The 223,183-nt window shown below is 45.3% G+C and overlaps 4 protein-coding genes across 13 annotated transcripts in view; all 4 read right to left on the bottom strand.

Moving 5' to 3' along the window:
• Window positions 1–4,138: 4,138 nt before the first annotated feature.
• PPP3CC (protein phosphatase 3 catalytic subunit gamma) lies at window positions 4,139–90,129 on the bottom strand. 4 transcript variants are annotated; one of them, XM_066639796.1, is made up of 15 exons: window positions 89,947–90,129; window positions 46,446–46,643; window positions 46,030–46,154; window positions 33,442–33,553; window positions 30,742–30,887; window positions 29,396–29,535; window positions 28,545–28,622; window positions 28,359–28,453; window positions 27,327–27,452; window positions 23,792–23,869; window positions 22,425–22,451; window positions 21,366–21,447; window positions 20,032–20,129; window positions 13,157–13,186; window positions 4,139–10,382 (listed from the first exon to the last, which is right to left on the bottom strand). In XM_066639796.1, exons 1-15 carry the CDS (start codon window positions 89,999–90,001, stop codon window positions 10,207–10,209), a joined length of 1,566 nt encoding a protein of 521 aa, XP_066495893.1. In that variant the 5' UTR covers window positions 90,002–90,129; the 3' UTR covers window positions 4,139–10,206. The 4 variants fall into 4 exon arrangements, with proteins under 4 accessions (XP_066495893.1, XP_066495895.1, XP_066495894.1 ...); XM_066639798.1 differs by lacking the exon at window positions 13,157–13,186; XM_066639797.1 differs by lacking the exon at window positions 22,425–22,451.
• A 6,990-nt stretch (window positions 90,130–97,119) lies between these two features.
• SLC39A14 (solute carrier family 39 member 14) lies at window positions 97,120–150,040 on the bottom strand. Of its 2 annotated transcripts, none has more exons than XM_066639236.1 (10): window positions 149,953–150,040; window positions 126,473–126,594; window positions 122,225–122,492; window positions 120,741–120,927; window positions 112,898–113,067; window positions 109,893–110,015; window positions 106,247–106,429; window positions 103,645–103,852; window positions 101,564–101,748; window positions 97,120–98,565 (listed from the first exon to the last, which is right to left on the bottom strand). In XM_066639236.1, exons 3-10 carry the CDS (start codon window positions 122,480–122,482, stop codon window positions 98,419–98,421), a joined length of 1,461 nt encoding a protein of 486 aa, XP_066495333.1. In that variant the 5' UTR covers window positions 122,483–122,492; window positions 126,473–126,594; window positions 149,953–150,040; the 3' UTR covers window positions 97,120–98,418. The 2 variants fall into 2 exon arrangements, with proteins under 2 accessions (XP_066495333.1, XP_066495334.1); XM_066639237.1 differs by lacking the exon at window positions 149,953–150,040 and adding an exon at window positions 148,712–149,005.
• Window positions 150,041–174,619: 24,579 nt separating this feature from the next.
• PIWIL2 (piwi like RNA-mediated gene silencing 2) lies at window positions 174,620–214,392 on the bottom strand. Of its 4 annotated transcripts, XM_066639507.1 has the most exons (24): window positions 212,503–212,778; window positions 209,943–210,049; window positions 209,189–209,390; window positions 207,733–207,817; window positions 207,466–207,610; window positions 206,331–206,486; window positions 204,273–204,383; window positions 203,554–203,671; window positions 201,055–201,179; window positions 199,131–199,211; window positions 197,073–197,186; window positions 194,665–194,853; window positions 194,268–194,352; window positions 192,523–192,615; window positions 189,144–189,284; window positions 185,738–185,851; window positions 184,555–184,743; window positions 182,292–182,393; window positions 181,747–181,866; window positions 180,209–180,297; window positions 179,129–179,234; window positions 177,946–178,199; window positions 177,369–177,476; window positions 174,620–175,678 (listed from the first exon to the last, which is right to left on the bottom strand). In XM_066639507.1, the coding sequence occupies exons 3-24, from the start codon at window positions 209,381–209,383 to the stop codon at window positions 175,522–175,524; spliced, it is 2,877 nt and encodes a 958-aa protein (XP_066495604.1). In that variant the 5' UTR covers window positions 209,384–209,390; window positions 209,943–210,049; window positions 212,503–212,778; the 3' UTR covers window positions 174,620–175,521. The 4 variants fall into 4 exon arrangements, with proteins under 4 accessions (XP_066495604.1, XP_066495605.1, XP_066495606.1 ...); XM_066639508.1 differs by lacking the exons at window positions 209,943–210,049; window positions 212,503–212,778 and adding an exon at window positions 214,310–214,392; XM_066639509.1 differs by lacking the exon at window positions 192,523–192,615.
• An 8,085-nt stretch (window positions 214,393–222,477) lies between these two features.
• Window positions 222,478–223,183, bottom strand: part of POLR3D (RNA polymerase III subunit D) — a 21,161-nt gene continuing 20,455 nt past the window's right edge. For all 3 annotated transcript variants that reach the window (XM_066639484.1, XM_066639486.1, XM_066639485.1), the window contains exon 9: window positions 222,478–223,183. This exon is cut by the window's right edge and continues 928 nt beyond it. The gene's annotated coding sequence lies outside the window, so the exon portion shown is untranslated.

The raw sequence follows: 223,183 nt of genomic DNA, 5'->3' as shown, positions 1-223,183 counted from the left end.
CCCTTTTAAGCAAGGCCATTTTTGCACTGGAGGATGCTGGGGGGGGGGGCAAGCAACAGGCCCACAACGGAGAAGGAGAAGTAGAACTGCAGGAGTAAGACGAGAAGGCTGGTCCCTGTTGCCTGGCAGTATCGAGGCCAACAAAAGAAGCAGGGAGCTGGGAGTGTTTGCTTAACCTTTTCTCTGAAAGGTTTGGAAAGGAGACAAAACAGGTTGGAAAACAAAGCTAATCTCTGTGCCTGGGCTGTGCATAAGAAAATGTTTGCACTGCAAAGACAGCAACCCCAAAGGCCCTGCACTGCTTTGCCTCCTCTAGTAGGGCTAAGGTCGTCCCCGTCCCCCCCAAATCTGGGCATCTAGACCCAGGAGCACTTGAGTGTATGGAAGGTCCCTCCCCTTTCACAAAAAGAAAGAAGTTTTTTAAAAGGTGTTACAGTGGACCCATGAGCATGCGCAGAGTGTCTTGCATCTATAGAAGGAATGTCTTCAGATCCGACTGGAAAGTGTCTATGGGTGCTGTGGAATCTAGGGCTGCAGGGGTCCCATCTTGGAAGCTGCAATGCCTGAAATGGACAGGATTGCCAACTCTGACTGAAGCTATCCCTGGAGATTCTCCCTCCCTGTACGCCACTTAATGTAATGTCATATATCGAAGGAAACCCCCATAAAATCTCCAGACTTGCTTTCAGTAGTCCCCTAGAGATCGAGGCAGATTCCAAGCTAATCCTGGAGGGTTAGCAACCCCAGAAAGGATGGCAACCTGGGATCATCACTGCCACTAAGCCAGTGGTGTAGCTAGAGGGGTGTAGGGGTGCAGAATGCACCGGGTGACACACATGGGGGGGTGACACTACTAGTGACTAAAATTGCTAAAATTGCGGTTTGTAGGAATAATAACATCATGTTATATACCATTCGATGTGTAATTTACAGCAGAATGCAATGAAAAAAACCATAGTGAAATATCTCAATTCTATCAAACGTTATGACCAAAAAATCAGAAAACAAAAGTGCAACTGTCATAGTATATAAGCAAAAAGTACATTTCCTTAATTCAGAATGGACCAATGAGACTGAGGCTGCAATCCTAACCACACTTACCTGAGAGTAAGCCCCACTGAACAAAATAGGACTTACTTCTGAGTAGACCTGGTTAGGATTGTGCCCTGAGTGTTCGAAGAGCTCATGAGATGCAATTATGACATGGCATGGAATCAATAAGGTGTTAGTGACACCCGGGGGTGTGTGACACCACTAGTGACCAAAATCACTAAAATCATAGTATAATGCCATCATATTATATATAATCAACGTGTAATTTCATGCAGAATGCAACGAAGCCACGTTGAAATATCTGTGTTCTATCAAAAGTCAAAGCCAAAAGACCAGCAAGGGCGGGGGATGGTACATCACGCCCCCCACCTGGGTTGTTGCTCTGCCCACTGCATGGGAGGAGGTCCATCATGGGGGTGACGCGCTGGCCTCCCCCACCAGGTGGTGCAAACCCTAATGATGCCACTGCACTAAGCATACTTGTGTGCTACACGTCAAATGCATCCATCACCTTCATGCAACACTGCAAGGAGGCCACTATGACGAACACATCAACACTTGCAGTAGAATCAGAGGAGCCAGAATGTGTTGGGCTACTAGGCACCCTCCATTTCTGGCAACTTGCCCGGTCCTGGGACCTGGTCCCTTTTGGTGCTGCTGACTTAGCTACTGTAGACTCTGGGGTGGCCCTGATTTGGTTAAAAATTGGATGAGTTGTGGGAGGTTTGTGGATTTCATGAAGTTGGCCCATCCGTGAGGCCAACTGAAGTGGTTGCCTCAGGTAGCAGATGGGTAGGGGTGTGTCTCCATCTCTGTCCTCCTGTTTGCCTCCACTGCCCCTCCTCCTCCTCCCCTCCCTGGATTGGAAAGGAGGAGGACAGGGAGGGGGAGGAGGAAAGTGCTGAACTGGAACATTGGAGAGTGGGAAGAGTAGAGGTTGGCACATCATTGGGTAAGGGGAGGCAGTCACTGGCATGCTGTTGCAGGCATCAGGAGGTCTGGGACGAGCCTTGCCCATAAGCACTGCTCCAGAACTTGCTTGCCAAGAGAAAAGGGAGATAACCAAATCCTCCTGGGGCACAGAACGCGTGTTTATAGTGTTCTGATTAATTAATCGAGTACGAACTGGCATTCCTGGACAGCACTCGATCACTGTCATGACAACTTACATGTGTTGGAATGGTGGAAAGGAACCCCACCCTTTTAGGCTCCTTCACCACTGGGCATGAAGTTCGGATATATTCAGGGATTGTATAATCTCCAGTTTTAGTTTGCACCCCTGAGCAAGGTGGCCCCACGCGTGGCGGATACCCCAGGGGTGGCCTGAGGCATTTTGCCAATCCAAATGACACATCTTCCCTTAATCGACATGGGGTACAAACTACGGGGGAGCCGCTCTTTCCAAGGCCCACTGCAACAACTGAAAAGTTTGCAACTTGGCAGCCCCAGGCCGATGTCCTCATTTCATCCCCCTGGCATACCAATCCAATCCCGTACCATTCACGGTCACCACCACTTTTGTTCTCTGCTGCTTTCTGAAGAACTTGTAATATGAGTCATCTGGACTTTACCCTTCAGTGTCTGAAATGTGAACTACCAACACCAGGAACTAGAATCAAGAGCTGCTTGATTGGGGTAGGGAAGAGTGAGAAGGCCATTTACATAACAAACGTCGCTGCTACTGAACTCTTCTCAGGGGCAGCAGTTCCAGTGTATGGTTTTGCACTTAGGCAGCTCTCAAAATTGTTCCTGTAGCTGCTAACACAGAGGGGTCCTTCATCGGCATAGGTTGGTGCTGGAGCTTGATGATAAACCAGGGGTTGTCTGTGCGGCAGGAAGCGCTGGGATGCCCACAAGGTTTATCAGAGGGCTCCTCCATGAGAAAATCCATAACGGCTGAACAAACTGTCCTGGAAGATAACTTGCCCATAGGCATCAGTCCTCCCTTTTAACGTACATCTGTGGAAAAGCACATGGTGTATTCAAGTGCATTTTCTCAGTTCACAAGACATGACCGTAGCACCCCAGAGGGCCAGAGAGCACTCCTTGCGAGGATTAACTGGGCACCTTCGAAAATGCCCCAGAAGCCTCTGCCAGATGCTTTGCTTCTGCAAAAATCAAGTTGATGGGGAAAAGGGGCTTCCTCAAAGAGAAAGGCAAAAACTACAGAGCTCCCTCTATAGAGTCCTTTCAGCTGGGTCTTAAGACCTCTTTATTCAGGGAAGCCTTTTTATGCTGACACCAGGGGGCACGGCACTTTTTGGGAGCAATCCTAACCAATATTCCAGCCCTGACCTAGCTGCAATGCAGCCCCAAGGTAAGGTAACAAACAGGTTAGGTTAGGATTGCGCCCTTTACAAACGTATTTTATTCGGGATCCAAGTTCAAAAGAGAAGGTTCAGGCTGTCATGCAAGAAACAGACCTCACTGCCTGTACCTGTTGAGAGGCACCTACAGGTTGTTAACTAAGTAAGGGGCTAATTTTTTAAATAGCATTTTGTATTTTAAAGGCAATGAAAGGTACTCATCCAGTCTCCCTTCAACACTGGCCGCTGTTTTAACCAGACTTCAGCTATGAAGACAACATTGTCCCCTGCTGGCAAAACAATAGTATGGCTGCCATGGAACATCCTGTACAGCAGGGATGTCCAAAGTTTTTGGCAGGAGGGCCACCACGGAGTTGCATCCTCCACTGAAGGCAATTTGCCATGATTTGTAAAGAATTCCCAACAATTCCCAAAAGTCTGGCCTGCCAGGAAGACTTCAGTCATACTTTGGGTATTTATTGCTACTTGACAGGCATCCTGAGCACAATGCCCATTTTCCACCAAGTTTACTACCTGTTGGATAACCAACATCATGGTTCTCAGCGGTTCTGCTATCTCATTGTCTAATAACCTAAAAGAACTGCAAATAGAACTAGAGGCTGGGAAGATCCATCCGACTTGTGCCATTTTAGAGCAGTCCTGTTGCTCTGGGGAAGACTACCAAGAAGGTATGCAAACTCACCCCTTTTGAGACCATCCTGGACCAGGGGTGCTACTGAAGCACTTTAAAAAAAAAAATGACACTGGAGCCAAACAACTGTCGTTTAATTTTTAACTTTTTTTTCCTTAAAGATGACTTTCCAATTTACATTAAGACAGTTCTAACAAATTCATTCCTTGTTCACAAAAGAGAAATTATATTAAATAATTTCTGCCAATAAATAACATTTTTCACCAATTTTTTTTTTAAAACATAACTAAAAAAAGAGCAAGAAAAATAAAGGAGGCAGTCTCCAGGCAATGGGCAAACACCACTTCAGAATCAAGAACCTCAGTCCTCCTCACACATTCCCGGGGGGGGGGGGTTTGCAATCCCACCTTCGATAGGATGAGCAAAGCTGACCAGGTGCTCTGGTGGGAGAATCGAGCTAAACGTGGTTTCTCAGGGAGAGGCGAGTGGGTGACACCGTCATGGTAGGAGAAGTTCCCTTCAATGAGGTGAAAGCACCTTTGCTCCTGAAGTTTGGAAGACCCATTGTGGACTCCCCTCCTTGTTACATGCACCTTGCTTTTAAACATGCAAGATAAAATTAAAAAATAAGAGGCTACTTATGTGGCAGCCTCACCAAAAGGGGGCAGTGCATACTGCCTTTTAACACTCTGGAATCCCACGGGCTAGTGGCCTATTTCTTAGCTTTCTTTTTTTTTTTGCAGGTCTTGTAGATCAAGGTTCTGTCCATAAATTTTTATTTTTTTTTTAAACAGAGGGGGAAAGGGAGACGGGTGTAATGGAAAAGGAGGCAAGCCGAGACCTTTTTCAGACATTCAACAGTGCTGAGACAGACTTCCTTGTTGGTTTCTCAGACTGGGCAGCCAGTCTAAGTGTGTTTCCCGAGTTATTGTGTTGAAAAAGGCAATATTTCATTCCCCCCCAAATCCAGGGCTGCTCTAAACAGCAACGCCCCCCCCCATCCTCCTTCTACAGCTATGACAGGGTCCGGCAGGAGACATGGACCACATGTTGCAACCGAGTTGTGACTTGTGCATATGACTAATGGTTGATTCTTGGGGAGCTAGAGCCTTGTTTGACATCTTCCAACCAAGGCAGTTCTAAGAGCTTCTGCAAGCTTAACGCAGCTGCGGATGAGAAGTCAGGACCAACTGCTAAATCACCTGCTCGTACGTCCTCCCCTCTGATCAACAAATCCCCCCCCACCTTTGACCACGACAGAGGCTTGTGCTGGCCCCAACCTCTACCACGTTTACCACTAACTGGGGTTCCTTCACCCGTGTTAAACCTCCATTTCAAATTCTAGTTAAGAAATAATGAGATGCTGTGTTGGGACCAAGCCTTAGAGAAACTGGTGCCAACCACGTCAGGCATGTGGTCAGTCTCTTTCCCAGGTCAAAGCAAAAGGGGGCTTGAGGAAGCACTAGGCTTCAGCATTCAATACTGGAAGCTGGTTGGCATATTGCACGTCCAACTCTTGTTTGCTAATATGGCAACAGAAGGCAGGGGTCCCGCAGGGCCCTGGGTGACTGCAGCTGGTGAAGGTGTCCCCTTCCTAGCCAAAGTCTACCCCTTGCTGTCCCCCCTTTCCACCACATTGGTTCAATTCCTAACCCTTTCAATGAAAAGATGCTGGTTGACAGCATGTTGCAGGAATGAGCACTGGCACATCAGGAGCTAATTAACACCCACTCTCCCCACAAATGGCACCGCTATTGCTCACCCCCCACAAGAACACTGCATGTTGTAAGGAGGAAATGGGTTTCCCTAGCAACCAGAGCCTAGGCTGGGCCTGATGGCAAGTGCGCTGAATGTTGTCACTTGTGGGAGATGGTGCTCTTGTTTCCTTTCGGATATCAGAGTAATACTGGGAGAAACGGGAGAGAACCCAGTTGAGGAAGCCAGGGATCACCCCATCTCCAAACCGCATCTGTGCTTCGAGCTGCTCAACTGAAAATGGGGCCTCTCTGGCATGCTTGGGGACTACGTGGCACTGCCATTTCAGCAACTACCAGCTCTCTCCCTCCCCTCCCCTCCCCGGCAAACAGTGACTCAATCAGAAACTATGAACCTGCTTTGAGGGCATGAGGGACACCCGACAGATGACTCAATTGGTGATGCACAGGATGCCAGCAGTAAACCCACAAAACTTTGCTAGCTAGTTAGCAGACAGCGTTTGCTTTGCAACCGGGTAATTCTGGAGCAGAACAAGCAAGATGGGTGAACAAAGATCTGGAAGAGGATGGTGGGAAGAAATGAGCCCGTGACAAGCGTGTCAAAGGACACGTGAAGATTGTGGTATTTCAGGCCCAAAAGTCTTTCCCATCTCACGGACTTCATACAGCTAATGCAAGCAAAGAAGGGGTACATGCACACCACTGCCAGGAATAACATTTCCACCAAGGATGAATAGGGAGAAGAGTATCTGGACAGCTTTCTGGGCTTGAGAACCAAGGCAGAGCCAGCTAAGCAAGCATTGCCCCCCATTACACAAGAGGTGCAGCAGGGTGTAGCTTAGGTGACACATTTGCTTTACATGACTTCTTAAGACATGCAAATACTCCTGCCTACACAGTTGGATTTTCCTGCATATTCACGTAACAAGTTGTCCCTGTCCCCTTGGAAAATCCATTGCTTGTGTGTTACTGTAAATACAATGGAGCCTAACCAAATGGATGGAGGTCTTCACACATTCCTCAGAGTATCAAGCAAGTGCGGCAACCCCGTAATCCCACATCCATGCAACAAGGGTGCTCATTTCCTTATCCTACCTAGGTAATTCTCAAGTGTCTGTCACAAAACCAGACCTACTCCAGACAAGGCCAGGCTACCTGCATCTTAACAGGAGCAAGCAGAGGCCTCACTCTCAGCACATCCTACAAGAACTGGTGCCCTGGTTAGGCCCCACAGAAACCACAGGAGGAGCACTTTGTTTAACACAAATAGAATGTTTAATTTTCCAGTGCAGGGGTGGGTAAACTTTCAACTTTTAGGGATCCTGGACCTTTAATAATTGTATAGAAGAGGGAATGTCAGATGACAAGCTGCACCTGCTGAAATGCTTTCTCCTACACAATTGTTAAAGGTCCAGGATCCCTAAAAGTTGAAAGTTTGCCCACCCCTGTTCCAGAGGAATGAACGTTTGCGCCGTTTCAAGGCAACATCCATGTTAAAATGATGGCACCAACTAACTTAGCGGTACCTAGCCCTGAAACAGAATCTGCTGTGAAATGCAGACAGACCAACCCATATAACAATTAGATTTCTACAGGAAAAGCCTAGACCCAAAGTGGAAAAAAGAACAGCAGCCCCATTTTTAAAAGGCCACCTTTTGCTTTTGGAGCACTGCCTGGATGGTTCCTTTTGCTCTTAAGCCATTAAGCTACAAGAGGCTGGAAGCAGGAATTGTCCATGGAAGACTGGGTCAGGTATCACACCAGTCAGGAAGGGGCTACGGCTGCACTGACTGAAGTGACTCCAAGGGGAGGGCATCTGGACCTCTTTTCAACAAATGACCACATCTGCATTTTATTTTTATTTCCCCTTTTCTCCCCCCCCCCCAAACTGGGGCTTGGTTTTCTGTCAGAGTCATTAGAAAAAAGCTAGCCAGCTTGCTGCTCTGCACACAGGAAGCCCACCTTCAAAGGGCACCACATCTGTTCAGTTGCTGCTATTTGGCACAAGACAATTCCTCTGCTGGCTGCTCAGATCTGAAAACAAATGGCCTTCAAAGAATTAAAGAGCGCAGATGACTCCAGCTGCCAGCCACTAACTGGTTCCATTCCAAAATTCTCTCCCCTAAGTTCTCCAGTGCAACACCACTTGGCGGCAAACTTGCGTGATCAGAAGGTACAGAATCGGCCATAACCTAAGCTTTGTCCTCCTCGCTTTCTCACTGTAGCGCCCCGTCCATTTGCGACTTTCCTCCTGCAGAGAAAAGCAAGCTGCTTTTCTCCTCGAATGGGTCCTATTGCCAGCAACACTACTCACAGGTCGCCTACAGGGCTATTTCAGTCTCCAACTGAAGCCTGGAGTAAACATTTTTTCCACGTATTGTAAAAGCTACAGAGAGTTTGTACAATACTTGGCAGAGAACAAGACCGAGATGTTCTGCTGTGTCTTCATCACAGTTCAAGACAAACGCAAGAGGCGCATCCAGAGGTCTTCCATCCTTTCAGGAAGAGGCAAGGCTTAGAGCTGTCAGATATAAACCCAGGAGTTTATATCTGACACTTTACAGGATAAAATGCAACGGGGCTGGCTGAAGCTATATGGGATTTTCCTTCAGAAAGACATGCCAGGCACATGGGCAGCCTCAACACACAGCAGACACACTGAGGGAGAAGCGGCCATTAGGGGCCTGCAGGCCCCCCATGGGCTATGTTTTCAGGGACCTGTCTCTACCTGCCTGCAGCCAAGCAATACTGCTGCCACCCTTTTCAAACACACACTTGTGAAGCAACTCTCAGTCTGCCACTTTTAAAGCCTGCCTCACAGCTCTCTCCCAGTTTCCGTGGTCAGGCAGTCACCTTCACCTTGACATGACAGGCTGAGTTTCCGGATCAGACCTGCCAAGAACTGTTCAATGTTGACTAGAGAAGAGTGGGACTGTGCACCCGACCCCACCCCTGCCCTTGAACTGACCACTGGCCAAAGATGCTTTCACAGCAGCCAGTACTTGTTGATCAAAATGAGGAGTCATCTAGTGCCATGTGGAAGGGTCATGTTTTGTGACCACAATGGAGGCAGAAGAATCACAAGCACACACTGCCCTGGCAGTTAAGAAGCCCTTTATATGCAGCCCAAGAGAGCGTTGTCGGGTGAAGTGTTAAGCCAGGCAAGGGACGCTTTCAACTCTGGTGGTTCTCGCCACCCAGTGAAGATAGTCTCCACCCAGTGCCCACTCACAGCCTGCATGGGTTCCCCACTTGATCACATGGCAAGGGCAGGACCATCCCAGGCTCCACACTCAAACAGTGCAATTCAGACCAGGGAAGCAGTGTGGCTTGTGTGCAGAACTTTGCACAAACACAATCGTGCCGTCTTCCTACAGCTCATGTTTCCCACGCTACCACTTTGGTCCCAAAGCATTGAGAATGCAGAACATGGGAGGCCCCGTGTGTTCAAGTCACCCATGTGCTTTGTGGCAGCTCACCATTTAAGTAGCTATTGCGGCACAGCGTGTCAGAGGGGTGGATTGTGGGAAGAAGGAAGGTGGCTTTCCCAAAATACTAAATCTCGTGCAGGTTTTCACTTTCAGTTTAGGACTCTGCAATAATCTGTGGAGGTTGCTTTCATGTCAAGAGCAGCATACTTAAATCCCACCTGTTTGATGTTGATGCATGTCAAATGCGGGCATATCTGTGGAACTAAACAAGCAGCCAGCTGTGAAGCCAAAAGTGTGAGGCTTTCAAATGAATAGATGCCACAGGATCACATTCATCGAAGCCCACCCGTTCGGGTTAATTCCAAGAGGGTTTTTTTTTTCTTTTTTCTGAAACTGGATTCCAGAAGGAAAACAATACAAACATTTGAGGGACTGGGAATGGATAAGGGAGGCTTTTATTCCCCAGTTCCGACGACTCATGCAGACTGGGATCTCTGCAGTTGCCTCTGATAAAGTGTTTCCAAAAGGAGAGAGTGTACCAATCGCCCTATGCAACATGCCTTTAATGGAAATCAACTGATGGAGCATCAGATGCGGCGAGAAAAGAAGAAAAAAACAGCAAAAACTGGGAGGAGAAAAAGATTGTTTTCAAATGAAACGATGCCACTTAAAAAAAACCAAGGAGCATCAATTTAAATCTCTTCCAATACGTCAGACACCAGACGTGCTTCTGGGTTGTTTCTGCTCCCCCCCCCAAAGGCTCCTTCCCTCTGTACAGAACAACACTCTATATATGCACTAGTATTTAGACCCATTCCTAAATTAAAAAAAGGATGACATTTTATATACTGAACATAAAATTTAAAAAACTTACAAAATGGTCACCTCTCTTACAGAATGAATGCAAACTGGATAATGGACGTGCCTCCAGGCTAAGTTGGTTTCTTCCCCCCCCCAACCCTCCCTCCCGTCCCCACCTTCATAATAAATAAATAGAATTCGTTAAGTTTTGGATCCTTTAGTGATACACACACTGGGCGCTTGAACCGTTACTGGGCTTTCTTCCCTGTCCCGTTCTTGTCCGCAGAGTTTGTTGAGGTTAAGTTCACCGGCCCGTCTGGGTGCTTGGCATCCCTGCGTGGCGGCATGCGCTCGTTAATGCGGTCCAGGCCCCGGGCTTCTTCGAAGCTGCGGATTTTGTGCTGTGGTGAAAATCCACGGATGGCTAGAGGGTAAGAGAAACACAACAAGAAGAGTAAGTAGGAGGGTTTCACAGTCTGGCCGGTGAACAACGTTTGCAGTCACGCCACACTGCTGCTAAGCGGAGCGGAGACTTGGGAGCATGTGTCTGACTTGGGAGGGAGGTTTCCCCAGAAGGCGCTGGATGCTGTTACGCTGCCAGATGTGAAAAGACTTCTTTAACAGAGACTGGAGTCGGACAAGAGGCTTCTCCCACAAAGCTGGAGGCGTGTGGAAAGAAGGCACTGTACACCCATCCCACTCTGGTAAAGAGGCCTGGCAGGATCTTGTACTGCTTCAAAAACTCTGCAAACAAAACCTGTCTGAGTACAGGTGGCAGTGGGCCAAAAGCACAACTACACGCGGCACACCACAGAAAAAGACGCCTCTCTCAAGTCACTCTCTTGAAACTCATCGTCTGTCTCCAACCTAAGACGTTCCTGGGCAGAGACATCTCACTGGTGCTCTTTTTCGCTCAGTACAACTCCTGGTCTAAAGCCTTGGGAGGAATAAGGCAGCAAGTCAGACACATGCTCTATAAAACAAGGCATTAGTGCAGTGAAACAGCAGCACACTTGAAAGCTGGAAAACATCAAATGAAAATAAAAGTGAGGACTAAATCAAAGTTCACTGCAACACCACCACACACAAAACAGCAAAAAGAAAGAGAATGAGCTCATCTTTGGATCAAAAAGACAAGTGTTGCTTTTTAATCTTGCATGACCAGGAACTTATTTATTTACTTAGTTTTCAGGCTGCCTTTCCAAGAGATCAAAACAGCTTGCAAAAAACCGATGAGAAGAATAACAAATAATTCAAACAATAGAAACTCTAGTTACATTAAAATGAAGAAACAATTGAGAAGGCCTTGCCAAATATACACTTTGAGTTTCTTCCTACAAACCACCAATGTGGAGTGTGTCTTGGTCTGTTGGGAAAGGGGAGTTCCACAATGGTGGAGCCACCACCAAAAAGGCACTGCCTCTTGTGCCTGCCAAAGCAAACCAGCGAGCAGGACCTCGAAGGCACATCTGCCTTGGAGGCCCTGCTCTTTGGTCTGCCATTGACAGGTAGGTTTCGAAGAGTGCAGGTTTTCAATCTTCCCAGATTGCTAAGTTCTTTATAGAGTCAAAACCAGCACTACTCCAAAGGTTAAGCACAAATACTTCCTTTTGCAGATTGCTTTTAAAAAAACCAATGAAGCCAGCTGGTTTTATAATGGATAATTGCACTGCCAAGTGTAAAGACTGCCATTTTCAAGCTCCATTTTGCCCAGTGACACTTGCTGTATGATTGTTGCTAGCAAGAAACGAAACCGGCACAAGAATTTGGATGATCTTTGCAATTTGAACTGAAGCTTTTAACAAAGTCCATCCAAAGGGAAGGCAAAAGGTGAGAGGCCAGGGAGAAAGGGGTCCTTGATTACTATGAATGAAAGTTTTACCACAATGCGTTTGGCAAGAAGACAGGCGTGGACTGAGTGATGTCTGAAGTGGCACACAAATTCTGCTTTGTTTTCAGGCTTTTTTGAAACACGTGTGAGCCATCTCTGCTTGCCATCTCTGCAAAAATGGTTGGTCAGAGAGGATCTGGAGACTGCTGCTCCCAAGATCCTCCCCCTGCCTAGCCTGAAAAGCTGCAGAACATGAGGGGAGCAGAGGTTCACTTCCTGACAGCTGGAGGACCATCAGGAACAGGATCTCAGCAACCACCTGTTTTCCCCCTCCAGCTCCATTCTTTGATAATGGCAGTGGAGAAAGAAGTTTATCCCCTCCCCAATTCAACATGGAGAAGGATGGGGCAGCAACTGGATGGGTGGGGTGTTGAGCACACTCTGCCAGTTCACTGCCCCCCTCACAGCCTACGTGAAGCAGGTGCTTCAGCTTGCCACATGGGTGGGCTGCCATGCAAAGAGAATCCAGACTATCCTTATAGCCAAGCATGCACTTTGCCAAGGGTCATAAGTGTATTGCAGAAATGGGAAGAGAGAGGGTCACAGCTCAGTGGCAGAAGGAATGCGTTGTGCAATAAATGTGCCAGGTTCAACCCCTGCCATCTCCAGGGAAAAGGATCTGCTGCAGCAAGGCTGAGTCTGCAATCCTATGCATACTGTCCAGGGAGTAAGTCCCACTGAACACGACACTTACTTCTGAGCAGCCATGTATAGGATTGTGCTGTTAGAGCCCCTGCCAGAGACCCCAGAGTCCTGCTGCCACTCAGAGTGGACAACACTGGGCTGGGTGGCCTAATGGTCTTATGTGCTAGACACATTTATTTTCAAGTGGGCTATGTCAGAAATGCACGAGAACTAAGATTTGTGTGCTGCTTCCAACATGGCAGGCAAACCACCTAGTGTGCCCAGCTTGACTGAGCTGGCCTAGATTCTGTTGCAGTAATCTGGCACACCCAGAAATCCCAAAGAATAGATTCAAACCCACACTTTGGTCCCAGGAGCTAGCCAAACAAAATAATAGTCACTGAAGGCTACTCAGTGTAGAGTACTATATGGCACCCGTAGTTGTTTATGGCCTATCACCGTTCCAGCTAGGAGGACAGCTGCAATAAAGATCAAGCAGCAAGGACACCTTTGTGCTCTTACTTGGACAGATCAAAGAAACCAATGGTGCACAAGTGCCCTCCACTTCTGGTGATGCAAGAATAGAAAGCTTTCACACTGCTGACAGTACAGCTCTGGGGGGGGGGGAACAAAAATGAGCAAACACACAAACCATCAAAGCTCTTGCAAGAATCTAGCCATACCTTCCCGTGCCTCTACCGCTTCTACTGTGGCTGTAATACAGAAGGAACAGTGGCATGCAAAAATGAAGACAGAAAAGAGTGAGTGAACTTAGTACCACCACAGCTTGAGACCTACAACCCACCCAGTCCCAACAGTAGAAGAACTGTGATGAAGACTAGCTTTCAGAGAAGGATGGCATGGGGGACACTTGGGTAGACTGCCTGATGCCATTTCATGGAGACCAATGAACAGAGAGCAGAGTTGCAAAGACCAGAGGCACACAGCAGCTACCTCAGAGCCAGTTTCTTCTAGCAGTGCTTGGACCGAGGAACAAAATGCTCCCATCACCTTGTGTGCCTGTATTTAATAGGTGGGGGCAGCTGCAGTCAGCCTTACAATGGCCTAGAACAGTTTCAAGAAAAAGCAGCCATCTCCAAGGAAGGGAGATGGATGTTGCAGGATAAGCTGGCGTGGGGAGAGCTGAGGTGACTGGAAGTCATAGTCTAATCTAAAGGAGGCAGAGGCCTGGACCCCCAACAAGGCTGGGTAGCACCAGATCACTCCCACCTCCCTAGACGGTTAGACTGGCGAGAAGCAACTCATCAAGTGGCTGAACATACGTCATTGATTTTTGCCATCATAAAGAACTTGCAAGTGGTTCAGTATGGGATTGTTTTCACTGCAAAGTGCTGGGCAGCTCATCCACTGTGTAAAATGCTTCTGGTTATGACCTGCCCTTGTAATCCATCGCCAGTCACCATGCACCTCACTGCATGTGCTACAAAGTGAGGCAAAGTGTTTTTGTCAAGGTCAAGCTAGCCAGGATGTTGAAATGCTTCTGTGTGTGGTTACAGGCTTAGGTTTACTCTTGTGTAGCAGCTGCATAGGACTGTGGTTCAGAATGGCAGCTCAGAGGGAATGCTGTTTTCCAGCTGAATATGAAGAAGCGATTCAACGCTAAAAATGCCATGGCAGCAAACAGCACTTTTAGGGTCAAACAATTTCTCTGGAGAGGCAATTTTCTGTAGGGGAAACAGCATGATGGTAAAGGCTCACCTCCATGCTACAGCCCTGGTCCAAACTGTGGCCTCACACAACTGACTTACTCAAAAGTAAACATAAGCCCACAACTGAAGCATTCGGTGTCACATGTTGCTTGACCTTTGTGGGTGTTTCAGCAGAGTTCCATTTGCCAAGGGTGAACACTGCGGCTTTAAGTTGAACTTTTAAGAGAATTCATGTTGCGCTACCCTAGAACATATATTAAAAACACACAGATCAATCCAGTCTGGGCAACTTCTGTGGGCTGTTTTCTATCCTGTGTAGACACAAACTGTCACAGGCTGCTGTGATTTGCTACTAAGTCCTGATGTCCAGAAGCAATTTCTAGATCCGCTATTGTGGGACACAAACAACAGGGGAGAGAGTTGTCATTTTCCTGCCCTGCTTGCAAGCCTCCCAGCAGTACTTGGCTGAGCAGCCACCACTGGAAACAAATCCTGGACAAACTGGCCCCTTGATCCTTTCTTCTTATTGTTCTCAGCTCCTGCACTTCTGCTGAAACGCTCATCCACACAATGGCATCACAACACAAAGTTGCTTTGGAGTACAGCATGCTCAATGAAAGCAAACAATGCACAAGACAGCATGTGATGCTTGCCAAAGGCAAAGCAAGGGCCACAGCTCCAGACTGGCTGTTGCTTACCCCTGTGCTGTACAACTCGATACACTAAAACCCCAACATGTATACTGGTTCTGTGTCGGAGGTCTGTATGGAAGTCGGAGCGTGCGTACCTTCAAACAGCCAACTCGCTAGTCCAGCACTATCACGCCTGTGTGAAAGCACCACAAAAGATGTACTGCGCCTTCAACAACGTGCCATCAAATGCAGCTGCCTGTCCATAACTCGGACATCTGTAACTCAGGGACCAAGTGTATAGATAAAGTCATGACCCAAAGTGCACAGGACATTCGGTGCTGAAGGGACCGGAACAAGGAGGCTACAGATTCCCCTAGCTGGAAGAAATCAACACTGCATATTTTCACTTCCACTCAATGGGACTCAAAATGGGACTAATGAGAAGGACTGAACCATTTCAGCTGCCAGGCAGTTTACTGAGGTGTAACGAAAAACCAGTAACTGATTCAGTTGGAAACCTGTATCCTCCCTTAGGGATTCTTTATCTGTACAGCCTTCTTTTTCTGTTGGTCTGCACCTGATCACTCAAGACTTTCCTGAAACATACCAGGTATGCTAAACTGCTTACAAGAACTGCGAAGTGAAAATGTTGACAGAGTTCTGCTGTCATCAGCCTTACTCTCTCTGGGTGCAGCAGACTGCGCTGGAAATATCTGATGTGGATCTGAATTCCATCTCAATACTGTCATTGCTAGAAGGGTCCCCAAACAGCCCTATGGCTGATCAGAGCAGCCTTAGGAAGACTCTTTTCTTTCTTAGGGCACAGCACAGAGTCCTTCCACCTTCTCCCAATTCTGCATATAAGATGGACTCTACTTTCTCTGGTGAGGTGGAAGGTAGTTTACATCAACAGCTTTCTGCTAGAGGCAGCACGTTGCTGAAAGATGGACACAGACTCAGAGATTACTCCAGTGGTTCCCAAACTGCGAGCTACGGCTCCCCAGGGAGCTTCCAGCCAAGGGAGCCATTTCCTCACAAAAAAAATCTGCTAGCCTATACAAGGTATAAGGTTGTAGCCCTAATGGGGAGCCATAGCCAATGGCCCAGTAGGTCAATGGAGCAGCCAGTTGAAAAAGTTCAGGAACCACTGGATTACTCTAACGGCTAAGGGAGCAAGTCAAGTCCTGCTTCCTGCAACAAAGACTGCATTAGGGGAGAGGATGGGAGTTTTCAGATGACGCAAATGAATCATATGCATGCATACCCCCTCTTCCTTCATCCTCTTGTGCACAAGTCTTAATTAGATCCTATTTCACTCAAACCACAGTTTGCTGTGACATCCAAACTGGTAAGTGCTGGCTTGAGCAATCTCTCCGAACTAGGACTGCAAACCAGGGTCAAAGTGTGGCTCACAGTCTTAGATGAGAGACATGACTCAAAACACACCTTGTTGGTTTGGGCATTGTGGCCACCTGTGGTTTGAGAAAAGTGAAAGTATGACATTGAAGTATGAAAGTATGAGCACGCACACTCTATAATTCAGTCTTTCAACTCATTGCTTGGATGATTGTCTCCCTGAGGCCACAGTTTTTATATGCAGAATGCCTCCTTGAACAGCACAGTGAATGTGGAAGCCCGGGGTTCAACTCTCTGCTCATTTACAAGCCCAAGTCACCAACTTTGGTCCATCATCAGAGCCCTGGGAATGTTTCTGACCTCTCTCACAGAGTTGCTGTAAAACTGCACAAGAAGAGGCATCTTTGGACAACAGAAGGAACAACAGGGCTCAGAGATCATTACAGCAAGTGATCATTCAATTTACATTAATTAAGAAGCTCATACAAACAAGGAGGTAAAATGAACAAAGGGAGGCACAGAACTGCAAAACGGGAAATGGGAACAAAGAGGGCTGATGCTCGAGTTGCTGGAAAAAGGATGGCATTCAGGCAACGAAAGGCAGGGAGCCACAGAACTAGGATTGGAAAGAGGTTGAGGAAGGTAGAACTTGCAAAGTCTGCACTGAGATTAAATGTGATGGAGAGACACAAGGAAACCACTGGGAGGGCAATTCCAACCTGCTTTGCTCTTGCCAAAGATCAAAGAGATCTCAAAGTTACAAGCTAGTGACAGCACAAAACCTACCTTTCAGGTTAACAAACCTTTGAAAGAAGTTCTGAGACACTATGCACTGCCTATGGGCTGCCTGAAATATTCAGAACCCAGTCAGCCTCTGAAGCATATGGTCCTCCAAGCGTGGTCTGCCACAAAGCTCCAGAGAGCAGGTGCAAAGGGAGCTGTTCTCAACACCTACGGCTTCATGTGCCAGTTTCCTAGTCTGGCTCCTAACAGAGAGAGCTCGTTCACGTTTGTCATCCTCTCTGGAGAAAGAGCACTCCAAATCCTGGGAAACTACAGTTTGGTTTGACCAAGTGAGATTCTGCTATGGTACTCTTATCTCAGGCACATGTGAGAAATTTAATCAAGGATAGCAAGTGCCAGAGCAAAACCTCTTTGTGGTACACCAGGAAGTCATTCAATACCGCCGGGAAAGGAAATCGGGCTGGTTCAGTGCCAGGCTCAAAGGCTGGCAGCAGAAAAGGATTAAAACACTAGATTACAGGGTTCCCTCCAGAGACACATGTTACTATAACTCATTTCCTGACCCCCAGCTAGTCACGATTGCCTAGGAAGCTGACCTACAAGGGATTACGGCAGGTTTGATCAGCGCTATCCTCAACAGATTAACACAACTTGATACTTTTTTTTAGCTGCTACACACATGACAATTTTCCTATACTTGTGTGTAGGAAAAAGCATGCAGGCACATGCAAGTTTACTGCATGTGTTCTTCATTGTGCGTGCATATGGTAAAATAGACAGTGCACATGCTTGTAACATATGCTTGTAATATTCAACATTTGCTAAACCTTTGCCATTTCACCTTAAAAATACAAAATATGAGCACTTTGGCTGGCATCTCAAGCTACTTCTAATCTTGTTCATGTTGAATGACTGGATTTCCTTGTATAATGTACTGCCTTTCAGGCCAAAGGAATTTACATACAATTAAAACAGTAATAAGATAACTTTTCTTCCCTTTACAGAAGCAGATGTCAGAACAAACCCTAGGTGCCGACTCTTGGCCCTTGCACAGTAGCTCTAAACAACAGCAAGGGCTGGGTGGGTGGATGGGATGAGATGGCAAAGATGCCAGCCTGGTGTTTTGGTGGCTGCTGACTTCTGAGGCAGGCCTGATGTAAACAGCCAGGAAAAACCTGGCAACAGCTGAAAGGGGCATGGCTTCTTCTCCCCTTGATTGTAGATGCCAGGGGGACCTCTGGTTGCACTTATTTAAATGTCACATTTATCTGTCAACTGTGAAAGACTAAATGTCATCAGAAGAAGGAAGGCTCTTCTCTAAAAGAGGCAGTGAATACACTGATGCCTTTGACAGTATGGTTTATGAAATGGTTTTAATAGCTTCGACAATTTAATTGCATTTTATTACTTTATATAAGATCCCTTGCAAATCCTTTGACTTGAAAAAGCAGAGTACGAATTAAGTAAAGACACACCTATGGGGTTAAGTGTTAACTGCAGCTACCTATCAACAGTGAAACTGAATCCAGGATGCCAAATTCAGCTACCAAATATCTAGTGACTATCTGATGACAACTTTGGGGGAGCAAATGCCTTCCAGCTGCAACGAAGTCTCACCTGTCATGCATCTTTCCCAATGATATCCCATTTCAATACTGATATTTGGCTGCCATTTGATGACAAATGATATGCAGTGGTATTTACTTAAGTTCAACCAAGGAGGCTGCTTCAGAGCAGTTTACATAAAACAGACACAGAATTAAACGGGGAAATGCTATGTGAACAGGAAAATCTTGACTTATAACAAGACCCCCACACTGAGTGTGTATCCAGACTTGTGCTTTTTTGTACCATGTTCTGCTAATTCACACAAAGGCTGGGGAGGAAAGGCATTCCACATGGCCTTAAAACAAGCCACTGCGTTATAAATTGTGCACAACTACTTCAATCAAGAACATTTGTGTCTGCCTCAGTTCCTGCTGAGTTTAGGGCAGGGAGAGATGAGGCACAGATGGGGTCTGTAGCCAGCAGGGAGCAGAATAGCTTGAGTTATGAATACACAGGTCTGAAACCCTGCTCCTTGTCACGTTGCCAGTTCAAGACCAACTAAGGTATTAAGTCTCCAAATGTTGAGCCACTGCTGTAGGGAGAAGTCTTGCCCCTCTTCCTGGCTGTACTTCAAACTCCTTGACCTCCATTTATTGAGGTAGTTCCATACTTTTTTTAAAAAACACACCTCAGTAAATGCTCCACAACTAAAATGCTCCTTCATTGTTCAACATCTGATATATGGTAATACAGGGACATGCATGCGACACTACAAGCTCAGTTAAAAACAGTTTTTTTTTAAAACTACCAAGTTCACAATTCTGGGAGACTGGGGGAGGGAGGAGAATGTGGTAAGGATTAGTGCCAGGGCAGAGATGTGCAGTATAGAAATGAAATAAAATAGGCTAGGTCTGGACAGAGTCCGAGCATCGCTCCCCCTACCTTGTAACTTGTCTAACAAGCAGAAGGTCACCCAAATGCTTCAAGTTGCAGGAATTGCACAAAAATACATACCCAGAAAGAGTCTCTGAAAAAACTTACAGTCAGTGGAAACAGCTGAGAGTTTTCAACATTAGCACTGAGAACAGATGGGCTTAAGTACAGGAGGGAACAGAAAAGCAAACTATTTGTGTGTGCTCTGACACAGCAGCAGAAGCGTAAAGGGCAACTGCCGTTAAAAGGAATGAAATCTGAAGAGCGGCTACAAAGAACAGACGCCAGCAATGCTACACATGCTTCAAGCCTCTATTCCCAGCAAGAACACCAGTGATGACAACATGACACAAATGCCTCAGTTGAGATCCTTCCTCTCAAGTACCCTTGGCAGGTTTCTACTAAACTATCCGAGTGGCCCTCTCCTGCGATTCCTCTCCACAGTTTGTTCCACAACCCCTTCGGTGCTTTGGAGACTAAAGCCAAGGGTGCCGCCCACAGTTTCCTGGGGCATCCGAGGTCTAGCTTTTAAAGTTCCAGGCACTGAGGAGAAAGGAATCCTCAGCCCCTCCCCCAAATTCTGGCAGACCTCTCACAGGTACAATTCACAGGCCCAGTCTTCTTTACCAGCACAAAAATAGTAGAGGCACAGGGTGTAGCTCCTCATGTACTCACCAGTCTGTAGAGTCTGCTTCCCTCCTGAGAGGACCCCCAGGGGCAGAGTACCTGTGGGAGTCAGGCCCTTGAGTGTCAGCACGCTCTCGCTCTCCTCTCTGCAAAAGAGACAAAGTCTCAAGCTACACCCCAGGACACAGACACGGTTTCACAGAAAGAGGAAAATTAAGTTTCCTTAAATGTACACCTAAAGCAGCTATTGAGCAAACTCCTAAAAATGTACCACAAGCATACAAAATGTGTGCTTGCAAATATGGACATCCTACAGGTATGCTCATCAGATAAATCAGGACTAGTTGCAACTTCCTTCTGAGTGTTTACCAGGTGAGTTGGTATGGTGCATGCTGAAGAGTGTTTGAGAGAAATCTGTTGAGAGACATTTCACTCAGCTGCATCTAACACTTATGCACAATGATAGGGAGAACAGTCTTCTCAAGGTTCACGGTACAGGTAAGATTTGGGTCTGGGACTTCCCACCTCACGCTTGTCACCACCATATTGCACGACCTGTCTCTAATCATGGTTCAAGGTCTTCTCAAATAGAATGAAACCTCAAAGCTCCCAGACAAATCAAAAGAGAAAGCAGCTGAGGCACCTGTGGCAACGTGGATTCATTCCAAAGCAACTGTTCACCACTCCTCAGAGAGGCCTGTCTCATTTGAGAAACATGTATTTAGATCTTCACTGTGGACACCAATGGTGCCAAACTAAGAGACAGAGGCAACACCAAAGCAAATGGTCACTTTGTCTTATCCATCAAATGCAATTGAAAAAGGCTACCCCTTAACTGGTCTACACATATTCATTCAACACTGATGTCTTCTACATGCTACATCCTCACAAGAGCTACCTTTCTTTTGATCCAGTCATGATGTGCTGTAACATTTAGAAGCCTGCTGCTACATGGGTAGGGCCACCTGGGTAGGTCTTCCCATAGTATTAGCTACCCATGAGATGGGTTCTGACTCCTGGGGAAAGACCTTATTGGTCATATAATTACAGATCCTTGTATTCTACAGCTGTGCTGTGGGATGAACTCAGAAAAGAGGGACTCCACAGCAGAGTTGTACCTCTATTAGCACCTCCATAAAAGACACTTCTATTAGTAAACTATCAGGAAGATCACAATAAGCTTATTTTATGATATCAAAGTTGGATTGATGGAATAAGTGTGTACAGGTCTGAAATTTCCCACCATAACTTTCCTCAAATATGGTTTATAGTCAGCTATGGGCTGACTTGCTTTTGATCTGTATTGCCTCAACCTGGACAGTTCTGTAAAGAGGTAGTACTGTCTCTTTCTGTCCAAGACCCTACAAGAAGAGTGAACTTACCGAAGAACTGAAAAGACACGTGCCATCTTCCCAATGGCCCTGATCTTATTCCTGATGATCTCTTTGCGGACATTTGTGCCTCCTTTAGAAAGAAAAACCAAACACATTTAAAAAGAATGAGGCAGAAAATGCTTGAGGTTCAGGCGATGCCTGCATGAAGCATCTGCTTGGCTCTAGGAAAAGAGAAATTGGATTACAACTTTACAGCTAAACTCCATCAGTCACAGTCATGGAAGGGTGATGTTCAGGATGGAAGGGGGAGCGAGGTGACCGACATGATGACACACAGACGAAAAAGGAGAACCACCAAAGAAGTAAGACAAGTGTTGCTCAGAGTGGCAGACCTTTTTGCCTCCCCAAACGGGGTTCGGCCACACTACACATGGGATGTAACATGAATGACTCAGCCAGAGAGACACAGTTTGGCAAGGCAAGAACACACCAACAAGACCAAGTGAGGAGTGAAGACATCAGGATGCTGGGCTGTGCTTGCAGAAGGGAGAGTGGGCACACAAGCACCACCTTTGACACAGACGCAGACAAAGGGATGGCTGGAACCTTGTGGCTTTGCTCAAACCCTCAGTCAATGCCCTCTGCTAGGGATAAGGATGCTCCCTTTTACTACACAGACCAAACATGGACTGAAAAGCATGGAGGTTTGAGGGGCTCATCTGTAAATTGAACAACAAATACATCTCCTTTCAGCTGAGACCTTGTAAAAAATAAAATGGCCCAACTATGCATCAAAAACAGGACAAGCCAAACTGGAGTTCTGACATGCACCAATGGATCAGCCATGCAGAAGGTGGCTGCATTCAAAAGTCAAAGAGGAATGTGAGCCCCATCGTTCAAGGTTCCTGGTGGAACACAACAGGGTTAAAAAAAGGAACAAACCAAAAAAAAAACCAAAACGCACCACGTTCATGTTAAAACTGAAGGGGGGGAGAAGGGGGGAGATGGCGAGACTGTCCAACTAGTCAGCTATTCAAAATCCACTCCAAGGAAATCTGGTGGCACAGGCAGTGAGAATTAAGCTTTTAGCAAATTCTAGCTGGGTACCTTTCGGATAGCTTGAAATGTAGTTATCTTCAGGGAGTGGAGACACCAAGTAACAAGAAGATGAAGATAGAGATAGAAGAAACAAATTTAATTTTCATGGGAGGGAGGGAAGAACAATTAAAAAAAAATTTTTTTTATTGCACTGGGACAAGAGGATTAGGGCCGGAGCGGTCAACAGTTCTCTTCTGCACCTATATGAGGCACACTTGACCAACTCCTCCTGTTCCTCTAGCTGCCAAACTCTGAACAACTACCAACTTTTCTGCCTCTGTGATGCATCTTGCAAAAATCATTACTAAGGGCCAAAAGGAGGAGTTTGGTTCTATTTTTTAAACACACACACAAAAAGATGTAAAGGCCAGTCCAACCATTAACTGTTAAGGTGTTGATCTAGCAATGAAAAGACTCTTTTTTTATTTTTGCTTTTCTGCATTGATTCACAGTGTTGATGCCTGCAATGCACACATATTATTGGGGTAATACCAGAAAATTGGTCTTAAGTTTCAGGTGGTAAGGAGTTACCACCACTAGAAAAACTACTCGGTGCACACTGAAGTGCAACTGGTTTGACAGAAGTTTTGAATAGACAAGAGCCTCTCAAAGACCTTCAAGGTCTTTTAGAACTAACAGCAGTCAGTGCCTGTAGTTTCTGGTAAAAATAAGTTGTGGGTGTTCTTCAAACACTTCAGACTGTAACCCAGGAAAACCAAAAAGACCCCAGAAGACCATTCGTTCTCCAAAAGTCATGTATATTTGAAGTGATTGTCACAGGCTTTGACTACAGACCAATGTCCAGAACACTTCCGGACCAGTTATTTTTCTTATGGTATATGAAAGTGGGGTGCATATCATACAAAGGAGAGAAATTGATTAGACTGGAAGTTGATTACTTGTGGCCTAGTCAATTCAAAACACCACTACATCGGGAGTCGGGAAAGCAGCAGCAACACTTACAAGCTAGGTAAGCAGGGCAAACAGGCTTCCCACATCCAATTGGGCTGCCTCTCTCTCTCATTCAATTTATTTAAAAGTTTTAAATCCCGCCTTTCTCCTTGTAAACAAGGCACCCTTTCCTTTCTCCTCCATTTCAGCTGTATAGATTTCAAGCTACCAGTGCTGGATCAAGACTATTGCCACAACAGTGAGTCAGAAGGGGAGGGCAGGGGTCAGCATGGCTCTTGTTGCCCCAGAGTAATAAACCTTCTGTAAATAGCCAAAGACAGTGAGCTTAAACTATGAATGAAGAAAGATGGCAACAAAAAGGTGCTAAGAAGAAGGCTGGACATCCAGTACTAAATACCAATCCCTTCAAGATTTGCTTGAGAGCACCTGCACCCAGCCCAGTCTGAAAATGCAAAAACTGTTACCTTCCAATGCTTCATCTCCATCTGAAATCAGTTCATCATCAGAGCAGATGTTTAGGATGTTAACCAGCATTTCTGTAACTGCAGGAATCAGAAAGAAATGGACAATGCAATTAGAGTGATCTGTGGCAAAATCTAGGCAGCATGTAAAGGAGCCGGTTCTCATGTTACTGATTGATGCTAGGTAAATGAGCCTTGTGATCATGTGTTCTCCCTGCTCCTCCCCTGCACACTTCAACTCAGGGCTGCACATCAAGCTTTGAAGCTTGTTTGCAATCCTAGCTCAAGGGAAAAACACAAACCATGGCTTGTCTCAGCATCTGTGCAGTCCAAACACTGCACAATTCCACCTCAGGTTTGCCACTTTTACACAATTTTTAAAAAGCAGTTGTTTACCGCACTGCTGGCACAGTTTCTTCAGATGCAGAAGTATAGGACTTTCACATTTTATTCAAAGGGACTAGGCAAATCAAGGAGCTCCTTTGTCCATGCAGTCCCTGTAAATCAGTGATTCCCAAACTCCTATCCCTTTAAGTCAAGGTTGGGAACATACTGAGGACCCATTGGCAATGGCGCCCGTGACTTCTGGGTTCTCCCCACTGCTGCTGACTACAGAGAGGTAAGAAGCCCCATTAAAATCCCTTTCTAACCTCCTTATCATTGATGGCAGCTGTGCGAACCCAGAAGTGATGAGCATCGTTGTTTACTGGTCTCCGCCAGTTACCACCCCCCTTAATGGGGGAGGATTTTTCAAATATGAAACCTGGAGAGGTTGCACCCCCAAGTTGGAAACTGCTGCTATAAATCAAACCAGAAGTTCTGCACCTCTGTGTCTGATGAAACCACACCAGGAGCAAGGTAAGGAGGTAGGTGATCCACTTTCCACTTGCTTATAGCAGGTGGAAAGTAGATCAGTGCAGGTAGTACCTGCAAATGGCTAGAGGGAGGCTGCGGTGGCAGACTCAGATGATGTCCACCTCAGATCCACCACTCTCTCACCCCTTTGCAACCTGCCACAGATGCAAACCACATCACCTTGCCTAATGGATGTGCTGGTTTGTCTTTTCAGATGTAAAAGCAAACCATGGCTGTGCTAAAGAGGAAGTTAAGTAATGGGTAACAAATGAATCAAGAGGAGAATGCATATGAAGGTGAGACTAGTTCACGTAGCGCCAAACCATGGCTTGGTATTAAGCCTGAACTGAACCATGTATCTGAATAAAGATCAATGCATTTCTACACTGATCCCAGACTAAACCAAGTACAATACATCGGACAATGGACAACCTACATTCTAAAACCACCCCTTAGTTCTCATTCACAACTGAAACAAGCGTAAGCACCTATACTTACATTTCTCATCCGCCATTATCCTTGCCTCTCCCCTTAAATTACAATTTAAACTGTACACACCTTGGAGCAGGGACCCATCTTTGTTTTGTTTTTCTTACTCAGTAATGTACCATACTCATTGATGAACAACTAATACTCTTCAAAAAAACTGCAGTTGCCATGAGGTCAAATTAAGAAATCTTTCAGTGTTTAGATATTTATTCTCCAATTAGTACAAAGAGTTAATTCTTATGAGATCAAATTCAGGCTGGGGCATAATATGCATATTTTTGGGAGGACCTGAAAATACATTAAAGTTTTGCAAAGCACTGAAGATACTGAGAGTGACCACTAAATGGGGAGTAAACTAAGAAAATGTTGATAAGGCTCTGTAGCAAGTATTTATTTTCAAAATCCATGCAAGCTCTGAATGTACTTTTGGGGAACCAAGACTGAAAGACAGTTATATGACCTTTCGGGCAGAGGTAGTCTTTTTTAAAACTAAGCCTCCTGGGCCCAACTCTGAAAACAGTCTATGATGGATTACACTGGCTTTCTCCAGAAGATGACCTGAATAGGAAAAATAGGAAACCGTGTAGGAAGAGAGATCTAAGCTGAATACTAGAGTCTATTTAGAGAGGAGGAGCTTCTAACCAAATCCACCAAGGATTTAGACCCACCTATGTACAGGATTGCCTCCCACTGTCAGCTTTGCCCCAGGCTTTCCAGTACTGAAATTATGCTTATTCACTAGTAAAAATAAATCAATCTGTATGAAATAAAGCAATATAAACTCAACTTTACACAATAAATTATGCTTCCTCTGGGTTCCAGATTTTCCAAAAATTTGCAGTTGTCTGATAATGCAGTGGGCAAGAAGGAAGGGTAAGAGAAGAGGAAAGCTCCAGAGAGATGGGATAGCAAGGGGACAGATAAGAGTCATGCAATTTTCATTTTTCTGTGGATTGATTTCTGATATTCATTGTTCTAATAGTAATTTTAAACCTGTACTGCAAACTATCTTGAGAACATTTTAGCTGAAAAGCAGGACATATATAGCGTAAACTCAAACATACAGTATTTTTAAGTACATTACAGACACACATTTTCAAATTTCTCTCTGCAGTGGTTTGTCTAAAAAGATATCTGAGATTCTCTGAAGGCCAACTTCTACCTAGACCAATGGCAGCAACCCTCCAGCATGCATGCCACTGGTGGCACACAGACACTTTCAAGTTGCACATGCTAAGTCGCCATGTATTTTTGAAAAACATTTCAGTAACAAGAAAGCACTTGCAGCAGTTACTTGATTTCTTTGCTACTCCTTACATAGCATGCCCCAAGTTTCTAATGCTGCAATGAGTACACTCAGGGCGGCCATGCCTACTTGGCTTGATTTGCTCTGGTTGGAAAAGGGGGAGAAAGGAAGGAAATGAATGATGGACAAAAGAAAAGCCAATAGGGCTGACACTAGTGAGCTGCATTCTACTAACTGACAGGTCACTCACTCACTTGAGAAGGCCAGAGTGGTGAAGAGGCAGGAAGTGGGTTGTTGAAGGCAGTGGGGGCCAAATGGGACAGTGCAGAGATGGCCAACGAGATCAGCAAAGCCCAGGTGGCCCAGCTGGGCAGAGGTACCACCTTCAGGAAAATCATCCAGAAAGAGATCCCAACTAAGATAACCTTTGAGGACAAGAAATTGGGCAGGCAGAGAGGGGTTGTACTATGCTGTGCAGAAGGGCAATGAACACACGTTGGAATGAGACTTTCTGGGCTGGACTAAAGGTCCACGCAGGCTGCCTTTCTCACCTCAGCAACAACCAGCAAGATGTCTTTGGAAAGCCTCAAATAGGCAACAGTACTCCCATGTTTTTTGCTCTGTACCTTCTGGCACTTGGAGTATACTGCCCTTGAACTTGGAGGCTCCATTTAACTATGGTAATTGCTCAAAGTGATGTTAAGGTGGAGTAACATGTTCAAGATTCTCTAAATAGAAAGTGGCACAAGGCATGTTGTGGGTTGGCTACCCCTGGCCCTTTGCATCACCAGTGAAAAAACTAACAGATTGCACAAATGCCTCCACTTTAAGTCAGACCCAGGAGGTGTATCCAGTCCAGTCAGACAAACACAGTACTATAGTTCCAGGGGACTGTGCTGGGTTAAATGCTTTTACTATCGAGAATCATACTGGGCCTCTCCTTCTTACCCTTTTCTCCTACAAAAGGCAAAGACCAGGTGAAAACATCCATGAAATTTGGAAGCCAGTAGGGATGCGGAGAACAGTTGAACTGCCTGATGTTCATGACATTGTTTTCATATTTCAGCACAGCAGCTAGAAGGAAAAAGAGAGAACAAGCTTGCACCATATTGAACATGCCTTTGCCCTGCAGGTGTATCCAGCTCCGTTATGCTGCTGTGTAAACTCACACCCACTAAATCAGATAGTCTGCAAAAGGCAGGCAAGGAAGAATGTCAAAAATACCCCTTGGACATCAGGTGAAATTTATCTTCCTCATTACACACAGACTAAAGCTGCATCTTGAAAGAGGCCCAGTAAACACTTTGAGACAAGCACCATTCTGAAAACTGAGCTCCACACAAACTGCACACAACTGATTTTTATGCAATGCTGCCAGCTAAGGGTCAACTTTGTTTTATTTTTGCTTGTATTTCACCCCTTCCCCCAAGGAGGCTTTCCCCTTGTATTCTCATTAACAACCTGTTAATTAAGGGTTAGGCTGAGGAAAAATAATTGGCCAAGGGACGCTCAGTGAGTTGGGCAGAGATCTGAACTCAGATCCCTCCCCCACTCCAACATTCTCTCTCCAACGAAATGTTTTCTGTCCCTGGCCAATAGAACTGGAGTCTGAATCATATCAATGTATCAGGCTCAGATAGCAAGGCTGACAGAAGAGCATATGATAGATCCTAAAGAATATTGTTGGATCATGTATATTGCTGCCCAACTGGGACAAAGATGGTGGCAGTACACAAAACGGATCAGAAACAGGTGGCTCCAGGTGAAATATGTGGCTCCAGGTGAAATTTCAAAATATGTGGGCCCCCTAAATTCCTGGAGAAAGACCAGACCCAAATTGCCTCTGTTTCAAGGAAGTAAACTAATAAGAGAAAGTATTAAGTGAGCAAAAGCTCCTATTAAAAGAACAGAAACAGAGTGATTAGAGAGATTCAGTAGAATCCCAACATGTAGATCCACAGTACAGAATCAGAGGCTTACCCTTGTTGTTATAGACATCTAGATAATTTGGTGCAGAAAAGATTGTGATGAGGGATGGAAAACCTGTAGTCTGGCTCTTCCTGTACATTCGGTATCTATAAAAGATGGCCAGAGGGAAGGCAGGCTATTAGTGCAAAATAGGCAACCACGCTGTGGAACCCAGATCTAAAGCTACTCTGAACTTACCCAGCATCCTGGGCTTCGTGTGCTCGGATCACGGATAACAAATTATTATTTTGCAAAAATTCACAAATTGCGGGGTAACTGAAAAGGAAAATATTGAGAAGAGATCAATAAAGGTAAAGGCCTTCAATACAACATTTGTATCCTGTCCATCCTCCAAGATACTGTACATGGAGCTCTCTGTCTCATGGTTAGGTGGAGTTTTAAATCCCCAGTTCTTACTAGTTCAAAAAGAGCATTATATCTGCAACATCACCCCCTTTCTCGCCCTTACTTCCCCCCGCCCCATTCTGGGATAGAGGGAATGAGAATATTGTCTGAACACTCTTGAAGGCCGCCCAGCACCCAGAAATCAAACTAAAAACCTATCCAATTTGCAGCAATCCTGAAGCTTTCCCCAGTAAGCATTCATTGTTCATAACTACATAAACTGCGATTCTGTGTTACATTTCTGTGCTACATTCCCTCCTACTTATCAAGTTCCAGTCCAAGTAAAATTGCTTTACTCTTCCTGAAATCCTCCAGGTCCAAAATCTAGAACTGTGTCACTATCTCAAAAAGAAATATCAATAGCGCTATTTGGGGTCTTGCAGTTTTAAGCAAAAAAAATTCACAGGGGACCCTGTACTTCTCAATGAAAAAAAACCAGAAAGCTTCTAAATACACCCCAAGCTCTATAAGTAGGAGAGGTTCATGATAGCAGCTTAGGCTTCATGCAAGTTTTTTTTTTTTTAATTTCACCAAGAATTTATTTATTTAAAATATTTATATACTACCTTTCCTATGCTCAAAATAGCGTACAATATAGAATAAAAAATACAACAGATAAACACATATGAATGTTTGTTTCTCACCTGTAGAAATAGGAGCAACCTCGAACAGTGTTGTGGGTAAAATGCTCCAGCGTCTTCTCGTTGCCATAATCCTCTGAGGGATCAGACCACAACAGGTCACACATCGGACCAAAGGCTGGAGGCTCCTTAAACCTGTCTAACTGAAAGGCACACACAGAACAAGAAAAACATCATGGATAGAAATGTATGGAATGAAAGGAACACAGTATTCCAACTAGCTGCTTCAGAAGGAAGAGGCAAGACCGTAAGCTGCCCTCCACTGGCTCGGTCAGAGCCACCTGCCATTTGACTCCTCCTCTTCCAGAACAGTCTTATACAGTGGCCATGGTACCTCAACTGATTCTTCTTCCCTCCCTGACCCTTTGAACAACGCTTATTAAATTGTAAGGAATTGCTTTAAACTGAGAATCACTTTGAGTGCATTGGTAGAAAGACAGCCTACCAATGCACAATTAAATATTTACTTAGTATGCCAGTCATCTCTGCCTCACCTACCACAGAGCATTGTGAGGACAAAAGGAGAGGAGGATCTATGTGCACCAACCTGAGCTTCTTGGAGGAAGGGTAGTATAAAAATGTGGAAATAAAATAAATTCATCTCTGATTGGTATCCACAGCCCTTGATGCAGCTTCCCAGTAATAATATTTAACATACTGGTTAATCATGATAGTCTACCTCAATATTAACAGAAGGGAGATCTAAGCAACAGAAACACTGACACACAGAATCTGTGTCTCATCATTTTGAAAGATGTTTCTGTGAGGTTTAAAGGTGGCATAATTTTTTTTAAACTATTTTTCTTTGAAGGACTCAGAAGATTCCATATGGAACTTAAGTCCCATGTGGAAATTAAGCCTGGGATCCAAGATAAGTTCTCGCACTGTATGCATATCCTACTTGGTCAGTTTCTTAGAAAGGTCCTTGGAAGCCTTCTCTAGTATCATTAAATGTGTCTTGGAGCGTTCTTGCGAGAGAAAAGGTGGCAGGGCTCAAATAGGGGCTGTGCAGACTCCGTGTCAGAATAAGAAATGTTTGCATGAAGTAGAACTCAACTCTGCAGACTATATAAATTATGGAAAACAAGTAAAATATGCATTGTTTCTCTTACATAAGATGCCATAATCTATCCTGCTTTTTTAGTATTTGCTTAATTTGGGTTTTGCTAGTCATGGGAGAGACAAGGAGTTATGCAGGGCATCACAGCATCAACATTTTGACATTCCATCTGAAACGACAGCTTGGAGCCAAGTCAGCCCACAACTGAACCCCAGCCAGTCCCAAGATACCAATGAGTGCTGTGTACAGACTGGGGCATGGAGGAGAAACAAAGAAAGAGGTCACTTACTTTCCTAATATCATCTAGACACGTGATTTCGGGAGATAGCCCTCCATGGACGCACAAGAACTGCTGGTTCAAGAGGGCAGCAAGAGGAAGACAGTCAAATGTATCCATGCATGCATCGTACACCCGCTCAGAGTACTTGATTCGACCTGCAGGATGCAGAAGTGAAAAGGGGATGCAGCTGTTAGAATTGACAATGCAGCACAGGCTCAGGGGAGGTTTTCTTGGGTCCAAATTACAAGTTGCAAGAAGCAAGCTGAAAAGTTGGTTTTTCTAAATAAGTGGGGGAGATCTGGACTGTGACTGTGGTGGGTTGGGGCTTTAGCCCTTTGCTTCCACCACAGTCCTGATCTGGATCAGGCCTCACCAAAGCTGCTAATTTTCCTCAGGAGAAAAGCTTATGTTGGTGTCAGCTTTCCTCCCAAGGCAAAACAGTGATTGCAGAGGGACCTGACCTGAGCTGGGGCCACGGGGGGGGGGGGTGTCAAAAGGTTAAAGCTCCCCTCCCACCACACTATAACTCTGATCTGAATCAGAATCATTCTTGCCATCTACCATAAAAAAACCACAAGCACATAATGGCCAAACTACAAGTACATATCTAACCTCTTGAGAAACCACAGCTCATTACCTGAAAGCCCCATGGGTGCTGCAGAAGATTCTGGGGCATATTTTAGTGCACACAGAGTTCTGGTCCGGCCTGCTGGGTCTCACCATCACCCTGGGTGAACTGAGAGTACAGCCTAGAACATATTCAACATTCCCCTGTCGCTGCGCATTGCAGGAGAGAAGTGGCAGTGATGGACAAAGCTCGCCCATCACTACTGATTTTATTGCTGAAGATCAAAATAAAAGCTTCTAAGGAACAAAGTTTGAAAGCCACTGCCCTTGGCTATGCTTCTCTGTAAACAGGGCCACATATAGCAAGCCTCCAAGAAGCAGAAGAGGATCCCACAAGTCTGTATGCATGATATATTTCAGGCCCTTTTCATAACTCACCTAGTGTACGTGTATCTTTAAAATTTGTCATAAAAAGCAGTCTGTAGCAACACTGAGCAACTGCACATATTAAGATCAGAAATGGTACTATTGAAACAGAATGCAGAATGGTCATTTACTTTTCTGTTACAAATTATTGGTTATCTCTTCCCTTGACTTTCTCCTCTCTGATCTTCCATTGCCTCCAGATGCTTCTCTCACTTCAGCCCAGCATGTGACTGCCAAAATCAGTCAACTCTCTCACCACTCTAATCACATTGCACCCCTCCTTAAATCCCTACACCGGCTTCCTGCCCACTCCTGGGTTCAGCACAGACTCCTCATTCATTCTTCCAAAGTCCTGAATGGCCTTGCTCTTTTCTCCATTCATTTATCTCAATAGTCCCTTCTCATAACCCCTACTCATCCAGCACCACCACCCTCAGCCATCCATAAGTTTCCTGCTCCTGCAAACCATCCTTCCTGCCCTTAACGACCGGCACTGCCCCTCAGAACAGCTGCATGATGCCACTTCTACTACTTCCTTCAGAGCCTTCTGCAAACCCCCTTGTGGGCACCATCTCCTCCTCTCCCATACCCTATCATAATTAGGCCTAACTGCATGTCATTGAAATAATCACGTTTTCCCCCATTTATCCAGCCTCAACTTCCCTTCTCTTGCTGCTTTCCCTGTACTGTATTTTAGACTGCAGACTCCTTAGGATAAGCACTGTATAGCACCACACGCGTTGATGGTGCTAAAACAACTCTAATTTGAAAATACAAAACTTTTTCCACAGAGTGATCTTGCCAGAATCTAGAAAGTTCAAAAGAGTTTGTTCATCTTTCAAAAAAAAAAAAAAAAAAAAATGAGTACTGAACTTTATGTACCCAGACATTTGTGGCCTCGTATCTCCTGGCTTATGTTCAGAGCACAACCAGTGATGGAGTGGGCCTGATGACAGAGGTCCAAGCTCTCTTGTACACATGACCAGCATATTTGGGGCTGTTCCCGCAATGGGGGAGGTCAGAACATGGGTAACATTACTGGATTAGGGTTAAGCCACAAGCAAATGTGCTTCCAGACAAGGCACAGTCTGTGGTTCAATAACAGCCCATGGATAGCAAAGCAAACAAACTGTAAAATGAGCAAGGAAATTTGAAACAGGAACCACTGACCAACCAACCAACAGCCTCTTCCTCCTCCCATTTACAGAAGCTGAAGCCAAAGAGCAGTGAAGTTCAAAAGCTCTCAGGCAAGCCAGCCTCCCAGGGCAGGACAGGGTCTATCCGTGTCTGATAGTTCTTTCCTACATATCTTTGTTCAAATGAATTTTGGTTGTACATTCTATATTTACACACAGACACACACACACAGAAAGAAAGAGAATTCACTCAGGAATCCATGTTAAAGGGGAAGTCCTCAATTTCCTTCCAAATCAGATCCCAGCTGCAGAATCTAGAGTGGAGCATGCTTGGCAGTAATTACAGGGTGTTGAGTCCCAAAACTGACGGGGGTGGGAGGGCCAGCTTGCACAGAGTCAGCTTGTCAGGGAGACAGGAACACAGGAACAGTGCTCACAGCCTCTCTGGTAGAAGGGATTTAAATGCTGCTTCCATGCATGTTGTAGGAGGACAAGAACATACAGACACACAATCTCAGTAACATCCACAGCCTTCCCTTGCCTATCTCAGTAAAGCCCACCCAAGTCAGCCCGTACTTACATTCCTGTTTAAAGGTGAAGTATTCTGTGAGGTGCCTGCACTCATGGTTCCCTCGGAGCAGGAACAGCGTCTTGGGATGGTTTATCTTTAAACTCCATAGATACAATACACACTACAAGAAAGATGGAAGGCAGCATGTAAGACAACCATATCAGGGAATTGCATTCTGTGCAGATGGGTGGAAACCAACTCAAGGAGCTGACCTCAAGGAAGAAAACTGGCCATGGCACAGACCTGTGGGAAGGGCTAGTCTGGGTGCAACAAAGCAAAGGCAGACAACCTTTTTGGCAAGCATATCAAGTGGTTGGCAACCTTCAGTCTCGAAAGACTATGGTATAAGCCTACAGCACCCAGTATTCCCAGGCGGTCTCCCATCCAAGTACTAACCAGGCCTGATTCTGCTTAGCTTCCGAGATCAGACGAGGGTTCAGCACAAAGTATGAGAGAATGGTGCTCTGGTTACTCTGCACAATGTACAGTAAATGTGCATGTTCCTGCCTGCCCAGATGTCCAGGTCACCCTGTGCTCAGACTGGGCACCCATTATGTAAGAACACACACAGCCTGCACAGAGACACAATTATACAAGTTTGCAAGATACTTGCTACATTTTGCACATAATGTATTTCAACTGAGACAATCCCAGCACTGTTCACTGTAACCAAATATTATTAGAGAGAGCAGAAAAAGTATAATGAATCCTGGAAGTAGTGAAAGCTATTTTAGCATAATTGCTAAGAACCTGAGCAAGACTGGGACACAGTCTCCTGGTACCTGAAGAGGCACAACAAATGCTTCCTCCCAGTGACGTAGCTGGAGGGGGATGGAGCACTCAGGCTGGCAGGGAGCCTCAGCAAGGTGGGCAAGCGGCCCCTCCCTTCGGAGCCATTCCCGGCAGGGGGAGCAAAATGGAGCTTGCCCACCTCGCTGAGGCTCCCTGCCAGCTTGAATGCTCCGCCCCCTCCAGCTACACCACAGGGAGCCTCAGCAAGGTGGGCAAGCGGCCCCTCCCTTCGGAGCCATTCCCGGCAGGGGGAGCAAAATGGAGCTTGCCCACCTCGCTGAGGCTCCCTGCCAGCTTGAATGCTCCGCCCCCTCCAGCTACACCACCACTTCCTCCTTTACATGGTGGTGCTCAAGTACAGTGGTCTTCAACCTATTTCATTCCCATAAGCTGTTGCGACTCCACAACTGAGGCTTTGTGACCATTTGGGGTCACAACCCCAAAGTTGAAGAATACTGCTTTAGATAACAGCAGGTACAACAACATAATTCTTTGGGTTTGTTTCGAATGGATATTTTTTTTTAAAATCTACAGTGCCTATTACTAAATAGCAGGATGAAACTGGGAGAACCCAGACATTAAGTCAACTGAGAGCTATTAAATTGCTTTTTTGGACATCACATTGAAAACATAATATTGAAAACGTAATTACAGGTCCAGCCTATTTATACATGGATTTTTTATACACAGATTTGAATCAACACGAATGGCCCCTGCAAATGAGAAGGAATGTGCTTATCCCTGGAGAAGGGGAAAATGCATCCCTTTAAAATCAGTTTAAAAAACAGAACAGTCCTTTAACAATAGCCTCCTTAATGACAGAGAGAGAGAGAGAGAGGGCAGCTGGCTGACAATCCTTCTCTCTCCAGCCCCTCCCTTCCCCCTGAGCATGTGAAAGAAAGGTGATCACTTTGCTTTGGTGAAGGGTGGAACTGAGCTACTTGGAGGAGAACTGATTTATTGATTGTCTTCTTAATGACTCTTATCTTAGAGTCAAAAGGTCAGCAAGGCTGTTTTTCAATCACAAAGAAACTTTGTTTTTAAAATGGATTTGCTATAGTTGTTTTTTGCCATCCACATGAGTGCTTAGAAGGGAACCCACACAAATAATGCGTCTCAACCTGTATATAGGTATTAATATACTTGTCTAGGAAAATTGGTATGCCATAATGTGGAATGTGGACTATTTGCTTTATTCCAGATGCATGCATCAAGATGCCAGGATGAATACTGTATTAATGTTCGTGGACCATGGGTAGGGCAACTTTATTCTTACACCTTCCAAAAATAAGGTACATGTCATTTGGTCCTCCACCTTTTCTTCCACTTTCCTGAAGGACCTTCATGGTAGAGGCCCACAAGTATAGCTGTGTTCAAGGTTTCATCAAAACATGCAGTGAATTGCGCATTCACAAAACCAGATTCATATAATCTTCACCATAAGAATAGCATGAGAGTTGCTTCACAACAAAGCAAACAGCTGTTTGCCTTAAACAGGAGCAAAACACTCCTTTTCAGACAATATTACACACTATTTCCTACACAGATGTCCCTTTCATTGAAAGTGCAATCTGAGGCCATCAAGTTTAGCGTTCATATAGCTCATAATATTGTGAGAAAACCCTATAATTACTGTTGCCAATGGCCAATTTTTAATTCACTTAAAATCCTGCATGCATAGGAAACAAATCCAAAACATAACACTTCTTTCCAAGATGCTGTTACAAAACATAACATTTCTAGAGAAGTCTGGATGGGGCACCTTAGATCTAGGCCTGCTCATCCCAAACCTGTTGTTCGAACAGGATAGAAAAGTAAGTCAATCAGGTAAAAACAGAACCTGGCACTGAATACCAAAGGTATTCCGAAGGTTATAACCACTTTGGATAACTATGCAGAGTCAGCAAAAATAATTCTTAATTATAAAACACAAGAAGCTGAATTCAGACAAGTCATGTCCTTGGTCCATCTTGCTCAGCAGTTTCAACCCAGACTGATGGAAGCTCTCTAAGTTTTGGACAGGGGTCTTTTGCCAGTCCTACCTGCAGATGCTACTAGGGACTGAGTCAAGGGGCTTCTGCACGGAAAGCAGGTACTCTGCCTGTGAGCTACAGCCTCACTCCATTTTGTCAGTCCATTTTCAAACCACAGTAATGCACTTTGAATTGGTGCAATCTAGGAACAAATTTACTCTCACAGTGAGTGGCAACCTGAGTATTTCAATTATCTCAACATCACCTCTGTTGCACTGTATCCAAAGATAGTATCATAGAAGTTAGAAAATAAACGATTCCCCCTCCTCCAAAATAAAGCAAACAAAGAAAAAACTGACAACAGAAGCCCAAAACCTAGACAATATACAAATGTGCAAAATTTTGCATGAATATAAAAAGTTAGAATTTACAAGTTATTTTGGTCTACAAACAAGAATTCCGGTGTGGTTGTCATCATGGCAAGGGCATTCAATGCCTTTTACTGTAATTTCCAATGACAAGAAAACCTCTTCCTTGATGTGGGGGGAAAAAGCCTATTAGGCTTCTGCCCTGAAAGGATTTCTCAAGTCCCTGAAAATGTTGTATGTAGAAATAAAGGTAGGGTGAACATGGACTAAGGAGGATTTGACAGACTGAGCTTGCTTTGGTAGGAGGCGGGGATGAGTAACTGGAGAGATTTAATGACATTCACAATTGGGCAATTCCACATTCTTGATGAGAGTCCTTATCCAGGTTTTCTGCATCGCTGTGCCCAGGAATGGATTACTAGATTACTGTAACATTCACAATTCCCAAACAGGGACTATTAGGGATTACCAGACTAAAAGTAGTCTGCTTCCTACTTTCTTGCCAATTAGCTTTGACACCCAGAACCAAGATCTCTCCTGGGAGTGCCTATCTCTTCTCTAATAGCAATCCCTCCTAGAAGAAAGGCAGGGAAAAAAACAAAACAGATTTTGTGATGGATAGATTTGGCTACAGTGAAAATTAAAGCAATTTACAAATCTCTTTGGAACCAAATGTACTGTGCAGTTTCATTAAACTAAAGATGATTTTTAAAAGTTTATTTCCTAAAATATAATCCCAAGATTACTTCTCTTTATCATAGTCATTTATAAAGGCAGAAACTGCTGAAAGGTTCAAGGTAACATCTGCTTTAAAGGTAACCTACTGACTTGCAAGTTCTGAAGCCAGTCCCCTTGTTCACATGCACCCCATTGCTAAAATGCAGGGTGCAATGCTGCACAAGTCCCTTAAGACCTTTCCTTGAAGGTTGTGGCTCTAGGTTCTCTCCTCAATAGCAAGAGAAGAAGAAAATAGGAAATAGTGACACACTCTCTGTCACCGTCCCATCCCACCCAAGTCTCAAGAAGCCTTTCTTTAGCCTTACTTGCGTAAGGATTGGTAGGGGGGTGCAAGATAATTGTTTTGTTTGCAGACCATATTTCCTGGTTATTTTTGAAGTGTTGGTTATCTCACTTTAGAGTGGAAACAGTAACAGCTGCTCGAAGAGGACAATCTAGAGATCTGGGACTTCATCACAGCAATTAGTTGGTTGCCTCATGCTTTACCTCTCCTTTCCCACCAAAGTAGAAGACAGAAGTTCATGCTTTTTTCTAAAGTCATCTTTACCTTGTGTGGAAAAAAAAAAAGTGAACTGGAGGGCGTGAGGTTAGTTTTCTTTTTTTCAGTTGGTAAGAAGAACTGTCACTGTAATTATGAGGTTGGGCTGAAATCAGGAGACCCATGGTCACCCTTATGATGATGATCCCTGCATTTCAGATGGGACTCTTTAAAATCACAGTTTTAAAAAACGACTTTTCTTCCTTTTGTAGGGAAACAGTCATGCAAGAGATAATTCCATTCTTCAGCTGTGCCAGGCAAAGGCAGGGAGTTCTTTGCATTTCTGATTGCTCCCTCCCTCTCTACAACAGTAAGAAAAGCTGTTTTTAAACCACAATTGTAAAGGGACATGCTTTTTAATTTTTTAAAACTGCTTTTATTTAACACATTATATGGTATCAGCAGGGAGTCCCAGAAACAAACCCCTGTGGATGTCAAGGCACAACCTTATTAGGAGCAATGGAGGGGCAAGAAACCTGGAAGTGGGTCTTTAAATCTATTTTTCCACCATTTTTTTAATCCACTAGAGTTTCTGGAATGAAACCCCAGTGGATAACAAGGGGTATACTCTTGAGGTATAACGACTTGTATATTCTTATCCCTAACACTGAGATAGGAAAATACCAAGAGTCACTTGAAAGTGGGGATGCACACTTGAATCACTCTGTCTATCTAGAGCAGTGTTTCTCAAATGGTGGGTCGGGACCCACTAGGTGGGTCGTAAGCCAATTTCAGTTGGGTCCCCATGCATTTCAATATTTTATTTTTATTATATTAGATTTGATGCTACCGTGGTCTGTGACTGCATTTGGGGAAATGTTACAGACCTGTACTTTTAACAAGCTACTATGTATCTTTTAATAATGATAGTAAATAGGACTTACTCCTAGGTAAGTGTGGGTAGGATTCTATGTAGCCTAGGATTACTAAAAATCTTCCTTCTTGATGATGTCACTTCTGGTCATGACTTCACTTCTGGTGGGTCCTGACAGATTCTCATTCAAAAAAGTGAGTCCCAGTGCTAAATGTGTGAGAACCACTGATCTAGAGATTTAATTCCTAAGATTATCCCCTTAGAAAGGGCTTCATGGCTTCAGCTACAGAGCCTAAACTAGTTACAGACTGACAAGACAGTCCATTAGGTGAGAAACCCTGCTGAGTGAGAGTAGTCATAGGTAGAGGTGTTTGAAAACGGTTTTATTTTTTTAAAGATTTTGTGATTTGAAAAAAGTGAAAAAGGTAGAAAGTGGTGCTATGTGTTTTTATTCCAAGCTCTCATTTTTATTAATTTTAAACACGTTAAAAGTGTACTAGGAAGGTGACACAGGCGATATGGTAACAACGGATGCAGCAACAGTACTATCTCTAACTGGAAAAGTAATATATCTTAAACACCAAATTGCTGTGTTTTTTAATTCAAATACAGGTGTGTGCCACTTAACCATTCACTTAACACTGGACCGCATATATGGCGGTGGTCAAAGCACAATAAAGATGCTTTTAATGAGGCAATTGCGTCTCCCATAGCCTACAGCAGAGTGTCTGTTTACACAACAGAGAAGCTCTTAATGCAAAGAAGAGGCAGTCTATCTCCAGTAGCCTGTGCAGCCAGCTAGTGTCTGGCAGGAAGTGTCGGTTTACACAACAAAGGCAATAGATTGAATTGAATGTTCACTTAATGACCTAACTGCTTAACAACGGGGATAGGAGAACGTATCCTCATCATTAAGTGGTGCACACTTGTATTTTAAACACAAAATAGCAGCGCTTTGAGTTTTTAACACAAAGAAGCATCTCTAGTCACAGATGAGAAGAAGACTTAGGCATCAAGGATAGCTGGTGGGAAGGTCTAGCAAGAAACAGACAAATGAGTGATCACTGAAATGTCATCTGACTTGCAAAAAGCATAACTACCTGCTTTTATCAATCACACTGTTAAGAGAGGTTTGGGGAGGGGGCAGAGTCCAGGGTTATAGTAGACAGTGTGCATGTAAACAGTCCAGAGCTCCACCTTGGCACTTTCAGCCAAAAGGATCTCAGGAGCAGGACTAAGAAAAACATATGTCTGAAACCTTGAAGGGCTGCCGCAGGTAGGAGTAATAGACAATACTAGGTAGACCATACTGGGCCACAGATTCCAGTGGTCTGATTTGGTCTAAGTTAAGAAGAATCTACAGACCAGTTGAACTGGCTGTTGTGCTCAACTCAGCATTGCCTAATTAGACACACAGAAATGCTTTTGGAGTATGAGGCTACTGCTGCTCTTTTGGTCAGAAACCTAAACTTCTATGATTTACAATTCCATAACATGGAAGAAAAGAATATCACTCCCATAACAAAACTTATCGCTTTTAAAAATTTTATCATATCTTCGCCTTGGAGGAACTCAATATTATCCTGCTTTAGCACAACCACCATTCAGTGGGTAGGTTAGGCTGAGGGAAAAGTGACTGACCCAAGGGCACCTAGTGAGCTTCCTAGCTGGTGAGGATTTGAACTTGGATCTCTCCAGGTCACGTCTCTGCCAGCCTACATCAGTTGTATTTATATATATTTGCATCTACGTCAATGCAGGTAACCACCCTCTGCACTAACCACATTAACACTGGCCTTGCCCCCCAAGCGCTGCATCCTGTTTTCTGGCTGCCTTCATCAGGATGCAATTATAAAAATTACCTCCTATTCCATTCCATTAGAAGGTCATTAACTGCTCTGGCAGATGCTCTCCGATATCCCCAACCCAGATGCACAGACTTGCAGTGCGATTTCCAAGACCTATGGATGCTTGCAGTCCCCGTCCCCCCCACTGTGGAAAAGCAGAAGCAGAACACAACAGCAGCTCCTGAAAACCTGTGAGAAGGGGCCACACCTTTTCACAAGAGCAAGGTTCTTCTTTACAGGAGATTGCACCAGCAGGGTTTGTGCATGTGTATTTTGGTAAACTGTTACTGCCTATTACAAGCCCTGTTAAGAGCCCTAAATGCTTGGGCTATGTGGCGTTATCTTTACTGATGAGCTCTTTCATCCAAGCCCACCGTTTAGTTCCCTTCTCCCACCCTTTAGTTCCCCGAAGCCAATACTACGCACATCCAAGCAGAAGCCCTTCAGTGCGTAGAGGAGTATTTTGCAGGAAGCAGAAAGCAAAGGCGGATCTCTGTGTGCACCAGTGAAGCACAGCTTTGCAATTCTGTTTTATCAGCCACACTGGGAGCAGCCCCCGCATGTACTAATCAAAGCCCACCCTGCTTTGTGAAAGATGAATGCCTGCTCAAGAGGAAAGGAATGGATGTATCACGGCGCTCTCTCCGTTGTGGACTCCGAGGAAAAAGAGGGTCAAGAATAGCATGAAAGGGCTCCATGCTGGCAGCTGACAAAGAGCGGCGATTTCAAGCAATTCACCAGGCTGCAAATGCCAGTTTGTGCAGCACACCTCAGCAGCACATTGGATGTATTCTCTTGTGCAGCATCACAGGAAACTTTCTGAGTGGCACTTCAAGCAATCATTGCCTCAGTACAATTTTCTCCGCCCACCCACAATCCCTGCCACCTCCCAAAGGCTCCTTTCTAAAACTATCCTCCTTCAGTTAAGTAATGCAGAAACAGGAAACACAGAGGCCTCCTCCAGGCACCGTTGGGACACCTGGAAGACAGATATTGTTAAAAAGTGGCACATAAAAAAAGCGTGGTTCCTCACAGATGTGTGTTAATGTTGCACATGTGTCAGGTGTCACAGAACTTGTCTAAACCGAAATGCAAAATAAATGTGGAGGTTCCTCAGGCAAAAACATGAGAAAAATTTTGAAGGAAGCCAACAGAGCCTTGATAAGAGCACTGGCGTGCCTCAGGAAGTGTTTCCACAAATGCCTACACTGCTGAAACAGGTCTGAAGATGAACTAATTAACTTCATGAACTAATGAAGATGAACTAACCCCTGCTAATTGGGTAAGAGGCACTTTTTCAAGTGAGTGCTCCTTTTTTCAGCAGGGGGAGAGTAACTGGCCCACCTCACCCCAGCGCTGTCTTGTTCTAGTGGCTGTCTGCTGGTATTCATTTGCATCTTTTTTAGATTGTGAGCGCTTTTGGGACAGGGAGCCATTTAGATATTGATTTTTCTCTGTAAACCGCTTTGTGAACTTTTAGTTGAAAAGCGGTATATAAATACTGTTAATAATAATAACTAGGCAAACTGCTTAGGAAGCTGGAGCTGCGCCTCACTGCTGGCTAGACTGCAACACAAACTCATCACTGGTTCGGCAGAGAAATGCTCTCATGACGAGAAGCACAAATGGAACGCTGCCCTATAAGACAAAGACTGTTGCCCATGTTTGGCTGCCAAAAATGGTCAAATAAGGAGAAAACAAGTTAAAAGGATCAAACAAGGAGAACAAAATACATTGAAGGCATGAGGGCTACCTATTCCTGTCATTTTATCCATTTTTAACGCTGCCTTTCCAAGATATATGATCACCACAAGGTGGCTACCAAGTTATAAGTAGGACAGCGGCACATATTTCAGAATAGATGCATTGAGATGGGTAGGTGAGAGGTTCAACTAACCGTAGCAGGACACTAATAATTTAATTATATTTCTATCCCATCCACTAGTATGCTCCAGGTGGCTAACATTTTAAAGCAATGCAGGTAGCAGTGCTGGATCTTTAACAAAAATTCAGAAGTACCAGTGGGGCAATCTCTTTATTTGGCCTGGCTACAAGGTTGAAAAGACGATGGGAACCTTTGTAGTCAACACAAAGGTTTGACCTCTTTATAGTCAGAGTTGCACAAAAGGAACTACTAACCCCAATGTAAGATAGAAAACTGAGGGTTGCTCCCTCCCTTGGCTGCTGCCAATTGCTGGTGCCATGCAATTGGAGCCAGTGCAGCAAATTAACCTTGCCTCCCTCCCTCCGCTTCTGTGCCACTGATGGTCTCTGAGCCATTAGCACAGCTGGAAGAGGGAGGGCAGCCCTTGTTCCACAATGCTCAATTATGCAATGGTATGAAAATGAAATATAAAAATTAGCTCAAGCCCCAGGCAAGTCAGGAATTTACTGTGGTTCTTCTCTATAACACAACCTTACTCCAATGATCATTGGGAAAGATAAGTAAGACAACTAAAAACACAGGCCTACAAAACTGAGGGTCAGAAAAGTTTTTCCCAAACTTGATGGTGGTTTGATATGAATTTGGGGTGCCAATTCCAAAAATAGCATCCGTTTTGCCCTATAATGTCTAGTTTTGGAGATATAGTATAGCCTCATTAGTGAATGGTTCAAGCAGCTTCCTCATGAGGAAGCCATGGTGTAGTCTTCCTCATGAGGAAGCTGCTTGAACCATTCACTAATGAGGCTATACTATATCTCCAAAGCTAGACATGATAGGGCAAAACGGATGCCATTTTTGGAATCAGCACCTGAAATATACCCAGGAATTGGTGTAACAAACGTTACAACAATTCAAGGAAGCAAAATGTGTGTTGGCCTGTGTAATCAGACATATAATTAAAAAACAGCACAACTTGCCTGTCCTTTATAAACTTTGCTATGCTGCACCTGTGGAACTAACACCAAAAAGCCTGATTATAATATTCTTTGTTGCTTCTACTGCAGCAGACTAAGCATGGCCGCCACCCACCACCCTATCCAGTTTCTACATAGGAGGGATGAGGATGGAAGGGCCACAAAGATGCCATAATACAGCATGCCAGCAGGATCCCCACTAAACACCACCTTCCTAAAATCTCCATTCGGCTATTTAAACTCCCTCCTTCCATAACTTTCACAGTTCTTGTTCCTCTAGATCTGGCCCTGCTTTGTTTCATCAGGTGCCCTTTCCTTTTTGCAGATGACACTAATTGAATCTGCTCTCCAACATCCAGTCCTCTACCATTTTGAAAGGCCTGTGAGACCAGGCATCGAAGCTCTGCCATCAGTTATGCCCTTTGAAAACGTCCACATGTTGCAGATAATATAAACTGGGGGGGGGGGGGAACCTTCCTTGACTAGTCAATGCTGTCTCACTCAAAGATCACAATCCCTTAGGGCATCTGTAACATTTACCAGCAAGAGACAACCCCTTACCCACCGCTTTCGCCAGCTGACATTAATAGAGCACACCGGCTCCACTAAACCAATAGCTGTGCAAAAAGTTAACAGTATAGTTAAGGGTCAAGACCAAATCTTTCCTATCACCAGTTCAGAATACTGCTTTGGTTAGGGAAAATAAGCCACCAAGAACATCAAGCTCTAGTAAGTGACATCCCAAATGCAGGGGACTGTGCTTCTTAATGCTTTTGATGGCACACTGTGAAGCGAAGACAGATATAACGTTTGTAGGGAAAGGTTGCTGGTTTGGAAACACTCTTAGAGCATTCAGTACAAAACATACTTATTTCTCTTGTGGGTCAAACTCTGAAAAACCCAAGTTCTGAAAGCTTGCCACAAAGGTACTGATTGGCTAGCATCCATAATGCTACCAACATAGATGTACAATTCCTGATAGTCTAAAAACAGTTACAAAACCATTTCCTAAAAAAGGTGAGAAAGTTTAAATATAGACTCTTATAAATAAATCTACACACAACACTAGAATTTCAAAAGGTAGACAGCCACCTGAAGCATTGTGGAGGGACAGAAATGAGATGCGTCGGTTTTACTGGAGCTCATGGGCGTTCCCATGTAACCTTTTATGCTGCCAACTAGTGGCAAGAACAGAACAAAACTTCTCCACTCCCCATCTGAACAAGTACTTTAATACACTTCTTTATAGGTGTCAATGAAGCAACTGTACCCTCACCCCACCCCAATTAGTGACTCCTAAATTATTCACTCTTCTAGGACTTAAGAGTCAATCCTGAATCCTTGATATCTTGATTGGCCTGTAAGACCAAAAGAGCTTGGAAGCCTTTTAGACAATGCAATACTCATAAGCCTTACTGAGACCCAGATTAATCTGGAGATGTATTAGTGAAACCAGAATTCACCAAGATGCCCAGGACAGAAACTTTAGAAGATCAATATATTTTGCTTAGGCAGAATATATAGTTGTATGTCACAAACAGACACAGGTATTCATATTTCCACAATCTGCCACTGCAAGGGCAAGACAGAAAGTAGATCAGCATCTACTGCAAGATATCTGGGTAAGGCCTTTTGACTGCTGACTGTTTAACAAATAGCTCTAATAAAAAGACTTCTCCCTCTTCAGGTTGCTGAAACAAAGAAAGGTTGTGGGGGGGGGGAACAGGAGTAGACTTTTATGTGAAAGGATTGCAATTTCAATCCTGACACTAAAAATAAATTCCTGGAATGAACATATACTAAAGAGGGACGTGGTTCCTTAATTCTCAGTGTGTGTCATCTCCCACATCCAAATGAACTGTTTTACATCTGGTTCTGGTTGATGGACCTTGGGGGTCCAGAAAAAACCACAGCAGACTCTACAAACATGAAATTAGCCTGCGTTGAAATCAGCCAGACTCTACAAACATGAAATCAGCCTGCTTATGAAGACTCAGTCTGATTTTTTTTTATTTTTGCGAACTGACAGGTCAGGTTCCCATTTACAGCAAAATGGCAGGGAGTGCAGAAAGTAGGAAACACAGTAGCATTTAAAAAGCGACCAAGAGCTTTGAACCCTTGATGTCTAGTGCTGCAGTCTAACCACTTGGCTACCTTGATTCTTAACTGACCTAAAAATAACTTTGAATTTAACAGAAGCTTTACCACATGCCAACCCTCTGCAAGTACAGGACTTCTGGCATTTAAGAACTATACCATAAGAACATAAGAACAGCCCCACTGGATCAGGCCATAGGCCCATCTAGTCCAGCTTCCTGTATCTCACAGCGGCCCACCAAATGCCCCAGGGAGCACAACAGATAACCTCATCCTGGTGCCCTCCCTTGCATCTGGCATTCTGACATAACCCATTTCTAAAATCAGGAGGTTGCGCATACACATCATGGCTTGTACCCCATAATGGATTTTTCCTCCAGAAACTTGTCCAATCCCCTTTTAAAGGCATCTAGGCTAGACGTCATCACCACATCCTGTGGCAAGGAGTTCCACAGACCGACCACACGCTGAGTAAAAACCGGCTTCCAAAGCAGTACAAGAGGAAATGGTTCCACAGATTTAGTCCAGACTTTAAAGTGCTAGGCCCCAAAGGACTCAGTTGAATTTTCACCTCTATACTGAAGTAGCCTCTGTCCACGTAGTCTCCCAGGAAGAGGTAGCGAGTGTTATTGGGTGATCCTCCAACTTCAAACAACTTCATCAGGTCAAAGAACTGCCCGTGAATGTCACCACATACTAGAAGAGGAAGGACAGCACAAAAAAAGGGGGGACAGGATTACATGCTAAGAAGAGAAAAGTCATGGAACTAACAGAGAATATTGTTTTGCTTTAAGCTAAACTGTTGTGTTCAAGCCAACCCCTGTATTCAAATTTCCCAGGTACAAAAATTCTTCTCTCCATTTGGCAATTCAGGGTTTTTTTCTAACACTGAGCATACAAACATGCTCAGGAAGCCTGATGCTTTGGGCAGTTTGTAATTCTAGACTGGCCTCAGGGAGCACCAACTGCAATAGAAAACACTCTAACCTGTGATTGGAGCTTCAACTTCAATCATGGTCTTCTCATGTCTCAGAATGGCAGCTCCATCATTGATTATCTTCAGTGCTGCATCCTCTTCCAGTCGTCCTTCTTTCACCAAGTGGTTTTTTAATACCTCCAACCTGGGTTTCCCATCTTCAAACACTTCTTTCAGGGATAGCCGCTGCGTGGGGGGGAAAGGGACAGCTGAAAAGAGGAAAAGAGAACAAGAAAGAAAAATTAGGAATGGAGATGTTCAAAACAATAAACAACCTTGCAATCATGCTTCAGCTCTGGATTATTTAACTAGAGCAGAAAGTTAGGTTCTCCAAGACACAAAGCCCCACTGAATGAGAGCTATGGAACTTACTACACATTTAGGGTCAGGAAATGGTAGGGATGGAGGGCAGATTATGGTCAGCGAAAAGAGGGTGAAGATTATTTTGCTGGATGACCTGGGGAGGAGGGAAACCGATAATTACTTATGTGGTGCCTGTTTAGGCAAATAACTCTTTGTTTTAAAGAAATATGTAAACAAATTCTGCATTTATTCCAGGTTATTCAAGGCCTCAAGGGCTGTTTGTGTAGGCAGTTGCTCAGTTTTGTTTAGGGACTAAAAACAAATGTGGGATGTGTGTCAGATGTGTAGGGTGGAGGGTTACATTTTTGATGAATGAAGGTGCATATTTGACTCCTATACCTAGATGCTTGATTGTCTAGACTCTAAAACTTTGATGCTATTGCCCAGGTATTCGAAATATTTTTGTTCAGCTCTGTGCAGAGCTGCCACTAATAAATACATGTAAACAATTGATGATAGATTCCAAAAATGTGTAGCGGGTACCAAGGGATTTGAAAGCTTTATCCAGTCTTGAGCATCCTCATGCTACATTTCATGTTGGTCTTTAAAAAATACTGTATGCTGTGCTTCCATTTTTAGTGTAAAAATAAGGCATTTTTAATCTTAATGCCTCTCTTATTAGCAATTTCATAGAGATTAGCTGGTGATTTTGCTTCCCTGTAATTTACAAACAGCACCCATAACATTCACTAAACTTGGAATGAGTTAATTCTGTATCTCCTTGCAGTTTTAACCCTAAAAGGAATTAACTGGATATCCCACTTCCCTGACACTAATCTCAACTGATTCATCCAGCCCTGGGGATACCATATAAACCAGTGATGAAGACTCACTATTCAGGCTGGCATCAAACACACAGCATGAAGTTAAGATTGTTTTAACAAGCTCTCTATCCATTGCTGAAAGACCAATTAAACTCAGAAACTTTTTGCAATACCCAAACATGACCACTCAAATTAGAATCTTGAGACTTAATTTGCATTCCCTAGATTTTATAGCCAGTTGAGTTTGGAAGAGAAAAGTATGTAACAAAGAGCTTATCAATTTATACAGAACACCAGGTGTGATTAAATACAATTCAGGAGCCACAAGTGACTTGTTATCAACTCAATCTCAAAAAATATAATAGTTTAAAAGTTAAGAGAAGCTGGTGAACATGTTAAATATGTTGGGGCAGAGGGGACCCTAAGGAAAAGTATGAGTCAATGGGCACAGCAGCATGATCAGTGGAGCCCCAAGGAAATGGGTGCATAAGCAATCACAGCACAGGGCAAATGTGCTAGAAACCTCTGCTCTTGTGACTAAAAACACTAGGCAGAAAACAGCTAGGTCACAGAGATGAGGACAGACACAGAGGCAAGTGAGAATTAACAGGAGAGCTCTTGGAACTCTACAGCAAATGAAGATTGTGATATGCCACTGTGATATGCCATCTGTGATATGCAGATTTAAAAACTTAGCTGTCTCCAATATCTATATCTGAAGGGCACTGCTTCTCTGCCATCATTGTGCTACTGCTGTGAGTACTTTGGTGATCCCACACACAAGCCACTTCAAACATTAGTGCTGGCTACAGGCCTACAAAGGACAATACACTTACACCTCTACAAAATACCTATTTTTTTAGACAGCCGTGTGGCTCTACGCAGGACTGAACCACACATGTCCCTGTCCTTTTGGACCTACTGCCTGCGAAGTTAGAGAGGACTTCTCATTAATACACAGCCTGATCACACTTCACTAAACAGAGCGCTTTCCCGTCTTTACATACAAAGTGCATGGAGGCAGAAGCTACTTTACAGGCAATACTACTTGTGATTTATATTGTATTCAAAGCACAAAATAGATGTTATCTCTGCAAGCCACAAAAGGTATTACCCCATAACTGCAAATGGGGAGGAAATGGGGAAGGAAAGGCAGCAGAGAGAGGGGGAGAGAGCAAGTGCACATACCCAGAGCTTGTCTGAGGCAACCTAATGAGTTCAGTCAACAGGAAGATTGAACAGCGGGCTCATCACCACACACACTAAAGGCCAAGTGGCAAAGGCAGCCATGTCAAGGTAAGTAGGTGCATGTGCCCAATGCAGACTGGGACAGTACCAAGGAGGGGAGTAGGGCTAAAACCTCCACATTGTCATGCTGTCATTCTAACTTAGACTAGATGCATACACCATTTACAAGCAAAAAAGATAAGTGTCCCGGGTCCTATGACATGCCTAACACTGCATCCAGTGTGGCCTGGGGGCCCTAGTGACATTACACGCACACATGCATGCACCCAGAACTGCTCTTCCTAGAGCAAAACAATTTGGAAAGGGGGAGATTTGGAGAAGTAGCAGAATGAGAAGGAAGGCGTTGTTTAAACCTTTTTCCTTCCTACTACTTCTCTACTCTAAACTATCCTCCCAATAATACATTTCCCAACCCAACAAAGCTCCAGATGTGTGGGGAGAGCCTCTAGGAATGGTTGTTATTGTTTAAACAGTATTGTATTGAAACTTCCCATCACAATTTAGAATTAAAGAAATACGTTTCTCAACCGCCAGGCCAGGTGAATGCTTCCCCAAAACAAATTTCCTCCTCTTTTTCAGTACAGTTTTTTTAAATACAAAAGTTTTCCCCTCCTGCCCCCACTGCTTGTTTGCATGCAGGTGACCACTGCTAACAGAGCCATGAGACACCTTTGACAGTGTCGATCCTCTCATATTTAGCAGGGGAGAGCAACTGTCCCTACTCATTCCAGCACAGCATCCCTCTCAAGACCACTTGCTGCAATCTTTCCTGTATCTTTCAAATAAAAATTAAAAAGACTGACAGCCTTTCTGGGCAGGGAAGCATCATTTTATTTCTTTGGCAGTATAAACCTCTTGGTGAACTTTTTGTCGATGTTGAAAAACGGTATATTTTTACCACCACAGGATGCAAAAAGAATTCACAGGAAGTAGGGGAATTCATGTCACAGGAAGTGCATCTTTTAAACAACCAAGGGCATTCACCATGAGCTTGTGCACACACCTCCTCAGAGTCCATTTCCTCTGCTCCCTTCAGCCAAATGCCCAGACACAGCTGGCTGTAGGCTCATAGTTGCATATTACTCTATACTGCCAATATTCTCTGATAGCACAAGGGAGCACAAATGCACACCTCTCAGCTCCTCAATGTTTTTAGCAATGCAGGGGTCTCCATCGTCAGTAGAGAACCTGTCTGACCCCTTTGGTCATCTCCACCCCCCACTTTTACAAACGTCTATACATACAAGGATGTAGAGTGTATTTCTCCCTTCCATTATTAATCCAGCAAACATTTCACCCAGGGTGCAAAGATCACATTCCCTCCCCCCAGCCCAGTGCCGAGAGCAGAGAAAAGCATTGCTGAAGAGAGACGCACAGACAGATGGCATTGCGCATCTATGTAATACAAGGCTTAATTTTTATCCTCCAATTCTGTGATTAGAAAGAAGTGTCCAAATGACAAAAAAGTTTGTGTGTAACAAAATATTATCTTGTGCGCCTGACTGAATGTTTTACTGCAGAACTAAAACTTTAACATTATAATAAAACAAATCTCTCTTGCATTTTGGGTTTTTGCTTTAAATAAAGAAACAGGCTGCACAATTCAATTCTGCACAATTTGGACTTGTGCATTTGGTGGTGGTTCTAATCAGACGATGAGCATTTTACTCCCTCTGTGCTATTTCCACAGATCCTGTGTGCTGCATCACCACCCTGAAAGATGAGGTGCATTTTAAACATAGTACAAAAATTTCTCAATCATATGGCACTGGCCTCTTTTAATACTTACCTCTTTCCTCCCAGAGCCTCTACTTAACCCTTTACAGCAACCTTTTCCATCTCACAGCACTCTGAAAAGGTGCTAAAATTGTCAAGGTGTACCACAAGTTTTTGGACAATTGACAAGGCACCGCTTGCCGCTGGATTGGCTCACATCCCCATATTAATAAATGACCCTCCCTAAACCCCTGTGGCACACCTGTTGAAATCTGCTGCTCTACAGTTATGCCGCTGGCCTTGATCCTGAGTTTTCTGTTTTGGGTATGTTTAAATTATTTAGATTTGACATGTTGAGTGCCTCTATTTTTACAATTTGCTATAGGGCACAATCCTAACCCAGCACTTTCCAGCACGGACATATGGGCAATGCAGCTCTGAGGTAAGGGAACAAACATTCCTTGACTTTGAGGAGGCCTCCGCGATTGACACCCAACTGCAGGATGCAGCACACGTCCCATTGGCATCGCTATGCCAGTGCTGGAAAGTACTGACACAAGGGGTTAGGATTGTGCCCATAGTCTTACAATTGCATGATAGCTAAACAAACTTTACTCTGGTACTCTGCAACAGCCCACTTTTTGACTTTTTAAAAATGTGATGACAACATACATGGACACAATGGCTCAGTTCAACTATAATTCAAACCACAATGACTGTAACTTTGAATTGTTTAATCCAGTTTTAAAATGTCTGATTAATCAGTATACCTTTCCAGTCAAGTGGGCAGCAGAGCAGAAGGAGAAGGATTTTGAGCTTTAAAAGGGCACAAGTGAAAAGGGTTAAGCAAACATTATTCCATGGGTCATTCTCTGGGCCCATTTCAGCACAGACCAGACTGCTTGGCTTAAAACAAAAACTCTGCTCAGCAAGTAATTTGAGCCTCAGAGTTGAGATATACCAAGGAAAACAGAGCCTGCCCTAAGGAGACATTTCTTGTACGCCACAGTGCTCAACCAGAAACATGGACAGCGGTCAAGCAGACACCAGGACATACCCCTACTGCACAGAACCCAACAGAGCAGCACACACCCTAATAAACTTCTCTCTTTGCGCATCGCAGTCACTGTGCCAAAGGAGAACCTGTATCCTGGCACGTTAGAATATACAAATCCATGAAGTTTAGCTGCTTGTATCCCATTCTAGACACCTGTTTGATGTGACTACCATTTCACCCCAGTGCATTTGCAGAAATGAGCTCCTTTTCCAAATTGTTCCTAGATGTACAAGTGAAGAAACTACGGCTGCTTGCTTGCAAAGATGGCTGCTCTCTGTAGGGGGGGAAAAAAAGACATTTTGCAAGCAGACACAAAACAGCTAGTACAAACCAAAAAAGGAACCATATCCTGTGATTTCTCCCTTTTCTAGACATCCCCAGTTTATAGTCTGCCAATGAGCAGCTACTGGAAGTTTGACATTTCCTTAAAAAAGGTATCCTCAACAAACCCACCTTGCTCTGTGATGGCAGGTTTTGGCATGAGAGTGAGCTTTCAACAGCACACAAAGCCATAATAGTAGTTAACACAGAACAGCTACGAGGATGGCAAATACTGGAAACGGCCCAACAGTGCTAAATGTTTTGTATTATGTGCTTGTACAGTTGGCTTGCATCCTGCACAAGGGCTATGTTCCAGGCTTGGCGCATAAAGCCAAAATAGTGTATAGCCAAATTTGCACTGAAAGTCCTCCGACACCCGGAAAATGCATACTGCCTCTTAGAAAGAAGGAGCCACAAGTGGGGCCACCAAACAGCTTCATTCTTTGATCTCGGGCTCCCTCCGGGGCATGTGTTTAGCAAGCAGAATGGCAGGAGGAACTGTCTGCACTACTAAAGCCATTTCTGCCCAAAGCTGCATATACACAACAGGGAACAAATGTGCACACCTACGGGTTGGGCAGAAATGAGTTAAACTGCTAGTTTTATTTTTGCTGTTTTTGGCTTGCCTACAGCATATGATGATCACGTGCAAAATGCAGCACAAGAGTATTCACTTATAGAGTATTTTTGTGCAGCAAGTGGTTTTTATCTTTACTTCATCTATTCTCAAAGCCACACAGGACAGGCTTTCATCATTTGCCCATTTTACAGATCGGGAACTCGACGGTCACACTCATAAAGACTTACCCACTACACTCCAGAAAAGTTACACTAAGCAACAGTAACAAGAAGTTCTCTCCATTATTGCCATACTCCCCCAGTCACCAAGACCTCTCAGCAAAATTTATTTTTCTATTGTCAGTGAGAGCTGAACCACTGTTGGGAAAGGTGATGCCACCTCTTGTCTGGAGACACCTCTCTGAAAGCAAGTTACTGGGGGACAAAAAAATGGGGTAGACTTGTTGCATTCATACCAAGCTCATTGGCTTCCTGAAGGCATTTAGATGATCCCCATTGAAAACAGGATACAGGACTTGATGGACTCCTAACATAATCCAGTAGGATATTTTGTGAATTTGGTGATTTAAGTGCATAAATGCAACATCCATCATCATGATCTAAACCAGCAGAGTGTTTATGTTCTCTTCCTTGCCCACCAGCCCAGCTTGAATAATTAAGAAAAGTCACCCCTCCCTACCTGAGCAACAGGGCTGCAACTGTCCCACTTCCTCTACACCAGTTGCCTGACAGCGATTAAAGGCAGCTTGACAACCACAGTGTAGATTAGTTTCCCTTTCCTTGGGTTGGAAAAGGGCAACAAGCCTATGTAACCTCCCTCCCTCTTCATTCATTCAACAGGCCTTTGACTTGCAGCTTGAGTGAATGCTCCCAGCAGACAGTTTTTGTCACCTTGTGCCTGACATGCACAGGTCCTTAGTTTCCGTTCATTTTAAGGACTGGCAACTGACTATGGAAACTCTACTGGAAAACACTGACTAGATAACACAAGAAGTGGATACACTGACTGGATAACACAAGAAGATATGAAAGGACCTTCTGTGGTGTTACATCCATGATGAACCATTTCACACATCATGTGATGATTCGCCATATCAAGTTGATATGTGATGGAGCTTTCTGAGAGGTGGACTATATCAAGAAATGAAACCCAAGAACTAGGACTAGAAAATGACACAGAAGAGAATTTTCAAGACTGGGCCCGCAGGACAATTCAGAATCTAAAAACTGGAGAGGAACAGCAAGTGCTATTATATCGAGGAGACTTCATAATGGGAATTCCAGCTGTGGTACCCAAGCAGAAATGTAGGATGAAAGCAAGACTCAAGCTCATCTGTGTGAAACAAATTATAAATCAACAGTAAGTTACTGATATGAAACACGACTGACAGAAAAAACTGTACTGGAGATAGTTAAGCTCAATCCAAAAGCCATATTAAAAATATATATATTTATTGTAGAGCTAGAAAAGTGCAAGAAATGGTAACTATGATCCACCTTCCCCATTAGGAAAGTTCTTGGTACTAAGGTGCTTGGGGTGTCTTAACTTAGGGGGAAAACTAGATAGTTATCTAAGCTAGTAGCCATTGGTACATCTTTCATAAATTAGTTGTATACTGCATGAAGTACATTTCTTCATTCTGTTTTGAAGCTACTACCAATAGATGGAGTGGTGAAGACAGAACTGAGATACATATGATTACACACAGCATGGACTGAGAACCCATGGATTGTAAGGTGCAAAAGAGAGCGACTAAGATGATTACGGGGCTGGGGCACCTTCCTTATGAGGAAAGGCTACGGCGTTTGGGCCTCTTCAGCCTAGAAAAGAGACGCTTGAGGGGGGACATGATTGAGACATACAAAATTATGCAGGGGATGGACAGAGTGGATAGGGAGATGCTCTTTACACTCTCACATAATACCAGAACCAGGGGACATCCACTAAAATTGAGTGTTGGGCGGGTTAGGACAGACAAAAGAAAATATTTCTTTACTCAGCGCGTGGTCGGTGTGTGGAACTCCTTGCCACAGGATGTGGTGCTGGCGTCTAGCCTAGACGCCTTTAAAAGGGGATTGGATGAGTTTCTGGAGGAAAAATCCATTATGGGGTACAAGCCATGATGTGTATGCGCAACCTCCTGATTTTAGGAATGGGTTAAGTCAGAATGCCAGATGTAGGGGAGAGCACCAGGATGAGGTCTCTTGTTATCTGGTGTGCTCCCTGGGGCATTTGGTGGGCCGCTGTGAGATACAGGAAGCTGGACTAGATGGGCCTATGGCCTGATCCAGTGGGGCTGTTCTTATGTTCTTATGAACCCCTTTTCTCTCTCTCATAATAACCAGAACTTGAGGTCATCCAATAAAGTGGAACTGGCAGTAGATTCAGGAAAGACTTCTTCACACAAGATAAAATGGGCACAAAACATAGGCCATAATATCACAATAAATCAATGGGAACAGATCTGGAAGCGTAATATCAAACTTACTAGATCAACAAATTTCAAAGAAAATGTATATAAAATGTTTTATAGATGGTACATGACACCAACAAGATTGGTAAAAATTAAACAGAATATATCAAATAGTTGTTGGAAATGTAAATGTACAGAAGGAATGTTTTATCACATGTGGCGGACATGTAAAAAAACACAAATTTATTGGAGGATGGTAAGAAATCTAATACAAGAGATTGTTGGATCTACTATTCCACTGAAACCTGAATTATTTTTGCTCAATATTACTTTAGACGTTATAGATAAAGAAAACAATGTGTACCTAATTATTATTATTATTATTTTATTAATTTATATCCTACCTTTATGCCCAAAGGGCACACAAGGCGGCTTACAGCAATTAAAAATACAACATTAAAAACAATTTACAAATAATTAAAAATCTGAAAACAAACCCCGTGGATTCTCATATAAAAAAGCAAGAAAGCCAGCTAGCCTGTCAACAATTAAAAGCTTTTTGAAATAAAAAGGTCTTCAGTCCACGTAGAAATGTTAGCAAAGAGGGAGCAGTTCTCAGTTCTAAGGGGAGGGTATTCCAAAGTTCGGGGGCCACCACCGAGAAGGCCCTCTTTCTGGCCGCCGCCCCTCTCACATCTCTTGGTGGTGGCACAGTCAAAAGGGCCCCCCCCCCCGATGATCTAAGAGCCCGGGCAGGATTGTAAGGAAGGAGGCGGTCCCTCAAATACCCCAGACCCGAGCTGTAAAGGGTTTTAAAAGTCAAAACTAGCACTTTGAATTGGGCCTGGAACAGAACCGGCAGCCAGTACAGCTGCCGAAGCAACGGCTCGACAGAGTCAAACCAATGTGCTCCAGCCACCACATGAGCAGCCGCGTTCTGTACTAATTGTAATTTCCGGACTGTCGTCAAAGGCAGCCCCACGTAGAGCACATTGCAATAATCTAATCTAGATGTCACTAGGGCATGGGTTACTGTGGCCAGGTCCGCGCAGCTCAGGTACGGTCGCAGCTGGCGAATCAACCGAAGCTGAGCAAAGGCTCCCCTGGCCACCGCCGCCACCTGGGACTCCAGGAGCAGCTGTGGATCCAGGAGAACCCCCAAGCTGCGGACCTGCTCCTTCAGAGGGAGTGCAACCCCATTCAGAGCAGGACGATAGTCCAGTATCCGAGCTGTGGATTTCCGAAGCAAGAGCACCTCTGTCTTATCCGGATTTAATTTCAGCTTGTTCGCCCACATCCAGCCCCTAACCGCCTCCTGACAGCGATCCAGGACCCCACCGCCTCCTCAGAATCAGGGGGAGATAAAACTGGGTGTCATCAGCATACTGATGGCAACCCACTCCAAACCCCCGGATGACCTCTCCCAGTGGCTTCACGTAGATGTTAAAAAGCATGGGGGATAAGATGGAACCCTGCGGTACCCCAAACCTAAGAGGCTGGGGTGCCGAACAGGTGTCCCCCAGCACCACCTTCTGGGATCTGTCAGCCAGGAAGGAGCAGAACCACTTCAAAACAGTGCCTCCAAGCCCCAACCCGGCCAGCCGACCCAGAAGGACACCACGGTCGATGGTGTCGAAGGCCGCTGAGAGGTCCAGCAGGACTAACAGGGACGCACTCCCCCTGTCCATTCCCCAGCGAAGGTCATCCACCAAGGCAACCAAGGCAGTCTCCGTCCCGAACCCCGGCCTGAAGCCAGATTGGAATGGGTCCAGATAATCCGTTTCCTCCAGTACCCTCTGAAGCTGGGACGCCACCACCCGCTCAATCACCTTGCCCAGGAATGGGATATTCGAGACTGGCCAAAAGTTGTTTAAATTAGTGGGATCCAGGGAGGGCTTCTTCAGGAGGGGGCAAACCATCGCCTGCTTCAAGGTGATGAAGGTTATTATGATTTTAACTGTGGCAAGGATTTTATATGCTAGATATTGGAAGGACTTTAGAATACTGATGAAAGATGACTTAATAGAGAAAATAATGAATGTGGCGGAAATGGACAGACTGTCAGAAATTTTGGACCAACAACGAAAACCGACACAAATGGAGCAATGGAAACCCTTTTATGCTTGGTTGAAAATGAAGTTTTAGAAATATATGACAGGGCATTTAGATGACTGTATTATATATATACATTATATTTGATATGATATGATAGACGAATGACGAATGAAAAATGATGTTAAGAGGTAAATTTAGAAGAGGAAATTGATTAGGAGATATGTAACGATTATTAATTTTAGTGATATATAATAAGGATATATGATTTCCTGCACCCTTTTTTTGTGTATGTAGTGAAGTGTGTTATGTTTTTTTTTTCTGTGTTATGTGTGTTTGTTTATATTTGTTTTTGGAAATTAATAAAAAAAAATTTTAAAAAGAAGAAAGACTCCTTCACACAATGCACAATTAATTTATGGAAGACGTAGCAATAGCAACTGACTTAGACAGCTCTAACAAGCAATACGCAGATTCACAGGTGGAGGAGCCTGGATGGTGTAGTGATTGCGGTGTTGGACGTAGACCTGGAATATCCAGGTTCAAATCAAGCCATGAAGCTCCCTGGGTGACCTTGGGCCAGTCACTATCTCTCAGTCTCAGCTACCTCACAGGGTTGTTGTGAGAACAAAAGGATGGAAGAAACTCTGTATGCCACCCTGAGCCTCATGGAGGAAGGGTGGTATAAAATGTGATAAATACAATAAATAAATATTGGGTATAATGACTAACTAGACTCGCCCCGTTTAGAGGCAGGATACCACCAAGTATCAACTGTTTGAGAGTTATTGTTCACATGGTCTGTTGGTGAGTTTCTGGAAGCAAATGGCTAGCCAGGGTGAAAAACAAGATGGCAACTTCTACTCACGTTAGGTTCTCTCATCCAACATTGAACTTTCCCTTTTCTATCCACATTGAGTAACCAGGTTTCAGATTCTCCCCAAAAAGAGTTCTGTAGTTAAAATGTGCAATGCAGCTTGCCTCCCTCTTGCCACCTGAGACTTTCTCTGAGCAAGAGTCTTGTCTGAGGAATCATTTGACTCTACTCAATGCCAAAGGCCTGACAATCCTTCACAACTTAATTTTATTAAGCGAATATTAAAGATGAACTCTGAAAGCAGTTACTGAAGCTAACTGACGCCCTGCAGAACCACCAGTGGGGGGCCAAGACTGAGGACATTCGGGACTTGTTTGTGAGTTATTCCATTAAACTTGTATCTGGTCTTTTTGAGGGGAGCGGAAACTGGAAGACTGGTTCAACCTGGTTCTCTTTTGTGACTATTGTGACCACTGACAACAAATGCCAAGACATCGTTGACTATTTTTCTTGCCTTAAGTTTGCTTTGCTGGGAGTATTTTGTTTCTGTTACATGTGCCTTTGATCTTATAATGTAAGTTACAAATAAAAACATAGACTTAGTGCCCAATCCTATCCAAGTTTCCAAAGCCAATGCAGCTGTGCCAATGGGGTATGCACAACATCTTGTGGTGGGGCAGCAGTCATAAAGACCTCCTTAAGGTATGGGAACATTGTTCCTTTACCTTGGGGCTACATTGTGACTGCACCAGTGCTGGAAAATTGGATAGAATTGTGCCCTAAGTCTACAATGAGCAGCAACAGAAGAGATGAAGCAACAAAGTGCATGAGAAAAGTCAATTCTTCAACGAATATACAGACAATGGTTTATCAAATTTAGCAAGAGCTATAAGGTACAGCAGAACTTGAAACCATGTTAAGTTCTTTAGCGTTGCCAGACTGAATGGAAGACTGAGTTGAACCTAGCCTGACCCCTCACATTTAAGCTGATCAGATTCAAACCTGTGTTTAATTTGCTGTTGTATTTATAGCTAGAGTCCCCTATCCCATGAATAATCTTTACCTTCTAAAGCAACTGTCAGCACATAACAAGGCACAGAAGTCTAGTTTACTTCACTTGCAGCCCCTCCATTAGTCTCCAAAATACTCTGCAGAAGAGGCCTGTTTAACAAGCCACAAAGAAACGCAGATCCTTACACACATGTGGGGGCTCTAGTATTTGTTACACCTCAGAAATACGATAAGTTGCAAGCTCACAAACATTTTTATTAGCCCTCTCGCTTAAATGTACCTAGGTTTGTTATTTAGGATAATCTGAAGGGGGAAAAATGCTTCTCTGCCTGGTCCCCTACAGCAGATTCTTGGTGACCACAGATGATCAGGCAGGTAGCTATTTACAAATATAGCTTTCATTCTCCTGGCTGTACTATCAAATGTGAGTTAGCAGTGCATGCTACAGACTCAGAAAACAGAAAAGCTATTTGATAAGATTTTAGAGGCAAGTTAATCTTGAACTATGAAGCCCTCCAACAGATAGATTTTGAGTCACTTGAGGCTACTAAGAAAGGCATTTGACCAGCCCAGTTGGTTAAAATGCAGCAATTGAGAACCACCTACAAGACAGGTCCTCCCATCACTCTTTATTTGGGTATAAAGAATCCTTGCCAGCAAGAGCAACCTTGGCTGAACGTCTTAATCCCTTGCCAAGTCTTTCTGACTAGAACATTAAGCAAGTGACAGAGAGATCCTTCCCACACCCCTGAAGCAAAAGGAATTTTGTAGATCAGTCATGTCAAGTATGTACTGAAATACAATGTGCTCACTGCACTCCAGTGTGCTATATTTCAGTAGACATCTGCCAGCACACGTGTGCAGTGGGCATATTTTTGGCAAGTAAAATGCATGATTAGTCCAACTAGTTTTCAAATTAGATGTACCTTTCTCTGCAAAGATAAGAACATAGGTATAAGACTGAAGAGTGAAAACCAGCACACTTTTGGAATTCCAATGGCAACTCTAGGATGGAGTGAGGAGAACTGGACAACAAAATGAAATTAGAACCAACATTTGAGAACTGGGAAGCAGGCTATCCTAATCTGGACAGGGAAGGTTCCAGTTCTTTTACAAATCTTTACTTGCAGGATCAGCACTTCTGCATTTTTACTGGATCAAGAGGAGGCATATAGAGCTTGTGTTCCTCCCCATTCTCCCTTGCCATGGGACTCATTTTACTGCTTTGATTTCACTCCTGTACTTATGGTTGGTTCCATTGTGTTATGATTTTAATTGCTCATTCTTATACATGTGTCATGGTTCTTTTGTGACTTTAAAAAATACTCCAAATTTCCTTGCAAGCCTGGACTAAGTCAAAAGCCCGGCTAAGTGAGTAAAGAGGCATCTTTGAAAGGGTGATTCTTTTCTCTTCAGCAGCAAGAGAACTGCATTCACTGCAACATAGAATCTTTTCCAGTGGCTCTTTTACATCTTTTTAAAGAGGATTTCCTGAAAAAAGTGTGGTATAGATACAGGTACATTTAATTAATGCAGCTGAATTGGCAAGAGATAAATAAATAAAACCTGCCATGGTGACAGGAGGAGGAAGGGTAGGTAAGATGGAGAATCCTTCACTAGAGTTTAATCAGGAAAAGTGCACTACCTTAAAATAGACACTGTGGTTGGTTGTAGTCAAGGTATTTTATCTCAGGCCTGTACTGTGCTATTTTTCTAGTCAGAAGCTCTCAAAATGGCAGTGCTTAAATTCTGTCTAGAGGCCCAGTAGAGCAACTTCTGAGCCAGCATTCCATTCCTATGGCATCCCTTTAGTACACTGTGAGTGCGTGCCGCTCTGTGTTCTACCTTAAAGCCATTTTTGCCCAACATTGCATATATGCAACAGGGATCAAATGTGTACACCTGTGGGTTAGGCAGAAATGGGTTAACTTAGAACTGCCTTCAAACAAGCCCAGAGGCAGTTCAACAAGCCTCTGAGGTGGGGTGCCATATGCTGTCACTGCTTCTTCAGTCACCTGGTTTGGCAGTATGTAACTGCCTGTCGCACCTATGCACTGCCTCACTTGAATTTGAAAAGAAGAAAGGGGACAAGGAAGAAGAGTGATGGGCTATAGCATCACTCTCCTCTCTTCTACTTCCTCTTGCACTCATCCCACCTCTTTTTCAAATTGGAACAAGTCAGCGGGTGCTCTCACGCTGCTGCCCTGCTCTCTGATAATCCGCTCCCAGAGGCAATTGCCCCAGTTTGACTCATTAGGAAAACAGCCCTGACAAAAGTGGACTAAGTCAACCAAACAGCCCCTTTTTGCCTTGTACATTCAGAAGTTTCAAAGTAGTTTTATTTTGGGGTCCACTGGGATCAAACTGAATATGTAATCTATACTACGGCAAAAAGTAACAGACATCTATCAAACTGAAACTCATAAGTATATATACCATAGATGCAGCAGAGCACAGTAAAGAAACTCTTGGTTTAAAACTGGGCAAAGAATACCTCTGCTTTAAAACAACAAAGCAAGTCTGCAAGACCTAACAGCTACAAACAAGGCTTCAGAACCTTGGACTCTGATTACAGGGCCAATACACTTTAGTTCTTGTGTCACCATGAAATCTCGCAAACTGCCAGAACTGCTGGCGTGATTCAGTTGCACTGCAGCACCACCACTATAAATTGCCAGGGGTTGGCATTACAACTAGAAGGAACTGGGTGATACAAGGACCCAGTTGGGTCCCCTCTGGCCCAACTCTGAGCAATCCAAAGTGCATCTCCATCTGCCCAAGAACAGGGTATAGTCAAAATTACCCATAAATCTGAAAAATACATACCGACTTTAAAAACTAAAAATCGTACTGTGAGAGACATGTGGGAACTGAGATGACTGAGGGAACGGCAGATTCATTCTCTCATCTCATGCTCTCTCTGGGACATAAAAGGGAGTGGAATCACCAGTGCTATTTAAACTGTTGTTTTTGTCTTTTGTTTGCCAAGTGCTTATACTGTACCTGTGAAGTGCATGTATGATGCAACCTGACTGTTCCGGCTTCCTCACTTTGTCTATGAAACCTTCCAGGGACATCCAGATCTGTCAATCAGCACCTACAGTGAGAAGGGCCTGACTGCTCTATAAAGTTCCTATGTTTACTCCCCAACTTGAGGCCAGTAGAACAGAAAGACTACTTTTACCAACAGACCACACGTACCTTTGTCTCCCCTTGGGGAGAAAGATGGGGTAAAAATCAAATAAGTTTCCATTAAATAGCAAGCAAGACCTTTTAGTCAGCATTCACCAACGTCTCTGCTCTGTCCTGTACTGCTGTCTGTCCCCCTCCAATGTAGTTGTCAGGTTAGAAAAAGCCTTTCCAGGCCAGGAAAATAAAAGCACTAAAGCCAGGAGTGCAGCAATCACAGGGTTGCACTGTTTGCCAATCAAATACTCACTCAGTGACACTTGTTCCTTTACCCAGGTAAGCAACCAATTACACGAGTCTTCCTGGGCCTTGAGAACACCCACAGGGGCCTTGCTCTCTAGCCTGCTGCTAATGAAAATTCAGACGGTGGATATCAGAAGAGACAGGGCCTTTTTGGTGATCACGCTGCAGAATTCTCTTGCTCCCTAGGCAACTTGACTGGTGAACACATTTTTCCTTCTGAAAGGCTTTTAATTGCTGGTGTGCTTGACTGCTGCCTATTTAGCTGAATGTTTTTACTTTTCTACAACTGTATTTTGGTAAGCTGCTTTGGCATTTTTAATTAAAATTGGAATAAAAATGAGTAAATAAAGTAAGGCATTTATTCAAACGAATATGGGTGTGGACTCTCTTCTCTTGGGGGAAAAAAGGCAGAACGTTTTCAGCCCATTCCATGGGTTCTTAGTAACAGCACTAAAAGTCACACAACTCTGCCATGCCCACTTTGTAATTTATGCCAACCTGGCTCTTAGGAGTACAAAGTACAATTTGCTTCCTTGGCACAATCCCTACACAAAACCTGAAGCCGCTCTCATAGGAGGAAAAAGTTCAAAACATTTCTTAGATAGCTAAAAAGCAGTGTATATTTATTGCACACCAAAATATTCTATCCTTAAAGAAAAATTCCATAATCCAAAAAAAAATAAAAATGGCAGAGTCAAAAAAGCATAGATTCCAGAGGGGCAGCTATAGCAGTCTTTTGCAACACAGAGAGAGAGAGAGAGAGAGAGAGAGAGAGAGAGAGACAGACAGACAGACAGACAGACAGACAGACACTGACTTGTGGTGCCCTATAGACCAGGAGTGCCCAAACCCCGGCCCTGGGGCCACATGCGGCCCTCGAGGCTTCTCAATGCAGCCCTCAGGGAGGCCCCAGTCTCCAATGAGCCTCTGGCCCTCCAGAGATTTGTTGGAGCCCGCACTGGCCTAACGCAACTGCTCTCAGTGTAAGGGCGACTGCTTGACCTCTCGCGCGAGCTGTGGGACAAGGGCTCCCTCCACTGCTTTCTGTTTCATGTCTGTGACGCAGCAAAGGAAAGGACAGCCTTGCTTTGTGCAAGGCCTTTTATAGGCCTTGAGCTATTGCAAGACCCTCATTTATTCATATAAGTTCATCTTTAATAAATTCATTTATGTAAACATATGCAAATTTATTCAAATTTGAAATGTAAATTAATTCTCTTTCACCCCGGCCCCCTACACAGTGTCAGAGAGATGATGTGGCCCTCCTGCCAAAAACTTTGGACACCCCTGCTATAGACCTACAGCTTTATGAATCACAAAGACAGGTTCAGAAGAATGTAGAATTGTATAGGAATGACTGGGGAGAATGAAAGAAGAGAAAAATATGCACAGGTGATCACATGTTTGAAGAAGGAACCAAGAGCTACATAGGTCATTCCACCACCACCACAACCTTGGGAAGTTCTGTAGCAGCAGTACAAGGCAGTTTTAGCATCAGAAATCCAAGCAGAATGTGTACTTCAAGATGTGACAGGCAATTCTTACATATTTTATTACTGGAAAAGCTCACTGGCCTGAATAGTATGATTTGAACTGCAGATGAAACTCTCAGGACCAGTGGCGCAGCTAATGATCATGTCGCCCGGTGCCAAGTTCAAAATGTTGCCCCGGAAGTGATGTCACAACCGGAAGTGACATCATGCCCAGGCTTTTTAAAAAGTGAAAATTGGGAGGAAACCACCTCCTCCACCCAGCAGTTCACCACCCACTTGCTCTGCTGTCTCTCTCCAGTCAGTGGCATAGCTAAGGCATATACCGTATTTTTAGCTCCATAAGACACACTTCCCCCCCCCAAAAGTGGGGGGGGGGGAAGTGTGTGTGTCTTATGGAGCGAATACTGCAAAGCTGCAGGCGTTCTCAGGGCAGCAGAGTCTCCTTGGCAGGTGCTTCTGCCCCTGACCAGGGTCCTGCCTGTGCTCAATGGTAATGCAAATGCAAATGCAATGGTAATGCAAATGCAAATTGTAATGCAAATGCAGGCGCTCAATGGTAATGCAAATATTCAGAGCTTAGTGACAATGCACTTGCAGAAAAATACTACAGTACCTCATTCTACCAGTGCAAGGATGATAAAGCAGAAAAGGCTAGCATATAAAATTCCTTTTAAACTAGAGGTAGTAAAATATGCTAAGGAGCATGGAAACAGAGCAGCGGAGAGACATATTTTATTACACTATTTGGTTCAGAATATTTTTTTTCTTGTTTTCCTCCTCTAAAAACTAGGTGCGTCTTATGGTCAGGTGCGTCTTATAGAGCGAAAAATACGGTATCTGCTACCTGGAGTCAAAGAAGATTTTGTAGCCCACCCTGCATGACAAAATCAAATTTAATTAAGTAAATAAAGTTATTGGTTCCATGCTGTATCATAACAACATCTCATTGGCACTAAGAACAATCAGTCTCATAGGTCTGTTTGGAGTTTGGAACACTTTTTGTTCCACAAGGCAGTTGTGTTTTCATTTTCTGGTTAATTGGCCATAACTTCTGAAAGAACACAGATATTCCGGTTCAGTTTGTTGCATTGCATTCTACATTAAATCACCTTTCCAATGATATATATCATGATGGTATTATTCATACATACCAAGATTTTCACAATTTTGGTCACTAGTGTCAAGCTCAGCTTGTTGCCCCCCTAAAGCTTGATGCCCAGTGCAACCACTACCCCCTGCACCCCCTTTGCCACTGCTCAGGACATCAATGCCAGGTGTTGCCCATGCTTGAATACATAGGGTCACAAAGGCCTTGGCTGCATATGCAAACCACCACCTGCCCCAAAGAAAAAGCCAACAGAAATCTGAAGCACCGTTTTAGAACAAACTTTGGGACAGCACAGGTCCCAAGACCTTTTCGCAGTTAAAAATACACTGGCAACTCCAAAACAATCACTCAGCAGCATGCCTGCCAGTAGCTAGAGCCATCTTCCTTCCATTGGTCTGATCGGATTGGATGTCTGCCCTGGCCAACTTTCCTAACCTTGGCAGAAGGCGGGAGAGAGAAAGAGAGAACAGGAAGAGGCACAATGCCCAGTGCCACCTACTTTATAAAGGGAGCTACCCAGAGAAGACCAGACGGGATTCCTAGATGTCAGCAGGCTGGGAAACTCACCACCTGCTTTCACAAGGTTAGCAAGCTGACAGCTAGCCCAATAATAGATCATTAATGTATATTTATATAAAACAGTGGAGACTTTTGTTTGCAGCGAATGAATTTCTCCACCTGCTTGCAAATACAGTTCTGGCCCTTTCAGCAGCTGGGTCAGGGAAGCGGGAAGAAGAGAATGCACTTTCTTCAGGTTCCTGAAGTTGAAGACAACTTTGCACACCTCATGCTTGTCAAAGAAAGCCAAGCCAGCTTGGAGGCGCACAATGACCACCTCCATACAAGAAATCTAAACAAAGCAACCATCAGCAGCATGCACCACAGAGAGCAGTGCCAACTGTGAAGCGAGGAGGAGGGGATCAGCCAGTCAGTCCTGAAGGAAAAGTTACACAGAGCAAGTTGGGCTCCCATTAACCATTTCTGAACAACTCTCTTCACCTCAAACAACGACTTTATGTGCAAGTATCAGATGCTGCCTGACTGCAAAATGGTCAAAATTGTTGGAGCCTCCCTCGGATGTGACAAAGAGGCAGAAAGCTCAAGAATCCTCAAGCTAGCTGCCCCCATCTGTTTTTCAAGTACAACAAGCAGAACATTGCTTGAGGTTCTTGGGCAGGGTTTGAAAAGCTAGAAGGGTTTGAAAAGCTACAATTGTTTATCTTAAGTCACCTTACAGTTCAGGTAACTGAGCATTTTCAGCATTTCATTCCAAACTGAATTGACAGGAACAATGTCTGGGTCGCACATATAACCCAAGCCATAGTCCTCTTTGCACTATGGAGGAGTAGTGCACACAGGCACATCCTTTCCTCTGCCCACCTGAGATAATATTCAAGGTAGGAGGTCTGCAGGGAGACTCAGTTCATGAAATTCACCCCATCAAAAAAAAAAAAAAAAAAAAAAAGGAGGAGGAGGTAGGAGAAAAGTGCAACTTGGCCTTTCACATAAAGCATTTGCTCCATGTGACTTCAGTGGGTGGGTCTTCTCCTCCACCACCTGAAGGTAGTCAGTAGAGAAAATGAGGGAACATGCCCAAGCATATTATATTTGCCTTATCACTTTAGCAGCAAATTATAACATTACTTACGTGTTCTATACAAGAGCGACCTAATTATTATTCAATCCCCTATTCCCTCCCCCTCAAAAGAAACCCAAAACACTGAACAAGAGCTGAAAACTTATCCACTAAATGCCGTTATCCAGCCAATGTTGACTGCAGTCTAAACTACACAGACTAAGCCCTCTGAAGCAGGGACCATTTCAATTGTACAGTCCTCAGCAAATTTATATTTCACTGATACTCCATCCTTCTCTTGTGGTGGAACTAAAGGCAATGGATAGTTTCCAAGTGGTCTCCCACCCACTAATGACCAGACTCTGAGTTGCTTAGCTTTATAAAGGTTGATATATTGCATGCCTTCAAACGTGCTGAGGGCCACAACTGATGCTATGCGTGCACTAGCAGGGTTGACCTACTGGCCCCAGCACTGTTAGTCAATATAACACAGTGTGGAACGGAGGTCAGCAACTGCAAAAAAACTAGAATGGAGTAAACTGCTTACACGTTTCCTAGTCAATCACATGACTAGCATTAGGAAGAAGTTCACATTTCCTGAAGTGACCATCGAGGCTTGTTTAAAAACTTATGTTTCATAACCCAAGAGTCATGGGTTCAGCTGACCATCATACCAGGAGCAGAATGAGGTGAACTTCTAAGAGTCACAAGCATCATGAACTGCCATTTATTTCTCCAAAGTGAAACAAGTACAAGAGGAGCTTGTACAAACACCAGGAGAAAAAGTCCCCCTGTGAAATAACCATTAACCCTGAGCAATGCACAGATCAACCGCTGTTATGAGAATCTATTACTGCTCTGGTGCATATAATCAAAAGATCAGTGATAGAATTCTGGATAAGATCAGATAGAAATAGGTTCTTGTAAACATGCATTTAATACAGCTTTCAAAAGAGACAGGAAACAGTACTGCCAAGGGTACACAAATTTTGGCTGGTCTTGGTAGCCAGTGAAAATCTGCTATTATACCTTGGTTGTGGGTCTTGTTTCCATTACTGCAGAGTTTCAGAGCCACTCAAAAAACAGTGAGAGGTCCTGCTGTTTTCCAAGCACCTCTAAAACCAAGCCTGACTGTGGGAACAAGCCCTCCCCACTCCACTTCTCCCATGCTGTCCACTGGCAACATAAGCACACATGTATGTGGGCCTGGCTTTAATCCAGAGAGTTTCTCTAAAGACAATCTGTGGAGTTGCTAGCTCAAGTTGAGTTTAAAAGGGCAGGCTTCTCTTTCTGACCATGGAACACAGTACCTGACAAACACTACTTTTAATATAAATGCTACTACTTAGCATTCATACAGTGCCTTGCAGAGCATTCAAAGTGTTTTGCATACATCATCTTGTGGTGCTGCATTCCTGAACAAAAAACTCTTGTTTACAGTAGCAGGGAATAATACATAATACGAAAGCACCTTGGCATCAGCAAATACAACCGATTAGTAGAAGGCTCAGGCCCAGGACAAAAAAAACAAACTCATTTCTTCACACAATACAGAACTAACTTTGGGGTATTTGCTACTAAAACATGTTGCAATGGTCACCAACTTTGATGGCCTCAACACAATATTGAACATGTTCATGAAGAAGAAAGACTCAGTGGCTCTTAAGCAGAGCAGCTAAAGGGAACCTCCAACTTCAAAGTACCCTTCACAATATCAGTTGCTAGAAAGCAAGCAAAAGGGGAGGGTAGTTGCTTTCAGATCCTGCTGTGGGCTTTCACCACAACAGCTAAACAGGAGCAGAGGCCAAGAGAGAGTGGCTCACCTAAGGCCACCTGGTGAGATCATAAGCAGGAGATTCAAACCCGTGACTTCCGGGTTCATAATTTGGTCTCTTGACCTTCATCAAAAGCAGGGATTCTTAAATCTGTCAAGAATCATAATCACAATCTTGGAAAGACTGCATATCACATTGGTTATTACCACAAGAGTTCACAGCAAAAGAAGTACTGTTGATATTGGACAACAATTAATGAAACTATAGCAGCATCCCACAGATGAAAACTATTTTTAAATACTTGCACAGAGCTTGGGTTCACTCCTTGATATCAAAATATTAAAAGGGTACAAGCTTTCTTTTGGACTGAGCGAATTTTGATTGGTGTGCAGCTCTGTTCGCTCTTATAGCCTGCTGGGTTTCAGAAGTCTTTGGGCTGCCACTGTAGGGGAAAGACACTGGAGCAGACAGACCGCTAGCCTGGTTCAGCAGGGCTTGTCTGACATTTTTATGCATTTCTAGATGTTTTAATCATAACCTATTAATTTTGTGTTTGTATTCTAAACTTTATTCAATCTCTGCATTTATTTACAATAAATTAACTTTGGGGTATTTGCTACCAAAACATGTTCTTAGCTGCTCTCTGACCAAGGGAAGCAACGTATAACATCCCAGACATCATGACCAAGCAATGACTTGCTCAATCAATTAACTGCTCAAACAATTAACTGCCAAAAAAAAAAAAAAAAAAACTGAGAAGATCCAAGGCAGAGCCTTGGATTATGCGGGGTTATTTCTTCATTTGAAATTTGCTGGGCAGCAGCTTCCAGTTAGGATTTGGAACATGTACATGGAAAAGTAGGAACTGATGTCAGAAATCTCAGAACAATGGATTCTTTAAAGCAGTGATTCCCAAATTATGACTCCCTGGGGAGCTGTGGAAACCAGCCAGGGGAGCCGCAGAATCCTGCCGCCCTATATGATGTATAGGATTGTCTCCCTAATGGGCAGCTGCAGCCAAAGGTCCAGTAGATCAAGCAAGCTGCCAGTTGAAAATGTTTGGGAACCACTGCCTTAAAGCAACATTCAAGATGACTAGCATTCACTAGTCATTTGGAGGAGTACAACAAGACCCAAGCCTAGCCTTCAAACAGGAGACAAAAGTTACTAGATACGTCAGGGAATTATTACCCTTCAGGAACTGGAAAACCAAAGAGTGTAACAAACACTCCCACCCACCACTTGTTAAAGAACTTAAACAGCAGAGCAGCGTTTTATCCTTCCTCCTCCCAATTTCTGCCATATCCTGCAGGATCTTCTGCCTACATTAAGTTCCCTCCCACTCCTGCTTTTCATTTTGTGATCCCACCAAGCTATGACATTGATGCCAGAGGCCTCTCTGGCTGCTCAGACAGACCCAGCACACCCATCCCCTTCAAAGTCCCTCAACATTCTCCTTGCCCACGCCTTTTTCATTGCGCAGCTCATCAACCATGCTGGACTGCCAGCCTGGTCCTGGAGAGAAGGCATGCATTATAAACTAGTGTTGTTGCTGTCGCTTTTTAAGGAGGCTGATCCTTTTGCTTTAACAGCTTTATACACGCCTAATGCCATTACTATGCAAGACATTAACCTTACCAAACAACCTGAAAACAGTGGCAGTACTCAACACACTATAGGGTGGATTGGAAAGTCCACAACAGGAAGGAAAGTGGGGGTGAACCCAGCCCTTTAACTGCACTAGACTATTAGCTAATATCTTTAGATTAACATACAGCTCTACCCCCACCATGACTCTAGGATTTACCTAAATAGCTCAGTTCATCACAAACAGAGGCCAGCCTTCAGGACTATTTTAAGCCAGCACCCTGCCCTACTTCCTACAGCCTTGCTTCCTAAGCCAGGAGCCTTCCTTCCTTCCTTGCTTTAAACAGAGGCAGCTAAATATGTGGGAACTGTTTTGTTGCCCAATGCATTCTGATTTCTAACATCATAGACAAGTGACGATATCAATGTGGAATTAGATTGTATGGCAAGTTCCTCAATACCATAATGCCTCCCAAAGCACGAGTCACCATAATGGGTGGGCTGCTGATTTTACTGTAAATGGGGAGGGTGTCCCCTGATCTTAATGTATGGTATTTTATTGCTGCCATTTTAAGAGGATATTTTATATGTTGCAAGCCACCCTAAAGATTCTTGGAACTTGTGTTGGTGGGACTATTAAATCCCTAAATTAACTAAATAATATTTGTATTAATCATCAGAGAACGGTGATGATAAATTTTTTTACCTGATGAATTCTTTCAAAATAACCTAGTTGTGCAGCAACTCTCTCCCCCCAACCTGTGGCCCTCTAGCAAACATCAACTGTCAGGTGACCCTACTGCTCCTACCAGTGTGTTCAGTTGCTTAGCCAGCTGTTCTCCCATTCTTGCAACAGGGAAGAGAAAGGACTGCTCTGTAGATGGAAGCAACAGCAAGAAGAAATCTTGCTCCACAAGCAGAAATAGCCCATATAAGAGATTTCCCCTGCTTACCAGGCAACTACAAGAGGATGCCATCCCTCCCTCTGGACTGTGTCAGAGCCAGGCTGGGCTCATGGGCGGCTATACTCACATCCAGCCCTGGCCTGGAGCATTTCCAACCCAGAGTCCCTTCTCCTGTTTGTCAGACCTGAAGCCTGAACGGAACAAGCAGAAAACATCCGCTAACCAGCAAGTTCACAAGGAAAGGCTGGTATTTTTACCAAGCTTGGACAATCCAGAGGCTTCACAATAGCTACTAATCACAAGAGCCAATATTGTATTACCATATTCTCTTCTGTACCTGAAGAGGGTTCTGAGCACAAACGGCCTAATAGCTAAGCCTGTCTTGGCTCATAAAATTTCCAATTTGAGCCCGTGGAGTCCCTGACATACTGGAATGGATTTCTGATGCATTAAAGTGGATGACTTTCTTTATGCACCAAAGTTATTTTCTTCCAACCATCATGATAAATGTATAGCTCACAATAGCCTCTTATTTTATCTTCTGTGGATATATAGTACATGAAACTCACACTACATGTTTTAGATCCAACACCTGTAGAGCTTTTTCTTCCAATGGTCTTGAACAGGGGTGCTCAATAGGTGGATCACGATCTACCGGTAGATCGTGAGGCAAAATGAGTAGATTGCGGAGTGCCGACCCCCCCTTCAGGTGCCTCTGGGAGGAAACGCCGGGAGTAAGGCCCATTGTACTCAATGGGGTTTACTCCCAGGTAAGAGTGGCTAGGATTGCAGCCTCACAGCCTAATCCTAGGCATGTCTACTCAGGAGTAAGTCCTGTTATACTCAGTGGGGCTCAAGGTACACCAACATACATTGTACACATAAATGTTATATGTTATGATGGCACGAACATTGTAAAAAAAACTCTGGTAGATCTCTGGGCCTTGCTAGGTTTCAAAGTAGCTCTCGAGCCAAAAAAGTGTGAGCACCCCTGGTCTTGAACTACACCAGAAGAACTGTTTCAACAGCCCTTCCAATAGTAAGTGAATACAATATGCAGGGGCAGATTTTTTTTTTGAAAATTTTTTTGTTTGAAAATTTCAGGAAACAAAGAGACTCGCAAAATGAAGTTAAACAAGAGTTTTGAATTCATTTCACAAGACTCAGAACAATTCCAGCTGTGGCGGTTTCAGTCTGCTCCATTTGTGGTTTGGTCCCATTATGTCTCCAGAGGTTGCCTTTGAACTTCCTGTTCAGGAGTCCACAGTCTATTCTGTATAACTTGTATAAGTTACAAGTGTGTCTGTCCTCTCTATACAAGTCCAAGTTTGTGTTTTCAATAATAAGAGCTTCTAGATTCAACATACAGCATTTTGTAAGACAAACTTCAGAAGTGCTGAAAAATGAAAAATTTAACTCTCACCCACAGATATAATCATTTGAAATTCAAATTGAAGAACCCAAAAATTGTGTAACATAATACCTACGCTCCAAGGCTAGGTTTGAGTGTTCCTTTTAAGTGCTTACTCTTCCCATGGTATATTCTGCATCTAACAGAAGCCTACAAATCTCAGGACGCGTAGTTTATGTCAGTATTGTAAAAAAGTGAAATTAAAGTGAATTGAGCAAGTGAATTGAGCAAGTGAATTAAGCCTTTATAGCACTGAATGGCCTGAGACCAAAGTACCCCAAGAACTGCACTCCATGACAAAGGTCCTTCTCTCCATTTCCCCAATGGATCATTAAAATTCATACTCATCAATCTGTAAATCATACAGCCAAAGTGACTTGTAATAAAACAATATAGAACATATATGTCCTATACTATATGGCCTATAGTCTAGACCAGGGGTGCCCAAACCCCGGCCCTGCGGCCACTTGCGACCCTCGAGGACACCCAATGTGGCCCTCAGGGAGACCCCAGTCTCCAATGAGCCTCTGGCCCTCTGGAAACTTGCTGGAGCCTGCACTGGCCCAACACAACTGCTCTCAGCATGAGGGCAACTGTTTGACCTCTGGCATTATCTGTGGGATGAGGGCTCCCTCCACTGCTTGCTGTGATGTGAAATCTGTGCTGCAGTAGTGGCAGCAAAGAAAAGGCCAGGCTTGCTTTGTTCAAGGCCTTTTATAGGCCTTGAACTATTGCAAGACCTTCATTCATTCATATAAGTTCCACCTCTAGTATACTAATTTATGTAGATTTATTCAAATTTTAAATGTAAATTAATTTTTCCCCCTGGCCCCCGACACAGTGTCAGAGGGATGATGTGGCCCTCCTGCCAAAAACTTTGGACACCCCTGGTTTAGACTATAGTCTAGACCAGGGGTGTCCAAACATTTTGGCAGGAGGGCCACATCATCTCTCTGACACTGTGTTGGGGGCCAGGAAAAAAAATAATTAATTTACATTTCAAATTTGAGTAAATATACATATATCAATGTATTAGAGATGGAACTTACATGAATGAATGAAGGTCTTACAATAGGTCAAGGCCTATAAAAGGTCTTGCACAAAGCAAGACCAGCCTTTCCTTCACTGCCACTGCTGCATCACAGACATGAAAGAGCAAGTAGTGGAGGGCGCCCTCATCCCACAGGTCAGGTGAGAGGTCGAACAGTTGTCCTCATACTGAGAGCAGTTGCATCAGGCTAACACGGGCTCCAGCAAGTCTCTGGAGGGTCAGAGGGTCATTGGAGACTGGAGGCTCCCCGCGGACCGGATTGGGAGCCCCCGAGGGCTGCAAGTGGCCCCCGGGCCGGGGTTTGGGCACCCCTGGTCTAGACTAAATGGCCTATAGTCTCAACACGTTCTTTCCTGTTACAAGGTGGTTTACAAGCATGCCAAAGGATAGGACCCTTTGGCACCCAAGCTATCAGTCTTCCAGGAGAGGTATGCCATGCCAAATCACTCCCTGTTTTCAGACAGGCAGCAAAGATTGCTATTTTGTTTAGTACAGTATAAAACTATACTACATAAATAAGTACAGCCATGCCCTGGTATCCGTGGAGGATAGGTTCCTCCACACACACCCCCAGCAAATACCAGAAACCACAGAAAAGAGGGAACTCTATACAGTATTAAGTATAGCACACGCTCTCCATTACCTTAAGTTGTTCTTGTTCTACTTACAAGTCCTGAACAGAATGCGATGATCAGGCCAGTAGAAGGCACGATAGAGGGAGAGACTGCCAGATAGTTAACAGGAAGCAGCTTCCTGTTGATGTTCTGACGGCCTCTACCTCTAGTGTGCCTCAAAGTTCATTATCACCATGTTGCCATTAGGACCTGTTAAGCACTCTGTAAAAGCAAGAATCTTTGTTTTCTGCCAGGGGTGCTGTTCGCTCTTCTCAGGTTCCACGCCCCTCACCCCCATCAAACTAGAACATGAACATATAAAATCCCCTTCTCACAGTGTTCAGTCTGCAGTCCCCTTTAAGTGTGCCAGGACTCCCCAAGGGGCCATATGGTTTCTATTGAGAATGGCTGGTCTAGACAGATACAAGAAGAACATGGAATTGCACCTTGAAGTTTCCTTCCCCTTCCACAGCAGAAAAGAGGATATAGCCCTGAGAAAGGGGAGGGAAATGGAGGAAGGGGCAAATATAAAGTTATTTCAGGTACTTGTATGTAAGCTAAGTGACTTACAGTAGAATATACTAAAATGCTGTGCAGAAGGTTTTGCAGAACGTATGGGCTTCAGAAAATAAGTCAGAGAGGAAGCATTGCTCAGGAGTGCTGGGAGGTGGCCCCAGGTGTAAGGGAGACATGGTGGAAATGTCGAAGGAAGCAAGGAGACATTTGAAGGTAGAACAATGTTTCTCAAACTGTGACTCGCATAACCATTTTTGGTGGGTTGCAGACCCGCTGCAACCAGGAAGCTGCAGGGAAATGTGGCACATGACCCAGAAGCTGCTTCTGGTTGCATCAGCCTACAACCATATCACTAGCTGCATCACGTTAAGACGTGACCCAGAATGCTTTCTGAAAGTGACAAGGCGCAATGCACCCAATGAGGCAGGTTGAAGGCCAGCACGATCTGGAAGTGGCTTCTGGGTCACATGTCATATTACCCTGCAGCTTCCTGGTCACGGATGACAAAATGAGTCAAAAAGTTAATGAGTCTGAGCACTCTTGTGGTAGAGCAGGGGTTATAAACATAAGGCAGATGGGCCAAATGCAGCCCCTAGAAGCAATTTATCTGGTTCCCCATTATAACTGGGCTCTATCTTGAAAATATGAACATGATTTGCACAGAGGATTCTGCCATTTGCAGCTAATGAGTTTCTCTGTGAGAATGAAGTACTTATTTTTGACCCCCATCTGCTTAATGATGTCACTTTCGGCCCTCAGAAGGCACCATGAATGCTAACTTCGACCCTCAGTAAGAAACAAGTTTGATATCCCTATGGTAGAAGGTTGTGGAGCTGGAAGAGAAAGGACAGAAATGGAATACAAGGTCTGAGAGGTAGCAAGGAGCAAGGCCATGGATGGCGTTGATAATTTATTATATTATTTGTATAGAACCATGCATGTGAATGGCACTCTCAGTTTGGTCTTATGAGATGTTGTTTAAAAGGGGCTCCTGCTTGACAACATATTGCATAATATATGCTGTTCTATATTGTTTTATTACGTCACTTTGGCTGTATGATTTACAGATAGACGAGTATGAATTTTAATGATTAAATGTAAATTGTGGGCTCATGTGAAAGTTAACGGAGTTCGGCCCAATACCCCTTTTCCAGAATGTTTACAGCCAAAGAACTGCTACATTCTCTCTAGATATTGACTTATGATCCGAGACTCAACCTAGCAACCTGGGCCTGTGAGCCCTTAAACCTTGAAGGGAAGATCCAAGCAGAATATACGGTACCCTGCAGGTTTAGATTCAAGTATGGCTGCCATTTCCCCAACAAGCTACATGGACACTTCAGCGGTGATTCCAGCAATAAACTGTCTGCACAGCTATACTGGACCACAGTTCAAATATGCAGACTACTTTGTGTGCAGCACACACAATTAAAACCTAGCACTTTCATTCTCAAGGAACAAAACAAGCTTCAGCTAAAAAAAAAAGTGCATGGCCTTGGCCTATAATCTCAACACGTTCTTTCCTGTTACAAGTCTTGGTTATCAATTCTTGTTAAGGTTATCTAATGTTTATGTTCAGGTCTATAGAAATCAAGATGGCCAAACCATACTATGTTTGAACCAAACAAGCCTTCTCTAAACCGTCACTGATTGAATGCATGCATTCAGTTCCAAATGCTTAAACAAGAGCTGCTGTATGGGCAAAGTATTCAAGAAAGAAAACTAAGGGATCCCAATGTTCCCTGAAGTCTGATTGATACATCTGATTTCAAACTGAACAGGATCAATTGGTTGGCAATCAAATGCAGACAAACAGGCTAAACCCCAGAGATAAGCAGGAGTAGAGCAACCCCACCCCTCCATCTATAACATAGGCCACTTGCTATTTAAAGAGTGATACACAACTCTTAACCCATTCCTGCCCATCCCACAGGTGTACACATTGGATCCCTGTTGCATTTATGCAACGTTGGACAGAAATGGTTTTAACTTGACTTTTTCTGTGCTCTGTGGCAGAAACAATGCCCATGTCTATGGTGGCCAAACTTGCTTAATGTAAGATTCACATATGATAAACTTCGGGTGTTTGAGAGTTGCAATATTTAAGAAACATTTAAATTCTAATATACATTTACCATGAACACTAAATCTATGTTTTAATCCAGTGAACTCTTATATCCAGTAAATTTTAAAGCTTAAAAACTTCTTATTTACTTTTAATATTAATCGAGATGCAAAAAGGAGCTCAGCCAACATATTTCTGAGGACCGCACACCATATTTCAAAGAGCCATATGCAACTCGTGAGCTGAGTTTGACCACCCCTGCCCTATGCTAATCATTTCATGAGCCTATGGAGTTTTGCCTTCAAGACTTGGGCTCATAACTAAAGAAAAAGCATAAGAACCAAGCTAGATAAGATGGCAGGAGATCCATGAAGGAGATCCATGGTGCTTTTTTTTTTTTTAAGTTTACAAGTCATTGCCAGCTCGCCCCTCTGAGTCAGAAGAGAAACTAACCTTTTCCCTGATCTAAATCCTCACTCTACAAAGCTATTGGCTCCATAACCTGCAGTGATGATCCAATTCAGGGTACCCCTGCCTGAGCAGTTTTTAAGCTTCACACACCCTGTGGAAGATGTAACCACAGATCTCCCACTACCATATCTAGATCAACTCTAAGGGGAAACTTCTCACCCCTACATCTTTTTCCAACTGAGAAATTAAAGGGCATAAGCAAAAGCTGCACTTGAGGAAATCACAGGGAGCCACTCTACCAAGAGCAACAATGACATGATAATGGAGGTGCAGCATGAGCACAAGTGGAGAGGAATGTAACACCAGCTACATTAGACAACCCAGGCAAGCTGTACATCCTCAAGACACAAAGGTACAATCCTAACCTCTTATGTCAGTGCTTCCCAGCACGGGCATAGCAGTGCCAATGGGACATGTGCTGCACCCTGCAGTTGGGTGTCACTCATGGGGGCCTCCTCAAAGTAAGGAAATGTTTGTTCCCTTACCTTGAGGCTGCACTGCCCTTATGTCAGTGCTGGAAAGCACTGACATAAGGGGTTAGCATTGCGCCCAAACAGCCAAACCAGGTCCCACAGCTGTTTGACTTATGGCTATGAAATGAAAAACTTTAGAAAGGTAGCCATATTTGGCTGTGTTCTTTTTAAAACAGTGTTTTATGTTTCCTTGGTAGTTCTTGTCCATACAAGAACAAGAACAAGAACAAGCATTTCCTTGGTAGTTCTTGTCCATACAAGCGCCGCCCCATATCCATGAGTCCCTGCATCCTTGTATATTGTATTGGCAACCTTCAGTCTCGAAAGACTATGGTATCGCACTCTGAAAGGTGGTTCTGGCACAGCGTCTAGTGTGGCTGAAAAGGCCAATCCGGGAGTGACAATCCCTTCCACACCGGGAGCAAGTGCAGTCTGTCCCTGGTCTGTCTCCCTGGCTATGGGCCTTCCTTCTTTGCCTCTTAGCCTCAGACTGTTGGCAAAGTGCATCCATGGTTACACATATCCATGGTTCACAAATTTCCCCACTGTGCAAATGACTTCTTTGATTGAAGCCCTCCTGTCACCGATTCCTCTGACTCTGAGCTGCCTGCAAACGCTAACAGGAAGCAGAAAAACCTAACAGGAAGCAAATTGAAGGGCTGAAAACAATGCAAGGCTTCCATCCACAGTATCAGCAGGAATCCTCCCGCCTGAATATGGGGAGACACCTGTACCTTTTGCATCTAGTGTTTAGACAGGACATTCTCTTAAAACAATTTAAATAGAATTGCGGATTTTCTTCGTAAGTCAGACCGTTATTGTAATAACCGCTTCTCTATAAACAGAAGTCACTTAATGCATTTTCAAGGTTAATTACTTCATGACAGAATTCCGAATAGATACCCTAGCACTCTGCCTTAACAATCCAAGCCTTTAGAATAACAGTTCTTTAAGGACTCCCATTCTAGCCATTCTTTTTCCTTTAATATCACAGTATCTTGAGATTTGTTCTTATATTGGCCTGTTCCTCTTTCTACATCTCTCTGTTAGTATTGTGAGCTTGGATCTATGATAAATGAAAACATTGAATAAATCCATAACCTTTAGTTAAGCTTTTATAACCATGCATTGTTGTTCTGTGGAACTCCTTGCCACAGGATGTGGTGATGGCATCTGGCCTGGATGCCTTTAAAAGGGGATTGGACAAGTTTCTGGAGGAAAAGTCCATTACGGGTTACAAGCCATGATGTGTATGTGCAACCTCCTGATTTTAGAAAAGGGCTATGTCAGAATGCCAGATGCAAGGGAGGGCACCAGAATGAGGTCTCTTGTTATCTGGTGTGCTCCCTGGGGCATTCAGTGGGCCTCTGTGAGATACAGGAAGCTGGACTAGATGGGCCTATGGCCTGATTCAGTGGGGCTGTTCTTATGGAATCAAAAGCCATTACTTCCAGTGACATTTTGCGTTCTTCTTCTTGTCAGCAGCTGTAGGTTGTACAGGTCACTTAGACTTCTCTTTTCCTTCAGTCAAAGGATCAGAGCAACTTGCCCTTTTGGCATTTTTTTCTTCTACTCACCATGCTTTACTTGCTACTGATTTAAAGATTTCAAGCTCCAGCCCAAGATGGCATCTAGGAAAGGCTGCATTAATCATCATTCTGAGATTCATCTATAGCTTCACAGGGCAGGTACAGAATATGGTTAATGGTCCAAAGTTTCTCCCACCAGCAGACTAACTGTGAGCTGGGAAGTCATTTCCAGAATAGCAGAAGGTTCAATTCATTTGAGAGATACAGAAAAGTTCCAGTAATACTGAAGCCATGCAAACAGTATTTCCAGGGGGGAGGGGGGGTATGCAGAAATTTGGGTAAACATTGAAATACTATACTTATTTCAAAACTTTCTTACTGTTCAAAGAAGAAATGAAAAGTATTATGTCTAATTCAACAGATAAAATTTGATGTCATTTAAAAAATTAACAAATAAAATGTTTTAATTCTAATCAAACTGCAATTACAAAAGTATCCAGTGTCTAAAATGGAGCTGAAAGCCACGGTACATTAAAGTACCCATGTATGCCTCAATTTTTGGCAGCTAGGAAAACAGGAAGAATTAAAGTTGAAAATGTAAACAATCAACAAGGCAGAAAACAAGAAGATTTTGTTACCTGAACTTGGAAAGAGCAACCTGACTGCTAAAGAACCACAAGTCTAGTTTCCCAAGCCTGAGGCAGCCTTGGACTTCAGTGTTCCAAAAAACAGTATCTCCCATCTCTTTTCCTCATGATACCAAGGAGAGTTTTAAAAGCAGCTTGGAATATGGTGTTGAGGTCTGCCATTCCAGAGGACCACAGTTTACAGAAAGCCTGCTAAGCAGGATCAAGCTCTTGGGCTCACATAAAGTGGGTCTGGACACTGGTCAGTAAGCAGAGTTAAAGTTACAATCAGTGTAAACCAGCCATTTTCAACCACTGTGCCATGGCACACTAGTGTGCCGCAAGTGGTCCACAGATGTGCCATAGGAATTTGGGGGAAGATCATTTATTAGTGGGGCCAATGGGGATGTGAGCCCCCCACTGGCAGCATGGTATGCCTTGTCAATTGTCAAAAACCTGATGGTGCGCCTTGACAATTTTAGTGCCGTGTCAGTGTGCCACGAGATGAAAAAGGTTGAAAATCACTGGTGTAAAAAAAAAAAAAGAAACTCTTGTGCATATGTATGTGTGTAATAATAGTCAGCTATTATTCAACTTAAAACCAAGTGTTTAAAAACCAAACATTCAGGCCTAAATTGCACATTTAACAGAATACATAGTCTCCCTTATATAAATACCATCACTACTACCAGATATGGCAGCTGTACACAGAATACAAGGTGGCATGCCCCACAGCTGGGCTTTGCTCTGCAGCCATCTCCAATTCTGTGGGGGAGGGGTAAGATGAAGTGGGACCATACCACATGGTCACCACAGCAGCTGGACCAAGCACCACCTGCTACATTATGAATTACCACTGGCTGAAAAACACTGAGCTACAGCTTTCCATCCAGGACTTTACACTGTACTCATTTTCTGAAGTTCAGGAAATACACAGAATACTGGTTTGTACTACAAGTATGAGACCTCCTCTTGCTTCTCAACTGTATTCTCCATCTTCTGAATCAAGAGGATGAAACTGATGAAAATACACACAAAAGTATGTTTGCCTGTGTTTTCTGTTTGTTTCACTTGATTCAGGAGAAATCTGAGAAGATAACTGAAAAGAAAGAGGATTCAAAGGTTGTGATGTACAAAGCAATATGCTAGGTGCACTTCCAAATACCTGAAGACATTCTGAATGTTGCAACATCAAATTCTTAAAATGTTGCTTGTTTACTAATCTATGTAGAAGCAATGCTATGTTAATTGTTATTTACGGAGTAAAATTTTGCATGTTGGCTCAAAGATCTGCAGCATCAGAAACTGCCTACAACAGTGTTGCTTTTGGAAAAACACTGCAATGAAAAATCATTCACCAAATGAGACAACATGCTATAAAGATTTCTCTTTAATTTTGCCCCAAACTTCCTAGTGCATCACTTTGGGCACCACTTAAAAAATGCCCCCCCCCCTTACACACACCCTGGTATTCACACCCCTGATTATTCTGCTGTGGTTAGATTTTTTTATTTTTAGTCACAAGGTACAGAAAGCACAGGTTACCTTCTTTCACAGAAAAACCACTACACATGAGTCACAGGAATTTCTTTTCAATTTCTACAAACAGCATCAAGAAATGTATGACTAGTCGAGTACACCCAGAGCATTTGCTTACTACACCCTCCTTCCAAGCAGGTTTTATGGAAGACATTGGCATGGGGACAGAACTTGACAAATGCCCATTCCCAAACCAGTATGTATGGAGGATGAGGAGAAGAAGAGAGGGAGGGTGGGAAGAAGAAGAGGACACTTAACCCTTCCTGCATCTGCCAGTTCTTTCCTGTAAACTTGCAACTACCTGGTTGCTTTCCCCTCAGCCAATTTCACATTCAGTTTTGGAAGGGAGAATTAGCAGGAACAGAATAAAAATACTTCTCTCCCCCACGATCCCCTACAACTTAAGCTGCCCAACGTTGCATATACACAACAGGGACCAAATGTGTACATCTGTGGGCAGGACAAAAACAGATTAACATTATGAGAAACACATTCTGTTGGGAACTCTCTCCCCCTTTTTGTAATGGTTCTTCCAACCTTGAGAGTCAATGGCTGGACCAAGGTCCAAAGGTTTCATTGCTGAGCACACATTTGAACCCAAGCCTCTTGGACTTCTTTCTTCAGCAACAGATCCCCTCAAATGACTTTGAAAACCTGAAGGGAATTTCAAGAACATCCAGCAACTTGTTAAAGAAGTTGGCAAGAAGGCAATAATCCCAAAAGGCACATGAAAGCCCTTGGAGGCGCCTAATGGAACTCTTTGGATCTTCACCTATTACCATTTTGCCTCACTGAAAACAAAAACCATCCTTAGGAGTCTGAAACACTCTCCTAAGCAGAAAAAAAAAACTTCAGCATTGGCAAAAGGGTAGTCTTCCAGCTCCACAGCATGCTGAATTACCAACAACTCCAGACTCTCTCTCTGTGTGTATGTGTGTGTGTGTGTGTAAGTAATATCTTGGAAACACATTTAAAAAAACCAATGGCTGCCCTCCTCAAATCACAAAGCAGCAAGTACCCCCACAGGTTACTTGAAATGAAAGGAGCTGGAAACCTGAAGCTATTGCACAATCGCCAGCAGTTCTCACACTCCATAATAATACAAAGCATTACTTTGGCTGACTAGCTCTTTGCAGAACACTTGCGATACTGCCATCCACTCCTGCACATAAGCCAAGCTGCAGGTCCTGGAAGAATGACGTTGGGAAGCATGCATTACTCTTAAAACATCCATGTGTAACATGGCAGCCACTGAGAGGAGTCAAATCTTATTCCAGGTTCAAACAGAACTATGGGAAAAGATGGGTTAACTAACAGCAAGGCTCCTGAAGATGACAAAAGGCCTAATGGATTAAAGTAATCAAGAGTCTTCACACCTTAATGGAAAATTAAGTGAATAAGCCACAACTCCAGACTTTTATACGTGATAATCAGGTTTTTTATGGTTTTTGCAGCATGCATTGTTTGTTTTAAATTATAATATTAAGAATATTTATATACTGCTTTAGAATACGTTCTTTCAAAGAATGTATCCCTCATGCCAAAATAACCTTTCTAGCTAATTAGGACAGTTTGTCAGACCTTCATTTCCAACCGATTTTGTATGATCTGATTTGTATGACAGGATGATTCACATTAATTTGCATAACAAGGTATTCCATGATTTAAAAGCAAAACAGTTATACCCAAAGGGCCCTTTTAAAAACAGGCTCCACTGCACAAAACTTATAGAGGAACAGAACAAAATAAAAGAGTTGTTCAAGTCAAGGCATCAACAATGAATGCCAAAAACTAGACCAACTCTCCCTTTTTTAGCTAGAACTTTCCTTACACTCAAAGTTGGCTGTTGCATTACTAACCAAGATAAAATTCTCCCTAGAAAGACAACACTAACCTATCTTGACCTGATCAAGATGTCAGGATTTTTCTATACATAACAGGCAATATCAGGATTTCATCTTTTCTAAATTTCCTTCTGACCAAATTTTGGAAAAAATACTTTAATTTGGAGGTTTCCTATGCAAACCCTTCCTATCATCATTAAATATGTTACCTCCAAACACAATGTTTCACAATAGGATGTTTGGGTCTAAACCAGGGGTGCCCAAACCTGGGGCCACTTGCGGTCCTCAAGGACTCCCAATCCGGCCCTCAGGTAGGCCTCAGTCTCCAATGAGCCTCTGGCCCTCCAGAGATTTGTTGGAGCCCACGCTGGCACAAGGCAACCGCTCTCAGTGTGAGGACCAACTGTTTGACCTCTCACGTGAGCTGTGGGACGAGGGCTCCCTCCACTGCTTGATGTTTCACATCTGTGATGCAGCAGCGGCAGTGAAGGAAACGCTAGCCTTGCTTTGTGCAAGTCCTTTTATAGGCCTTTAGCTATTGCAAGGCCTTCATTCATTCATATAAGTTCTAGCCCTAATATATTCATTTGTGTAAATTTACGTAGATTTATTAAAACCTGAAATGTAAATTAATTCTTCTTTTCCCCCGGCCCCTGACACAGTGTCAGAGAGATGATGTGGCTCTCCTGTCAAAAAGTTTGGACACCCCTGCACTACACTGAAAAGGACCACTATTAATGGTAGGAGTTTCACTGCATTCATGCCTGTTCAAGTCTTCAATCCCGTGGTTCAAAAACATTAATACAATGACTTTTATGTCTATCTTTAGCAAACACATTTGGAAGTCCAATTTCCTAGTCTGTATAGAATTTTGCTCTCCCCAAATGCTAAAATTTCATGAATTTCACAATTTCAGATCTGTTCCTGAGCTCCTTTCCATTAGAAGCCCACAGATAGGGGAAGGAATCTGTAGTAAATCTGAGCTGCTTTCTTCTACCTGATATTGAGCAAACCAGACACTTCGAGCATCAAAATTTACAAAAATTGTGTCAAGGATGTGAAATCACTTTTGTTCGGAATTTGAGGGTTTCCACACAGATATTCCTCAAAACAATTCATTAGATTTGTTAGTAAGTTGCTAGCAAAACTAGATACTGATTTCCAGCATCAAGCTGTCCAAGAGAAACATTTGAAATGCAAGACAGAAAAGGGGCTCCAACAGATTGAGTAAGCAAGAGCTTCTAATAAAGATTGTAAGCACAGTTAAAAGTATTTGCTAATGCACTGAAGAAACACATCTATGGAGTAAACGTAACTTTGTATATTTAATAAGATGGAAGACATTTCCAGTACAGAAGGTGATCAAAGTTTGGATTCTTCCTCAGATCTCAAATGGCAAATAGGGGAATTACCTTGCAAGCATTTTGTTTAAAAGAAACAGAGCCCTAGGTGTCCAAAATTGCTTCAAATAGGCTCTGCTGCCTACACTGGAGGGTGAACCAAGTCACGCATCACTTAGCTAATTACCCGGAAGGGAGAAGCAGCATTAAAATGTTTCTGTACCTAAAATATTGCTGCATTTATCCCTTGCTACACTTTAGCAAGTGAAACTTCCCCTTCAAATTCCAACCCAATTTCATTCACTAGGCATGTCTGAGACATAACTGTCCAGAAATGTATTTGCCAAAGGCAATGCCTCAGTTCCGTCCTTTTGGACAAGAGCTTCCCATTAAATCCTTTTTATGGGATGTTCATATGGCATAACTATACGTGCCCTAATACTTAATGGCCATTTCATTTTCCATCTCCTCCACAGGATGCCCATTTTATCTCAACAAAGAAGTTAGACCAGTGGGTTCCAAATTTTGGGACCTGGTTTTTGGTGGGTTTCGAAACTCACAAGGAAAAAGTACTGAGCCCTATGGAAACCAAAAAAGAGACGCATGAGCATATTTACTTACAAGTAAGCAGACTTGCCTCGGTCTGGTGCAAAGGAAATGCAAGGCCACCAGAATGGTCGAGATCCAATGAACGCAGAGCTCATCAATGTTCCAGAAGGTGGACCCCACCCTCAACCCCACAATAGTAAAAAATAAAAACAGAGGCATGAGGAGCTGTTCAAGTGAAACTTTTTTTTAGTGTCATAAAGCTAGGTACATCCTGACAGAATGCTGTTTTGAAAAGTGTGCCCCAGTGCCAAAATGTTTGCAAACCACTGGACACGTATACTGGGCCCCTAGTCCAGGTGCCCTGGACTAAGCGTACCTACAAAGTGTCACAGCTGGGAAGGGATTTGAATCCAGATCTTCCTGGTCCAAGTTCAGCACCCTACTCTTCGGGCTTCCAAGCTCAGGGTTCACACTCTTCAGTATGATCCTATGCACACTACCTTTGGAATAGGCTTCATTAACTTCAGCAGTACTTTGTTCCAAGAGAAATCACACAACTTCCAGACCATTATACCCACTGAGGCACAGGAGAACCAGCACAAAATAACAAATGAATGAGCTTTTAGCAGTCTTTAGCCATTCTTTGTCCACACAATCAAGGTGAAGAAAAGAATGCGTAATAGCAGGGTCTTCTCTTACAATTCATGTTGCAGTGAGAGCTCCACACCAACATTAAGGGTCAACACACTCATACAGCAATACCTTCAATATTGCAGGGGATAAATTCCCAGAAAGCTAACACTATGTGAAACAGTGCCAAAGGAGATGTCATTGAGAGTGGTTTTTGAAAATGGTGTTAATTATTTTACTCAGAAGTAAGCACACTGGGTTCAGTAAGACTTAGGCTGTAAACCTATCTTACTCACAGGAAACAAACACACCTAGTCCAGTAGTTCTCAAACTGATGGGTCGTGATCCACTAGCCTGAGGAGCCCTGCCCTTTTCCTTTTAAGGGGAGGGAGCAGGGGGAAAGCATCGACATGATTCCCTAGGATCACACCACTGTGGGGGAAGGAGGGACTTTTTTTAACTTTACTTACATGCTACTGGGGTGCAGGGAGCCCCAAGGAACCCTTTGCAGGGTTCCCTGAAGCTTGCAGAATGTTTTAAAAAAATAATTGCAACCCACTTCCGGTTTAGCGACTGCAACCTGGAAGTGCGTTGCAATCATTTTCTTAACGTTCTACAACCCTCGAGGAACCCGTTAGAGGGCTCAGCTGGGCTCCCTGCCTGCCTGCCCACCCGCCCACGCAGACCTCAGCAGGAGGTCAGTTGTTGAACACAGCCCCTGCTCCCTCACCCTGCTCCCACAAAGACCCTGGTTCTCAAACTTCCAGAGAGTTTGAGAACCAATGCTCTAGTCATTTATAAGGCAGAAAATGAGTGCTGATTTGCAGAAAAAAGCTGTTAGTCCTGGCTGTAGGAGCTGTCAGTCACTCAGAGTGCTGTAACACAACAGTGCTAAAGGAAGTAGTGTTATCAGAGGTAATACTGTATTCCATCTTACCAAGGATTACTACAAACCACTAATTGTACACTAGAAGCAAAACTCACCATATAAATCAGCACTAAAGGGAGTAAGTGTAACAAGTATCTTTTACTACATCTAAGTAGTGTCTAATCTTTCATTACATGTATAAAAACAAACTCTTTGCAATTATAAGAAATGAAAAGGAAGTGGGGAGATGAGGGACTGAGGGTTTGGAACAGAAGGATAATTCAAAGAATGCTAATTTACTACAGACTCAACACCTTTAGCCCCAACAGCAGTATAACATTAAGACATCATATGACCAATGAAGATCAAAGTAAAAACTTATCAAAACCTCAAAGCCATAGAGACAGTATCTTTCAAGATGATATACCCACTGATATGTCAACACCTGGTCATATGTCATACAGAACAAGACCTGGACTAGGAGAGTGAATTAAAAAGAAAAGATTCAGAAGGACTGGCAATAAGTCTTGCAAGAGATCTATATCCCAACAAATTGGCAGAGTCCAGTTAACACAACAGCAGGCCAAGCTGGTCATTAAGAACTTTATATGTATAAGTTCTTTGAGCTTTGGGATGAGCTAAGTTGTTTATCTTGAAAAGTGAAGTGTCCAGTGATCATTTAAACAAGTAAGTGTACAAAACAGTTCTTCCCCAATATGTGGGTATGATAGATGGCATCAGATTAATTAGGACAGCTAAATCTACATTGTAAAAGCCTCCCACTAATCCAACAGTTTCTTGATTAACCTTGTGCCCTACTGCTTAACAACTGTTTCCAGTATCACTATCTGCTATTTTAAAATGGCACATGCCATTTCAGGCACACACATGGGGGGGTCACTGCCCATCAAATAAACAAATACACATCAACAGGAGAGTTTCAGGAGCAGTCACAGCAGTTGGCCCTACTAAGGACCATAGAGAATAAATCATCAAATTACTTAAGAATGCAGGATCTGCTGAACACAACCAGCCCCAGCTGTAATCATCCACACAAATTAATATCAAGACCACTGGATAACAAAACAAAACAATTCACTGTTTCCAGTCTCTTAACCTTCTGCTTATCCGATGCACAGGTAACATCCCCTCCTAAACTCTCCAGATCATATACACAAAACAGATACCTTTTTAAAAGGATCCATTCATTCACTGCCACATATTGGCTAAATATCAGCATGCTATCCAGTGAAACCTCTACATACAGAGGCAAGGAGATATGAAGAGATACAGAACAGGGGAAGGCCCTGCTTATGCTTATGAACTGCCAACTGCAGGAAATTTAAGGATGGATCTGGCAAGGCAGTTCTTGTAAAGGTCTTCAGAATAAGCCCATTGCAGATCCCTTGATCAGATCCCTTGATAGCAGGGATCCCTGTCTATTCCCATCTAACAGCTCTCATTCAAACACACATGGGAAGAAAAGCTTTGTTTCTAAGGAGCCTCTGCCACAAAGCACAGGCCTTAGTGAAATTTCACCATCATAACACCAGGGTGTCACCCGTTAACCCTCAATCCGGTCTCTTTATAGCTCTCCCGCCTCCTCCCCCTCCTTTGTGTCACAGCTCCATCTTCTCTCAAGCACACAAGAAGAGGAACTCCCTGTTCCTCATTGCAGCCGCCTCGCTGCAGGGCTAGCCCCACTCCCCTTCCTAGGCAAATCTGCCTCCTCCCACTCTTCCTGGTCCCTCACCTGCTGGCAGAAGGATGCCACAGATCCGCTTGTCTCCCATACATCTGCTTGTCTGCCCCCCCCACTCACATATGCCTACATAATTGGGGCTTTAAAAAAAACCAGAGAGAGTGCCCCATATCTTCCACACAACAGAAAGGGGAGGGGGTGTTGGTGAACAGCTGTCCTTCCACCCAACTTATACAGGGGATACTTAAATAGTCACTGGAGCAGTTGCTGTTAAGCAATTATGAATGATAATTATAATAATAATGCTCCTCCATCACCCGTTAATGCAGTGGTTCGGCTTCCTTGGCCTAGTGGGCCATTTGTCATGGCTCCCCCTTTAGGGCTACAATCCAACATGTTGTATAGAGTGGCAGGTTTTTCACATAGATTCCATGTCTCCCTGGGGAGCCTTGACTTCATGGTTTGGGAACCAATGCATTTAATATCAATATCGCTGGTAGTGATCATCATCCTCATCACCACTACCCAGTTTGGTGTTCCCCTCCAACCCAGGTAAAGGAATTCCCTGTTAAGCAATTATGAATGATGTGCTACAGGATGTGCTGCCCCCATAGCCATCCCACCAAAAAAATGGAGCCCAGACCCACACACACCCGAAACACTGGTGAATATTAACATTGTTGGGTATTATTATTAATACCAATATCAATATTATCATCATCATCGCTGCTACCTAGGTCGATGTTCCCCACTTGGCCCCAGGTAATGGAAGCCCCTGTTAAGCAATTATGAATGATGAGATGAAAAAATAATTATTATTATTAATAATAATAATATTAAGTCCTCCTTACACCTTATGGGGCACAACAGGATGTGCTACTTCCACAGCATCCCACAAGAAAATGGATCCCAAACCCCAAATATTGCTGAGGTGGATACTATTTAATATTAAAATAATCAGGGGTGGTATACTTACTATATGTGTATATCTAAATAATATATGTAATGTTGTAATATATTATGAATATGAACACATAATGTATAATATAAAGTATATACTTTTTATTATAATTATATATAATGTATATTTTATTATATATTATATGACCTACAATATAAATGTGCATATATAAATATTTAGAAGTGTTGTAACACATACACGAATACATAATGCTGTAATGCATAATTTTATTATATTTAGATATCATGTATATTTTATTATATTTAGCATATAAATAAATATATAAATATTTACATGTACATGCTTATATATTACATGTCATAATATAATAAACACGTAATATAATAAAGCATATATTTTATTATAATTAAGTATATGCAGTGTTGTATAAATCATATTATGTGTTACAATGCTATATATTAATATATAGTAGTATAATATAATATCATATAACATAAGCATACTTTTTATTATAACATTGCATATACATTACATTACTATATATAGCATTGTAATACATAACACACTTTTTTATTATAAGATTGCATATACAATATTGTATATATAATACTACATTACTATATATATGAATATAATGTTGTAATGCATAATACAATAAAGCATGGACTTATTGTAATTGACTAAATATATCATATATAGTATATCTAATATGTACTCACATATAAGTATTAATATACATAGTTGTAATATATAACTAACAAAATATATCCTATAATATATATATATGTATATTTCTGTATAATTATATTTATAAATATAAAGATACAGAAATACATATATATACATATACGTGTGTGCGTGTGTGTATTTTTTACACACACACACACACACACACACACACACACACACACACCCCATCTATCTATTTTAAAGACTGTGTTTTAACTACAGATCCCACCATTCACATTCCCTGCAAGTGTCACCTCCCCGTGTGCGGAGACACGGCGGTGCTGCCTAGCTGCGCCTGGACGTGCGCTGCACAGGCGCCGCTGCGCCTCCCTGCAGGCGCCCGCGGGGTTCCCGGCTGGTCCCCTCAGCGCCGCCCGCCAGCCCGAGTGCGCCTCCCCGCCCGGGCCCCGCTCACCCTTGACGATGCGCTCGGTGGTGGGCAGCTTCGCGCTCTGGGCGCGCCCGGACATGGTCCGGCCTGGCCTGGCCGTCGCTGCCGGGCCTGCTGCCTCCCGAGGCCGGGACTGCGGCGGGCGGCACCGGGGAACCCTCTGGCGGCGTCCGGGCGGCGGCTCCTCTCGCCCCTCGCCCGCGCACTGCCGCGCATGCGCCGCTCGCCCCCCCCCGCGCCGCTCGAGCTGTCAAGGCCACCCCCTCTCTGCGCAGGCGCGCGCGCTCCCGCCCCCGCCCGGCGCCGTTACGCATGCGCCGAACGAACCTCTCCCGAGGCTTCGACCCGGCCGCTGCCTCCCGCCTCCTCATTGGCTGTCGTCACGCCCTGCGCGCGCTCGGGGGGAAGAAGAGCGGCCCACGCGCCCCCTCCAGTCACGCGAAGAGGCTGTGGTCGATGGATTCCCCCCTGCCGCCGCCATTTTGAACAGGCGCGTTGCTAGGCAACGAACAGCTGGGCCTGGAGCTGAGGAGAGTCCGGCCTGCCCGGGAGGGAAGCGGGCAGGCCGCGCCGCGCTGGCTGGTTGGTGGCCTTGCGAAGGCTGCCGCCTCCTCCCCCGGCGCCGCCACCTGCACGGCTGGGCCTCACCCCTCCTGCTGCTGCCGCAGAATAGACCCCTTGAAAGCCTGGCCCTGCTCCCAGGCAGACACGCGGGGGCTGCAACCTGCCACGCTTGCCTGGGAGTAAGCCCTACTGGCTATCATGGGGCTTGCCTCTGAGGAGACAGGCTTAGGCTGCAATCCTATCCACACTTATCTGGGAGTAAGCCCCATTGACTATCATGGGGCTTGCTTCTGAGTAGACAGGCATAGGACGGCGCTCTTAGGCAACAATCCTATCCACACTTACCAGCAAGTAAATCCCCATTGACTCTAATGGGACTTCCTTCTGAGTAGACCTGCACAGGATTGGGCTCTAATTGTAATTTTTGCAAAAGACATCATGAGTTCCACTCTAATATACAGTATACTGTATCTCTCTCTCTCTCACACACACACACACACACATATATATATATATAACATTTACGTAAAATTGTCAGACTTCGTTTTGTTTAAGCCGGTGGCTCTCAAACATTTGGGTGCTATGACCCACTTTTTAGAATGACTGTCCAGGACCCACCGGAAGTGATATCGTTAACCTGGATATCATGTCATGGCCAGAAGTGACATAATCAAGAAGGAAAATTGCTAACACCCCCCCTCCCAACAAAATGAAATTCAAGCTTGCAATAAGTTTAAAAATGTATTTTAAATAAAGAAGAAGCCTCCTAACCCTCCCAAGCAGTTACTGATCTGTTTAAAAAAAGTTCTACAAACAATAGGTTCCCCAGACAATAGGCTCCAATCCTAGCTGCACTTGCCTGGGAGTAAGCCCCATCATTGTTAAAGCATATACATAGAAGCCTGTTAAACGTAAAGATCTGTTACATTTCCCCAAATGCAGTCACATACCAGGGTAGCCTGAAGTCTGTTAAAAATAAATTATGCTTTGAAATGAATGGGGACCCACATGAAATTGGCTTGCGACCCACAGTCTGAGAAACACTGGTTTAAGCATTTACACGCAGAGGATAATAGTTCCCTCTACTGTGCCATTTTTTTTCTGTCCTTTTGGCTTTAAAAGGAATACTGCAGTTACATAATCTACCTTCCCATAGAAAGGACAGAGACTGTACTTCAAATACATGCAGGATGCCTGAGGAAGGGACAGAATTGTGACGTACAAAATGATGCAGGGGATGAATAGAGAGTCGACAGGGATGTTGTTTCCCGTCTCACACAACACCAGAACCAGGGGACATCCACTGAAATTGAGTGTTGGGAGAGTTACAATAGACAGAAGAAAGTATTTATTTACTCAGCACATAATTAGTCTGTGGAACTCCTTACCACAGGATGTGAGGATGGCATCTGGCCTGGATGCCTTGAAAAGGGGATTGGACACATTTCTGGTCCATCATCACAGGTTATCAGCCATGACAGGTATATGCAACCTCCTGGTTTTAGAAGTAGGCTATCTCCGACATGCCAGATGTAAGGGCATCAATGTTGTTGCAAGGGCCTCTTGTCTTGTGTGCTCTCCGACGGGCCCCTGTGAGATACAGGAAGCTGGACTAGATGTCTGAACTGATCCAGTGGGTCTCTTTTCATGTTCTTGTGTTCATACAACATAGAGAATACTGTAAGCCACCTTGAGCTTCCCCAGATGGAAGGGGGGAAAAGGAGATGATTGTAAACATACACTCCCTATCTCCAATACTACATACTTCGTGAATGAAGTGGATGATATTCTTCAAAAGCTTATGTCACAATAAAGGTTTGTATAGGTGCCACAAACCTCTTTGGGCAGTGGGGAGGATACTTCATCCTGAAAGGTGTTATTCCACAGAACTGCTCTTGCTGATGGTCATTCCTAATATCCCCTTAAACAGGGGTGCTCACACTTTTTTGGCTCGAGAGCTACTTTGAAACCCAGCAAGGCCCGGAGATCTACCAGAGTTTTTTTTACAATGCTCGCACCATCATAAAATATAACATTTATGTGTACAATGTATGTTGGTGTACTTTGAGCCCCACTGAGTGTAACAGGACTTACTCCTGAGTAGACATGCCGAGGATTAGGCTGTGAGGCTGCAATCCTAGCCACACTTACCTGGGAGTAAGCCCCATTGAGTACAATGGGCCTTACTCCCGGCGTTTCCTCCCAGCGGCAACTGAAGGGGGGGGTCAGCACTCCGCAATCTACTCATTTTGCCTCGCGATCTACCGGTAGATCGCGATCCACCTATTGAGCACCCCTGCCCTTAAAGATCACATCTGACCAGGTCAGTGCTACCCTACAAAATATGGGTAACTAAATTAAACTTGTTACCCTTGAAACTGACACATGCAGCAACTGTTTTTGCTATCATAGTTAACAAGGCACTTGTATTGGTTTCCAAGCTCCTCATACTCAATTTCTGAATCCTGCTTCTGCCACCCAATAACATCTATATTTAAGTATGCAAGACACACATGCTTGAAAACTCACTATTAGGGCTATGTCCTGATTTCTTAATGATGTCACTTCTGGCCCTCAGCACCTACCATGAAAGCTAACTTAGGCCCTCTTTAAAAAACGAGTTTGACATTCCTGCTCTAAGGCCCTGGGATATCAGGTATCTCTTATGAGAAACTATTTTTCTTTGACAATTATGCTTGGAAAAGCAGGCTAATGGCTCACAAGAAGCAGTTAGCATGCTGCATAACACCCTGAGATCTGTTCAACGTACAGTATAACGCACATACCATTTTACATATGAACAATATGTACAGTTGTTAAGACTATAGGTGTCACTGCCATCTACTGATCAAAGAGTAGCATTGCATCTGAAACCAGTTTCTATGCAGGCACTAAAGACAAATTGCTGGACCTTTGAAAATGTGTAATAAAACTCCCATCACTTCAGCCAGCCAGCTAAACACAGCAGTGTTTGTTTCAGCACACTTGGTTAGTAACATTCCTCAAAGGATTGGTCATTTTCTGCTTCCTACACCTGCTCTCTCAGGTGAACCACTGAAGGAATCCCTTTCCTCCTTTGCAACAAAACGAGAAAAATATTTCAGATTCTAGGTACCAAAATCAATGGTTTAGATACCTGATAAGCAAAGTACTAGGAGTTTTTGCAGACTTCCTCTATAAATACCCAATATATTAAAAAAGACACTATTCAAATATCATTAGAGAATATAGTTTATTTATGGAATTTTACAAATAACTTTACAAGTCACATGACATAACTTACTTTTCTTTGTTTCAACAAGTTCATTTACAACACCTGAGTTATTCAAATACTGAAATGACAAGAAACCAGGTCTTCTAAATAATCAGACACATTAAAAGAAACACAAACAAAAGAACATAGTCTGGTCAGTTTCACTTTCTCTCCTCTCAAGCCCTTTTCCCAAAGGTAAACATCCTGGCAGTAGCTGGAGAGGGCACCTCCTCACTTCTTTGTGCACCCTTTAAAAATTACATAGGGAATAACCCCACCCATTGCTGTCTTAAACTCAAGAGCATATAGATTAAGGCTGCACTGCTATGCACACCTTCCTGCGAATAAGCCCCACTGAAATAAGTGGAACTTTTAAGTAAACACACATAGGATCAGACTACACAGATGGCGTCTTAATTACTTTCACATACAGTTAGAGTTTTTGGACTAGATTTGCCACACTTTCCCAGTACCACACTGATAGTGGATTGTATGCATCTGTGCATTAAATAACTAGTTTGAATGGGAATCTGTATGTTGAGGTCAAAACAACAAAGGAGATCAGATTCCTATCTAGTTTAATACCAGATTGAACATGGAAGTAATCTTAAAATGCAGACAATATGGAATATTTTGACACAAAAATCACAGTACCGTTGTGCTTAGGGCAATGGTATTCAAGCTGGTGCATCGCAACAACCCAGCCTGTGGGTCCTGGCCTCTGCCCCCTTAAGGGGCGGGGGCAGCTAGGAGAAAGGTGGAAGGCAATGGATCATGCTGCTCAGGGGGGCTGCAGGGGCTTAGGTGCACTTGCCCAAGCCTCCTGCAGCCTCCTGGGGGTGTGGGGAGCCCTGCATAACCTTTGGAAGGGCTCCCCAGGTCAGGAAATGTGAAAGCGGAGCAATCGCACCCCGCTCTGCTAAACTGGAAGCAGAGCGCAATCGCTCCGCTTTCCCTTCTGATGGGGCTGCAGGGACTGGGGTGCACGCTCCAGTCCCTGCAGCAGCTGTCCCTGTGTGCGGGGAGCCCTGAACAAGCACCTGCAGGGCACCCCAGGTCAGGGAAAGGAAGAGTGGGGCGATCGTGCTCCGCTTCCGCTTTTGCAGAGGCAGAGCAGATCGCTCCATTCTCCCTTTCCCTGACCTGGGGTGCCCTGCAGGCGCTCGCGCAGGGCTCCCCACACACAGGGACGGCTGCTGCAGGGACTGGTGAGTGCATCCCAGTCCCTGCAGTCCCCTGAGCGATGCAATCCTGGGGATCGCATCGCTGCCTTCCCCCTGCCCCTGCTGCCTCCCACCCCTGCAAAGACTTACTGTGGGTTTCAAACTCCCGGAGAGTTTGAAAACCGCAGGCTTAGGGAGACAACATATATCTTTATGGGAAGAGATTCATCTCTCTGCTGTTGTAGAAAACGTGTCCTGGTTATCTGTTCGTAAAAACTAATGTGTTAATGAAAGCCATCAAGAGTTACAATATAACAGAGTTATGACCGCTTTCCAGTTAAAGAGCAGGAGCCATACAACTACATCATGAGCTGCACTGGGCCCTTGTTATCTGCAGAGAATCTGTTCCAGGACCCTCCTGCAGATACCAAAATCCATGGATAATTGAATCAATGGGGAGCAGGGGGCCGGCACAGCGTGACAACAACTTACCTGCAGCCACACTCAGCCCTCCAGAGGTCGAGCATGGCCTCCCAGTCTTCTTAGGTCTCCTGGACACGACCAGAATGTATGTGGCCTCACCACACCTCAGAACATCTCTGGACACGACCAGAAGTGCCTTCTGGTTGTGTCCTGGAGGTCCTCTGAGGCCCTCCTCTGCAGATAAATCGGCAAATAACAAGGGCCAACTGTACTTCATTCTGACATTTTCAGAGCAAAGGATTACGTCCATTTTGGTGTTTATTAACCTGCCAAAGGTGAGGACAGTCAAGAAATCCCTCTGAAAGATCTGAATGAAGGCATTTCAATTCAAGGGGACTCATACATAAGACAAAACTAAAGAGAGTCGACTCCAACTTTTCCTTCTAAAACAAACAGAAATATCCGTAAGGTGCTTTAGAAACAACAGTTTGGTAGCATTGGAAATATCATGGTATTTATTGAACCAAATAGATGGCTTAATATAGGTTTGGTTCAAGGCAACGAAAGGGTGACTTGGCTCATGCAGGCATATTGTAAAATTCTATTTTAAACTTGTTTACTCAAAATGCTTATGAGAATCACAGCAGACTAGTCAGCATTACAATTTCTGCTATATGCACATCACAGTCTTTTTAAACACTAATATTAGGGCAATCATGTGATCAATGTTCTAATATAGGGCATTTTCTAAAGGTTCAGTAGTGTTTCATAATGCAACCTGCTGGGGAAATTCCAAGTCGGTGGGTGCCCTGTACTACATAGCTTCTCACGGAAGCTCTTTGTGCTTCTTTAGAGGCAAAAGTCATTATGATGGGACATAATGAAAGGCTCCTGGGTATTCCCATTCATCTCAATGATGGGTTCCATGATGGGGGAAGAAAAAAGAGGAGAAAAGAAAAGGTGTCATTTGGATTTCCACCAACATTTTATGGGCCTGCCCTGGCGGGAATGGAATCCAGCTCCTGTACAGTCTCTCCACAATAGGAGAATATAATGGAGGTGACCCAGCTGTTTTATGCATTGCAAAACCTATGGTGACCAGGGGAAGGAAAGAGAAAGCTGACATTTGTTTCCTTACGTACCAAGACAGAATTATTCAGACATACACAGAGAAACCGCCATACAAGATTAAAAACTCCGACAGCCAAACGTAAAGAAAGCCCTCTCTGCACTAAGGAAGTGAGTTTCCTTTTGTCGATTAACACCCACCCACAAATTCTTAAAAGTGATCATGTGAGGTGGAAGATCTGCTATGCACCTAGCTAAAGGGCTCAATATTATCAATGTGATAATCAATATGATCGGTTTACCCAGCAACTCTGGGAAGTCTAATGCTGGGGTTAACCTCCCTAAGACATGTCTATCCCCAGGGGCCAGCCCTTGACATCCTTGTGCCCAAGGCGGCAGCAGTGGTGTAGCTGGAGGGGGCGGGCCACTCAGGCTGGCAGGGAGCCTCGGCGAGGCGGGCAAGCGGCCCCTCCCTTCGGAGCCATTCCCGGCGGGGGGAGCAAAACGGAGCCGTATGGTTCTGTTTTGCTCTCCCCGCCGGGAATGGCTCCGAAGGGAGGGGCCACTTGCCCGCCTTGCCGAGGCTCCCTGCTAGCCTGAGTGCCCCGCCCCCTCCAGCTACGCCACCGGGCAGCATATCAAATGCCACTCACCTTCCCAGGGCTGTGCCAGCCACTTTTGCTGTTCCTCCTTCCCCTGTTCCCTCCTGTCCCCTGTTCCTTCTAAAGGGAAGAGGGGAAAGGGAGTGTGGATGAGAGTGGTGCGCTGGTTCTAGCCCACCTCTAGCTTTCCACTCCTCTGACTTCTTCCCTTTTGAATAAAAGGAATAAGGGGAGGAGGAGTGGTAGAGCCAGCTGCCACTCCCCACCCACCACCACTTCAGTCCATCTCGTGGATGGGAGATGGACCCCCTACTCTGCAGTGCTGGGCCTCCCATCCATAGGCTGGCTATGATCAGCAAGAGGATGGAACCCAACTGCTTAATAAAACTTTGACTTTGCCAGACATCACTAGATTTAATACTGGCTAGATGCACCCACAGAAAACTCACTGGGGCAGCATGCGTGTGACTCTTTGGAAGGAAGACAAAATAGAAAGGAAGGCTGATCTTGTCCCACAGTGTCCAAGGAATAAGCCACTTACAGAACACACTTGTAATTTACGGGGCAGGGGGAGGGGGTAAGCCTTCAAAAAGGACTCCCAAAACTTCATCCTATATGAGTCATTTGTGTTCTTTGAACCCAGATGGTTTGCAACTAGTTCTGCCACCCAACTGAAGAAACATTACGTCAATTAATTGTCTGAGTTTTAATGAATCTATTAATTTGTATGAACAGCTTGGGGAGGGGAAGCATTTTATCGTGTTTAGATTGGATGGACACACTGTGCAAGCAGGTGTCTTAGAAAAACCAAAGGCTTCCTCTTCCACAAGCAGCTGCCCACTTGTGTTTGTAAGTTCTGAAGTTATTAAAAATACATATTTTAAACACAGCTCCTGCCCGATTAACCTTTTTAAAACTGGGGCACTTTTAAAGATCAAATTAAATTGACTCAACATTTCAGCCCTATTTAAAACCCAGAGTACGGCTCTCGTCAGCAAATCTCACTGTCTGTGAACAGTCTGGAACAAAACAGAGATGAACTCTGTCCTTTCAAATCCACTGGCATACCTGCCGGGGCATAAAGAGAGGTTATAGTCCACTGCCAACCCAAAAAGGACACAAAAGGGTTAACACCTGTGGCTGGGACCCTTAAGGGGACAAAAAGGCAGCTGGAGGACTGGTGTCCCTGGAGTTCATCAGACAATGGATGCAGGAGAATGGAAGGGGGGAATGTAGCTGCTACACTAGGAAATGATCCTTAGGTCACTTATTCCTACAGCAAGGTGTTTCGTCAGTCACCGCAAGTCAGTCAATAAGAAGTCTATGAAGTAGGTTTTAATAAGAGCGCCCCCTTTCTGGAATCCCTGGCAATGCAGGTGCTTGATGGCAGTCCACACACCTGCAGCTGGTAAGGTGTATGTCTCTATCCAATCTGGATTTCTCCTGAATACATGGTGAGCAGCACCATTATGGTGAAGCCTGTGAGCAGTCCGGCGTTCTGGATAGCAAAGGCAATCAAAGCACTGCCGTTCCGTTCGTCTTCCTGGCTGACTTCGTTCATCTCGGGAAACTTGTTAGAGAAGGAAGGCAGGGAAATTTAGTTCTTGTGGCAGGAATTATTTAATGTATTTATACCACCATTTCTTCCAGGGAGTTTGGGATGGTGTAAATAGTTTATCTCCTCCCCCCCCGCCCGCTTTGGTCTGCTTTGTGTTCAAGTGTGGGAGGATCAGGTCCCAGGAGGGGGCCCCCAGTCTCACACCTGATTGATCGATTGGGGTTGTGGTATGAAAAAAAAAACCACTGAAGACCATTGCCTTAAGGAAGGAGCACACTTGTACAGGAGAAGAAGTCCTTGACATACCCTGGTCCCAACCAAGCCATAAAGGGTTTCGTAGGCTACCACCGGAACTCTAAACTGGGACCCCAAATACACAGAAACCCACTGCAGCTGCTTTGCTGGGCATTTGTTCTTTATTTTATTATTTATTTACTTCACTTGTGCTCCGCCTTTCTCCCCAAAGGGACCCAAGGCGGCTTGACATGACATGACATGGTCTTTACATGACGACACACATGCTTTAAGAGAGGGAGGGCCTGAAACAGCCAAAGTTAAAAGGTGGGCCTTAATTAAGCTGCAATTAACTTGTTCCTTTGGATTCATCTGTACCCAGTCAAGACTTCAGCTGGACTAAGATCACCATTAATCGGTGGAACTCCTCACCACAGGATGTAGCATCTACCCTAGAAGTCTTTAAAAGGGGATTAGATAGATTTATGGATGAAAAGTCCATTACAGGTAACGAGCCATGAGAAGTAGGCTATCTCTGAATGCCAGATGCAAGGGAGTGGCAACAGGATGAAGATCTCTTGCTGTCTTGAGTGCTCCCGGAGACATCTGGTGGCCACTGTGAGATACAGGAAGCTGGACTAGATGGGCCTTTGGCCCAATTCAGTGGGGTTATCATCATGTTAACAACCAACGATTAGATGTCTTTACCATCATGTTAACAGCCAACCAGGTAGAGTTTACACTGGTGGAACACCAATTCCATCAGTAGGGCAGTCCAATAGGGTTGGGTCGTTATGCTTATAAGACTCACAGACAAATTCCTCAGGAAAAGAAGCAGCAAAAAGAAAACAAATATCTGTTCCTAGAACAGCCTAAAGCTGCGGTTTTCAAACACTCCAGGAGTTTGAAATCCGAAGGAAGTCTTTGCGGGGGCGGGGGGGGAGAGGCAGCAGGGGCAGGGGGAAGGCAGTGGCGCGATCCCCAGGATCGCATCGCTCAGGGGACTGCAGGGACTGGGATGCACTCACCAGTCCCTGCAGCAGCCGTCCCTGTGTGTGGGGAGCCCTGCGCGAGCGCCTGCAGGGCGCCCCAGGTCAGGGAAAGGGAGGGTGGAGCGATCTGCTCTGCCTCCGCAAAAGCAGAGGGTGCACCCCAGTCCCTGCAGCCGTCAGAAGGAAAGTGGGGCGATCGTGCTCCGCTTCCGGTTTTGCGGAGTGGGACGTGATTGCTCCGCTTTCACTTTTCCTGACCTGGGCAGCCCTGCCGAAGGTTGCGCAGGGCTCCCCGCACCCCCAGGAGGCTGCAGGAGGCTTGGGCAAGTGCACCCAAGCCCCTGCAGCCCCCCCCCCCCACAGCCTTCCCCCTGTTTCCTGGCTGCCCCCGCCCCTTAAAGGGGCAGAGGCCAGGACCCACAGGCTGGGGTGTCGCGACGCCCCGGTTTGAATACCACTGGCTTAAAGCAATGTTTCTCAAACTGTGGGTTGGGACCCACTTGGTGGGTTGCAAGCCAATTTCAGGTGGGTCCCCATTCATTTCAGTATTTTATTTTTTAATATATTAGATTTGATGCTACCATGGTATGTGTCTGCATTTGGGGAAATGTTGTAGACCTGTACTTTCAACAAACTACTATGTATATTCTTTTGATAGTAAACAGGACTTACTCCTGGGTAAATGTGGGTAGGTTTGCAGCCTAGGATTGTGAAAAATTTTCCTGCTTAATGATGTCACTTCTGGTGGGTCCTGATAGATCCTCATTCTAAAAAAGTGGGTCCCAGTACTAAATGCGTGAGAATCACTGACCTAAAGGAATGAACCAGCGAGAGCCCAACTACCTGTAAATGTTAACTAGCAACATGGAAACTGACGTAGTTGCAGAAGAGGCTGATAACACAGGCCAACACACATTTTGCTTCCTTAAACATTACACCAATTCCTGGGTATATTTGGGGTGCCGATTCCAAAAATGGCATCCGTTTCACGTCTAGTTTTGGAGACACGGCATAGCTTCTTTGGTGAATGGTTCAAGCAGCTTCCTCATGAGGAAGCCTATACCATGGCTTCCAAAAGAGGAAGCTGCTTGAACCATTCACTAATGAGGCTATACTATATCTCCAAAACTAGATGTGATAGGGCAAAACGGATGCCATTTTTGGAATCAGCACCCCAAATTCATATCAAACCACCATAAAGTTTGGAAAAACTTTTCTGACCCTCAATTTTGTAGGCCTGTGTAAATGGCTAGCAGATAACCTGCATGTTGGAATTTTCCGGGCACTGGAATTTACCACCTAATTTTTACTTCTCCAAAGGAGTCCAGGATCATCTTGCAGAGAACTGGCATGAGACCCTGGAAGCCCAAGCATGACACAAGGTCACATTCCATGCTCAGAATCAGGCAGGACTCCTTAACTCCACTCTATAGATATGACTTATTTTGATGCCCTGTTGAGCCTGCAATAAGAACTGAATTGAGAAAGAGCAAGGAAGGATGTAAGGCATGGGGAAGGCACTGGGATTATGACAAAAATTAAAAACCCAAAACTGATCAAGACTCCCAGGATTTCTAACTTTTCAAGGCATTCTTGCTGTCCACACAAATCCAAGTTTTCCCTTCCTCATCATCATGAGGGCTAGAAACTTGTACTGGACTTTGTTCCCAACATAAAAGTTGAAGTTCTCTGCAAGTCAAATTCAGCCACACAATCCACATATACAATATTGCCCATGGGTGGCTCTTTGTTGAGGAAAGCTCTGATCTGTGCCTACTACTTACCATGTCAGCCAGTGCAATGTAGAGAAACATGCCACCAGCTAGAGCAAATATCCAGTTGGCGGAGAAGTGGCTGCCAGCCAATATTCCAAAGCCAAGCCCCAGGTAGCAGCAGCAAGCCGAGATGAAGTTGAAGAAGAGAGCTTGCTGGATCGTCATGCCGGCGTTCAGCAGAATGACAAAGTCACCTGGAAGGTGAAGGACCAGGCAAAAGATGTTAAAAAGGTGTATATACACACACACCGTGCAGGTTGAACTAGTTTCCTGCCCTATCAGCTAGGTTCCTGCCCTATCAACATCTCAGCAACACAGCATTTAATAGTTCTATAATTTTTTGTATATTATCATGAGCTGTAAATTGCTAGTAATAAGACTGGGGTGTGTGTTGGTTTGCAATGACCAACACTTTGGGAAAACCATTAATCTTTTGTCAACCTAGACACCTCAAAATTCACTACACAGCTTCGTCCAATACACAGAGGGGAAAAGGAGGTGGCCCAAACTTATTTAGTAGCAACCTGGCAAGCCTGCAAATTCAATTCCACTCTTCTAAGACTCAGGGAGTTTGAAAACCAAGGTAGGTTGTGCCAGGGGACGGATGAAGGCAATGACACAATCTCCAGGATCACACCATTGCCAGGGATTGGGGGGGGGGGGGAGGTTTCTACTTACCTAAAGCCAGTGCCAGCCTCCTAGGGGTGTGGGGAGCCCCATGAAGCCATCTGCAAGGCTCCTGAAGCCTTCAAATGTGTAAAAATGGCAATCACGAAGAATGGATTCACAATCGAAAACTGGAATTGGGTTCCGATCATGATTTTTACACATTTGGAGGCTTGGGTGCTCTGCAGAGGGCTCTGCAGGGTTCCCTGCACCCCCAGGAGGTCAGCACTGGCTTCAGGTAAGTAGAAACCCCCCTGGCAGCAGCATGATCCTTGGGATCACATTGCTGTCTTCCCCCCCCCCTTCCCTGCCTCTTTAAGGGGCCAGACACAGGGCTTCTCTAGTGGGTCACAACCCATCAGTTTGAGAATACCTGTTCCAAGTCATACTAAGGCACAACTGACTGGGTCAGATGGCCATCCATTGGCGGAATTTGGCCCACCACTCAAGTCATCTGGCACACAGCGAGTCCAGCTTGTGAGGCGTTGCCTCCCACGGAATTTGCTGTGTGCCAGGCACAGAAGAGCAGGGCTGCCTGCCCAGGGCGCTGCCGCACAGCACAGGGACTCCGTGAGCCTGAGTAGGCAGCTCTGTCATTCCTTGACCAGAACGCGGCAAATATGGTGAGAGGCAAAGCCTCCAAGCTGAGCTCCACAGTGCTGCTTCCAGGGGTTCCGCGATGTGATGACATCACCACCTAACATCTGGCCGCTTACTGAAAAGGCTGCCAACCCCTGATCTAAATCACGGTCTATGTGAGTTTGTTCCCAGACTTGCAGCTGACAGGGCTGCATCATTCAGTCCTGCTCTTATGGTGGGCGAGAGCAGGGTAATCACAGAAAATCTATACATTTTTGTACATAACTAAGATGTTCACAATAGGAGAAAGACATTTTCAGCTGCAGACGGCTTGCCATCTCTCCCCCCCCCCCCACTGGGTTCTCAGCAAGAACGGTCCAGCCCAGCATTTGCTCCATGCTGTAGGAGGAAGAGGGTGTGCGGTGGGGGGAGAAGATGAAGAGTCAGCACATCTGGTCCTCCGAAGTCCTCCATCGCAGACTCCATCCTTGCAAGTCCTCCATCCTTGCAATTCACAGCAAGTCAAATCCAAGGATCGCACACCCACAGATGAGGCCATATCCTTTTAGTTGAAATTGATGGGATTTGCCATGCAACCTTAAGCATACCTACATGGAAGCAAGCTCCACCAAGTTCAATGGGACTTACTTTCAAGTAAGTGTATAGAGGATTGCAGCTTCAGTCATGAGGAACTTCCTTAGTCATAACTAAGGATTTAGGATACAACCCAAGGCCTCTATTCAGGAAAGTTTGCATATGCCTTTCTTTGGTGTCTCCTGGACATAAGCACATTTCTTATGGGCATGCTGCACTTATTTTTTCAGTCTCATGGCTTTAACGCATACCTAGTTCATGAGGAAACTCTTCACAAAGAATGGCCACCGAGGTGCTGACCCCTTGAAAAACCGACACGGTGAAGGAGGCACCGATGGCCAAGCCATCAATGAAGTTGTGAAGGCCATCGCTCAAGGTGATCATCCAGGCCAGGGTGCCGATGTCAGAGTAGCGCACACCCTTCAGCCAATAACATGTGCTTTGGGACGCCTGGAGGTCCTGAAAAGTCATACAACACACACACAAAGGGATGACACACACAAGCAGTTATTTGGTACACTGCCAGTGAAAACTCTCCTGAATTAGAGAGTCTACAGATAATAAAGTCTGCGGAATACAGGACCAGCCAACTTCTTCAATTAAGAGACGCTAAGGCTCAGAGGTGTGTTCTATGTGGCAGGTCGGTGAATGAGGCTGGGTCTAGGAAAGGAAATATATGTCCCGCTCTTGTGTTCTAACCCACAAACATGGAATGTACACAGACTTCCAAGTTCATCGATCCAGATCTTCACACTCTGCCTGAGCTGGAAGCAACGTTTAACAGCTTCAGCACTGCTACATATCCTGGGAGCAATGCGATAGGCTCTCTCCTAAGAAAGAGGAGAGTAACTGCACACCTTCCATGGATTGTTTAACCATGGCATAACACTGCATCTACATGGACACCAACCAAAATTAATGGCCGATTCCACCTCTGAGGCACCGTTTGAAACAAGGATTTGAAATCAGTTTGCAAACTCTGCTTAAGAGAGCAATCTGGTACAGGGGCGACCTTAGGAGCTATGGCGCCTAATTGGAAATTTTTTGTGAGGCCCCAGGTTCTCAATCAAGCTCTAGAGAATCTTAAAGATTTAAATAAAATTAGATTTTATATCTCTATGGTAAGCAACCAAAATGTGCATTTAAAAAGTGCATGTGAGTTAATAGACCAAATGGATCTAAGCAGATTTTAATATAAAAATTGCATACATGCAAGCTTGTAGGAAAACACACAAAACGTGCTATTTACTTTTGAAAAGTAAATAGTTACAAAACCAATTGTTTTAGTAACTGTGATATGATCTAATACAGTGGTTCCCAAACTGTGGATTGGGACCCACTGGTGGGTTGCAACCAGATTTTTGGTGGGTTGCCAAAGGGTGATGGAAACTAATTGCTTCAAGCCCTAAAGCTATTCACAAATTAAGGAGCTGCTAATTGCCCTGCAAAAGGAGCTGAGCTCCTGAAGTTTGCAAGCCTGTGTAAAGGACATAAATGTTTGTGGGTCTTTCTTTCTGGTTATTATTACTTATAAATAAATAAAATCTGAAATTCTTTCTAGATCTCCTTTTTTTAAAAGTCTGCTAAACTTAGGTGGGCCCTGATATAATGTAGTTTTAAAAAGTGGGTCCTGATGCTAAAAAGTTTGGGTACCACTGATCTAGTAAAAATATTAATTTTATCTTTTGTTTAGAACAAAATTCAAAAGGTTGGTTATTAGATATTAGAGCTGGTTGGTTATTAGAGCCATTAGATATTTGATTTTCTCTGTAAACCGCTTTGTGAACTTTTTGTTGAAAAATGGTATATAAACACTGTTGTTGTTGTTGTTGTTGGTTATGAAGTGTTGCTGTGTGTATTAGCCAAGACTAGGGTAGATTACCCTCGCTCAGGGTCCCCTTAGGCACAGGGGCCCAAATGAGAGCAATTGCTCCAACTGGCTTAAAGCCACTCCTGATCTGGTTAGTGTAAACCATGGTTAGTATTAGTGCCAACATGATGCAATACCATGGTTAAAACAAGCCATATAAAGGACTGGTGTAAGTTGCATGGGTGGGGAGCCTATGAATTCAGAACACACTGCTGCCTTAAAGACAGGGTGAATTAGCATGATACATGTTTTTCAAATAAAAGATGTTACATCTGCACTGAGGCAAACTTGTAAATAGACAGAATCCCATCACCTCCCCCCCCCCCCCACACACACCCGTGGCAAGGTAAGGTCAACCAACACTGGGCTGCATGCAGTGATGCTAGATCACAGAGCTCTGTCCTGGGCTATCCTTCCTCCCAAGTCTGTTTTCTTTAGCCAACTAAGCACGCAATCCTGAGTGTTTGTTGGACTGGGCAAGTCCCTTGCACCAGCCCGGGAGCCAGCAAGTCCCTTGTGTGAGCCCGGCACGTTTGAGCCTCCTTGAGGTTTCCTTGATGCACCAGCCTTTCTATGCCGAAGGCTGGCATGGGGATTGAGGAGGGTGGAACGGGGGCATTGTGGGGTGGGGGGAGGAAGAGCGACAGGCAGACCAGGCCCAGGAGAGGGACAGTACTGGCCTCCAGCACTTAAGCTTGATCCTAACCCACCCACCCCCCAAGCAGCCTGGTGTTACACTGGGCTGCTCAGATCTGCACCAGTGATTTCGCAATTTGCAATGACGCAGATCTGAGTTACCCCACTGTGGTGGCTGGGGTCTTACTCTGAGCTGCGCTCTATCCACCTCCTACCCTGCACTGGGTACACCCAGGCCAGCCAGCCTCCCTGTTACAGCACAGGTTAGGACTGGGCTGCCTGCCAGTTTGCCTCCAGTAAAGGCAGGAGTCACACATGGCACCCTTAGCATAAAAGCATCCACTGACCTGAACTGATAGGGAGCTAACAATCTTCTCATCTGCAGTGGGGTTCTTGCACTCCAAATCACTGTTCCTGTGAGGGATCATGTGGTCCAAGTCCCCATTCTGCAGTTTCTCAGTGACTCCTTCCTCCTGGTCCTTCTTGGAAGGAAGGCTCTCAGGGCTGTAGTGACTGTGTCCGTGATGATGCTGGGGGGAAAACGAGACACACTTTAGCAAGTAGCAGTTTGATCAATACCACGCAAGCACAGCTACAGTTCTATTCCCCAGCGCTAATTGCCAAGCAGCTCCATACAAAACCCCTCATCTCACAGTCACAGCGACAAGCTTGGCGTGGAAATATTTACAAATGTGGTCCTTGCTTTTTATTCCTAACTACCCATCAGTGGCCATTGATACATAAAAGTTAAAAGACCCAACCCAGATTTCTTAGGGCATTCCACAGTTCGTATCTTGGCCATGAGAAACCACCACCTATGCTAACATTCTGCTGAACTGGAGACATTCCCTTTGCTCTGAAAGCCTTTTGGAAAATCTACACAAATGCAATGTATGTTATCAGCCTGATTGGTGTGTCTACTGGAACCCTCAACAACCCTGCTTGCAAGATAAGACTTCTCTTTGCAAAAATCATGTTGATTGTTCCATACGGTATCTATTAGCAGGGTTTGTCCAGCTGCGTCACCTTCCTGTTTCACATTTGTTCAGAATCCGTTTGATCCCCCAATATCTGAAATGAGGTGAGCCAGAAATTTGAATAAATAAGAACAGGACCCAGCCTGTACCCTGTTACACCAAAAGAGACACATGCAGCTTTAAAAAGAACCCAGCACAGTTCTTCGCACAGGAAGAAGACAGTTGGTGGTAGGGGAATCCCACACACCAAACCGTTCACACAGAAAAGGGAAGGAAACAGTGAGGGACTGGATTGTCCCTGAAAATGAAAGAACAGTTGTTCTATTTTAAACTAGAGTTCTAAACTAAGTTATTGGGCTTTCATTTTCAGGACTTCCTTTGGAGCCCTTAAATAGAAAAAAAAAAGGATATTGCAAAAGTTTCCATAAGATGATGGCAGAGGGAGGTTGTGTGACAGTTTAGCAATGTCACTTTTTGTGATCTTTCAGAGCTCTCAGATGAACAGCACCTGGATAGGGTGGACTAATTATTTCACACGAAAAATGTGAAAAGCCGCCTTGAGTGCTCCTTTCTGGAGTGGAAAGGCGGGATATAAATTCTACTAATAAATAAATAAATAAAATGTCCTTCAACAGCTTTAACAGGTATGCACCACAAAACTATGTTCCGGCCAACGAGGGACTGCATATATGATGGCTGCTTTCATAAGTCATTGATTTTCAGTCTTTTCCATCTCGTGGCACACTGACAAGGCACTAAAATGGTCAAGGCGCACCACCAGGTTTTTGACAATTGACAAGGCACACCATGCTGCCAGTGGGGGGCTCACATCTCCCATAAGCCCTATTAATAAATGACTATTAATAAATGACTTTTCCCTCAAATTCCTGTGGTACACCTGTAAAATGGCACAGTGGTTGAAAATGGCTGGCATAAGTTTATAATGGAGGCTTGTACTGGTTTGTAACCCAAGAACAACAGACTATACCAGATTGACCCACTAGATGGCACTGTGCACTATGACGGTTTGCACAATGGTGAAGCCACCTCACACCCCAACTACATCGTTAAGAGCAATGGATACCTGTACATGGTCATGCCAGAGCGGGCAACACTTCTGTCTTGACATCAACAGCAACTCATTCAGGTCTGGGTCCTGATTATCTGCAAGAGCTCTCTCCGGGCAGCGTTTTTGTATACTGCTCTAGAGCAGTCTTTGTCAACCAGTGGTACAGGTACCACCAGTAGTACTTGAGGTGGTGTCTGGTGGTTCTCACAGGACCCCTGAACTCCTGCTGCCCAGCAGTGAAACCAGGAACAACACGCAATGAACAGCAGTAGAAGGCTCCAAAGCATACTTTTCTGTGCTTGAAAAAGCCCTCTTGTCCACCCTGAGCCTCATATTGGTGCTTGTCATGTCGCATCTGGCCTCTCAATCCAGAAGTAACTGGTGATGTCATCACCAGTTAGTTCTGGTGGTACTTCGAATAGGTGGACTGTGTGAAGTGGTACAGTGGAGGACAAACCTTGAGACATACGGCTCTAGGGAATTTATCAAAAGTTTAATAGAACTTCCTCAACAAGAAGTTCAGTAATAGGAGGTAATGTTCTCACAAAGACTGCCTGCTACTGATAGTCCCCAGTAATGTGCCACCACAGAGGACAGCTGGGCGTTGACTCAAATACATGGAGTGATAGCAAAGCCCTCTGGCCGAGCTAAGCCCTTCACAAGTTCAACAGCATTTCCAAACACACTTTTCCAAATCTTCTGCAACACGCAGGGACTGAACCGGACCCGAAGTCTGCCTCAGCAGAGAAATCAACATGGAAAAGTTCCCTGTACATAGATGTTTGCCAACTTTCTTCCAATCTCTGGCAGGGTTCCTGCTTTCAATAGGGGGGATACTCCTTGGGTTCCTTTTTTGCAATCCATTGGAGACAGCTGGCCAAAGGGACAAAATGATACACGGATCAGAAGTCCCACCCCAAAGCCTGATCTATGCCATAGCTGGCCTCACAGGTTGTGAGCTTGTGCCAGTATCACTGGATAAGTTAGCAAACTAACAGGGAGGGACTAATTGGCAAAGCTGACAATTCTATAATTAATCATTCCTTTGTGATCAACATGAAGCTTTCAAAATATTAACACTTGTGTCTCAACACTCATTCTGGAGCAGTGACCTTTAGAAAAGGCTGCTGAGCTGGGCTGAGCTGGAGTTTAACCACCTCATGTGGTTGGTTAACACCTAAGTGTTAACACCTTAGTGTGACACACTGGGGTCGGGCGGCTGAAGCTCTCCTTAGTACCAATTTATATTTGATGTTCCCCAAATATAAACAGATTTGTTGCGTGGTGGTGTTTTTCCAAACCACGACAGAGATTTGAGCCAGCGGCAGTCCAACAGTAAGCAATTACCAGCATGACCCAGAATAAACAGATTTGTTTTGAAGTGGTGGTTCCCTGGTTTTAGTACGGCAAGAGCAACTGCCCCATTCACTCCAGCATAGCATCTTCTCTGGTGGCTGTTCGCTGGCTATCAAGACTGCGAGTCCCTTTGGGGCAAAAATTTCCAACCAGTGTGCCACGGCACATTGGTGTGCCACAAAAGATGCACAGATGTGTTGTGAGAGTTTGGGGCACAGTAGCTGAATATCTGTTTTTACGAGATATATCTGTTTCTCGTAGGATAGCTGTTCTATAGTAACAAATTGTCTGACCCCTCTGCCTGCAAAGAAAGAGGGGCAGACAATTACTACAGACAGCTGCGCTAGAAACAGAGCCGCAGAACTCAGAAGAGTCTCCCAGAAGCCAGAAGTGACACTACAAGAGGTGAAGGTGAAGAGGTGAAGATAGAGAAGACCAATGAGGTCAGTGCACTGTGAGAAAAACACTGAATTCCATCCCCCCCTGCCCCATTTATTTTGCTTCACAGGCTGCTTTGTGAACTTCTTTGTGTTGAAAAGAGGCTTGCAACTCTTAAAACCAGCACCCCCCTCAGAACCTGCCCTTCCTCACCTGCTCTTTTTGCTTGAGCAACATCTTCAATATTTTCTCTGTGAAAAAGAACAGATAGAAGCCTCCAAAGACCACTGCAGATTTAGGAACATAATAATCCACCTGAGGATTGAATCCAAAGGCCTGTAGAGAAGGGGCAAGACAAAAAGGGTTTTGTGAATGGATTGCTAACAAACAGCATGCGTCTATGTTCTACATTGTCCCAGTTCAGCTCCCTTGTAATCACTAAGGGAAGACACAAGAGGAAGCTAAGAAAAGGACCTGCAAAAGCTTGGGGACTAGTCTCTTGAACCACCAAATAACTTCCCCAATGGTTTCCCCAAGTTTCCTAAATCCAAACTACTATGGCAGTAAAAGCTGTCACCCCACCTCAAACCTTTGGCAGGGATCCACATGATTGATTGCAGAAAACAAGAACCACCTATCATATAGCAAACTTGAACGCTATGGGGAAGGGTGAGATTAGAATCCTTAAAGCATCCTGGAGATAAAGATTCTTGCCTAGCCTTCACTCCAACATGCTAGCTTCATATATGCAGGGGGAGCCGCATTTGAATGGAGGAGCATTCCATTTTGTGGGTCCCCACCTGTAGCCCAGACCAGGGACATGAAGTGGGTGGGGAAGCAGGTGAAGCAGAGCCTCCCCACTGGAGTCCTTCGATAAATACCTCACACGGCAGCAGCACTTTTCAAAGGACTCCGGTGGGGAGGTTCTGCCTCACCCGCCTTCCCCCAGGCCGCACGTCCCTGGCCCAGACCTCAGTTTGACACCTCAGTGAGAACTAGGCTTAGGTGAAATGCAAGCTTGGGTGTGATGGAAAATAATCCCTCATTGGCCTCTGAATAGGCAGAACTGTCTTCCACAAAAAGGCAGGCTCCTGGTCTGTCTATTCAGCATTGCCCACACACTGGCTGGCATGGACTTCCCGGGGTTTCAGCCGAGAGTCTTTCCCAGCCCTACCTGGAGATGCTGCCAGGGGCCAAACCTGTGATCTGTGGCACTGAAAGCAGGTGCTCCACCACTGAGCTGATCTGTAATCCTCTACTCTTAGCTTGCTCCCTAGAAGCAGATAATCTGAAGGGCAATTCATGTGAATGCCAGCCAAGGCAAGTGTTGCTCCATCATAACCTGCTCACCCATGGCCACAGATGTCACGCGCCTCAGACTTTAAATATACAGTGCAAAAACGCGTGCCCTACTTATCCTCGATCAGATATGCTGCTTTGCCTCAGACACTTTCATTAGAAGAGGAGACATCACAGAGGCAGACAAAGCTAGGCAAGGATTTTGTACCTGGGACATCCATGCCACAAATGAATCTCATCAGCTGCTTTCCTGTCTAGCTCCTACAGCACAGTGGTGAAGAGCATTTAGATCATATGTTTTCTGCTCCAGAAAGATTGCAATAGTGTGTGAGGGTAACTAATTTTTCCCACTAAATACCTGCCTTCCTTATGTCATCAAGCTCAGAGACAAGGTACATATTTTGATGAAGTGGTTCTGGTGTTGGACTTAGCCCTGGAAGATCCAGGTTCAAATCCTTGCTCAACCAAGAAATTCCCTGGGTGACCTTGGGCTGGTCGCTTTCTCTCAACCTAACCTTTCTCACTGGGTTGTGAAAACAAAAGGAGAGGAGGAACCCTGAACTTCTTGGAGGAAAGGCAGTATAAAAGGGTAAGAAATAAAATAAACACTCTCGGCTTCACATATTCCCTGTCTGGGCAAATGTTCTTTGACATGTGCCTTTTATACTAAAAGAGAACCTCCATCTTTAAAAGGTATGAAATCCAAAAGACCTTCAACAACATAGAATTTCTCCCCCCCCCCCACCTACTGTAACTGGCATCTGCTTTTGGGTGCCAAATCCACATCTGAGGTGGTTTCAAAGACATTTAACTTCAACTGACAGAGCATCAGTGAATCCCCAACTTTGTATTGTATTGGCAACCTTCAGTCTCAAAAGACTATGGTATCGTGCTCTGAAAGGTGGTTCTGGAACAGCGTCTAGTGTGGCTGTAAAGGCCAATCCGGGAGTGACAATCCCTTCCACACCGGGCACAAGTGCAGTCTGTCCCTGGCCTGTCTCCCTGGCTATGGGCCTTCCTTCTATACTACAAATATTCATTTATTCAGAAAGGTGGATGACATTTCACCATCTATGAATGGAGTTTTCAGGAGAATACTAAAGACTTGACTGCTACACTACACATCTGTGGGGCAATCAACCCCAGCATAATACAATTGCCATGGTTCTATTGAAGCCTTCCACATTGAGTACGATGGCATTCTAGGCAGCTGTTCACACTGCATGAAAGTGACCAATAGCACAACATATACATCAGGGGTCAGCAACCTACAGCCTGCAGGCCAGATCTGGCCAGCCACCTGAAATCATCCCGCTCGCACAGAGCTTGGTTCGGGAGGTGAAGCCAAGCACATGCCAAATTGGGTGGGGGGCTTTGCCTCCTAAGCCAAGCTCTGCACAGCCGCTCCTGGGAGCTCGGCTTTGCAGAAGTTTGACAATGACATAATTGATAAATGTCTGCCCCTTTGACCAAAAAGGTTGCCAACCCCTGCTATACATGTTTACTCAGAAGAAAGCCCCATTAGCTTCACTGGAGCTCACTCTCCTGGAAGTGGGCCCTCCTTATTCGTGGACTCCACATCCGAGCCTCAGAGGGCCTCCTGGACATGATCAGAAGCTACTTCTGGTTGCATCCGGGAGGTGTTCTGAGGTGCAGGAAAGCCTGGGGCCCACTCTGTTGGCGTCCCCACACCTCAGGCCATCTCCCAGATGCAAGTTACTTCCAGTCGCATCCTGAAGGCCTTCAGTATCTCCAGGGGGTGGGGTCCTAGAACCAATCCCCTGTGGATACCGAAGGCCTATTGTATAGGATTGCAGCCCAAGAGCGCCATGAGACTACTTCCCAGCAAACTTTTCCCCTGCAAACCAGCACATGTCAGAAACACCCACACGAGAAAAGCCAAGAGGCCCTGGTCATACCTCAGGAATGAGCTGGAAGAGGGCGTTAGAGTAGAGAGTTCCGATTGCCAGAGCTATGAAGTAGAGGAGCAGTCGCTTGTAAAAGGTCTTCTTCATGAAAGGCACCACACTGGCTCCGACCAGGGAGCAGAGGGAAATGACGGTCACACAGAGGAAACCGTAACCCCAGACTGCAGTGCGCGGACCAGCCCCACCCCAGCCGAACCACAGACGAGAGCAGGTGGGGAAAAAAATCAGGACAGGAATGTGCAGAAATGAATTCGCGCCAAGGGAGAAGGAAGAGAGAAGGAGAGAGAAATGGGACATTCATTAGTGATTGCATGTCAATTTAGGACTGATTCAGGCATGCTGGAAGCGCACTGGTGCGTTATGGCTCTGGAAATCTCACAAGGTCACTGTCTCTCAAGGACAAGAGTGCAGTCATGGGACACGTGCACCTGTAACAACACTGGAGGAGGCTGTAGCCCCAATACCCAATTCTGTGTGCATAAGAGAGTACCATTAATTTCATCACAAACAGCACATAGGTGTGCCAGGGGATACAAATGTGGGCACATTCATACTGCAGCAGAGCTGAACAGAGTGCCCAGGATTCCCGACAGTCAGTAGGTCCATTCTCTCCAAACAACTGTATGCTTTTTTTTTCCCCAGCAGACCCCAAGGGGAATCCCATCAGACTTCCAGTGCCACACAGAATATCACAGTTTTGCTCTCAGCATCCTGTATGCTCCACCTTCATATTTTGTTACCTGTCCAGAGGAAGCCACTGGACTTCCAGTATATCATATACCTGTAAGCCCTGTTATCTGGGCAATCAGAAAGCTAGAAGGCTATTAAACACAGTGACACAATGTCACTTCAGTTGTTCTTAGAGGACAGGCGGCTGTTACAATGGAGGTAAAGCATACCCAATCATTACTGCTCCTGGTGGATCACAAAGTTATTTCATTTTCAAACCAACAGAAAATATCAAGAATTCTGCAAAAAAGGTTTACTCTCAATAATCCCACAGGGAAGCTGAAATGATGCCTACCAAAAAAAAGAAAGGAAGAATGGCAAAAATTCAATGCAAACGGATGTTACCCTGATTTTCTCCAGCGAAAGAAGCCATTTGGTGACATGACTAGGACAGAGCCTGCAAGGTTAGCCTGGGAACTACAGCATGGCCCCTTTCAAGACCAGGGACCAGTTGAGAGCCTATTTCCAGTTCTTAATTTCAGAAGTCCAAGGAACCAGCTAGGTTTACAACCCACCTGAGCAGTGGCATCGCTAGGGGGTGTAGGCCACACCGGGTGACACACATGGGTGGGGGTGACACCACTACTGGTCAAAATGTTTAAAATCTTGGTATTTTCAAACAATACCATCATGTTATATATCAATTGATGTGAAATTTCATGTAGGATGCAACAAAACCAACAGCGTTGAAATATCTCTTATCAAAGGTTATAGCCAAAAAACCAGTGCAGCCCTGCCCACTGCATGGGAAGAGGTCCATCATAGGGGTGACAAGCTGGCCTTCCATACTGGTGATGCAAGCTCTAGTGATGCCGATGCTCCTGAACGCATTAGGGTTGTTTTGGGGGCCCAAGCTGTAAAACATTCAGTGGACATCAACAAGATGCAGGACATTTTACCTTGAAAAAGTTGGTCCTCTGGAATGCCCTCAACCCCACAGGCTAAGCAGGCAACCCACATTATACATCTTCAGGTATCTGGCCAAGCCACGGCTGTTTTGAAAAGGCCTTCATGCTATTCTCTTGAGCTTTGCTTATTTGATTCCTGCTTAGGACTCGGTTTTAAGAAAACTTTCCTGATCCAGTCTTATATTGAGTGATTGTTGGCAGTGTGCATTATAAACCACCCTGTGTTCTAGATGCAGAATATACAAGCTGTTTAAACGGAATAAATACTGAAATTTGGCTAGCACAGATGAAATCAAACTGCTAGGCCAGTGAAAGAAGAGCAGCGAGGGAGAGAGACTGTGAAATCAGGAAGTAGAATTCAAGGGTATATTTTAAGCAGCCCCAAGATGGGGAATTAAGCTGGAAGTTGTTGATTTGAGGTTGAATTGAGTGGAGCCCATCATGGCACCAAGAAATCTCTTTCTGTTGTTTTGTAATACTTGCCCAGGGATTGAAAGAGGATCCAAGAACGTGTCTGGGATTTCAGCATAAAAGGGGTTCACTCCAACATGCTGGTTTGCTTTTGTGTGGTGTGGCTTCCAGTAAAAACCTCTGCAGCCACACCCCATCTACTGTTATTCATTAGCCAATGAAGTGCAAGGAAGCCTCGGCCCATAAGAACCAGCCACACTTCCGTTTAGTTGAATGCCTGCCTCTTCCCCTTGACAGCGACAGGAACTGCATGTTTTACCTGGCTGTGACTATGGCTTTTCAGGGCTAAGAAATGTTGTGCAGGCACAAATAACTAACAAATGAGGCTCTGTTTGCCACTTTATGTGCAAACAAGAAAAAAAGGACCCCCACCAATGGTGGAATGGAGGCAAAATCCTTCTAGAACTGGTGCATCATTAGACTCATACAAGGTGACTTTGTGAATGACGAATTTGGCTTTATGGGCTACACTATCTTCCCACAATGGGAAGAGGCATAAATGCCATCTTCTGGGTCTTTGCTCCAGGACAGAGGTGTCAAACACATTTTCATACAATGGGCCAAATAGCATCCACGGCACCAGCTGAGGGCCGGAAGTGCCATCACCACGAAGCAGGAAGTGGTGTTGTTAAGCAGATGATGGCTTCACTTTGTTCTGACTTAGGAACTCATCAGTTGCAAATAACAGAAGAGAAAATATGCAAATCTTTATCCTATTTTCAAGATATGGGAGAGCCCAATTATCATGCGGGCCCCCCTTTCAGCAGCACCACTTCAGCCAAGGCATCACTTTGCAGCTCAGCAGTTGAGAGGTGCTCTGCGAAGTGACAGCAGAAGTGGCACTGCTGACCGCGTGATAACTGGGTTCTCCCAGAGCCTCAGGAGCTTCTCCCTTCCTCACCCCTCCTGGTCTGCCTCTTCCATGTACCATTCCTCACCTTCTGAGGCCTCTTTCTGTCTGTCTCTCCCTCCCACTGCCTCTTCAGAAGCAGTGCAGCTGACAGGGCGGTGCTGGGAGAGTCCAATTATCACCCAGGCCGCCCTTTCAGCAGTGCCACCTAAGCAGAAGTGGCACTGCTAAAAGGGTGGCATACATGATAATTGGGCTCACCCAGCGACAGCCTTCCAGCAGTGCCACTTCTGCCTATGCATCCCTTCTTAGCTCAGCAGCTGAGAGCAGAGGATGGGAGAGCCCAATTATCACGGCGGTCAGATAAAGAGCTTCCGTGGGCCACAACTGGCCCGCAGGCCTTTTGTCTGCCACCCCTGTTCTAGAATGTTCCCAACCTGTGCGCTGCACAGAACCCACATATAGGTCTGCAGAGAGATCATAAAGAAAGATTCTCACTCGATCTCAGGAAGCTTCCTGATATTCAGAGGGAAAGTTGATCCTAAAATAAAAGGATGTTTCTTAGCTAGCAACAATATATCAAGCACTGGCTGTATTTGTAAACACCAGCAGAGAACTTGGCGATTCCTTGTGTGTATTTGGGTGGGTGTGTGTTTTACTGCACCTCTGGGATCAGCTGGAACAGTGCGTTAGAAAACAGGGTCCCGATGGACAGCGCAATGAAATAAGTTAGGACTCGGGCGAAAAAGACCTTGCCGGTGCAGGGCACGATGAAGACACCAAGGAGGGAGGCCAGGTTAATCAGTGAAACACTGAGGAAGCCAAAGCCCCACACTGTAAAACGAGAAAAAAAAGAAACAAGAGGGCTGGTTTACTCAAGCATCTGAAAATAGGAAGAGGCCTCTAATACAGCAAAGCTGGAAAGGCTTTTAAATTGAACCCACTGCATTTTGGGACCTCGGTATCCACAGGAGATCCATTCCAGGACTTCCCACAGGTACCAATTCCCACAGGTAATCCATGGAAGGGCCTCACAAGACCTCTTGGACATGACCAGAAGTGCCTTCCAGATGCGTCTAGGAGGTCCTGTGAGACACAGCCTGGGCACCCGTGCTGAATTAAATCCAGGGATGACAAACCCATGGATTAGGATGGTCAACTGTGTATGTTGCCCTTGTCCATCATAAACTAACACTGGATCACAAGATAGTCAAGGCCACACAAGACTGGCTGGTCACCCTCCCTGAGAAGGTGAATGGCCCCCATTCAACCAGGCCCTAATAGGTTAAACATGTGATAGTAAGAGTTCCCAGTAGCTTGAAAGTTGGGGCAACAAAAGACAAAAAAAATAGAACAGGTGCTTTGGAATAATACACAGAGTGCCCTGTAGTTCTGGTTCTGGCTTGCTTGGCCCAACAGGGAAGTAGCCAGCTGACGCCTGCCCTGGTTCATTAGCCAGCAAAAAGTGGTTTATGAAACGGTATTTAAATAGCTTTAGAAAGAAGGTGCGTCAAGCCCCAGCAATTAGAGACCCACATTTCTTGGCTACAGGAACTTTATGTGAATGACAGGAGTAAAAACTGGGGGGAGAGGACCAATCGTAGAATGATACCACCCTCTTTTCTCAAATGTACAGCAGGTTATTTAGCGTCACTACATATTGTCACTACACAGTGGTTCACAACAGCTAAGGCAACTCTATGAGGATGTGCAAACAGTTCTAGAGATGGATAGGACCTTGGAGGAAAGAGGAGCTTTCACCTCCCACCTCATCCCTCTCCTCCACTGACAGGTCACTGATTCATGTGGGATTTGCAAGGGTGACTGTCTCAAAGGGATGGGGAAGACAACAGCTCAGAAAGGGCTGCTGTTCTCCTGCAATGCATCCCTATGCCTGGCTTCAGGAAAGGCAGGGGTCAGAGAGATCCTGCTCTACAAGTCTCCTAATGCCAGTCTGGGGACTGCAAACCTGAGCGACACAAACAATTGGTTATAGGAACGTACCAGCATGCAAGCAGCCTCTGCACAACACAGGGAGCAAGGGCTGATGTACATGCCAGGCTAAATGCAGCAGTGCACAGGCGCAAGTTTTAAGACTACTTGCTTGTAGCAGCCACATAAGTGTTGCAATTTGGACTGGGACTGCAACGTGGCTGCACACTGTTTTCTCCACTGAAAAATCACCTCTAGGAAGTAGTTACTTAACTCCCAGAAGTGCCACTGCAGTAAATGGCACTTAAGATTATATAGTATTGTCTGATAGGCAATTTTAGAGTCAAATATGCTCTAATATCACACTGTGGTCCGGATCCAAACTATGGCCCCAAGTGGCTGCTACACGCAAATAGCCTGAAGTCTGTAGGTATAAAACTGGCACATTTTGCCTCATATGTAACTTGAGCCTATTTTAGAATAGGTGCCTGAAGGGGGGGAGATGACATAAACACATAAAACAATGCAGGGGATGGATAGAGCAGATAGAGGGATGCTCTTTTCCCTCTCACACAACACCAGAACCAGGAATATCCACTAAAATTGAGTGTAAGGAGAGTTAGAACAGTTGAAAGAAAATATTTCTTTACCCAGCATGTAATTAGTCTGTGGAACTCCCTGCCACAGGATATGGTGAGGGCATTTAGCCTAGATGCCTTTAAAGGGGGATTGGACAGATTTCTGGAAGAAAAGTCCATCACAGATTACAAGCCATGATGGGTATGTGCAGCTTCCTGGTTCTAGAAGCAGGCTACCTCAGATGGCCAGATGCAAGGTCGTGGCGAAAACATGTATGGATCTTTTTGTCTTGTGTGCTCCCTGAGGCATCTAGTGGGCCACCATGAGATACAGGAAGCTGGACTAGATGGGCCTTTGGCCCAATCCAGCAGGGCTCTTCTTATTTCTTAGACAGGGAAACAAGAGTTCATAAAGTTTGAGCAACACAGGGTACGCACAAAAGTGAGGAGGTGGGCAAGGAAAATGCTTATTTTCCAACACCGACATTGTAACACATTGAACCCAGTAAACCCACACATGAACCCAGGAACCAGAATCGCCTGTGGCTACCTATTACATGTGCACATGGTGAAAGCATGTCCTGCTATGCAGCACCTGTCAGAACACCAGAATCAAAAGGGACCTTTTGCATTCCTAATTTAAGGGGAATTATTTTCAATAGAGAAGTTCCTCAGCCTAGCTCCTTGTAACAGATCCCACCCCTATCCTTGCAGAAAAAGGGGAGGGGGGAAGCCTCCTGAATTTCACTGACCAACTTGTTAAAACTACCAGGCAGTCATGCAAGAACAAGAGAGACCTTCCAGGTATCAGGTTATGAAGCTGCACCTGAATTTTATTCCTACCAAGCCTTCCTCTGTTCGCTCTTCAGTTTGAAAAACTTTCGGGGGTTTCATCCAGAAGATCTTAACATGTCTCACTTTTATGGGTGAAGGTAGGAGAGACCAGGCATCCCCTTCTTAGAAAGGAATACATGCCTGTTGCTCTTTGCAGATGGGCAGTCTATACTCACTAAGGGAAGAACCACCCATGGGTGAGCAAACTAGGCTGAGGTGCTTGATCAATACATCTGCTGGTGATCAATACATCTGCTGGAGCTCAGCACTTCTAAGCTCTCTGCTTTTTAACTTGCATGATAAAATAAAAACCCTTTCTCTTCCAGAGTTCATTGGCTAATAAAAAGTGATGTAACTGTTTGGGGGGGGGAGTCTTGGATTAAAAGATGTTAAACCACTTTTGATCATTAACTCCAGATTTGTTTGCTATGGGCACCTTTGGTGGGTGATGGGAAAGCAGCTCTCGCTGGAGTGAAAAGTGAAAAGGAAGGAGTATCCCTTTATAAACTAACTGCTTCTTTGCACTAAAGGGCTGTCCTGCTTCATGAAATGGCACCTTAACCCATGAAGAATAGCCATTGTCCTGCAGAAAGGCCCACATTGGCATGCCCGATGGTCCAATGGAATGCAAGACAGCTCAACTACTCTGAAGGGAAAGAGAGGGGCACCGTCTCTTACTTGTCTCTCCAGGATGGCAGAGAGTTCTACTGATGAGTTCAGGGGCTTTCAACTCTCAGTAGCTCCAAGTTTCTCTCTGCAATGGAGTTCCAAGCGACTGAGCTAAATGTTTCCAAAGCATTTGATCGGTCAAATTAAATGGAATGCGGACAAATCTTATTTGGTCTACCACGAATGGAGAACTCTGACCTGGGGTGTCTGCACATGCGTATTATATATAAAACAGGCCTATGCACAGCTGCACAGTCAGCCAAAAGTGAAACCTCAGGCCTGCCCCTTTCACTGCTCTGCTCTCCTGTAAGCACAGAGTCTGCTTTGCTTGTTCAGTGCAATGGATTTTTCCAGACTCCAGAAGAACTTTGTCTCAGGTCAGGGATCTCACTTCCAAGCTAGCAACAGGGTGGAAGGAATTTAGTGAGGTGTTCTGGTTGGAGGGGAGATGCTATACCTGGTGCATGATATCCTGCCCCATTTGCTTCTACTGTGAGCACACACTCGTGTTCAAAAGTGCACATGCTTGCAGTGATGTGGTTCCAGAGAAAAGCTCCCAGCAGAGCTTTAGGGTCAGAATCCCTCCCTCCCCACCATGCCAACCCCAATTTTTCCAGTTCGCCACTGCCACAGATGCTTTTGCTGAATGGGTAGGGACTTAAGGGCAAGTGTCAGTTTGAAACTGGAGAAAGAAAACCCATTAAGAAGCATTTACAGTTCAGGCTGAGGCTCACATCTCCTGCAATAACTTGCAGGAAAGTAAGTGACGGTCAGGAGCTGAAGGACTTTGGCAAGAAGCTCCTGCATCAACAATTGGCTGTTAGCTTTAACTAGTTGTAGCTGACTTACACTCAAACACCCACCTTCTGCTGAGTTAGGCCTCCCTTCCTCCGTCTGCTCATTCTCCTCGTTCTCCAGGTTCTCCGCCATGCATGCTCGCGACTCCAACTGTTGCAGGATAGTCGGGCAGAACTCCTGAAACTCCCTCCGGCCAAGGTGGGACCCTTCACTCAGATTGTGGGTGGCAAAGAGCTCGGAGGAACTGAAACACTACAGGGGAGAGAGAGAGAGAGAGAGGATGAAAATCTAAGCTGTACGCCTATCTCGCTTGAACACGACAGGTCTTCCCAGTGATCTTTTACAGGCCCACATGGTCCAGGTCCACAAGTGATGCACTGCCCCCTTCCTCCACTCCACAACAGCATCCCCCCTTAGGGTCAATCCACATAATCGCTTTTTAAACTTCTGTGAACCCAGGCAACCATCTCTTTCTTGAATGCACACAAGGTAAAACTCAAAGTGTGTGAACCGACTGTTGGGGGTACAAATTACTTAGGCTAGAGGTTTCCAAACTTACTGGGGTCACGGTGCCCCTGCAGCCTCTTCTTCCTGGCTCAGTTGTGCACTGCCATCCTTGATCTTGCAAAATCTCTCAACAGTCAAGATCCCGCAAGATCCAAGACTGTGGCATCCAGGTGAGCTGGTTGGAGGAGCAACTGGGGACATTCCATGGCACCCCTGTGTGGGTGCCACAGCGCCCTAAGGTGCCACGGTGCAGTTTGGGAACCACTGGCTTAGGCTGATGTGACCCCGAACTCTATATGAGAAAAGTCACACCCAGCTAAGCCATCTGTATCTTTGTTGGCCAGCTCCCACAAGACATTAGTCACATGTGCAATCAGTCCTCAGCTACACAACGGCAGTGCAGTACAGAGGTAGCACGTTGAACTTTGACCAAAGACACCAGTGCAGATAAAGCACACAAGATATCCCTGGCCTAATCACACACTCTCTCTTAAACTAGTCTACAACACAGGGTTGCTGTGAAGACAAAGTGTCCCCATACAGATTTGGGGGCCACCATCTTGGATTTCACAAGATTTCATGAGATTCAGAATGGCAGTGCCCGACTTAGCCAGGAAGAAGAGGCTGAGGGCGATTCGTGACCCAGATACGTTTGGAAGCCACTGCCATACATGGTTGGAGATCCCAGTGGCTCACAGATCACTTTCTCCTGTACAAGCTGACCCACATATATAGGTTATGATTTTATGCAACCTCTTGCCAGTTGGAAGGATAAGAAATAGTTATCTCAGTGGCATTACTGAACTTGCTCTTTCTCCATTAGTTTTTAAGGTGTTGGGTCAAGATAGGTTTATTTTAGCAGACTTTTAGGGTGAGCTGAGCTACAAAATTGAGTTTAACTGCTGGTGCTTTGTTTGGCTCTGATGGCTCTGTAATTTTAATGATGCGTTCATGAAACAATATGCATTTTTAATTTTCAGAAGCTGCATTATAAACAATTCCACGTCCACACGTGGGATAGAAATATCTTTAAATACGTTACCCAGGAAAGGTTTCTGCGCTGCTGCTCTGTGTGGCTAACGTTGTCTCGGCCAACTCCCACATCGAGGTGGTTCAACAGGGCTTTCAGCTGATGCAGAGTCAGTGCGTCATGCTCTCCATACCGGTGGAAGAGGTCTTGCAGGAAGGAGGCCGCTGTGATGGGAGGCGGCGAAGTGCCAGCCCAAACGCAGCAAGCAAACCCTAGCAGGGACAGGAAGAGCACCAAGAGACATCGCCGAGGACCCGCGTCCCAGAACATGACAAAGGTGCTGAAAAGACAAGTACATGTGCGTGGATCAGTGTGGCACCGGCTGCGATACAGGGAGCAGCAGTCAGGGATCCAACCCCACCCACACTGACCGAATGGCACTTGCTTAGCCACCAAATTAAAAGATCAAAGGTATGCAAAGCTGCTGGTTGTCTGATCATGCTTCTGTCACCTCTCTTGATTACCCAGGAGTGCGCAACTCGGTGGCATAGCTAGAGGGGGCGGAGCACTCAGGCTGGCAGGGAGCCTCAGCGAGGTGGGCAAGCGGCCTCTCCCTTCGGAGCCATTCCTGGTGGGGGGAGCAAAATGGAGCCATACAGCTCTGTTTTGCTTAACATAAGAACAGCCCCCCTGGATCAGGCCATAGGCCCATCTAGTCCAGCTTCCTGTATCTCACAGCGGCCCACCAAATGCCCCAGGGAGCACACCAGATAACAAGAGACGTGCAAGGCATTCTGGGAATTGCAGTTAAGAACATAAGAACAGCCCCCCTGGATCAGGCCATAGGCCCATCTAGTCCAGCTTCCTGTATCTCACAGCGGCCCACCAAATGCCCCAGGGAGCACACCTGATAACAAGAGACCTGCAAGGCTTCCTGGGAATTGTAGTTAAGAACATAAGAACAGCCCCACTGGATCAGGCCATAGGCCCATCTAGTCCAGCTTCCTGTATCTCACAGCGGCCCACCAAATGCCCCAGGGAGCACACCAGATAACAAGAGACGTGCAAGGCATTCTGGGAATTGCAGTTAAGAACATAAGAACAGCCCCCCTGGATCAGGCCATAGGCCCATCTAGTCCAGCTTCCTGTATCTCACAGCGGCCCACCAAATGCCCCAGGGAGCACACCTGATAACAAGAGACCTGCAAGGCTTCCTGGGAATTGTAGTTAAGAACATAAGAACAGCCCCACTGGATCAGGCCATAGGCCCATCTAGTCCAGCTTCCTGTATCTCACAGCGGCCCACCAAATGCCCCAGGGAGCACACCAGATAACAAGAGACCTGCAAGGCTTCCTGGGAATTGTAGTTTAAGAACATAAGAACAGCCCCACTGGATCAGGCCATAGGCCCATCTAGTCCAGCTTCCTGTATCTCACAGCGGCCCACCAAATGCCCCAGGGAGCACACCAGATAACAAGAGACCTGCAAGGCTTCCTGGGAATTGTAGTTTAAGAACATAAGAACAGCCCCACTGGATCAGGCCATAGGCCCATCTAGTCCAGCTTCCTGTATCTCACAGCGGCCCACCAAATGCCCCAGGGAGCACACCAGATAACAAGAGACCTGCAAGGCTTCCTGGGAATTGTAGTTTAAGAACATAAGAACAGCCCCACTGGATCAGGCCATAGGCCCATCTAGTCCAGCTTCCTGTATCTCACAGCGGCCCACCAAATGCCCCAGGGAGCACATGGCTCCAAAAGGAGGGGCCACTTGCCTGCCTCGCTGAGGCTTCCTGCCAGACTGAGTGCTCCGCCCCCCCTCCAGCTACACCACTGGTGCAACTCAAGCTTCTAGCTATTCTACCCTATTCCCCTTCCTTGTGCCTCTTTATTTATTTGAAAAATTTATATCCTGCTTTTGCCACGCTGAAGCAAATGCTCAAGGTGGCTTACAAAGTTCCATCATAAATGTACAATTTATCACAAGTAAGAAAATAAGAAAAATGTCAAAGCATTAAAACATTAAGCATTAAACACTAAAAAATACTCAAATATTAAACAAAAACAAAAACCCAATACTGTGGGTTGACCCAGTGGTTTACCTAGTGGTTGAGCCACTAGGGGAGGAGGGATAAATTAGTCCAGGGAAGCAGTCAAGCCATAGCAGTATTTTAGAGGCAGATGAATCAAGTACAGGTCAGCCCCTTACCCATTCATTTTGGAACTCCCCACGGTTACATGAAACCGTGGATATGGGTGAATGCCTGCCCCCCACCCCCATCCTCTGCTGGGCTCAGAGGACCCTCCAGAGGCGAGGGGAGTAAAGCTCCCCTGGTCTCCGGAGGGGATGCATGCAGGGTGTGTGTGTGTCTGTGGACCTGATCCACAGATATGGGACCCCCTGTATGTTTTGAGCCCTCACTGAAGAGACATGAGGGAAGGATTAGTTCTTAATTTTCCTGGAAGATTTCGTAATTGTGGCGCCACTAGAGAAGCCCTGCTTCCAAGCCGCAACCCCTCCCACTTGGGGCAGAGACGGCACTTGTAGAAGAGTCCCCTAAGAAGATCTAAGAAGGAGGACTGAAATGTATGGAAGAAGGCAGTCTCTCAGAAAGCCTGGATCCAAACCGTGAAGGGCCTTAAAGGTTAATACCAGCATCTTAAGTTGGGACCAGAAGCAAGTGGGCAGCCACTGTAGCTGCTGAAGCTGTGGACCAGCAGAATCCTCACTTTCCCCAAGCACCACACTAGCCTCTCAAAAACACTGTTGTGAGTTTGTGGTCCTTAATGTGGATGGTCACTGATTTGACGGGCTAATAATTCAGGAGACCAGCTGAGGCTTCTTTGGGTGAGCTAATAGTTGAGAGATCCCCTAAAGTATCCTTAACAGAAAAAAATGGGGAGAAATTACAAGAGCATGCATCTCCACTTGATGGGAGGGATTAAGATGAAAATGTAAGGAACCTCATTCCTACCCCCACCAGGCATGGTCAGTGCAAAAAGAAACATCAGTTTCCAGCAGCTCCTGAGGGAGGCAGCTTGAACGGAGAGCAACTGAAGGGCCAAAACATGTTGGGTGCAGAGCTGCTTGTTGGGGAGATGCAACTGGTTCTTGCTCATAGGAGGCTCTATTTACTTCTCCCAACCTCTGTATTTGCAAGTAAACCAAAATAGTACAAAGATACCAGATGCCTCAAGTGATCTCTCCTCCAAAGGAGGCCAAAAGTTTCAGCCTTTTGTCTGGCCTGGAAGTTCCTAACTGCACTTTCTGCCCTGCAGTTCAGCCTTCTGGGTACCCTGGAATGACTATAGGAAGGTTTGGGGGAACAGCTCTTGAACTCCATTTTTAGAGAGAGTCTAGGAAATGTACACAAACATACTGTATGTAAGGTCTCTAGCAGCCTTGGGAGCACAGGACCCCAATTATTATTAATATATAATTTATAATTATTATTAATTAATAAAATCTCTCTCTCTCTCTCTCTCTCTCTCTCTCGTACAGTGAGTTGCAATAGATTGCCATTTTAAAAAGTGCTAAAAAGTTTGGGAAGCCATGGCCTGCAGGAAGATAATTCCTCAACTTCACCATAAGGCAGTGGTTCCCAAACTGTGAGCCTCAGGGCACTGCAGCAAACTCACAGGGGTGCCACGTAATGTTCCCAGCGGCCTTTTTTTCCTGGTTCTTCCAGGCACCAACATCTTGGATTATGCAAGATCTCATGAGATCTTGTGCAATTCAAGTTGGCAGCGCCTAACTTATTCCCAGTGGGGCAAAAGAAGGGGGCTGTGACCATGGCAAGTTTGGGATCCACTGCCATAGGGCTATGAATATATCTGCCAGGAACTGGTGCCACATTCAGGTCTTCATGTCAGGCCTCTCTTTAACTGCTGACAGTATACCCTTATTTAGTACAAGCTGGAGCCTCCATCATTAAAACATTCATTAATTCTCTCTCTCACAACTCCCCTGCAAGTCTGATGGAGCAGGATTCTCACCTCAGCTTTATAAATAGGAAAATGAAAGCATGTAAGTGAGCTGACTTGCAAGACCATTGTGCTGGGGAGAAGGAAGGCAGCCTTCCCCAGCCTACCAGGAGATGCTGCTTCCGAGAGCAACCCAGGGAAAACTGAACCAACCTGGCTCCAGAGTGACACGCTAACCCATCCCCAAAGAGGGAACTAAGAGGAGGAGAAAGGAAGGATAGCATTTGTGGGTTTGCTGACAGCATACCACAAACCTGCCCAGACTGGCTAATATGGAAACAGCAAGTCTGTCCAGCGTGCAAACACTCAGAGGAAGGAGACAGCTCATCTTCTTACCTGGATGAGCCACAGTGCCAGCCTGCAAGACTCAGGGCGCTGATGGGATCAACCCAGCAACAGTCGCACACAATTCAGGGTCCCTCCACACAGTCACAGCCAGGGACGTTGTAAGGGGCCAACTGGAAGGAAGAGACAGTTGTTACTGGACATGGTTTTGCCTGCATTGTTCAACTGCAGAAGCAAAAACAAAGAGGAAGCCAAAGTCAAGGGAGGGAGAGAGCACGCACACAAGGCTGAATGATTTGTCCTGAACTGCACTGTCACATATAAGAGTGCGGAGCACTCAGCGGGTTTATTGCCAAGGCTCCCTTTGACACCAAACGGACTCCAGCATCCTGAGATTCACGAGTACCCAAAACAAGCAGTCCTCCACCAATGACACATGGCCCTTCTGGAGAAGCCATTGGATAAGCAAGCGGATGATTCTAGAGTCCCAAATGCACCTATTTGTTACTGCAACCAAAAGGGATTGGTTTCTCCAACCAAGTTTCTCCAGAAACTTGTTCTGGAGAAGATACAGACACAAACCCCTCAATTCCTGCGGAGCTGGATGTTTCTCAGCTCAGGGTCTTTAAAAAAAGCTCTAGGATCTAGGCTAAGCTGCTGGGGCACGTGGCCATCCTCTTTGACCAACGTGATGCCTCAGATCACAGAGACACAGATTTCTCAATTCCCTGTCCCAAGGACCGCACTGGCCTCAAATCCAGACATTGAAGTCTAGAACAAACGGTGCTGAGAAGCCTACACTTCCTACAAGCAGCTTCCCAAAAGCACTGCCAATAAGGAACCCCAAGCTAAAATTGCAACTGAAAATGGTCTCTATAGCTGTTACCCCGACACAGAACGTTTGCATTAACCTTACATAAATGCAAGGATGGAATCTATGCCTCACCAGCACTTGTGCTCTTCAATTGGGATTTTGGAAAGGGCAGCAGGCCAAAAGCTACAAGCAGCAGTCACACAATTACCCTAAAACCCAACGCCAGGAATTCCTGGCTATGAAACTCTATTATTCTTTCCTTTACCATTTGCCTTATCCAGACACTGTTCAAGTTAAAATAAAGTTTAGAAATCTTCCCCAGGTTGGGCTCTGCAAGTCCCAGACAACACACCCATTATCTTCTTTGATGACTGTTTACCTGCAAGACTTCAGCAGCACACGACACAGGGGATCTGTGGAGCTAGCACAAAGCTCAGAGGAGCCCATAGGCAAATGTGCAGATTCCCTGCCAGCTCCACACTGCATTTTGAACTCATAGTGACTGAAAAGAAATAATTGAGCAATGTAGTTTGAAGACTGCGGTTTCTGCAGTGGGCATAGAGGGAAGGAGAAAGCCTTGTACATCCAAACACAGACAAAATACCTATCCAGTGTTTCTCAAAGTGTGAGTCGGGACCCACTAGGTGGGTTGTGTGCCAATTTCAGGTGAGTTCCCATTCATTTCAATATTATCTTTTTAATATTTTAGATTTGATGGTATGTGACTGCATTTGGGGAAATGTTACATAGTAGCTTATTAAAAGTACAGGTATGTATATCCTTTTAATAATGAAAGTCAATGGGATTTGCTCCTGGGTAAGTGTGGGTAGGATTGCAGCCTAGGACTGTTAAAAATCTTCCTGCTTGATGATATCACTTATGGTCACATGTGTGAGAACCACTGACCTATACAGTACCAGACTTAGGCATAAACTAAACAATCTACAGCTTAGGGCCTCTGCAGGACCCCCCCAAAATTTGTGGGGGGGCCTGTTATAATTTTATGTGTGCTGAATATATTATTTACAAAAACATACTCCTTTTTTAAATGGCTTGCGCAGCAAATTTCAGTGTAATTTTTTAACAAGCTTTACATACAGTTTCTTAGGGTAGTGATTCTCAAATTTTTTAGCACCAGGACCCGCTTCTTAGAATGACAAACTGTCAGGACCCACTGGAAGTGATGTCATTAACCTGGAAGTGATGTCATGGATGGAAGTGATGTCATGGATCAACAAGCAGAAAATTTTTTCACACCTGCCTTATGAAAAAATCAATGAAACTAAAAGTTTACAATAAGTTTAAAAATGTATTTAAAATAAAGAACCCTCCTAACCCTCCCAAGCAGTTGCTGATCTGTTAAAAAAAAATTCCCCAAACATCCCAAAGGCTGCAATCCTATCCACACTAATCCAGGAGTAAGCCCCATTGACTCTCATTGTTAAAACAACAGCCTGTTAAAACTACAGATACGTAGCATTTCCCCAAATACAGTCACATAGCATCAAGTCTAATATATTAAAAATAGCAAAACTGAAGTGTCTCCTAAATGACTGCTCACCAGATGTGCTAGAGGGAATTTCTAAATTTTTACTTTTGGTGATTTCCAAGCCTTCTTAATGTAATTTGTCAAAAATGTTGATATTTTATGTTGAACTGTAAATGTTTTATTAGTAATTTAGTATCTTAACTCCGTTTTTGATAAACGGGATTAGGACTAATTATGTTTGCTCTATCTATGCCTAATAATGGTTTATTCATTCATTCATTAATTATTAAAAATAAAATAAACATTGAAATAAATGGGGACCCACCTGAAATTGGCTCTTGACCCACAGCAGCACATAAGCAGCACAGTAGTGGATCCTGACCCACAGTTTGAGAAACACTGGCTAAAGGCCTCTCCAAGTCTAAATCCAGCACTGTCCGTTTGTATATGTTTATTTATCAACTCATTAACTCAAAACTTGACAAATTCAACTTGGGGCCAAAACAAAGCCACCCCGTATGCTTTCCTCAGTGGGATTAATAACAGATAGGAAGGTGAGGGGGAACTTTAAACCAGGGATGTGGCATCTTGGGAAGAACTGACATTTATGCACAGAGAGAGAAAGAGACCCCAGCCCTGTTGCTGCCTGCCAATTCAGAGCCCCTCGTGGCTTCCTGTAGGTAAAAATGAAAATATTGGGATGCCCAATCACAAATCTCCAGAGGTCTTAGGCTGGCCATGGAAGCAGCACATAAGTAGCACATACCAGCACATACTCCTGGGCAAAGGAGTTAGCTCTGTCCAAAGCTGCTGATCCCAGCAGCCTCCAAAAGAAAGAAGAGTTTTGCCTAAGGCGCAGGAGGAGAACTCACACTGGGGCTTTAAGAACCTTCAACACAGCAGTAACACTGCATTATCTCCCCAGGAAGGTCATCTGCAGATTCTTTTTCACACTCCTTTCAAACCCATTCACATGCATTTGAAATAAATGTTGGCAGGACAGCCACAGCACAGCCATAATTCACATTCCGCTACAGCAGCAATGAAGAGACTTTGGGCTTGCAAGAACTCTTTTTTTTTTAAAGACCACAGTCTCAAGGATCACCAACCAGAGTCAGGCCACAAAGCAGTAGCTGAAGGGATGGAGTCATACAGGAAATGCTAGCTTAGAGACGGAGCCAGTTGTCTTCTGCACACCATGAGTCATATGATGAGATGGGCCCCAAATATACAATATTTACATCTGAGTTACTATAAATCAGAGACTATTTTTTTTAAGGGGGGGGGGGAGACCCTTTTTGTAGTTGTCACTGTTAAACCACTGGGAACAAGAAATTCTTGCAGATTCACCAAAAATGATCCAGTGACCTACCAAGACAGCCTAATTGACCTCTATTCTAGATAATTCCTCAGGAAGTACCTAGCACTTTAAAAGATAAGCCTTGGCCACTAAACTCAGTGGCATCTCTAGGGGGGCTCAGGCCACACCAGGTGATGTGCATGGGAGTGACACTACCACTGGACCAAATTTTTAAGATCTTGGCATTTTCAAGTAATACTATCATTTTCTATATCATTCAATGTGTAATTTTATGCAGAATGCAATGAAATAAACCACATCAAAATATTTCTATTCTATCAAAAGTTATAGGGAAAAAGAACCGGCAATGGGGCAATGGTATACATTACCATGTTCACCAGGGCATTGCCCCATCCAGTACACTGGAAGAAGTCCCTCATGGTGACGCACAGATCTCCCGCACCAGGTGAAGCAAACCCTAGTGATGCCACTGAGTCTAAAACCAGTGGCAAAAGCTGAGGACAGGCAGCCATGGATGCAGTTAATTTCATGGTACAAGGGAGAGAGCCCCAAGAGGCATTTGGCAGCTTTTCAGCATGGAGTGGTCAAGACATTAGAAATTTTAGATTTAAAGACAATTGCTAGAATTTACCTGGCCTAAGAAATAATGGCGTCATGCCACAGGATGTTGAGATGGCACCTGGCCTGGGTGCCTTTGAAGGGAGATCAGACAGATTTATGGAGGAAAAGTCTACCACAGGTTATAAACCACGATGGCTGTATGCAACCACCAGATTTCAGAGGTAGCCTATCCTGGAATGCCAGATGCAAGGGAGTGGCAACAGGATTGTCTTATGTGCTCTCCAAGACACCTGGTGGGCCACTGTGAGATGCAGGAAGCTGGACTAGTTGGGCCCTTGGCCTGGTTCAGCAGGGCTCTTCTTACGTTCTTAAACTCTAGGTTTCAGAGGTAGCCTCTCTCTGCTCTTGGGAGAAAGTTGCACTAGCATGGGGGGGGGATAAATTTACAGGGGCAGCACATAATCAACAGGGAAAGGACAGGATTCCATCCCTGAGCTCACAAAAGGCATGTGTATCTGTTGGCAAGTCATGCTCTTCGAAGAAACGCCCAGTCAACAGCCTAGCGAGAAATTCCACCTCCACGCCCATCCACTAGGCCGATGGCCACATTCAACATCATTTTCTGCGGATGGGCTGCACACTTTAGTCTCCTGTGGAGTCTGACCCAGAACAATTCTGGATCCAGGCAGGCAGCAATCACAGCCACTGCTAGAGTGGCAACCCCCAACCTGATCCATCCAGCGCTGAGGAGCCTTATTCCCTTCCACGGTGGCACTCCAAGCCAGATGGGAGGAGAGGGTTCCCACTGTCATTCCTCCAAGCGCAGCAAACCAAAAGGGAGTACTGAGTGCCTCTGTACAATCTTTGCTGCTTTCTTATTAAAAAGGGATAGACATTCTCCTGGGCTTAAGAGCTTAGTTCAGCTTTGAGATCTTTGTTTCAAAAAAGCGTCAGGAATTCTTTGAGAAACAGAGTCAGGTTGGAAGCGGGCAGGGGAGGGGGAGAATTCACTTTTCTCACCCACAAAGTCTCAGGTGGAAGAATCGACCTGAGAAGAAGAATCAAGGATGCAGGGTCAAAGTGCAATCAGTCACCTGAATTCAGTAGGACTTGCTTTCAAGCAGACACAAACAGGACTGCACTGTTAGTTCCCAAAACAGCTTCTGGCCATAAAATGTACACTCAAACACAGGGAGGCTGGAGTAATGCCTTGAAGAGCGACTGGGACTGCACCGAAAGTTACAGGCTGCTCTTGAGTTATACAACACCATGAGTGTGCATGATGCTCTGCAACAGTGGCTCTCAAACTTTTGAGCATCGGGACCCACTTTTTAGAATGACAATCTGTCGAGACCAATTGGAAGCTATTGACAGTGATGTCATGGCCAGAAGTTACATCATCAATTTAGGCTTCAAAGCTAAGCTGCAATCAGCCAAAGGTCCCATTGCATAGAGCGCGCAAGCTGTTTATTTTGCATAGGTCGGAATTCAAACACTCCAGCTTGGAAGTCAAAGCAGAACACAGGCTTGGATCCTTCTCCAATCAGCATCCCATCTTCCCACCTATTCAGGGCAAAGCACCAGGCCTTTCCCCCACCGGGAGCCTGCCTTGCCCAGGAGCTCTGTATTTTCAGATCTGTCTTTTCAATGGTAGCTGAGCTAGGTGCAACGTGACCCAGCTGAAATTGGTTCATGGCCCAGCTAGTGGGTCCTAACCCACAGTTTGAGAAACACTACTCGGCCACTAGGGCTCAAACTAGAGGGAAGGTCTACCTATCAGGTAAAATGGGAGGTAGATCTTACCTCCATGAGGGACTTGGTGTCGTCGTCCCCACCATTCCTAGACCTTATACTGAAAATTTTGGTATCAATAAAGAAGGGTGGTCTTAATTTGTGCAGTATGGATAAATGAAAATCCTTATAGCAAACATACTGATGAAGAGGAAATCGTGTGTGTGTTTTTTTTTCATGGACACGTACTTTCAGTACAATCCCACTCATGTCTACTCCAAAGTAAGCCCCAATGTGTTCAGTGGGGTTTATTCCCAGGAACGTTGGTACAGGATTGTAGCCTTAGGCTTGGCTGCAGTACAGGCTAGTGCCAAAGGCTTTACTAGGTGGTAGGCTTTGAGATGACATTCCACAGATGACCTGAGAGGGAAGTGTCAGAAGCAGAGCCACTAGAGGGAGCGCACGACCTTCAGGCAGGTGTTGAAGGTGGAGGAATGAAGATCCTCAGCAGTTTTGGAAGAGAAAGGTAAGGAGGGGCAAACCACAGAGGACTTGATAGGCATGGACTGCGGTTGTGTAGCTAGATGGGGGGCAAAGCACTAAGTTTTGCAGGGAGCCTCTGTGCGGCTTGCAAGTGGACCCTCCCCTCTGGAGTCATTCCAGGCAGGGGGAGCAAAACAGGGACATGTGTTTGGAATGGTTGCAAAGGGGGGAAGGAGGGGCCCCTTGCATGCTGCACTGAGGTCCCTGCAAAACTTAGTGCTTTGCACCCCCTCTAGCTACACCACTGATGGACTGGGAGCTTGCACGGAATCCGAGAGCAGGAAGCCACAGTTGGGATTTCAGAGTTTTGCGATGTATGTGACCTGGGCAAAGGATCAAGAAAGGGGAAGGATTTGGGCAGCAGAATGCAGGGCAGGGGCAAGGGTGACCATAGGGAGACCCTGGAAGGGCAGAGAGGAGAATGGTGCAGCAGCAAAAGGCGGGAGATGACCAGGGCACGAACCAGCATTTTTGCTGAGGGGCGATAACACAATCCACACCGTTTGAGTTCAAACACCCCCAAGGCTAGACCAGACACATTCCACTCTTCAGTCAGCTTCACACTTCAAGTGGCGCTTGCTGCAGGGGACGCACAATGAATGAACAGGACATCCGCATCTCCAGGTAAACACCGTCATTTATGGCTCCTTGGTGCACACATTCGCCAGGCTTTGGCAGCATCCCCTGGACTCAACTGCCAAAAAGCGCAAATCAGCTCTGGCCCTTAAAGGGGTGGAGGGCAAAAGAGACTATAAAGGGGAGCCAATAGGTCTGGGATGCAGAATGGAACTATTCTGCCAGCCATCAGGGCTCCTTTTCCAATCTGCGGACGTTCACACCAGGCCAGACGTAATGCTCACAACTGCTTCACCAAGGTTAACCAGATCAGGAGCGAGCTGTGGGAACCTCATGCTCCCCTCCCACCCTTCCAAGCACGCATTCCCACCACCTTATCCAAAGTCAAGTACAGCCAGTTCTCTTTATAGGCCAATTCGCTTATCTGCAAGGGCAGAATTGCCACCTCTCTCTTGTTAGCTGTGACTCTGTTCTCGTTATTCACGAATACCGTGTGAGTGCCACATCAAATGGGCATTGGTATTGGCCCGTGGAGAACTGTCAGACACATCGGCATCCACTTCCAGACCTGCCCCACCAACTCGGGCACCACCTCAGGGACTCCAGCTGAACCTTCACAACACTGGCAATGATGAGAGGTCTCTGGAAGGCTACCTGAGGGCTGCTGTGGGGCTGGGACAAGTTCAGGGAAGGAGCCAAGAGACAGGTAGAGGCGGAGAATGGGTGCAGCAACCCCCTCCCCACGGCTGAATTCTGAGGCCTCATTGTTGGGCCAGCAGCCTTCAATGAGTTGAGGGATCGCCAGCATGGAGAAATCACCATAGCTACAACCTTCCTCACATCAAGTGATATACGGCATGGACGAGGAAACATCTGATGTTGATGAGCCCTTGCTGTCACCCAGACCCATACACTACAAGTTAAGGTTCAAGTTCATAAAAGTTGATAGAATGTATGGTGAAAAGAATCCCCTGGAACTTAACCCCTTTATTCACCACAGGCTCAATGATTTGGTATCTGCTAATTTGGTATCCACTAGGCTTTCCAGGAACCTAACCCAAGTGCAGGGCCCTAGGACCAGATCCAGGGCTGCCTGGTGAGCAGACCTTACCATTCCACCCGGGTGCTGCATGTACTCCTCCCCGACAGGGAACAGGGAGACTCTGGGCAGTCATCTCTGCCTGGACGTCCAGTCGTGTGGCCTTCTGGAACACTGAGCGGCCGACACGACTGTTCCCCGACTGGGGAGGACCATAAAAGGTACCCAGGCAGAATGGAAAGATGTGGTCCAAACAGCAACCACGTTTCCATTGCGCAGTGGTGGAGAGTTTGGCCACTACTGCCCTGGTGGATAATGAGAACTGACTGTATTCTGCAAGCAGCAATTTTAACCATGGTACGGGCCAACTAGGACACCTGCTTAACCAGATTGGAAACAGGGCCCCAGAATCATCTCAAAGGATCAGCTAGCATTTAAAACGGAAAAGCCAACAGGAGCTATTCCAGCCCTTGACTTCATTGCTATATGGATACTCTCTCCTGTCTGGGCCCAACATGAAAACTAGGAGGCCCTGACTTTGGCTTCCCTCTTATCCGGTAAAGTGGATGCAGGGATGCAGATGAACCTCTCCATCTGCACATTTACTTTGATGCCAAACCCTGGGCAGCTATTCTTGAGGGTGCTCGAAAGAGACAGTGAAGCGCAGAGAAAACCAGAGCAAACTGCCCTTGGTGCAAACCGAGAACGTTAACTACATCAAGAAAAGAAAGCTATGTGGTTCAGCGGACTGTTGGAAAACGGACAAAAGTTGTAAACACTCAGGAGACGAGCCAAAAGCCTTCTTAGAACACGAACGCGCAGAATGCACGGAAACAACAAGTCACTGAGGTCGCATGGCTCACATTTTCCTCTTCACCAGCTCCCAAGTGTCAACAAGCAGGAGACACACATGGGCCACACAGCGCAGGCGACGGCACGAGCTTCACAGCTTGCTAGTGTGAAGGCAGGAGGGCTGAACAAACCAGGCAGGCTGCGGAGAGACTCAAGCCAGGGAGGAAATGGAGAACAGCAGGACAAAACCAAGGGCAGGCTATAAAAAGAGTGTGTGGCCCGGTCATTATTTAGGTTTTGAGGCCAAAATGCGATCACAAGGATTTCACGGCAAAGGAGCGTGTGGCTGTGGAACGCCGGGGCAAGGAGGCGGGCACATCACCAAGAAGCATCAAAAACATGTGCAGCATTACTGATCCTGCTGCAGCCACTTCAGGCAGGAAAGAAATCCTCCCCTGATGACCACTGGGGCAACTCTCACTCCTGGGCATCGGAGCAATCAGCACAGGAATTATGGCACCAAATGAGATGGTTGGATGAGGAAGTGCTAGCCACATACCTTCCCTCCCCAGGAGTAAATGCGGGACATGCAGAGGCTGCCCCGGAATTACCTTTAACCACCAAACATGGCTGGGTGACAAAATGCACTTGCTTGCTTCCAGCCTACAGAAAGAGAGCCAACTTCCTTCTGCTGGAAAGGAAATTCTTTTTTTTTCTGCCTGCAGTTTCTGGGATGGGGTTCTGGCTGAGAGGTGGGGTGACTGTTAAAGCCTAGGGGTGAGAGGTGGAGGCCAAATGCCGCTCACTTAGCACCAAGTCTCTTCCTCAAATGCAAATAGAAATGTGGAGAAGATAGTGCTGGCAGGGGCAACCAAACTCTCCTCTCCTGCTCCATTCCCCGCCTCCCAATCCAGGAAGTGACAGCAGCAATGGAGGTGAGTGGGTAAACAGCGTGCCTCCCTGAGGCGACCTTCTCAGTTGGCCTCAGGAGAGGGCTGGCCCAACTCCAACTGGATAGATGGATACAAGCCGAGAGAACTGTAGATGATCAGCATGTTCCACTAACACTTCATCTAAACAATGGGCAGCGTCTGGAATAAACTCAAGTTGAAAGTATGCATTTAAATGATAGGAGCAGGAACGTTTCAACAACCCAGATATGATCAGGAGGCTCTGGCGATATTTTTGCTCCTCGTTCAGCTTTGCTTGTTCAAAGCCAAACTTGCACAAACTCCTCTGGTACGACGCGACAGCCCCCCTGACTCTCTGCTTAGCGCACCCTGTCATTGCAATAACCACAGTAGGCCAACCTACTGAAATAATTGGTACGTGGGCTAAGCCTCCAGTGGGAGGGAGGGTAGAAAGGATTTGAATCTCCTCCAGCCCTACAGTTATACCACTAGGGGATACTTGCTGGTTCTGGGGAAGTGAGAGGCAGGAACTGGTGATGTCAGGACTTACCCCTGCAGTCTCCAGTTCACCACCAAGCGAGGATCTCATCAGTCCAGGCTGCAGGATCCAGCCTGATCAACTTTCCCAGAACTAAAATTTGTTCTTAGAAGGAATGAACTTCAGAAGGGGGCAAAAAAATGAGACACAGCACCACAGCCTTGCTGACAGCCTCAGCCAAGATAGTTCCAGATGGTTGGAACCGGGGACGGCGCAAGACCCTGCAAACACTGCCCCCTTACCTGCCAGCCTCTGCTCCTCCCACTCCATGAACGGGAAGAAGCATCAACCAAAAGGAAGAGGACAAAGGTTCCACAAGGCGCACCCAAGCAGCCCTTTGGAGCCGCCTCCTCGCACGCATTTGCTTTCAGACCTTGCTTGCCACTTCAAGTTTCAAAAAACTTAACACCAAACATGTTTTTACCACCTATGGAAGTACAGCACATGCAATCAATTCTGCAAATAATCTAAAAGCTGTATTACAATCCTACAGATCACCACCCCTCCCTTGCCTTCCCTCACATCATTTATTATTCTTGCGATAACCCTGCAAGGTTGGTTGTTGGATGATCAGGTGCCGGCATTCCTCTGCTGCTACAGCCCTGCCATAAAAGCTACTGAGTTTGTGACAATTCAAACCAGTCACTAGTAGCTCCCCTGGCTTCTCCCGACAATTCTACTTCCTGGGTACTAGAAAGGACCCAAAGCAAGGATGTGACCCAGTTGGTGTTCAGACCTCCTGGCACATGTACACGTCCATCCCTGTTTGGTGCTGTCTTTTCCTATGCTCAGGAATATTTCTGGCCTCAGCTGTGGCCAATCTCACAGAGGCTGGTGCACTCAACCGAAAAGGAGCCTCTTAAAAAAAGTCCTGCTTGGCCAAGGACCAGAGGAGTGTAAGAACAGCAAAACCATAAAAAACCAGATTCATTTCTGTGAGTGAGAAACCTGCAATTGTTTCTCAAAGCCCTTGTTTGTGTGCACCTGGCGTATGTGCTTTTGCTATTTTGCCATTTTAGTGTGGGGTGCAATCTGGAAGAACAGGGAGATTCTTGCACATGCCACTTCACCGTCCTCCTTCTGCTGGTTGTCTTCAGTTACAGGTAGCTCTGGGTGGGGAAACCCAGAGCATTACCTGCCAACTATACCTACAATTAATGCATGTCGCACCACTGAGGTGCTTGATGCTACACAGAGTAACATAAAAGCAACAATAAATAAGGGGTCTCCATCCTGAGATGCTCGAAATCTTCATTAACAAAGATTAAACCAGTCCACACCTGCAAGGCACACGTTGGCCCACAGCAGTCAACTATTTTTATCCAGGTTGTTCTTTCTCAGTTTCAACCAGGGCCAGGTCATCCATGAGGCCAACTGAGACAGCTGCCTCAGGCAACAGAGTGGCAACAGACACTCACTCCTGTCCACTCGTTCGCCTCTGCCACTTCCTGTCCTTCTCCCACTCTCTGAATTGGAAAAGGGAAGAAGGAGAAAGAACAGAAGAGGAAATGTGGAGGACAGGAGGGTGGGCTAAAGCTGTTCACGAACATGGCATGTGGGAAACTCAATGTGGCATGTCACTCAAAAGGAAGAGGCCAAAGATTCTACTGCACATGCCCAAGTCCTCGGCTTCAGTCAACCCTTCGCATTCAAGCCAAAGAAAATAGTACTGTACACAGCCTGCCAGGACCAATTTCTGGACTTTTCCCCATCCCTTCCCCATTACAGAGGCCTTTTCCTTTTACAGCAATGTGCTCCATTACACCTGTGTGCCCATTCAGATCACATCAGGATTCAAAATGATCTCAACAGGCTCCATCAGTGAAACCACACCAACAAGACGAAGTTCATCTAAGACATACGAGGTATGTCTATAAAATAACGAGACTGTGATTCCACGTAGTAAACAAAGCAGTCAGAACCAGTTATAACTGCATACGTAGTAACCTTGAACATGTCTGAACCTGCATGACAAGCAGCAACACTCTATGACGTTCAGTTGATTGTGAGTCGCCATTTAGTTTGGTTGTGTTTTCTGTAGAGTGCCGAAAAAACGCTAAGTTTAAAAGAGCAAAAAGAACGTCGCAAGAAATGTTGTGTTGACATTCTGCAGCAACTTGATGCAGACCCAAACCTGTTTCATAAAGTAATCACTTGTGATGAGACCTGGATCTTCCAGTACGATCCTGAAACCAAAAGACAGTCAATGCACTGGAAAACACCATCATCACCAAGAATGAAAAAAGCTCGTCAAAGCAAGTCAAAATTCCAAGCAATGCTCATTGTTTTTTTCAATATCAAGGGTGTAATTTTGGAAGAATGGGTTCCAGAAGGCACAACAGTTAACCAGCACTATTATAAGGAAGTTTTGAAAAAGCTGAGAGAAAGAGTCAGAAAGAAATGGCTGCAACTGTGGAAAAATGGTTACAATCTTCACCAGGACAATGTGATTGCTCACACAGCACTTTCTGTGAAGCAGTTTTTGACCGACAGCCACATTACACTCGAACATCCTCCATATTTGCCCGATTTAGCACCTTGCGACTTTTATCTTTTCCCAAAAGTTAAATCAGTGCTTAAAGGGACACATTTTGAGTCAGTTGATGCATTAAAGAAGAAAATGGCAGATATGCTGAAACTGATCGAAATTGATTTGCTCCATGCCTTTGACCAGCGGAAAACAAGACTACAGCAATGTATTAGTGCAAATGGGGAGTATATTGAAGGGGACAAACATTAAATTTGTAATACCAATAAATAACGGTGAGTTATTTAATCAGTCTCGTTATTTAATAGACATACCTCGTATGTACACATACAGAAGTCACATACACAGAATCAGAGGTGCAAGCACAGGACAGGGGAAACCTGGTTTGGGAGCAGCACACAAAAAGGATCTAGGAGTCTTAGGGCCCAACCCTATCCAATTTTCCAGTGCCGGTGCAGCTGAACCAGTGGGGCATACACTTCATGCTGTGGTGGGGAGGCAGTCACAGAGGCCTCCTCAAGGTATGGGAACATTTGTTATCTTGGGGCTGCATTACAGCTGCACCAGTGCTGAAAAGTTGGATACGATTGGGCCCTTAGTCGACCACAAGCTGAACATGAGCCATTGGTGTGACGCAGCAACAAAAAAGGCTAATGCAATGCTGGGCTGCACTAAAAAAAAACAGTAATAGTTCCACTTGGAATACTGTGACCTCACATGGAATAGAATGGGCCCTCCTTGTCCGCAGGCTCGGCATCCGCAGATTTCAGTATCCGTGGGTCCTGTGTCCACGGCTAGAAGGCCTCATAGGACCTCCAGAACACAACCAGAAGTGCCTTCCGGTTACATCCGGAGATATTCTGGGGCCCAAGGAGGCTCTCCGCACCTCAGAACATCTTCTAGACACAACTGCAAACCACTTCCGGCCGCGTCCAGGAGGTCCTCTGAGGGCCCCCCATGAACTGAATTATCTGCAGAATTCAGTATCCACTGGGGGGGAGGAACGACAACGGCTGGGTACCCACGCTGATACCAAGGGCATGCAGTATCATTTGGGCATTGCATTTTAATAGAGGACACTGATAAGCTTGAATGGGGTTGAAAGTACAGGGAAGTAGATTCAAGAGAGACACAAGCAAGAACTTAACTGTCAAAGGCATCCAGCACTGGAACAGTCTGCTACGTGGGGTTCTTTGTTTTCCAGCAGAGGATGGACTACCACCAGTCAGGGATGCTGCAGCAGTTACTTGCACTGAGCAGGGGTTAGACTAGATTACCTGCAAGGTCCCTTCCAACACTAACATTTTATGATCAGATGCACCCTTGCTAATTTTTTTAAGCAGAAGTAAACGGTGACCCCCAACCTGGCTACACTGTGACCATCTCTGGCCACGTTCTCTAGTTCTTGTTTGCTTCTGGTCTACTGCAGTAAAATGTACTGGTGATATACAGGTGCAAACTGCACACAAAATCCAGTGTATACTAAGAACTTAGCAACAAACCTGAGCTTGCAATCAGAGGGGAGGAAAGTTGAGGTGACTCAGTGCACGCACACACAGAAGGCTTTGCAGCGGAACAGGGAGAGATAAAGGTGAAATGGAAAGTGCTGACTTTTTCGTGGCCTTGGGCAAAAATTCAGAAGCATTGTGTACACTTCCAAGTGTTATAGAAGTGACAATAAAATGATGTATTATGGGCATTAGAAGATTTGCTCTGCCCCCGCTCCTTATCGCCAGGCTCAGCCACTGCTCAGAAAACATCTCCACACCAGGAGAATTAAAGACCCCACCTCACTTCTTTGCACTTGCTGCAGAGATACAAAAATATTTGGCATCCAAATAATCAAGTTCTTTGCATACCTTGTGTCATGAATATGTACAGTTTAGGCCTAGTAGCATGTAAAGCCTGAACCAAGCTAAACCAGTAACAGGTCCTAGCTGCAAGGAATTTACAACTCAATGGAAGATGATAATGTAGCACCTAAGAAGACAGAAAGGTGCCCATGAATCTCCAGTGGGGAGGGGAAAAACTAAGAGGACTAGCATCCAGCCCCACTTCGGGAAGATTCTGCCCCCAAGGGTTTCTGATTGGACAGTTCAAATAAGTACAGAGTGACCTCCACCCTGTTAACATGTGAAGTATAAGAACAAAGCCCAAAGGGGTGTGTGGGTCTCTTTTGGGTGGAAAAGGTTGTGGGGGCAACATCCTGCAGGCGGAGAGCCTGGGCTGCCAGGGCCATGTGGCCTCTTAGGATCTACAAAGGAAAGCTGACCCAGGTGAGAGTTAGGGAATAACAGAGATAGCCAGTTAGCTTTGTTATTTTAATGCTGATATGTTTCCTCGAAGCTTTATGCCTCTAGCATTTGCTGCCTTTTGTAACTTTATGTAACCCTATGTTTTTAATAAAGTAAAAATCCTTTTGCTAAGTTGTTTCATTATCTGTTGGGGACAAAAGTTCAGAATCCTGCCTAGCCGTTCAGCAAGCTACCAAATCCTCATTGAGGACTAGTAACTTGAGGACTGAGGCTTTAATTAAAGAAAGTGCTCAGTGCCTGCAAGGGATAGAATTAAGCCTAGAGGGTCTCAGCGTCCCAGGACTGAAACACTGGCACATATAGCGTGGTGGCAGTACTACCGAACAGGGGTCCTTGAGGGCTCTGGGGTTTGAGAACCAAGAACTCTGAGCACCCCAAAACCCTGAGAGTGTACGAAGTGTACGACACCTTGCCTTGCTGGAAATCTTTACAAACAACCCTACAAGGTAGATCGGTATGCTATAATCCCCCTACTTAAAATGGAAAAGCATGCAGGAGCCAAGAAAGAGTGGTTTACTGGTGGCCCAATCCTATGCACTGTCACTCCATAGCTGCAGAGCAAATGCTCGAGGGTGGCAACCAGAAGACCAACAACATGTAAGACATAAACGTATCTCCTGGTAGGCCACCTGATCCTGTGGGTCTCCTCGGACTCACCCCAGTTATGTTCCAAGGAAACGAAAGGGGAGTTAGAAAACTGGGGATAGACTTTGGCATACGCCTTTGGCTTTAAGATCCATCACCTTCAGCCTGCCCGCAGCCCTCCCACCTCCTAATCTTCTGTCCTCTGCCCCCTTACCTCTTCCAGGACAACCAGGTCATTCACACATTTGGGGAGCTAAAGGATGCCAACTCCCTCACACTTGGCAGTGGCATAAGTTTTTTGGTAGTACCATTGCATTTACAATAGCAGAACCCGAGTTCCGCTGTCACAGATAGATGACAGGACTGGGCAGCAAGACTACCTAGCTAAGGGATGGTGGAGATGAGTTTTCTAATCAGGGACTTGCAGATCCATTGTTGGTTCTTGTTGCCATTAAGATACACCAAGAAAGATGTAAAGGGATAAAGTGGAAGATGTCAGTAGTTCTGCAGTGCTGTCAACAGTCATATTTCAGACACAGTTGACTGTATTGCAAAGCAGGGGTTGGCAACCTTTTTACCAAAGGCTCCACAAACCTGGGCAGGCGGCTCTGCTGTTCCCTGACTGGTGCACAGCAAATTCCACAGGGGGTGAAGCCTCACACTGAGCTTCACATGGGCCGGATAAGCTTAGGTGGCGGGCTGGATTCAGCCTGTGGGCCGTAGGTTGCCAACCCCTATTAAACAGTCTCTTCATGTCCCCTGCCGTCTGAGAGGCAAAGCAGAGTTCTGGAGAAATAAATATGAACTAGCAGCTTCCTACGTTCCAAGCATCTGTTACTTCCAAGGCATCTCTTTCAGTAATGAAGCTGAACTTAAAAAAATATACTCAAAATCTCAAGTTTTCTAATTGCCTGCTTTTGGAAGGCCCAAGAGAAGGTGGCTGAGCTTTGTCTGGCTAGACCCAGCAAAAGAAACTTAAAGGGGGTAAAAAAGAGAAGAAACTTTTCTTTGGGCAAGAAGGGGAAACAAGCCACCTCTTGCTTAGAATGTCCCCCAAATTCTCATTATTGCAAGCCAGTTAAAAGCAAGCTGCTACAAGCATCCTCTGCCAACACAGCCTGCTATGCCAAGGAGCTGCCAACACCAACTCCGCAGCAGCCCCAATCAAGTCACAAGGCCTCCCCCCACTTCACTCCTCCATACCTCCTGATAACCTACGCTGCATTCCGTCATTCGGGTAAGACAGTTACGCAGGAGGCCACAGACCCCCTCAGCAGGCAGACAGTTATCACGACAATGCAGTCAAAAAGGCAACATTTCTGTGCCACCGATACTTTCACCAGTACATTAAAACCAAGGCTGAACACTGACTGCCTTTAGCAATCTACTGCAGACAAACCAGCTCAAGCCTTTTAGGTTTTCACTAGGGAGTGTGATAGATAAAGACCTGTAAGTCTTACCCTTTACATATGGAGGAAAAGAGAGGGCAGGGTGGACTCCTGCCCGCTTCTAGCAACTCAGTGGTTCCCAAACGGTGAGTCGGAACCCAACGATGAGTCACGACCCAGTTTTTGGTGGGTCACAAAAATGACACACTGATAGCTGCCAAAGAAAACGTATTGAGCCCTATAGAACAGAGGTGCCAAATGTAAGGCCTGTGGGCTGAATGTGGCCCCAGGAAGCAATTTATTCAGCCCCAGTTATAATTGGGTCCTCCCAGGTTGATAATTGGGATCTCTCATACCTTGAAAAGATGATCTAGATTCCCACATTTTCTCTTCTGTCATTTGCAGCTAATGAGTTTCTATGTGAGAACAAAGTGCTTCTTTCTGGCCATCATCTGCTTAATAATGCCCGATGCAAGGGAAGCCACTAGGATGCAGGTCTGGTCTTGTGTGCTCCCAGAGGCATCTGGTGGGCCACTGTGAGATACAGGAAGCTGGACCAGATGGGCCTTTGGCCTGATCCAGCAGGGCTCTTCTTATGTTCTTAATGCCACTTTCTGCTTAACGATGTAACTTTCGGCCCTCAGTAAGCACCATGAATGCTAACTTCAGCCCTCTGTATGAAACAAGTTTGTTATCCCTGCTATGGAAAGTGAAACTGAGCCACATGTGCACATTTACTTGTAAGTAGACAAATGGGTCTTGGCTCTTACCGAAAGCCAGGTGAAGGGGAACACAAGGTCACCAGAATGGTCTCGATCATATGAACATGGAGCTCAACAAATGCTCCAGAAGGCGGTCCCCCCACCACAGTAAAAACAATAAAAACAGAGGCTTGAGTTGCTGGTAAAGTGAAACTTTCTTTTTGCCTCATAAAGCTAGGTGGGTCCCAACAGAGCAGTGTTTCTCAAACTGTGGGCCCACTAGGGATCCACTAGGTGGGCTGTGAGTCGTTTTCAGGTGAGTTCCCATTCATTTCAATATTTTATTTTTATATATTAGACTTGATGCTACCATTGCATGTGACTGCATTGGGGAAATGTTACAGATCTGTACTTTGAACAGGCTACTCTGTATATGTTTTTAACAATGACAGTAAATGGAACTTACTCCTTGTTAAGTATGGGTAGGATTGCAGCCTAGGATTGTTAAAACTCTTCCTGCTTGATGACATCACTTCTGGTCATGACATCATTTTTGGTGGGTCCTGACAGATTCTCATTCTAAAAAGTGGGTCCCGGCGCTAAAAGTCTAAGAACCGCTGCAATAGAGTGTTTTAAAAAGTGGGTCCCAGTGCTAAAAGTTTGGGAGCCACTGTACTAGTTTCAAACCAGATCTCAGCCTCTCTCAAAGGGGATCAGCACCTGACCCAACAGGTCTACTTAAGGCTGGAATTCATAACAGAAACTGCTACTTGCCAACTCCTAAACTTCCAGCTTCAGCACATTTGAGGCAGCAAGCCACAGCAAATGCCAATGTCACTGTAAGATAAGACCCTTGTGGGTAAACCCACAAGAAAAGTCACAGTGGCCGTCTTTGATGCCTGGCGGGAGGCAAGCTTTTGCTTGAAGGAACTATAAGCTCCTGACACATTTTGAGATAGAGCTCATATCACCCAAGGGATATTTGAAAGATAAAAATGCAAAGTCTTCAAACATGAACCTAATTCCGCACACACATACTTCAGTCTTTAAGAAACAGTTGACATACACAAACACATGTATGGGCGCACTACAGCAAATCTTCACAAACATCCCCTTTCTTCTGATACGAGGGCAATGTGGGTAGCCACAATTCCTGCATCTGCTCCTTCTTCCTGTCAGTTGTGCCTCATTAAAAGACGGGACCCAAAGCAAGGCTCCAGATATAGGAATGAGGGCAGGTATTTATAACATGAGGAAGAATTTCTTAGCTCTAAGAGCTTCCTTGATACTGGAAAATTTTACCTCATGTAGTTGTGGATCTCCCTTACTGGAAGTTTTCACAGTTATGGCCACCTCTAAGGGATGCTGTAGCAGTTGTCTGCACTAATTGGGGGTTGGACTAGATGCCCTCCAAGGACCCCCTTCTAAGTAGGATTCTCAACGGAGAAGGCAACCGTGTAGGTTCTATGCCATGTAGGGCTCTAAGGTAACAACCAGCACCTTAAATTGGGCCCAGAAGCCTACTGGCAACCAGTGCAATTGGTCACACTTTGCGGACTGACATGGTCAGACCAACAGACCCCAAAGAGGATCACGTGATCCCTTGATGTTCTGGCTACCAGTTTGCTTCTAGGGTCGGTTCAATGTGCTGGTTATGACCTTTGATGCCTTAAACAGCTTGGGAACAAGAAACCAGAAGAGCCACTCTTCCCGATATGAACCTACCCATGCCCCAAAGTCTTCTTTCTTGCATACCCTTCATTATCTTAGGCAAGACTGGAGGAGATGCAAAGAAGAGCCTTTATTACATGGTCACACAATAACTCTTATAGGTTTATACTTGAGAATGAAAAAGCAACTTTAGTTTCAGCTTATCAAGCATGTTTATGAACCACACTTGTGGGATATCAAACCATCAAATGAAGCACAGACTCTGCATTTATTAATTGATCCTTATATTACAATTTAAATAAAAAGATTTTGCTTTTGCCAGCAAACCGATAATTTTGCCTTCAGAAAAGAAACTCTGACAACTGATTGTCTTTAGCCAAGGAAGTGACTTATGTGATACACTTATATTTCTACTGCAAAAACAAACACCCCCTTTAAGAGACCCCAATTCCCCAATAATCCCACAGTGCACATCAGCCCTACCCAGGTGGTATTCAGGTATCCTGCCTACCTAGCACACACTATAGTATAGCACAAATACCCTGCAAGCCTTTCAGGTAAACTCATGGAACCTCCCCCCTCCCCCCAAGGGTGCTCAATCACATCCTAACATACCCAGTATCATCTACCAGGAATTCCGATCTGCCCCACTGCACCCCCAACTGCCGCTCATCCAAGTGACACTGCCTATCTGCCTAGTCTACAGACATCCAAGATCCTCTTTCATCCCATCATCCCTCAAAAAGGACCTGACATTTCACTTCCCACACAGGAGAAGGTAATATGGGGAAAGAGAGTGAGTGAAGGTGCACAAGAGGTGGCACCCCAGTATGTAATGGGGGCACTGAACAGGTCAGGATATAGATAGGAAAAGATGTGTGGATACACTGGGTAGGGTCAGATGGAGTCCTTCAGCATAGCAGGTAAACAGCTCAGTCAGATGATGTGGTTATTCACTAGGGGTGTGGAAGCCTTGGGCCCAGGATGTGGGTCCTTGCAGAAAGACCACAGGATACAGGAAGCTGGACTAGATGGGCCTATGGCCTGATCCAGTGGGGCTGTTCTTATGTAAACTGGACAGTCTCAGATAAGGGGCAGTCGGGCATACATTGCGGCAGAGGGATAAGCAGATATGTGTTTCTTGCTGGAGAGCCTTATTACAATGGTGTAGTGGTTATGGGCTTGGACCTGGAAAATCCAGGTTCAAATCCCCAGTCAGCCACCACGCCTCCTGGGTGATTTTGCATCAGTCACTCTCTTTCAGCCTCCCCTACCTCACAGGGCTGTTGTGAGGACAAAAGGAGGGAAGGAACTGTGCACACTACCCTGAGCTCGTTGGAGAAAGGACAGTATAAAAATGTGGGAAAAATGATGTAAGTTGTGTGGGAATTGAGCTGGTCAATAGGGGCCATTTAGGGACAAAGGGTAAGATCTGGTGGGGATTTGGTAGGGCTAGCTGAATGGGTCAGTCACTCCCAGAATGCAAGGCTGCTCACTGAAGGCATCTGCACCATTTACTTGGGCAGGATGGTGACGTGCGGTCCCTGGGCGTGTGCGAACTGGCTGAGTGAGCAGCCAGGTGCACTGGCTGGGTGCACGATGGGGTGGAAGAGGACCTCCTACAGACAATGACTCAAACAGGCTGGAGGGAGGGCATGGAAATAGAGTGGGGCAGCGCTGGGTTGGCAGGCTGCACAGTTAGTCACCACGCTGGAGGGGAGGATGGGTGAACTGGAGCCTGGAGCCAGATTCTTGTGGAAGTCATAGGCAGTGTGGAGACCACAGACAGCAGTGAAGGATCCACTGGGGGTTCAAGCCTTGGTGTCACTGCACAGGGCAGAGAAAACTCCTGCCTAAAACCCTGGAAAGTGGCTGCAAGCCAAGATTGACAACACTGGGCAACTTGGACTCCAGAGGCAGCAGCTCCTCTGCTTCTATCAGTGTTCTTCAACCTTGGGATCAGGACCACAGTGGGGTCATGAAGCCTCAGCTGTGGGGTCACAGCAACTTATTAATTAATTATTAACAGTATTTATATACCACTTTTCAACTAAAAGTTCACAAAGCGGTTTACAGAGAAAAATCAAATAACTAAATGGCTCCCTGTCCCAAAAGGGCTCACAATCTAAAAAGATGCCAAGGAATACCAGCAGACAGCCACTAGAACAGACAGTGCTGGGGTGAGGTGGACCAGTTACTCTCCCCCTGCTAAAAAAAGGAGCACCCACTTGAAAAAGTGCTTCTTACCCAATTAGCAGGGGTTACAGGGGTTACCCAACTTACAGGAACGAAAAAGGGTTGAAGACAGCTGGACTAGAGTACTACCAAGTAAAGGGGGAGGCACCTGGTGTACTCCTTCAGGTACCAGGAGATGGTGTCCCAGACCCGCTCACGTTCTTAGCAATGGTGCTGAAACAGCTTTCATTAGTGCCAGGCCTCAGGGTACCTTTTTTCTGTTCGCGCTAATAAGAATATTTGGTTACAGTAAACAGAGCTGGGAGGGTGTTAGGGAAGTGGGGAGTGGGCGGCAATGGGTTGCGGTGGGCAGAGAGGGTCCCAGGAGGGTTGGCGAGATTGATGGTGGGTCCCCAGTCTCATTATTTCTGTATTTTTTGAGGTCATAGCATGAAAAAGGTTGAAGGCCACTGTCCCATCACACTGGGTACATAGGGATACACTAGGGGGGAGGGGACAAGGCCCAAGTCTAAATTGGGGGCACTTAGGGACAGTGGCAGAGCCTGCATATTATGGGTTGGCTGTGTCAGTCTGCACTCTTTGGGGGGTGGGGTGCACACGCTGCAGGGAGAAGCAGGAAGCGGCTGCCTACCTGAGTTGAGTCTCTGGTCCATTTCACTCTTATCTCCCAGCACTGACCAGTGGCAGCAGCTCTCTGGGGTATCCAAAGAGGATGATCTCTGCTGCTCCCCCTGCCTTGCTTGGTGGGGCTGGCTGGGACCTTTGCCTGCATGCAAAGCAAGGGATCCCCCTCCAAAGACAGGAAAACGAGGGAAGTGGGGCCCAGGACTCAGATCCTGGTGCAGGAGTGGAGCGAGGGGAAGGGACGCAATGGAAGGGCACCTCTTCACCCTTGTATCTCCTGGAATAGATAGGGCTACATGGGGGACATGACAAGGCCCTCTGTGGAGAGGATCTGAAGGTCCTGGACTAAATTGGGAGGCACTTGGGGCAGGGCCTGGGTATTATGGGCTGGTTGTGTCAGTCTGCACACGTTGGGGGGAGATGCACTGGAGAGGGAAAGCAGGAAGCGGCTTCCTACCCGAACTGGATCTCTGGTCCATTTCACTTCATTATCAGTCAGCACAGGGTGACCAGATACAAAGGGGACAGAGTGCCTATACCTTGAACCCTTGTATAGAAGAGGAAATCTTGGCAGGTGCAGCTTTTTAAACCCTTCCATGTATAAAATTGATGAAAGGATAGGCACTCTGGCCCCCTTTGTATCTGGTAACCCTATCCCTGCTTGGAGGGGCGGACTGGAGCCAGGACCTTTTCCTACATGGGGGGGGGGGGCTTCCACCTCCAATGGGTAGGAAAAAGGGGGCCCTTGCTTGGAGGGGCTGCCTGGCACTGAGGCTGGGGACCTTTTCTTGTATGCAGAGCTTGGGGTTCCCCCTCCAAAGGGCGGGGGAAGGGGGCCCTAGCTTGGAGGGACTGGCTGGGATTGAAGCTGGGGTCATTTCCTTGCATGCAGAGCTGGGGATCCCCCCTCCAAGGGTAGGAAAAAGAGGGGAAGGGGGCCCTGCTTGGAGGGTCTCCCTGGAAATGAGGCTGGGAACCCATCCCTGCATGGAGAGCTGGGGCTCCCCCTACCAGGGGCAGGGAAAGGGGGAGGGGGCCCAGGACTCAGATCCTGGTGCAGGAGCGGTGCAAGGGATGCGATGGGGGGGAGTCTGCCATGGGGGTGCATGGATGAACCAGGCTGGGGGGGGCTCTGTGGGGCTGGATGTGTGGATGGAAAGGGGTCACCCCCCTGCAGGCAGGCCGGGGTCACCCCCCGACCAGCCCACCTCCTCCCCAGTTCCCAGCCTCCACCAGCCCCCCTCTCACCTTGCAGCGGACGACCCGCAGAGGCAGCTGCTCCCTTGCAAGCTCCAGGCCCCCGCGCGCACCGACTAGTTGGCTGCAACCCCGGCTCGGCCGCGCGTGCTCACCACCGCCGAGGGGCGTGGCCTCCTCTTCGCCACGTCGCCTTCCTCCTCCACGATTCGTCGCCTCCGGCACAACATTTGCATGCGCCCCGCCCCTTTTCCCGGGGAGCCGGTTGTGAATGGGCTTGGCCGCGCCCCCTCCCAGAAACCGGTTGCAGGGAGGAGGTTGGCTTGGGCTGCTGCAGCTGGATGCACGTTTACTCAGAAGTAAGCCCCATTATAGGCAATGGGGCTTACTCCCAGGTAAGTGTGGATAGGATTGCAGCCTCACAACCCCATCCTAGGCATGTCTACTCAGAAGTAAGCCCCATAATAGTCAATGGGCCTTATTCCCAGATAAGTGTGGAATAGGATTGCAGCCTGGGAGTAAGCCCCATTGACTGTAATGGGGCTTACTTCCGAGTAGACATGCCTAGGATGTGAGGTTGCAATCCTAATCCACACTTTCCTGGGAGTAAGCCCCACTGACTATAATGGGGCTTACCTCTGAGTAGACAGGCATTGGATTGGGCCCTGATACTGGTAGGTGAGCACGCACAGGTTTGCAGTGGTACAATCAGCTGCGTCATAAGAACATAAGAAGAGAGCCTGGCCATCACCATATCCTGTGGCAAGGAATTTCACAGATTAATTACCCTGCCTCAGGGAGCACACAAAACAACCAGGTGCCTGCATTCTGGTGCCGCTCCCTTGCACCTGGCATTCTGAGGTAGCCTACATCTACAATGAGGAAGTTGCACATACCAATCACACTTGTAACCTGTGATGGACTTTTCCTCCATAACTCTGTCCAATCCCCTTTTCAAGGCATCTAGGCCAGCCGCCATCACCACATCCTGTGGCAAGGAGTTTCACAGACTAATGGCACACTGGGTCAAGAAATGTTTTCTGCATTGCGTCAAGGCAACCACCATCTGCAAGGACAGCCCATGAGATCACCGACCACCAAGGCCTTCCTGCGTCTGCTCTCAGCATTCTGGCTGCTCAGAAATGTTCCACAAAGCAGCTAGTCCTCAAAAAATCGAAAGTAAAATCATGGTGCTAGGTGTCATGAAGGGGAAAAGGCCAACTTGTGAGATCCAGAAAGACATGAGAGAGATCGTTTGTGGATATTTCTATCCAAACTTTAGTTTGCAAGGAAAAAACTCCAGGACACAAAACACACAAGAAGTCTTGGTGAATTAGGCCACAAAGTCATGTCTCATCCAGCATCCTGTTTCCCAAAAGGAGGAGAGGGGAAAAAGACCTACTGTCCCTCTCCCACTGCTGCACTAGGGTTGCCAGCTTCGACAAGCTATTCCTGGAATTATTTTTTTCTCCAGGATGACATAATATGATTAAACAAGGAAGGCTCTGTTGACACCTCCAGGATTGCTTCCAGCCATCAACCAGGAGGTGACCAATCCCTGGAGACTTGGCAATCATCAATTACTCCCCTGCAACTTGTAGTCAAAGGCTTATTGCTGCTGAACCCAGAGATAGCGCATAGCCCTCGTGACGTGTGCTTGAAGTTGTCTAATCTCCTTTTAAAACCAGCCAAGCTACTGGCTGTCTCCACATCTTGTGTCAATGAGTTCCACAGACTCATTATACAGTGTGAAGAAATACCCCCTTTCCTCTCCTCAACCTCCCACGAATCAGTTCCATTGGGTAATCCCTGTTTCTATATTGTGAGAGAGGGAGACAGTTTCTCATAATTCTTCATTTTATGTCTCAATCACATCCCCTTTTTCCAAGGTAAAGAGCCCCTAACATTGTAGCCTTTCCTCATAAGGAAGATGCCCCAGACCTCCAATCATTTCAGTTGCCCTCTTTTACACCTTTTCCAGCTCCACAATATGCTCCTTGACGTGTGGCACCCAGACTGGGCATGCTATTCCAAATGTGACCATGCTATTTGTTCATATAGGGGCCCTATAATATTAGCAGGTGGGCAGCCCGATTCTATCTCTCCCAGCACGCGAAGTAACAGTGGCACCAAAATGGCGACCACTGTATCCTCTGGATGCTGGGACACTGCCAGAGGTCTCCTCAGGAGAAAGGGAATTTCGTCCCCTTCCCCTGAAGAAAGCCCCAGGCCCTGCAATGGGGCTTCTCCCATCTGTGCTGGCTATTTTTCTGGTGCAGGCTTGAGAACCACCATGTCAGGCTTTTCACAGCCCAACATGGATGAGATCCAGCAGAGGAGGCCACTGCCCCCTCCCACCCCAGCCCTACCCCATTCCACCCTCCCCCATCCCAGAACACCTTCCCCTCGCCCCAAAAGGCCACACTGCCACCCAGTGTTCCCACTTATCTCTGGGAGCCATGCAGCATCCTCCACCTGGCCCAACGCCAGTGCTCCCTACTGCAAGAGTGTCATAAACATACTTTACAGCACATTCACAAACCCGACGCTGGAGCTCAGTGCCAGCGCTACAGCCCTTTAGGATTTGGCCCTTAATCTCAATCCCTTTAACTAACGACCCCTAGTGTGGCATGTCTTCTTTGTCTTCACATACATTTTTATTGAGCCATCTGCTGTGACCCAAGATCTGCTTCCTGGTTCATTCCCAACAGTTCAGACCCCAACAGTCTTTATGTGAAGCTAGGATTTTTATTTTTTTTTGTCCCAGGGTACATCACTTTACAATGATCAACACTGAACTGCACTTGCCATTTAGTTGCCCATTCACCGGTCTGGAGAGGCTTCTTACCACCCTGAAGAACTTGACGTCATTTGCAAACTTGGTCACCTTGCTGTTTACTCTCAGCTTCAGATACTGAGAAAAGAAATAGAGATAAGGTCAAAGCAGATCTGCTGCAGTGAACTAACGAGCTAAATCAGGGATAAATAGGGAAAGCCATGGCATCACCTTCTCTTAGGTTGCAGACTCTTGTCTAATGTGATGATTGTGACTTGCTTCTGAGTAGACTCAAAATTGAGTCAGGCTCAGAATAGGATTGTGCCGTTAGATATATATGAAAGCTCTCTGAATGCAAGAGAGTGGCAACAGGATACAAGGATCATGTTGACCAGAGTGCTCCCTGAGGCATCTGGTGGGCCACTGTAAGATACAGAACCTGGCCTAGATGTGTCCTTGGCCTGATCCAGTAGGGCTCTTCTGATGGCCTTATGTCTTATGGTCTGTGTGCAAAACAAATGGTCCTTCACGCTGAGCTCTATGGTCCATATGCATATAGAACTCCAGGACTTCCGTAAATGGAAGTCTTGCCCTAATGAGGAGAATAAAAAGGAACATAAACTGTGGCAAAAGAAATGTAAGAAGGTGATACTGGAGGCCAAGCGAGACTATGAGGAACGCATGGCCAGCAACATTAAGGGGAATAATAAAAGCTTCTTCAAATATGTTAAAAGCTGGAAACCCGCCAGAGAAGCGGTTGGCCCTCTGGATGGTGAGGGAGGGAAAGGGGAGATAAAAGGAGACTTAGAGATGGCAGAGAAATTAAATGAGTTCTTTGCATCTGTCTTCACGGCAGAAGACCTCGGGCAGATACCGCTGCCCGAACGGCCCCTCCTGACCGAGGAGTTAAGTCAGATAGAGGTTAAAAGAGAAGATGTTTCAGACCTCATTGATAAATTAAAGATCAATAAGTCACCGGGCCCTGATGGCATCCACCCAAGGGTTATTAAGGAATTGAAGAATGAAGTTGCAGATCTCTTGACTAAGGTATACAACTTGTCCCTCAAAACAGCCATGGTGCCAGAAGATTGGAGGATAGCAAATGTCACACCTATTTTTAAAAAGGGAAAGAGGGGGGACCCGGGAAACTACAGGCCGGTCAGCCTAACATCCATAGCGGGTAAGATGGTGGAATGCCTCATCAAAGATAGGATCTCAAAACACATAGACGAACAGGCCTTGCTGAGGGAGAGTCAGCATGGCTTCTGTAAGGGTAAGTCTTGCCTCACAAACCTTAAAGAATTCTTTGAAAAGGTCAACAGGCATGTGGATGCGGGAGAACCCGTGGACATTATATATCTGGACTTTCAGAAGGCATTTGACACGGTCCCTCACCAAAGGCTACTGAAAAAACTCCACAGTCAGGGAATTAGAGGACAGGTCCTCTCGTGGATTGAGAACTGGTTGGAGGCCAGGAAGCAGAGAGTGGGTGTCAATGGGCAATTTTCACAATGGAGAGAGGTGAAAAGTGGTGTGCCCCAAGGATCTGTCCTGGGACCGGTGCTTTTCAACCTCTTCATAAATGACCTGGAGACAGGGTTGAGCAGTGAAGTGACTAAGTTTGCAGACGACACCAAACTTTTCCGAGTGGTAAAGACCAGAAGTGATTGTGAGGAACTCCAGAAGGATCTCTTCAGACTGGCAGAATGGGCAGCAAAATGGCAGATGCGCTTCAATGTCAGTAAATGTAAAGTCATGCACATTGGGGCAAAAAATCAAAACTTTAGATATAGGCTGATGGGTTCTGAGCTGACTGTGACAGATCAGGAGAGAGATCTTGGGGTGGTGGTGGACAGGTCGATGAAAATGTCGACCCAATGTGCGGCGGCAGTGAAGAAGGCCAATTCTATGCTTGGGATCATTAGGAAGGGTATTGAGAACAAAACGGCTAGTATTATAATGCTGTTGTACAAATCTATGGTAAGGCCACACCTGGAGTATTGTGTCCAGTTCTGGTCGCCGCATCAAAAAAAAGACATAGTGGAAATGGAAAAGGTGCAAAAGAGAGCGACTAAGATGATTACGGGGCTGGGGCACCTTCCTTATGAGGAAAGGCTACGGCGTTTGGGCCTCTTCAGCCTAGAAAAGAGACGCTTGAGGGGGGACATGATTGAGACATACAAAATTATGCAGGGAATGGACAGAGTGGATAGGGAGATGCTCTTTACACTCTCACATAATACCAGAACCAGGGGACATCCACTAAAATTGAGTGTTGGGCAGGTTAGGACAGACAAAAGAAAATATTTCTTTACTCAGCGTGTGGTCGGTCTGTGGAACTCCTTGCCACAGGATGTGGTGCTGGCGTCTAGCCTAGACGCCTTTAAAAGGGGATTGGACAAGTTTCTGGAGGAAAAATCCATTATGGGGTACAAGCCATGATGTGTATGCACAACCTCCTGATTTTAGAAATGGGTTACGTCCGAATGCCAGATGCAGGGGAGGGCACCAGGATGAGGTCTCTTGTTATCTGGTGTGCTCCCTGGGGCATTTGGTGGGCTGCTGTGAGATACAGGAAGCTGGACTAGATGGGCCTATGGCCTGATCCAGTGGGGCTGTTCTTATGTTCTTATGACTTCTATTTATGAACATTTCATTTAGCAATCCTAGCTAATAACAAACATTCTTTCATTAAATATATGCAACCCTTTTATACACGAATTGCTGTTGGTCTGTACAGCAATGTGTGTGTGTGTGTGTGTGTGTGTGTGAGAGAGAGAGAGAGAGAGAGAGAGAGAGAGAGAGAGAGAGAGAAACCCATAGGTTTCCACCATGCGCAGAAGTCAATTCTTCTGTACAGTTCCCTGCCTGTGTGATCATAATGGTCAGTGCAGGTCACTGAGCCCAGGGACGATTGGGACAACAAGCCTGGGGGGAGCCAAGAAACAGAAACAGAGACCCTGGTGCTTTTGCTGAGCAGGCATCAATAATGAATGAATCTGATTGACCTTCCGCCCTTGGCGCCATCTGCGCAAGGCGCTCCTCCCGGCTGCTGCTCAATCAAAGGCGTGTAAGATAGCATGGCCGAGAGCTTTCCAGCTGGTGGAAATTCACTTGCAGCCACAGAGCTTGCCAGGGGTGGATTAACCATTAAACAAAGCAAATTACGAAGTGCGCTGTAGGACCTCGGCCAACCTGAGGTCCCTCATAGTTTCACACCGTCTGCAGGTTGGGAAGCTTGGGGTCTGCCGGAGCCTGCCAAGTCAGGAGATGAACCGAACCAAAATTTGGAGAAGAGAGTGGTACAATTATCTTCTCCACTCAGCAGGACATCACAGTCAAATGACTCAGGGCCCAATCCTATTCGCTTCCAGCGCTGATGCTGGCAGAACCCTGCCCTGCCATATTTTATCCTCCATGTTGGGTTGCAAAGCCCGTCATGGAGGCTTTCAAGTCTGCGTCGGCAAAATAGCCAAAACCCCATTGTGGGGCCTGGGGCTTCCCCCAAGAAGACCTCTGGCAGCCCCACTGGATGCAGTGGTAGCCATTTTGTCACTGCTACACCCAGCGGAGCCACCGGGAATAGGACTGTTAATAAGTGAATATATGAATCAATTGCCAATATGATGATGATGATGATGAAAACTTGTATACTATACTGTTTTTCAACAGGAGTAGTTCATAAAGCAGTTTACATAGTAAAATAAATCAATAAATTGTTTCCCGGTCACCAAAGGGACTCGCAATCTAAAAAAAAAAAATACAGGCAAGACACCAACAGCCACTGGGAAAGACGCCACACTGGGGCAAAGAGGGACAGTTGGTCTCCCTCTTCTAAATAGAAGGGGACACCACTTTAAAAGGTGCCTCTTTGCCCAATTAGCAAGGGTTATTTTTATATTTAATATTTATCATTTATCAATATTTATAATTATTACACACACACTTATGAGATTGGCACATTACTTAGAGTGAAAGACACATACACACAAGATACCCCTTAAATTTCAGAACTTAATTCAGGGCTGATATATATGGCTCTAAAGCCACAGATTTTAGCTAATGACCTCCTTGGTTTATCTGATAAGAGGAAGCAAGTGGGACTGCTGCCTTTCAGTTGTGATGTTTGCTTTAGGTATTGACTGTTAGCGCAAGCAGTTAGGAACAATGTAAATCTAAAACTGATGCATGTTGGATGTGGGAGGCTTAAGATCTCCCTGTGGTATGCTGACATGTTGTGATGTGGTAGAGAACCCATTAAGATCTTTTACATATTTATTCAGTGTGCTAGATAAGCATAGCCAAATATCCGGTTATGCAATAAACAAGGAAAAGTCAGCCTTGATTTATGTTACATTGCGGATGCAGGAAAAACATCACATAGTTCAGACATATGGACTAAAGCCTCCTAAGAAATCAATCAGATACTTGGGTATCAACTTGGGGGGATGTGCATGCATTAAAAAGGACAATGATGATTTAATGCTGAGTAAAGCAGGAGAAATTCAACATTTCCGTTTTCTTGATTCACAAGAGTATGAGTAATTAAGGGCACAATCCTAACCCCTTATGTCAGTGCTTTCCAGCACTGACATAGGGCAATGCAGCTCTGAGATAAGGGAACAAGCATTCCCTTACTTTGAGGAGGCCTCCCTGAGTGACACCCAACTGCAAGATGCAGCACACGTCCCATTGGCCACTGGAAAGCACTGACATCAGGGGTTAGGATTGCGTCCTAAGTCTGCCACCCTTTAAACACTTTCCTGGGAGGAAGTCCCACTGAACATAATGAGACTTCTGAGTCGATATGTATAAGATTGTGTTATAAAATGGCCAAGATTCTTGTTAGTAGATGGATAATAAGGAGATTTTAAGATGGCCAAAGACTACTACTAAATTTCATTTGGAATGGGACACTTTTGTAAGGCTGGTACCTTACAAAAAACAAGTAGGCAAGGATGTCTGGGGCTCCCAAAACTTTGGGGTTGTTATGCAGCCCAGACTTATATGTTGGTTTCAACAGAACAAATACATTTAGAATTAGAGCAAGAGTATGGCCCAGTTCTGATGAGAGATACATTATGGCTTAATACTACAAAACAGCAACAGATTTTTAAACAGATTTTTAAGCAGTATTCACCTGCTCTTCTCCAAACTCCCACAACACACTCCACCTGCGAACCTTTCATGGTACACCTATGTGGCACAACACATGGGTGAAAAATTGCTGCCCTGGAGGGTCACCACAAGTCAGCATAGACCAGCGATTTTCAACCTTTCTCATCTCACGGCACACTGACAAGGCACTAAAATTGTCAAGGCACTCCATCAGGTTTTTGATAACTATCAAGGCACACCATGCTGCCAGTGGGGGGCTTACATCCCCCATTGGCCCTACTAATAAATGACCTTCCCCCAAATTCCTGTGGCACACCTGTGGACCACTTGTGGCACGCCAATGTGCCATGGCGCAGTGGTTGAAAATGGCTGGCATAGACCATACTGAGCTAGCTGGGCCAAGGTTTTGACTCAGTACAAGGTAGCTTCTTATGTTCATAAGCATTTCTGCTCACTTTTCCCAATGGAGATATGAAACCATTTCCAACCCATGAAGCTCTTGTAATGAGAGATCCTACAGGAGCATGGCCAGATCACGAGAGGGATGCATTCACAAAGATTCATCTGTGTGCCTTGCAGTGTAAAACTAGTCCTTTTTAAAATTATTTTTAAAGGAAGAAAATGCACACATGCATCTATGTCATATCACCCTGGAACCAGTTCATTGACTGTATGTAATTATGTGGTGCCAAGGGTCTTCGTGACCAAACTACCATTGGGACTCGGCCAGGTAAGCATCAAATAGGTCTCCCATCCAAGAGGACAAAAAGCCCAGTCTTTGAAAGCCATCATCATCACGCTACTTTCCACCAATTTCCATAATTACAAGCACTTGGGCTTTTGCAAAATTACACTCCAGTGGCAACAGCACACCCCTCTCATCTCTGAACATGAAAGGAGCTGGTGTATGTAGCTTCTTTGTTACACCAGCCCAAGTGGCTTCACAGCACTTGGAGACACTACAGCCCTTGCCCCAGTGTTTTTGCTGTTAAATGACCATTTTCTCTGCCGTGAAATCAATGTGAAAGTGGGCATCGGTGCCCAACTGCGCCCTCCCATATAAGCAATGAAAAGGAGACAAAGTGCCTTCTTTTTTCTCTTGTATGCAGGCAACAGAGCCCACACACGCAAAGGGATTCACCCAGAGGCGTGCCAAGGTCCGAAGTAGGCAGAGCAAACTGTGTCATCGGCTAACACCCATTCAACCACATTTCCACCTAACACATGTACCCTTTGTCAGCCATCACTCGAACGACAGCCTCAAGGACTGCTGCAGCTGTGCAAGGTTCTCCCCTCCCCAAATTCAACCAATGCATTTGCCAAAAGCAATGCATGAAGCTTTGTATTTATTTAAGGCTACGGTCTTAACTGGGGTTTGCACGGTGGAGTGAGTCTCCGCCGGTGCGTGCTGTTGCAAACATTCCATAAAGCATGTTGGGACAGCACACCAGCTAGGCCCAGTGGCAAGAAGGCTGAAGCCTTTCTGCCAGTGCTAGTGTAAGGAACGGTACCCACCAGAGCAGGTAAGGGGGGGAGGGTGATTACATGGGCACAGGTGGGCAGATTGGGTCCAGGAAGGGGGGTGACATTGGCAGCACTTGTTGTATCCTATCCAGGTTCAATCTGCCAACACGGATCAACACTAACATGTGCCGGTGATTTAAGTGGTGCGGGTCTGAGTAGACCCATTGTGGTTCCTGGGGCTATGCCCAGGACCAGAGGATGAACGTCCCTTACCCAGAGGATTCTTTCCATCTGCTACTTCCCTTGCTCAATGTGGCACCACTGCATGGGCACAGGGGAACTTAGATAGGGTTTGGTTGCCCATTCCTCACCCACGATAAGGGATCCCTGCTTTACAATGAGTTCACTTTACAATCAAATCACTTCACAATGGACTTTCGGTAGTAAAACAAGGTTCACTATACAATAAATCAGGGGTGGGCAAACCCTGGCCGGGGGGCCGTTTGCAGCCCTTAGGGTCCCCCAATCTGGCCTACAGGGAGCCCCTAGTCTCCAATTAGCTTCTGGCCCATCAGAGACTGTTGGAGCCCATACTGGCCTGCGACTGCAGGTCGCAACCACCAGATGCAAGCTGCAGGCCGAGTTATAGTCTTGGTGTGTTTCCTGCTTTTCCCTCAGCATTATTTTACACACACCCCCATTGTCTCTGAACAGTTTGTGTCTCCATCAGCGCAATCCTATCTTGCGCTGGAACAGGTAGGCCAAGAGGTTTGTGCTGTATCCAGCGCAAGATAGGGCACCAAAGTGGTTCAACCAGAAGTAAGGAGAAACTCTTCCCCTTACTCCCAGGTAAGCCACTGCAGCCCTATGGGTCTCCTCTGACATGTACTGCCTCCCCGCCTCCAGCTCCCTGCCCGCCCTCTCCTGGGACTGCCCTCCGCCTGCCCTCCCCCTGCCCCAGAATGCCTCCCTCCCACCTCCTCCCCACCCACCCCAGAGCCTTGAGTCGCCCAAGCTCAACCACTGCAAGGCTTGCTCTGCAAGCTGCAAGCTCCATGCGCTGGCGCAGCTTGCTCCCAAGGAGGTGCAAATGTGCTTTACGGCAGATTTGTGACCATCCTAGGTTGGGACTTGCACCAGCCTAACGCGAGGTTAGGATTGCGCTCCATGTGTTTCTGGCTTGGTCTGTATATTTTCCACTGTGCAAGAGGTGTGTGGCAAGCAATTCATTGTTCTCATGTGGTTCTACATGCCTGTATTATAGTTCTCATGTGCATTATAAATAAGCTCAGTAAAATTCATTCATTCATATAAGTTCCATATCTAATACATTCGGTTATGTACATTTATGTACATTTATTCAAATTTGAAATGTAAATTAATTCTTTTTTTCCCCCCTGGCTCCCAACAGTGTCAGAGAGAAGATGTACCCCACCCCTACAATGATTCATCAAGAGGTTCGATGAATTGGCTTGATAGACAAGCCAATTTGCACTGATGTGAATGCAAGCGTTTTGTAGCTTCTCGGCCAATAACAGCATTTTAAATATCATGACTGTTTCTCTCAAGGGAAGGACACAGCCAATGCAAACACTGCTGCATATGTAATATAATTATCTGTAACCTGATAGCCAGGGCCTTTAAAGAGTGCAGTGAGGGAAACAGCTTAGTTCTGTATCGGAAACTTCAACTTGTGAGGTCTTGGAAAAAATGATTTTTTAAAAAAAAATTTCACATGACAATATTTTTACAATACAATGATGGCTCCAGAACAGATTTCCATGGTACATCCCACAAGCCTGAGATGGGTTGAAGAGAGCCAGTGTGCTGCAAATTTTAGACAGCGGGGCTTAAGTTCAAATCCAGTTGTGCTGATTTCACGCCAGTCAAGCTTGCAAATGCTTGACTTATCTAGCCACCAATAGCTCTCTGGGAACCTGGTAAAGAAAGGTCTGTCATCTGCAAGATAGTTGGTTCTCTTTCCCTGCAATCCTATGCATATTTTCTCAGAAGTAAGTCCCACTGAGTTGAATGGAATACGCTCTCTGATAAGTGTGTATAGAATTGTGGCTTATGTATCTCTTGTTCAGTCCCATAAATTAAACCCATGGATGCATGTGGGCAAGCAGGCAAAGAAAGAAAGAAAGAAAGAAAGAAAGAAAGAAAGAAAGAAAGAAAGAAAGAAAGAAAGAAAGAAAGAAAGAACGTCACGTCACGTCACGTCACGTCACGTCACGTCACGTCACGTCACGTCAACAAGAGCACTGCTGGATCAGGCTCAAGGCCCATCCTTTCTAGCTTCCTGTATCTCATGGTGGCCTACCAAATGCCCCAGGGAGCACACAACAAGAACCCTTTATGTTGTTGCTACTCCCTTGCACCTGTCATTCTAAGGTTACCTACTTCTCATGGCTTGTAACCTGACTTTTCTTCTAGAAATCTGTCCAGTCTCCCTTTTAAAAGGCATCCAGGCCAGATGCCATCTCCACATCCTGCGGCAAGGGGTTCCACAGATTAATTACACAAGCTAAGGGAAGAGCCACCGGTGCGTGGCCAGGGCCTTTGCACAAAGAAACATCTAGGTTCAAGCCCTCAGCTTTTCAAATGAGAGTTTCAGGAATCAGGACTGACACCTACCAAGCCAGAGCAGACTCAGTTGGGCAAGGTGGAGGAATGAAACAGTGGAAAACAAAACAGGGTCATGGACTTTGCCACTCTTATTTTCGTGGAAGCCCGTAAAAACCTGTTTGGAAAGCGAATGAATCAAAAAGGGAGAAAGCTTGGCAGTACCAAAGGTCAAGCTGGAAGCGACGTGGGCCTTCCATGATTAGAACGTCTCATATCCTTTTCTACAAATAGCAGTGGGGAGCGGGAGAGGGGGGCAGAGGCCTGGTTTGGATTTGGGAAGTTTACGTAATCCGTTCTCCTGTGCCAGTTTCCCGGCACAAACTCTCCTGGCCCATCCAGCTTACAGGAACATGCTGGCATGTTATTTCCTGAAGCAAATAAGCTTCCAGTAGGGCTAGAGACACCACACGATCGTTGCTCTACTAACCGCATTAAACGTTCTCCGTGTAACACAACACAATGCGTATCACACAACTTTGTTGTAACCACACGGTGTTCACTTATGAAAACATACAAACGTGGCCGCACGTAGCAAGGTAAGACTGAACTGTCAATGCTTCAGAAATACTCAGAAACGCTCAGCTGACGGCACAGGTTCACAAGCCGTTATTCAGAACTGTGTGTGGACTGAACATGAAATCTATATTCTGTCAAAAGCAATTTGCAAATAATGATGCTACCAAGACAGACAAAAATATCTGCAATGTAGATGGGCCCAGGGTTCCCTTCCGGACCCCAGTAATTTGAACTGGCTTCCTCCTGCTCTTGTCGACCCTGCCTAAAGGTGAACACTTTGTTTCAGAGTGCGAAGAAATTAAGACCAGCCTGCGAACAAAGCAAAGATTTTGGAGCCAAGCCGTCCAACTTCTGATCATTTCTGGAAAGTCACTTACAACCAGATCAGCAAACAAACAAGAAAAGGTGCTTGACTGATAGCAAGGCTGCAGTTGGAAATGTCACGTTTTATAAGGCGAAAACAGTTTAAGAATCTTTTCTTATAAGGCTTTTTGGAAACATATGTAGGTAACATTTCCAGGGTAATAATCAAGTTTATTACTGACATTTTAATTTCAGGATAAGGAAAACAAGCTAATTAAAGTCTCCACCTGTTTGGAGATGGGGTGTGGGGGTTTTAACTTTGCCTGTCAAGGGTTGAAAAGTTGTGTTGTTTTTCATCCCAGTGTATGGTGTCAAAGAGATGAACGTGAATCACACGGTGGCATCGGTTGCAGAAAGGATTTCCAGTAAGCTGGAACATGGTACAGAGTCACTGTTACAGCCTTGTTGACACATGAATGTCAGAGGTCAGAATGACCAGAATGTCAGGCACCTGAAAGAGACAGCACTCCCTTGGTTGCCAACTCAGGCAGTGGATTTTAGGTGCTGTCAAGGGGGACGTGATGGGAAACCCAGACCTGTCTTGCCAGGAAGCTCTCCTGCATGCATCCCACTGGAATGAATGGGAAATGGGCGAGAAGCGATCTCCTTTGCAAGCCCCATTGAAGAGTGGAAGATGGGCAAGAGATGTGTCAAGCCCAACTTGGGCCCAATCATAAACACTGCGCACCGGCTTACCACTCTGTCGCAATCCTAAACAGTGCGCGCCGGCTTACGGCGTGCCGTAAGGCACATCTGCAGCCTTCAGCGCTGGTTCTAGCTCAGCACTGGCTGATGCTGGGCTAGCGCTCGTGGACCGCTGCTGCTGCGTGGTCGCCCAAACCATCAGGCGGCAGAGGGGCAGGTGGAGGTGTGGGGGGAGGCAGGGAGGAGGCCTTCCAGGGTGGGGGGAGGTGGGGGAGGGCGGGGAGAGGGCATCTCGGGGGGAGGGAGGTGGGACCGGTAGAGCTCTGCTCCTCGGCATCCAGAGCCTCTGTGTCAGACAATGGGCCCAACATGGAGGCTCTTGATTCTACGGCAGCCCAAGGGTTGCCGCAGAATCAATTAGCCTCATCGCAAGGCCATTTGACTTACCTGTGGGGAAGGGGTGAAAGTCCTCTTCCCCCGAGGAGCCGACGGCGGCTGCCCTGTTGCATGCAGGATGCTGCGGCAACCGTTTCGGCACTGCAGCAGTTCCGGTGCAACAGGCAGCTCAGGATTGGGCTGTTAATCCCTTACTTGAGCCGCTGTTGCCACCTCCCAAAAATCTCGAGGGAAAAATAACACACACACACAGCCACTTGCCTCGCTCCATCCTATGTGTTCCTTTTGACAAAGCAGGAAGTGTGGGTCATGCTGGAAGCTCCCAGAATGTCCCACGCTTATATTTCAAAGCAACACAAGGAAGGAGCAAGGTAAGTGGAGAGTTCCCTACCCTCACTTTGCTCCTCTCTTGCACAGATCCTTTAAGGGACTGGACATGGAAGGACTGAGGTGAGAGAGTAGGGCAGCGATTGTCAGTGGGTGTGCCACAGCACACTGCCATTGGTACTGGAAAGTTGGATAGGATCGGGCCCTGGCACCAAGCTACATTTCTTCAACCAATTTGGAAATGGAAAGTTAAACAGTGTCCCTAAAACCTTAAAAAAATTCCCAGGTTGTAACCAAGAAGGTTGTAAACTGGCAAAAACCAGGACGTCCAAAGTTCAGATGAAGAAAGACCTTCATTGAAGACCGAATGGCCACCTACCTGTCATGGGATGAAGCTGAGGCTGCTGCAATAGATCAAGCACAATGGAGAGTGTTCGCTGCCCAATGTGCTGAATGGCATGGGATGATCTAAGTCTAAGGCTGCAATCCTAACCAACTTTCCAGCACTAACATAGGGCAATGCAACTCCAAGGTAAGGGAACAAACATTGCCTTACTTTGAGGAGGCCTCTGTGACTGCCCCCCAACTGCAGGATGCAGCACATGCCCCACTGGCACAGCTATGCCAGTGCTGGAAAGTTGGTTAGGATTGTGCCCTAAGTCTAGGTAAGTAACCACGAAAAAGGTTGCGGAAAGACTGGCGCGCACAACGGCTGCCAGACATCATTTTCCAGAGCGATAGGAAAAGCCAGCATAAGCAAGGGAACCCAGAGCTGGACAAGCTGAGTTGGGACCCAGCCAAATGTGTTTGTGCCGTTCTGATGGGATGGAACTGTTTTCTAAACAGCTGAGCAACAAATACTCAGGCTGGACAATAGGACCCTGTTTGGCTGCCTCCCATCCGAAAAGCTGCAGATTGAATGTGGCACTGCAGAGATGTTACATACTGTATTCCGAGCAGCAGTAGTATGGGATGGACCAAGCAGTGCTGTACAAAGGAAATTCACACCCGGGGCGAGGAAAACAAGAGTACACACGCACACACTCCCATAATTGGCAGAATTAGGATCCCAGAAAGTGGCTGCAATAATATAGTGACAGGTATTTTTAGCTAATTGTATATACAATATATTCTGAAATGTAATTAAATAAACTTTTTGTGTATGATATAACGCAGTGTTTCTCAAACTGTGGGTCGGGACCCACTAGGCGGGCCACGAGCCGATTTCAGGCGGATCCCCATTCTTTGCAGTATTTTATTTTTATATATTCAACTTGATGCTACCATGGCACATGGCTGCATCGGGAAATGTTACAGATCTGTACTTTGAACAAGCTACGCTGTATATGCTTTTAACAATGATAGTCAATGGGACTTACTCCTTGTTAAGTATGGGTAGAATTGCAGCCTAGGATTGTTAAAACTCTTCCTGCTTGATGACATCGCTTCCAGTCATGACATCACTTTGGGTGGGTCCTAACAGATTCTCATTCTAAGAAGTGGGTCCCGGTGCTAAAAGTCTTGAGAACTGCCGATATAATGGGATATCATGTAATGATATCACGGGATGTAATAATTCCCAATGGGATCACGAAGCCTCAGTTGTAAGGTCAGAGCAACTTTCAGATATCAGGAGATGGTATCCCAGTCCCGCTCAGGCTCTTAGCAGTTGCGCTAAAATAACTTTCACTAGTGCTAGGCTTCATTGTAACTTTCCCAGCTCTCTCTATTAAGAGCATTTGGTTACAATGAACAGTGCCTGGAGGGTATTACAGGGGTGGAGAGTAGGTGACGGTGGGGATGAGGGTGGGTGGATAGGGTCCAGGGAGCTAGCCAAGATCAACGGGGGCAAGGGCCCCCAGACTCATACTTTCTTGGGATTGTGGCAAGAGAAAGGTTGAAGACCACCTATATAATGCATGTTGTTCATTCTCAACATATCTGGTTTTGAACTGCCTTGTCTGGATGCAAATTCGGGCAGCCAGCAACAACTCTTCAAGTGCAAATTTTTTAATTTTTTAGTTAATTGTAAAAACTGCAGGAATTGCCCCTCTGGGTCGCAGACAATCACCCTACCCTGCCCGTTAACATTTTTGTGCCATTATTATTGTACCCGTTGCAAATGCCCCCCCACCCCCCACCTGAATTCCATAACTGGGACCAAGAACAGTGACGCAACTGAACAAGTGGACTGATAGTGCTGGTCTACGGAGAGCAACTCTGGGGATTGGGGTTCAGAACCAGGAGACAAGTCAGAAAGCAGGGCCAAGAAGCAAGACGGAGATCAGGAGTAGTGCAAGGACAGCTACTGAAAGCAAGGCCTTGCCCAGACAGGACATTTTCCATTCCATTCCATTCCAACAGGACATTCCTTCCATTCCAGAAGAACCCAGTGACCAAGGCTAGACTCTTATTGCATTTTCAACAACTGCTGCTTCTTGCCCAGGCAGTTCACACACAGACCAATCAGAACTACAATAGAGCATTCCACTTCTGCCATAAACTACCAGGAATCTATGTCAGAAAGAAGTTCTGTGCATATAAGGAAATGCATATAATGCGGAAGTATTATATGTTGCCTTGAGAATGGCCTCCTCCCACATGTACCTGCCCAAACATTAAGATCCCTAACTCCAGACTCATGCTGCGTCTCCCACATAGGATCAGATGGACAGATGGAAGAGACAGGGACTTCTTAGTGGTGGTTCCCAAGTAGCAGAATGCCCTGTTGACAGAGTTCTGTTCTTCTCCCCCCCCCCCAATATCTGCTGGAAATACTCCTATTTCAACAGGCTTTTAAATGTTCAGTCTATTCTGCTGTTTTAGGGTATGTGTTGTTTTTAAATGTGTCTTTGATGTAATACACCAAACCCTGAGTTTTGTAGTTTTAAATTGTGTTTTACAGCTTCTTACCATTTTAGAAAAGCAGATGGTCATCATCCACACCAGGGGTGGCCAAACCCCGGCCCTGGGGCCACTTGCGGCCCTTGAGGTCTCTCAATGTGGCCCTCAGGGAGCCCCCAGTCTCCAATGAGGCTCTGGCCCTCCGTAGATTTGTTGGAGCCCACACTGGCCTGACGCAACTGCTCACAGCGTGAGGGCGACTGTTTGAACTCTCGCATGAGCTGTGGAATGGGGGCTCCCTCCACTGCTTGTTGTTTCATGTCTGTGATGCAGTAGCGGCAGCAAAGTAAAGGCCAGCCTTGCTTTGTGCCAGGCCTTTTATAGACCTTGAGCTGTTGCAAACCTTCATGCATTCATATAAGTTCATCTTTAATATATTCATTTATGTAAACTTATGTAAATTTTTCCCCTGGGGGCTGGGGATAAGAATAGGCCCTCAGTTTGGCTGTACTTGTCGTAAGAGGCGACTAAACAGTCACCGGGTAGATGGGACTCGTCAGCCTGGGAAGGCAGCTCATCTGAGAGAAGGAAAACTCTGATCCCAAACCTCCACTGCCTTGTGGCTACATCCAGTTATGGAAAAGGCTTCAGGAGTCAACCTCGAGGCAAAATCTGGAGCCGGAGTCCCTGAGGCAGTTCATGGCTGAACAGTCACGTTCTGGCAATTCCTGCAACGCCGCTGGAACCAACCGTATTGGCCTCTGCCTTTCCATTGGACCATTTCAGCGACGTGGAGAGGGGGGATTTGCTGCATGGGTAACAGCCTATCCTCCATACCTACTTTACCCAGGCTTTGCGCACTGGAGAGGACACTCTGTTCCAGAACCACCATTCAGAGCGTGACACCATAGTCTTCCGAGACTGAAGGATGCCAACAAGATGTAAATTTATTCAAATTTCAAATGTAAATTAATTCTTTTTTCCCCTGGCCCCCCGACACAGTGTCAGAGAGATGATGTGGCCCTCCTGCCAAAAACTTTGGACACCCCTGATCCACACTGATGGACCATATGCACCTCACTTCCCAGGCCAGAATCGCTAGGGCCGGCCCCATCCACAAGACCGACTGAGATGGTTGCCTCAGGTGATAAGATGAGCCGGGGCAACTGCCTGTCTCTGCCTCTCATGACTCCCTGACTTTGAATAGTGAGAAACAGAGTAAAGTGGTGGGCTGGTGTGTCTCTAACAGAGGCCAATCTTATTAACCAGCTGCAGATAGCAGGAAGGGTGGCTTGTCCGAGGCTCATGACTTGTAGCTTGGCTCACACTCTTAGTCCGTGCACTGCCATCAGTCTGGCCCTGACAAGGTCAACCGCTCGACACAAGGAAAAGCCAGGAATCATCAGTGGATCTCGCCGCAGGGATTAGAAAGGCTGCTCTTGAATGCAATACCGGCTCAGCGAGCTCTCTCATTGACAGGCGTCTGCTCCCTGCCAATGTCAGCTCCATTGACACCCACTTGACAGCCAGCCAAGCCACTGGCAGAGAAATATCCTTGCAGCGAACTGGGTCTTCTCCTTCCCCTTCGCAGAAAACAATCTGGTTCACTTGACAAATTCAGAGGCACTTACACTGACCCCCCAAGGAAATGCAAATGTTCTACCCAGTTCAAGAAAGGCCCATTAAGAAGAGTTTGGACTCACCACAGTGGCAGGAGAACAAAGTAGCAGAAAGAAAGCGACAACTGCACACTCCAGGCTCACTCTCGGTGCTGCTGAATGGCAGCAGATGCTGCAGCATTAGAGGCTCCAGGAGGGATGCTGCACCCCTGACCGAAGCACTGACAATGCGCACCTTGCTGAAATAAGAAGTTGTCTTCAGCAGTCAGGCCATTGATGCAGCCTACACAGACTGGCGGTTCTCCAGGGTTTCGGAGAAGAGGGTGAGTATAAGTGAGTTTCTCCCCATCCTCTCTGGAGATACCTGGGCCCTTCCATGTGCAAGCACTGAGCTATGCCCCCCCCATAAAGGACCTGGGCAGGGAAAACCAGAATCAACCAGACTTCTATTTCACAGACTCTCCAGCCGCCTTTGCTGGAACCATATCAGCATACATCAAGCTAACTTAAAGGACCTCATTATGAGATTGCCTGTGCTCCTCGGTCAATAGGACCAATGGTCCTGCAGATCTCATCAGCCTCCGAGGTTCAGGTTGAGAGCAGGTGAGAGAGGGCCTTTTGGGTGGCAATACCCAGCCTGTGGAACTCCTTACCCAGGGAGGCAGTTTTCTTCCCCTCTTTTATGCTTGTATTGTCTTGTGATACTGTTGTGGGCTTCATCAGAGCTGAAACACACTGCCCCAGCACAGGGATGTCACTTCAGGATTCTCCCTAGAGGAGACACTGGTGGCGTTCCTTGTCCTGTGGAGGCTCCCAGCCTCCAGAGGAGGGGGGACGCAAAGCTGCCAGTGCCTCCTCTGTAATTACGGCGAAGCCTGGGGCTAGTCATGCACCCCCTCTTGCTGTAGCGCCCAGGGCAGGTGTCCCCTGGGCTCCACTCTAGCTACAGCTCTGTGGTTGATTGTGTAGGCTGCTTTGAACTGCTGCAAAGAAGGATAAAAACGTGCAAGATAATAAAAAGGCAGCTTGATTTTGATTTTGAGTCAGATCATTGGTCCCTGTAGGCAGGGTTGTTTCGCTGCAGTCTTGCTGCCCAAGGTCATTTTAGCTGCAGGCACCATGGACTGAACCTAGGAATGTCTTCATGGCATGTGAATTACTTGTCTAACTGATCAAAATCTCAAGGCAATTATTATTTTTCACATTTTCATACCACATTTTTATCCCTCCAAGGAGCTCAGGGTAGTATATACAGTTAAGAACATAAGAAGAGCCCGACTGAATCAGGCTATAGGCCCATCTAGTCCAGCTTCCTGTATCTCACAGCGGCCCACCAAATGCCCCAGGGAGCACACCTGATAACAGGAGACCTCATCCTGGTGCCCTCCCTTGCATCTGGCACTCTGGCATAGCCCATTTCTAAAATCAGGAGGTTGCACATACACATCATGGCTTATAACCCGTGATGGATTTTTCCTCCAGAAACTTGTCCAATCCCCTTTTAAAGGCATCCAGGCCAGACGCCATCACCACATCCTGTGGCAAGGAGTTCCACAGACCAACCCCCCCTCCTTTTGTCCTCACAGCAACCCTGCAAGGTAGGTAAGACTGAAGAGAGTAATCTGCCCAAGGTCACCCAGGAAGCTTCATGGCTGAGAGGAGATTTGAATCTGGATCTTCCAGGTCTAAGTCCCAAACCACCCTGGCTCTCAAGACACCCGTTGCTATACCATACCCAGGCTTAAATTACCATTCATTTAAAAAAAACAAAAACCAGCCAGCGGTTATGAAAAGGAGAGTGAATACTGTACTGGCATTACTGGTCATATCAACTCCCAACACTCACTCTTAATAGCTAGTTCGCTGCCAAGGCACCTTTTTCCTTATTACTGCAGCACAAAGTCGACATCGCACATTGTGTGCGTGCAAAAACAGGATATTTATATACTGTAATTGGGGGCAGGAGAGGAAAGTCATTACAGAAGATCTTGAACAAATGAGTATCCATGCTACTTTTTGAAATGCTTTAGGTCAGGGGTGTCAAACTCGTTTCATAGAGGGCCGAAGTTTGCATTCAGGATGCCTGCTGAGGGCCAGAAGTGACATCATTAAGCAGACAGTGACATCATTAATCAGCTGATGGCCAGAAATCAGCACTTTGTTATCATATAGAAGCTTATTAACTGCAAATGGCAGAAGAGAAAATATGCAAATCTTGATTGTATTTCAAGACATGGGAAAGCCCAATTTTCATGTGGGCTGCTGTTTCAGCAGTAACACCTCAGCACTGCTCAGCAGCTGAGAGCCCAAGGGCCAGATAAAAAGCTGCCAGGGGCCGCATCCAGTCCCCTGGCTTTATGTTTGACAACTCTGCTTTAGGTGTTAACCATTAAAATGATGAGCTAGAAGGCTGAATGGATCAAAGGGAATGTCAAAAGGCGCTCACAACGTCCTTGAAGCCAGGGAAGCCAAGTCCAGCCAGACCAGGGGTGGACTGTATTCTTGCACTCTAGGCTTAAGGCATGGAGTGGAACGGAATTGGTCCTCCAAGACCCTCAAAAGTCCCATGGGAGAACTGCATGGTTTCTTTTAAGGACTTTCCTCTTCCAGTTTAGCATCCAAAAATCCACCCTAGTGTGTTTGTCCACTCACTGCTAATGATGGGTTTAAGGTGGAGGTCTTTCCCAGTGCCACTATCCAAAGTACTTTCACTAGAGAGGGAACCCAGAATTTTGTGCCTATGGAGCAACTGTTCTATGAGGGAACTACAATTCACAAGACAAATAGATTTCAGTAAGATTTCTCTGAAAATAGATTTTGGGCATCATTACAGGCAGCAGAATGGAAAAGAGATAAACTGGTGCATAGGAAATCATCCGGCTGAGTTCACACCAAAATGGACAGCTCTTGGGTAGCTCCTGTTCATTTCTACCGGTTTGCGCAGGAGACCTTCCCAATGAAAAGCACCTTGTGTCAAATTCATCAGGAGGAAGAGGAGGGATCTTCCACTTCAGCAGCAACCTGTACCTGTCAAGGCTTGCAGAATTAGAAAGGGTTCAATAACCAACTGAATGTTGTGCTCGCTCGCTCTCTCTTTCACACACTTCCCCACAATCAGATTGTTTCCCAAACTCCCTGCATTCTTCCCACTAAAAGCATCTCAGCCTGAAAGCCATAAGGTCCAGGTTTCATTTAGCAACATCACACCTACAAATGAAGAACTTACCTAAGCATAGATTTCCATAAGGACTCCATACAATTTGCATATCCTGCTTCCCAGGCAGAAGAGAAATTTCACAGGCAGCGCTTGGGTTTTGTTTCCTTGGGAAGAGAGAGCACTGGAGGCTTTCACCATCTTGTAATATTTGTTTTATTTACTTATAAACAGAGCACAAAAGGAGGCACTTTCAGAAACCACTTTCACATTTGCTACCCACATCAGATCTCGGGGGGGGGGGGGGGTCGCTGAATTCCAAAAGGAGCTTCCCCAACACTACTGCTCCTTCTGCCCCCCCCAAAAATGCAGCTTCTTCTTCTTCTCTCTCTCTCTCTCTCTCTCTCTCTCTCTCACACACACACACACACACTCTTTTGGGGCGCCTTCCCTTCTCCACTGGAACATAATTTCTATGAATTATGATATATAAAACTATATAGACTGGCACAAAGTGTGAATGCTCATTTTCACAGAAAATGTTTGCATATACTGAGACCCAGGACATTTCTAGCTCCTTTGGCTCCCAGGCCGTCTTTTTGAACTCAGGACCAGGTATGAAGCATCCCCCACCACACACCCCTCTCATGGGCCTTGGTGAGAAAGGAAAATGTAAGATCCCAGGAAATTTTGGGGGACCCTCCTTTGGCTCCTGGGCCCTTTTTTTGACCCTGGGCCTGGGTACAATTTACTCCCTGAACCCTCCTCTCATAGGTCCTGTTTGGTCCCTCCCCTTAATTGGAGCTGAGTAGGTGGTCACTTTCTCCAGACTCTGCCAGCCACCTTCCAGACACTGAAGACTGATCTGGATGTGTTTATTTACTCTATTTTTTGTTAACCCGTCCAAAGTCCAGACGGGTGGTGGCAGGATTGGCAAATAAAATTGGATAAAAGACACTATCACTAGCATATTAGGAGGTTGATGTTGGCAGATGGGAAATCATTAACCCAACTATAAGATTTAACTGCATGATGAAGTGTTCTAGATACTGACATCGAGGAAAGTGGATGCATAAATTCTGATTCAGGAAAGGCCATAAACGGGGAGCTTGATTTGTTTGGTAAGCAGAGTACATTTTTGGTTCTTGGTTTTGAACATGCCACTTTTAAAGCCACAGGTTATCTAAAGCATTTTCACAACAACAACAAAAAATCATTAGTTTACAACACAGTAAAGTTTCTGTTTTGGGTAGAAGCCTTGTATAGGACTGTATGTAAGCAAAGCACAAGGAGGGAGCTGTCCAGCTGAACTATCTACACACTCTCCTCTACAGACTGCACAACAAAAGCCCTTTTCAAAGTCAGCTGTAAGGGCTCATGAGGTGAGAGAAGCTGAACAGGGAGGCCTGCTTGAGGAAGACTTGCAAAGAGAAACAGCTGATTGTCCAACTACTTCCATGAAAAGGGGCAACAAACTCAATTCCGAACATTTTATAGGCTTTAGCTCTGCAAGAGTTGACACAGTAGAAGCTTATTTTCAGGACAGTCCCTTCCTACATCTCAGGTGACGTTTATGAAGAATTTCGTGGAAGTGCAATTATTTTTTTTAAGTACATCTGGCAACATTTGTTAGGGTGGCGTATGCATGTGTGTGTGAGATCCACGATTCTTAGATGGTCTGTGGATTTTGTCAAAAGAAAAAAATGTGAAGCAATTCTGGACATGCTCAGAAACATAAGAAAATGTCCAAAAAAAGGCAGAAGAGTTTCTATGCTAACAACATTTTCCAAGGTGGGAAGGGTTTTGTTTTTATATACAGTGCGTACTCTCAATTCTAGTACGGATAAATGGAAGAGGGGGAAGAACTGCATGGATGCATACATCCACTGTGCGTGCCTGGGAGTCAGGGCAAAGGACTGACATACTGTCACCATCTCCCTTCTCCAGCAGCCTACACTGAAGATTTCTCCAGCAAAAGAAGGCAACCAGAACACCTCTCATACCAAATGTTTGGGGAGTCACCATAACCTGGACATAAACATCCTTCCTTGTGTGGTTAATGTGAATCATAGCAGGCTGTTTTTCCAACCATCAGAGGGTAACAGAGCACAGGCATTGATGGAGGTAGGAAAAGCTGTGGGCAATACGGGCGCTTCCCCCTCCGCACTGCCGATTCTTCCTGTCACCTTAGGGATAGAGGGAAGCCCTCCTGTTGCTGAATTCTCTTTGCTCCCAGAACTGAAGAGCAGAAAGAGAGTTCAGGAGCAACAGCACAAGAAGCTTGTGCTTATAAAGCACAGTCCTCCAGTGCCATTCTCCTCGTTGGCAGTGGGAACAGCACTGCCACATGCAACTGCAAGACCAATTCACCAATTTCACCAGATGGCACCCATGTCTTACATTAACTAATATGTGCCCGTGAGGTTTATGGATGGGTAGTCGAATATACAATGCGGACACCCTGACAACTACTTTAGGAGCAGAGTTAGAAATCTAAGTAAAGTTTGCACCCCCTTCCCCAGAAAGCTTTCTTTGGTCAGTAGGAAAGACCAGAGCTTCTATCTCAGAGAGAACTTTAGCTTGCTGGATACATTAAGCCTGCGATTCCCAAATTGTGAGCTGTGGCTCCCCAGGGAATGGAGGAAACCAGTCAGGGGAGCCATGGAATCCTTGCAAAAAAAACCCCACCCTATACAATGTACCTGATTGTAGCCCTAATGGTGAGTCACAGCCAATGGCCCAGTAGGTCAAGGGAGCTGCCAGCCGAAAAAGTTTGGGAACCACTGCACTAAACTATGGGATTACAACCAGTTACTCAGCATTTATGGTAACTGGTAACAGCATTTATGGCACTACACTGCCCCCTGCTGTAAGAACTGCACTCATTAACTGAAAACTCTAGCCAGTCAATGCAGATTTGTACTTATTTATTTGTTTATTTAGCCTGCTTCAACCGCAAAGATTTGTAGCCCTGTTTGGTCCACAAAAGAAACAAAAAGTAGAGAATTCAAGGTCACTGGTAGTGCAACTTTCTCTGGTCAAAGTTTGTTTTCCTCATTTTGGCTAGTAAACTCACAGATAATCTACATGGTGAATGCCAAGCATCTTGTGAAAGCAGACTGCAACAGCTGCTGTTATCAGGCACCATAAAGTTAGTACAGCCACAGGAAAAATAAGAAATGTTTTTATTCCCATTTAGACATTGCTGCTATTTAACCAAAGAGAAAAAAAATACAAAGCCTGGCCTTTACTTTAAGAACAGGACAGTACAAAAATAAGATGTATAACCATAAAAGACCCTTAAATAATTCTAAACAATAAAAGATTTTTGGGCAGCTGGGGAAGCTTGTGTGGGATTCCACCTTTAGCATCACAACCACCAGTTAAAACTGAAAACGCGACTTAGATTCTGGATTTGGAGAGTGGGGGAAGGGAAGACAGGTATTAACTGAACGGGTAGAAGAGTCAACGTGGCGGCGTGGTCAAGAATTCCTGTTTTCACAAGCTCCAAGAGTCACCAGCAATTAGTCCCTGTGGTGCAGAGAGGATTTCTTTGCTAGTTACAAATTACTGAAAGTTGAAGAACACTTGGGTACTTGCTTGCAGATCAACATATTGAGGACTGGGCAGCAAGACCTCTCGCAGAGCCCATGATAGTCCATAGTGATGGTCCAAGGCTGAGTGCTGTCCATTCATAGTAAGCTCCAGGCATTGCAGGAGAAGATCTTTTCTCTTCCCCTGCTCCCTTAAAAGCCAGCTGGCAGGAAAGACTATAGGAAGAAGAGCTTTTCACAGAGTTCAATGGCTGGTTCATGGTGGAGAACTTGTCCAGAAAGAAAGGCCAACTTGTGAGCGTACTTGCAGGGGGCTGGCACTCTGATAGTACCCGACCAATTCCAGTACATGTGGCAAAGTTTAAAAGTCAGTCTATGAAAGACAAGGCAAACAAGAAAAAGCCCATCAGAATTCCTGGCCCCATACTTGATTTTTCTGTCCATTAACAAATACTGAATGGATTGACTTTTTTCATCATCTGACTCATAAAGCCCCCCTCCCACACACACACACTCACTCATCCTGTATACTAGGCAACAGTGGTGTACAAACTAAAAGCAAACGAGTTCTGCCTACAAGCTCACAATCCAAATTAAATTACAGTACAAACAAGAAACACAAGGGGGAAAGCAAAGGGAAGAGGTAAAGTTGCTGTCTACTAGTGGGTACAATGGAGAACACACACACACACACACTCCAGGGAAAGAAGCATTGAAGAGCAAGAGGGAAACCAAGAGAAAAAAGTGAGAGCTTGTTAAAAGTGACAGGAAAGGAAGTCAGGCAAATGAACAGAAGAAGGACCTTTAATTCATCCAAGGTGCTGGTTGAGGTTGAGCATTTTTAACTTGTTCATAAGTGATCTGCAGTGGAGGTAGGCAGAGAGGTGGCCAAGCAGACGTGTTAAAAACCGAAGCAGATCAAGAAAGGCTCCAATAGGACCCCTCCAAACAAGGTGAATGGGCAAATAGTAAAATTTTGCTCTGCAAGGGCCTCAGTCAAACGGGGCTGATAGACACTGGAAGAAAAACCTACACAAGGAATATGTATTCCCCACATGCATTATTTTCCTGTTTGACAGGCTTGTGGAAGAACAAAAGAGGGAAGCGAGAAAGAAGAGACAGCACTGCTGTTTAAAGCAGGAGACTATTCTGTTTGTTATTGACACACTTTTCTTATTTTATGGATAGCATTTTGCTTGAATAGCAGCTAGACAAATGAGATGACAGAAGCCAGTTCTGCTATATTTCTTACAATCTCTCACAACTGTTTCCTGATCTTACATCATTACAGAACATATACACAAGCATTTGATATTCTGTCTTTCAATTAAACAGGCCAACAAACATTTTGCTTCCTTAAACGTTACACCAATTCCTGGGTATATTTGGGGTGCTGATTCCAAAAATGGCATCCGTTTTGCCCTATCACGTCTAGTTTTGGAGACACAGCGTAGCCTCTTTAGAGAATGGTTCAAGCAGCTTCCTCATGAGGAAGCCTACACCATAGCTTCCTCATGAGGAAGCTGCTTGAACTATTCACTAATGAGGCTATACTATATCTCCAAAACTAGACATGACAGGGCAAAACGGATGCCATTTTTTTGAATCGGCACTCCAAATTCATATCAAACCACCATAAAGTTTGGGAAAAACCTTTCTGACCCTCAATTTTCTAGGCCTGTGTTATTCTTTCTAGTTGAAGTCATATATAAAAGGTTCAACTATAGAAACACCATCCCTTTACTGCCAGGTGATCCCTATCTCTATCAGAGGATAGAGATCACAATCTTGCAAAGGAAGCTTCAGTGAGCCAGCGATTACCACAAAGCCCAACGTACTAGAGAGGAAATGCCTGAGGACTACCAGTGGCACTCTCAGCCAACCTGGAACTCTTCCAGAGTGAGCAAGTTACATTTTTAAAAGCAAAATACAAGAAAGCACCCTCTTCCTAAATACTTTTTGATATATGCAGATTTAAGCACTGCTTGCTCTAAGCAGCTGATGTGCAAATATTTTTGAAGAATTCTAACTGTAGTAAACAGAAAACATGAAATTACACTCACCTCTGCATGTGATCAGGGCTGAGGTTGGCCGTGTTTGTTACACAGATATAGTGAGTAGGGATGCCACAGCCTTGTCGTGCATGGTGAGCAACTAGGTAAAAATCCACCCTAAGGCAAAATTTAGAAGTGAGAGATTGGGGGGGGGGGAGAATCACTGACAAACCACCTTTATTTCCAATAAAAGAGCAACAGGGAGCAGTTTGATCCTTCAAATCTTTCAAGAATACTGAAGAAAAAGAAAGTTGAGCAACGAAAGCTACAGTAAAGTCAACAGGTACGCTGTGCAGTAACACAGCTGGCAAGGCACCTGTGCAGGATTTTCTGAGATGTTCTGAAAAGTCATGAGCTAGCCCCCTCCTCCTGCCACAAACAGTAGCCTTCCTTGAACATCTCCCTGTGCTATCTTACCATGCCTCAACTGTCAGCCAAAACAGCCTCTGGCCACATAAGAAAAAAAGTGACCGAAGTGTTGAATTGATATTCTGACCAGTTATTTATCCAAATATGGAACTATTATCTTGCAGGCAGCATGTGGGGTCATGCAGAGAAGGAGCTACGTGACTGACACCTCACTCACCAATCTCGACTGGTGACCGTATGATCCACCACTGTGCCCGGACAAGGAACTGTGAAGTGCTCAGTGACTGCCGAGTAGATGTTGGCACTGATTTTCTTTTGAACCACAAACACCGCCATTTTAGGCTGATAATTATTAAAAGCTTCAAAGCATTTCTGCAGCTGTGGGATCTCATACTCCTGCACCGTTTTGAGTTGTCCGTCTGACACCCCATCTCTGTAAACCACTATCTTCTCAGGGAGTTGGTGGTTGACCTTCAAGAGAACACACAAGTAAAAAAACAAGCAAAGGCAAGAGGGCTGGATAAGTCAAAACTACAGTTCCTTCTTGGTAACTTGTACTGCTTCAGAATACACGTGTTATGTACCTCACTCAATCCACAGCAGATACAGCCAAACACATCTCTCTCTCTCTCTCTCTCTCTCTCACACACACACACACACACACAGGGAAGATTATGGCAAGGTAGTTAGCTGCAAATGACAGAAGAGAAACTGCAAATCTTGATCTTATTTTCAAGATATGGGAGACCCAAGAGTCTCATGGGCTGCCCTTTCAGAACTGCTGCTTCAGTCACAGCTTCACTTCACAGCTCAGCAGCAGACAACAAGTCAACAGAAGTGGCACTGCTGAAAGGGCAGCCAGTATGATAATTGAGTTATCTCAGCTCCTCGGCAGCATTTCCTTCTCTCACCCCATTGGTCTGCCCCTTCCTTCATAGTGTCCCTTGCCTTCGGAAGCCTTCTTCTGCCTCTCCCTTCCAGAGCCTCAGCACTGCTGCTGAAATGGCAGTGCTGGGACAGCCCAAACACAGGGCTGGATAGAGCTTTCGGCAGTCACATCTGGCCCGTATCTGGTTTGACACCCATCTTCTAGAGCACCATGAGCAAGTGGCAGTTGACTGCCCCAAAGAGCCTGTAACTTTAATTTCAACAGGGTGCAGGAAGGCAAGAAGCATGGATAATGCAAGAAATGCAGTTATGCAATTTAAAATTCCTGGTGGTTGAGAAGGACTAATGGGTTAGGCCAGAGACGTCACAAAAAGATGGGCTTTAAAAACAGGGGGGAAGAGGTAGAGCCATACAGGTGTTGTCAGACTGAATACCATGCATACAGGCAGCAATGGAGAATGGCATGCAGAAGACTCAAGTTAGCCAGAGAACTACCACTCATTGCTCCTCACCTCATGGAACTTCTGCAAGGCAGCCACCAAACAAACCTTCAGGCTATCCACAATTTCTTGATTAGGCATCTGGAACACTACTCTAGAGTACCATCTTGTCAAAGTGCTGGTGTGAGAAAGAAAAACACAAATGTTGATTCAAGACAAAGCTTCAATATCCACAATTGGCCCAAGTTCTAGCTTGGAAAACTGGCACTTTCTCAGAAAAGCCATTATTAATACCTTTTAACCAACTATGGCTGCAATTCTACACACACTTTCCTGCAATTAAGCATCAATGAACACAATGGGATTTACATCTGCATAGCACTATGCTGTGAGACTGCTCCAAATGAATCTTCTAACAATGAAATATTCCTGAAATAGTATGATCCAACAAACCAAAGAGAAATTGCAGCCTCGCTCTGCATTTCACCTCCTTTGCTACTTCAGTAAAAAATTTCTCTTTTCAAAAAAGTTCCGATTTCTTCAGAGACAAAAAGTCAACATTTGTTGAACTGTGACTTGCTACCCCCCAATGCCTGTTGAACTCTTCTTGGTCCCACATGGATTTCTTTCCACAAGCAGCTCACAAGAAGTCACCAGGACAGGGAAAACACAGCTGCCCAAATGTCTTCCATAGACACAGCTATATCTATGGAAGAAATATTGAAGAAATACTTATTGGTGATACTTGGAATCCTGCACTCTCCATTACAAAGTACCTTATTAAGATGGCTTAAGATGGTATATCTGCTTGGCCCTTCAGATTCAGTAACCAACGCAAATGAAATCCTATTGGAGACATGCTTGGGAGAACCTAGATGCAGCATTCTGGATCAAGAGAATTTTTCTAAGCAGTTTTCAAAGGCAGCCGTGTATATACAGTGGAATACTCTAACCCGGACATTGCCATGGGTAGGAACAGCTGTGACCAAGTCAGTCTTGTACACAGGCAATCTGTATTTTAATTGTTCAGCAAGGCTCATCAAGGATATCTGGAAACAAGATTTCTACATGGCTGTGAGCAGGGGCTTCTGCAGGGACAGCAATGGCCACAGTACTTCAGGTTCAACATTGTTTCAAGCAGAATGAACTTACAGACTGATGCTTGCCACAAAGCCAACCACAGAGCGCTTTCCCCGGCTGGGGTCATGATATACATCCATGCCAATCACCATCAATTGTCTCTGGAAGGCAGAAAGGAAGCCAGTTGCAGAACAGTAGTTATAACATAGACACATAACTCAGTAATGTACCAGAGAAAATTCCTGTATCTGCAGGGGATCCATCCCATCCCCTGCAGACACGGAAATAGTGGAACCCTGTCTCCACAGCCAACGTGCCCATTAATGTTGTTCAGATCCTTACTGGAGCTCAAATGTTTTTGCTTTTAGAGACAGCCTGAATGCTTGAAAAGACTCAATCAACATTAATAGAAACAGTGAAATTCCCATTTCCTGTTAGCATATGATCTAGTCTTTAAAAGCATTCAGACTGCCAGCAGCCCACCTGCGAGTTGCTGTAAGTTTAAATGCTTATAACAACCTGTAAAAGCAAGAACATTTTTGCCCTGGTTAGGATCTAAACAACATTAAAAGGTGCATGGGAGGCAGCAGATAACTGAATCCATGGGTACTGGATCCGCAGATATGTGGACCTGCCTGTATTGCAATCAGAAGAGCTACCCCTTCTATGGTCTCCTGAAAGACCCCAGCCAAGACAGCATTTCTGCAAAGGAGCAAGAGACAACTTAAGCAAGCCCGCAGAGTGTCACTGCACAACTGCAGAGAAATAGTTTTGAGCTGGCTACCATCTCCCTCGTATCAGAAAAATGTATAATACAGGCCTTGAACCAACAGCAGCCCATTTACTGCTTTCCCTTGGCATTCAGCACCACTGCTTCATCCAATGGCCAAAAGACTATGCTGGGCTACTGGTACCAGCCACTAGAGCTGGCAGTGGCAGTGATAGATATGCCAAGGGAGAGAAGCAAGCCCTCCCAGTCCTCCTCTTGCACACTATAGCACAACAAGAGGACAGAGTCAGTTTGAACTCCACAGAAGCTGCAGGCTGGGGACCCCCTGCCAGCCTCTTCCAGTTTGCTGCCTTACACAAAGTTTTCAACTCATGACATGGATGGGCTATCCCAGCAAAGGCCAGTTTGTACATGTTCAGGACTGCATGCCACTGTCCACAGCCCCTATCCTTAGTCCATTGATTCTTACAGAACAAAATTTCCCGCTTTATGTTCAATGAAGGGGATAAAGCTACAAGCAGTCCCCAGTAATCCCTATTTCCTATGAAGGAAAATTTCCTTTGCATAAGTTGTTTCACCATAAATTTAAACTTTCTGGTTCCTAACAGTTATAAAAGGGAACTTGTAAATGTAATTTGATAGGTTTTTTGTTTAAGGAAGGGAGGGAGGTTAAAAGCTTTCTGGCTGCTGAAGGGAGCAGTTAATTGATCAGGTACAATACTAGATTCTAATGAAAAGGTCACTCATACATACAACACAATAAAAATTGTAAGAAATGCGGACTGCGTAAAACATTTTGGAGAATGCTTTGCTCAATCAAGTCCATAAACCTTCACCGAATTATGTCTCCCCAATTAGAAATAGTCAATACATGACTTACCAAAGGTATGTCCACACCCCAGAGCTCTCCACCCAGCTTGCAATTAATCTGCAGCAGAACTTTCTGGGCTATGGCTCTAAGTTTGGTGGGCTGGCCTGAGATAGTTCGAGCATTGATAACCTGCAGCAAAGGGCAAATATTTTGAACAATTAACTCCAAGCCACTAATTATCCCTCCCTCCAACTCCCCATCTGGCATAACTGACAGTCAATTTGAGTACACTTAGGGCCAGCCACACATTACAATTAATGTGTGAGCTGGCCCTTCTATCAATGGAAACTTTTTTTTTTTTACAATTACAAATAGCACAGGGGAGGATGTACAATTCCAATCGGAATCACAGTGAGGGCAAAGTATTAACGCTTAGCAGGAATTCTGAGCCAACAATCTGTATCAGATTGTGCAAACTGTGGGGCCCATGTTTGGCATGCATATACAGTGCAGAGGGGTCAGGCGAGTACCAGATGCCCATCCAAGTATCTGCACAGAAACATCAGTGCCCTAAACATCCTCAGCTCAACTGCACAGCCAACTATTTGGCTCACCTGAGAAGGAACCGGAGACTGCACACAGCACAGCTTTTTAATGGCTCCATACAAGTCATCTCTGGTCCCAGTGATGATACAGACCACCAACTGCACTGTACTCTTCAATACAGGAGGAAGAAGGAAGTGACTGGTTAGACTTATAATTCCATTAACCCCTCCACCCACTCTGCCCCAGCAAACTAAACCTTGCCACCATGGGAGACACCATCAGGACTGGAACTGTATGGAGAACATGCAAGTGCCAACTGCACAGTTCCATTATACACATTACAAGCTACTCGTTACACTGCCCCATGCCTACCAGTATTTAAGTAATATAAAACAGGGTCTAGAAGCATTGTTATTCATCCGTTTCAATCCAAAGCTGACTTCATGACACATAAAACCCTCCAAAGGAATTTTATTTAGGATTGGAGCAAAATGCTTTCACATGAATATTTGTGGTGTGGCAGTGGCGGCAGGGGGGAGGATGTCTCCCCAAACCCTCCATTGTTTGTGTCTTTTGCAGGTCCTTCCATTGCCCTGCTTCACTGCCTCCCCCCCCCCCAACAGGATGCTTCTTCCAGAATATGTGATTCCAGCCACTGTAGTGGTCAATGTGATGATGTCTTGATGTCATGTAGCCAGATTTCGCTGTGATGAAGTGTCAGAGTGAGGGCAATGCTATACCCTTAGCAGATGGTACACAGTGGTTGCCCAGTTCACCTGAAAAGCTGCGGAGGCAGGGGCATTCTGCGGTGGGAAGTGAAAGAACTCTGTTGCACCCTCCCCCACTTTATTCAGTCCTAATTTCCCCTGGTAACTTCAGATAAAAATGCATCTTGCACCCAACATAGAGATGCTACCAAAACATCATCCCTGTTTATTCTATGTAACATCAGAATCCCTTCGAACACATTGCAAGATCATTGTGTTATGCACTGCCCCTGTCTGATATCAATGACTGCCACTAGAGCAAGCAGGGAAACTCACACTGTTGGGATTATGCCACAACAAGAGTATGCACTCGTAGATACTACAGGGTGAACAAAAAGAACTGGATACAGGGGTGCTAATTTCACTGGTATTCCTGCTGGGCATAATAGTTATGCATATGGAAAAGCCAGGTGCTCTACTGCTAAGTCTTCATCCTACAGCTCATTAAAAGCTTCATATTTCCTAATCTGCTACAATCCATGGAGTACAGCAGAGAGTGTTGACAGACCACCAAAACTTTGGCTCAGTTCCCAGACCAGGCCAGGACAAACTGAATTGGACAGGATCTCCACTTTTGCAGTTCCAAAATGTATAAAGTGGGAATGAAATTCACGTTAGGAAAGAAGCACCCCCAACCCAATACAGATCATGTTAAAAAAAAAAAAAAAGGGAATCGCACAGAGCTCTTCCTTACAACGTTTAACTGCCTATAGTAATAGTACCTAAAGGATCTTTCACAATAAGACACCCACCAAAGCATTTCTAAGTTTGCATCTTTAAATACCTCTTGAACAAATTTACTGGTTTTTCCAGCTCCCTTGAGAAAATAACCATCCATCCCTTCATCCTGAGCCAGCTTCTTTTGAAGATCACTCACCAGAGGCAAATTACGATCCCTTGCATCCTGCAGGGTGTGGGCAAGACCTTGGCATTGCACTTGCCTGTCACATGCAAGTTACCTGATCACTGAATTGGCAGTGTAAAGCCATATTGATTCATTTTACTATGTGTGAACTACTGTTGAAAAGCAGTATTTAACATTATTTATTTATTTATTCACATTTTTATACCGCCCTTCCTCCAAAGAGCTCAGAGCGGTTTACACAGCTGCTCCTCCCCTCCTTCTTGTCCTCACAACAACCCTGTGAGGTAGGTGAGGCTGAGAGAAAGTGACTGGCCCAAGGTCACCCAGGAAGCTTTGTGGCTGAGGGGAGATTTGAACCTAGATCATCCAGGTCTAAGTTCACCTCCCAAACCACTACACCATTAACAACAGGTGGGTTACCTAGTCATCAGAGAACTCAGGTGAATGTTTTGTGATAACCAGAAAGCATCTGGGAACACACACACTATGCAGCACAGAAAGCCCCACAACAGAGGGGCCATATCAAGCATTTCCTCCCATAAGCCTTTAGAGGAAGACACAAGAGATGCACAGAAGAGCATGTGCCACTTTTAAGAGCACCTAAATCCATTAATTTATCACAACAGCAAAATTATTGTTCTATATTCCTATTTGAACAATATCAACTAAACGGTTTCAGGAGTCAAAACACACACATACCTCTGTGCAGAGTACCGATCTGATGGCCCTGGCATACGTCTCTATTCGGTCATCCTTCAATTCCTTCCAAATAGGAGGGCTTAACTGAATACCAAGAGGGCCAGAGATCTTCTGCAGCATACTGACCAGATTGTGCACTTGCTCCACTGTCCGCTTTGGATAAAACAGTGCCCAACAGTGAAGTGGAATCTAAGAACAGAACAGGGAAGTCAATGGGTATCTAAGTGCAGCCCTTTCGTCTCACAACAATCAATCGTTGAACTAAATAAGCCACTGAAAATCTTGTTGCCACTCAGCCTGCTAAGCTGCATGGCCATGCAAAGCAAAGCCGAGCACTGCACAGCTTGGAGCTCAGCAACCTGGAAGTTTAGCAATGACACATGACGTTATCGCTGAGCATGTGGAGACAGTATTGTGGTGCTGTGTGGTTGCAGAAAGGGTCCATGCAGTGGCACAGAGCCCTTATGAGGAGCAATGACTCTCAGGTAGCAAAGTCCAAGTTTCCAAAATTGAAAGGAAAAGTAAGTAGATGAACTGGGAAGGCATGAGGTTTTTAACTACAGTTAGCCCCTGCTGAAGTTCCAGAGGTCTGCACTTGAGCAGACACATTGATCTGTGTGACAAACAAAATCTGAACAACTTTCTGGAGTGGCTGAAGAACATCACAGAAATATTTATTGTTATAAAACATTATCTATAAAACAACAACAATTCATACATTAGTGAATGTAGATCTTACTTCCCTGTCCAGCTGCTACTGTCTCCAGACATCCACACAAGGGTGTACAAATAGGTTTCAAATCCTATGGGTGTAGCTGACATTCCAGGAACTGCCAGTATGTGCGGACCCCATCTGAATATTCCACCCAGTGTGGACACCGGAGTCAGAACAGATATGCTCTTACTCTCCACTACCTATATGAAGCAATCACTCTCCAATTCAGTCCAGCGTATATAAAACACTTTCTTCTGTATAATTAATACAATAGCCAGTTCAGGTTGCCAATGCTAACAAAGCAAAAACTCTGCCTATACCCATTTTGCACACAGGAACAGGGGCAAAGCAGGGAGGAGGTGAAGAAGACACACTGTGGCTGCCTTTGGTGGCATCTTTCCAAGGGTACAGAAAATGGAACCAATTTACTGCATGATGAAATAGTCCTGAAGCCCAAGAGAAGCTTACTGGAGAGATGCAGGCTTCTCTGGTTACTTCCTTGGTCCAGTTGAGGTCCTCTGATGTACTAAAGGAGATATTCTTCAGGTTGATTCTTTCCAAGGGTAGAACTCGTCCTTCTGTCTAAATAAGAGACAGCAAATGACAAATACAGCATAGGGCTTAAATCCAGGCCAGAGCTAGCTGGAACTTGTCCCCAAAACTTGTTTTCAGTGTCAGAATTCCATCCCACCATTCGAAGCAGCAGAACTGGTGTCCCGGAGTACATGGAGGTCTTTTGTTCAGTCATAGGCAGCCCTATCACATTTGAGATTAGTGAGAAGGCCTCCCATCACTGGACAAGGTCTTGCACTATAGCAAGGGTTTTTAACCTTTTTACAATTACAATCCCCCAATATGTCCCATACCCTCTTCATCACTATCAAAATAATCATCATCACCATCATTAGTCCTATTAGGTACCAGTATGACTTCAAAAGACGTCAATTGGCTTGATTTTACTTTACATATGGATAGCAAGGAACAGAACATCTCAATCTGTATTGATGATAGTTTATCACCTTTATCTAACAATTTTTTTTTAATTGTTGGAGAGAGAGTCCCAAACCCTCATCATTGGGTTCCATATCCCCAAGAGGCATGGATATCCTTGGTTAAGAATTCCTGCACTGTAGTAACCTTAAGGTCAGAAACTGAACAGATTGAGACACTGAAATGTCCGCTTACTAGTTTCCAAGTGTTGCCATTTTAAGGGTCCAGGACATTTGATTTTTGACCTCAATGACTCTATACCTAACGGTGACAGAAGCAAGCCAGAGGATAGACCAGAGTTCAGGGACACACCTTACACTATAACTTTGGTCCTTAGCGTGTATAGGCGTTGGTGACATCACTACAAACCAGATGTTTCCTACGTCCAGTATCATGCAAAAGGACTGCCATGGGCATTCTTGCCATTTTTCCTGCAGTTCCCTAGCTGCTCCCCAGTCACTCAATGGGGCTCCAGACATGTGCCTGCATTGTGATTTCACTACTCTATTTTAGGAGGAATTCCTTCTTAGGTGAATTAAGCACATGGCGGGTGCTTAACAAAGTTTGACACGCATTGCCCCAAACTGGGATCGGTGGACATCCCTTTACTTTTATATGCTGACGACATGGCTCTGATCTCACGTACAAAAATAGGCTTACAAAGACTGGTCAAAGCCTGCACTGAATATCTTACAATAAACTCTTTGCAGTTAGATTATGAAAAATCTAAAATTGAGGTTTTTGGGAACTCATGGAAACCACAATCTTGGCTTTTCAGTGGTAAATTAATACAGCAGGTCAAGGAACTCCAGTACCTTGGTCTTCAATTTCATTACAAGCATTCCTGGTCTTCTCATCAATTGACTGCAATTAATTCATCCAAACCAGTGGTTCAAGCCATAACTCGCTTTTTCTTCTCCTGGGGCAACCGGTTTGTACCAGCTGCTTTACAAGCTTTCAATGCTAAAGTCATACCACAAATTTTATATGGCATCCCAGTATGGATGCCAGCATTAAGTAACACAATTGAAAGGGTTCAATCTAAATTTCTTTACAAAATTGTCAGCTTACCACACTGCGTTCCCTACGCAGCACTCTGCCTGGAATCAGGTCAACACAGACTGCAGTAACATGCATGGTCCAGTTTTTTTTAAATACTGGGCCAAAGTCTTTTTCAGGGCTGATCATGATTTGCTGCTAAAGGGGCTGTTGACTGATTCAACATTAACTCCTTGCCTAGTACTATTTTATAAAAAAACTCAACAGATGGGCCTTGAGGCCGATCTACAAGGGGCCCCCTCTCCTGAGATTATCACCAGGCTTTTGACAACCAGACTATATGATATAGAAAGGCAAGAGGTTCTAGGCGCAGCAGGGAAAAAATGTCCCCCTTTGAATTTTCAACTTAAAATTACAACTGGTCAACAACCAAAATATCTGTCCCTCCTAATGCACCCCCCTGGAGAGAAGTGCCTTTACCTTGGCATGTTGTAATGTGACCCCCTCTAATGACTTACATGGCAGATTCAGAACGCCTCCTGGGAAGATCGTTTATGTAGCTGCAATTTAGGTGAAGTAGAATCATCCACACACATTATGTTGCACTGTCCCAGATATCAAGCGCTAAGACAGCAATTTCTCTCTCCCTTGCTCAATGCTAAAACAGGGCATTCTGAGAATGCTATAATTCAATTCCTTCTAGCAGGTGACATCGAGCATACAACCCTCTCAGTCGCACAGTTCCTAAATTTGAGTAATCTGAATCGAGCCAAGCTTTCTGTACCAAGCAATCACCGAGTAGATTACATCTTGGCAATATCTGTAGAGTAACTGATTGTTTTCTGTCTTTTAAATAATTCATGTGTGTATGTAAAATGCAATGTATGTTTGTATCTGTGTGTACACGTAGGTGCGCACATATACATATATTTCTGTACTGCTTAGGTTTCTATTCTCTCTACGGTTTCCGCACAGAGTCTTCACCCATCAAATGTTTATGCCTAATAAAGGTTTTGTTGACTGCTGACACATGGCGAGTAACAGTTCAAGTTTACACATTAGGAAAGGTTACAATAAGCAAGGAATGCATGCAGACAGGAAGAGGGGTGGCATGTGACCTCTACTCGGACCAATCACACAACAGCTTTCATTTCTCTGATTAGGTGTAGTGTTCGCACAATTGCCGATCCAAGATTCAGTGCCCTAAACTTCTACCTTGTGGCTGGGAGAGGCAAAAGAAGATTTCCAAGATAGATTCTGTCTTGCCTATAGCAGAAAAATAGGTCTCAGGGTGTGAGGAAGGAACAGATCCGCAAATATAGATTCCTTGCTACAACTTTCTGTGAACAGCACAAAGGAATCTGAGCTACCTTGTAGCCAGGACAGGAGGTCTGTGGGCAAAGCGATTACTACCACCACACTTGACAGTTTCCAGAAGCCAAGAGTCTTCTCCCAGCAACCAGGACAACTGACAAAAGATGACAAAAGGAGCAACCCATCACTATTGTTTCTCTCATGTTCAGCAATACTTCAGTCCTGTGGTATGATCAGCATCAGAATGGAACATTTTAATGGTGGAGAGACAATCTCCGAATCACAATTCAAATGATCCTTGCTTGCATTTGCATTATGCAATAATGTTAACCGAAAAGAAGTAAAACATAAGTTCAATGTGAAAAATAGCTTCCTTCCACTTTCTATACTGTATGAATGGTTATTTTGGACACTGAAAGGCAAAACAGGGTAAGTGGTGTTCATTCCTTTTCTAAAATAAAAACAAATGTCACAAAAGAGAGTGCTTAAGATAGCGCAGGCTGACTTGCTTCTACAAAGTCACATTTCAACCAGAACCCAGACAAACCAAGTTCTTTCTTGATTTGATTACCTTACATATATCCTTGTCCAAGCAGAGACCCCATCGTGTCAGCTCATTGTGGGCAGCCTCATTCTTCTGAATTCTGTTCAGTAGCTGCCTCAGAGACATATGGTGTTGTTCAGGACTCAAATTGATCTGCTGGCTAACATCCTAAGTGGAGCATGAGTGGAGACCGGGGGGAGGGGGAGAAAGAGAAAGGTCATATCTGAGTGTTTCAACGTACACTTACAGGTTAAACTACACATCAGGACAGAGTTGCATGAATCCATCTCAGTACCTTTAAATTTTCTTCAAACAGCCATTGATGGGGTTCAACCCTTTTGTCCATCTGCACTGTTTCCCAAAGAAACTCTTATTGGGTGCAATGCCACCTGCAGGCTTCTAGGGGAGCAATGAATCACCCACGCACCACAGTCATCTTACATGCCGTTTACAGTACCTGTGTGCACCTTCCTTTTCCCCACATGTTCCTTTCTCTCTCTACATTAACCATCGGAGCAGCAGCATCCTCACTCCCCAGCTCTGTCCCTGAATGCAGCACTACCACTGCTAACGAGGGTCCCCTTACTTTCACACAGTGATAACACCTATAGGGTTCTCTGTTCTGTTCCCCAAGCTGCAGATGCCTCCAATTCCATAGAAGACGCATACGACTAGGAAACTATAAATAAAGTTCAGTGGACCCTCGCTTTACCACAGGTTCACTTTACAAATCACTTTACAATGGACTCTCCATAGTAAAACAAAGTTCACTAAACAAAAGGTATTCGCTTGACAGTAGGTTCAAGATTGCCTCCAACAGGACCTTGTGGGTGATAGATAAGCTAATCAGGGATGCAAATGCAAGCATTTGGTAGCGTTTCAGTTATTAACAGCATTTTTAACATGGTGGCTATGTGTACTGAAGGAAGGATGCAGTTTTGTAATTTGTGCTTTATAAATATAACATTGTGAAAATGATAACTATGAACCTAAAGAGCACAGCAGGCATGTTTTAAGTAATACAGGTGCGTGCCACTTAACGACAGGGACACGTTCTCCTATCCCCGTTATGTGATTAGGTCACTAAGTGAACATTCCATCTAACAGACACTCCCTGCCAGACACTAGTTGGTTGCACAGGCTGCTGGAGATAGATTGCCTCTTCTTTGCTTTAAGAGCCTCTGTTGTGTAAACAGACACACTGCTATTGGAGACTTGACTGCCTCACTAAGCCTCTTTGTTGTGCTTTGACCACCACCATGTGGTCTGTCCTTAAGCGAATGATTGTTAAGTGGTGCATGCCTGTATTTTATGCAGAGAAAGAGCTTATCTATGTGGCAGAAACTCCAACCTCTGAGGTCCTGGAACAAATTACTAAAAAAACAATGCTTCTGGGTTCATATTACAATATTTTCACAATATATTGGGTGTCCGTGGATGTCTTTTGGAAATCTTAACTGCCTCTGCTCCTGTGTGTTTACTGATAGCAGCCAACTGGCTGAGTTGTGGAATCTACCATACGAAAAGGGTTCTTCTGCCGGCTAGAACCCACCCACCCCTTTCCCAACAAATCTCTTCATGCACACAAAGCTGCTGCTTGTTCCAGTAGGAACAAATGTCTGGGCACCTCTCACTCTAGATCAGCTGCCCACCCACCACACCCCTACCTTTCAAAGCATAATCACTGTCCAGACAGGGTTGAGGAACAGAATGCAAGAGGCACTGGAGGCACCAAGGACAGAAGGGTCTATCCCAGGGCTGTCAAACTCATTTCATATAGAGGGCCGAAGTTAGCATTCAGGGCTCCAGCTGAGGGCCGGAAGTGATGTCATTAAGCAGAAAGTGACATCATTATGCAGCTAATGGCCAGAAATCAGACCCTGTTCTCATATATAATTAACTGCAAATGACAGGAGAGTAAGTATGCAAATCTTGATCATATTTCAAGATTTGGGAAAGCCCAATTTTCATGTGGGCTGCCATTTCAGCTGTAACACGTCTGCAGCTGAGAGCCTGAGAGCTGGATAAAAAGCTTCTGGGGGCCGCATGTGGCCCCCAGGCCTTATGTTTGACACCCCTGGTCTATCCTATAGCAGAGGAGCAAGGAATCTTGTAGGGAAAAGTCAAGGAGATAAAAGTTATCAAATGCTGCCATTCCAATTCCAACTTCTAAGCCACAAACCACATAATTCGGACATTAAAAAGCAGTTTAAAGCAAAAAGGAATTTCAGTCCTAAATGCTGAAGCAGTTTGTGAGTTTTCCCTTAGGGTTGTGTGCCAGACTTGGGACCTGAATCTCCAGGCAAATGTTGCTAATATCCTATAACCACATGCAGTTCCTTTATTTACTCAACCAATGCAAACACATTTGCATCACAGAATGCTACTCCTCCACCTATACATTCATCACTTTCAACCAGAGGCATTACTAGGGGGGTGCGGGCCGCACTGGGTGACGCGCAGGGGGGTGACGTGCACTAGTGACCTAAAATCGCTATCACTAAAATAAGTAAAATCGCAGTTTGTAGGAATAATACCATTATGTTATATACCATTCGATGCATAATTTACAGCAGAATGCAATGAAAAAAACCAGAATGAAATATCTCAATTCTATCAAAAGTTATGGCCAAAATACCAGCAAACAAAAATGCTACTGTCTTATGTAACAAAAAAGTACGTTTCCTTAATTCAAAATAGACCAATGAGACTGATTGTTCTAAAAGCCAATGAGATGTTATGATACAGCATGGGACCAATGAGGTGTTAGTAGGGTGACACCCTGGGGAGGTTGACACCACTAGTGACCAAAATCTCTAACACTGCAGTTAGTAGGAATAATACCAACACATTATATACTATTCAATGCGTAATTTACAGCAGAAGGCAAAGAAAAAACCACGTTGAAATATCTGTGTTCTGTCAAAAGGTATAGCCAAAAAACCAGTGGGGTGGGGCAATGGTACATCACCACGCACACCACCCAGGCGATTGCCCCACCCACTGCATGTGAGGAAGACCATCATAGGGGTGATGCGCTGGCCTCCTGCACCAGGTGACGCCTAGTGACACCACTGCTTTCAACTCTCCAACAACAACCTGCAGTAGTTCTGATAACTCCTCTTAAGAATAGCTTTCAGAAATTACTGGGACGGAGAGTTTCAATAACATCTCTGCAGCAAGAGAAACCAGTACCACCAAGCAAATCTTAGCCACTGAAGGAATCATTTTAATTAAGCTAGACAGGAACTTGCAAGGAAGTCAAATCAGCATGCTTAGAGACAGAGAACAAAACATCACACCACCACCTACAATGTGACTTCAAAACAAACTTCTGAACAAGGAGCAGCAGCTCCAAAGGGACCCTTGACTACATACGCTACTACAGCAAAGGATCTCATGCCACCTTCATGACTCTAAAATCTTTCTTCATGTTCTCAGGAATTCCAGTCAAAAAGGAGAGTTCTGGCACCAGCAGGATTTCGCCTTTCTGCAATGGCTGGAAAATTGAACACAAGGAAGAGCAGGTGAAAAGCAGAGAAAATTTCATTAGCATACACTGTGATGAGTGAGCACATGCAGAGCAGAATCAGGTGGGAAGAGGACACTGTCTCCGTTTATAGAACTGAAAGCAGCAAACAGTTGCCACTCTGACTTCGTATAATTTTGACTCTTCTGTCCCTGCATCAAATGAGACTTTACGCACGGCTGTGTGCCTCAAGGACGGCAACAACATCACCCAATTCCTCAGATCCTTTTAAGACCACCACCCTCATTCAAGTTGCGCTAAGAGCTCTGACAGACAGAACCAGAACTGCTGAGGGGAAGGTCAAGGGAACTGTCGGAGACTAAAAAGTTTATTTCCCTTATCTGGAGGTGGGTGCTGATCACTCAAGGGAAGATGTTCTGCAGAACAGTGGCCCAAACAAGGCAACAGCTCTCAATCTCATATCCAGAATGCTGTACTTTATGAAGGTCAATGATGCAGACCATGCTGCTCTGCAGAGCTACTGGAGCAGGACACCCCTCAGGGTCACAGCAGAGGGGGAAACTGTTCTGGTGGAGTTTGCCTTCAAGGATGCTGGTGCCTCCTTCTTAGCTCACTGCTGGACCACAGTACATGCTCAATGGCAATAAACCAGGCTCAGACTTTGAGCAAAGAATGAGAATCCTCAATGTTGAAGGTCTTTGGCTCAAGGGGGGGATAATCATCTAGATGTGTTGACAATTTCGCCCTCTGATAGTGCTGACCATGAGAATATCTGGTTCAGAGGAAAAGCCCAAAAATGAAACCAGGCTGACAGATATTGCTGGCCTGGTTACCAATACCTGTGCTCAAGCCCAAAGGACACAATGACACTGCCCTCAAGGTGAACTGTGTCAATAGCAGAGTCCTAGAAAGCTTTTCTGGCTTTTAGTTGTTGCTTTGTCCTCTTTCTAAAGGGATCCCTGATACTGACTGCTTGCCTGGAGTGGAACTTATGGTACTCAAGCTGCCATTCATGGGCATCAGCTCTGCCCCGACAGCTCGGTGAGGACAACTGATGTGCTGTTTCTTCCATCTGCGTCAAGGAAAGCTGGTGGTGGAGTAGCAGTGATGACAGGTGGTGCCCACATGACCACTAAATAAGCAAGAGCAGTCTTGAGGTAAAGTTCCCAGTTCTTCCCCATCTGCCTGGAAAACATTTTACAGCTGATACAGGTTTCTCCAAGACAGAGACAATAAGTGTTACTCCTGTCAGTGGATGATAGTGACTTTTCAGTGCTTTTTTAAGTGTGACCCTGGTTGCCAACCTTTTAAACCCTGTTTAAAAGGATGCCAACCACCAACCAAGAAGAAACTTTCTTTTCATTTGGCAGAACTTCTGCTAACAACTTGAAACTTGAAAAACTATACTAAACTATCTTTGTGAGGGAGCCAAAGGACAAAGGGAAGCATTCCTCATGGTGCTGCTCCAGAGGTAGTGAAAGAGAACTGAGGGACTGGGCGTTCTACCCGCACTTGAGGCACACAATAGTGCACGGGATCTTCCCGCTCGAGCACAGGGACAGAATGCTCAACAAAGCTGTAGAAGTTTCTGAGACTGGCTATGCACATGTCAATTATATGCAACTGCACAGAGACCATGAAGAAGAATGTCAACAACTCACCTTTCCGAGAGGATTATTTCTTTCTTTGGGTCTGTGAATCAGTAGTGGCTGGCCAAGCTCCCTGAGTGTTATCCCGTAATTTTTACTGAAAAATGAATATTATGTGAAATTCCAGAACAACTGGTTCATTAGAAACTACAAGAACAAAGCTCTAATACAAAAATCCTTTTAAGAGGCAGCACTTGAAATCTTACATAAAATGACAATGCTGAATGCTTTCTGATGATGTACTTGCATTCTCCATTACCCTAATTCAGTGGTCCCCAAATGTCAGTCTTCAGCGTCACACTGGGTATTTGCTACTGGACAGCGAGTGTCCTGCAAAGCTCCTGCACAATCCACCCAGTTTGGGGACCTCTGCCCTAACTCCTCAAAGAGTTTTAGCAGCAGCTCTTACCTGTAGTAGTCTACAAAGGTGGTCTCCTTCCCATCAGACATGGTAAAACTGTCCTTTGGTGTCTTGTTCCAATCAATGTCATCAACACGATATGTGTTGTTGTTATATCGGGTAATAATTATGTTACCAATTAAATGCTTTGTACACTCATCCTGGAAGTTTTCTTTATTCTTCTGGTAAATGGCATGCCTTTGGGAAAGAGAAAGACACAAGAACTTTTCTCTTGACATGCCTAACTATAAGAGTGTGGGTTTATAAAGACAAATAGCAGTAATGGCAGTTCTTTATCATAATAAAGAAAATCATTTCCTACCATAACATTCCTGTGGATATTCTTGGGTATATAACAGTCTGATGAGGTATAACTCAAAAGAGTCAAACAGAAGATTAAAGCAACCCTTATGGAGGGTATGGAAGTTTGGTGCAAATGCAGAAGTGACTGCACTATCTTGTGGTGACAAACAGTGTGCCCTATAATTCTTGGGGCGATGACGTGGAGCCCTAGAAGAGCTGTGTGAGATCATCACTGAGCTCCATAGCACCATAACAGACACTGCACGGGGCTCCTATTCAACCTGCACAGCTTAGAGCAGCATCTGCCAAACCACAGCCCACGGGCCAGATCCGACATTACACTGAATCTCTCCCACTGTGAGCAATGCTTACTGTTCCGCCATGTAGCTCAGAAGAAGCCCTGCCATCTTTGTCCAGCAATTTTCAACCTTTTTCATCTCATGGCACACTGACAAGGCACTAAAATTGTCAATGCACACCATCAGTTTTTTGACAACTGACAAGGCACAACCATTGACAGCAGGGGCTCACATCCCTCAGTGGTCCTACTAACAAATGAACCTCCCCCCGAACTCTCACGGCACACCTGCAGACCATCCGTGGCACACTAACGTGCCAAAGCACAGTGGTTGAAAATGGCTGATCTGGGCAGTCACGTCTGCCTGGAAATCAAGGTGCAAAGCTTGCTGGGACAGTGGGTTACAGATGCAATTGCCCAGAGTACTGCGTGACAAAGATGGAGGGGCTTCTTCTGAGTCATGCAGCAGAATGGTAAGCACTGGTCTGAATGGGGAGTGATTTAGTGCAACACAGTAGTCACGAGTTTGGCAACTGCTGACTTAGAGGAACTTTGGTGTCAAAGCTTCCAATTGGCTGAGCAGGTGAGCAGTAAGGAACAGTGAGGTGCTCGGGTATTCAACGGTTTGTACTTCTGTTGGGAAAAGGTTGTCAGTTTTGATGGAATTAAAACTTCAGACAAGGGTCGGACTGGGGAGTGGACCTGAGAACTAGAGAATTTAACAGACAAGGTGTCCAGAAGCAAGGAACCTGGTGAAAGGGCGCAGAGCAGGGTAGGGACTACAAAAGAGTAAACTTGAGCAAATGAATTGAAGCCAGAAAGATATAAGCTGAGGGAGTTCTGCTTAAAACGGCCTAGTTCTCAAGGTCAGGAGGGGCTGTATGCGAGGGAGGAAGACGGGACTAGTTCAAAGGAAACTGGCAGAGAGACAGAATGGTTAAAAAACAGTGGCTTCTGATCAAGGTGTTCTGGACACCTTGGTTGCACATGTCATCTGGTAGTACCATGCAGGACACAGAAATTAGCAGGAAGAGGGTAAGGGAGAAATCCAGTTTCATTATAAAGAAAAAGGACCAAAACCAGCATAACTAAGGAGAAGGCATGGTGCGTAGGGGAGACAAAGAGAGCGGAAATAAAACTCAGAGAGAGGAGGGAGGAGAGGAAAATAAACAGTGGTAATGTACAACATAGAATGGGAAGCAAGGAGTAAGTCATTTAGGCAGAGCAGTACTGTGCTTCAAAAATTATTTATTTCACACCAGGCAGAAAGCTTCAAATGCTTTATTCTTGATTCAACAGCACCAACGTCAAGAAGTGAAGAAAAGGGGGGATGGGAATGACTGAAGCTATACTTAATGGTATGAAAAGTTGAGATATACCTCTCTAACAAGGGTGGGGAAATATTTCACCTTGCACAGTCAAGTGGTTTGTAACACAGTTTATCTTGGCACCACAAAGTACAGGGAAACAAAATGGACCTTGCAAGATCAGGAGAAGAACATTTGCGTCCTCTTTTAGGGGACCATTTAACAGACACCCCACCACTTTGTTCTCCAAACCAAGAACAGTACAGAAGCATGTGCCTTTAGCGAACAGAATACCAAGGATAGCGGTTCTGAGAAAGTTACAGAAACCATTGCAGATGTTTCATTATCTGAAGTTATATGCTGTCTCAAATTATACATTCACAACATCAAGTGGTGGTTTTGTTCCACTGTCTCAAAACCAGCTTTCACATACCCCTTTATCTTTACACCCCTCAGTGTAATATTTTTCAAATACTTTGAAGGTGTTGTTTAGGTTGCTTCTTACTCACATGACATCCAGGATAGAATCATTCCTAATCACCTTGTGAACGACATCGGTTAACAGAAAGAGGCCCCCATCTGTCCTCCGGATACTGGCTGCATAGCCAGGCCATATCTGCAACCTTTTATGGAGGTAAATTTCACACACAACAGCACATTTGTTACGTTGAAAGGAAGAAGTTGTATCAACTGTTCTATTAGAAAATGTAGCAAACAAATAGAAGATTGAGCCATACAGGCGATTTTAGGATGGAGAGACCTTTCCACAACTACATATCTGCGGATCCGGCACCTCTCCCCCCTCACCCATTCTGTTATTTTTTATGTAGTTGCACTGGAAGTGTGGTGTTTCTTGCTTTAAACTTTCTTAAACAAAGCAAGAAGATGTGCAGGCAACCAACCTGTACACTAGAGGGTGACTAACAGGAAGCAAGACAGTTCTTGCTTCCTATTAGTCTCCCTGTAGCATGCATTCTGATTGCCTGCACATTGCAGTGCTTTGTTTAAGCAAGTTTAAAATACCCATGCTTCCAGTGTGACTACACCAGAAATAAGTTAAATAAGATAAATAATGGCCAAGGGGGGGTGCTATTTATATAGAGTTCCTCCGTATTCGCAGTTTTCTTATTTGCAAGAGGGGGGCGGAACCCCCACGGATAAAGGGCCCTGTCTTTATTCTTCTAGAAAAGAAAATTCCACAAAACAGCAGTATCAAAACTGGCAATAAGCAGGTTAAGCTTATCTGGCTCCACCACAAGGTTGTACGTGAGCAGTGTCTGTATCATGGGACAAAAGACTGCTCAACATGAATTATAAAAACAATTTTTCTGGGGCTTTATATCTTAGTCTATTGAAAAACAATGGCCTGGTTCAGATGCAGTGATCATGACTGGACCAAAGACAAGTCACGTTCCTGTATAATTCCTTGCATGCTTTAGTTCAATACTTCCTGGTTTACTGCACAAGTTTCCCACGAGATCCAAACTCAGAAACTATGGTTTAAGCATTCAACGCCTAGATATCAAACTAGATCAAACCATTACCGGATATCCTTGTTTGCAGCAATCAGTCAAACTAAAGCTATATTGTTCAGATGTCACAGGACCCTGGTTTAACAAATCAGAAAGTTTTGAATTTGGCCATGTGAGAGGGGGAGAAAGAAGCAGGCGGGCACCTTTGGTTTGTCATACTGAGTCTGTCACATCTGAACCAAGTCTGTCTTGCAATAGTATCTTATTTTAGAATATTTAAACTTGTTGTGAAGTAGTAAAACTCTTACACACAGGTCAACAAGCCACATCACGGGTATAGCCACATAAGGAGGTAAGAAACAAGTATTTTTTTTTAACACAAATATGGAAGGTTCTGCATTTTTTCCCCAAGAGAAAACCAGAGAAATAAGCAACTATATAAATAAAAATAAAGGTGCAAGCTGATCACTTTCCTAGCATAGATTTTAGAACTAAAGAATGGTTGGCAACCTTCAGTCTCGAAAGACTATGGTATAAGCCTACAGCACCCAGTATTCCCAGGTGGTCTCCCATCCAGGTCTCCCAGGCCTGACCCTGCTTAGCTTCTGAGATCAGACGAGATCGGGCATGTGCAGGGTAACAAATTTTCCTCCCAAATACCCACTTACAGAAAGCACTAAATCTATTCAAAGAATTTCAAGACTGTTATGAAAAAATACATAGAAATACATTGCATGAAAGATTGCGGTATTTGGAGGTGGTCAGAAGCAAAAGTAAGCCTACCAGAAGTTCAACACAGACAAAAAATCCTGCCTGTTGTCTTTCACATCACCACCACCACAGTGCTTTAACATGCTTTCATGCCCAATCCTATCCAACTTTCCAGCACTGACACAGCTGCAATGCAGTCCAGAAGTACGGAAACAAATGTTCCCTTACCTTGAGGTGGCCTCTGTGACTACTACCCACCACAAGAGGCAACATGTGCCCTGTTGGCATGGCTGCATTAGCACTGGAAAGTCAGATAGGATTTGGCCCTTACTGAATTGCTGGGATGGACTGATACAAGAAAAAGACATAAAGAAGTGTACCAACCTATACTGCTGCAGCACAGAAGCACTGGTAGGGTCAAAGAAATTCCTCCCAACAATTTTCATATCTAAAATCCTCATCACCCTAAAATTGAAACCCAAAGGTAGTTAAAGAGACTGGAACAATTGGAAATGCATAATCTGATGCATATTATGAATCCATATTATGCAAATAACTTTTTGATTGAATGTTTCTTCTTAGCATACAGGCCCACAAATAAAGATCATTCAGGATTTTCTTCTAAAATCCAACAGCACACTAGATTAGGAGCCTAAAACTACATTCCTATATGTGGCTAAAACAGATTCCCCAGAGTGGTATCTGACCCAGAATGCTGGCAGATCAGACCACCCAGGTGAAAAGTATGGCTCAACTATCGACAAGTTGCCAGGGTGGACATTTAAATTAAAGGCAATTTTAAAAGGTTAGTTTACTACCAATTTAAATCCAGTTTCCATTTTTGGTGGCTCATACATGTACCAAACAATCATGCATACTAACAGGGTGATACAATTATGTTTAAAACATCTCCATTGCAACTACATAAAGGCTTTGCATTGTCAATTCCAAAACTTCTTGTAAGGCACATATAAAAAATTTTCTGGGCAACAATTTGCACTACCAAATTTATTAGCACTTGGGAGAGCATTTATGAAATTCATGTCTGCTCTCTATAGGGATACAACACATACAGCAAAATCCTTTACAGTTGTCCCTTGTCTTACACTAGGTTTATGTTCACAAGCCAGAATGTAAAGCTAAAATGGTATACACAGTACTGAAAATTGCTGCGGACAGCTGCTTTCTACATTATAAAGTAGTACTCTTCATAATCCAAATAGCAAACATGACCTCTATAATATTTATATTTGATTGCAAAAGTCACATGTTTGCACTTCAGATGAACTGGACATTGAAAACGAAATGTTAGATTTACTACTATAAGTTCTTCACAGGGGACAGACAGCATCCTCTGCCAGGTTGCTCCGCCAACTCACTCTAGACAGAAAGGACTGGGCTAATTAACTGTTCTTAAAGGCCATAAGAGGAGCCACCCATACTAGGTCAGTTCCCATAGCAAAAAAGGAATCTTACTGTCCTTTGAATTTGTCTAACAGCAGAACAAAAATGAGATGCAGGCTACATTCACATGAATGTGTAGTATTAATATTATGCATCGACCCGGTCGATGGGACTTGTCAGCCTGGGAAGGCAGCTCATCTGAGAGAAGGAGAACTCTGACCCCAAACCTCCACTGCCTTGTGGCTACATCCAGTTATGGAAAAAGCTTCAGGAGTCAACCTTGAGGCAAAATCAGGAGCCGGAGTCCCTGAGGCAGTTCATGGCTGAACACAGTCACGTTCTGGCAACTCCTGCGACGCCGCTGGAACCAACCGTATTGGCCTCTGCCTTTCCATTGGACCATTTCAGCGATGTGGAGGGGGGATTTGCTGCATGGATAACAGCCTATCCTCCATACGTACTTTACCCAGGCTTCGCGCACTGGAGAGGACACTCTGTTCCAGAAGCACCATTCAGAGGGCAATACCATAGTCTTCCGAGACTGAAGGATGCCAACAACAAAATATTATGCAGGAAGAATGAATTACCCTTGAGTGGGTTGGATGCCATCAGTCCATTGTGAAGAACTTATTCTGAAAAACTTACACTTAAAGATAAACACTTTATCTTGTTCCTTTCTCTCGTTGAGGAGAAGAGCATTCTCAGATAGGATCCTAACAGCTACACACTCTGTCCAGGAATACAAAGTTTTCTTCCCATCTTGGCAGTAAGTTCTGCCAAGTTTGTTGGGGCTTACTCCCAATAAATATAATGCATGCAATTTCAATCTAAAAAACTTTTTTTTAAAAAACCAATTGATTTTCATCTGCCCATGAGGACATCTCCTGCTGAAATTCCTCCTTACCTCCTGAAAACAACATTGTAAAATGGTATGCACAAGTCTGAGGTGGGTTCTAGAATTTTGGTCATCTGAATCTTTACAGTGATCTCCACTGCATCTGTCCTCCTTTGACTCATCAGCTCAACATTCTAAAGAGGGAAACAGCAACCTGCATCAGTTCAGCACTCTTTTCGATCCACTATCCTGACTGACAAATGATATTCCCGAATGCTTTCAAGGTAATATAGAATTCAAGCCCCCCTTGCTTCCAGCTGCCAAACAGTACAGCCAGCACAAGATAAGCCTTGCTAACTATGGATATGCCCCTCCTGACTGTCAGTCCCAATATTGCTTCTCAGTTTGCTTTGTTCCTCCAGGCTGCTCACTGTTTCCATGCTGGTCTGCAAGCATGAACAAAACACAACAGAAACAAGGAAAGACATACTGACAGTGGCATTAAAAATTGTGTCCTGCTATCATGCCCTTGTTTTGAAATTGGCCCATTGCATTGACACTGAAATGGTGCATTACTTTGTAGAGTTTTGCTACCTGGGCAACGAGGCACCTTTTAAAGTGGTGCCCTCTTACATTTAGCGGGAGTAGAGGAATTGCCTTTCTTCACCCCATCATCACATTTTTCCCAATGGCAGTTGCAGGTGTCTCTTCTGCATCCCTTTTAAAACTGCCTTCTGGGGACAGAGAACCATTTACAATTCAGCGCACTGCCTCTGCAAGGCTCAGAAAAGCCTCTGGAGGTGAGGGGAGCATGGCTCCCCTCTCCTTCACAGAGGCTTTGTATAATGTCAAGCCTTGCTTAGCAATGGGAGTGCCAGTCTGCATCCCTGTCACTCAGCAATACATGGCTGTATTGACTTATTTTGCTATGTTAACTGCTTTGTGAATTACGTATTTTGTTGAAAAGTGGTATACAAGGCAGCCCTTGGTATCTGCGGGGAATCCATTCCCAGACCCCCCCCGTCCCATGGATACCTAAACCCACAGATGTTCAAATCTGCAGGTCAAACACCCTGTTGCCCTCTGAACGCAACCAGAGGTCTGTCACGTCCGAAGTGCCTTCTGAGGGCCGAAAAGCACTACTTCTGGTTTTCACTGAGGAAGGCCTTCTGAGGGCTCAAAAGCACTACTATTTTCAGTCCTCTGAAGGCCCTCTGGACACAATCAGAGCATAGCTCCAGTCATGTTTGGAGGGCAACAGGTGGTCCAAACCCACAGGTTTGGAACCTGCAGATATTCAAATCTGTGGTCACCGAACCTGCAGATACCAAGGGCTGCCCGTATTTTTAATATTCTTTGGTACAGAGCTACGCACAAGCACAGCAGCTCTTCTCTGGATAGAAGAACATCCTTTCCAATGTCACTGCAAAGAATTTGCAAGCAACACCAAGGAAAGCCAGTGGAAAACAACCAAAATGGAAAAAACAAAAAATGGGGTGCTAATCAAGTCTGGGCCTTTGCTATGTCCAGAGACGTATTAAATAGCACACAATGCCACTTATTTCTAATAGTCTTTGAAATACTATTAGTACCTTCCCGCATGTACATGGGGGTTCCGTTCCAGCCACCCTGCAGATATGGAAAATGTGGTTATGGGGGAACCCTATATAAAGTACAATACTTCATGACCCTGCTGCCCCTCACACATTACCTTTGTTTTTTCTTTATTAGTAGCAGAAACACAATTTTTTGCTTAACTGAGGAATGTGAAATGCAGGCAAGCAGCATGGATGTTAGAGAGACACAGCCAGAATGTTAACAGGAAGCTTCCCATCAAGGGCTAACTGCAACAAGGCAATGGCAACCAGGACAGAATACTGGGGCTTGCCTCAGTCTTCCCTTGAGGAACCCCAATTATGGGGGGGGGGCTGAATGCATGAGTATGGTTACACCCCATCATCACAGCTTGGAAGATATTCCAAAAGGTCCAATCATTTTATTGACACTGTGGTGAGGAAGAGGATATTGGATTAAAAACTTTCTATATGCTCAGTTTGTGAACTACAGTTGGCCCTCTGTATCTGCAGGGAATTCATTTCTGGACCCACCACGGATACCAAAACCCACAAATAACGAAATCTCCCAGATTTCCCAGAACACCTCCCAGACATGACCAGAAGGTGCTTCTGGTCCCAACTGGGAGGTCAAGTGAGGCCCTCCGTGTGGGTCGCCATCTGCGCCAAGTCAAATCCATGGGTGCCAAACCTGTGGGTAAGGAGGACCCACTGTACATCCCTTACATACACCCAACCATTTTTGTTCACCTTTTTTTGAACTCTCATAAAAAATTAGAAACTCTTTGACACCCAAAGCTGAGCACCTCATTTCTGCATTGCACTGAAAGTATCATGAATTGTTCCACTCTCAAAAAGAAGGATACTTGGGTGTCATCACTCCATGCAGGAAAATTCACGCAAAGAGATACAGCAAAGAAGAGTGGCGGTTTGATATAACCCACCTTAGAAGATATGTTTTAGCAAACTATTCAGATGCAAATTTGGGCCTTACTTGAGGCAACTTGATGGGTAAGTAGAGAATAGAGCCATCAAATGCAGTCACATCTCCTGTCACCGACTTATGCTCCTTCAACATTCCAAAGCGCATACTCTTGCATTCCACATTGGGGCTGGAAGACAGACACAGAGAAGACAATAAAAGCATGAATCACTGCATGGGGCTGATAATGTGTGTGTGTCTTCATTAGCAAACTAGAAGAAACTGCTGCTGCTTTATACAGAATATTTTACCAGACTCCATCATCATCATCCTTCAAGTACCTGCTGAGCACACTGAGCCTCTGACAGCTCTTACATGTGATTTACTGCTGCATTATGCAATACTTTTTAAAGTTGTTTAAATGATTCAACTTATGTTGTTGCTTTAATTAGTTCTACAAGCCATCTTAGGGATCAATCAAGAGTTGACCTTAAAAGGAAGTTACAGATATTTTAAGCCGACTACAATAAATATTTTAAAAAAGAGTTTGATGTTGGTATAATGTCTCCCCCACGCGTGGACTTGCCATACACTAATCAGCTAAATGTCAGACAGGCAGGCAGTATATGTGCCCACATGGCTTGCAACTACTGCCAAGAACATGTCAAGAACTACTACTACTACATATCCACTTTCAGCTATTGAAACTCTGGATATCTCCCCAAACCAGTTTGGAACCCCCCAAAAGTGCAAAAAAACTGGGGGAAATGGTACGATTCAAAAAGTACTACCTGAATGTCACATGATACTGATACACAGCTTCATTTCGACAGTGAATTTTGATCAGGTTCAGTCCCAAGGGGACCGGCATTCCTTTGGAGCCCTGCTTCATTAATGGTTCTCTGGAAGGATGAAAGCATGCGTAAATGTGCTGACCAAGGCTGAGTCCAAGGGAGAAACACTGTATGGTAGCACAGGCATGCAGCCCCATTCTATGAATGAACTCAGATGTAAATCCTGCCAAGTTCAATGGGGCTTACTCCCAAAGAAATACAGTGGTGCCTCGCAAGACGAAATTAATTCGTTCCGCGAGTTGTTTCGTTTTGCGAAATTTTCGTCTTGCGAAGTGCGATTTAAAACAAACCAAAAAAAAGGAAAAAAATTCGTCTTGCGAGTCACCAAAAAAATCGCAAAACACTTTCGTCTTGCGAGTTTTTCGTTGCACGAGGCATTCGTCTTGCAAGGCACCACTGTACGTACAATATTAGACTACCACCACCAATGGAAGAGAAGTTAGAATATCATCATTTTAGGTAAAAAATATTTCCATGTCCACTGACTATTTAGATTATTTACACAATTAAATCAAATTATACAGTTACAGTGTTACACAAATGATGCTTCCAGAATATGCAGGTAGACAGGTCACGTTTCTATGTAACAGAACCTGCTTGTGCCTGCCAAGTTGAACTATGTCCTTCCCCCCTCACAGTGGCCACAGAACCAGCAACTGCCCTAGGAGGAGGAGAGGAAGCAGTCTGTGAGGCGTATGCCCCCTTCTCATGGTTTGATTTTATGTAAGCTACTCTAAAATAAATCTTCCAAGGATCACAAATTCATCCTACACATGCACACAAAATAAGCCAAGAGGTTGCTCTTTCTTCTTCTGTACAGTATAACCAATCTTTCATTTACAGACTGAGAATACCTTCAGACGCTCATGGATTTGATCTCTCAAGCAGGTGACCCTGAAGATGACCCTGAAGCAGGGCATCTTGGCTTGATGTCAAAGCACTGAGGACTACACAGAAGAATGCATCACCTAGACCAGGGGTGCCCAAACCCCGGCCCGGGGGCCACTTGCAGCCCTCAAGGCCTCTCAATGCAGCCCTCAGGGACCCCCCAGTCTCCAATGAGATTTGTTGAAGCCCGCACTGGCCCAACGCAACTTCTCTCAGTGTGAGGGCGACTGTTTGACCTCTCGTGTGAGCTGTGGGATGAGAGCTCCCTTCACTGCTTGCTCTTTCACATCTGTGATGCAGCAGCGGCAGAAAAGGAAAGGCCAACCTTGCTTTGTACAAGGCCTTTTATAGGCATTGACCTATTGCAAGACCTTCATTCATTCATATAAGTTCATCTTTAATATATTCATTTATGTAAACTTATGTAAATTTATTCACATTTAAAATGTAAATTAATTCTTTTTTCCCCCGGCCCCCGACTCTGTGTCAGAGAGCTGATGTGGTCCTCCTGCCAAAAACTTTGGACACCCCTGACCTAGACACTCATGCCCAGATCTTTTCAAAGTATTAGTAAATGCCCAAAAGCTAACTGCAAGCTAATGCAGCTTGTGTCACTCTGGATAGAAGTTGGACACCCACATTTTGCACTGAATTGCTATTTCTAAGCAGTTTGAGGGCAGTGTCACTTACTGTAGTAATTTATGTGGTTACTAGAACAAGGATGACAGTTACAAAATACTTCACATCCTCAAAAAGGCACATTAATGAACCTACAACTGTACCTCCACATGAAACTGCACATATCACTATACCCAATGTAACTGCAGTGGTACAATAACAGGCCCACAGTGGTAATTAGATCAGCAGTTCCCAAACTGTGGGTCCAGGACCCACCAGGAGGTCATGATCCAATTTTTGTTGGGTCATGAAACCGACAGGGCAGATTAGGGTATGTGCATCAAAGGTTGAACAAGCTGCTTCTTGGGGGAGGGGAGTACTGCTGCCCAATCACCATTATAGCCACAACCCTTGACATTTATAAGGGTCTGAAAAGCTTGGGAACCACCAAATTAGATAAATTTCTTGTTTACATCATCTCACACTTACTTTCTCTCCAGTTTATCATCAGAAACTGTTGGTCTGGGCTGTTCCGAAACTGCTGAATGAAAAACTCCTGCACCTAAGGCAGAGGCCTTGCTGAGTCCCACAGCTGATCTTCCAAGAGCAACGAAAGGTATTTCACTGTCTTTATGATCAGGTGCTCTGAATCCATTTGAAGAAGAAAAAAGGAAACAAGAACAATAAGTTCCTGATGAAACTGCAAATAGCACATGACCTTGCTTTTAAAAGCCTAAGCTGCAAGCCTGAGGCACCTGAGGATAGCAACTCAGGTTTCTGCAATGCCAGAGTGGTGGATTACTGGCTTGGATGGAGAACACCCAGGATCAAAACATATCCCCATGTCTTTATTCAGCCATAAAACTCACTGGGAAGCTATGGGCCATCTTCCCACACAACCTACGACAAGGGATTGTTCTATAAACAGTAGGTCAGGATTCACAAAACATTTTCATACCACTCTTCCTCCAAGCAGCTCAGGGTGGCATACAGTTTCTTCCCCCCTTTTGTCTTCACAACAACCCTGGGAGGTAGGTTTCATCCCTGAAAACAGTCTGTGAGGGAGAAGGCTACAGAAGAATTGCACAACACTAATCATATAGTGGAATTAGAACCAATGGGTACAAACTGCAAGAGAAGGGATCCTGACTGGACAACAGGAAAAAATTCCTGACTGTAAGGGCAGTTTGACAGTGGACCAGATTGCGGAGGAAGGTGGTGGATTCTCCCTCACTGAAGACCTTCTAGCAGAGGCTCGACAAGCATCTGCTGGAGATGCTCTAGGATTTCCTGCTATGGGCAAGGCGTTGGACTAGATGACCTTAGGTCCTTCCAACTCTATGCTTTTATTTGTCCAGGATGTCTCCTACAATAAAAACTGTGACATGTTTTGTGCACACCCAAAAGAGAGATTCATCAGATTCAGGAGCTTCATTTGGAGATTAGGGTTACAGCTCATTGTGACCGAGTTTACATCAACAAATAAAGCAGACACATTCACCTTTAAATCTCTACCTCAAAACTGTTGATGAGGTTTACCAGCCTAATATGTTGCCACCTAATATTTGCTGGTAGGGCATGTCTTTCTTGCCCACCTACTTTTTCTTCAATCTGCCTCACTCACCGGCCACGTCCCAACAGCGCCGTTTCCACTTTGTCATCTCCAGCTGGTCCTGCATGTGTAATTTTAGGCTGTACAGCTAAATCCACTTTGGGTTTAACATTCATGTCACCCATCCCTCGCTCTACAATGCCCCAAATGCCTCGACCTGAACAGAGATCATAAAGAAAATTTTCTAGGTATTAAATTAGTTTGCTCCAGGCTTAGGTTTAGAAGGCAAATATCATCAAAGCAAGAGAAAGATGCTGCCATATGGCAGAGATGACTTACCCAAAGGTGGTCTGGGAGAGGTCTCAAAACCAAGGCCCCGAAACATGGCGGACAGACTTGGGGCGGCTGTGGAAGATGCCTGAAGCTGAACAAAAGAAAAGCTTTAACCTAGTACGCTATATAGGTTAAAGCTGGTCAAAACAACTGCTAGTGACAGGGGTATTTTTAAAAACATTAAAAACTGAATATATCAAAAGAACCATTTTAGCTGGTGAAGTTTTACAGCCCTGTAAAGTTGCAGGGTACTTCTATGCCTGCAGTTTTCCCATCAGGTCCAACCAATAACATGCTTAGCCCTGTTCTCTACCCTGCAAAGCATTTCTTTTAAGAATGTGCAATGTCAGTCTCCTAATACTGACCTAATATACTGCAATCCTAAACTTACTTGCCTGGGGATAAGTCCCACTGAATAAAATGAAATTTACTTTTGAGTAGACATGCCTAGGACTGCACTGCTAGTTTCCAGCCCATTTTTTCACATTTCTACAACAGAAGTTGCCCACAAGGCCACCGATCCAAGCTGTCGTCTCAGTTACACTTCTTCAATAATCCAAGGAACTGCTTACAAAACTCAAACAGAGCATGCTCGCTTTTATTTTTTAAAATAAAAAAAGATTCCTTCTCTGAACTGGGCAGTAAAATTTAACCAGTTCTAATAAATCCATACCTTATACCTCCTTGAATTGCCAGAAAAACTACAACAGATTTTTTTCTTTACTTTTGTTCACCTGTGATATAAACCAGTGGTTCCCAAACTAATGGGCGCAACTCACCAGCCAGGGAAGCACTTGTTCCTGCCCCTTGAAAGAGTGTGTGTGCTGGAGGAGGTGGAAGCAGCAAAGCGATCCCCAGGACTACACTGCTGCGGGGGGGGGGGGGGGGGGTAGGGAGTGGGTTTTTTTTTACTCACAAGCCTACAGAGCCAGAGTCCTGGGGGTTCCGGGAGCCCTCCACAGAGCTTGCCGCACTTGGGTACTTCTGATTTTACGACGAAAACTGCAAGTGCCCATATTTCCCTATTTTTAACGTGTTTTGAGGTGTGGGGAACCCTGTAGAGGCCTCCCCAGACCCTCGGAGTTTGGCACTGGAGGCTGATAAGTAAAAAAAAATCCCTCCCATCCCCAGTAGCAGCGCAATCCTGGGGATCGCATTGCTGCCATAGTCCCTCCCTCCGCATACACTTACAGTGTTCCCAACACGCTTGTAGGAATTTGGGAAGCACTGGTTTAAACTTTCAAGTAACCGCTATGAACATACACAGCACTACACAACTCACTCCTACACAGGAGATAAAAAATCCTCCCTTGTCTGTTCCTGATCCCAGGTCTCCTCTGAAACAGCCTATTCTACCCCCCAAAGCAAGAGGTTGTACTTTTAAGTCAAAAGGTCATAACCAGCTATTCCCCAACGATTGTGTTTGTGCTGGAAACGCTTGCCGAGAATGTGGCGCGTGTACCTGCTGCATACGTCCTGGGGGCTGATGCATCCCCACATCCTGTTCCTGCATCCTGCCTGCTGATATCAAGGACCTTCCTCTTCCATACATAAAGTCTTCAACCAGAGGCTGCTGGGGCTGAGACTGGGGCACATCGCCATTGTGGGACACAGGAAGAGAAGTACCACCCCGAAACAGGCCTCTTGTGGGATGCATGATGATACTGCTCGACAGAAAACACATTGCATAGACATATCAACAAATCATCTGTAAGGCTAGAGATGAGAAGTCTGAGGAGGAAGAATCCTGTTCCACCAACCAAGCCGTTCCCCCCATTTTCCCAGTAGAGAAACTGGAAATTTGAGAGCAGGTTGAAAAAACTGTTCCATTTTCTTTTTTAAAATGCTTGCTAAAACAGTATTTTAAACCATTTGCCTAAAAGACATGATGCAAGCTTCATGAAGTTAAATTCAATTCACAGTTACTATGACTCTAAATGCAACTGCAGTAAAAACAATTGAAGACATCAATGTCACAATCCACAGATGACCTTATTCCACAGAAACTGTTTTAGGCTGCAATCCTAACCATACTTTCCTGAGAGTAAGCCCCACTGAACAAAATAGGACTTACTTCTGAGTAGACCTGGTAAGGATTGTGCCCTTAGTTCCTTTTTAAAAAACATGACCAAGGAAACAATTTGAAGGATCTCCTCAGAGAGAAAGTTGCACAGTCATGCAGCTAGCTGTAAAAAAGCCCTGTCCCTAGTACTCACCAGATGGATGTCTTCTTAGTGCTGGGGCAAAGATCTACGCCTCAGATTGGGCAGTTTGATATGGAGAAGGCTGTTCTTCAGATATTATTGTCTCACATCTCTCGGAGCTGAAAAGGCCAAGAACAGCATAAGAACAGCCCCACTGGATCAGGCCATAGGCCCATCTAGTCCAGCTTCCTGCATCTCACAGCGGCCCCACCAAATGCCCCAGGGAGCACACCAGATAACAAGAGACCTCATCCTGGTGCCCTCCCTTGCATCTGACATAGCCCATTTCTAAAATCAGGACGTTGCACATACACACCATGGCTTGTAACCCGTAATGGATTTTTCCTCCAGAAACTTGTCCAATCCCCTTTTAAAGGCATCCAGGTCAGATGCCATCACCACATCCTGCGGCAAGGTGTTCCACAGACCAACCACACGCTGAGTAAAGAAAGATTTTCTTTTGTCTGTTCTAACTCTCCCAACACTCAATTTTAGTGGATGTGTTTTGAGATTCTATCTTTGATGAGGCATTCCACCATCTTAACCAGTACAGATGTTAGGCTGACTGGCCTATAGTTTCCCGGGTTCCCCCTCTTTCCCTTTTAAAGATCAGCATGACATTTGCTATCCTCCAATCCTCTGGCACTGTGGCCATTTTGAGGGACAAGTTGCATATTTAGAAGTAGCTGCATATTTAGAAGTAGCACTTAGAAGCAGACCTGGAAACAAACTGGAAGCCAATGTAGGTGGTACACAATGGGTGTCATATGCTCACCACTATTACCTCTACAAGCAAATGGCATTCTGTACCAACTGAAGTTCCTATACTGATTTCAAAGGCAGCCCCATATACAGCTTATTGCGGTAGCCCAGCATGGATATGGCCCGCATGCAACATAATGACTGAATACAATCTTTGGGTTTTAGAGGTGGCCTATCTCTGAATGTCAGGTGCAACGGAGTGGCTACAGGGATCTTGTTGTCTTGAGTGGTCCCAGAAGCATCTGGGGGACTACTGCCAGATACAGGAAGCTAGACTAGAAGGGCCTTTGGCCTCATCCAGCAGGGCTCTTCATATGACCCAGTATGAGTAACAATTGCCAAGTCCAAGTGCTCCAGGTGGTGCCTCAACCAGGAAATCAGCCCAAGTCGGTAAAAGATACTCCCAGAAATTATTAACATGGCTAAAAGAGCATGATAATTGGGCTCCCTCATATCTTGAACATATGATCAAGATTTGCATGTTTTCTCTTCTGTCATTCACAACCAGTGAGTTCTGGGTAAAAACAAAGTGCTTACTTCCGGCCATCATGTGCCTAATGATGTCACTTCCGGCCCACAAGACGTCTCAGGGTACCCCACACCACATTCAAGACTACCTCTGCTAGTCCAGACACTTTAAGCTGCCATTTAGTACAATGTCAACACTTGAACATGAAAAGACAGGGAAGAAAAGAATACTTTGTAACCAGTAAAATGAGATATGCTAAGGTAACTGTTAAGTGCAGCACCTTAAGTGCTGCTCCACCTTAAACACGGGATCTATTTGCAATCATTGTTCAAAAATGTGTTCTACAAACTCACTTCATTCAAACCACTGCTTCCTATTCTAGCTTGCTGGCCAACCATAGACTACTGTTTGTCAATTCAGGCATCACACCAAAGCATAATAAAACTTCCTTAATCGCACTTTTTGTGTGAAGTCTGATGCCACCTCTGCCCAAATGGTTGCAAAAACTGCCATAATCTGAGTACTGTGCCCTGAAGTGATCCGTTTACATACAGTAGTCTGTTTACATCTTTAGCCACAAAAAGAAGCAGATGCAAACTCTGCCCTGCAAGACACACACACACACAACCAGTGACAGTCCTCTTAAATAGCATAGAGCAATTGTCCCTCTGCATAGGGTTACCAGATACAAACAGGGACAGTGTGCCTAACCCTCTAACCATTGTAGAAGGTGTAGAATTTTGGCAATGCAGCTTAACATGGAAGGGTTTAAAAACAGCACTTGCCAAAATTCCCTCTTCCATACAATGGTTAAAGGTATAGGTACTCTGTCCCAATTAGCATCTGGTAACCCTATGTTAGCACTGCTCCCCCTGCCTTGCTTGGAGACTGAGGAGACCTGGGAGACCTGGAACTGAGGCTGGGACCTTTCCTGCATGGAGAGTAAGGGCTTCCCCTTCCAAAGACTCCAAGGGGTAGAAAAAGAGAAGAGAGGGACCCAGGACTCAATCCGGTACAGGAGCGGTACAACCTTATACATGTTTATGAAGAAGTAAGTCCCATATAAGTTCAGTGGGCTTTCTCCCAGGTAAGTGTGTATAGGATTGCAGTCTTAGGCTTTACGCATGCATATGAGTAGGGTTATCAGATACAAACAGAGTGCCTACACCTTTAACCATTGTATAGAAAAGGGAATCTTGGTAGATCCAGCTTTTTAAACCCTTCCATGCTGAGTTGCATCCACCAAGATTCCCTCTTCTATACAATAGGTAAAATGTATAGGTACTCTGTCCCTTCCCTCTTTGTATTTGGTAACCCTAACTCTGCACCCCAGCAGACCACCTTTTCCAGAAACTGTTGCTGGTGCTTCCTCTGCATCTGTTTCCGTTTGTTTCAACGATTACACGACCTTTTTCAACGCCAGTGGTTCTCAAACATTTTAGCATCAGGATCCACCTAAAAAAAAAATCACTTTATCAGCCGTTCCAGCTTCTGTGTCTATAAAGGTCATTAGGCAGCAGTGCTCTTCACAAGCAACAGCTTGTTTAACCCTTGATGCCCAGAGTCTGATGTCAGTTTCACAAACCACCCAAAATTGGGTGGTGACCCACTGGTGGGCTGCAGACCCACAGTTTGAGAATCACTGTGCTACACCAACCGTTCTGGAACCTTTTTGGGGGTTGGGAAAAAGACACAGAATGCAATATTACACACATGTACAGTGGTTCCCAAACTTTTTAGCACCTAAAAAAAAGCTTTACCAACAATTCAAGTCTCAGAGGCTATAAGGATTATTTGGCCATTGTGCCAAGGAGCAGATTGTTTAACCTTCCTGCACATAGTCTAATCTAATTATCTAGTCATAGTCTAGTAACTGACAGTTTCATAACCAGATGTCATAACCACAAAAGAGGGCAAGGCACCCCAAACTGTAGGACATCCAAGTAAAATGTAGGACATGACAAAATAAAAGCTGAAAACACTTGTACATCGATTTCATGTGCTTAACTTAAACACTATATTATTATTAAGTTAAAAACTATACTACATTTAATTTCTTACATACAATTTATTAACTAGAAGAAGGCTATACGCTGCCTGCAGGGACCTGCTCACAGGGAAAAGGAAGACATTAAAGTTTTTTTCCCCAGGCTAAAAAAAAAGGACATGTACTGGAAAAAAGAGGACGTCCGAACACCCTATTTGTAACCCATCAAAAACCAGTGAGCTATGAACCCAGCTTGGGAACCACTGCGTATATAATATTTATTTATATATTTATAAATAAAAGTATAAAATTATATATACACAGTAGAACCTCTTCAAGTTGACCACCCTAGGGACTGGAGGAATTGGTCAACATAGGGAGGTGGTCAACATACAGAAAAAAAGGCTATAGAAAATTAGGTCAACTTAAGGATGTAGTCATTATAGAGAGGTGGTCAACTTTGGAGGTTCTACTGTATGTATATACGTATAGATAGATAGATATCAGTATAAAATTACATTGCAAAAATTATAAATTTAGTATAAAATTAATACAAAATTATACTATAATTAGAATAATTATAATTATACCAACTATATTACTTTTATTAGTATAAAACACAAAATTATGATTTATATATACATATAACTATATATAAAATTATATAGATATGTATAAACACACATGTGCACACATGTGCATATGTAAACACACATATAAACAAACACGCACGTGTGCATATGTATACACACATAGAAATACACACATGCATGTGTGCATATATATGCTCACATAGAAATACACGTGTGTGCAAATATATATATATACATACATAAATACACATATGTGCGTGTGAGTGAGTACATGCATAGGTATATGAGCACATGCCCATATACACATGTGCACATGTACACACATATAAATACACATGGGCGCATGTATATACACACACACACAGAAATAAACAAGTGTGTGCGTGCGCATACGTATACACGTGTGTGGGTGTGTGCACGCATACGCATATGCGCATATAAATACAAGTGTGTGCGTGTGCATACAAGTGCACACACATGAAGGACCGCCAGAGCTGCTGCCAGCTTGCGCCAGGGCACCGCGCACTCGCCCGTACAGCGCCAGGCTCCGCCTGAGGCAGCCTCATACCCCGATCCGCGGCCTGCTCCGGCCGGGCTCCGCCACAGCCCCGCCAGGGGAACTCCCCGCCACTGGAAGCTGCTGCTGCTGCTGCTGCTGCTGCTCCTCGGGCGTGAGAACGGCCCGCGCCTCACGCGACCGTCCTGCCCTCGAGCGAGCCGTCAGCACGATCCGCCCTGCCGCCGCCACAGCCGCCCGTCACCGCTCCAGCCACACCCTGACGCCTCGCCTCAAAGCCGGCTTCCCGCTCCGCACTCCCGATTGGCCCGCTTCCAAGTCGCTCATCAGAGCTCGGCTTTCCATTGGTGGAGCGCTTTGCCTCTTTTCCCGCCCACCCTTCTCCTCCTGCTCCCCCCGCCTCCACTCGGACCAATCCAAGTTCTCTCAGGAGCGGGGGAAGAAAAGATGGAAGAGGAAGAACAAAGTCCCTGCTGCTTCCTTTTCAGCGATTACCAGCAAGGTCTTCATTACTTCTTACGGAAGGCAGCAGCACTGGTTTCTCTGGGGATTATTCCCTAGACCGAGGATTTCAGCTCGCAGGCAGACTCCCGTCCACCCTTCCCTCGTCAATGGAACAGCCCATGACTGTTAACTTGGGAGAGGGGAGCTCATATGTGGAAAAACGGGCACGCGCGTCACGAGGGACGACCAGAGCGGCTGTTGGGATTTGAGTGTTCAAACGGTAGCAACGCCCCCTCGCGAGCCGGGAGGGGCGGGGCCGAAAGGGAGTGCCTGAGGGTGGGGAAGGTGCTGCCTGAGTTTGGTAAGGCGCTAGCCCTCACTGAGGAATTGATTTGGGCAGCAATCCTATCCACACTTACCTGGGAGTAAGTCTCATTGACTATAATGGGACTTACTTTTGAGTAGACCTGCCTAGGATCGGACTCTGAGGCTGCCATCCGACCCACACTTACCTGGGAGTAAGCCTCATTGACTATAATGGGGCTTATTTCTGAGTAGACCTGCCTTGGATTGGGCTCTGAGGCTGCCATCCGACCCACACTTACCTGGGAGTAAGTCTCATTGACTATAATGGGACTTACTTCTCAGTAGACAGGCATGGGATTGGGGTCTTAGGCAATCCGATCCACACTTACCTGGACTATCAGTCCACCTAACTATAATGGGACTTACGTCTGAATAGACCTGCATAGGATTGGGCTCGCACTTGGGTGTGCACCTGACCCCTTGACACCTTTTACAATGAAGAACATCAGAACAGCCCCACTGGATCAGACCAAAGGCCCATCTAGTCCAGCTTCCTGTATCTCACAGTAGCCCACCAGATGCCTCAGGGAGCACACAAGACAACAAGAGACCTGCTTCCTCTTGCCACTCCCTTCCACCTGACATTCTGAGGTAGCCCACTTCGAAAACCAGGAGGTTGCATATACCCCCTCATAGCTTGTAACCTGCAGTGGACACTTCCTCCAGCAATCTGTCCAATCCCCTTTTCAAGGCACCTAGGCCAGATGCCATTACAACATCCTGTGGCAAGGGGTTCCACAGACTAATCACACCCTGGGTAAAGAAATATTTTCTTTTGTCTGTCCTAACTTTCTCAACACTCAATTTTAGTGGATATCCCCTGGTTCTGGGTGAGAGGGAAGAGAACATTCACTCTATCCCCCCTCTGCATAATTTTGTATGTCTCAATCATGTCCCCTCTCAGGTACCTTCTATCTAGACTGAAGAGCCCCAAATGCTGCAGTCTTTCCCCCTAAGGGAGGTGCCCCAGACCAGTAATCATTTTGGTCGCCTCTTTGGCACCTTTTCCATTTCCAAAGGGATACCCCTTCACACAGTGCATAATTAATCCATAGGACTCACTGCCACAGGATGTGGCAATAGCTTGGATGGCTTTAGAAGGGGATTACTGGACAAATTCATGGAGGACAGATGTATCCATGGCTACTAGTTCTGATATCTCTATGCCACCTTCAGACGTAGTAGTAGTAGTCTGTCTCTGAATACCCATTGCAGGGGGATCAGTTGAGTGACAAATCTCTCCCACTTAGTGGCTTCCCAGGGGCAGCTGATAGACCACTGTGGAGAGAGGCTGCTAGACTAGATGGGCCTTTGGCATAAGAACAGGGTCATTCTTATGTTTTGGCACAGTTATTTTGCCACATTCAATCATCATGATCAGAATAATTAAAATGGGTTAGCTCAGCACACACTCTTAGACTGCAATCCTGTGCACACTTACAGAAGAAACAGCCCCATTGCGGACTTGCATTGGATTGCACTGTTAGTGCAGATTTAGGAAGAAAATTGTGATTGTAATTGTTAGTGATTGCAAGTGAGAGGCTTAGGAAAAAAGAGCTCTGGATTTAGATTACCTCTTTTCTGAACAGATTTCAGAGATGGGGAGAAAAGTGTCTGCTGTTGAATTAAGCAGAGGCGGTAGATGTAATGGCAACCCTATTCCTCTCTAGAGGTCCTACTTTTTCCTGCATTTGTGTCTTTGAAGAGATCTGATAAACTGAAATTGACACTGCCACCATGCATCCAGAGGTAAAACCCATTGAGTTCAAGTATGTCTAGGATTGCAGCATAAGAAAGTGAAATTTTACTCAGCCTTGGAAACCAATTGTCATAGCTGTGGTCTAGAGCAGGGGTCTCCAAACTTTTTGGCCAGAGGGCTGCATCAAATATCTGTCGTGGTGTGGAGGGCCGAAAAAAAAATTTAAATATAAAATTTAAATAAATAAATTGGAGATGGAACTTAGATGAGTGAATAAATGAATGAATGGGTTCATTCATTCAACCTCTCTGGCCCTCAGAACACCTTCCAGACACAATCAGAGCACAGTTCTGGTCACGTTCCATTGAGTGGGCCAGAGGCTTTTAGGGACAAGAGGTTGGCCGTGGGCTGGAAAGAGGCTTGCTGTGGGCTGCATCTGGCCCCTGGGCTGGGGTTTGGAGACCCCTAGAGCATATGTAGTAATTAGGGCCAGCACCCTATTAAATAAATCTTTGTTTGACTGTTGGAGTTTCAATCCATTCATCCATGTGTTTGTTACTGCAGTCAATTTAACACTGCTTTTCAACCACATGGATTTCCAAATGGGTAACTGGAACTTGTCTATATGATGATAGAACAAGAATAGTGAGGTGTTATTGTTGAACCATCAACTGCCCCATGAGCAGTGCCCATTCGAACCTCCTGCCACCTGAGGCTGTATGCCAAAGGCTGCCCCTCACCTGATTCTGCACTAGCTTCTACTTCTGCTTTCTGGATGGAAAGGGAAGAGGTAGCAGAAGAGAGAGGTGGGCTACAACAAGAGATGCTCTCCCCAGTTTCTCTTCTGCTCTGTCCTGATCCCCTTTACCAATGAATGGCAAAGGAAAAAAGACAGTGGGCAGAAGGAGGTGGGTTGGATGAAGGAAAACTGGAAGTGAACCACCCCTGTGTTGCTTTTGTCATGCTTTGCCCTTGCTTGATTTTTTTTCTAAGCTGCCCTAGAAATCTTGTCTGCTAAAGGGCGGGGTACAAATATTTTAAGTACCATATGAGAAATCATATGCTCTGCTTTGTGTCTATGACATTTGTTTCTGCGTTAAAACAATGGTTCTAATGCACAAAAAGGACTTTGGGTTTAGTTTATCTTTTTGTTAGACACCGTTTCCTTTTACATTTGTGGCAGCAAGCTAGCTTGGAATACACAAGTCTCAAAAGACAACAGGATACAGGGGATTGATTGCAAGTGAGAATATTCACACTGTGATAGCAAGTCCAGCATGAATATCAAAATAATGTGGTAAACATGTCCATGTTTAGAGAGCAGGGCAGACCCAATGTCAACTTTATGTGTGGCCAGATCTGCTGGACCACTCATCTACTGAGGGCAGCCTCCAGGTGTGGATCCTCAACCACAAGGGATCTCCTCTGAGCGCATGTTCTTGGCAGTAGCCAATGGCAACCACTGCTGACTTGATGTGGGTAGGTTAAGGCATAATAATACAGGCCAGTGCGAACCCATTCATGCAGCCACCTGATTTCTGACATCACAGGCAGAAAGAATCTCACTGCTGTCAAAGTTCTAGCAAGTTTCCAGAGTGAGCAAAAAGAAGCTAGCCATTTGCACCCAGGAATAGCTGCCAAGGGAGGTATTCAGAAGGCTGCTGAAGGATTTCAGAGTCCAAACCTCTGAGTCTTGAGTGATCCTTGGGATTTTGTTACCAAAAGACATGGACATCAATGATGGAAGGAAGTGCACTCGCTAGCAAGCAAGCATATTAACATCCTCACCTCTTAACCTGAAATATCATACCCTTTCAGGGCAAGGCCCATTGTGTGATCGACTGAGAGCAGCCTGCACAGCTCCTGCTCGTCTAAGAAACAACATCCAAGCTGGAGACTACCAGAGAGGAACCACCTTTTCATCCCAACATCTGAACCGGATGCAGGGCGGATACCCTCTTAGTCACCCGATGTCCTTCTGGCAGGGATGCCTCAACAACTTCATGAGCGATGGACTGTGCTGGGATGCCGCAATCGTGTCTATATCTGAGTTGCAGCTCTTGGGGGCCCACGCAGGTGGTGCTTTGGCCAGGCTGACTAAGCCAGAGATCCAAGCCCTCCTTGGCAAGAACCGACGTGCCCTCCTTACTCAAGGGTTGACCCTTGGTGGCCTCAAGTGTCTGGTCATACGTGACAACCTCTATACGGATGCCCATCAGTATACAATGGATCTCAGAACCAAGCTCTATAGGGACCATGAAGGCTCATACACCCGGGCCGTCACTGTTCTCCTGGTCAACCCTGTGTGCCTAATTTTCATTGGTGAGAAGGGAATCCAAGGAGGGACACTGAACATGAAGGCTTTTGAGATAGCACAGTACATTAGAGATAAGTTGCATCAATAAACATGCACTGTGAAAGACCTCCACCACACGAGCCTGTGCAGATCTCTCCTTTTGCAACACATCTTCCAAGCTGTGAGGCATGGTTGAGACGAAAATGCTGTTCACTGGTGATAATTGTTGAAAAGGGTGCTCAGGTCTCATAGGTGTGCCTATGAGAAATTGCGTGGTCTAGGGAGATCATCCCAGGCAGTCAAAGATTTTTATAGCACAGCAATCAGTAGAACCAGAATCCCAGCAGTAAGTGGATGGTTGATAGCTATCTTTAAAGTTTAGAATTGTCAACATTCCCTCTCCTCTCCAGTAACTAATGGGAGAAACATTTTTCTCTGTAATGGAACAAACGAGTGCAGTGTTTCTCAAACTGTGGGTCAGGACCCACTAGGTGGGTTGTGAGCCCATTGCAGGTGGGTCCCCATTCATTTTAATTTTAATTTTTAATATGTTAGACTTGATGCTACCTTGGTATGTGACTGCATCTGGGGAAATGTTACAGATCTGTGCTTTGAACAGGCCACTATGTATATGCTTTTAACAAGCATAGTAACAAGGATAGTAAATGGGATTTACTCCTCAGTAAGTGTGGGTAGGATTGCAGCCTAGGATTGTTAAAATTTTGTCCTGCTTGATGATGTCACTTTAAGTCATGACAACACTTCCAGTGGGTCCCAACAGATTCACATTCTAAAAAATAAGTTCCGGTGATAAAAGTTTGAGAACCACTGAACTAGTGAGTTTAACTACTAGTGTCTGGACAATAGGGACTTCACTTGCATAGATCAAGCCCATTTACAGATGTCTCTAAAGCATGCTCCTTGGTTTACCATTTGCTCCTAATTCAAGGGTGTTCGGTCAGTTTGAATAAATGGGGCAATTAGCCTAAGGAAAAGAAATATGACACATGGATTCAGCTAGAGCAGGGGTCGGCAACCTTAAACACTCAAAGAGCCATTTGAGCCCATTTTCCAGAGAGAAAAAAACCACAGGAGCCACAAAACCCTTTTGACATCTAAAATGAAGATAATACTACATATATAGTTTTTTTTTTACCTTTATGCTCTTATAGGTCCCATTCTTATAATGTAGCCCCCTCTTGTAGCTTTTAGTTAGTTTTGTCATACATTCTTGTCCTGTGTTTTCAGACGCCTGGTCCTCTATGGTGTTTTGCCTGATTCCAAGGCCATTCTCTGCCTGGAGAATTAGGCCCACTTTAAGCAAATTAGCTCCCCTTCTTTCCCCCAACAAATGACCCTGGTTCTGCCCTGCAGTCCTGCTGGACCCCACCTCCAGGGTAGCTCGCCTGTTCAACCTGCAGAGGTCCTCTCTCCTGCCAGCAGCCTCCCACCACTACAGCAGACCCTGGGTCCTCAGCAGGTCTTGGGCACAGCAGCCACACTTCAAACTCCAGTGTCTCCAGCAGTCCATTAGTCACAAAGTCAGTCAGAGCATCCAGGGCAGAGTCCAAAGTCAATAAGCAAAGTCACAGTCCAAGATCAGATTCCAAAGTAAGTCAGTCAAATCAGTCAGAGTATCCAAGTCAAAAAGCCAAGCCAGCCATGTCTCATCTCCTACCTCCAACCTGCACTCCTTCTACAACCCACACCCCCTTCCTCAGGTGCTCTTTATATCCCTGAGGGCCCTATTGCCTTCAAGTGGCTGCAGCTGTGCAGCACACTCTGCTGGATGCCCAGGCCTTACCCTTAAAGGGGCCACTGCTGACACCACATCTACCTCCCCACCATATCTTCCAGGATTCCAATACATATGGCGGTTATGACATCTGCTTATCTTACATGGATACTAAAGAACTCCCGCCACCTTCCAGAGACTCCATAAGTGGGAAGAAAAGAAGCCAGAGCTGGGGGGGGGGAAGCTGGGGGGGGGCAACCACAGGCCAGCTTCTGCCCTGCCTGCCTGCCTGCCCTCCCTCACTCAGGCTGCAACCCTCTCCACACTATCCTGGGAGTAAGCCCCATTGGCTACAATGGGACTTCTGAGCAGACAAGTTGGTTGGAGCTCTCAGGTTGCAGTCCTCTCCAAACTTTCCTGGGAGGAAGCCTCACTGACTCCTTGTGAGTAGACCTGCATAGGAGGGGGCTGAGGCTGCAGCCCTCCACACCTTCCTGGGAGGAAGCCCCACTGACTACAGCTGGGCTTACTTGTGAGAAGACCTGCACAGGAGGAGACTGAGGATACAGCCCTCCACACCTTCCTGGGAGTAGCCCAGGGACTACATCGGGACTTACTCTGAAACAGACCTGCATGGGCTCCCCACTCACCCGTCCTCGCACTTGGCCTTGAGCAGGCTTCAAGGCTGCCATCCCAGGCACCCTTTCCTGGGAGTAAGCTTCATCCTCTGTAATGGGGCTTACTACTGAGTAGACACACAGGATGTCTCCTCTGCTGTGGAGGAAAAGCCTCTCCTTGCACTGAGTGGGGACCTGCTCAGGGAAAGGCGGGCTGCAAGGGCTCGCAATGGCTGAGGAGGAAGGCGGCTCAAGATTGGCTGGTGGTCAGCCAGTGAAGGGCCCTGAGCCATTCCAACAGAAAAAGCCAGGAGTCTGCTGGATGCTGACTGGCTGAGCCTGCTGGAGAGTTGGGGAAGGGAAAAACAGGGACCTTAAGCCTGCAGAGTGGGCAAAATTGAAAAGGGAAACCAATGCAGGGCAGGTGGGGGTGAAGGGAGAGGAGGGCAGTGAGCTCAGGGGGCGGAAGGAAGCAGCCTGCACTCCCAACACAGGTGCCTCCTGTCACACTCTTTGCCACTTTTACCTGGAGGAGCCGCAGCAGACAGCTGAAAGAGCCACATGCGGTTCTAGAGCCGCAGGTTGCCGACCCCTGAGCTAGAGAAATGTTCTTTTCCCTCGCACACAACACTGGAACCAGGGGACATCCACTAACATTGACTGGCAGGATAATTAAGAAAATATTTCTTTAGCCAGTGTGTTAATCTGTGGAACTCCTTGCCACAGGATGTGGTGATATCTGGCCTAGTTGCCTTTAAAAAGGGATTGGACTGAACTTGGAGAAAAATTATCAAAAGTCTTACCTCCACCTTCCCTAGCCTGAGACCACATTATATGTCACATATCAAAGCCCATGGGCCTTCAGAAGGCTGGGTGGATGGTTGGATAGCTGGTATCAAACCTATCAAATCAAACCGTATCAGCAGGGTCATGGTCTATGAAAACTATCATCTTCTCAAGGTTTTGAACCCACAGCCCTTTGTGCAAAAACCGACCCTAAACAACTATCTTGGACCATCACAAAACAGAAACACAGCAGAGTTCAAACACAAGGAGGTCACGTAAGGCAAAAAAGCAATTTCATTCAATTTTTATTTACAAATACACATCAACAATTCTGCCATGACACCACACAGTGACTGCAGATTGGCTTATGAGATGTCAAACAAGATTGTCTCTGATTCAGGGGTATATTTAAACAGGGAAACTCAGTTGCACCAACACTTAGTAGTGTAGACACTCAGAAAATACCCAAAAACCTCTCCCATTTTTCTGGATTAAAAAACAGAAGACTACAGACCTCAGTTACTTGTCAGCAGTTCCCCCTAAAGCCTCAGCATGGACCACTGTGATTGTCCTGCTGCTTCCAAACCTGCTAGCTTTGACCCACAACTTTGTCATTATCCCTGCAAACAAAAACTGAAACAGGAGGTGAAAACACAACATCCCTAAACTAAAAACCAGGCTGTTGATAAGTCAACTTTCATCCAAAAGAGATTAGTAATATTGTAAGGCTTTTTAATTTTGGCATGATCTCTAGGAATTTCCTCTCCCCACAGAAAAAAATAAAACCCCAAGTACAGAATCTATTTGATATGCAAGATGCACAGCTATTGGGACAAAAACCTTTTTTGCTCCTACAGGGGCCAACATAAGCTAAGCACACTGTCAGTTTCCCTACTAGCATTTCCACCAATGCATGGACCTTCCATCAAGCACTGTGGTGCAGAGATGTTTTGGAGGAAGAGAACAAAAGCAAGTCAGGGAG

Source organism: Tiliqua scincoides, chromosome 11, assembly GCF_035046505.1.
Source record: "Tiliqua scincoides isolate rTilSci1 chromosome 11, rTilSci1.hap2, whole genome shotgun sequence".
Taxonomy (NCBI): Eukaryota; Metazoa; Chordata; class Lepidosauria; order Squamata; family Scincidae; genus Tiliqua; species Tiliqua scincoides.
The sequence above is the reverse complement of the archived record's forward strand: the minus strand, read 5'-3'. Positions and strand labels throughout refer to the sequence as shown.

Excerpts from the sequence above, each read along its gene's own strand:
- PPP3CC (XM_066639796.1), bottom strand. The coding sequence starts at position 90,001 with ATGTCCGGGCGCGCCCAGAGCGCGAAGCTGCCCACCACCGAGCGCATC. Across the intron at positions 30,888-33,441 it reads CTTCACCTTTAAACAGGAAT|GTCGAATCAAGTACTCTGAG; the intron begins GTAAGTACGGGC and ends TGCATCCTGCAG. Across the intron at positions 22,452-23,791 it reads TGGAGATGAAGCATTGGAAG|ATAACTACATTTCAAGCTAT; the intron begins GTAACAGTTTTT and ends CACTCCCTGAAG.
- SLC39A14 (XM_066639236.1), bottom strand. The coding sequence starts at position 122,482 with ATGTTCTGGGACGCGGGTCCTCGGCGATGTCTCTTGGTGCTCTTCCTG. Across the intron at positions 113,068-120,740 it reads GAGGCCTAACTCAGCAGAAG|TCTGGGGTTACGGTTTCCTC; the intron begins GTGGGTGTTTGA and ends CGCGCACTGCAG. Across the intron at positions 98,566-101,563 it reads ACATTGCACTGGCTGACATG|TTTCCCGAGATGAACGAAGT; the intron begins GTAAGTAGTAGG and ends TTCTCTAACAAG.
- PIWIL2 (XM_066639508.1), bottom strand. The coding sequence starts at position 209,383 with ATGCATCCCACAAGAGGCCTGTTTCGGGGTGGTACTTCTCTTCCTGTG. Across the intron at positions 180,298-181,746 it reads GGGGTGTGGACATACCTTTG|AGACAATTGATGGTGATTGG; the intron begins GTAAGTCATGTA and ends TCTGCCTTCCAG. Across the intron at positions 177,477-177,945 it reads ACGGTCACCAGTCGAGATTG|GGTGGATTTTTACCTAGTTG; the intron begins GTGAGTGAGGTG and ends ATTTTGCCTTAG.